This window comes from Myotis myotis, unplaced genomic scaffold (genome assembly GCF_014108235.1).
Source record: "Myotis myotis isolate mMyoMyo1 unplaced genomic scaffold, mMyoMyo1.p scaffold_m19_p_49, whole genome shotgun sequence".
Classification (NCBI taxonomy): Eukaryota; Metazoa; Chordata; class Mammalia; order Chiroptera; family Vespertilionidae; genus Myotis; species Myotis myotis.
In genome coordinates this window covers 243702-500977 of record NW_023416356.1, presented here as the reverse complement: position 1 = coordinate 500977, position 257276 = coordinate 243702, and the positions used below count along the sequence as shown (strand labels likewise).

The following is a 257276-nucleotide window of genomic DNA, read 5'->3' as shown; positions in this document are numbered from 1 at the left end:
CCACCGCCAGGTGCCTGCTGGCAGCCGGAGACATAACGCAGGTGGCTTTAGGCCTGGTCTCCGTGGGAGGTTCTGTGGCCCCAAGTTCCTGTCCGTGAGGACTGCGGCCCCCCCAAATCCTGGGTCCCAAGTCCGCGCGCTCAGAGCCCGACCCCAGAGAAAGAAAGGCTGCTGCACCGAGGTGGCAGTGCCGGGAGAGGAAACTGACCTCGGACGGCCCTTTGGGGTGAAGGGTCCCCTGGGAGCCACTCCCTCTAACCCCCAGGAAAGCCCCGCATTGGGCTGGCCCTCCGCCCGGCGGCCGGCAGTGTCCTGCGCTGCCTTCTGCCTGACAGATGCCTGGGGATGGATGGAGACTGCGATTCGGCCTCTTGGGGGGTCTCCTGGTTCCGAGTAAGACTCGGGGCGTCTGCAGGGCGTTGCGGACGGTCGGACAGCCGGACAGTCGGACAGGCGATGGGGTTATTTACAAGCTGGAGGGTGAGCGCCCTGGGCCGCCGGGCCGTGTGGCGGGGTTGCCTTCCCCAGGCGGTCTGGTTTCCACCGCCTACCCCCCCCCCCCCATTCCTGGGTGACCCTGTTCCCGAGGGGGTGTCTGCTTTGTCAAACGTGAAAAGAAGTTCCGTTTCATAAGCCAAAGGGAGGCAAATGCTGCAGCCGGACCCCGGTGAACTCGGGGCAGGAGACGCGCACACAGGCGGGGCGCGGCGTAAAACCACGAACCCAGGAACCGTGTGGGGTCCCCGCGCGCCCGTGTCCCGTCCCGGGGCTGGAGTGGGGGGGAGGCCATCGGGAGGCGATTCCTTCGCGGATCCCGGAGCAGCGCGGAGCAGAAAGGAACTCCCCGCGGGGCTGGTGCCCGCGAGGCCGGGGCGCCCCGAGCAGGTGGCTCAGGGCCCGGGGCTCCCTTTGTTCTCGGGCTCCGCGCGGCGGGCGGGCGGCGGCGCCCCCGTGTGGCCGCCGGCGGCCGGTGCGCGCACAGGGTGCGGGGGGAGCGGCGAGGGGAGGCCGGCGGCTGCAGGGGCGGTGACGCCCGGAGGACCCGCCTGCACCGGGAGCAGGTGCTGAGCCTGGGCGTCCGCGGCAGGAGTCCCGGCGCTCCCCGCGCGGCTGGCAGTCCCGGGACGGCTTGTCCCGAAGGCCGGGGCTCCGGACAAGCGATGGACGCACTGCAGCGGGTGTATTTCCGCGGGAGCGTCTCGGACCCGCGCTCCGCAGCCCCGCCCCAGCGCCGGCCTGGTTCCTGCTGGTTCTGTTCGCTGCCCGCGTCGGAGCTCCTCTGGTCCCTGTTCGCAGGCGGCGATGCTGGTGCAACCCGGTTGGGTTCGATACTCACCTCTCAGTCTGGGCTCCGCAGCAGCTGGAGCTGTGCAGGGCGAAGGAGTCACTTCGGACGGTCCCCTGGGATCACGTGGACCCACTCCCGTGGGAGCTCCCGGCCCTCGCAGGGCCTCTGTCTCATCCAACGGAGGCCGCTGTGTCCTGCCCCCGGGACCAGCGACGGCCCATCCTTTCCCTGCAGGTCCTCTGTGCGTCCCAACGGGAATCGAGGCGCTGGCTGGCCGCCGTCCTCCGAGGGGCACAGACACCTCTCAGCGCGCGGCCGGGACGGACATGTTCGCTAACGAAGCAGGACGCCGTACAATGAGAATTTCAGATAGAGAGCGGATCGTGTTTTCGAATGCACATTCCCCGATGCTGCCTGAACGAATACTGCACGGGACGTACTTACGTTGAAGAATTGTGCCTTTTTTATCTGGAGTTCCGGCTGCTCCATAGGGCAGTGATGGCGAACCCATTGAGCTCGGCGTGTCGGCATTTGGAAAAACCCTAACTGAACTCTGGTGTCGTGTCACATAGAGAAATTTTTTGATATTTGCAACCACAGTAAAACAAAGACTTATATTTTTGATATTTATTTTATATATTTAAATGCCATTGAACAAAAAAAAATCAACCAAAAAAAATGAGTTCGCGTGTCAGAGGTGACACGCGTGTCAGAGGTTCGCCATCACTGGTTTAAACTTTCCTGCACGTGCCCCAGCTGACGGCTACCTGGGGCCTCCCTCCCTCCCTTCTCCCTGCTCATCCGAGCTGTCTCCATCCTTTGAGCCGCCCTCAATGCTCTTCAAATGGAGAGGCCTTGCTCGACCGCCGTGGCTCAGTGGTTGAACTCCAACCTATGAACCAGGATCCACGGTGCGATTCCCGGTCAGGGCACATGCCCAGGTTGCGGGCACGTCCCCAGTGGGAGGTGTGCAGGAGGCAGCTGATCAGTGATGATGCTCTCTCATCATTGGTGTTTTTCTCTCTCTTTCTCTCCCCCCCCCCCCACTTACTCTCTGAAATCAATAAAGATATCTTTTTTAAATTTTTAAAAAAATATATTTTATTGATTTTTTTACAGAGAGGAAGGGAGAGGGATAGAGAGTTAGAAACATCGATGAGAGAGAAACATCGATCAGCTGCCTCCTGCACACCCCCTACTGGGGATGAGCCCGCAACCCAGGTACATGCCCTTGGCCGGAATCAAACCCGGGACCCTTGAGTCCGCAGGCCGACACTCCATCCACTGAGCCACACCGGTCATGGCAAGATATCTTTTTTAAAAGCAAAACAACAGCAACACCCGAGTATCCTGACCTCGGACCTCGCTCGTTTCCAGAAACAGTCCTGGGCAGCGTCCCCCGCAGATGAGAGCAGAGCCGAGAGGACGGGGACAGCTGTCCTGCTGGGAACGGAAGAGACGGCAGTGTCACTGGGGTTGAAAGCTGCCCGAGAGGGAAGCACCATCCCCCCAAAGGCGGTGCCCAGGCTCTGACCTCGGGGCGAGGGGTCCCCGGGGCCAGCCTAACCCTTTGTTTTGTCGCCAGCGTCCAGCCCGGGTCTGGGAGATCCGTGTGGGTTTGTTCAATGAAGACCTTGAAGAGGCCATCGGCCAAGGCTCTGGACACTGCCCCCTCTTGCAATGGAGACCTGGTCTCCGGCGCCTGGTCCACCATGCGGGCGGTCACCTCCCAAGGGCATGGCCTGAGGGTATTGGCCGAGGGCAGAGCTGGGGGGGGCAGCACCGAGGGCCACGGCCGCCTGGGGCCGGGAGGCGTCCGCGCTGTTTATGCGATGGGCATCTGGTGGATAAATAAACTTCGTTTTCTGGGGCTGCCAATCTCTAAACATGCAGAAATGCACACTCACTCAGAAACTTTAACAAAATAAACAGAGTGGTGATGTTTGAATCTTCCTCACATCGAGGCCGCGGCCCCACGCGGCTGCCTCTCAGCTGCTTCGTAGGCCCGGGGTATGGGCCCCCGAAGTTCCGCTCGGAGGAAACGCTCCTGCGGGGCTGGGGAGGGGGTTCCCCAGCACAGCCTCCCGTCCACAACCCCGCCCCCCGCCTTCCCCAGCCCAGTGCACCGGGACATGCACACGCCAACGGTCCAGGGGCCACCAGTGTCCGCTGCACTGGCCCTGCTCAGCCGACAGCAGGGGTGGTCAGGGTAAAAGGCAGAGACTTAACCTGGTCCCCTCTTTTTCTGGATCTGAGGCACCTTAGCCAGGCATCTGCCACCCCCCCCCCCGCCCCCGCCTCCGTCCTCCGGTGCCAGAGTGAGGACGGGGTGCCACAGACACCAGTGTGTGCGCTGAGGACTCGCAGCAGCCTGGGGGGCAGGATCAGCCACACAGTAGCCTTGGGTGGGGGGGGAATCAGTCACCAGCAGCCTTGGGTGGGGGGGAATCAGTCACACAGCAGCCTGGGGGGCAGGATCAGGCATACAGCAGCCTTGGGGGGACGTCGCCCTGGCAGGGGGACCAATGGCTGGGGGTGCCAGGTCATGGTGTGGGGCACCAGGTCATGAAACACAGGCATCGCCATCTTCCCTTCAGGCTGAGAGAGGGCGGGGCCATGGCTCTGACATCCCCCACCCCCGGCCTGGGCTGGCCACCTCCTCTCTCCTCCTCTTGACTCTGGAGGTGCCTGATGCCAACAGGAAGCCCCATCGAGGCAAACACCTGCTCTCGTCCACTGGGGGACCAGATGGCAAACCCACTTTCTGCCGCACCTTCCACCCCCGGCCGACACCGTGCGCCGTGACCATGACCTGGGTGAAGTGAGCCCGTCAGGGCGTGATTCTCCTGCAGCAGATTCGCATCCACACGGTGCAGCTCGGAACCGGGGAGCCCGCGGCGGGGGTGGGGGGTGGGGTGGAGGGCGGGCTCTCACTCACCCCGCATCCGCCTGACTTCCCAGCGGCTGCAGGTACCACCCAGCAGGACCTCTGAGCTGCACCCAGGCTCCGGCCAACCAGACGGCAGGGCTAGCAGTTCCCAGGAAGGGCAGGGGGTAGGGGGAGGTCAGAAATAGCTTTTTTAAAGAAACTTTTTCTTCATTGATTTCGGAGAGGACGGGCGAGGGAGAGAGAGATTTCCCCGTGATCTCCAGGTCCCGTGTGGAGCATCGGTCGCACCTGGAAAGGCTGTGCTGTCTCTTTAAGGCGGGGAGGGCCACCTGGCATCAGGCTGGGCATCTCTGGGAACCTGACCCCCATCTGCGGACGGTAAAGAGCAATCGTCAAGCAGGAACTTGCTCGCGCCCAACCCACCTACTTAATTGGCGCTTGGCTGAAGCTAATGTTTCCCATTATTCGGGCCTCCCCAGGTCTCATTAAAAAGGCACAGCTCATGCCCGCAGGGCTCCGGGCCTGGGCTCGCCCGCAGGTGCCCGCATGTGCCTGCAGGCGCCCGGGGGGCCGAGCCTCCCCGCAGGTGCCCGCATGTGCCCGCATGTGCCCGCAGGCGCCCGGGGGCCGAGCATCCCAGAGGGCCGAGCCTCCCCGCACGGCGCTGGGCAAACCAACGATGCTTCCTGCAGCCCTGCACTGGCCCTGGAAGCCTCCTGGGGCCACAGCGGAGGCGGGAAGGCCGCCCTCTGTGAATCCTCGCAGCGACGCCCAGCGCCGGCCGGAGGCTGAGACAGCGCGAGTGGGCCCGGCCTCCCCCGTCACTGCCTCGTCACTGCCTTCGGGGCCTGACCGTCCTCCGAACGTAGGTCTCGGGGAGAAGGACTCAATGGAGCAGCCGGGAGTGAAAGCATCGCCGAGGAGGGCGGGTGGGCGAGGGGGGCGGGGGGAACGGGAGGCCATGTGTCAACAATAAAGAATTTAAATTCAGTAAAAACAAAATCAGTGAAACTGTTCACAAGGCACAGTGCCCGGGACATGTCTTTCCTCTGTCCACGGGCGGCGTTTACCAGCAGTGACAGCAAACGACATTAACTATTGAAAGTGGCCACACACCTCCCAGCAAAGCCGGAGCCATGGTTACTCACACCAGAGGGCAGGCGCCCACGGGACCGCCGGGCGAGGAGAGCCCCGGGCGGTTAAGAGTGATGGGCCGGCCGGCGTGCTCAGTGGTGACCTATGAACCGGGAGGGCAGGGTTCGGTTCCGTCAGGGCACAGGCCGGGGTGCGGGCTGGATCCCCACTGGGGGCGTGCAGGCGGCAGCCGATCCGTGGTTCTCTCTCATCACTGATATTTCGGTCTCTCTCTCCCTCCCTCTCCCTTCCTCCCTGAAATCAGTAAAAAAAACCCAAAACAATTATTATTAGTATTTTTTTAAGGAATGCCCCGAGTGGCGCTGCCTGTGAGCAGGTTCAGGCTCGGTCGTGCCGGCTCAGACCCCAGGGTCAGCGTCGCTCTGCAGTGACTCAGCTCCTTGCCCCCAACCACAGAGAGGGCGCCGCTGTCACCGCGGTTCTGCACGGTCACACTTTGCAAAGGACGACAGTGGACCTCAGAGAAGCGGAGAAACAGCCTGAGGCCACGCAGAGCAGGCGCGGGGCGGGAGCGGGGGGCGGACTGCAGGGGGCGCCTGCGTGGTTTCCGGGGGGCCGAGCGCACTGATGTCGGTTGTGATACGAATGCTCCCTCCAGGTCCTCGTCTTCTCTCTGCGTGTCTGTTCCGGAGCTCACGCTCGTCCTGGTCCCGGGAGCCGAAGCCGCCCTCGGTCAGGACGCCCCGCCTGCCCTGCGCCCACGCGCCTCCCGCCACCACCAGCTAATCACCTGCGTGCACAGGTGTGCCCAGACGCGCACCCACCGCGACAGCTGATGCTCAGAATGTATTTTTAAGTAGTTTTATTGACTTTGGAGAGAAAGGGAGAGGGAGAGAAACATCAATGATGAGCCCTAGCCTGTTTGGCTCAGTGGATAGAGCATCGGCCTGCAGACCGAGGAGGCCCGGGTTCGATTCCAGTCAAGGACATGAACCTCGGGCCCTTGTCGGGGTGAGGGCAGGAGGCAACTAATCGATGTGTTTCTCTCTGTCTTTCCCTCTCTCTTCCACTCTCCCTAAAAAATCAATGGAAAAATGTCCTCGGGGGAGGATTAACAAAAAAAAGAAAGAAAAAAGAAACATCAATAATGAGAGAACCATGGACCGGCTGCCTCCTGCACGCCCCCTACTGGGCATCGAGGCCGCAACCCGGGCCTGTGCCCCGACCGGGAATCGAACCCGGGACCCCCTCCTCCCTCCCGCCCCCTCGCCAGGCCTTCCCGCGCTGTGGCCTGTGCCCGTGGTGATGCACAGACGCTTGCGGGTTCCTTGGTTCACCCCTCCCTGCCCTCCCACCTTCGCTCTGAGATGGTCTGCGTGTATCGCAGCACAATGTGCAGCCCTCGGGTCTGGACACGGCCCCGGTGCCGTCAGAGGCGGCGGGAGGACAGTGTGGGCAGCGACACCCGGGAGTCCTGTGCAGCTGGGAAAAGACGGGTCTCTCGCCCTCTGAGACGCAGGGGGAGCATCATGCTAAGCTACTGCTCTGGTGTTTTTAGGGAGAATTCTGACGAATTTGGTGGCAGAAATAAATGAAGTCGCACAAAGATGGTAACATAAGCCCGATGTCGAACGAGGAAAAGGATTTATAAAGCATCCATCAGAGGTTACGTCCTCACCACTGAACCGTCACCCAGAGCCCAGGTTTCTGTTCCCACCAACTGAGGAGGCCAGTGCGGCGCCCAGCGCCTCCGCTCGGCGGTCCCCGAATCCTCAGGCACCCCCCCCCCGCCCCCCGACTTCCCTGGTGGCCGCCCTCGGCCCTGCGCCTGAAGACCAGGAGCTTTCAAAGGCGCTGCGGACTGGGGAGTCCCTGCACCCACCGCCTCCCCCTCCACACGCACCGTCCCACCCGCCACAGGTGCGTCCGAAACCCAGACCGCGAGTCCCTCCCAGCCACATGCCTCCTCCCCGAGCAACAACACCCAGGACCTGCCCCCCCCCCCCCGACCCCGTTCCGAGGGGAAGCTGTTGCCCCATAAACTACAGGGAAACAGGAAGGCCCCACGGCCTGTGGCTGCCGAGGGTACAGAGGGGGTGACAGGGAGCCGAGGTTGCAGGGCTCCCCCTACAGAAGCCGCCTCACTCCCCACATCCCCTGGGAGCAGGGTGAGCATCCTCTCCCGCTTCTAGAATGTTCTGGATGCCTCGGTGCACCCCAGACTCGCCAAGGTAACCAGCCTCCGCCAGGTGCTGGGGGAGCAGGGGGGGCAGGGGCTGCCCTGGGAGGAAAACTGGCCCCGCTCCTGCCCCTGCGGCCAGTGCAGCCCCGGCAGCAGTCATGTGACCCCAAAGTCACCCGGGCAGTGTGAGCTGTGACTGAGCAGAGCCCCAGGCAGGTGAGAGGCCCAAACGCCCCCCTGTCCCCACCGCCCCCCCAGCTCCGCCCTGGATCCCAGGCCCTCGCCTGCTCTGGTCACCACCATGAACCACCCAGGGACCCCCTAATGCCACCCAGGAACACGGCTTCTCTCCCCAAGGGGCAGTGGGAAAGCCCTGTTAGGATGTTCTGGAAGCTCCCATCAGGCCAAGCCGGCACACACAGCCCAGGCACGGGCATAAAGCTGTGGGGCTTCCGTTCCGATTGGGGGGCCTCCCCCACCCCCCTTCTGCTCTGAGGACCCACAGCCCCGCCTCACCTGGGAGCTGCTGGAGGCACAGCCTCAGGCTCCACCCAGGTGTGGGGAACTGACCTCTAGCCTCTGGACAAGGTGGACAGGACGCTCGCAGGCACATGAACGTCCGTGCCCCGAGCCGGCAGGTCAGGCGGCTCACGCGTTGGCGTCTTCCCGCCCCACCGGGGCTGTGGCTCCGTCCCACGTCCAGGAGACAGCCAGTGAGTGCGCAGATCAGCGGGGCAGCCAATCGGTGCTTCTCCCTCACCCCCCTTCCTCTCTCTAGAAATCAATAATAACTAAAAAGTTCGAGAAACCCTCGTTTATGAAACTTGTGATGTTTCCGCCAAACTCTGCGGGGAGCAGCCAGCGCCTGCTGAGAGTCCCCCCAGAAGTCGGCTCAGCCTCTTCCGGAAGCGAAGCCGCGGGGACAGGGCGCGGGAGGCGCCTGCGGAGGGGGCGCTGGCTCTGGGTGAACCCCTTCCCCGCGGTCGCACACTGGGGGTCAGCCCGCAGCTCCGTGTCCGGCGGTGGGGCTCTGACGCGGTCCCTCACTCACAACGTACCTGGGTGTCGGCCGTGGGCCTCGGTGTCGCCGCAGGAGCCAAGCAGAGGGAGGGACGCTCCGCTCACCTGGGGGAGCAGGGAGGGGGGTGCAGACGCGGCTCATCATCCCGCTCCTCGCTCCTCCATCCCGGGGACCCTCGGCAGCCGCTCCGCTGACTACAGAGGACAGGCCCCGGGCAGGCAGCACAGCGGCCGTGGAGGCGTAGCCGCTCTGAGCAAGGCCGCCAGGCCCCTGCCTGTCTGGCAAAGTGCCCCTCTTATGAGACCAGGTGTGTCCCCTGGGCTGCCATTTAAAACACAGATGCTTGCCCGGCCGGCGTGGCTCAGGGGCTGAGCATCGACCTAGGACCCAGGAGCTCAGGGTTCAGTTCCCGGTCAGGGCACAGGCCCTGGTCTGGGCTCGCTCCCCAGTGTGGCGCGAGCAGGAGGCAGCCGATCCATGATTCTCTCTCATCATTGATGTTTCTCTCTCTCCCTCCCTCTCCCTCCCTCTCCCTTCCTCTCTGAAATCAATAAAAATATCTTTAAAACAAACAAAAAAATCGTATAAAACACAGAAGCTCCATGAAACCCAAGCCATAGCCTTGGCAGGAACCAGCTTGTCAGACAACTGGTCAACCTGGGAGAGTGGGAAGGGGTGATGGGTAAGAAGCAGGCGCACTCCAGGTGCAGGGATGGGGGGTGGGGTGGGGCAGAGAACAGGCAGCTGGGCGCGGTCATGTCCACCCTGGCCTTGGGCTCGAGGAGGCAGAACACCAGCCGGGCCCCTGGGAGAGTGAGGGCTCCGCCTGAGGGAGGTGGGCAGCCCCAAAGCCAGGGGACTCCCCCTCTAGACCTGAAGCCCTTGGTCAGAGCACGGAGAGCCCTGGCAGTGCCACGGGTGCAGGAGAGGGACGTTAAGTCAGTGGCTCCAGCAGGTACATGGGCCCCAAGGAGAAGGATCAACCGGAAAACTGGGTTCAGTAAACAAGCCCTTAAGCCAAGCCATCCATCCGCCAGCAGGGCCGGGAGGGGCTAGGGCTCAGGCGAGGGTAGGTTTTGATGAGGGGAGGGGAGGGGAGGGGAGGGGAGGGGAGGGGAGGGGAGGGGAGGGGAGCAAAAAGTAGACTAGGCACAGGCTGATCTGAAGACAGGGGTGCAGGGTGCAAGGGTGGGGGTACCAGCCAGTGAGGAGCTAGGGTGAGGGCTCACGGCTCTGGGGGAGGAGGGGGGCAGGGAACAGTGGTCGCCTGTGGTACAGGCTGCAAAGTTGCACCTAATAAGAGTGACAGGGAAGTGAGAGAAGAGGAAGGGACAGAGAGAGGAGGGGAGGAGGGAGGAGGCAGAGGAGGGAGGAGGCAGAGGAGGGGAGGAGGGAGGAGGCAGAGGAGGGGAGGAGGGAGGAGGTGGGCCTGAGGCACAGAGAAGCCGGCTCACTGCTCCTGGGCCCAGGGCAGCAGTGCCAGCCCAGTGCCATCATCTGGCCCTCGCCTCCCCAGGCCGCCCCCAGCCCTCAATGCCTCTCTGTGACTCGGGGACAAGCCCCATCCCCCTTCCCCACCCGCCCTGGAGCCAAGGCCTCGCATCATGTGGTCCCCACGCGGCGGGCACCGGGCAGGAAGGCAGCTCGCTCACTGGCACCAGAAGCTGCAAACAGCCGAGCTGTCACTGCCCCTTTGTGTGGGGACAACAGAGAGGCCGTCTCAGGACAGGGACCGCCTGCCCCGCGTCCTTGTCTGCGAGGAAATGCAGGAGAGAGAGCCGAGGGCGGTGGGCTCCCAGTGGCTCCGTGACCCAGCAGGTCCTCGTTCTCACCCGCATGTCACCGCCGCCTCTGCAGCCGCCCTGCCAGGCCACCTCCTCCCCATGTCCGTCCGTCCAGCTTCCAGCCCTGCAATCACACCTCCTCGCTGAACCCTGGTCTCCATGCCCGCCCTGGTCCTGGTGACCCCTGCTCGGTCCCTTTCTGACTCCTCCACGACCTCCCAGCATGCACTGTGGCCCCTCATGCTTTCCCCTTGCACCTGGCTCCACCCCAGGCTGTCCTCCACCAGCAGCCAACATGGTCTTTCTTTTTAAATATATTTTATTGATTTCAGAGAGGAAGGGACAGGGAGAGAGATAGAAACATCAATGAGAGAGAAGCATCAATCAGCTGCCTCCTGCACGCCCCCCACTGGGGATGAAGCCCGCAGCCTGGGCCTGTGCCCTGACCAGGAATCAAACCCTGACCTCCTGGTTTATAGGTCGATGCTCACCCACTGAGCCACGCCGGCCGGGCCCGCGTTTATTCTCCATCAAATACTCATTGATCACCTATGACAGAGCGTCCACCCCCTCTCTCCCCCCAGAGCCCGTGAATTCAGGGAGTTCCTGAACTTAAATGGAATAAAGTGACACCTTGCATCTTATGAACTTCAAATCAGCACACAGCATTCCCGTCCGTGACAACCACGGGTCCCAAACCACAGCGGTATCGCCAGTACCTGTGACCTTTGTCGCCAACGGGAACCCGAGTGGTTTCGCAGCATTCTTCAGTTGCTGCAGATGTTGTAAAATAGCACTTACCCTCACCGTTACCTTGAAATGCAGTTATTACAGTAGTTATTATGCCCATATTGAATTTCATTGCTTAATGTATTAATATAGAAGCACATACATTATTACACCACATGTTTTAAATATATCGATAACTATTCAATTATATTTCAATATACTTGGCTTCCTTTATAATCTTATACACTTCAGTTTATGCATTTAGAGACATTATTCTGAGAAGGTTGCCAGATGGCGAGGAGGCCATGAGTCCCCAGTCAGCCTCCTCTGGATCTGAGTCTCTGACAAGGAACGTGGCCGAAGGAATCCCGGCCTCACAGAGAGCACGCCAGGGGGTGAGACAGCACAGGCACGAATCATGCAGTGACATAACTACCCACCGTGACAACTACCTCCAAGAAAACAGGGAGGGGAAGGGCACAGAATGACTGGGGGGTAGGTGGGGGGGGGCTGTTTGGATAGTACAGTTGAGGAAGTCTCTCAGAAAGCAGGGTGTGTGAGCAGAGACCTGAATTATAAAACATGAGCAGTAGAAAAAACGTGGGGTTGAGATAATTGGGCAGAGGTTACAGCAAATGCAAAGGCCCTGAGCTGGGCCTGAGGGGGGTGTGGCGGCGTGACCATGGGCAGGACTGAGATGGAGAAGGGGGTGGAGGTGGAGAAGGAGATGGAGATGGAGAAGGGGGTGGAGATGGAGAAGGGGGTGGAGGTGGAGAAGGGGATGGAGATGGAGAAGGGAATGGAGGTGGAGAAGGAGAAGGGGATGGAGGTGGAGATGGAGAAGGGAATGGAGATGGAGAAGGGGGTGGAGGTGGAGAAGGGAATGGAGATGGAGAAGGGAATGGAGGTGGAGAAGGGAATGGAGATGGAGAAGGGGATGGAGGTGGAGATGGAGAAGGGAATGGAGATGGAGAAGGGGGTGGAGGTGGAGAAGGGAATGGAGATGGAGAAGGGAATGGAGATGGAGAAGGGGAAGGAGGTGGAGAAGGGAATGGAGATGGAGAAGGGGGTGGAGATGGAGGAGGTGGAGATGGAGAAGGGGGTGGAGATGGAGAAGGAGGTAGAGAAGGAGGCGGAGATGGAGAAGGGGGTGGAGATGGAGAAGGGGGTGGAGATGGAGAAGGAGGTGGGGATGGAGAAGGGAGTGGGGATGGAGAAGGGGGTGGAGGTGGAGAAGGGGGTGGAGGTGGAGAAGGGGGTGGAGATGGAGAAGAGGGTGGAGATGGAGAAGGGGATGGAGAAGGGGCTGGAGAAGGAGAAGGGGGTGGAGATGGAGAAAGAGATGGAGATGGAGGAGATGGAGATGGAGAAGGGGGTGGAGATGGAGAGGGGGTGGAGATGGAGAAGGGGGTGGAGATGGAGGAGATGGAGATGGAGAAGGGGCTGGAGAAGGAGAAGGGGGTGGAGATGGAGAAAGAGATGGAGATGGAGGAGATGGAGATGGAGAAGGGGGTGGAGATGGAGAAGGGGGTGGAGATGGAGAAGGGGTGGAGATGGAGGAGATGGAGATGGAGAAGGGGCTGGAGAAGGAGAAGGGGGTGGAGATGGAGGAGATGGAGATGGAGAAGGGGCTGGAGAAGGAGAAGGGGGTGGAGATGGAGAAAGAGATGGAGATGGAGGAGATGGAGATGGAGAAGGGGCTGGAGAAGGAGAGGGGGTGGAGATGGAGAAAGAGATGGAGATGGAGGAGATGGAGATGGAGAAGGGGGTGGAGATGGAGAAGGGGATGGAGAAGGGGCTGGAGAAGGAGAAGGGGGTGGAGGTGGAGAAGGGGGTGGAGATGGAGAAGGAGATGGAGAAGGGGCTGGAGAAGAAGGGGGTGGAGGTGGAGAAGGGGGTGGAGATGGAGAAGAGGGTGGAGATGGAGAAGGGGATGGAGAAGGGGCTGGAGAAGGAGAAGGAGGTGGAGATGGAGAAAGAGATGGAGATGGAGGAGATGGAGATGGAGAAGGGGGTAGGGATGGAGAAGGGGGTGGAGATGGAGAAGGGGGTGGGGATGGAGAAGGGGGTGGGGATGGAGAAGGACAGGGAGAAGGTTGATGGGCCAGCCCTTCAGGGCTCAACAAGCCGGGAGAAGGAGCTGGGATTCATCCCAAGTGCAAGGGGGAGGAGGAGACAGGACGGTGGAAGCACAGTGATGCTTCCATCTCATTTACAGTTGAAAGGATCGCTCTGGCCCCGTGGGGAGAGGGAAGCCAAGGCTAGTGAAGAAGCCATTGTGCTCCTCTGGCCAAGACACAATGGAGGGGCCTGGAGCAGCAGGGAGCTGGAGAGGGGATGAGAGGGCTGCATGTGGACTGAGATCGGAAAGCAGATGACAGGATCTGAGGGGCTGCAAGGGGTAGGGAGGAGGGGACAGTGAGGGAGAGGGATTGATGCAGCTCCCTGGCTTGGGCCTCAGCCACTGGGTAGACAGCTGCCAAGAGGGAGACAAGGGAGGAGAGTGTGGGGACAGGGCAGGCCCTGGAGCTCTGCTACGGAGTGCCCCCAGGGCAACAGCCGGACTCCTGCCCCCTGGCTTTAAACGCCCACCACCTGGCCCATCCTCCCGCCCATCTGATCCTGCTCCGCCCCTTCAGGTAAACCCCGCCCCTTCGGGCAAACCCTGCACCGGCAGAGTCTGCGGCCTGCCAAGCCCCTGTGAGGCTCACGTCCACCGCGCCCTCTCTCCCCATCCGCCACAATCCAGCTCCCACACCAGGGCCCAGAGAAAGCCCACCTCCTCCACGCAGGCCTCAGCCCGGCGCTGCCAGTGCCTCCCGCCGGGCACTGGTGTCGCCTGCTTTACTGGTGACTTTTCTTCCCGCCCCCCTCCTGGTGCCGTCAGGGCGGAGCAGCCTCTCTGAAAGGGTCAGTCGGATCAGTCCTGATGCTTCTCGGATGTTACCCACAATCCACGAGCGTCCTCGGGTCTGCCAACAGCCGGAGCCACTAGTTTTGAAACTTTTGCTCGGCCGTCTCCCAACTTGAACAGTTAGTTAGAAACCACTAATGGGGCTGTTATGAAATGTGACATTCAAAGTATCTGTGGTCCGGCCGGCGCGGCTCAGGGGTGGAGCATCGACCGATGAGCCAGGAGCTCAGGGCCCAGGCCCGGGTTGCAGCTCCAGCCCCAGTGAGGGGCGTGCAGGAGGCAGCCGATCCATGATTCTCTCATCACTGATGTTTCTCTCCCGCTCTCTCCCTTCCTCTCTGAAACCAATAAAAACATTTTTTAATTCTCTGCTCCCGTAAAATAAAATCAGCACCAGCTTCCGGAGAAGGCGGAATCGAATCTGAAGGGCAGCTGAGGCCGCCAGCCCCCCGTTCGCTGGGCACTGAGGCCGCCAGCCCCTCATTCGTGTGGGCACTGAGGCCGCCAGCCCCTCGTTCACGTGGGCACTGAGGCCGCCAGCCCCCCGTTCGCTGGGCACTGAGGCCGCCAGCCCCTCGTTCGCGTGGGCACTGAGGCCGCCAGCCCCTCGTTCGCTGGGCACTGAGGCCGCCAGCCCCTCGTTCGCTGGGCACTGAGGCCGCCAGCCCCTCGTTCGCTGGGCACTGAGGCCGCCAGCCCCTCGTTCGCTGGGCACTGAGGCCGCCAGGCCCTCGTTCGCTGGGCACTGAGGCCGCCGGCCCCTCGTTCGCTGGGCACTGAGGCCGCCGGCCCCTCGTTCGCTGGGCACTGAGGCCGCCGGCCCCTCGTTCGCTGGGCACTTTCATGGCCTCTCTGGCCCTGCGTGTGCCCCCCTGCGACAGAGGGAGACACTGTAGGGGCTGGTGTGAGGAGAAGGAGGGTAAAGGGCCCGAGGTCGAGGGCCAGGCCTGGTGCGTAGCAGCTGCTCAGTGAACGGTCGCTGTCGGCCCGAGCGAGACCCACCCGCAGTTAGAAGACGCTCCTCGGCAGGGCCACGCGGGAGGCGGGTCTCCGGGAGGCGCCACAAACAGCGGGTTGAGCTCCGTTACTCCGGACGCTGGACGCGGGTCAGTCTTTGGCTCTCACGTCTGGTGTCGGTGTAGAGCCCGTTCTTTAATCCTCCCCTGAGGATATTTTCCATTGATTTTTAGAGAGAGTGGAAGCGAGAGGGAGAGACAGAGGAACATCGATGTGAGAGAGACATCGATGGGTTGCCTCCCACATGCTCCGGACCAGGGCTGGGAGCCTGCAACCCAGGTACATGCCCTTGACCGGAACCGAACCGGACACTTCAGTCTGCAGGCCGACGCTCTACCCACTGAGCCAACTGGCTAGCCCTACAGCCCCGTTCCTGAAGCTGCCACCGACCCTCGGCCAGACCGCCAGGCCTGCGCTGTGCCCGCCGGGCAGTGCGGGGCGTGGGGGAACCGGGGAGGCTACCGCCAGAGAGGCTTTGCAGCTGTTGACTTTGGACGCCCGTTTGCAGAGCTCCTTTGAGGGCTCGGCCAGGAAGCCGGTCCGCAGCGCGGCGCCTGGAAAAACGAAGCAGAACCCTCGTGAATTCCTTCTGTGGCTCTGTGGCCGGCCGCCCTGCCAGCGCCTGCTCCAGGGACCACGGCCGCTCCTTCCTCGCCTCCGTCCTCCAGCCTCGGGGCCTCAGCCGGCGGCCCCACCCCTGCCGGTGTTAGAAACAGCGACGGCATGACGGACGGGAGGCGCTGGGGCCAGTGGCACAGGTTGTAACTGACGCTTCGTTCCGTTCTCCTTACCTGCACTTCTTCTCTCTGCATAAAAATGTTTCCTTTTTTTGTGTTTTTACTCATTTCAGAGAGAGGAAAGGAGAGGGAGAGAGACAGAAGCATCCATGATGAAAGAATCATGGATCGGCTGCCTCCTGCACGCCCCACCCTGGGGATCGAGCCCACAACCCGGGCCTGTGCCCTGACCGGGAATCGAACCGTGACTTCCTGGTTCATAGGTTGACCCTCAACCACTGAGCCACACCGGCCGGACAAACGTGCCATCTTTAAAGAGGTCCCTCTCGCTAGGGTGACCCCCAAATAGTAGGTACACACTTAACCGCTGATAACTCACTTGATTTCCACTCCTTTCCGGGTTTAACTGACACTGACTTGATAATCGTTTAAAGTGTACAGACGTTGCCGTAACCGGTTTGGCTCAGTGGATAGAGCATCGGCCTGCGGACTGAAGGGTCCCAGGTTTGATTCCGTTCAAGGGCATGCACCTTGGTCATGGGCACATCCCCAGTGGGAGGTGTGCAGGAGGCGGCTGGTTGATGTTTCTCTCTCATCGATGTTTCTAACTCTCTATCCCTCTCCCCTCCTCTCTGTAAAAAGTCAATAAAATATATTTAAAAAAAAATAAAGTGTGCAGACATTTTGTGGGGACGCCCTGTATATTTTTAAAGTTTGCTAACCAGGCCGAGGCTTGACCCTCGACCCTGCAACTACTAGTTCCTTGATCTTGAGCAACGAACCCTCCCTGCCTCGGTCCCCATCGGGAAAGGCGGCCTGCTCCGTGGGCCGCAGCGCCGCTGGGAAGTTGGCCTCCCGGCCGCTGGAGGCCATCGCCATCGCGCCTCAGTGAGCGAGGGAAAGGCGGCGCCGGCGCCCGCTTCCTCGTCCCCCTCAGCAGGCGGGCGCCCTGCGGACCTGCCCTGAGTCTCCCGGGCCTGTGCGCCAAGGACGGCTTTTACGCTCACAAACGGCTGCCCTAAAAGACAAGAAGAGAAAATGTCGCGGCACATTATATGAAGAAGCAAACGTTCAGGCCCTAGACAGACATGACAGGACGTGTGTGCACGTGGAGACGCTCATACACGGAGCGGAAGGAGAGGCTGGTGGTGGGGATCCTGGGAAAGACCCGAACCCACGGCTCTGGAATCTCCGACACCAGGAGTCTCGGCCGCGGTGGGTCTGACCTCATGATGCTCCAGAGCTCATGTGCTTGGCCTGAGCCGGGGAGGCCAGTGGCTCCGGGGTGAGGCCGCCCCGAATTCCTCGAATTCCCGTGGGATGAGCCAAGCGTGGAAGCCACACGGAGCGTCCCTTCCAGCGATGTGGGCAGCGGGGCGCCCCGTGCAGGTGCAACACGGGCGGAGCGACCGGGGCACCGGAACCCACGCACCCGGGGCCCTGGGCTCAGGCTCCTCGGAGAGCACAGCACCTCCGGCCCCTTCAGCCGGGCACGGGCTCCGCCCTCCACCTGCTGCTGGGCGGGCGGCGGGGGGACTTATATTCAAGGGAAAGGTGTTTTGTGGTACAAAATGCTACACCTGCCTGGCCGGCTGGCTCAGGGGTTGAGCGTCGACCTAGGAACCAGGAGGTCAGGGTGCGATTCCCGGTCAGGGCACAGGCCCGGGTTGCGGGCTCGACCCCCAGTGGGGCGTGCAGGAGGCAGCCGGTCCATGATTCTCTCTCATCATTGATGTTTCATTTCTCTCTCCCTCTCCCTTCCTCCTGCACGCGCCCCACTGGGGATCGAGCCACACCACGCGGGCCTGTGCCCTGACAAGGAATCGAACCCTGACCTCTTGGTTCATAGGTCGCCGCTCAAGCACTGAGCCGCGCCGGCTGGGCCAGGGGTGACTTTTTCACAGTGAATTCTAAACCTGTCGTTTTGAAGGTCGTTGTGCAGCGATGGGGGCGGGGGTGGGTGTGGGGTGAGGACTTCTGCAGAAACTGGCAGCAGAAATCACGGCGTAACAGCTACGCTGAGGTGTGCGCCCGCCCGGCGCCCGCACTCGGTGTCAGGAGGGAGGCGGCCTGCCTGCTGCTGTTTGTTCTGGCAGGAGGAGCGCGAGCGGAGGAACGAGGCAGGCGGTGGGCCTCTGAGCGGGCGGCTCTGGTTTGCAGCAGAGAGAGCCAGGCCGAGCCTCGGGGTGTGGCTCTCCCAGCTCAGCCGCCGTCTCCGGGCGGTGCTCCCTCGCCCTTCAGGAGGGCAGAGCCGCGGAGCCCGTCCCGAACCAGGATGCAAGGCGAGGACACCAAGCGAACGCCTGGCCGGCGCTCCCGGCAGCTGCTCAACTGCCCCCGGAGCCAAGACAAACACCCAGGGGCCGCCACAGGCAACTCCACAGCCCTGGGCCCCCACCCGGCCGGGCCTCCTGAAGGCTGCGAGCTGGGCCTCCACCTGCCACTGCCTGCACCCCCTCCCCGGCCCCCCACACACGTCCCTCCCCGAGGGGCTCCAGGAGGCCACGGCCGCTGGCCCGAGGAGGATGCTGGGAGCTCTGGGGAGGGAAGGGCCCTGTGCTCTTTCTTTCCTGCCGGACGAACGGTGGGTTTGGTCCCGTGCCCACTCAGCCTCCCAGGACAGGAAAAGCCGAGGGCGCCAGCCAGGCCAGGGACCTGCCGGAAACGGTGCAGAGTCAGCGGAAAGCGGCCTCCCTGGGTGTGGAAAGAAACTGCTGCCGGGACACACGGAGCCTTTCCAGGTTACACGGCAAGAAACGCCGCGCCTCGGCATTCCGCGCTGGCTCCAGAAACCAGGAGGAACCAGGCTGCGCATTCTTTCCAGAAGGACTCCTGAAAGGGCTTGCTTTACCCCAAGTCTACCTATCCAGTCACTCATCCATCCATCCCTCCATCCATCCATCCATCCATCCATCCATCCACTCATCCATCCATCCATCCATCCATCCATCCATCCATCCACTCATCCTTCCATCCCTCCATCCACTCATCCATCCATCCATCCACTCATCCATCCATCCATCCATCCATCCATCCATCCATCCACTCATCCTTCCATCCCTCCATCCATCCATCCACTCATCCATCCATCCATCCATCCATCCATCCACTCATCCATCCATCCCTCCATCCATCCATCATTCATCCATCCATCCATCCATCCATCCATCCACTCATCCTTCCATCCCTCCATCCCTCCATCCATCCATCCATCCACTCATCCTTCCATCCCTCCATCCATCCATCCACTCATCCATCCACCCATCCATCCATCCATCCATCCATCCATCCATCCACTCATCCTTCCATCCCTCCATCCATCCATCCACTCATCCATCCATCCATCCATCCATCCACTCATCCATCCATCCCTCCATCCATCCATCATTCATCCATCCATCCATCCATCCATCCACTCATCCTTCCATCCCTCCATCCATCCATCCATCCACTCATCCTTCCATCCCTCCATCCATCCATCCACTCATCCATCCATCCATCCACCCATCCATCCACCCATCCATCCATCCATCCATCCATCCACTCATCCTTCCATCCCTCCATCCATCCATCCATCATTCATCCATCCATTCATTTTCATCATCCACTTATCCATCCATCCACCCACCCACCTATCCTTTCATCCCTCCATCTATCCATCCCTCCATCTATCCATCCCTCCATCTGTCTATCCATCACCCATCCCTCCATTCAGTGCTCACTGAGCATGTTTTCTGCGTACAGCACTGGCCCAGGTGTAGTGGGGGCCCAAACCCAGCACCGGAGTCAGTGCCCCATAGAATAGAAGACACAATAAATGTCTGCTGAACAACTGAAATTCCCAATCCAGTTCGGACGGCCAAACACACACACGACAGGTTAATCCATGAAAAAACACCGTGAGCGGGAGTTGAGGTCACGTGTCAGCGTGTGCAGAGGACGGTACAGCGTGGGACAGGATGTGGGTGGGTGGAAGCGAGTCTTGTGGGGAAGCCTGGCCTCCAGGGGCTGAAACATGAGGAGGTGGGAAGGGATGAGAGAGGGCATGTGAGGCTGCAAAGTCGGTCTGGGTGATGATTCTCAGCCACCATCTTCTGGGTCTAACGGGGCCTCCGCCGGCCGGGCGGGCAGCTCCACGTGTTGCGGGGAGGAGGAGTGTGCGTGGCTTGGAGGGCCCTCAGCACCGCTGGGCACCGCTGTTTGTGGTCCTGCTTTTACGGCTCCGACTGGGTTCCGTTTGCCCCAAGGAGCAGGTCGCCCTCATACACAACGATCCCAAGGCGGGTCTGAGTGAGGGAGACCGGCCGCCACCCCCAAGCGCGCGGGATAAACCCGGACAGCACAGCCGGTCCTGGAGGCCCCGCCCGGGAGAGCCGCCCTCTTCGCCGCTTCTGCCGCCGCCGCTGGAAGCCACGGGCGCACACACGGAGCCCCCCACGCGGGCACGAGCCGCGCAGGGACCCGCGGAGAGCGCTCCACCGCTGGGAGGGCAGCTCCAACGCGGTGCCTTCCTCAGGGCACCCGAGGAGCCTCTCCCAACAGGAGGGTCCCTGCCCCCGACGTCGCCTCTCCGCCTCGCGCAGCCTGATCCCCAGCCCCACCGCCCCTGTCCTGACCTGCACCCGCAGAGGGAGAGCGGACCTGCCTCCCGCGCCTCCCCTCGCGGCGTCTCTGTAGTTTCCTCTGGGTGAGAACAGGCCGTCCACGCGTAGCAACCGTGTGAGGATCGAGCCGAAGGCACCGCAGCCACGTGGGGGCCGGTGGGGGCACCTGGGGGGGGCTCGCTCCCTCACTGCTGACAGTCACAGCACAACAAAGGGGCTGGGGGGCTCCCAAGGCATTTGAGGGGACCCCCTCCCTCCCCACCCCCGCTCACTCCTTCCGCCAACCAGGGAGCTGGGAGGACAGTGCCTCCCTTCCAGCGACTGAAGACCAGAACTTCCTCTGGTTCCTCCTCCCCCAGCAGCAACAAGGAAGCGCCCCGCACAGCTCGACTCGGCTGTACTTTGGGTAAAAAGCTGTTTTTCTGGGAAAGGCTGGCCTCTCGCACCGGGTCCCCAGGTTGCCATCGCCCCTCCCCTTTTAGGCAACGGCCAGGAGCCAACCCCGACCTATCAGAAGCCCTGGGTCTGGTCACACCTGTACAGTCTGCGCCCAGAGCGGGTTTGGAACGTGGTTCGGCCGACAGTAGTTGCTGTGGGATGTGCAGGCACGGGGAGGGGGGGGGGGGGAGGGAGGCCCAGAGGGGCAGATGGGGCCCCTGGCTCACCCCGACCCGCCCCCTCTCCCCTAACGCCCCCCAGGACGGCCGGGAGCTCGGCGGGTGAGCCAAGGACTAGGCACGTCACTGCCTCCGTTCTAACTCGTGGTCTGTCTTCGTGAGCGTGGACGAGGGAGCTGGCCGCTGGGAGTCCTGACGTAGCGTCCCTGTAAATCGGGAGCTCAGACCCGGCCGCACAGTGGAATGGTCGCTGCGAGGGTAACACTTCCTTGTAAATCAAGGCCGGGCGCAGGGACCTGTGAGAATTACGTCTTTGTTCCCAAAACTGCGGCTCCAGCCTGCCCCCCCCTCCCTCCGTCTGCCTCTGCGGCTCAGATGGGCCTCCTCCTTCCTTCCCCCATCTCCCCCCGACCCCCTCAAGGATCCGGGGCATCTCCACGCGCTCTCACTGACTAGCATCTGACATATGCCCACACGGGCCTACCCTGGCACGGCCGTGGCATGCCTACAGGAAGTGGTTATCTAAGCTAGACGGCCTATCATGAAGACCCCGCCTCAGTTTCCCCCTTTGTAACAGCCCCGTTGCTCTGTGCACGTGGATGCCGCCATTTCCACATCGGTCCTGATCCCTGAGCAGGTGCTGGGCTCTGACTCGCGTTTCTTACTCTCCTATCACATGTGGCACCGCAGAAGCGGGAGAGGTGCTACAAGAACAACAGGCTGGGGTGCGGCTAGAAGGGAAGTAATGCCAGTCCCTGCGTATCCAGCCCGCAGCTCGGAAGGAAGGGAGGAGGAGAGGGCGGGGATTAGGACAAGTCCCTGACACCCACCATCTTTCAAAGGCATCCTACCGGCCTCGCCATCAGGACCTCAAACGGCCCTAAAGACCCCCCCAGAGGTGAGCGGCCGAGGCGCGCGGAGAAAATTAATAGAAAGTAGACCAGTCGCCACACGCAGCCACCCCGTCGCTACAACAGACGGTGCCGTCCGTCCTTGCAGGCTTTCGTGCAATTGGACGCCCGGTAGCGAGAAGAAACGGAGCCCTGTCTCCTTTATCGGGAGGATCAGCGGCACTGAAACAGCTCCATCCCGGAGGGATTAAGGCCCGACCTCTCCCAACGCTGTCCCTGGAAGGAAAGAGCCCACGTGAGGCCTCGCTCTGCGGGGCTGGCCCCTGGGAGATGCGCCGGAGACAGGGCCCGCCCGCGTCCGGCAGGTCCCGACGGGACCGGTCTCTCCTGCCCACCTGCTCGCCCCCATCCGGACTGGTGACGGCTCAGAGCCAGCAGCTCTGCGAGCCGCCGGGCTGGTCTGAACTGGTTTGGAACAACACGTGTGTCCTCCCTCTCAGGTACGGGCAGGTTCCGGCTCCCCGTGCAGATAACAGGGGGACGTGTTGGTATGATTTTCAGTGCTCAGCCCTTTCCCTCGGGGCAAACCGACCGCCGGGGCCTAATTAAATTCCCACGGAAACCGTCCGAGGGCGTCACGGGCCCGGCGTCAACAGCACCACCTCCCGGGGCCTGGGTCACGCGCTGGTCCTGCTTGGACTTGAGGACGCGGACCTTGTGAGATGCTGACGACAAGGCGCCCTCTTTATATGGATCAATATATTGTTATTGACGTCAGAGAGGAGGGAGGGAGGGAGACGTCACTGATGAGAGAGGATCACGGATCGGCTGCCCCCTGCACGCCCCACACTGGGGTCCGAGCCCGCAACCCAGGCCTGCGCTCCGACCGGGAACCGAACCCTGACCTCCTGGTCCACAGGTCGACGCTCAACCCCTGAGCCGCGCCGGCCGGGCTCAACATATCTAGACTTTAAAGCGTTTCTAAAAACGCTGTGCGGCCCCCTATCCAGGAAGCAGAGAAAAGTTCTTTCCTTTGTCTTATTGTCCTGAGTTCAGTCAGAGGCCCCAGCTCAGGGCACCAGCGAAGATGAGCCTCCCCAGCCCGTTCCATCAGAGGCGGCGGGCACGGCAGACACAGCCTCTGCCTCCCAGGCCCGCGGAGCCAAGCTGGGAGCCGGTCACCCCCACCCCGCCCCCCGCCGTCGCCCCAGGGCCCACATTCTCTCGGCAGCCTCCTGGGACGGCAGGAAGGACGCGCCCAGACAGAGCGGCTTCAGGTCCCGGCAAGATCCGGGAATCAAAGGAGAGACGCCGGACGCCCTGCGCCCCAGCCCGCGCCGCCACCCGCCCGGGGCAGAGCCCAGCGAGCAGTGGGCAGGGCTCTCACGGAGGCGCTGGGTCCCTGCGGGTCTGAGAAGAACCCAGGCCCCGGCCAGTGTGAGTCACTCGGGGGAGCCGCACCCAGCGCCACGCGGACAGGGGCCCGCGTCAGGCCGGGAGCCTCAGTGCGTGTCCGAGCCCAAGCGCAGGGAAGCAGACCGCCTGTCTGTCCCCCATGGAAGTCACACCTCCGGACACGCCCAGATGGGGGCCGTCCCGCAAAAGGCTCAGACCACCCGAGGCCCTGGCCCTCAGATTCCTGGGAAGGTCTCCGTTTCCATTAGCAACAATGTGGCCCTGCCCAGCCCGCCCACCGCCCTCCCCGTCACTCACGCTCATGCCGCCCTCCCCCACGGACGCCAGGCTCTCCCTCTAACGTGCTGCCAGGTGTGACCCGGAGACGCTCCCCAAAGGGAACGACATGAAAAGTACACGCAGCTCACAACCCTCCAAACGCGTGGCCGAGCTCCGGGAGCCGCCTCCTTGGAGAAGCAAGCACACAAATGGCTCCCTGTGCCTGTGGAGGTCTCCCCCCACCTTCACATGCCCAAGCACATGTGTGCGCACACGTGTATGTGTCTTCCGTGTGTGTATGTATGTGGGCATGTGTGCACGGGTATATGCACATGTGTGTGCATGTATTTGTGTGTGTGTGTGTGTTGTGTGTGTGTGTGTATGTCATGTGTGCGTGTGGTGCTGTCTTTGCTTTGCTGGTTGCTTGGATGAGGCTTTAAAACACAACTTCCCGGGGTCCCCCTTGGGCTGGAGGTGCTGCCGGGAGCCACACGGTCACCTGGAGACGGCAAGGCTGTGGAGGGGCCTTGTCAGCCTCTGGGGGAAGGCCCGCTGGTCAAGGGCAGGAAACAGGCGGAAGGTGCCGGGCCCAGTGAGACGCAGGAGGCAGAGTGGGGCGAGCTCAGCACAGCCCGTGTCGAGGGTCCTCTCCGGCCTCGCCCGCCCGCCCGCCCTCACCCGGGAGGAGCCACTCACAGGACAGGCCCTGGAGCGGGACTGAAGGACCAAGGACAGCAGGGCAGCCGGCACGGGGCAGCCGGCACGGGGCAGGCGGCACGGGGCAGCCGGCACGGGGCAGGCGGCACGGGGCAGGCACGGGGCGCGGCCTCGCGGGCTCTCCTCACGTCTTACAGAGGGTGGAGGCCACCCGGCCGGTGTGGCTCAGGGGTGAGCATCGCCCTATGATCTAGGAGGTCGTGGTTCAATTCCCGGTCAGGGCACAGGCCCGGGTTGTGGGCTCCATGCCCCAGCAGAAGGCAGCCGATCCGTGATTCCCTCTCATCACTGATGTCTCTCTCTCTCTCCCTCTCTCTCTGACATCAATACAAATGAACTAGTGTTTGGGCCCGAAGCTGAGGGTGTGAGAGCAAGTCCCTCTCCAGGCCTGAGAGTGGGGACCAGTTCACCTCCCAGCCAGGGCCTCCGTCCTGCACCTCCGTGGGGTGGGGGGGTGGGGGGGGAGGCCGTCTGCAAGCACGGGGTGGGGGCAGGTGCCCAGGGCGCATGGAGCATTGTCTCTGACCTGCGAAGCCCCAGGGTCTCCTCCCCACCCCCCCGCCCCCAGCCCTGGGGTGCCGTCCACGTGTGACAGCGAGCTGGCCCCGGCCTGAAAACACTGCTTTTAACCGAAAACAAACACTGTTTTGTAAACTCCAGCAAAATGCTGTGAGCCCTGGCCAGTTTGGCTCCGTGGCTAGAGCGTCCGCCTGCCAACCAAAGGGTCCCAGGTTCGATTCCAGTCAAGATCTGGTCGGAGTGCAGGCGGGAGGCACCCCATCGATGTGTTTCTCTCGCGTGGATGTTTCTCTCTGTCTCTCCCTCTCTTCCACTCTCTCTAAAATCAGTGGGAAAACATCGCCGGGTGAGGATGAACAGAAGCCTGTTAGGGGAAACGTCCCGTTCATCCCCGCGTCCTCCTGGAACACGGCTGCTTGGAAAATGTCCACAAAGACCCGTGGCCGAGAGGCCCGCGGGCGGCTTCCCGGCCGGTCCCCGACGGGCCAGGCACAGACACAGCTGGGGGCCGGGTGTGACGGCGCCGAGAACGCAGGGCCGCTGCCGTGGCGAATGCCTGGCCGCGAGGAGCCCGGCGCCGGCCCCAGCGCAGGGGCTGCCCGGCGCGTGCGTGTGCGGCCGGCTCGGCCTGGCCCGGCGCCGCTCCCTCTCACGGCCCCCGTTACAGACGTGCGATTGAGAAGGTTACAGCGGGACGGGGAGTCGTAACTGAGTGTCCTGATGGTTATGACTTGGAAGGAGTGTAACACGGCTACTACTTTCCCTCTGTGTGTTTTTCCTGTTCTGGTCGAGGCTGCTTTTCATTGCATCTTGGATTCCCAGAACGATTTGGCGGATTCTTTATTCCAATACAGAGATCAAATGTAAACTTCTGTTCCCAAAACAGCTGCTCAGGGCCTGTGCTGGCGGAGGGGGGCGGGGGCACATGGCGGCCAGCACCTCCTGCTCCCCATTCTCCATCTCACCCAGGCGGTGCTGCGTGCACACAGTAGGGCCACGACAGCCGCCTGAAGGTAAGAAGCGAGTACTCGATAGAGGGTAAGGAAGAGAAGGCAGCCCGGCCAGCATGGCTCAGGGGTGAGCGTCAACCTATGAACCAAGAGGTCACGATTCGATTCCCAGGTTGCAGGCTTGACCCCAATGTGGGGCGTTCAGGAGGCAGCCAATCAATGATTCTCTCTCATCCTTAATGTTTCTATCTCTCTCTCCTTCTCTGTTCCTCTCTGTAGTCAATAAAAACATTTTTTAAAAAAATAAGAGCCCTAGGTGGTTTGGCTCAGTGGATAGAGCATCGGCCTGCGGACTGAAGGGTCCTGAATTGGATTCTGGTCAAGGGCACAGGCCCGGGTTGCAGGCTTGATCCCCAGTGAGGGGCGTGTAGGAGGCAGCTGATCCATGATTCTCTCTCATCATTGATGTTTCTCTCTCACTCTCTCTCTCTCTTTCTCTCTCCCCCGTCCTTTCTAAAAATCAATAAAAATATATTTTAAAAAATAAAGGGAAGGCAATGAAAATGTATTAACTCTCCACTGCAGTTTACAGAAGTTGTATGTTATCCCCACATTTGATCAGACACGACCCCATTTCACAGATGTGAATACTGAGGCTCCCACAGCTAATGCTGGCTCCTGGGTCACAGAAGCAGGGCCTGCTCGTAACCTTTGAACAGCTCGAGATCGCCCTCATTCCCACCACCCCAGGCAGTTTCCTGGCATCCCAGCCAGGCCTTGGAGACCAGGTAGGTGCCGTTTTTTAAATCCTTTTCTGTTTCTCTCACTAAAGCAAAATACATTTGATGGTAAAAATTCGGAAAGCAGAAGGCAGAAAACGCATGCATGACCCCATAACCCAGAAACCACCACTGGGAATTTTTCAGGGTTTTTCTGGGTGCGAGTGTTTCCTCGTTTATTGTTTATCACATAAGTGATGTCCTTTTACACGAACTCTCCTGTGGGTTGTAAACGGTTCAGGGCGGGGAGCGCGACAGGTGAGTGAAGGTGAGAGGAAGGTGTGGGGTGTGGGGTGTGGGGTGTGGGTGTGGGTATGGGGTGTGGGGTGTGGGTGTGGGTGTGGGGTGTGGGTGTGGGGTGTGGGGTGTGGGGTGTGGGTGTGGGGTGTGGGGTGTGGTGTGGGGTGTGGGTGTGGTGTGGGGTGTGGGTGTGGGTGTGGTGTGGGGTGTGGTGTGGGGTGTGGGGTGTGGGGTGTGGGTGTGGGTGTGGGTGTGGGTGTGGGTGTGGGTATGGGGTGTGGGTGTGGGTGTGGGTGTGGGGTGCAGGCACCCATGGGCTATGGGCCGCCTGGGCCAGGGCCGCCCTAATGGCCTCCTTGTAACGTCGTCACCTCTTCAGAGACCCTCTTATCAAGTGCAGTCACCCAGGGGCTGGGCTCAGGGCTTCCACACCCAGGTGCAGGGAGGGGCCCATTTGGCCGGCGCAGCCCGCACGCGGGTCCTGCCCACCTTGCAGAGACGAGGACGGGGCGCCAGGATCCCCGGCGTCGGGGTTCCCTCCCGACACCACCGACGGGTGGGCGACCGGCGGAAAAGCAGACCCGCCCTGGCGCGGTCCCTCCCGACGGCTGAGCCCGAGGCCGTCGCTAAGATGCGCCTCCCGGCCCGTGTTGTCCATTCTCCACGCTGCGGGGCCGGGTCTGTCCCCACCGCCCCTCTGCCCGCCGCTGGCCCTCAGCGCCCGGGGGGAGCAGGCGAGGGGACAGGCGATCACACGCCCGTGACCTCTTCATTCACAAGAAACCCACCCGAACGTCGCCCTCGCTTTTAACCCCGTGGGCCGCGTGGGATGTGATGGCGCCGCACGGAGCCATCGGCGGCGGACAGGCTTTCCCACAGCCTCTGGCCCCTCGGCGTCCTCATCCCACGGACGCCACTCCCGCTGGCCCCTCGCGGGGACCAGGGCTGCGTGGAGACCGGCTGCTTGTTGCTATGGCGACGCAGGGCACCCACCCCGAGCTCTTTTGAACCAAACCACAGGCTTATGAAAAGAAAGGAGAAAGTTCCCATGAAAATACCGGGCTGATTACAAGTGGAAACTTAATAACACGCCGCGACTCAATCCCTCCCGGGGAGCTGGGCCCGGCGGGGCGTCCGGGGGTCGAAGGGGAACGGACATCGCGGATGGAACTTGGCCTCTTCGCCCCGTGCAACGTTTTAATTCGGAGGGAAAGTCGGGGGCACGTGCTTTTCTTCGGGCTCCAGGAGAGAATCCCTCCCAGCAGCCCGGCCGCAGGAGCCCAGCCAACGGGGGACGCGCCCGCCCCCTCCCCGACCAGCTTCCCGCTGCCCCTGCCCGCCAGCGATTTCTCAGAAGAGGGTGAGCGGGCTTGGCTTCTTCAGGCCCGGGTTGTGGGCTCCCTCCCCAGTGGGGGGCGTGCAGGAGGCGCCCATCCGTGATGCTCTCTCATCATGGATGTTTCTCTCTCCCTCTCCCTTCCTCTCTGACACTGATATATAAGATGATATATAAGATATATAATATATACATATATATATCTTAAAGTTGGAGGAAGGGGAAATAAACAGGATCTGAAGGAAAACATTGCGGACGAGGCGCGATGGGAGTCCGCCCAGGTGGCCGGTCTCAGGCGGCTGGGGGAGGCGCCCACTGGCCCGGCTTCTCTGTCCCCCTTCCCTGTGCCCACGTACGTCCCTTTCCTCTCCTCCTCTCGGCAGAGGGACCAGAAGCACGAAAGCTCAGATGCCCCCGAATGCGGCGCGGAGACAACGCGGGGCCTGTCCGCAGCCCGCGCCCCGACCCGTGAGGAGGCGGTAATGACTGCAGGGCAGCGGCCTCGAAAGCAAAGCTGCCAGACCCGCCCGCCCGCCCGCTCCCAGGTAAAGGCACATCCTGACTATGAAAAGGAGCTAAATATAACTGCGATTTAAAGATCCAAACGCAAGTCTGAACGTATCCCACAGCGTGTCCTCCCTTCACAGCAGAATCCGATGGAAATGAACCCGTTTAAGGACGGAGGTGCGGGGCCGGGGCCTGGGCGGGCGCCCTGACTCGGCAGCTCACTGTGCGGCCCCAGGCGGGTCCTCAGTTTCCCCACTTGTGGGATGGGGATGAGCATCACGGAGCCGCCACTTCAGGCTCCACAGTGACACCCGCCGTCCTGCTGCTCAGAGTGAGGCCCTGAGGTTCGCGGAGCGCACTGCCCGGCTGCCACCCGCCCCCCCCCCCCCCCCCCCGCGACCTTCCTCAGGACCCGCCTGCCCTCGCCGGGCGGCGCCTCTGGAGGAAGATGAGGCCCCTGCCCCCAGGGCGGCAGAAGCAGAAAAGGCCAGGTGCTGGGGACGGAACAGACGGAGACACCCTAACCTTAAAATCCCCGTGGAGACTGGAAGAGCTCTGGGTGCGGGAGGCAGGGGGCACGAGGCCCAGGCAGTTGGCTGCCTCCTTGGAGAGGTGGGGGCAGCTGGGAGGCAGAGGGGGCGGCTCACCCGCGGGGAGGCCAGGAAGGTGGCGGGATGTGCGCTTCTATTTTGATTAATGACACTTAAAAGATAACGCACTTAAAGGGCTTGAAGTGCTTAGATTTCGCTAGGAAATAAAAACCCTATTTATATTGGCGCACAGTGTAATTATTCACACTTCCAAAGTGTTTGAAGATAACTGGACGGAGTCCACAGGTCTAAGTATTTAAAACGCCAAGAAAACTGCGTGCTACTGTGATTTGTTTTCTACTTAGAAAATAACTCATTTTTATATTATTCTGCTGGGAATACTATTACTCAGACTTTCTGGTCCGAAGGAGAAAACTCCGGATTCTAAACAAAAGCGAATGCACATAAAGCTCTTGGGGCAAAGAGGCCTCCGCTTCCACTTTGCATGCTGGCACAGGGCTGGGCATTTATTTTTTAAAATACATTTTTATTGATTTCAGAGAGGAAGGAAGAGGGAGAGAGAGATAGACACATCAATGATGAGAGAGAACCTTGATTGGCTGCCTCCTGCACGCCCCCTACTGGGCATGGAGCCCGCAACCCGGGCCTGTGCTCTGAGCAGGAATCAAACCCTGACCTCCTCGTTCCTAGGTCAATGCTCAACCCCTGAGCCCCTCTGGACGGACACATGGCTGGGTATTTAATACAAATAAGCAACATCCTCCACATACATTTACCCAAACAGCAGCGGCAGCCACAGTGACAGAAAGATAAAGGCGGCATAGGCTGCAAGGCCAGGCTGCCCTGAAAGCAGACAGTCCCTCCGATGGGGTCGTCTGTACCCTCCAGCCGTGGCGCTTAAATGTGGTCCAAGGACCAACAGTATCCGCTTCACCTGGGAGCTCGTGGGAAACACAGAACGTCCACACCCAGCCATCCGCACGCCTCCTGAGTTAGAATCACTTTAACTAGACCCCTAGGGCCGTGGTCGGCAAACTGCGGCTCGCGAGCCACATGCGGCTCTTTGGCCCCTTGAGTGTGGCTCTTCCTAAGCCTTAGGAGTCCCCTAATTAAGTTAATAACAATGTACCTACCTATATAGTTTAAGTTTAAAAAATTGGCTCTCAAAAGAAATTTCGATCGTTGTCCTGTTGATATTTGGCTCTGTTGGCTAGTGAGTTTGCCGACCACTGGCTAGGTGATCCGTGTGCACCTGAAACTTGGAGAATTGATGGTCCACACGGGGTTTGCACAGAGCGGAGTGAAAAGACACGCAGTCACCCACTTAAAGACTACATTTCCCAGACTCCCTTGCAGCTAGGTGTGGTCATGTGACTAAGTTCTGACCATTGGTAAGTGACCAGGAGGGATAGGGACAACTTCCAGGCCCTGGCCTTCTTCATTTCCATAGCGCTCGTGACACCACCTTCTGGTTGCGACCTGTATGAGCTGCTCACGACAGACCGTGAGCTTTCTGTAGACCAGACGGCGACCAAGTCTCGTTCTGTCTGGCCTACAACAGCCTCACAAAGCGCCCAGTTAAAGGAACGAGCAAACGAACGAATGGATGGCGAAGGAGCCTCCCACTGGCCAAAGACGGCACCTTAGGAGCTGAAGAGGATATAACTGCAACGGACTAACACTCACCGACTGTGTTCAGATACGTTAAGTACGTTTAAATCACTCACACACACACACACACACACACACACGCACCCCTAATTGGTCACCTTCACAGAATAAGGAGCAAAGTTATTATCATGAAAACTGGTAAGTGAAAGGATCAAACACTATCCTTCATTTCCTGTGTGACCGGAGGGACAGGTTGCAATGCATTTAAACCACTTTCTCTGTTTCAACCCGCAAGTTCCTATGAAACTTAGGAAAAACTCATTGGCCACCTTTGAAATATGCTAGGAGACCAAGTCCTTATTTCGAAAATCGCTAAATAAAGAGCAAGAATGAGGAACTGATCTGGCTCCTCTACATGCACTGTACTTCGGGGGCAAAAGTTGGGAGTAAGTTCTCTTTATGAGTAACAAATCAAGATAGAATACAATTAGCATGTCCCCATCTCCAACCCCGGATTAAAATATGAGTCCAGGCAGTGACCACAATGGCTGTGAATATGGAAGAAGAGAAACGACGTTTGGACTCTCTGTAGGCCACACCATCACCATTAAAAAACTGAACTTGGCCCGGCCAGCATAGCTCAGTGGATAGAGCATCCGTGTACAAACCGAAGGGTCTGGGTTGGATTCCAGTCAAGGGTACATGCAGGGTTGCGGGCTCGATCCCCGGTGTGGGGCGTGCAGGAGGCAGCCAGTCAATGATTCTCTCTCATCATCGATGTCTCTCTCTCTCTCTCTCTCCCTTCCTCTTCAAAATCAGTAACAGTACAAGGTTTTAAGATGAGGAGGAATTGGAAACCCAGGCCCCACTGACCGGACCCCTTCCTGTGGGCGATGCCCAGCGAGCGTGGGATTCCCACAGGAGCCCCTCAGCCGAGGAAGACGTGACCTGCTGGGGGGCGGCCTCGAGCAGTCGTATCAAAAGCGAGGCCGCCCTCTGGGGCCAGATGCCTGAGGATTTTACTAGCGACACAAAATACCAGCAATCAGGACAAAACAAACACTCCCGGCTCAACCTTTATCTTTACAGGGTGTGGCAGGAGCCGGGAGGTCTGGGTCGGGGCCTCCTGGGGAACTTGGTCCTGATTGAAATGGTCTTACTCCGGCTCTTATTGTTCTCTCTCCCTTCCAAACGGGGTGGGAAGTCTGATACACGGCAGGGCACAGCCCAGACCGGCCACTCCCGACTCTCACGCCCTTTGTGCCCCGGAAGCCAAAGTGAGCCCCGCGACTTCCGCCGAGATGCCCGGTCCGGCACCGCACGGGCTGGGAACGCCGGGCCAGTAGCGAAGTCTCTGCTGGGAAACGGTCTGACAGAACCTATGACACCAGGTTCACTGCATGGACCTCATCGTCCCTCTTGGAAGGGGTGGGTCTGGCCCTGGGAACTGACACTGGCTCCCGTGCAGGCCCCCCGAGCGGGGCGCTCGCTTCCTCGGCAGATGAAAGCATCGCAGCCAGGCCGCGGGTCCTGGGGCAGCTCGGGAAGAGTCACCAGAACCAGGACCAAGGGAAGGGCCAGCAGTGGAGTCCTCGCAGTGGGCGCGGCCTCACTGAGCACCCTGTCCCAACACCTGGTGTGGCCTGGGGGCACGAACCTATGGAGTGGGAAGGGGCAGGCACGACGGGGGAGGGAGACCGCACGGAGGTCAGGAACCAGGAAGGAAAAGGCTGAGGTGGAGTTTCAGGAGGGAGATGTAGGGGGAAAGGTGGAAGAAGTTGGGCTGGCCAGGCGGGTTCATTCATTCAGCCGGGATGGGTCGCTGTGATGTGGGACCAGGAGAGGGACGGATGAGAAGGGCGATGTCAGGGAGGTTAAACCGCCGGGGGTGGGGTGGGGGGTGAGGGTGGGGGATGGGGACGGGAGGCTGCCAAAGGCTTTCTCAATAAGCCAATCCAAGGTGCCACCGTCCCGCAGCAGCCCAGCCAGTCTGGACTCGAACAATGTAGGCGAGGCGGGGATGCTGTGTGGGGCCGGGGTCCAACCCCAAAGTCATTCATCGATACAGGACGCTACATATCTGTAACTTCTTCTCACCACTGTCTTAGATGCAGAGGGGAGAATTAATTCAAAGACAACCCAAATCTGAAAAAATAAACCAATCAAAGACATGCCCAATGGGCAATAGAATTCCATATCAAAAACACTGGCCAAGATGGGCCAAAGGAAAGCTCCCCTCTCCCCATGGGGTTGTCAGAAGTTTAAGAAGAGGGTGAGACGGTCTCCTTCTGCCCCCTGGTGGCTCTGGGGAAACCAACTGAAAGGGCAGGACAGGGACAGCAGACGTGTCTCCACTGCCCTCAGGGCCACCTGAGCAGCTCCCTCTCCACGATGAAGATGATTCACTCTCCCGCCACAGCTCGCTTCTGCCCAGGTCGCCAGCAGGTGCCAGGCAAGCAGGCGGCTCTGCCCACCTCTGGCCACAGGAGCGCGGGCGCTGGGACTGAGCCATGTGCTCTGGAACCATCACTGGTCGCTGCTGTGAGCACAGGGCTTTCAACGACCCCAGGAAACAGCTCAGCCGGCCTCCGTCTCCAATGGTGCTGCCCGGGGCCAGGCACACAGCTCACACAACAGAGCTCACTTATTACCACCAACATAGGAGAATTTATTTTTATTTTTTGGTTAAAAGCTACAAATCTATTTCCCAGTCTCATCGTCCCCACTGCCCCAAGGCAGCATCCCACAGCCCTAGGTCAGGCACCCCCTCCCGTCGGTCTGAAGGGGGCTGGTTTCCCACCTACTGGGCAGTGGACAGTGCGCTGCGCTCCCGCTGTGGGGAGGCAGGACTTTTCCAAACAAGGCTGAGCCCTGGGTGTTTACTGGGATCTTTATGCTTAGGCCTCAGCGTCCTTGCTTACAGGACACCGCAGACGCATGTGTCTTCGCAAGGATGCTTGCCCTGCTCATAGTATTAATAGTTACTTTTAGTTCAAGCTGTTGTTTACAATAAAAGCCTAAGGAGGCAGGCGAAGTTGGGCCGTTTGGTTTCTCAAGCCAGGCAGTCCCTTAGCCTCTTTCACAGAACCGTGTCAGAGTAATCATTCACCCGTCACTCAGGGTCTGCCGTCAGCCCCACAACCTGTGACTCCGGGGCAAGTCGAGGGGACGGTGTAAGGCCTCCGCATGGGAGGAAGACGCAGGAGAAAGAAATGTGGGAGCAACTCGCGGACAAGATGGAGCAGCCACCTGGGCCCTGGGTGCAGCTATAACCGACATGACAGCCGCTGTGTGAAGCAACGCTGGTGTCCCAGGCATCCCACTGTCTAGTTTTCTCTCAAAATAAACAAACGCACAGAACGGTACCCGGCCTCGAAACCTCTCCCTCATGACACAGCGGAGTCTGCAGTGGCACTGAGGGCAGAGGCTCCCCTGGGGCCCGAGAACCTGCCCACATCCTCGTGGAGAGACAGCCGCTCGGAAGTGCTCGCCCTGTGGGGCCAGACCCCCTCTGCGAGCGGGGACTCCAGATGGATCCAGGTCCAGGCTCTCAAGACTGGCCCGACGTGGTCAGTGTGCGGACAATGGCCACTGACCCACAGAATCGTCTGAACGACTGTGAACGGGGACGTCTAAATGCCTACATGTTCTCCTATGTGGGAGGCACTGCATGCCTTTAGCTGCTTCCGCGACCCTTCAGCCGGTCATTACCAGCGTCTACGCCTGGCACCTCGGATTACTAGAGTTTGCTGTATGTTTGTGTGTTTTACTAGGGTTTGCTGTGTGTTTGTATGTATTACTAGGGTTTGCTGTATGTATGTATGTATTACTAGGGTTTGCTGTATGTTTGTGTGTATGTATGTATTACTAGGGTTTGCTGTATGTTTGTATGTTTTACTAGGGTTTGCTGTATGTTTGTGTGTATGTATGTATTACTAGGGTTTGCTGTATGTTTGTGTGTGTGTATGTTTTACTAGGTTTGCTGTATGTTTGTGTGTATGTATGTATTACTAGGGTTTGCTGTATGTTTGTGTGTGTGTATGTTTTACTAGGGTTTGCTGTATGTTTGTGTGTATGTATGTATTACTAGGGTTTGCTGTATGTTTGTGTGTGTGTATGTTTTACTAGGTTTGCTGTATGTTTGTGTGTATGTATGTATTACTAGGGTTTGCTGTATGTTTGTGTGTGTGTATGTTTTACTAGGGTTTGCTGTATGTTTGTGTGTATGTATGTATTACTAGGGTTTGCTGTATGTTTGTGTGTTTTACTAGGGTTTGCTGTATGTTTGTGTGTATGTATGTATTACTAGGGTTTGCTGTATGTTTGTATGTATTACTAGGGTTTGCTGTATGTTTGTGTGTATGTATGTATTACTAGGGTTTGCTGTATGTTTGTGTGTGTGTATGTTTTACTAGGGTTTGCTGTATGTTTGTGTGTATGTATGTATTACTAGGGTTTGCTGTATGTTTGTGTGTATGTATGTATTACTAGGGTTTGCTGTATGTTTGTGTGTATGTATGTATTACTAGGGTTTGCTGTATGTTTGTGTGTATGTATGTATTACTAGGGTTTGCTGTATGTTTGTGTGTATGTATGTATTACTAGAGTTTGCTGTATGTTTGTGTGTATGTATGTATTACTAGGGTTTGCTGTATGTTTGTATGTATTACTAGGGTTTGCTGTATGTTTGTATGTTTTACTAGGGTTTGCTGTATGTTTGTGTGTATGTATGTATTACTAGGGTTTGCTGTATGTTTGTACGTTTTACTAGGGTTTGCTGTATGTTTGTGTGTATGTATGTATTACTAGGGTTTGCTGTATGTTTGTGTGTGTGTATGTTTTACTAGGTTTGCTGTATGTTTGTGTGTATGTATGTATTACTAGGGTTTGCTGTATGTTTGTGTGTGTGTATGTTTTACTAGGGTTTGCTGTATGTTTGTGTGTATGTATGTATTAGTAGGGTTTGCTGTATGTTTGTGTGTGTGTATGTTTTACTAGGTTTGCTGTATGTTTGTGTGTATGTATGTATTACTAGGGTTTGCTGTATGTTTGTGTGTGTGTATGTTTTACTAGGGTTTGCTGTATGTTTGTGTGTGTGTATGTATTACTAGGGTTTGCTGTATGTTTGTGTGTATGTATGTATTACTAGGGTTTGCTGTATGTTTGTGTGTGTGTATGTTTTACTAGGGTTTGCTGTATGTTTGTGTGTATGTATGTATTACTAGGGTTTGCTGTATGTTTGTGTGTGTGTATGTTTTACTAGGGTTTGCTGTATGTTTGTGTGTATGTATGTATTACTAGGGTTTGCTGTATGTTTGTGTGTATTACTAGGGTTTGCTGTATGTTTGTGTGTATGTATGTATTACTAGGGTTTGCTGTATGTTTGTGTGTATGTATGTTTTACTAGGGTTTGCTGTATGTTTGTGTGTATGTATGTATTACTAGGGTTTGCTGTATGTTTGTGTGTATGTATGTATTACTAGGGTTTGCTGTATGTTTGTGTGTATGTATGTATTACTAGGGTTTGCTGTATGTTTGTGTGTATGTATGTATTACTAGGGTTTGCTGTATGTTTGTGTGTATGTATGTATTACTAGAGTTTGCTGTATGTTTGTGTGTGTGTATGTTTTACTAGGTTTGCTGTATGTTTGTGTGTATGTATGTATTACTAGGGTTTGCTGTATGTTTGTATGTTTTACTAGGGTTTGCTGTATGTTTGTGTGTATGTATGTATTACTAGGGTTTGCTGTATGTTTGTGTGTGTGTATGTTTTACTAGGTTTGCTGTATGTTTGTGTGTATGTATGTATTACTAGGGTTTGCTGTATGTTTGTGTGTGTGTATGTTTTACTAGGGTTTGCTGTATGTTTGTGTGTATGTATGTATTAGTAGGGTTTGCTGTATGTTTGTGTGTGTGTATGTTTTACTAGGTTTGCTGTATGTTTGTGTGTGTGTATGTATTACTAGGGTTTGCTGTATGTTTGTGTGTATGTATGTATTACTAGGGTTTGCTGTATGTTTGTGTGTGTGTATGTTTTACTAGGGTTTGCTGTATGTTTGTGTGTATGTATGTATTAGTAGGGTTTGCTGTATGTTTGTGTGTGTGTATGTTTTACTAGGGTTTGCTGTATGTTTGTGTGTGTGTATGTATTACTAGGGTTTGCTGTATGTTTGTGTGTATGTATGTATTACTAGGGTTTGCTGTATGTTTGTGTGTGTGTATGTTTTACTAGGGTTTGCTGTATGTTTGTGTGTATGTATGTATTACTAGGGTTTGCTGTATGTTTGTGTGTTTTACTAGGGTTTGCTGTATGTTTGTGTGTATGTATGTATTACTAGGGTTTGCTGTATGTTTGTGTGTATGTATGTTTTACTAGGGTTTGCTGTATGTTTGTATGTATTACTAGGGTTTGCTATATGTTTGTGTGTATGTATGTATTACTAGGGTTTGCTGTATGTTTGTATGTTTTACTAGGGTTTGCTGTATGTTTGTGTGTATGTATGTATTACTAGGGTTTGCTGTATGTTTGTGTGTATGTATGTATTACTAGGGTTTGCTGTATGTTTGTATGTATTACTAGGGTTTGCTGTATGTTTGTGTGTATGTATGTATTACTAGGGTTTGCTGTATGTTTGTATGTTTTACTAGGGTTTGCTGTATGTTTGTGTGTATGTATGTATTACTAGGGTTTGCTGTATGTTTGTATGTTTTACTAGGGTTTGCTGTATGTGTGTATGTATGTATTACTAGGGTTTGCTGTATGTTTGTGTGTATGTATGTATTGCTGGGGTTTGTTGCACGCATGTATGCATGTATTTATTAATTCTCACTCAAGGATATTTTTTCCCCATTGATTTTTAGAGAGAATGGAAGGGAGGGTGAGAGTCAGGGAGAAAAACACTGATGTGAGCGAGACACATGGTTTGGTTTCCTCCTGCCCACGCCCCAGCCTGAGCCAGGGATCGAGCCTGCACCGAGGTATGTGCCCTTGACCAGAATCACATCCGTGACCCTTGAGGCCTTGGGCTGACACTCTAACCACTGAGCCAAACCAGCCAGAGCTACCTCAGGCTTCACAGACACGTTCTAACTGGAAACGTTAGGGGTGAGCAGCCTGTAAGAACAGCAGTGCGGGTCTGCCTCCCAGATGTTCAGTTGAGGGACAGGGAGCGTAGGGCAGAGCTGTATGAGTCACATCCCTGCGGGGCCTTCAAGGGCAAAGACAAGTCCTCCTGCTCACTGACCACTGGCGGCCAGGGAGCCGGAATGCGGAGTGCGGGCATCACCAAGTCTTTTTTTAACCCTCACTGGAGGGTATTTTCCCACTGATTTTAGAGAGAGTGGAAGGGAGAGGGAGACAGAAACACTGATGTGAGAGAGACACTTTGATTGGTTGCCTCCCGCATGCCCCCGACCAAGGCTGGGGAGGAGCCTGCAACCGAGGTACGTGCTCTTGACTGAAATAGAACCCTGGGCCCGTCAGTACGCAGGCTGACGCTCTATCCACTGAGCAAAACCGGCCAGGGCATCACCAAGTCTTACAGAGAACCGACAGAAACTGTGAAGCCAGTCAATTACAGCCCCGTCTCAAAAGAGAAGACACAGCGGAACAGTGTGCAGCCGCGGAAATGACATTCCTTCCTCACTTACTGCATCGTCACAATGTCCTAAGACGCTCCACGACATCATAAGGAGTAACGAACAGTATACATGGCATGAGTCCATTTTTATTTAAAGCCACAGGCTGCACGCGTGCAGGCAGAACACTCGACAGTGGCGCCCCCGTGAAGGGGCGGTGCTTAGGGTCGGGACTGTAAGCGACTCCATGGTCTTTGGTGCACTTTCCTGTCGTTGCAAAGAAGAAAAACAGTGAGGCTATTTCTATTCTGGAAAAAATGTCCGTGGGAATTGTAACTGATATTTGAATAACTTGGAAAATTGGATTCGTTTTACCATGAACTCACCAGGAAAGACACACACTTGTAAATGTGTTCCGTAGACACACTGTGGACTGTTACAAGCAGCTGAAGCAGACTGCTTTATCGATATGTAGGAAAACTTCTCTGTAAACTAAATCTTTGCAGAGAATTACATCCGAGTGTCACAAATCTTTCCCTGCAAGTCCCTGTGGGTGACACCAGGTCCGCTCCCCGATGTGCCTGTGGAACCCCGGTTCTCGCCGGAGGAGACACTTCCTCCTCTTCTTCCCGAGGAAGGAGCCCAGGGTCCTTTGGCTGAAGTGACTGGTGACCGGGAAGCCAGTGACCGAAAACCGATGTCACGCTTCGGCCCATGCTTCTCTGCTCTCCACACGATCACGCAGGTGAAGTGAACTCCAGGGTCAGCAGAGGAGCACACGTGTCTTTTGTGTATCGACCGGCAGGAGCCTCTGCGGACAGAAGCAGCTTTATTGTCTCCACTCGAGCACTACCCCATCGGCCGCTCAGAAGGAACAGACGAGAGCAAAAACATAACATGCCAGCCAGCCGTCCGGCCTCACTGGATCTCTTTGGGACAAGAGGACATGTTTGAACAACTTCCAACCTAACCCTTTCCCAATCACACCCACTGTATTTCCCTTCTTTAAAGTTAGCAAAAGACAGACACGTTTTAGGTGACTGGTCATCGTGTTCTTTTTCACCTTTATTCACACTGAAATAACAGAAAGCCTGTAAAATCAAACCATACGTCCTTCAAAGCCTGACAAGGTTCATTTACATAATAGATTCCACTATGTCAAGCAACCATACACAACTGATACTTTGCAAAATAGATTAAAAATAGGGTAAGCTTGTTTGAAAGGGAAAATGAACAGTAATTTCTTATCCAATTTTAATCAAATGATTACATATTTATCTAACAGGTTCTATATTTTAGAATATAAGAAGTGCTCAGATTACACTTTGTAAAAATAAGAGAACAAAAGTTTCAATAGAACAGAACTAATTTAAGTAACAATGGTCGTATGGGGAACCTCTAGTACCTTCTGCCCCAAGACAGGAAGGTGGGTGTGACCAGGGCCACCAGCTTGGAAAGGTTCTGTCTTTAGAGGAAGCCAGGGCGTGAGATGATTTCCCAGCTGGACTGTGAGTCAACTGACAAGGCGGCCACTGCCCTTGACTGCCTCTCCCTTCCAGCCACCACCAGCAGCAGCAGACGCAGAGGAACACATGGCTGGATTTTCAAGAAACTGCTACCTGTTCTCAAAAACAAACAAAAAACCCAACACGTGACGTGAGCAACCGAGCCAATCTTCATGCCGACCCTCTGAGGCCCCCCTGAGCCACCAGGCCCCGCAGGGTCAGCCCAGGTCCCGGCAGGCGGACCAGCGGCCACCCTGAAGGAGCCTCCTGCAGGAAAAACCAGCTCATGCTGGTCCAAGCTGTCTCCTCGCTGACACTCAGTGCGATCCCTGCCAACACCACTCTACACGCCACCTGCTCAGAGGGAGGCAGCCGACGCCCAGACCTGCCATCCGAGGGCCCAGGGCACCAAGGACCTCCCTGCCGACCACACCGGAGCACTCACGCCTTCCAATCCCACCTGAGAACGTCCACCTTCAGAGCCCACAACTTGAGAAAACAGCATGTCGACGGAATCCGATTTATGTTAAAATAACGTACGAGTGTACAGGACTAATCTTTCTCTGTATGGCAGGATTTCTGATTATTTTTACTCTCTTGGTTATATTTTTCTTAATGTTTTAATTGCTCACAGTATCATTTTCGTAATCATAAGAAAAATTAAGCTACTTTCACTTGAGAAGGCAAGAGAAGCAGTTTTCTATAGATTCTGAAGGCAGCTATAAGCCAGTCAATCGAATGCCCTTGGAGCCTGCTTTGAAGGATTCCAGGAGAACGTGAAACCCCTGCTCTCAGAGGACACGGCTCCCTCACCACTATCCCCAGGTGGCCACGTAGCCGCACACGGCAGGTGGAATCACACTGAGTGAATATGCAGTTTTCCTGGATGTTCGATGTCTAGACATTTGACTTCTGAAACATTGCTTTATGAGTCTCCCTTCTGCTCTAGCTGGCTGAAAGTATTGTACAATGTTTTATCTAAATTCAGTGCATGTAGAAGAACATGTAAAGGCAGCAGTGAGAGTCAGATGACTGCGCTTTAGAGCAGTCTCAAAAGGCTCACGCAACACAACACAGACCAAAGCCGGAACGGGGCTGCCGGGACCGAGGGGTCAGCGGAGAGAGCATGAGAAAACCAGCCGACTTCTCCCCAACTTCTCTCTCCCCCGGGCTCTGCTTCAGACACGTGAACAGATACAGGTCAACGGAGAAAACCACCCATCCTCGTGCTTCCACAGCCCACCTGCCCTCCTTCCCAAGCACAGCCCGCGACCCTGACAGCGGCCACAGGGGCAACTGCTCCAACAAAACGAAGTGGGAGGGGCGGGGGAGGCTTCATTTCAATGACCAGGGTCCCATCCCCAGTGACACCCAATCAAAGGGCGAGACACAAAGTTCCACCCTGACCCTAGAGCGGAGGCCACAGCTACGAAAGCAGCCGGATAGGAACGAATTCTCAATCAAGAACCAACGACGAGTGTCCTCAGTCCAGAGGAATGAGCAGCCAGGGAAGGCAGGAGCCAACATTTTCTTTAGAAACCCCGCTTCCTAAACTTTTAGAAACAAAGCAAATTACGTACCTGGGCAAATACAGACGGACTGTCCACACTGGGAAACTGAGTGACAGGAGCACTAGCAACAACTTCCCCGGAAGAAACCATGCCACGCCGGCGGCGAGCGGAGCCGTGGGGCTCACAGACCCGGTGTCAAGACGCCTGTGCCGTCTCGCACCTGCCCCCCAGCTCCCTTCTGACCCACACGACGTGACGCTCGGCAGGGACTGGACACTGGGAGTGAACAGCAGTTCCCTTCTCCTGAGAAGACGTGTTCTAAGCGATGAAACACGCCCCCACCTTCTTCCCCACATGTCAGGGTTTTGTTTGTTTTCTGGCATAAACTAATGTTTTAAATGGATCTGAGGACACACTCTGCTTTGAATTCTAACAGAACAAACAGGCACAACTGTAATTAAAATTACTTACAATTCACGGGTTAATTTTACTTTCTAAAATATTGACAATAAGAGAAGTTTACCATGTCTTATTCATAAAACAAACCTCTGAAATTATAAACCCCAATTATGGAGCTAGGTCATAACATATTTTTTAAATCTTTACATTAACCATGAGATTCTCACAAGTACATTTCCACAAAATAGTTTACAAAAGCCATATGATAGTCAAAATAAAAGAGATTTGCGGGCGGACCGGGATTCCCGCAGCGGCGTGTCTGGGCGGCACAGGCCCCAGCACACGGGGTGCGGCTGGCGGAGCGGCTCAGTTCCGGAAGAGCAGCATCCGCTCGGAGCAGGCCTGGCCCACGAGGCTGGCGTACTGCAGCACGGCGGCCTCCTCGCCCGGCTCCCGCTGCTGCTGCTTGAACACGCCGTAAGGCAGGATGGCTTTCTTATACAGCACCTGCAGCCGGTCGGGGTCCCTGCTGCGACCTTCATCCGCTGCAACAACAAAACACGGATTAAAAAGGCACAGAGCAGACTCCTTTTCCTAACTCACAGCCACGCACTGGACAGACGGACAGAAGCGCTGAGATCTCCCTCAGAGCAGAAGGCTCAGGGAGGGCACACAGCAGGAGGACCCCTGAGCGGGTTAGACACGCCCAAGGCCCTGCTGAGGGTGCGCTCCTGGCACGTCGGGGAGACAGAATTGTGTGCCATGGAAACACTGTCCCCACATCTTGTCACGGTCTCACCACAATCAGGCGCAGGTCTTTCCTGCGCAGACTGACGCGACGTGCCTCTCCTCGAGCCAGCGCACCCCAGGCTGAGGGTTCCCTCTGCGCCGAGCCTTCCGCCCACTCGCAGTCTTGGCGGACCCGGGCGGCCAGGTCAGGGTCTCGGAGAACACGGCGGAGCCTGCTGTGGCTGTGGCTGTCACTGTCGGGTCTGCTTTTTCCCAGTAAAGGACCTTCTGGGTGTCAGCAGCACACTGGACGCCAGAGGACAGCCTGGCCTCTGCCTGGGAGCCTGAGGTGAAGAGCTTTCCCTCAACTCAACAAAAGCAAAATCACCAAGGACTCCAGGTACGTGAGACTTCGTGGAACCAAACGGCCATGCCAGCCCCGGATGGCCATGTCTAGAACTTCACAGAAAACAGGAATAACTATCTGTTTACACCAACCTACTCCATTTCTGACAGTTGCTCCTAATTCTAAATAATCAGCATTGACTCTTCAACTGACACTGTGTCCTCCACGAGACAGCCACTAGCTGAGGAGGATAAATCAAGTTCAGTGTCAGGAGAGACAGAGCACAGAGCTCTGCAGCTTCTGAGAGGCCAGGTCATGCGCTTGCCTCAGGCTACCTGCCTCCATCACCTCGTGAGGAGGCGAAATCAGGCCTTGCAGGCTGACTACGTCCCGGGCCTGCCCAGATACCTGCGATGGGCGTGCCAGCCACCCACGGCTTTTCCCAAAGAGGTCACTCAGGCGAGAGCAGACCACATGCCCCCACTGAGCACCAGCCTGCTCAGCGTGGACGGGTGAGGACCAGGGGACCCTAGGACGCAACCAGAGGGTCCTCACACCACAGAGCGAATCCAGTGCCATTTCCGGTTTCCCCTTGGTCCAGGTGGAAGCATAACGTGGCAGGAGGTGTCTCCTCAAGGCTGCTCCCATGCCCATCCCCAGGGCCGGGTGTCCCGCCTGCGCTCTGCCCTCGCTGCGGGAGCTGGACCTGGGGGAGCAGATGCCAGGACTTCTCCCCAGCGTCTCCCCTCTCCTCCCGGGCTCTGCTTCGGCAGCGGCTCCTGCTGCTCTTGATGCTGTCAGGCTCCAGCTTCTGGGGCAGCCCGGCCCCCGGCCCCTTCTTCAGCCAGGCGCGCGGCCGGCCTCCTGCTGCTGCCCAGCTCTGGCTGTCCCTCAGTGCCCCCGGGCGCGCATCATACACAAGCACTCCAGTTCCCTGCAGCAGACGTTCTCCGTGGTGAACCTGCAGTGGCTCTGCAGCCCTGGCTGGACATACCAACTTCACAGTGTGTTGTCTCTTATAACTTCCTATGCAACCGAAGCAGAAAAATCGATGTGCTTTACAACAGGAAAACACGTACATTTGCTAGGTCACCGCCTCCCTCCCGGGGGGAAGCGACAGCAAAGGAAAAGGCAGCACCTGGTTCCTGCTCTCAGTTTCGTGCACATTAATGCTCGTGCATTACACCACCTCCCAGCTCTCCACACGCATCACAACCCACACACCTACCCCCACCACCCAGCTCTCCACATGCATCACAACCCACACACCTACCCCCACCACCCGGCTCTCCACACGCATCACAACCCACACACCTACCCCCACCACCCGGCTCTCCACACGCATCACAACCCACACACCTACCCCCACCACCCAGCTCTTCACGACGTTACGGTTGAACACACCTCTATGTTTGTTTACATTTTTCTCCACAGCAAATGGTGCCACGTGCAGTCTGTGGTTATGTGTAAGTTTGTTAATTTTATGTCAGATATTTTACAATAGATTTGTGCATATTTTATGGTGGTAAATGCACTACTACCTATATACAGTAGTTTATGCATTCATGACATGGCTTTTTCTTAAGTGTTTTTTTGCTATTTCTAAGCTACGCGTTTCATCTGTTTTTTCAAATTGTCACAAATCTCCAAAAAAAATTCCCCAATATAATACTTATTGAAGAAAATTCACAGGCTGGCCAGTGTGGCTCAGTGCCATCTTATGCCCTGAAAGGTCTCTAGTTTGATTATCGGTCAGGGCACATGCCCAGGTTGCGGCTTAAACCCTGGTTGGGGTGCATACAGGAGGCAGCCGATCGATGTTTCTTTCTCCCTCTGCTCTCATCTCCTCTCATCTCCTCTCCCTCTAAAATCAATTAAAAAAAACACACCCATATTTAAAACGGCCAGTACTTTAGGAAAAGGGAACAGAGATCAACGAGACATGTAATAAGAGAATAAAAAGAACGATACAATATAAAGTTTAAAGTATTTCACTAACCTGAAGTAACAACGAATTTCCTGGGAATTAGTCATCTATGAGATTACTGAATACTCAGTAATAAGCACATTATGTTTAAATATCCTTTTAAATCATAAAAGAGTACTTGTTGCAAAACCAAATAATACAGAAAAAAATAGAAAGTGATGTCAATCCCCATCCATAATCCTCTCCTACCACTCTCCTCCTTGCTCCACCAGACATCTGCCCAAGTTACCAGGTTTAACAATTTCATAAGATGCATTTAAACATGTAAATTCAGAGTTTCCTATCATATTTTTACCATGCCTTAAATTACAGACAAAAAATTAAATCAATCACCTTTTCAATAGGTACACTGTATTAATGTCAGAAACCACTTATTGTTATAGACAAAATAATACATTTCTGTTTTCTGCAGGTTTATAACCCCCAGTCATATTTACAATAAAGGCAGGTTCTGATTCTTGGCACACTATACAGAATTAGTTTTAAAACCAATTTAAAAACTAAACAAATTTACCAGACACTTAAAATATTAAAAATAAATTAGTTGTTAGGATTTATTTATGAAAGGAGGAAAACCGTGTCCTAAGTCCTCACAAAACCCCTCGGTAGCCGCCATCGTGCCCGTCTGCCTGACACACGTCCTCAGTGCCCACGCCCAGCAGCCCGAGGGACGGCAGAGGCTCGAGGACAAGCCACTGTGAGATCCCAGACCAGACTCCGCGTCCACGGCAGGCCCGCCAGTGCCTGAGCCGGCCGGATGTGTCACTGCAGAACCCCTCCCCTCCTTCTCTAATGCATCCACTTGACTTCAGGAAATCAACACGGAAGGCAATCCCGCAAACCCCGTTTTCTGAGACACGCGCTCCATCACTAGTGACACAAATACGCCATCAGTTCTACGTGTTGATCTTCAAGGAAAACGCGAGAAACAACTGTCTGATTTCCTAGCTTTTTATTCACAGGAGACACAGGTGCTTCAAAGGAAGCGCATCGAGAGCGCAAAGCACGACTTATCCTCATGGGACGTAACACACTCATTCTTCTCAGGGAGATTTGGTAACGTGTAGGCTTTCCCGAAGCGTGATGAGAGGTGATCCTCTTCACTTGTGCGTTGCTACAGCATTATGACGTAACCACGACAACCGTTCCTCATGAAGAGAGCTGCACAGTGGCCGGCACAGCGATGGTAACGACGCCACATGTACTTGGGCGTGAGTGCGATGTAACGGGAGAATGTGGATTGTCAGACAAGTGCACGACAGACCCAACTCAGGAATCAAACCCAACTATGGAAAGGCCAAAGTCAGTATGAGTCAGGCTATTTCCCAGAAGGCGTAACAGCGAGGGTGCCCAGACAAGGAAGAGCAGGGGCGCACACCCAGCAACGCGCTGCTGCAGGAGACGGTGTCGCTTCAATCTCCTGAGCGTGGTTTCATACATTTGGACAAATTTCTATTAGTGTCCCAGTAAGTATTCTTTTAAAGTAATTTTTAAAAAGAGGTAAGATGTAACTTTGATGCAGAAATTTTTAAATCTACCTGCCCTGGCCAGGCAGCTCAGTTGGTTAGTGTCAGCCGCATACACCAAGATTGATAAATATTCAATCTATCCATATCCAACTATCAATTTAAAACAACCGGAAGACTTAAAAATCATTTGAGCTCTAGCCGGTTTGGCTCAGTGGACAGAGTGTCGCCCTGCGAACCAAAGGGTCCTGGATTCGATTCTGGTCAAGGGCACGTACTGTGTCTGCAGGCTCCCTCCTGGTCCCAGCCCTGGTCAGGGCGCATGCAGGAGGCAACCCATCGATGTGTTTCTCTTACATCAATGTTTCTATTTTTCCCCCTCCCACTCTCTCTAAAAATCAATGGAAAAATATCCTCGGGTGAGGAGTAACAAAAATAAAATAAATAATCATTTGAGAAACCTTTGAGACCCTGTCTTTACAGTGGGACCTGAGGTCCTGAACCAAAAACAAAAGGCCTGCTGGTGATTTCTTTAGACTTTTCCAAGTTACTTCAGCTGTCAGGCCCCCACCCCCACCCCAGTGCTTTAAAAGCAGGAAATACACCGGGTTTTTATTGTTACCCAGTCTTCCTAGCTGAGAAATAACCATAGAACCTAAATCTCCAGTGTGTGTGTGTGGGGGGGAGGGGGGGGTGTATTTGTAGAGGAGGGAGGAACAGGCTCCCAGAGGCCTACAGCCACTCAGGATGGGAAATGTAACTTTTCGTACAGGTGGGCCCTGGTGCACGCGTAGCCACTGCGCTTCACAGAGACTAGGGTGGCGGCGGTGCCTTCGGTGGGGATCTGACTGCTGGAGGCTGGAGGGGAGCCAGGACCTGGGAGAAAGCACCCGCTGACCGACAGCACTACTTCTCTGCGTCAGCGTCTGGGTAAGCAGAAGCAACCCTGGCCCCAGAGAGGAGGTTTCTCACGAACGCCACTTCAATCTCAGACGGCCATGCTTCACAGCACGCACAACATTCCAGCAGAAATTGCACTTTAATTTCCTAAAACCACAGGACATAAGTCTGATTTCAAATAGTGTCTGGACTGTGATATTCAATACTGATAACACAGGCCCCGAGTGGAGTCCCCTGGGCCCAGCCCGGTCAGCAAACCGAGACTCACTGCCTCGCTTTATCAGGGTCAGCCTCCCCAGGAGCCGGGCCTTACACCGGCCCAGCTGGGATGACATGGTCAGCACTCCTGAGGAGAACTGCCTGACAGACTCCTGGCAGACCCTGCCACAACCAATCAGCTCTTTGTTAGTGTGACTTCCTTGTCCCGCCCTCTTCTGCCTATAAAGTCGTCCACTGTGCACAGCTCCTCAGAGCTCCTTGGTGTCTGCTAGGTGGGAAGCTGCCTGATTTACGAGTCATTGAACACAGCCAGTAAGATCTTTTAAGATTTACTGTTGAATTTTGTTAACACTCCGTGGGAACCACACCAGAGTCGCCAGATGCTCAAGGCCATCAGAGTATGAAAGGCTCTACCTACAGTACCCGGTGCCAGGGCCACTCTGAGCATGGGACTCTGAATCGAGTGTCCAAGGACACAGCAAGCTCACGGTACACTGTGCCCTTCTACAACCCCAACATGATGTCACTACTTTGGTCTCAGGAGTCTAATGCATGTGACTGACCAGCCAGTGTGCTGGAGAGAGAGGCGGGAGAGAGCCGGAGAGAGACCTCAGAGGCGGCTATGATGAGAGGCGGTGGGTCCAGAGGCAGCTGCGGCTGCTCAGATAACAGCTGTGGGGACAGAGGCTCCTGCTGCTGTGTGGGAAGATGATTTGTTAACTAGCCGTGGGCAGCTACCTGCTGAATGGGACTTCGCTTTGAAGATCTTTTTGTCCAGTGGCTCCTTGTTAGCAATGGCTACATGGCCACTAGCTCCTACAATAAAGACTCCCTCACACACCCACAGCTTCTCACGGCTTCTCCGTCTACCACCCAGTAGCCCAGAAGGTCCAGCCCCAGCCGAGGGGCTCGGACCCAACCACTGGCGTAGCAGGGCAGGACCAGAACCGGTGCCCTCACTCGGACCAGGTGGCAGGATGGAGCAGTGAGTGCTTCCACCAATGACAGTGAGCACAGGATAAAGGAGGAACCTGGACTGAGTTCCCAACAATGAATGCAGCGAGCAGGGTTCAAGGAGGAACTTGCTTCCACCACACTTCGATGCACTATTTAAAAAAAGGGGGAGCACCCATGGGGAACAGGAGAGAAAATGTGCTGGGTTTTCTGGGCAGGAGGTGCAAGAGGCAGAAAAGGAGAAGCATAGAAATGCAAGAAGAAAGTCAAGAAAGTATCACAAAACCAAAAGCCATCACAGCCTGTTGCCCAGCTCCACCCTGAAACCCTTCCACAACTTTACTCAGTCCAACTGGTCAGTATTTCTATCTTGGTCGCTAAGTAATCGGGGGAACAACTCTTACGCACTCTGAGAGTAAAAGTAACGAATGCTGGAGTCAGCCCTCAAGCAAGATGTGAAAACGAATCGAATGAGGAACTCAGTCAGCAAGGAGCACCAGCACACGAGTTGTCTGCATTTCTCTGCAAAGCTATTTGTTGTGTGTATGCATGTGGTCCCGCTTACACACACGCGCACACACACACACACACACACACACACACTCATGCACACTCTACAATAGACAGAAAGCTCTCTGGACCCTGTTAGGAGCCACAGCCCCAGCACATGAATTCTAGGACCAGAGCCACGGCTTCCCGTCGAGCTCTGCTCCACACATACCTGCTTCGGGGTCCTGGTTGAAACGGCAGTACTTGGAGTTCTCCAGGGAAGGCAGGCACTGCTCGATGGGCACCCACACGTACGTCTCAGGACACAGCAAGTCGGAAGGTCTGTAATGACCCTGAGGAGACATGAGGGAAAAGGCATGACTACCACCGTACGCCCTCGTTCCGAGGCTCCTGGGAGGGTTGCACCACATGTAAGGAAGGCAGCCAGAGAGGCTTTCCTGTCAGGCTCATTGACTCTAGCAATGCCCGCGCCCCACCCACAGTCACAGGGCATCCAGGGCATCCAGGGCCTCTGCGTGACACAGGACCACTGGGAGGCCTGTGCCAATCTGGAAGATTTGGGTTCCTATTTCTTTTGGGAGAAATAATTGACATATGATTTTTGCTGAGCTGATTGCTAAGAATATCCAGTTTCAAAATCAAGTTGTCTTTTAAATGCTAGTTAATAACACAGGGAAATTTCTTTTCATGTATGAGAGTATTCTAATTTAAATATGAAATGAACTTATTTTTCTAAAGTAAAATTTCATCATCATCCTTAGTCACAAAATTCTCACTTTGTAGACTCAGTTGACAATTTCATTTCATTCTAATAAATTAAAAGGTACTGTCTTGACAACATACTTCCACGTCCATGAGCAATCTAAACTAATAAATGTAAATAAAGAGAAGTCTAAAAAATATAGAAATTTCAGAGAAACATCTGGGATGTTTCTTTTATCCGATTACATCTTCCCAGATTCCTACAGAAGTACTTCTTACAACTGAACGTACAACTGATGAAAAATGAAAGAAAAGCTTATTATTTATATTATAATGGAAAATTCCCTGTAACAACCCTGAAGAAAGCACTAGAATGACTAGTTTAACAAAGTTAAAGTTAAGTGTTAAAAGGTCTACTCTTTGATTATAGTAAATCCAGAAATGCATGATTTCAATTTCAAAAAGGCTTTAACATCTTTTAAAAACTTTTTTTTTTTTGGCCTTCATAAGATATATGTAAACCCCTATGTATTCAGGACTATATATGTTTACAAATCTGACATGTAAGAATTCTCTCTGAATATTACATTTTTCTTTGCATAAGTTTAAACAACATGCAAAAAAGAAGTTATTTCTTTAATTAAAGTTAAAGAACTTGAGACTGTTATTTTTCTCAGGAAAAAGAAAATGAGAGAAAAGTAAAGAAAGGCTTTCATATGATATCCACCCAAGTGAGCGTTCCTGGCTTCTAATTGGAAGCATCTGGGGATGGGCTTGGCCGATGGCAATAAAACTGAGGTTACCAATTCACACCCTGCCATTTTGAGGGAATTTTGTTTTTCCAGTTTTCAAATTAAAACCAAACGGACTTTCCTTTGAACTCTGGTCCTGAAGCAAAGCTCTTTATGAGGTTTCACTCTCAGGAATACTTCATAACATTTTGAAAAGTTCGAAGGATTTTGTGAGTATTTGAGAAAAGGATACAGCAGCGGTTTGTTTTGAAAGTTCAAGTTAAATAAAAATGTAAGAACACAAAAAAGACAATACTGTTTAAATACAGAGAGAGAGAGAGAGAGAGAAGCACTGAGCAGAAAGAAAGAGTAGAGTCCTCCCTCAGGCAAAGCTGACAGGTCCCCACTTTCTACAAGAAACCGTGGCTTTACTACCACCACTTGCCTACAGAGCAGCTCTGACACCACATAAACAAAACCAGCCGAAAACAATCCATTAGAGGGGGCAGCACCTCAGAGCAAGCGGAGAACGGGGTCATGAAACCCAGCCTTTCTTCCCCTGAAAGACAACACCAGCGGAGCCCTCGGAGGAGCCCTGCGCAGACCCTTGCTCCCTGGCTCGGCACATAAACAGAGGCTGACTTGCCGGCCCCAGGGGGGTGCTTGGGAAGTAACTCGAGCTGCTCTGTTTTCAGAAACAGTGTTGGGACGGTACCCGCTCAGCGGTGAGGTGAGCGGAGACGGGAAGACAAAGGGCCCAAACATCTGCATCCATTTGTGCTCCCCAATTTCTGAAAGCCAGCAGATGCGCTCCACGTGCTGTAGGCTAAGCTTTGAAAACCTAAAAATACATATTTCTTCCTCCGACAAACAGAAGTGATGGAATCCTGCGTTTCTTTAATTAAAATCCAGGGCTGGCAAAGGCTCCAGGACTTACTTGAAAGCTTCCTTAAGACGGGGCTATTTATTTTACTAGTAGCGAGTAAAGATTCCAATTCAGCTTTAATCACAATCTTTGCTTTTATTTTGGAAACCCTGGGTTAATCTTTTTTCTTCTAGAAAATACAAAGAAAGCTTGTGAAGAAAAGATTCAGGGAGTCAACTTACAGCCCAAATTTAATTTCAAACTGAAGGGTCATAAGTTGAAAAGGATAGAGAAGAAAAAAAGAAACAGGATGAAAGATGAAGAGAAAGAAAATAATAGAGAGAAAATGAAAAGTAAAATTCAAAGTTTCTTTAATTTCTCTTGCAGGTTAAAGATTTTAAATGAATGTCTGTGTGTATTTGTGTGTATGTTAAATGTGGCCTTCGCCACGTAGATGAAAAGCATCAGTTCGGTGTTTGCTTTGCTAAGCTGTTGCTTAGAACACGGCAGCTAGTCACTGGGTCTGACACTCCCTAAGGTGACACCTTCCAACCCACAGACAGACATGGGAGCTGACTCCAAGTTCTCCCTGGTGAGCCTAGCTCCCTGCCACCATCGGAGAGCACTGACGGGGTAAATTCTCTACGAGACCCCCTTTCTGGTCCCACAATATCTACAGTAAAGTGGAACGACACATTTCAGAGGCCAGTGACCTTACTTACAGCTGACGAGAAATGACACAAGATAAAAAGGCACGACCAACTCCTTCCTGCTTTGAAACGAGCTTACGTCCGACTAATCCCAGAACCCTGTGCGGTAAAGTGACAGTACTGCCAGGTGTTTACAGCTGCGTGGACCCAGTGCTCCTGCTCCCTGGCTGAGGCCGGACACTGAGTGTCAGGCCCACGTGCGCCAGCCGACCTCCTTACCCCGCGCTCCCCAGGGCACTCGCTCTCAGCACAAAGCACGGGCTAGGGGCCCGCAGTGACTGCTCATCGGGTCTGAATGCCCACTGCACCTTGGGCCCGGCAACCCCTCACCACCACCGACTCCTTCCGTTCCAGACAGGATCCCCCCGGGCTCTCACTCCTGCAGGTCAGCAGGTGATTAGTAAATACCCTCCACCTGCCGGGCTCCATGCCAGCGTCCTGGGCGGGCGTGCCACGGGGAACAACGCTGCCCATCCCAGTTCTCAGGGACCTCTACCAGGAGGGGAGGCGACTTTATAATCATAGGAAACATCACGACCGAGTCTGGCAAACAAGTGAGGAAAAGCACATCAGACAGTGAGTGCCACAGGGCTAAGCCCACCCTGGAACGCAGTGCAGCCTTAGACCCTAGGCAGTCTCCAGTCTCATTTTGGTATTTAAGAGGGCGGGGGAGACAGAAGTCAAGCGACTTAAGGCCCGTGTCCTGTTCATGGAGACTCGCCTGCTTAGCGCCATCGGGGGCTGAACCCCAGAGAAACACGTTGTTTTCAAGGTTCTTGTTCAAGTTGAGAGGCCCCGCGTCAAACCAGTGCTGCACAGTCATGAAAACACAGGTTCACACACAGCGAGCTGCCTCACTGGTCACGCCCTATCTGAAGCTATAATATTTTCCCAGCAAACGTTTTTCAATGACTATGAAAGCCTCACTCCTGAAAGTCTGTGTAATGACACCCCTGAGGGAAATAAGAAGTTAGCGGAACCTCCTGTGTACCCCAGGGGGTGATCTTTGGTAATCATCCCTTTTTTCCTGCCTGAGGGGAAATTCATCACAGTGACCTGAACGCTTCAAGCTTAAGGATAGCCTTCCCCCTCACCCGTGCAGCAGGAGTCCGGGAGAATCTACATCCTACGGCCTTGAGTGTCATCAATATTCTGTGTCTCTGCAAGGAAGCACTCGGGAGAAGGCGACCGTGACAGCTTGGGGAGGACCCACTCGTCAGCAAGCTCAAGGGATAATGAATAGACCGCTTCCTCCCGTTCTCAACCATCAGTTGTGGGATTATGAAGAACATAGCGACTTTTACCTTAAACAGTATTCAGAGTGGGCAAAGCAAGTCTATTCACAGAATTCTAGATAACTTACTGTGAAGAATTTATGATGTTATAAACACCAAACAATCTTGGATGACAACTTGAGAACGCTTACTTATTCATTCCATCCAGCTTAAAATATCAAATTGGCCCCAACTCAACCACGCCGCCAGAACAGAATTTACAGAGCCTCAAGATGATAGTAATTAACATCTTTGTAATGTTATAGTTTTATCCATTTCAGCCCATTATAAAACCACATACGCAAAAAACAAAAAACGTTTATGATGTAAGAATATGGTATTGGTGGTCTGAATGAACTTTATTTTTATTTTTTAATCCTCACCAGAGGACATTTTTCCATGATCTTTAGAGAGTGGAAGAGAGAGGAAAAAACAGAGAGAAACATCGGTGTGACAGAGACACATCAATGGGTTGCCTCCTGCACACACCCTGGCCAGGGCCTGGGAGGAGTCTGCAACCAAAGTATGTGCCCTCGACCAGAATCGAACCTGGGACCCTACAGTCCACAGGCTGACGCCCTATCAACTGAACCAAAATGGCTGGAGCTGAAAGGACTTAACTTTAAAATGCATATGTAAAGGGAAAGTTACCAATGGCCAAACCATTCAACCATTCTTCCACAGTGTCATCTATCTTTGACTTTACACAAAAAAATACATCCTCCTGCCCTAGCTGGTTTGGCTCAGTGGATAGAGCATCGGCCTGTGGACTGAAGGGTCCCGGGTTCGATTCCAGCAAAGGCACATGCCTGAGTTGCAGGCTCAATTCCCAGTAGGGGGCGTGCAGGAGGCGGCCGATGAATCATTCTCTCATCATTGACGTTTCTATCTCTCTCTCCCTCTCTGAAATCAATACAAATATATTAAAAACAAAAAAGAAAAGATAGCTACTCCTGCTTTCAAAACACACACACACACACACACACACACACACACACACACACACATACCACATCCTCCTAAAATTTAAGGAGCCAATCATCACCTTTACATCTAGTAACAGTTTGGAGAAATCAAAATAGCATGATTATCACATCAGAGCTCTCTGGAAATAGTAGAAATAAAACCGAAGCTGAAGTCTACGACTTCCAGATGCGGGAGGGTAATTCTGACAAGTCACGAGTATGCAGAGCCTGAAATTATGGCGATTTTACAGCTTCGAGCCCGAGAGTATGGAGCACGGAGCAGGTTGGAAGCTGTCGACCTGCAGCCGCCTGGAAGCTCCGCAGACGCAGCCTCTGAGCAGCCAGCGGGGTGCCCAGCGCACAGACCCTGGCAACATCCTGGGTATCAGCACAGGCCCTGAGGCTGAAGGCACTCACTGTGCTTCAATCCACGGCAGTGAGTCTGCCTGATGCTGTAGGGCAGGGGTCAGCACGCTATGGCAGGAGCCCCATTTGGCCTGCTGCTCGCTTTCGCGTGGCCTGCACCCTAAAATGGCTCTTACATTGTCAAAGGCTAAAATGAAAGAATGCCCCCACTCCGTGACCTGTAGGAACTACATAATCCACATTCCAAGTCGTGAGCAGAGGCTTCCTGGAGCACAGCCGTGCCCTTGCTTACATACTTTTTATGGCTGCTTTGCCACAAGAGCAGACCACGTGGCCTTCAACCTACTATTACTCTCTGGCCTTTACAGCAGGACTGCCAGGGAGAAAATGTCCATCTCCAGGAGGTGATCAGAGGACGCCAGGCTGTGTTCATCCTGTGGTCTCCATGGGCTCTCCACTTCTGTGCACTCCCCGAGATTTACACTGTGCCTCGATGGAAGGGTTTCTTAAAAAACCCAAACACTTTCCAATTATGAGAATTTAAGGATATATGAAAGGGGTAACATTCCCATAATGTTAAATAGTAAATTTTTTAAAGCCACTGTCAGAACCAGGGGTGGATTTGGGACAAGGAGCCCAGACTATGCACGGCCAGACATGGAAACTGCAGAGAACCACCTGAGTAAGGGTTCAGCGATGATCCAGAAAACTAAAGCAGCCCAGGCCGGCAGACGGCAGCAGGGTCTGACTCAAGTCGCAGACACACCCACACAGGCCGGGGTCTAAAGCCAGGCCCCAGGCTCCAGGAGGATAGAGAGTGAGGGGAGACACATGATTGGCATTTGAAATGGAATCGTATTTTACAAGAGCGAAGAGGAATGAGCTGGCCACCGGGCAGAAGGTCCTCACAGAGGCCCAGGCTGCTCTGCTTCCTGGCTGCTTCCCGGCACTGCCCACCGAGATAACGATGCTGCTCACAATGGCTTCCCTTTAGCTAATGCCACCAATGGAGACAGCAGGTTCTGAAAGGTCCGGCATAAAAATCCTACAGCTGCCTCGCTCTCACAGGATGCAGACATGAGGAGAGAACATGTCCAGATGCAGATGCAAGAAGGAAAGGAGGTCTGAGCCGGGAGGGGGAGTCCTGGGGGAGCGAAGGGGGAGCTGGCTTCACTCTAACATCAACACGGAGGCAGAGTAACAGCTGGGAAACCAGTCAGACACACGTGCACACGTGCTTCTCTGGCAGCTTAGTGCCACCCAGAGCGAGGACGGGCCACGCCTCAACAGCTGGTCCCAAAATGACCGCCCAGCCCACAAGCAGCAGCCAGCACGGTGGGTGCCCTCTGTACTAGGAAAGATAAATGGAATGCAGCTGCGAGGGGCAGAGTCATTCAATCCATTTGGTTATTAGGAAGCTGCGGTTCCTGTTTATTCCCACAAGGCAAGGACAACAGAATGACTTACATACACGAAAGGCAGACCTACCTCGCACATGGGAAGCAGAAAAGTGAGCATCACACTTTGGAAATGCCAGCCCAGGTGCTGTGCTGCTCCTCCCCAGGCCTCAGATGGGCTATAGGCCTCCTTGCACAAACACTAAATCACCTTTAAGTGACGTGAAGGCCACACGTGAGCCTCCTCAAGAACATGTCAGACAGTCCAGTGTCCTCAATGAGTTATGGCTGCCCAGGGCCATGGATTGGGCCCAGGAAACCTCTCTGGTGTGTCGTACAGGATACTTTGTGGCAACGTGGCCACGTGAGCCCAGTCACTCTTTCTGACAGCTCCTCTCTGACGGCAGCAGTCACATTACCCACAGTAACCGAGCAACTCAGACCAACGGCGATGGGCAGCCCTTTACCCAAGCCTCTCAAACCTCAGCCATTGAGCCAGAGAGTTCTTGGTTGTCAAGGAGTTTTCTGGGACCGGGACAGTGACAGAGGAGACATGGTTTGCTCAAGGGCCTGGCAAGCAGGGACCACATCTGCTCCTGGTCCTCGTGCCTGGCGTCCGCATGCTCTCACAACACAGGCTCTCCATGGACACGCAGGGATCACGCTACAAACAGCTGAGCGCAAGGAGCTACAACGTGCACTCAGAAAGGACAGGAGTCCCCCTGCTGCACCTGCAGAGGTGGGTGTGTGAGTGCCCATCAGGTGAGAGATGGCAGGAGAAGGTGCGCAGGTGAAACAGCGCCCCAGGCTGTGGACGCTGTGGAGAGAGCGGCAAGCTTCCTTCTCCCGGGCAGAGCTCATCAGTGCTTTTCAGAAGCCCCAGAGGTGACACAGCCATAAACTCATTGATGACCCCAGGACTGTCTTTCCAGGTTAGGAATCATGTTCCCTCCACACCAAGCTCTGCCTCTTTGTGGGAAGGAGTAGAGGAGGACGGGAAAAGAAGAAACACTGATTAAATACGCTTTCAATCCCGTTAACATCTACCTTTCATGAATATACAAGGACTTAAGGGTTCTCCAACTAGAAGTGACAGACACCTCATCATGAATCTGGTAAGCAGAGACAGTTAGATGCATTTCAATTCTCCAACCTCTCCTCATGTTGCTAAAAGGAAGACGTGAGCCAGTGCAGACGCTGGGCCCGTGAACCGCATGGAGCTTCCACTCGCTCCCATCAGTGACGGAAGCTCAGCACACAGACCCTGAGGAAACCGCCTTTGACTCTGAGGCAGCAAAACCTAAAACAACAATTTAAACACAAGAATTTGTGATGAGCATGTGATGTTTTCACTCGCCCCTGCCAGCAGGAGGCATCGGAAGCCCCTACACTACAGCAATGCCTCTGTGGTCACCGGGCATTAGCTCCAGGAAGCCGTGTGCTGGGCTCTGTCCATGCAGCAACGGCGAGGTCATCTGTTCCCTGAGACCAGCAGCAGCGCTGGCACCGCCTGTGCCCATGCTGTTAGACCACGGCCAAGGCCGGCACCGAGTTTAAGGATGATTAATCACAGCTAATGAGCCTTTTGTTTCTTTTCTGACATTTCTGAGCCCTTTCTGCTGTTTCAACCATCTGATGTCTGGCCACGCCATGACACCCACGCCGACTGCCTGCAATCACTGCTAACTGTGGCCACAGACAGATCTGGATAATGAGCTCAGCCAAAACACTGCCTTCAGATCCCAAAGGCCTGGCAGCATTAAAACAAGCTAGCCTATAGAGAATATTAAAACATGGGAAAATGCCAGCAAAATCACTATTTCCAAAAACCTAACGGCTGGCGCTCTCAGCACGCTGGTAGCACTACAGGAAACCCAGGTGGGAACGAACAGCTTATAAACCTGCATCGCTCCCAGCACTTACGTCTCGGAGCCCCACTCATGTCCTCAGGAGATAAGCTGATTAATGTTACGTTCACAGTGTTAACAGCAGACCGGGGCACCAAACCTCACCAACAGGGCCACAGCTACAAACCAAACCAGCTGCTAGACAGACTCCACACCTGTCTTCTTCCTAAAAATGTCAACGTTCCCCTGGTCTAAGCTTGACGCTGGTGGAATCCTTCAAACCAGTAACAGCTCCATGGGGATTGCTCAGCTTTAATTCTTGTGGCAAAAGGATTATACTTTCCCCCAACCTTCCTCACTTCTGAACTGATTTTCCCCAGGCTTCATTCAGAAAAAGCACGTAAGTTTACCCAGAACAGGTAGGATTTCTACATGGTCAGCAAATTACGGCAGATTAACTACATTAAACAACTATTAAGTGCTGATGGGTAAGGCACTATTCAAGGCGATGAACAGGCTAGACCAGCCGTGGGCAAACTACGCGGGCCGGATCCGGCCCGTTTGAAACGAATAAAACTAAAAAAAAAAAAAAAAAAAAAAGACCGTACCCTTTTATGTAATGATGTTTACTTTGAATTTATATTAGTTCACACAAACACTCCATCCATGCTTTTGTTCCGGCCCTCCGGTCCAGTTTAAGAACCCATTGTGGCCCTCGAGTCAAAAAGTTTGCCTACCCCTGGGCTAGACACTACGAAAGGTTGAAGACACTTAAAGAAATGTGTTGATGTCCATTAGAAATACAAACAAGTGGCTGAAACCGGTTTGGCTCAGTGGATAGAGCGTCGGCCTGCAGACTGAAGGGTCCCAGGTTCGATTCCGGTCAAGGGCATGTACCTGGGTTGCAGGCACATCCCCAGTGGGAGATGTGCAGGGGGCAGCTGATCGATGTTTCTTTCTCATCGATGTTTCTGACTCTCTATCTCTCTCCCTTCCTCTCTGTAAAAGTTCAATAAAATATATATATAAAAAAAAGAAATACAAGCAAGTGAAACTATTGTTATGACAAACTGTGAAAGCATGGATTTTCATAAACTGGATCTACAGCAGACGTGTGAAATCAACGTTACCTTATATCTCATCTTGGGACATGAGTGAATGTAGAAACCCATATAATAATAGCTGAGTTGAGATGCTTTTTCATGAAGTTGCCTAGTAAAAGCAATTTCTCTGTCAAAAGAAGAATAAAGAAGAACAGTTATATCTAGTTCCAACAATGTATGTAAATTGATGACAAATATTTGGTAAAATTTGATACTAAGCTATCAAAACAAAAAATCCAAGTGTTGAAAGACTATTTTAAAAACACTGTGAGATGATTTTTAATATAAAGACACCAAAAAAACCCTCTGAATTTTGAGCAAATGCATCTAAATTCAGGTTTCACACTTTCTTGGGCATAAATAGTGGTTAATCTGAAATTCAAACACCATAAAGTTGGAGACATCTATTTAGTATGGTTTCTTGCTGTTATTCATTAAGCAGATCAGGTAACCTCACGCTGGCACTGGGTTGGTATCACACTTGAAGTCCAACCACCTTCCCATGACCCACAAGCCCTGTTCCACCTGCCCCTCCTCACCGCTGCCAGCTGCCCTCCTTGCCCATCACTGCCCATCGCCAGCCGACACCCTAGCCCGCCACACCTTCCTCCTCTTTCCTCCCCTCCTCAGGGTCCCTGGACTTCTACCCCAGACTGGACAGAGCCAGCTCCTTTCCTGCTTTCTGCTCCTCAACTGCACCTGCTCAGAGCCTCGCCCGACCACCCTGCGGAACAGCAGCCTCAAGCCCACCGTGGATTTATTTGTCACAGCACAGCAGAGGGCCTAGAATTATGTTCTTGGCTTTTGAACACGTAAATAGAACTCAAGTAAGCATCTACTAAACGAATGAATTACATTGCTAAAATACATCTTTAAAAAAAAACGCCAGCTCAAGATTGCCAATTCAAACATTTTTCAAATCTGCAGACTAGATTACATAAAAATCTATATTGATTATAGATTGAAACACAAAAATCTATATTAAATGATTTGAGGGAAAAACTACCTGAACAGGTTTCACTGAACTACATTAAAGTCGGTAGTAACAGAATTGGAACTTGTGACCTCCTGGCTCCGATTTTGCTCTGAAATACTGATCTCCTAGTTCTCTCTCCTCCACAAGCTCAGCAGCTCCACCTCGAGGGCGCTAAGGGAAGGGCGGGAAGGGCTGCAGACAGGGCACCTCCTGGTGCTCTCCTGTGCAGGCTCCCTGCTTCCTCCTCAAAGCTCTCTAGAATTTTCCCAAAGATACATCAAACAATAAACACAACTCTCTCATTTGGCAGGGAATTCATTATTTACTATCTCAAATGCAGGATTTCTATGTCTCTTAGTTAATGAGACATGGATGGGACTTATTATATAGGAATAAATATTCTTAATATTCATCTGTGATGTCTAGACAAATCCACAGCTATGCACTGTAAAGTGATAGATACAAAAAAAAAAATCGCAATAATTTCAAAGTGTTAACTGATTTCGATATGAAGAAAGAGTATCTTTTCTGAAATCAACAGAATACATGTCTCAAGTTATAAAATGCGATTGCTTCAAATGATCAGTTCCAATTTTAGTGAGATCACCAAGAATCATAAATATTTTTTAGTTTATATAAAAATGCAATTAAATACATAAGAAAAATAAAAGATGATTAGAGATCGGTTGTAAATATTGTATAATTGTGAATTTGCTATCACTAAGATAAGATGGGTTGAAAATACCAAGATGGAGAAATTCTTTATATCATGGGCCATTGAAACACACACAAAAATCAATTATGGACCAAATCAAAAAAATAAATCAAACGGTGATTAAAGAAAATATTAACTTTTACTTCCATAAATACAAAAAAACCCCCATACACAATAATTAAAATAATTGCAGAGTATATATTACCATGATGTAAAAATGTGACCATCAGACAGAGGAACTGGGAAAGGAGAGGAAAAAAATGACACAATGATACCGAAGGACAAAAAGAGACTCAAGCTCCCGAACAGAAGAGCTATTCTCAATTCCCCTGCCCCGCCCCCTCGCTCCCCCCTCCCCCCCACATACAGGCACCAGGAAGAATGAAAACAGAAACAAGCATTTTCATGGAATAAGGCCCCGTTCTCTTCACCTCAGGATCATGCACCTGAGGTATGTGCGCTGTGCTGCACGTATTTGCGGCTGACACACAAGGGAAGTCATCGCCAGATATGGAGCCGACGTCAAGTCAAGCCGAGGCTAGGACTCCCGGCCCTAATTGATCTACTTTACATAACTGCATATTTCAATTCATTTGTGCCAGATTCACTTAACCTTTATGAAAACAATATATACAACACCGATGACAAGAAAAATAAATAAATATCACATTTAAGGATCATTAAGTGGTTCTGACAGGGGAGCTTAAATAAATGCATAAACTAAACAACAAAAACATCCCACAAATACAATGACTTCTCATGCACTAGAGCAGATGGATGGAGACCTTCAAAAGCTTGGGAATTACCATCAGGCACTGGCCTCAGTTCTAAAAGTGGTGTTTCTAAATACCAATACAGAAGAGATTACTGTAGCAACAAATTATGTGTACTATCACAATAGGATTTCTACTGTTTATGATGAAACATCATCAAATGAGGAATTACTGGAAGTTCTATATGACCCTAACAACTGTCTAAGGCAATCTTACCGTAGTGCAGAGTAGACACCCAAGGACAGAAACGAATAATCAGGATCATAGTACAAATACACAGACGACACACAGTAGGGAAGGATGTCAATCACCCCCACAGCGATGATCTTGCCGTCCAGCCAGTACTGCTGGTGAAAGGAGCCGTAGCCACAATCGGGTCCGTTGGGGGGAGTCTCTGGCTGTGAAAACAGACACACGAGCACTTTGTCACAGCTGTGCACATATAAGGGTTAGCACACACCCATGTATTTACTTGTTCTGTGAGATAAGGCCTAAGACAAATGACACCCCCGTAGTAACAAGCACACCTAGCACCCAGATCTTGGTTTCTCCATTCTGCAATCAAAGGAACCAAAAAAAGAAAAAACGAACCATTTCTCTTTGGAGGACTGACTGACTCCAGGGCTGAGGAAGGAAATGGACAAAATGAGCCTAAAGTATCTGGTAGTGCCAAAAGCAAGGAAGGACTCAACACAAGAAAAACAAACCCCGATGAATGGAGGAACATCAAAGGGGCAGGGGAGAAGCGAAAGAGGTCCAAAGGCCCGAGCCGAAATACTGAAAGAAAGTAGTGTTGCCCAGCCGGTGTGGCTCAGTGGTTGAGCATTGACCCAGGAACCAAGAGGCCACCTGTTTGATTACCGGCCGGGGCACATGCCCAGGTGTGAAGGAGGCAGCTGATCGATGTTTCTCTCTCAGCGATGGTTCTCTCTCTCCATCCCTCTCCTTTCCCCTCTCTCTAAAAATCAGGAAGAACCGAAAGGCAGGGGAGCAGAACTCCCTCCTGCTGAAGTGTGGGCTGCACAGAGCCACTTCCTCCCACAGAGCAGCGCATGGGGGGAGGGGAAGTACCTGCACAGGGGACCACGGTCACCACAACAAACACGAGGACTCACTGAGGTGCCAGCAGTGTCCGTGGTTTCTAACTTCCACGGAGTAGTTCAAATGCTGCTTGGGCAATAAACACATCTTCAAACTTTTAAGAACTTCCACCGACTATAATGCATTATGTCAAACCCACATGTAGCTTTGCTCTAACGTGACTATTATTCCCTGGAAGCAGACACAGGTTCAAGAGGGCAGGTGAACTACCTGTTATGGCTACACCACCTCAACCAACACCAACAGCTGAAAGATAGAGTCTAACACCCTGTTTCAGAAACTAGACTACGCCAACTCGCCACAAGGAAGACCGCAATCCCTGTGTGTCCTGGCATTTCCCAGGAACCGCCTTTCAGAGGGGAGCCCTGGGGCCCACAGGAATGCGCTCCCTGTTGTTGGAAATAATCGCACAGGAGAGCAAGCCTGCAGTGGCCGGGAGATGGAGAGGGGAGAGCTTGACTGTCAGAACCCTCCAGGTCAAACGCTGATGAGGCCGTAACCAGTTTGACTCAGTGGCTAGCGTTGGCCCGCAGACTGAAATGTCCCGGGTTTGATTCTGGTCAAGGGCACGCACCTGTACCTCGGTTGCAGGCTCACCCTAGTTTGGCACTTGCAGGAGGCAATCAATCCATGTGTCTCTCACATTGCTGCTTCTCTCTCTGTCTCTCCCCCTCCCGTCCACTCTTTCTAAAAAATAAAAATAAAATTAAAAAATCAAAATATCCTCGGGTGAGGATAAACAAAACAAACAAAAAAGCTAATTAGACAAATTTGTGTATCAGCTTGAAATATTTTTTAAGATTGCAATTTACCTTCTCATTTCCAATAACCATTATTTCTCTCATTCCCTGGACTTTGCTTTTAATAACCTGCTTCCATTCATTTCACTGCTTTGAATGAGCAGTTTGCCCTCCCACAGGCATTATTCCCATCTCTCAATGCATGTGAAAGCCAGGGACCTTCGCCACCTGCAAAGCACTTTATGTAGATACGGGGGCTGCCTTCCAATTCCTTAGGAAAAGGAAGCCACAGAACTACCTACTCTGACCCCCTCACATCACAGAGGAGGAAACCTGAAATCCACGAGGAGTCAATTAAGCAAGACAATCATGAAACCATGGAGTTACAAACTGATCCAAGACAATAATTTAACTTATTTTAAAAGTATGTTTCTACACTTTAAAAATAGGAATCATCCTACTACTCACGATCCAAAGTAGTTGTAAGAAACAAATGACAATGTACAAACAAAAGCACCCTGCAAATTTGGGTCAGTTTTGCTTTTGGTTTAAGGGGTCTGAATGGCAGATCCTAAAAGATTATGTCCATGAAGTTACATCAGTGGCTCATTCATTTAATAGCAAAGTTATTTAAACTACTAACTGCAGTTAGCTTTAATCTCCTCATACTTAAGTCAGTGATGTGATAGCAATTATTTAATAGTTTATCTTTCGCATGCCTGCAGTTTATACAGATTTGGATATGTGAAAGAATAAGCAAAGTTCTTTCTCAAAAGTTCCTCATTTCAAGGATTGAGCTGACAACAGGAGAAGTAGAAGAAAGCTCACCACCAGCTACACAAAAGGAAGCCCGCCTCACACCCGGGAGGTGGCAGCCGGCTGTGATTAATGAGCCATGCAGCACAATCCCAGGGCGCTGTGCGGAGTGCCACCAATGCTAATAGGCCACTTCAGGCTTCTGGTCCAACTGCCCCCCCAATGAGTGTCTATTCTCTCTGATAAAGTGCACCTGTCTCCTGACCATCTGCCTCCATGTACCTGTTATGCTTAAAACACACACTTTAGAGACTCAAAGGGGGAGGCAGTTGCCAGGCACCAGAGGTGACACTGTAGGTTGGGGGGGGGGGGGGGGCGCGTCAAAGACTGGAACAGGGAATGTCTTCAGGGGCTTTAGGATCAGAGCCTGTGTCCTCCTTCCTTCAGTGGCAGCCAAAAGCGCCTCCCCCAAACACAGCTGTTCACCACAAGCCGGATTAGACAACTGGTGTCCTGAACTTCTTTAAACAAGTTTATGGAGGCCCCCGAAGGTAAGGTACTCTTTTTAAGCACGATTAAAAGTATGCATTGTTTTACAATAACTTATTCCTTGTTTTTCCTTTTGTTAATAGTTTCATGAAATACTGTATATACTAAACTTTGAATTCATTTTAAAAATAGAAACCCAAAGGTGTGCTAAACGACTATGGCATCAAAATCTACATTATTTATTTATTTATTTATTTATTTATTTATTTATTTATTTTTATTGATTTCAGAGAGGAAGGGAGAGGGAGAGAAAGATAGAAACATCAATGATGAGAGAGAATCATTGATCGGCTGCCTCTTGCACGCCCCCTACTGGGGATCAAGCCTGTAACCCGGGCATATGCCCTTGACCGGAATCGAACCTGGGACCCTTCAGTCCGCAGGTTGACGCCCTATCCACTGACCCAAACCAGCTAGGACTACATTATTTCTTAAGAAAAATAGAAACTAAACTTGAAAATTTGAAATAGTCTATAATAAGAAATTAAATAAATAAGGTTAATATTGAAACTGCAAATACCAACATTCAGGGTTAACCAGTTTTGTAAAAGTGATTTAAAAATCAAATACAACAAATTCCTAATTTTCTGGCAATCGGTACACTGAAGAAACAAATTAAAACCGTAAAATAAAGAAGCTAATTACAGTACATTTATATGAGCAACTGCTATGTAATAAGTAAAAACTATTTTTACCAAGACTTTTTAGTAACATGAACATTTCTCCAAGTTAAGTAAGACTACAACACTGTAAAATGTAAAATATGATCCCCATCATATGAAAAATTACTGGGTGTCTTTCAATGCAGGTCTGGCCACACACCGCTACGTAAGTTAACTAACATTTAAGAAAATTGAAAATTCGGCTCCTAATGAGCTCAGTAGCTGTGTGACCACTAGCAACATCCAGGTTGGAGACAGTGCAGGTACAAACATTTCCACAGCCGAGCTTTGGTTTAGACCTGTGGTTCTCAACCTTCTGGCCCTTTAAATACAGCTCCTCACGTTGTGACCCAACCATAAAATTATTTTCGTTGCTACTTCATAACTGTCATGTTGCTACTGTTATGAATCGTCATGTATCTGATATGCAGGATGGTCTTAGGCGACCCCTGTGAAAGGGTCATTCGACCGCCAAAGGGGTCGCGACCCACAGGTTGAGAACCACTGGTTTAGACCGTTTATATTTAATATAAAGTCAATAGTGGTGGATTCAAGCGGGCCATTTTGCCATTTGTTTTCTGTCTCACCTGTGCTCTGTCCACCTTTCCTTCTTTTCCCGACCCCGAGACACTGCAAATGTGCTCTCGTCGCTGTCGTCTTCACTACTGGATTGTGACTGTGTCTCCTTTTTCTTTTTCTAAGGCTGCTCTAGGGCAGTGGTCCCCCGCACACACATACCCAGGACATTTGGCTCCAGCTCAGACGGAGGGTGCTCCTGGCATCCGTGTGGGTAAGAGACAGGAGTGCTGCTCAGGAGAGCACCCACAACAAGGACGGAACCGACCCCCGACAGTGCCGAGGTTGAGAAAGCTTGCTCTAGCGTTTACAGACTCGTCTCCAACTCATCACTGTCTTCCTTCCAATAACGTGACATCACTTCCTGTCCTCATCCACTCCGCCTGTCGTCACTGCCGCTCACACAAGCAGCTGCGATGCTGACCTTACCCCGCCTACCTCTCCAGGCTCAAGGCGCGTCGTAAGCATATGGGGACTAGCTCCCTCATAGACACTTTGTGAGAATTGAAACAAGGGAAGCAGGGAGCTTAGCACAGCACCCACACACTGTAGGTGCCAACTTCTTGGTAAGTCAAAGTAGCTGCAACTGAAGACTTTAATTGATCTGAAATGAAGGACTGGAAGGACACCTCTGAAGACAAACCTAGTAGCCCGCAGTCACACACAGTTCAGTTCCTCACAGGCCCCCCCTGTGCTGTCCCCTCCAGAATGGGGCTGAGACTGCCCCCTACCGCACCGCTGGCGGGGCCTGACTCAGAGGAGAATTTCAAGAATCTCTCGGCCTCTGCTATATAATCCCTTTACTTACCTACACCTAATTGAAGACATCTGTAGGTGGTGCCACACAAAATGTAATTCAGACTTAGCAATGTCAATAAAAACGTCTGTAAGGGAGAGGCCGATGTAAACCTAGCAGGGAGCGCACATCAGCAGCCGCAGAGCCACACAAAATGGGGACGAGAATGGAAATATGCTGCCTGACTTGACGAGGTGATAAAAGCTCTTTTCCCATAAAGCGTAATGAGCTCTATTAGTCCTCAGCTCACAGGAACGTGAAGGGTCAGCCCCACAGAGGGAAGCAACGACACTCCACACATGGCTCCACTCAAGCGGCAGCGGATCCCGTTACTGATGGAGTCACTACCCAGACAATCTCATCAGTTCACGTGGCCGGTAACTGTTAGGACTTGCAACAAAGGGACATGGTTCATTCAGAGCAGCTTTTGTGGACAAAGTGAAATTTAGTCTCCTTCATTTCCACCTGCAAGTCTCATGTACTTCAGTCTCTACCAGATTATTTTTCTTTTATTCGAAACTGGAGGCCCGGTGCACAAACAGTGGGGTCCCTCGGCCTGGCCTGCGGGAATCGGGCCGAAACAGGCTCTCTGACATCCCCCAAGGGGTCCCGGATTGCGAGAGGGCACAGGCCAGGCCTAGAGACCCCACCAGTGCATGATCGGGGTTGGAGAGGGACCACGGGAGGGCTCCAGGGCGTGTCTGGCACGTCTCGCCCTATCCTACTGCTCAGAGCGGTCGGAGCGCCTGCCCCCTGGTGGTCAGTGAGCATCAGAGCGACCGGTCGAATGGTGGGACACGAAGCACACTAGCCTTTTCTCTCACACTTTTATCACGAGCTTCTCAGATTAGCCAAGGGGCTCCTTCTACAGCGAAACCATAAGCTTAGTGGCAAAACCAAACATTTAGAGACTCCCAACATTCTCCTGCCTTAGCTCTGCTTTGGCTCTCAGGTTCCGCGGGGCCAAGGAGCCGAATCCTGAGCTCAATGCCTGGAGACTGGGGGGGGGAGGGGGAAATAGCAGACAATAACTGTCATCAGGTAGCCCCTGGGAAATTCCAGTCTAAAACAGTATCAACAGAAAGCCCTCAACCACTTCCCAAATACTTTAAGGAAAAAAAGAGCATAGTGGCCACGTTAAATTTTTATTCTTTTTCCTCCCCATGTCCATAGGTCCAATCAGAAATAGGTCACTTTAGCTAAGGCAACATACAACTCCAAATCATTACGTGGAAAAAGCAAATCACACAGAAAATGACAGAAACCATCCCTAAGCTTCAATCTTGATACTTCCCCTTCTGTTTTCACCGAAGATTAAAGCGGCCGCACATAAAGTCCCAGTGTTAGCCAGGTGCGAGGGCTCATTAAAAAGCACTCGTTTGGTGCAGCTCAGGTGTGCGGTGATGCCCCAAGTCCCACCTACACCTGAGAGAACCCTGAGACGAAGACGGCAGACCCGAGGCTGAGGGGCTACAACCGAGCTGGGCAGTCAGAGTATCACCCACATTAAGATACAAACGTTACCTGCTGTGCTTTTAGCTGCCAAAATATGGGTAATACCTGCTACTCTCAGCCTCCGCCCCACCACCTCTGTCCTCCGTGCTCCTGTGCACACCACCGAGAATAAAGCCAGGAGGCAAGAAAAGCAGGCTCTTCTCACTGCCGTGAGCGGCTCAAGAAGCTGGGGCTGGCCAGGTGGCCAGGAATGAAGGCGTGATCTTGAACCCACAAGGCTCTAAATCCAAGCGTCTCGACACTCTCAGCCGCCTCCCTTTTATTTTTCCCAGTCTCACGCCTCTCCTGCAAGTTATTCCGTATCCGCTGCAGCTACAATGACTCCTGGTCCTCTGAATAGCTAAGTGTCTTCTTTCTCTCACATTTTATCACCAGCTTCTCAGTTCTAATCTGCAGAACCACCATGAGGACTAAACCAGGAAGTGAATGAGGCACCGAGAGGAGGGCGTTACAAGAACAGCTCAGTCAAGGTCAGTCCTCTGCTCTGCCCTAATCAACCCACAGATTTTCAAAAGCTCTTTCGAACCAAATAAAACGTCCCTGATGTCAGCCTCTGCCTACGCTTCTCCAGCTTGTCAACACCTCGGCAGTTCAGAGAATATAAGGCTGGTGTTAAAATAGTTATGGGAGCAGTAGACACAATACTGTTCACTCCACTTATTAAAATAGAAAATGTACCAAAAGAAGCAATGGCCTGTTTGGAAGGTGAATAGCTCTGTAAGTCATCAAAACTCTTATCAAGAAAGTCTGCATTCATCTCGTTTCTGTTACTGAAGAACGAATGTGTCACAACGAAATGATCCAGTGAGTGATCGTTACCAAGTGCGTGGCCCACACAAGACGTCCACCGGCGATGCTAGTGCTGAGGTCGGGGTGCACTTACCTCCAAAGGTGAGGTGCAAAGGAATCCTGTGAACTGCAGTCACATTCGAATAGAATCAGGTTCATCCAGTTAAGGAGCACAAAAGAGAACAGAAAAGGAAACTTATTACAAGTGTTTTCCGCAAGAGCACATCAAGTAACCCCAAAGTCTACATGTAACATCAATGCTCTCGTACACGCACAGCCATCCAGAGCACAGAGAAGGGCAATCTGGCCCACAGGGGACATCTGACTACTTGAATTAGATTAAGTCAACTTTTTTTTTTAAGAATCTGTATAAAAACAAGTTAGTCCTAAAATATCCTTTGAAGTTTCATTTCACAACCCTTGTATAAGAAAGCGCCCGCGCTAAGGGAAGAGGTCAGCATTTGCCTGACCATAAATGCCACAAAGTCAAGTAAACGCCAAGCAAAGGACAAGGTGTAAATCAAGAGGAACCGAGAAGAGAGAGAGAGAAAGTCAAGAGCAAAAGAGGCTGGATTTGATTGAATCCCAGAAGCTCCGGGTTTAGAAGCAAAAAGAAGCAATCCTACGTATTAAAACAGTCCCACTTACATGAAATATTCATAATAGGAAATCTCTAGAGACAGAAAGTGGAGGAGGGTTGCCAAGGGCTGGGCTGGGGGGAGGATGGGGAGTGTCTGCTAATGGGTAATGAAATGTTTTAAAATTAGATGATGGTGGCCCTGGCCGGTTTGGCTCAGTGGATAGAGCGTCGGCCTGCGGACTGGAGGGTCCTAGGTTCGATTCCGGCCAAGGGCACTTGCCCAGGTTGTGGGCTCGATCCCCAGTGTGGGCGTGCAGAAGGCAGCTGATCGTTGATTCTTTCTCATCATTGATGTTTCCATCTCCCCCCCCACCTCTCTCTCTTTCTCTCTCTCTCCCTCTCCCTCTCCCTTCCTCTCTGAAATCAATAAAAATAAAATTTTAAAAAAATTAGATGATGGTGGTAAAATCATTGATTGTACACCTTAGGGGTGAAATCTGTAGTATGTGAATGATATCTCAGGATATTAAATAAAAGCTCCCTCCCCGCCGTTTTGCTCAGTGGATAGAGCATCGGCCTGCAGACTGAAGGGTCCCAGGTTCAATTCCGGTCAAGGGCACATGCCTGGGTTGTGGGCTCGATCTCCAGTAGGGGGCGTGCAGGAGGCAGCCAATCAATGATTCTTATCATTGATGTTTCTCTCTTTCCCTCTCCCTTCCTCTGAAATCAATAAATATATTTAAAAAAACAAACAACCCCCCCATCCCCAAAACAGGCTAGATGAGCCCGAGTGAGAGGGAAGTTACTGCTCTACTTGGTGACAGTTACCCTGTTCAGCTTCTCCTTCCCCAGCCACACGCATACCTTTCCTCTCTGCTCTTTCTCTGAGGTGCACAGAAGCTTACAGAATGCTGCCTCCCAGCATTTAAACAAAGACCCATACGATTTGGGGGAGGCAGTCATGCACAAATGACAAAGCCAAGTGCAGGTTCGCTCTGAGCCCAGGACTTGACCTCACCTCATACATATGCATAATGGTGACTCATGTTTTCTTAGATGTACTTACAAAATCAACATTTCAAACCCTTTGAGTTACAATAATGATGATATACCCAAGTAGCATAAACTCTTGATCTTTCTAAATGCAAATTAACTACGAGCACAGCGGGTCAGGCCTGCTCCTGAGCCCTGCTGGACTCTCTCTAGCCGGCACTCACAAGGAACACAAATGATTTTATTTTCTCTTAGAGATACACACAGAAATGTTGCACAATGAAATTACATGATGTCTGGGATTTTCTTAAAAATCACTGAGGGGTCAGGAGGGAAGTAATGGGGTGAGCGTGTAGACAAAACAAGACCGGCCATTGTATTATACTAGTGAGGACAGGAGATGAGTATTTGAGAATTCATTATACGAATCTCTCTACTGTGCGAATGTTTCAAGTTTCCATACTAAAGTTTAAAAAACTAAATCATGTGGTGAAGGCAGGGGGCGGGGGCGGGCTAGAAAGAGTCAATGGGGAATAAAAGGGGACATCTGTAATACTTTCAACAATAAAGATAAAAGTAAATTTAAAATAAAATTTAAAAAAAAACTGTACCAGACACTTCCTCCCCCAAATACTAAAGTAAATGTTACTGAAATATTATTAGAACACGCCAAAGCCACATAATTAACTAGTATCCTATAGGCTCTCGATGCCAGGGAATACCAAAATACAGAGACTGTAAGAATGTTTTCTTAAATTATATCAGTATGCAATTCGATTATATTAACTGTTAAGAGAACTTTCTGAAAGTGCAAGGTATAACAAAATTTTAAATTCTCATAACGCTGACATGAAACAAGTCACTGTACAGAAATTTAAAGTGCAAGCTTTGTTGTTGTGGGTCCCTTTTACAGTAGCCCAACATGAGACAGACTGACTGCACACTTATAGGTACCACTTACACACTTGGTCAGACCGGCTCCAAGCAAGACCACATTATGACAGGTTCAGGTGTTGCCAATAGCTGTTAATATTATTAATAGTATTTTACCGTTTTTAATATGAATGCAAACCTATGAAAAGAACTTTGAAAAAGTATTTTAAGATTTGTTAGCTAAAATGTGCAAAGGACAATGTCTTATTTATCTATATGTCCCCAAAACCTACCATACTGACTGAAGCATGCTAGGAATTAAATATTTACACAATTGGTTGAATAGAAGAATCACACTCATCCATAGCCAAGGGGAGAGAAATATGGGAGCCATTTTAACCCCTAGAGTCCCGGGGAACGCGATCGCGCTCCTCCTGTCTTTCCCCAAAAGTGCCGGGAGCGCTACTGGCAATTTTTTTTCCAACTAGTATTTTATAATACAATCAGCAAACAATATATGTCAAAGATGAAAACAAATGTAGTAAAGGTTTCCTTAAGTTTTTGAATATGTAACTTCCTTTACTTGCGATTCATAATTTTTTTCCTAAACTGCTGTTAAATCAGCAAAAATGCCTTGGCAATTTTAGCATAGTTCCTAGGATATTGGTTGCCACTCAAAGAGTTAAAAATAAAATTTTGAATGATTTCTAAAATGTCACAGAAAAGCTTTTATATATGTGTATGTTTATATACACATATATACCTCTATCTTATATTTCTAGATCTACACAAATATATTCCTATTTTTAAACATTCTTCAAGACAGAATTATGCTCTGGGTAAATAATCATGTATGTTAATACATATCCTGTACAACTACTAGCTGGGAGAAAATCGACTGCTTTTTCATCATGCAAGCAGCTCCCTAAAATTACCTGGCGTATTAAATGAATTACCACAGCAAAGCCACAAACTCTCCCTGTTTGGACTAGCCATCAACGGGCAGCATTGTTCACTTGTCAAGTCCTCAGGAGGAGGCCGTAAAGCATGAGGCTCCTCAGGTTTAATGGGGAAAGCAGACCTAAATTACAGCAGCTCAAGACCAAAGGCGCTCGCGCCAAGATGATTCCTATCACGTGAGTTCTGCAATCACTCAACGGTGCTTACTCGTTGGAGGCAGATTTCTCAACACTCAGGAAATTAACGCAGCTTTTACTTATAGAAAAACAACTGTCAGGCGTTCCGGGCTTCCTTTGAATTCTCCTTTTCCTCACGTCCCACGTTTCAAGAACACAGTTTTCTTTCTGAGTAGTTTTCCGTTGGCTGCAGCTTCTCTCCAGCTGCTTCTTAGGAACAGTCAGCTCAGCTGTGGGTCCTCCCCACGAGTTCCTGGGCACCGCTCCGGGCACCGTCCCAGGCACTCTGCTGACTCCAGTAGAGTATTTTCACAAGTTGGTGTAATAGCACAAGGTACGCTACAGGTTATGGGAATCTGAACTAGCGAGTTCTTCAAAAGCAAGAACCTCCATCACCAGAGTGCAAATCCAGAAACATCAGTTCCCTTGTCTTCAGTTCCAAATAAAGCAGTTAAGAAATACACATATAAATCTCCCCTGAATAATACCTTTTATAGGTTTTATGTGGTATAAAAGTAACTTAAAGACTAAAATTACATGCGGATGAACCAAACAGAATGGTTTGAAATATTACCTCTTCCTTTGAAAGGACTAATTCTAATTTAATTAAAAATTTAAACCTATGTAATCTTTTAATTCAAACAAATATTTGAAATAAAACAGAAAAACAAACCACCAAAAAAAACATAATTCTGACTGCAAATGCTGCCTGGTGGCCCTGACCTGCCGACTCCTAACGGTGGTCTTCTGCACCCTAGCAGCCAAGGTGCAGTCAATCGTCATTAGCCAAGCACCTTCCCCTTCATTTAACCCTTACAACCAGCTCACGTTGCCACGAGGGGCCTGACAGGAGGCAGCCGAGGGACCGGACTGGCTCAAGGCCCCTCAGGCAGCAGTGGGAGCAGAGAGCTAAGGCAGGACGCCTGCAGAGTGCACACTGCCACGCTGGAGGCCTCAGCCCTCAGGTCATGTTCGCACCCAAAGTGTACGAGGCTGTAGACATAACAAGCATGTTGGGTCGTCTTCATACCACTCAGCCTAAATGATTCAGCACTGGGCACACCAACTTTATGCAGTTGGTTAATCAAGAATTAACATTCAGCCTTGGCTGGCTTGGTTCAGTGGATAGAGCGTCAGCCTGCGGACTGAAGGGTCCCAGGTTCGATTCCCGCCAAGGGCACATGCCTGGGTTGCAAGCTCGATCCCCAGTAGGGGGGGTGCAGGAGGCAGTCGATCAATGATTCTCTCTCATCACTGTTTCTCTCTCTCCCCTCTCCCTTCCTCTCTGAAATCAATAAAGAAATATATATATGTGTGTATATATATATATATATAATATATAAAAAAATAGATTTATTATTTTAAAAAAAGAATTAACATTCATTTCATGCCACACATTCCACTTCATTCTCTCATTACTCAGCTTTTGAGAAACAACACAGGTATGTGCATATTAATATACTAGAGACCCGACACACAAATTCATGCGCAGGTACTGTCCCTAGGTCTGGCCTGTGATCAGGGCCATCTTCTCTGGCTGCCCGCAGCTGGCCCCACCCCTGGCCGCCACCCACCCCAGGTTCCCCATTCACCATCGGGGAACACCAGGGGGCAGCTCCTACATTGAGTGTCTGCCCCCTTGTGGTCAGTGTGCATCATAGCAACCAGTCATTCCACTGTTGAATTTGCATATTAGGCTTTGATTATATAGGATATGTTTATGAGAGGTCAATTATCAAGCTACTCTAGAATTTCAGACATTCAAACCAAAAACAAAACCCCCAAAGAAAGCACTAAAAGGTGATAAAGGTTGATGAAAAGCATCCCGATGCTTGTACCCCCTCACACAAGGATCCCTTCACTTCCGTTACCTGGTGCTCGTTTCCAGGACAATTACAAGCACCAGCATGCTCCCTGCACCTGCCCTCCTCTCAACCCATCCCTGCCAACCACCATCTCAACTCACTCACTATGCCAACTGTTCATGACCATCTCTGATCACCTCCTGTCACCCCGGAAGTGCCCCACCAGAGCAGGGATCTCAGCCTGCTGACTCACGTGCTACCTACCAAATGCTTCTCCAGCAGTACCTGGCACACCCTAGGTGCTCAATAACTATTTTAACAAACACATTAAGAGACCACAAGGTAGAGAGGGAAAGCGCTAAAACTAGACAAACGAACACAGTGAGAACTGACATCAAAAGGAGAAAGGAAGAGGCTAAGAGAGTCAATCAGAGAAAAGGCAGTCGTCTGCGGGCACTTGCACAGGAAACACAAGGCACCACCGCAGACAGTCCTGCTCGGCCCTGTGAGGAGGCAGAGGACTACCACGCACTTGGGAAGGACTGTCACTGACATGATTTGAGAACATAAAATCTTGGCAATAAAGATGTTTCAATTACCTGGAAGGTTTGCTCATGTTGAACATCTCACTCACTGGTGTCAGTTATTCTACAGACATTATTTAGGCCACTGTAACTTCGTCGAATGGTAAAATGTGGCCCAGTAGAAGGCACCTTAATTTGTAGGCATCACTCTGCCATTGATCCCCCATTATCTTGGACAAATCGCCTAATTCTCCAAATAGAGGAAGTCAATCTACACAACCACAAAGTTCCCTGTGTCTCTAATGTATGATGCTATGATTTTATCATCTGAGATGAGTTTCCGGAAATTACTGACCAAAATAAACTTTAAGAAAAATGTTCCCAGTGCTACTTAACACAAACCCTTTTGCATCTCCCCCAAATTAACATTATGCTAAGAATACAACAGAGCCTTTAACTTATTTAAGTGATTCAAAAGCTTTGGTAAGTTAACTATTAGTGAATGTCTCACACACCTTAAGACAGATTAGAATACGAAAGTACCCTGACTTAGAAGTTGCTCATAAAAAGTGGGTTTTTTAATTAAATTAAACCGATCATGGCCTAAGCCCTCTACTTGATTCAGCTAACTTAGTCCTGGCCTTAAAAAAATATACAAAAAATATTTCAAAATGCTCAGAGCTTGCCTTCATTCACATTCTGTTAATTGTATGAGTCAGATATTTATAAACTAGTGCATGCCTATGTACATGACTGGTTTGTCCGCATACCTGAAGGAAATGTCAATCTGACACAGTGATAACTTTCTAAACGTAAGTTATTATTTTCATATACATAGAGTAAGACTACTGAGGGGAAATGAAACTGAAAGCGTCTGTAAGTTCCAAAAAAAATTTAAATCTTTCACAAGCAACGAATCATCTATAATCATCATATTCAACGCCTCAATGCAAACTGCTTCTACCCAAGGGCAGAAGGAAAGCATTTATCCCACATCTCAGGCTGTGAATACAGGGCTGTATCCCACACTGGTAGGGCTGATGGGGATCAAAGCGCAGACCTGTTCTGGAGCCAGGGCGCCACCTGCTGGCTGGAGCCATGCACAACCCAGTATCCCATTAGCTCCGGTGTTTCTCCACGTTAGGGCGGACCCAGGGTGACTGTCTGGCCACATATGCCTCATGGAAGACAAGCCTCCCCTAACCCAGTCCCCCTGAGGAGTGCAGGCCTCCTACATCTGCAACGCTCACAGGAAGTGCTCTGAACTCTGTAGCAAACAGTGTCCAGGAAGGCACAGGAGCCGGGAATAACCTCCATCACGGCAGGAACATCTGCAGCAGGGACACCTCCTTACAGAGGACCGCTAGGGCAGCTCACAGGCTTGACACTGCTGATCAGTGAGCCCCAGTGTAATATCGTCTAGGGAAGACCCTGCTCATGAAGCAGGGCTGTCCCTCCAAGAGAAAGGAGCCAGAGAGCAGCGGCATGAGGGGCTGCAGGCCATAGGAGCAGAGAGCTACTCAGCACCCCCAAGAATGGTTACCCACTGCCAACAGCAGTCCAAAAATGTTAAATGGGAAATTCCAGAAATAAAACAATCCGTAGGTTTTAAACAGCACACCACTCTGAGCGGTGTGAGGAAATCGCGAGCCACGCCGTTCCACCCGCCCAGGACGTCAATCATCCGTGCCCAGCGTATCCAGGCGGTCCATTCTCCTCCCCTGGTTATCAGGCAAACATGGCTCCCATAACTTGATTATAGCACCAGCCGTGGGCAAACTACGGCCCGCGGGCCGGATCCGGCCTGTTTGAAATGAATAAAACTATTGAAAAAAAGACCGTACCCTTTTATGTAATGATGTTTACTTTGAATTTATATTAGTTCACACAAACTCTCCATCCATGCTTTTGTTCCGGCCCTCCGGTCCAGTTTAAGAACCCATTGTGGCCCTCGAGTCAAAAAGTTTGCCCACCCCTGTTATAGCACGCTGTTCAACTGCACCATTACTGTTAGCTATTGCTGGCCATCTCCTACGTGCCTAATCTATAGATTAAACTTCGCACAGGCATGTGCAGGAAGAAACATGGCACATGCAGGATTCGGTGCACAAAGATTGGCGGTAACGGGCATGCAGTGATATCTGCTGACTTGGCCTGAGGACAACAGATAAACACGCTTCATTCAGGTTCCTGAGCAGGACACTCAGTAAGAACACACCCTTTTTCTGAGGATTTAAAGGTTGACATGTAAAACACATTTTCATAATCTGCAGACATACACACTGAAAGTGGAGTAATACACACCCCACTCAGCAGATAAAAAAGTGGCATAAGAAAGTTCTATTGCTTCTTCCCACACAAGCCCAGCACATAGGAAAACGTGTAACAAAGGGTACCTCGGTCTTCCCACACTCCTCGGGCGGATCCTGGTGTATGGCCATTTGATACTTGACATATAAAGAAAACGACTGGCTGAGGGACGACTTGAACTCTGGGTCCTCAAAGGAGACAGGTACTAACCTCACCTTCAGAGCAAGGAAGATACAAGCAAACGCTATTGAAACACCTCCACCTGATGACACGCTTCTGAAGGTGAGGCTAAGGCTAAGGAAGATCTCCGCAATTCCCCTTCCAAAGCTCAGCACTGGATTCTCCAGGAAGTGAATCGTCCTGGGAGGAATGACGGGCACAGACCTGAAGCACTAGCTTTACATTAATAAAGGCCAAGACATTGATCTTCCTTTGTTTTGGGTTTCCTGACCCACCTACATCGTTTTCTGCACACCCTGGAGTCAATGTGGCTGCTAATGGCCATGGCCGCTCCCTTTGTCACCACGACATAGTAAATGCTTTAAGCTTTTTCCTCTTCCAGATTTTTCCTGGGTAATTTGATTTATAAAGTTACAAGCAATAAGACAGGACTTTTGTTCAAATACTCTATCTTACTTTACTTTTCTAACTCTCCTGAGTCTGGGCAGTATATTAACAGAGTAAGGCAGCTGTTATGAATGAACTCTTCTACACATGACTTGAAAATGGGGAGAAAGCATATTAATCTGTTGTGCAAAGTATGCCTACCATAAAATGTAAAGGTTTTTTTGCATTTTTCTCAAATATTTTTACGTAGACCTCTATTATTTTTTAGATAAATGCCTCTAAAGATAGTGATTTTAATTAAAGGTAATTCATTTTGTGTGTTCCTTTTCCACTTTGAAATTACACATGACTGGCACTAGGCACAATTTGCACTTTCAGAATGTCCGTCAATCCAGTTCTCTCTTTGCAGATATGCTGCAAACGGAATATAAATAAAATGCACCACAAGTAAACCGATAGTTCATACAGGGATATCGAGTGGAAGGGAGAGCTCCGTATGCACAGAACGCTTGGCCTGCTGACCTGGCTGACAGTTGGTTCATCAGGTGAGTGGTTGTGAATAACCATCTGGTACCGTTTATAGACCTGGTACGACTCCAGCATTGTGGCTTTGAACTGAGAACTTGGTGGAGATGATCTCACCACCCTCACCTTCAGAAGGAGTTAAAAACAATGTCCATTAATTCATTCGCTTATTCCATGGAATATGCATTAACAGTTACTCCCACCCAAAAAGAACCAAATGCTCCAGTACAAATATTAATGCATAAATATGTAATATTTTAACGTTAAAAATCTACCAGTTAGTAAATAAATTTAAAAAGTTATTCCGCCAACTTACAGGCTCGTTAAGAAGGCAGAGGACCCTGTCTCATTCTAAGACTAGCTGAAGTCTACTACCCAATTATGGAAGCTGCTCTCTTGTCAATGACAGGATCATTATGGCTGATTTAGAAAACAAGGTATAAATACCAAACGGATACTGAAAAATCTAGACTTAATCTGGAATGTAAATCAATTTGGGAAAAATAGCAGGAACACTCTAAAAGTGTTCCTATCATGCTAACCTGGCTTGGGGGAGTAACGAGAAGTTTATGACGCAGTACGACTCAGTACTGCTTCAGTGCTCCCTCCTGCTGGCCTGCACAGGGGCTGCTGCTGCTGCTGCTCGGCTACGATCAGGACAGAATAGCGACAACAGTGATGACCTCGTGTGACCTGTTCGCCTTTACTATCTAAACCAAAACTGCCACAAGTGAAAGTTAAACAGGTGTTTTTTGCTTCTTTTCACTTTACTACTAAATTTCAATCACGGGATACAGAAAGCCAAAGACTTTACGCACCATAACATGCAAAAACCTGGAATTGCTTTGGTAACTTTAGTCAAACTGCCTATTTTTTTTAATCTTAAGTTTCTCTCAAGTAGCAGCTGACTTAGTAAACACAATGCCCCTCCATCCACTTGAATTCCCAGTTTACACAACGCATCAATAGGCTAATATAACCTCAAATGAGAACATACAAGGGAATCCACACAAAAAACAAACAATAAAGCAAAACAGAACATTCTATGTTCTCCAAAGTACCTCTAACTTATGTGACGCATCCTCCGGTAAAGATTCAAAAATTAACTCTTCCAGCGATTTCGGCTGGTTGGGTTTGGTCTTTGGTTCCCGTGGAGCCTGGAAGCCCTCCGGCCCTCCGGCCGGGCTCTGCTGCATGAGCTTTAACCTCTTCCTCTCCTTCCGGATTTCCTTTGCTTTCCGACACGGAGGCTTGCTCAAATCTGCCCCTTTGCCTAAAAAGCATTTCAGAATATTAGACCAATCACAGTTGACTCTGGAAATGTTTTTTCAAGTCTCAAAGACTCTACAGAACAAGTCCAGAGAGACCCAGCTGTCAGGTGAGCTTCGGGGAGGTGTCGGAGAGGGTCCTGGTGTGGAGCCGAAAGTCAATCTTAAAATTCGACCGTGGAAGCAAGAACTGCTGGAGAAGGTGAAGAGGCACAGAGCTTTCCAGCTCTTATTGTTGAAAATCTGTTTAAAAAGTATTTACTTCCTCTCTGCCTTTGTGAGCAGAGAGAACATAATCAAGTATCTTTTGCTGAGGACATGGCTGCCTCAGGCCCACACTTCTGAGCACTGGGGACACAGACATGCTCAGCCTCAGGGAGAAAGATGTGCTGATCCCGGAGCACACTGGGGCAGGTTCTCAATGAAAAACACCTTTACCTGGTTGACAGTACGTCTCTCCCCACCTAACTGAGGAGTCGCATTAGTTAGCTCTTCAGCGGTTCTCAACCTGTGGGTTGCGAACAATGAAAATACATCCTGCATGCCAGATATTTACACTATGATTCATAACAGTAGCAAAATTTCAGCTATGAAGTAGCAACGAAAATAATTTTATGGTTGGGGGTCACCACAACATGAGGAACTGTGTTAAAGGGTCGCGACGTTAGGAAGGTTGAGAACCACTGCATCAGAATTTTAATCAAACCTCTTTAATAGGTAAAAATTTTAACTACCTGGGACCCCATAATTCGACGATATCACATATTGAAAATGACCCTCAACCTTATACCAAGCTAGACTTCTCCTGGCATCCATTTCCCATATCCTTGCTATGGGCCAGTGTAATAGTAACACCAGTTCAAGGGTAATCGTCATTATAGAAACAGTAGTACCAAAAATGGGAGATATCTGTAATACTATCAGTACAACAAAAATCATAAGTATCATCAATTATACGTCAGTGACTCTTTCAAATGTGGGGAGGGTACATTGAAGTTCATTATAATATTCAGTCTTCATGTGTCTGTTTGAAATTCTCTGAAACGTCTTTTTAATCTGATACACAAGTAATTTTTATAATAAGAAATTAAAAATAAAACTAACCCTATCACTCTAGTAAAAGTTAAAGGAAATTATCTAAACCATTCAAAGTATTTTAATGGCTTATTCTCATTTTTAGGATAAAATCTCAGACCAACATCAGTTTAAATGCCATGAAAGTCTTACATTAAAAAAAACACACACACAAAAAAACACTTCAACAGAAAGTTTTCTGTGCTTTTATATATGTAGCAAAGAAAAACTAAAATAGTACTAAAAATCCTTTGTTCTTAAGTATAAGAACAAATTCAAGAAATGAAGCATAAAAATCATCCAAACTATTTTTATAAAATTTTAAAAGAATTATATACACATACATGCACACAAGCACATTATATACCCATTTAATGCTTAATAAAATTTTTAAACTTAATTCTTTTTATAAGTGAAAATATAGGGAAAAAAATCTTACCTTTTTAAAAGTGAAATTAAATATCAAAATCTCAAATTTTTTAAATTAAAATTTATTATGATTACCTAAAAAAACTAATGATAAACAAGAATTTTACGATGTCTATATACTGTGGACATAATACCAAAAATTACTTTGTCTCACTTAACATCAAAAATAAAAATGTTTAGCATATCTTTTCACTAAAAAAGTTTGGTTCTCAAGCCTCGAGGGCCCTAAGGTAGTAAGAAGAAATGGAGCTCTTTTCAAATGTGTTTGGGGATAATAAGGCTAGTTTCAGGCTTACTAAACATTGGTTTTAAAAAGATGTGACTTGTCCATCTAAACCCAGGTAGTAAGCTGTATGCTGTAGACTCAGGAGTAACTCGCATTTGCAGCTGGTGAGAGGACCCGGGTAACACCTAGCACAAAGAGCACCTGACAAGACGTCGATGACAACGGCGCACTACCTGGCTTAGGAGCTGTGTGCACGTCCACTGCGTGGGACGGTTCCCCAGAGCCCAGCTCCTCGTTTTTGTCCTGTGACTGGATAAACTCGTTAGATTCCTCTTTCTTTGTGCTTTTCCCTTTCTTCTTCACTTCCCTCTCTAGGCTCTCTTGGAGGTTAAGGTCACACTGTAGATCCAATTTATTGATTAGCGCCATGTCCCCAGCAACGGCATCCTCCATGCTGGGCTCCATAGGCTCATCTACAAACAAGAAAACAGCCAAGTCCATCAGCCAGACACGGTCAAGGCACATAAAGGGGAGCAATGTCCCTTTCCCCTCCGTAGCAGAAGCTCCTGTGTGTCCACACATCCACCCTCCCGCCCTCCCAGCAGCAGAACGGCAGCCAGGACGAGGGCAGCCCAGCCAGGGAGCGCACTGCCATCCCTCTGCAAGCTGGGACCAAGCTCCCACCAACAAAATATAGCCAAGCGGATATATCCAACGTTGCCTCCCTTGTTTGAAAGGAAACATGTGCCTGAACTCCCATGCTTCCCCCCCCACTGGCAGGATCAGGAAAAACCAGAGCGAGCTTGGAAACACATGGAGGGCGGCCCGGAACGGCCAGCCTGGCACAGCACCCGAACGCTGCGCGGGCAGAAGCAGACTGCTATCCTCGCTTAGTCACTGCATTTTGGCGTCTCTATGTGGCAGCTTTTACCCTAATGAGTACATCACTCCTATGAACTAAGTTGCAGACATAAGTAATTCAGAAAATTATACAAGTCAAATAAAGAATCGAACATAAGAGCTACATAAAAAGACAGGCAACCAGGAAGGGGTAAATGGGAGATACCTGTAAAACTATCAACAATAAAAAACATACATATTAAAAATAAAAAGGGCAGGCAACCATCAATTTACAAATAAACAGCATCCTCAAAGCTTATCTAAATATTAATTTTTGAAACTCAGAACAGGATTCCCAGCCATTGGAAAGTTTGTACATTGACTAACCAACAAACTCTAACCTGCAAGATGATGAACGGACAATAAGCAGAGCTAAGCCAACATCCTGAGGCTCCCAAAGCTCCAACTACCCGACCTGAGCCCTGCCCGGCCAGCTCCAACCTGTCCTGAATCCTGGTCCATTACGGACAGTGCAGGAGGGCAGAGAACGGACCTCTCTTGCTGGCCACTGTCTCTCCAGTGCTTACAAACTTGGGGAAAATTAACAAGCTAAGACTGGGGTGGGAGGCTTCCTTCAGAAGCATGAAGAATGGGTGCATTCTCAATTCTTATATATGTTATTTAGGCACTGCCTATAAGAAAAGGGGTTTTTTGTTTTGTTTTTTTAAGTAACAAAACTGAAAATGCAAAGTATCTGTAACCACAGTTAAATGTTACTAATTATCTTTAAGAAATTCACACATTAAAAAACAAAAAAAGAAATTCCCACATAATTCAAAATTGGTCAGACAAGTAAGAAACAGAATTTCAGGCAATATAACTTACTAAAGTCAGTCTCACTTAAACAGAAAATCCGCGCCCGACTCAACAGTCACAGTGACTGCAATCGCATGCAAGTTGCATGTGAGCACCTGGTCTCCAGAGACAACACCCCTTCCCGTTTCCTTCAGGATATTACTGGGACCAAGTAAGAGAAGAGTTGTCAAAGCACCATGACAACTACGATTTCCATAAACTCCATAACATCGTATCTCAAAAATGACCCTCACTCTCACATCAAGCAAGACTTGCCCTGGCATCCATTTCCCATGCCCTGATGTGGGGCCAGGGTCAAGTAACAGCAGCTCGCGAGTAACTGTCGTCACAGGAACAGCGGTACCTGCTGTCGTAAGGACCTGTTCCCTGGCGGAAAATGAGAACCTTGGAAAGAGACATCATTTTAAAGTAAACAGTTTTTAGACCCCATCTCATCTTACCCTCACAATTTCCTTTGGAAATTTCCCCTTTAGCCAGAAATTTCAACATTTTTTTCAAAACCTTCTTGTGAGATTTTGATGGCTGAAACTGTAAAGATCGGCACCTAGGAAAGCAAAATAAATATTTAAAAAATGAACTCAAACTCTGAAAAAATAAACCAGTTATGGACAATATCCAGTATATTGAGGCAAAGCTTATGCCTGGGATTTCTGGATAAAGTCAAGGCTTAACGTAGCCTCTAACCTCACCTCACATCTCACTGAAACTAAGGATTAGGAAAAAAAGACATAATACACTAGGAAACAGATGGGAGAAATGCGGGGAGCTGGGAAGCGGAAATACAAGGGTAGCTGACTGAGCAGACCAAAGAAAGTCAACCCTGAACCAACTGTGAGCAAAGCCCAAAGGATGCCCTACTGTCGGTCTCTGCATCACCCATGATGCCTCAGGGCTAGTGATACCTGCGTCACACACCACAGGGGACATGCAAGAAGATGCATCTACAGCTCGGAAGAGCCCCTGGAAGGAGGTTCTGGAAGCCGCTGGATGTCAGGTGCCTTCCCCCGCCCTGCACAGAGGACCCCCTCACAGTCCAGTAGAAAACTGCAGTTTCAGTAAAGAGAGAAACAGTCTCTTCCACGAGGGCTACACGCACGCAGGGAGCACGGGACTGAGACCTCCTGGAGGTGAGGGCTTCTCTCCAAATGTGATCAGACCTGAAAGCACCGACATGGGGGATCCCAACAGAACAGCCCAGCCAGACCCCTACTCAAAGCCCACAGTAAGCAAGACCCGCACGGTACACGGATCCCCAAGGGGACCCTGGAAAGCTGGAACTGCCAGACACTCGAGGAGGGCCTGCTACAAAGATAGGCACCAGAAAAACTGAGCTACCTGGCCAGAGAGAGAACATCTTTTCATATTAGGATGTGGTAAAGGGGGCAGAGGGTAAACCCAAAAGATTATGAAAAATTGAACATTCTGTAGGAAAATAGGACTTTTTCGTTTAAGTTTTCTAATAAAGAAAAGTGGACTCTGAATGCATGTGGCAGTTCAGGTTTGAGCCCTCCTGCTGCTCTTCTTCCCCGAGAATCCGACCTAGCACTGCTGGAATGCAGGCACAGTGTTAAGTTATATGCTAGAGCAGGGAAAGCCCTGATCTAAAACCTGTAAAAATTTGATATCTAAAAGTAATTTGAGTATTTACCAATATTTCACGATATCACTGCCAACACTGCCAAATGAAGAGGATATTTTTTCATATATTTATACTAAAGGCCCGGTACATGGATTTGTGCTTACCAGCGGGGTCAGCCCCCAGGGATCAGGCCAAAACCAGCAGCCCGACATACCCCAAGAGGTCCCGGATTGCGAGAAGGCACAGGCCAGGCCGAGGGACCCCCCCCCCCACCCCCCCGTGCATGAATCTGTGCACTGGGCCTCTAGTATGCATATAAAATCTTTGGTTAATCCCTTCCCACCCTTCCCTTCTCCACTCTGAGATTCATCAATCTGTTCCATGTTTCCATGCCTGTGCATTGAGCACCTGCCCCAATGGTTAGTGCATGCCACAGGCACCAAACAGTTGCTTAGGCTTTTATATAGATAGATGTGAACCAATTAAGCACTACTAAAAGCTTCTGATCATCACATGAATATAGCAGCAGTATGTGGAAAAGCCCTAACTCATTTGCTCTTCCTTATAAAGAATGTCTACTTAGCCCTAGCTGGTTTGGCTCAGTGGATAGAGCATTGGCCTGCGACTGAAAGGTCCCAGGTTCGATTCCGGTCAAGGGCACGTACTTTGGTTGCGGGCACATCCCCAGTGGGGGGTGTGCAGGAAGCACCTGATCGATGTTTCTCTCTCATCGATGTTTCTAACTCTCTATCCCTCTCCCTTCCTCTCTGTAAAAAAAAACCAATAAAATATATATTTTTTTAAAAAAGTGCCGAAACCGGTTTGGCTCAGTGGATAGAGCGTCGGCCTGCGGACTGAAAGGTCCCAGGTTCGATTCCGGTCAAGGGCATGTACCTGGGTTGCAGGCATATCCCCAGTAGGAGATGTGCAGGAGGCAGCTGATCGATGTTTCTCTCTCATCGATGTTTCTAACTCTCTATCTCTCTCTCTTCCTCTCTGTAAAAAATCAATAAAATATATAAAAAAAAAAAAAAAAAAAGAATGTCTACTTAGAATGAAAATTAACATTTAAAACAAGCAAGACTCTACTAAAAAACTACACACAATCTTCATATTATGGAGCCTCTTTCTATTAATCAAAATTCTTACCTTATAGTGTATTGAGGACAACATGTTTGATTCATCACAGGCTTGTACACATATCTCCCACTTCTAAAATTATAAAATAGTTTTGTTAATTTCTTACATATTTCTCATATATACCAAAGTAGATTACTACAGAAACACAAACTTAATTGGGGAAAATCTAATCAATAGCACAGAAACGCATTTAGTTTAGTTCCTCTTCCTAAGCGACATCTTGAGCGTGGGTGTGCTGAGGCCAGAGGCCAGCTACTCTGGCTAGACCTGACCCAGGTCCTCCCAGACCACTCCCCTCAGCCACCTCCTCGTCAGCACCTGCCACCACCGCCAGGCCTGAGCTACCACCCAGATCCTCTGCCCTGGAGACGGTGGGACCGGGCCCGCTGCTGCCTATGACAGCCACACTTGGGGGTTCCATGCGCAACAGCACAAAGTACCCACATCCGCCTGTTCCTTTCATGCTTTCAAGAGCGCAGTTAATGGCAGAGCCACAACACTGTGGGCTGAAATTCCAATGTTGAAGCCCTAACCCCCAGCACCCCAGAGTGTGTTTGCAGATAAGGCCTTTAAAGAGGTGATTAGGCTAAAAAGAAGCTGTTAAGATGAGCCATAACCCAATCTGATACGCGTCCTTATGAGAAAAGAAAATGGAAACACAAAGAGATGAGGCACCAGGGATGCCCACCCAGAGAAGGACCGTGTGTGCACAGGGAGAAGGCAGCCATGTGCAAGCCACAGAGAGGCCGCAGTAGACACCAGAGCTCTGGACACCTTGGTTTTGGACTTGGAGCCTCCAGCTCTGCGAGAAAACGCATTTCTGTTACGCTGCCCGTCTGTGGCATACTGTATGGCAGCCCAAACAAACATTCAGTTCAGAGCCAGGCACCGAGGGGTCATCTTAGACTCCTCCCTCTAATGAGCGCTATTTCCTGTCATGTTACTTCTAAAATGAACCTCCAGCCCTCGCCAGTTTGGCTCAGTGGATAGAGCAGGGGTCCTCAAACTACGGGCCCGCAGGCCACATGCAAATACAAATGTCGTATTTGTCCCCGTTTTGTTTTTTTACTTCAAAATAAGATATGTGCAGTGTGCATAGGAATTTGTTCATAGTTTTTTTTTAAACTATAGTCCGGCCCTCCAGCGGTCTGAGGGACAGTGAACTGGCCCCCTGTTGAAAAAGTTTGAGGACCCCTGGGAAAGAGCACTGGCCTGCAGACTGATGGGTCCTGGGTTCAATTCCAGTCAAGGGCATGTACCTTGGTTGCAGGCACAACCCCAGTGGGGGGCGTGCAGGAGGCAGCCAATCAATGATTCTCTCATCATTGATGTTTCTCTCTCCCTCTCCCTTCCTCTCTAAAATCAACAAAAATATATTTAAAAAATAAATCAATAAAAAATAAACCTTCAACCTGTCCCTCCTGCCTCTGGCCACTGCTGATGCCTCACACCCCAGCACTGCATCGTCCTGGAGCCAGTCTTCTGCCTCTCGGGTCACCCCTCAGACACACGTCTCTGCTACGTAAACGATGATTTCCAAAACTCAAGTGCCGTCCCATTCCCGTGGGACACACAGCCGGCAGGTTCCCTTCTGCCTTTAAAAAGGCTCCTTATCATGGCACACAAGGTCCTTTGGCACCTGGCCTGTGTCTACTTTTGAACTCCGTTGTTATTAAGTTTAAGGGAAGTTGTGAAGTTTCATCTGCTGTGCTTAATCCCAGTCTCTTGATTGGCACAGGGCACTTAACTGCTCATACTACTATGTAAGGAACTTTACCTAATAGTTACTTTTAAAGAATCCACATAAAAAATAACTTCCAAAGCAATCTTAGCCATCGAAGGCAATGCAATGTGTGGGCCTTAATGGAATCCTGATTCAAATAAACCAATTGTTAAAAACACACACATCTGAGATGAGCAGAAAATCTAACCAAAACTAGATAACAGGTAAAGAATTACTAATTTTGTAAGGTATAGCAAATGGTATTGTGGATGGATATCTTGCAAAGGAAAAAGAACCCTTCCCTCTTAGAAACCACACTTGTTACAGGTATACTGGCATGATACCTGAAATCTGCTTTAAATTATTTTGTGGGGGGAGAAGTCCACTTGGGCTGCTACCACGAAGTGCTACAGTCTGAGTGGCTTCTAAACAACAGAAATGTATTCCTCCCCGTTCTGGGGGCTGGGACGTCCACGACCAGGCCTGGCAGGTCCGTGTCTCGTGAAGACAAGCCTCCTGGCTCCTGTTCTCCGGGAGCCTCGCGTGGGAGAAGGGCAGGGAGCTCGCTCTCACAGGGCACCAATCCCACTCGCGAGGGCTCCATCTAGGCCGACCACCTCCCAACACCATGACAACGGGGTTAGGACTGAAGCTGTGAAGTGTGGTCGGACACAGACATTCAGTCCATTGCAGGGACCAAAAGGAACTGATGAGCCCTGGCCAGTGTGGCTCAGTTGGTTGAGCATCGTCCCAGGCACCAAAAGGTTGCTGGTTCCATCCCCTGTTGGGGGTGTGGGAGGGAGGGCAACTGATTGGAGTTCTCTATCCCATTGATGTTTCTCTCAAATCAATAAAATTAAAAAAAAAAAAGTTAAAAAACACACCATACTTTAAAAAAAAAAAAAGAACTGATGAAACAAGACTGCCAAAATGTTAACAACTGTTGAATCTTGGTGACAGATACATGAGCTTCATCATAATGTACCTTCTATGTATATATTTGAAGTTTTCCTAGTAAACATCATTAAAAAGAGAACAAAATACATGAGCTTCATCATAATGTACCTTCTATGTATATATTTGAAGTTTTCCTAGTAAACATCATTAAAAAGAGAACAAAATCATTACATAAAGGGATAAAAAAAGTCTTAACCCTCTTCCCAACAGCAGAAAAACTTCTTAAAGAAAACGGTGTATTTTTTCCACGAAGAAGAGCCTGAGTACGGGAGAAGCCTCCTGCGCGGCGCTCACCTTCGCCACCCGCGGTCGATGAGGTCCTGGTAGTCCTGCACCGTCATGGAGTGCGCCCACATGCCTGGAAGGCAAAGGCAAGCAGCACGTCACCCGCAGCAGCATGGACTGCTTTACACATGCAAAGCAGTTTGGGTTCTTTTAACGTGAATACAGAAGCAAAGAAAGAAAACCTAGACATCACTGGAGGAACCAAAGTTTGCACATTTTATACTTGTTGGTTTGACGTAATACAAATGGAAATTATGGTATGTTCTCCTTAATTAAAAACACACACGAGCCGAACCGGTTTGGCTCAGAGCGTCGGCCTGCGGACTGGAGGGTCCCTGTTCGACTCCGGTCAGGGGCATGCGCCTTGGTTGTGGGCACATCCCCGGTGGGGGCCGTGCAGGAGGCGGCTGATCGATCTCTCTCACCGATGTTTCTAGCTCTCTATCCCTCTCCCTTCTTCTCCGTGAAAAGTCAATAAAATATATATTTAAAAAAATAAAAAACACACACGAGTGATTACATTTAATTCAGGATTAGTCAATAGTCTCCACGGCGTCATACATTCAGCTCCTCACTGCAATCAGGCTACATCCCACCTTTAAACAACAGTAACATCCCCAACAACCTAAGCTAGTCTCTGCGGAAATTAGACAGCAAACGTTTCCTGTGCGTATGAATTCTCCTGATTTCCACATATGTCTACACTGGAAACAGGACAAAGGCATAACAATATTCCTTTTAAGTACAAAAACTAAAATGCAGTATAAAACCCGGAGGTAAGGCTGCTGCCGAGGAACGGGGAGGCGATCCCGGGCGGACGCTTTCCGACGTGCGGTAACCACAGAAAACCAAGCCCGGGCGCAGAGGCGGCCCGGAGGCGGGTGTGGAAAGCGGCACGGGCTCCTGTCGCAACGGGAGGGTGCATGGGGTGCGGACGGGGGGGCAGCCCCCGCCCCCCCAGACCCGCGCCCTGCGGCGAAGACCCTGAGAACCACATCCGGCCCCACAGGCGCAGTCCCCTCTCCAGGTTCCCCCCAGACTTCAGCCCGGGCGCCCCGCCATCGTCTTCTCGGGGAAGCTACTGGCGACTCACAAACGCGCTAAAAGGTCAGTGAGACCGACTATCGCTCCCGGCCACACGCGGCGGCGACGGTGCTCAGGTCTGAGGGGGTCTGCGCCCTCGGCGAACGCCGGCGCCGGTGCGCTCCGGGTCTTCTCCCCGAACCCGAACCCGGACCCGCACCCGCTGGGGCACTGCACCCGGGTACCCCCGGTTCCCGCTCCCAGCAACGGCCCGCCTCCTCAGTGAACCGGCAGCCGGGGCGCCGTCCCCGCCCGCCGGAGCTTCCGCACCCGCCGGCGGCGGGGCCCGGCAGGAAACACCGCCGCTCGTGGACAAACGGAACGCCCCGGGGAAGCCGAGGGGCGGGCGGGCACGGGGCGCGGGTCCCCATCGCACCCGGCGCTGACACCGGGCCTCGCCAGCAGCGACGGCGCCGGGCGGCTGTTTCCCCGGAGACACCGGTCCCCGGCCCGGCACCTGCGAGCACCGCTCTCTGCCCCGGCACCGTCCCGCCGCGTCCGCGCCGTCTACGGGGAGGCTGGCCCGGCCCTCGGCGGCGAATGCACGCGCGGGTCAGCCCGCGCCCCCGACGCGCCACGGCGCCCGGGCACCCGCCCCGGGGAGGCACCGGGGCCCACGCTGGCCGCCGCGAGACCCCCAGGACGCCCGTCAGCGCGGCGGAGCGAGGGCGTGCACCTGGGAGCGGCGCTGCAACGCCGGTGCGGCCTGTCTGCACCCTGTCGCACCCTGACAGCCGCGGGGGCGGCCGGGGCCCCGCCGACGGTCCGCCGAGCCGAGGAGCCGCGCGCCGCCCGCCCGCCCGCTCACCGTGAGAGCGGCTTCCCGACTCGTTCTTGCAGTACCCGCAGCGGTAGAAGTCCTCGCCCTCGAAGTACTCCACCAGGCTGGGCGACAGGGCGGCGCAGGAGGCCATGGTCGCGGCGCCCGCCTGACTCGCCGCCGCCCCACAATGCACCGCGCCGCCCGGACGCCTCAGGCCAGCCCCCCTCAACCCGCCGCCGCCCCACAATGCACCGCGCCGCCCGGACGCCTCAGGCCAGCCCCCCCTCAGCCCGCCGCCGCCCCACAATGCACCGCGCCGCTCGGACGCCTCAGGCTCGCCCCCACCCCACAGCCCGCCGCCGCCCCACAATGCACCGCGCCTCCGGATGCCTCCTGCCCGGCGCCCCACTCAGGCCTCCGCCGCCCCACAATGCAACGCGCCGCCCGGACGCCTCAGGCCCGCCCTCCCGCCCCCCTCAGCCCGCCGCCGCCCCACAATGCACCGAGCCGCCCGCAGGCGAAGGCGCTGACGTCGCCCGCGCCATCTTGGCCCCGGGCGGGCAGTCATCGGCTACTGCTGCCCCTTCCCGGACCGGGGCCGCCATCTTCGGTGAGGGTGAGGCGGGGACGGAGCGAGGGGAGACGGTCGAGGGAGAAGCGAGAGGGAGGGGACGCGGGAGTGGGAGCGGCGGTGCGCTCCCGGCGCGGGGCTGGCCGGGCGGGACGCGAGGCGGACACTCACCGCAGGACGCCTTGCCCGCCGCGGAGTCGCAGTAGCCGCAGTGGTAGCCGGCCTTGAGCCCCTTGTATTCCACCACCGAGGCCATGGCCGCCGCCGGCTGGGCGCGCCGGCCACGCCTCCCGGCGCCGGCGACTCGGCGCAGCGCGGGGCCCGCGGCGGGGCGGCGAGCGCGGCGGGAAGGCGAGCGCGGCAGCCGGTGCGTCCCTGGCCGCTGCCCGCGCCTCTTCCGGGGCCGTCCCTGCGGCCGGGACGCGCGGCGCGTCGGCGGGAAGGAAGCCGCGCACCAGCGCCTTCGCCGCCGCCATCGCGCTCCTCTGACGGCCGCCCGTGACGGGGAGACGGGCCCCGCGGGGCGGTGGGAAGGTGAGCGTCCCGATCGTCGCCGGCCGCCATGTGGCCACTCGAGCGCTTGCCAACCAGCGGGCGCGTGGGTGCCGGGGACTGGACCCGCCCATGGCCGGGGGGTGGCCCGACCACTGGCCGCTTCTAACGGGACCGGCCGAGCCCGCCGCTGCCGGGCCCCTGCGAGCCAGCGGCACCATAGCTTGAGAAGAAAGCTCCAAGTCCAGGTTTTTCAATACGATTTTTGAGACGTTTCTTTAAAAGAATGTCCTTGAACAGTGAGCCCGCGGGCCTCCCGCCGCCAGCGCCTCCCTTTGCCCGGGCCCCTCTAAGCTCATCTCAGTGCGGCAGGGACCATGATGCTGGAGAAACGGGTGGACCTCAGGCCCGTTTCAACGCCCGCCCCGCGCCCGCCGGGTGCCCGGTGGGTGCGGAGGTGCAGATCCTCGCCGAGGGCGGCTGTGAGGACACACGGAACAAAACGGGGTGCTCTGCGGGTGCAGCCAGTGTGCAGGCCCCCGGCCCCTCGCTGGAGGCCGCGGTCCTCAGACTCCATCCGTCCTCTTCGCTTGGAACATGTGCTTTCCCAGCGCCTCCGGCTCGGCTCTCAGTGCACGACGGGCTGGGGCTGTAGCGCAGGATGCCGTGCCCAGTGCCGAGAGGAGGGCCAGGGCCTCGCCTCACAGCCCAGTCCACTCACCGTCCTGCTGAGGTGCCACCCATCCCACCCCTAAGCCAACCCCCGGGCTCATCTCGAACGATGATAAATCCAAAGGCCTAGGCATGTTTTACTCCCTTAATCCTTACAGTTCACGGCGAAGAAAGCAGACCAGAGGCTAATAACTTGCCCAGGGTCATACAACGAGTTCAAGCAGGAGAAGAAAGGTGATTACAGTGAATTGAAGAGGAAAAGAGATCAAGAAATACTACGTCTGGATTTAACGTAGCACAGCAGTTCCTAAATATCTTTATTTTGCCCTGACCGGTGTGGCTCAGTGGGTAGAGCATCAGCCTGTGGACTCAAGGGTCCCGGGTTCGATTCCGGTGAAGGGCATGTACCTTGGTTGCAGGCACATCCCCAGGAGAGGGTGTGCAGGAGGCAGCTGATGGATGTTTATCTCTCTAACCCTCTCCCTTTGTAAAAAAAAAAAAAAAAAATTCAATAAAATATATTTTAAAAAATAATATATTTTGCTGAAGATCAGACACAGTTTTCATCTTTGAGGCCCAAATGAGAAAATACAAACCTTCATTTAGTTTCCCCTTCTTGGGAAACTATGACACCTACCAATAAAGGACATATTAGAATGTCCTTTAATTTTTAAATTGCCAGCAACAGACAGTTAACTTTGTTTTTAATTATTCCAATTATATCAGTTTTTTAATCACTTTAAACATCATATTAATAAAATGACTATAAAAAAATAAAATGACTATCAAACTAGATTTTTAAAAGGCCCAACTATATATTATCTACCCAAAACACCCATTTAAATTTATAAACAGATAAAAGTGAAGAGGCAAAGAAAGATAAATTAACACTAATCAAAACGAGGCCGGAGTAGCTACATTAATTTCAGACAATGTAAACCATCAGAGCCAGGAAAATTAGGGATAAAAAGGTACATTACATAATACAGGGATCAATTCTCCAAGAACACGTAACAATCCTTAATGTGTACGCACCTTGCACAGAGTGGCAAAATATGTGAGGCAAAAAGTGAGAATTGCAAGGAGAAATCAATGAATTCACTGTTATAGAAACATCACCACTTCCTGTCAGTAATTCACAGATCCATCAGGCATTAACTCAATAAGGACATAATTGAACTCAATACCATCAATCAACTGGATCTGACGTCCCTAGAATAGTTCATTGAACATAGAATATACATTCTCAAGCTCACATGAAACATTGGCCAAAACAGACCATATTCTGGGTCATAAACACCTTAACAAAAGAACAGAAATAATATAAAGTATACTCTTAGATCATAGTGAAATAAAACTACTAACAAAGGTAGCTGAAGAATACCAAAATGCTTGAGATTAAACACACTTCTAAATAACATTTGAGTCAAAGAAGTTTCAAGAGAAATTGAGAACTATTTTGAACTAAATGAACATGAAAATACAACTTGCCAAAACATGGAATGCAGCAAGAGCAGTGCTTAGAGGGAAATTTATAGTACTGAATGCATATAATTAAAATACGATCTCAAATCAACAATCTAAGCCCCTAGGAAACTATAAAAAGAAGAGCAAATTAAATCCAAAATAAGCAAAAAACAAAAAGCAAAAATAAATGAAGTTGAATACAGGAAATCAATAAAGAAAACCAAAAGCCAATTCTTTGAAAAGACCAATAAAATTGATAAAACTCTAGTACGGCTAATTAAGAAAAAACTAGAGAAGAAATTATCAACGTCATAAATGAATGAAGGACCATCACTACTGATTCTATAGACCAGCCGTGGGCAAACTACGGCCTGCGGGCCGGATCCTGCCCGTTTGAAATGAATAAAACTAAAAAAAAAGACCGTACCCTTTTATGTAATGATGTTTACTTTGAATTTATATTAGTTCACACAAACTCTCCATCCATGCTTTTGTTCCGGCCCTCCGGTCCAGTTTAAGAACCCATTGTGGCCCTCGAGTCAAAAAGTTTGCCCACCCCTGCTATAGGCATTAAAAGGATAATAAAGGAATAGTACTACAAACAACTCTATGCCCATACGTATGATAACCTAGAAGAAATGGATCAATTATTTGAAAAACATAATCTACAGAAGTAGAAACCCAACATCTACAGAAGTAGATCATTTGAATAGACATATATCTAAAGAAATGGAATCAATAATTAATAATCTATGAAAACAGCACCAGGCCAGATGGGTTCACTGATGAATTCTATCAAACATTTAAGACATTCTACCAACTCTACAGTGTTTTCCAGAAAATAGCAGAAAAGGGAATTTTCTAATTCTATGAGGCCAGCATTACCCTAATTCAAAAACCAAAGACAGCCCTGACCGGTTTGGCTCAGTGGATAGAGCATTGGCCTGCGGACTGAAGGGTCCCGGGTTCGATTCCGGTCAAGGGCATGTACCTTGGTTGTGGGCACATCCCCAGTGGTGGTGTGCAAGGGGAAGCTCATCGATGTTTCTCTCTCATCGATGTTTCTAACTCTCTATCTCTCTCCCTTCCTCTCTGTAAAAAATCAATAAAATATATTTAAAAAAAAAAAAAAAGATATTTCAAAATAGCCGAAACCGGTTTGGCTCAGTGGATAGAGCGTCGGCCTGCGGACTGAGGGGTCCCAGGTTCGATTCCGGTCAAAGGAATGTACCTGGGTTGCGGGCACATCCCCAGTGGGAGGTGTGCAGGAGGCAGCTGATCGATGTTTCTCTCTCATTGATGTTTCTAACTCTCTATCTCTCTCACTTCTTCTCTGTAAAAAATAAATAAAATATATTTAAAAAAAAAAAAAAAGATATTTCAAAATAGCCGAAACCGGTTTGGCTCAGTGGATAGAGCGTCGGCCTGCGGACTGAAGGGTCCCAGGTTCGATTCCGGTCAAGGGAATGTACCTGGGTTGCGGGCACATCCCCAGTGGGAGGTGTGCAGGAGGCAGCTGATTGATGTTTCTCTCTCATTGATGTTTCTAACTCTCTATCTCTCTCACTTCTTCTCTGTAAAAAATAAATAAAATATATTTTTTTAAAAAAAGATATTTCAAAATAATACTCCAAAATGGCAAAAAGAAAGTTACTGAAAGAAGTGGACTGCGAATCTGAAAGTAACGATGAAGAGTTTTATTTTGGCACCTTGAATACTGACTCTGACATAGAAAGTGATAACGTTTGTAGTGATTCTACTAGTAGTGACGTAGTTCCAAAAAAGAATTAATAAATCTTGTTTATCCTTCATCATCTCGCATGTTATGTATCACTGCTCTTTCAATGGAAATTAATTCCGACCAGTACGACACCCATGTCCCAATTTAATACGACCGCAAAGGGTTAATGTAATCCCACCACATTAATCAGCTAAAGAAGAAAAATATCAGTAGACACAGAAAAAGCATTTGACAAAAACCCAACAGCCATTCATTACAAAACTCAACAACTAGGAATAGAGATGAACGTCCTCAACTTGATAAACACCTACCAAAAATGACGGCTAGCACCATACGTAGTGGTGAGAAAGGAGATGCTTTTGTGGTAAGGTCAGGAACAGTGAAAGGATGTCCCCTCATAACTCCTATTCAACATCAAACTGGAACTCCTGGCTAATGCAGTCTTACCTAATAATAGACATGTAAATTGACCGTCCCTCCACTATGCTCACCAGCCAATCAGAAGAGTATGCAAATTGACCCAACAAAGATGGTGGCTAATTTGCATACGTAGGCATGAAGCGGTGGAGCAAAGTGTGAAGACTGAAGGCTCCGGCTGGAGCAGCGAAGACTGAAGGCCTGGGTTCCAGGTGCTGGAGGAAAACCGGTGCTGGCAGCCAGGGGAAGGGAAGGTCTTGCATGAATCTCTTCGTGCAACAGGCCTCTAGTCTATACTAATAAAAGGGTAATATGCTAATTAGACCGGATGTCTTCTGGACAAAGCCACAGTGGTTAGGGGCGATCAGGCCAGCAGGGGAGAATGGTTAGGGGTGAACAGATTGGTGGGGCAGAGCAGTTAGGGGCAATCAGGCAGGCAGGTGAGCGGTTAGGAGCCAACGATCCTGGATTGCGAGACGGATGTCCGAAGGATCCCAGATTGGAGAGGGTGCAGACCGGGCTGAGGGACACCCCCCCCCCCCCCCAATGCCTCTAGTAAATAAAAAAAGGAATAAAAGGTATACATATTGGGAAGGAAAAAATAAAATTGTCATTCACAAATGACATGATTGGCCAAATGAAAAATCCCGAAGAATCAAAAATATCTTAGAACTAATCACCAATTATAGCATTAGCACCAGAAAAAAAAGACAAAAGAAATAATTAGGTATAAATCTAACAAAATATGTACAAAATCTATATGAGGAAAACTACAAACCTCAGATGAAAGAAATCAAAGGTGTAAATAAATGAAGAGATAATCCTTGTTCATGTATAAGAAGATGAATATTGTTAAGATATTACTTCTTCCCAACTTGATTTTTCGAGTCAAAGAATCCTAATCAAAATCTGAGCAAGTTATTTGTGGAGCTCAACAAAAGGATCCTAAAGTTTATCTGGAAAGGCAAAATACTCAGAATAAAACAGTGTTAAAGGAGAAAAAGTCACAGGACTGACACTACCAGACTTTAAAACTTACTATAAAACTAGAGTAATCGAACAGTGGAGAGAGAACAGACCTAGATCAAGGGAACAGAGTCCAAAGCCAGAAGTAGATCCATACACAGTCAACTGATCTTGGGCAAAGGAGCAAAGGGAACTCACTGGAGAAAGGATGGTCTTTCAGCAAATGGTGCTGTAACAACTGGGAGCCACATGCAAAATAAGTCTAGGCACAGACCTTACACCTTTCACAAAAATTAAAATGGGTCCTAAGCAAAAAAAATTAAAACCTCAACTACAATTATCAACACTAACAACCCAATTAAAAGTGGGCAAAAGATCTGATGATTATAATAAGGGACTCTTGTCATAAATTTGTCAAAATTCATGGGATGTACAACATGAGTGAATCTTAAACTACAGACTTTGGTTAATAATAATGTATTAATATTGGTTCAAGAACCATCCTCATCTTCCCTAGGCAGAACTTCTCATAACTATTTAAACATATTTCATGATGTTTGACAAAGGATTAAAATTAGGTATATGATAAAATACTGTTGGCACAGACTAGTTCTTTTTATATTTATCATAGAAAAACTCAGGCCATCTTTTGCTCATGTTAGGGCAAAGTCTAGTCTTGCTCAATTTGTTTCAACCTGATTTGCTTATCAAAAATATTCTTTATCTCCCTGGCTTATAAGCATTTTTTATCCTCCCAGTTTCTCTTCTCACGAAAGAGAAACAATGTACAACATAGTATTTAAATGACAAGCACTTTTAAGTCCAAGTGATTCTTTTTATATAAGTCTTATTTTCATTAAGCTGATTCCTTAAACAGAGGCTCGCATTAAGAAATTCATACCTTGCCCTAGCCGGTTTGACTCAGTGGATAGAGCGTCAGCCTGTGGACTGAAGGGTCCCAGGTCCAATTCCAGCCAAGGGCACATGCCCAGGTTGCAGGCTCGATCCCCCCCAGTAGGGGGCATGCAGGAGGCAGCCAGTCAGTGATTCTCATCATTGATGTTTCTATCTCCCTACCTTTCTCCCTTCCTCTCTGAAATAAAAAAAAATTTCAAGTTACAGTTAAAAAAAAAAGAAAAAAAGAAATGCATATCTTGCCTTAACTGGTTTGGCTCAGTAGATAGAGCATCGGCCTGCGGACTGAAGAGTCCCAGGTTCGATTCCAGTCAAGAGCACATGCCCAGGTTGCGGGCTCAATGCCCAGGTTGGAGGTGTGCAGGAGACAACCAATCAATGATTCTCTCTCATCATTGATGTTTCTATCTCTCTCTCCCTCTCCCTTCCTCTCTGAAATTAAAAAAAATCTATGTATATAAAAGGCTAATATGCAAAGTGTCCCCACAGGAGTTCAACTGGGAGATAGGGAGTTCAATCGCTTGCTATGATGTGCACTGACCACCAGGGGGAGGCACGGAACGAAGAAAAGCCCCAGCTCCAGCTGGCAGCTAGAAGGCCCCAATAGGCCCTGATCACCAGCCAAGCCTACCTAGGAACCCTCTAGTATATGTATATTAAAAAATACATATTTTTATCAAACAAGAAACTTTAGTCTGTTTTCACAGGAGCCTTTTAACACTTCACACAGTGACGTGCTCATAGTCAGTGGGCACAGGGAGGCATACCTCGGACATACTGTGGTCAGGTTCCAGACCACCATCATAAAACAAGTCATAGTCTTTTACTGGTGGAGGGTCATCCTCTCAATTTGTACAAAAACACAACATTTGTGAAGTGCAATAGAATGAGGTATGCCTGTCCTGTACTAGGAACTTGTTATGCAGTATGATGCTGTCACTATTATTACATGAATTCGACATCCCAGTGGCATGACTTAAAGTATCTTTTTGGGTTTAGGAAACAAGTGATTAAAATGCAAATTGAAATTTTAATTCAGTGCTTTCTATGAACCAGACAGAAACCACTGTCATGACTTGATGTTTGAAATTCTTTCATTTAAGCATAAAATATCCATATTTACTTTTATAACTTCTCTTTCTTAAAATTTTTTTTTTAATTTTTTAGAAATAGATGGGGGAGAAGGAAAGAGAATGATGTAAAGTCAGTCCCAAATCAATTCCCAAATACAACGTATGCTAGAGCATGTTTCCTGAGACCCTTCTCCAAATCCTAGCGTAACTTCTCTTTCTGACCTTCTAGATTGGCCTGGGCCAGAATACTCCAGACCCTCAAATTGCAGTATGCTCCCAGTCCCCAAGAGAAAAGAAGATTAAGGTGAGGAAATACATTTACCATGGGTTTTGGAGCCACTAACACAACGATAGTTTATCACAAGGTGAAAAGGGCCTGGTGCTCTGCCTGGCGTGTGGGTTCACTGAGCCCCTCTGCTGGCTGGACAGCCCGGCCACCGTCCATGGCCTATGTACTCCCTGGGCTGGCAAGGAGGGACCGTGACATAAAGCAGGTTGCTACCACAAACGATGCTAAGTGCCATTGGGGGGGGGGGGGGGCTGTATCTGAATGAGTGTGTGGAAGGCCTGAGGAAGTGGCAGGTAAGCTGAGACCTAGAGGTGACGCATGTGTGCCACAGTCAGGGTTGCCACTTCGGGTGTGACTCTGAAGGGAGGAAGGTGAAAGGACTCAGATGGGGAAGAGCATGGCTCTTGGGGAACAGGAAGTCCGTGTGGCTGCGGCAGGGGAGCGAGCAGTCAACTGAGAGGTGATCAGGACCAGGTTAGGACGCCACTGAGACTGTCGAGGCAGAAAAGCGACGGACTCGGATGTGTAGAATGCAAAGGCCACTGCCACTGTGTGACGCGGCTGGGGGCAGAGGGAGACAATTCGGAGAAGCCAGTGAGGCTACTACCCCAGTGTGGGTGTTTTGAGGTTAGAAGTGACAGGACTGAGAAGGGCAGACTGAAGACAACACTCTGTAGGGAGAGTCACGTATAGAGTATCTGGGCCTGGGGCTGAGGCAGGCACAGGCAGCCTTGTCCATTCCTCTTTCCACCGAGCCTGACCCATGTGAGGTCACCTGGTTCATGCTGAGACTGTCGCTGTCCAAGCAGCCCTAACTGTGACGGCTCTATCTTACGTGACAATTTCTCCACTCTACTTTCCTGCGTTACCATTGAAAGACAGAACCAGCAACGCAGGTGGAGGGGATGGCTATGCAGTAGGAAGAGAATGAGGGTTGGTCAGTCACTTGGGGACACTCAGCGAATCGCTGGGATAGTGTACAGACCCATGCTGGCCTCCGTCACATGCCTTGTCCACAGCCTGGAGGAGCATGGTCACCTCCAGAGAAGGAAGCTGAGAGGTCAGGGTGACAGGACAGAGGTGGGAGCACCGGATCTGTCCAGGCACAGTCACCCATGACGTAGATGCGAGCAGTCTCGAAGAACAGGTGGGGACAAAAGCCCAGCCGAAGAGGATTGAGAGGAAAATAGGCAGGAAAGTAGAGGGGGTCGTAGGTAAGTGCTTCAAGTTACGCTGTGGAGGGGAGCAAAGAAGGCAGTGGAGGCTGGAGAGGAGGTGCAGGAAAGAAGGTTTCTCTTCTGTTCAAAGGCGACGCAGGCTGACTCATATCTTCATGCTGATAGGGTGACCAGTAGTGGGACGTTTTGCTGAAGCAGGAAAGGGAATTTGAGCATTTGCAAATGGAAGTTCTTGAGGCTCAGTGAGCACAGGTGGAAGACTGGCTTTTGATCTAGGGAGGGGCAGTGTTTCCATTGGAAAGGCAGGAAGACGGAGTCGGGGAGGCACTTGGTGGCTGTGACCGGGAGAGGGGTGCTCCTGAGTGACTGCTTCTGTTTCCTCGAGGAAGTCTACGGCCAAGGCTTCAACAAGGAGGGATCCTGCGGAGGGCAGTGAAGAGGACGGGGTGCACAGTGAAGAGACTAAGTGAGCATGGGGTGGGCGTGCCAAGCAGGGCTGGCTGCCACCTGAGATCCATGCCAGGGACCATGACAAAGAGCAGCCGACTTAGACAGTTTTATACGTCCCTCTGACAAGCGGCTGGGTGACGTCCATCCTACAGAAGTGAGGAAACAGTCCACGCGTTTCAGCAGGAGAATAAAACACTCCGTAAACATACACTGTCTTTTGACTTGTGGTTTGCCAAGCAGAGAAGCACTGCTGTCAACGACATCAAGAAATGCTGGAAGATGCTTGGGAATACTTTATGCTTCCAAAAAGGGACTTTGGCAGAAAGGAAAAGGGAAAGAGAATGCAAAGTGAAAAGACAGGTGATGATCAAAGATGGGACTATCTAGTGTCTGAGAAGGAGCTGGACCAGATAAAGAAACACATCCACCGAGCAGAGCGAGCTAGAGGCCTCCGAGACCACAGGCACCGGCCGCCTCCTCAGAAAAGTCCATGTGAGATTCTTTCCCCCAAAACATTCCCCCTGGAGCATGAAAAGACGGAAAACATCCAGAGAAGACCCAGAGCTAAAACCAAACAGCACCAGCTGGCATGGCTGCAGGAGCAGATGCAGAGACATCGAGAGCGCATGGTCCGAGGGCGAGAACTCGCAGAGCAGAGAAAGCACAAACGAGATGCTCAGAAACTCGCCGCCCAGGCGCCTCCTCTCCTAAAGCCTCAGGTGAGGAAAGAGGAAGTGAAGGAATTCGAGCAGATCACAGCCTATCCCCTCGTCCAGCCTCGCGGGGAGGCGCCTGTAGAAGTGACTGTTCTGAGGGAAAAGCCCAGAGAGAGCAGCGTTAAAAAGCCCCTCCGGAGACAGCTCTTGAGGATACCACCATTTCTGAGAAGTCAACTAGAAAATAAAATAAAAACGTTCTAGGTACTGTATTTCTTGTTTAGGCCAGCAGACTTCCATAGCTGTTTGTGCAGTAAAATCCCATATCCTAATTTTGTGTCCAAGTGCATCAAAATGGGGGGAGGGAGGAAGGAGTTAAACCATAAACACAAAACTTGACTTAAAAGCACCATCTTATTATAGCTCACAATTCTGTATCGAGAATCCAGGCAGAGCTCAGCTGGGCAAGGCTCTGCCCCTGTCGCACCAGCGGAGCCACGTGGGGACACTCAGGTGATGGCAGGGCTAGTCTGGGGGGCTCATGCTTCCCCTACAGGCCCTTGGCAGGAACAGCTAGAAAGCTGGGCAGCTGGGCTAGTCCCCCCCTCCCTCCCATCCCCGTGTGGTTTCAGGGCCTCATGGGAGCTGAACTTACTACAGTGACTCGGGGCTCTGAGAGGCCTGCCAAGCTCTGTAAGGCTTCTCAGGGCCTGGGCTCCAGCGCATCCTTCCTGCCATACTGTGTTGCCCATCGAGTTGCAGGCCCGCCCAGATGCAGGGGAAGAGGAAACAGACTCCTCCTCTCTGAAGTGTGCAGCCCCATTTTCACCTCCTGCTCCCAACCCCTGAACCGTCTGTCACCCATAGAAGGAGCAAAGCAGAACACCTCCACTTCTGTAGCACAAGCTCTAGTGTAAGAATAGGGACTCGGGAGGAGGGTGCAATGGATGGGGCCTGGAGCCCGAGGATGCACCTGGACGGGACTCCTCGGGCAGCAGGGCAGTGAGGAGAGCGTGGCCTGCACCCCCGCAGCCAGCGCCACACAGAGGAAGGCGCAGCCCTGGCCCTGGGAGAGCCCCACAGGTGAGCGCACAAGACGACTACGTTAAGAGCAGGTGCTACTCAAACACACGGTTCTGGAGGGGGAAAGGCTTTGGGTACTACCTTAGTTTGCTTTTTAAAAGATGGCATCCATCAGTTGTTTGTTTTTCAATTCAGAAGTTGAAAGAGGAAAAAGTGGCCCCTAACCACCCTGCCCAGGTAACTTGTTGGCAGTTTTTAAAAACAATGAAAAAGTGGACGGTTTACAAAGGGTACGGCATGCGAAGCAGCAGCTTTCCCCTTGGTGTGAAGAAGGTAACCCCTCGCGTCTCAGTGGGGAGTGTGCGGAACAAGCAGAATGGAAGTGAAAGGGACGAGGAAGGCAACAGCCAAAAATCTATAATGTTAAGACCACACACATGATTCCATTGATGTGAAATGTCCAGAACAGGCACGTTTCTGAAGACAGAAATAGCAGAGAGAGAGAGAGAGAGAGAGTGGGTCAGCGGGGGGTTAGGGCCGAGGGGTGAGGAGGGCAGGTGAGGAAGGCCACGTGCCTGCTGATGGCCGGGCCAGGGCAACAAAGCTCTCCAGCTGGCTGTGGGGACGGGTGATCCCCAACCCGAGGAGACTAAACAGTGAAATACACGGGCTCTCTCACCCAGGCCGTTTAACAAGAACGAAGAACTGACCAGTCTAGAGGAGGACGTGAGCCAGAATCATAGGCAGAGGCCCTGATCACAAGGGGCTGGACGTCACTGATGAGCTCAGGTCTCTCAGTCCTGAAGGCAGTGGGGAGTCCCAGGTGGAAGGAAGGGGAGAATCTGAAGGGCAGACAGGAAGCGGGCACCAGATGGGTGGCTGCGGCAGAAACCGGGGCAAGACAGAATCGGGAGACCAGGGGAGAGTTAGTGACCAGTTGAGGGAGGGCCGTGGGGGATAAAGACAAGAATTCACAGCTTCTGAGGAAGCAAAGCGGGAAGAGCGCCAGCACAGGCGGCGGGAGAGCAGCCCGCGTGCTGCCCAGGAAGCCTCTGTCCAGCTCCTGGAGCTGCTGAGAGAAGGGTCGGGATGGGAAGGTTCAGGATGCGATGCGTCTATCACGCGAGCAGGATGGTGGGAGGAAAACGGGAAGCGTCAGACACAGGATGTAGTTTTCGAGAAGCACAGTTTCAGCATGTGCTCACTGGATCTTGGCTGGAAAGGAGTCGCCAGTAAATGGCGCAGACCAGCCTCAGCCGAGCGGTGGGAAGGAGGTGCTGAACGGCCAGGGTCAGGACTGGACGCTTCCGCAAGGGGTCCTACTTACAGGAGACAGGACAGGAGCCGAGGGTCTCGGCATCTTGCTCAGATGAGATGAGATGGTGGAGGGGAAAGCACGAGGTGTGGAGAGGGAGGGGGTGACTGGCAGGGCGAGACAAGGAGGCGGGGAGCTCGGCCCGAGCCTTCCAGACAGGCCCTGCAGCTCTGACTCGAGGGAAGGAGTGAGCAAGGGCCGATGTAGAACGTGAATGGGAAAAGGAGCCCAACAGGGACTCAGAGCACTAGGCACAGACCTGAAGGCCCAGCAAAGACCAGGCCCTGGGAGCAGCCTGCATCCACCCGGGTGTGGTCCCCTCTAGCGGCCAGCAGCCTCATGGACAGAGAACTGGCGAGACGGACTCACGGCTGGCTGGCTGGGAAGGTGGTCCAGCCTGGCTTGGCGAGGACCTGCTTGTGTATAAATCATAGGCCGAGTCACGTGACATTGCTGATCCTTAACCACGTTTTAGCACAAAGACTATTTTATGTGGTACAACCTGATAGGCATGGAGCCGACTAGCTGACTGCACAGCTAGGGATGTGACAAGGACCATCATGATGTGTAGGCCACTACCAGCCGGTCTGAAACTTCCCATGGGACAGGACTGGAGAGAAGCCACTCTCCTGATAACAGAACAAAGAGGAACTACAACTATTTGTGAACATGGCAGTGAATCTCCTTTAATCAAAGACAACCATGACAAATCGATACACTATCAAAAGCTACAGTTTACTAAAAACAATCTGCCTTTAAAAATGTTCAATCATACAATATATACAACACATGCTGCTCTCCTTTCTGGACTTCACTATCCATTTGAGTCCTAAAAGGGGGAGGGGAAATAGCTGGTTAACAGTTTAGAAATCGAAAGTTGACTTAATATACAAGAATGCAACCTAACAGCTCGCCCTCCTCAGTGCGTAGGCCCAGTTCACCCATCACACAGCTACCTGATGTCCATACTCCCCTCTCCCGCAGGACCCCAGAGCAAAAGCAGCTCCATTAAGTGAGGCACATGTGAAGAGTTTACATTTTAACTCTCAAAATCATAGAATACTTCAGCTAGAAAAAGAAGCCTCCCCATTTTATGGAGATTCATAGATCTGTCAGGCAAATGTGGCCGAGCGTGAGCAGGTGACTTGCCCGCCATCGGAAAGGGGCAGAGCCAGCCGAGTCCAGGTCTCCCAGGCCCCCCACAGCTGCGTGCAGAAGCCAGGTCACCCTGAGCCTTCCTTGCAGCAATGCGCTCCTTCGTACAAAGGCAGAGTTCCCTCACAGCATCGCTCGTTTGAGAAATGGCCATTTCCTAGCTTCATCTTGAGGGGATCCTCCTTTTCTGCTTTGTACCCACAAAGTAAGCAAATCTAACGGGACACTGAACCAAACCGATGGAGGCTTCCATATTCACTTATGTACCGATGGGTCATGCTAAGGGTTAAAAAAGCCACGCCAGGAACTAGCTGCTCTGCCTCTACCGACTACCTTCCAAAGAGGGATCAACCACAGGCCCTGCCCGGCCTTTGTCCCCAACAAGGGAGGCAATGGGCAGCACAACCCACACTTGCCCAGAATGTGCCCCGAGGGATGGTCGGACGCCCAGGAGCGTTTGCTAAAAGCCCAGGTGGCCCCCAGAGCCTTACCTTCAGCTGCCGTCGGCGCTCAGGCTCTGCCGGCTCGGGCCGGAGACGATCACGGGCTCCGAGATCTCAAAGGTCCGCACGATCTCCTGCAGAGCAAAGAACAGGTGGGCACCGGGCTACGAACAAGGTCCAGGCACAGCGGGACCCCAGTGGGCATGGGCAGAGCTTTACCTCCCAGTCGCGGTAACTCAAAGCTATAATCCCTTGATTCCTGATTTGGGTGTTTTGGTCAATGCCCTCACTTTCCTCATTAACAGGCTCTGTTTGAAAGACAAAAGTTTTCAAAGGTTATCCACTCAGAAGAGGTAAGCTAAACAGGAACTGACGAGTAACAGGAATGAAACCTGTTCAGGTTCAGGATGATTCCAATTCTACCTAGTTATTGGGACTTCATGCATCACTGAGTTGTAATGTTATTATAGTAGCAAGTCATCCATTTGTTTTCATTAAAAAATGCAGTCGAGCAACACATTCTGCCACTTGGAAACCTTGCATCTCTGCGTAGCAACCACGGAGCTGCGCCCCGGCGGTCTGCACGCTCTACGAGTTCTTACCAGGAGCAATTACTCAACTACGAAGCAAAGGTTCTCTCAGGGAGCGAAGGCGCTGGCATTAGGAGAAGACAGGAAGAAAACTACAAAAATATCGGCAATGACCAACTTTCTAACTTAAAATTTGAGGGAAATTATATGATTTCTTGTTCATCTTGACAGCAGATGTTGAACCAAATCAATGATATAGATGAATCCATTGTTTTAAACTATGGCCACATTTTCAGTTGGTTGAGAAAGACACAGCATTACAAGAGTTTGTTTCCTAAAGTGAAAACTCTTACATTTAATAAAATACATAAACCTAATTTTCCTGATCATGGGATCATTTACCTATTATTGGCAGTCGGTCTTGGTCAAGTTTTATTCTTGCAAAACCATCCTAAAACACACAAAAAAATGACTTTAGAAGACTACAATTTAGATCCTATAACCACTGGATAAAAAAGTTATTCAGAAAGTTTTGTATCTCAGACAATGAAACTGACAACAGTGGGGCGATTACATGGACAAGACCTGAACGTTTACTTTACACGCCTCCCGGGCCTCTCACAGCTTTTCTACCCGACACGCCTCCGCCCCAGGATCTTGTGACTAAACTGTCTTCCTCCTTAACCGATACATGTATTTTTTTTGCATACTCACATTTTATTATGCATAATTCTATCATGTACCATTGACAAAATATGCCTGGTATCATTTCTGGGAAAACTTTGGTCAATGCAAGATTTTTGTCTCAGGTGAAGATCACTTTCCTCTTACATGTGCTGGAAAGCAATCCGGTAAGACAGACAGTCTAAGCAAGCTCCTTAGCACTTTACTTTACCTTCTTTAAAGCAACTTCCCGCTTAGAGCTACAAGACTGCTGTACGACCTCCTCCACGTGCTGCCGCCCCGCTTTATCACTCTCTGTAGACACAGGGTGGGCCAAAGCAGGCTGACAGTGGTTTACGTGGAAAATACAATACTAATCCAGGGTTCCACGGCCGTGAGCCTCCTTTGGCCCACCTCGCATATTATATTACCAGTTTTTATGAGAGTACGTGATAGACCACGTGGCCCTGATGCTCCTTGAGAACAGGGAGATTCTACGTAACACAACAGCTATCGAACGCAGGGCGTGTACCGTGGACACCACAGTGCTATCGAACCCATAGTTCCATGTTCACATTTTGCCAAGCCTTTCACTGAAATTCTAAACGGAAAGCAAGCACCTAAATTATGAACTTGGTTCAGCCGGTGCTTCTGCCTCCAGGTCAGTTCCTATTTTGCGACAACGGGTCTACATTCACACTGGTCAGTACAACTCCTCTGCCAGCTCCCTCCACAGTTTTTATTATTTATTTTTTAAAAGCTCATAAAAGCAATTAGAGAAATAAGTCTTACCCTTACGATGAAGGAGACATGAAAGATGTTTTCCACCGTTCGAGGGAAAGAATGTGGGTCGACCACAAAGTCAAAGAAGGACATAGGCGTGTCGGCTACAGACAGAGGAGGAGAAACCCTTCAGGACGGGCGTGGCTGCTGCTCACCACGAAGCCCAACGTCAGTGCCAGCCGAGGAAGGACAGGCACCCCTGCTGTGGGCGTGTGAAGAGATACGACCCTTCTGGGGGGCAGTGTGGCCAATCTATTAAAACCAGGCACGGCTCCTGGCCCCCCTCTCCCCCCAAAGCTGCCCTAAAAATATTAGCACCTATGGACAAAGGCAGGCCAAGCTTCCCTCCTGCAGCTTACGGGGAGTGAAGGGCGATAAGGCCTCACTCGCCTGCTGCAGCGGGGCTGGTCAGTGGGTCTATGATGCAGCTGTAGAGTGGGGGTCTCCGACAAGAATAAGGGGACCCCACGCACTGAGAGGAAAGTGTCCACACGGAAAAGTCATGCTGCAGAAGATGTGTGCATTGTGATCAGCTTTGAAAACCCCACAAAACACCCTACTATGTGCCTATTCATAGGACTGGCATAGCTCTGAGACCATCTGCGAATCTACATCTACCCAGCACGGTACAGGTGGCTGCCTCCGGGGAGGGGGAGTGGTGGGATGGGACACATCTAGCAAGTAGACTGCTCCATCTGGAACTTGGCGTCTTACTTACGATCTTCTCGGAAGTATGTCTGCAACAACCCTAAGATCCGTTCTACTTCTTTTTCTGTGGCTTCTTGCTGAGATTCTTCCATTCTTTTTAGCTGAAAATATAAAGTTGTCATCAAGCCGAATGACGCGCAGCGAACCTCCTGCTCTTCCCCAGGCACCTCCTCTAGGTCTCTCCTGCTAACAGTGTTTATCGCCGTCTTAAAGCTTACAGAGCTTTTCAGGAACATTCCCTAGGAATTCTTCACACAGGAGTAACATGACCAAACCAGCCACCTTCAGGTGGAGCATAAAACAGCAAAACGCAAAAGGGGACTTTAAACAGCGCTCACACCTGGGTGTGGTTTGGCCTCTGGGTACATTGCCAATATGTGGCTGCCCCCCCGGGTGGGGGGAAAGCTGTTCCTGGCATCCAGTGGGAGACGGCCAAGGACGCTGCTGAACATCCCACAGGCACCAGACCCAGCCTCGAACAAGAACTTCCACCCACGCGTGGTGTTGGGAGGCTGAGAAACCCGGGCTTAGAACTGACCCCAAGTACTGGATGCGTTAAGACTAAGACCAATGGTCAATCCAATAAAAAGCTTAAAGACTCAAATAACACGACTACTTAAGTGACTCCAGACCCTAGCGCCTCGACAAGATGGCCAAACTGCACGTCCACCGCACTCGTGCTGCTCCCACGTCAGGTGCTTCACGAACCTGGACAGGCATTTCCCGCTCCTTCTCCAGCGCACAGATCCTCCTGGGGCGCTCGGCGCGCGGCTTCGGCACAGGGCACTCGCCCTGGATGGAGCCCAACCTAACGGAAAAGGTGCTCTCAGCAGCGGCTCCCGTGGGTACCAGCCTTCGGACAGGTGTGCGGGGAGGCCCATGGCTCCAGCAGAGACCCTGGGCTCCCTGCCCCACTCCCTCCCAGAAGGCCCGGTGCAGACGGAAGCCACAGCGATAGGTGCATCTCGCCGAGGCCAAACCCCAAGAATTCAGACTCCCGTGACCCCTACACTTGAGCAACCAAAGGACAGAGTGTGGGCAGGTGTGTCCCGTGCCCTGTAGGTCCCACGTGCAGCCTGGAGCACCACCCCGAGTGGGGCCGCCTGGCCCTGCACTCCCAGCTCCGCTGGAGCCGCTACCGGAGGCTCCCAGGCTGGGGGGGTGGGGGAGGGTGGGAGGAGCCATCGCGGGCACAGGGTCGCAGGCCCGCTGGTGAGTAAAGGGGACGCTGCCAAAGGCCAGCCGTCCACCTGGGATCTGACAGAGCCCAGCCCTCAGCAGCCAAAGAAAGACCCGGAGTCCATCCCACAGTGCAGAGGCCTGACCTTCGCGCCCAAACAGAGAAAGGGGTCAGGCCCCGGCTCTGAGGCCTGTTAGGCAGGAACCTGTCCCCACGCGGACCCACACGGGCCCCTCAGCCCCCAGAGACACCACAGTCTCGAGGTTCTGAGGGGGATCGGGACACACGGACGCCCAGCCCCGCCTCACGAGGAAGACAGAACGGGGCCTGGAGAAGGTGCTCTGGGACAAGGTCCACCCCTCTGCACTCGGTCTCTCAAAAGAGCCCTGGGAGTGTGCGCTTCCCCATCGGCTGAGCAGGAAGTTCAGACAGAAATGAGTGCATCTGGGGAGAGAAACTTCAAAACCAGAGTTGTATCCAAAACCAAACTGGGCAGGTCACATGGCAGTGACTCGAACAGCCTTCAAACGCAGGAGAGCAGGCATCCGAGGGGGAGCGTGACACACGCACTTCACACGTGTTCGTCTCGTGGTGCCGAGAGGCACGGTCTCTCTCCGAGGACTTCACGGATGAGACACCGCGGACCGGACGCAGGGACTCGAGGCTCCCTCACCGCCAGGAGGGCCTGCCCGCAGCCTCTCCGGCCTCAGATAACCCCACGTCACGGGCCCTTACACCAGTTCACAGCCTCTAAGCAAGGGTTCCGATTGTCCCTCTACAGCACCACCTAACTCCTGTGCCTACATTCAAACACAACGTACGGTTTACAAATGGCTGGCCCTGGTTGGTAAGGAGCCTTACAGGAAGTGGAACGTATGGGTTTTATTAAAGGTGTTTTCTGCCGTTTTGCCTGATATTCTCCAGGAGTCGTAGACTATGAACTCAAAGTCCGGGCTGTCATCCTCACGGACCAGCTCTTCGGCTTCCAGCGGGTTCACGCCCATGTGTGTCAGCTACAAAACGAAGGGAAAACCCAGTTCAGCCACGGCAACCATTCACCACACGGAGCCATCCTCTCTCGGCGTTCACAGGCCACAGGCACCGCCTGTCCGTGTGCAGACGTGCCGGCTGCATTTCTATTACCAAGATCACTTTATTGATAAATGCCCATTTTAAAAGCACCTGCCATGGGCAGAAGGCAGTCCTCAGTGCACCGAGGACTGTGGGGAGCGCGAGCTGTGGAGACATCTGTGGGTGTCACAGCTGGGCGGGGTTCTCCCAGCATCGAGTGGGTGGAGGCCAGGGATGCTGCTACACCCTCCCTGGTCCAGGCCCCAAACGGCCCTGGAGCCAGACGGGGCCCGGCTCTGGCCCACGCAGGCTGTGGGCGTAGAGGCACATGCAGCTCATGTGTAAAATGCTAGTAAAATACTGGTTAGGCTGTGCCAGCATAAAAACACGCCATCACGCCCAACCACACGCCCCAAGACAACAGGGAGGCTGAGCTGCGTTGGGATTTTCATTTTAGCTGACCCCTGACCCCTGGCCCTGCTCAGTGGTCTCAGCACCCAGAGGCCAGGCCCCTGAGCCCCTCCTCAGCACCCAGGGGCCGCGGGCATGGGGGAGGGTGGCCCCCTGGCAGCTGCCTTCCTGGGGAGCTGGCGGGAGTGCGTCCTCTCTCAGAGGAGCTCACAGAAAAGGCGACACACTCTCTGCTAGGAGAGCACGTGGTCGTTACATTATACGATTACGAAGTGTCCAGAGGTTATCGAACTAAAATGGTCACACCACACAGAGCAATCATCAAAGTCCTCCGAGAGCGTAACCCCAGGAAGGCAGCCCCACTCGGGGGAAATCGGCTGGAAGCAGGTCAGAGAGCCCGTCAGCCCCTGCATCTCCGGCCCCTTGCCCCTCCCCCACCCCTCCCCCCACCTCCTCCGGCTGCCCCTCCACCCCGGCCGCCGCCCACTTGTAGGGGATGTCCCAACTCCTGTCTGGTCGAATGCACTGCCTTTTCTTTATCATTTATCAGCTCTATACTTGGCGCCCTACTTGGAAAGGTCTTCCCCACGTGGACGCTGGACAGCTATTAATTTAGGGTTTTATACGGAATGCTTTCAGGCTTCTGGAACTTACTTTGATAGGTTATTTAAAGTACAGAGCTTTAGCCTGATAAATAAAAGTAAGTTTTAAAAAGATGACCCAATGTCAGGTCGCTTTGCTGAGCGGTACTTGAGTGTGCCTTTTAAAAAACGCACTAACTTCAAAATAAAAAGGTTTTTTTAAGAACAGAGAAAAATGTAAGATTTGAAATTTAAGTAATTTAAATTTTTAAAGAATTCTAAGGTTTTAAGAACAGCAAACGCCTCGTACCTTTACAAAATAATGAATTTATCTGGTCAGATCTCATGGTACTAAATCACGTAATAACATTTAACAAACATCCAGTCGGAAGGTCACCGACCCAGCAGAGACCTGAGGGCAGAGGTGAGCACAGAGGAGAATAAAACAGACAACAGGAGAGAAAAGGTCCCACTGTGCGTGTCAGGGCAAACGCATCCCCGAGAAGTCGCACCATTTCAGGTAACAACCACCACTCAAACTCACTAAGAGGCAAAGAAAAATAAATAAAACAACAGGAAAAAGAAAAAGAAAAAAAACCCCAATCGTATTCACATGGTTCTGAAATATCATATTCTCAGACCGGCTCACACACCCGCCCACCGGCCCTGACTGGTCGCGGCGAGCCTGCCCCTGCACCTGGGCAAAGGTCCCCGACACCGAGGGCAAACCAGGAACTGAACGAGGAAACGGCGCGGCCGTTCGTCCGTCCACAGCCCGGGGCCTCGGAAGCTGCGAGTCCAGCTGCTCCGAGCTCCGACGGCCCCCTCGGCTCGCCTGCCACCCGTCTAACTGGGTGAGTCTCTCGCCAGAACTCTGAGGCCCCCAGGAAGGAACAGTGGGGTGACAGCTATCTGCGACTGGACACAGCAGAGCAGACCACTGGATGACGAAACTTTTTTTTAAAGATTCTGTCGCTTTGAACTTACGAGAGTTTCCACGTATCTTAACATATCAAACGAGTTCAGATCGGACCGCAGCTGCTTGGCCTTCTCTTTGCCCAGATCTGAGGCCAAAACAAGAAAGTGGGCGTCCAGGACGGCTTCCCTGGCTCGGGACACTGTTCGGGAGAGAGACACGCGTTACACCGCCCGCCGCGGGCCCTGCGTTTCCAGCCGTGAATCACGCGCCCTTCCCGCCAACCACCCATCTCGCTGGAAACACTGGCTCCCCGCCCAGCTCGCCACGCTCTGGAAGCAGAGCCGACCAGTCTCCCTAGAGCCAGCCGCCTCCACTTCTACTCCTGGGAGCCCAACCGCCACCTTTCGTAACCGCGACTAACAAAGCCTCCGTCTTCACAGAGGGCTTTTCCCTGGACTCCAACAGCCCAGCCCCGACACTGTCAGACTGCACCCCACTGCGCGCTGACGGGCCCACTGCGCGCTGACCGGCCATCGGGAGTGGTCAAGGAGCCTGGGCTGAAACAGTGTGAGGGCCGGGCGTCCCAGGCCCCACCCTGCAGGCGGGGAGGCAGTGCCCTCTGAGGATGGACGATCCAAAAAGATCGGACCGCGGACATGGAACTAAAGATAAGCTACTGCAGGCCCGGCCCTGCGGCTCAGGGGTTAAGAATCCACCCAGGAACCAGGAGATCGGGGTTCAATTCCCCCTGGGGGCACAGGCCTGGGTTGCAGCTGGATCCCCAATAGGGAGTGTGCAAGAGGCAGCCGATCCGTGATTCTCTCTCACCATTGATGTTTCTATCTCTCCCTCCCTCCCTCTCCGATATCAATAAAAAATACATCTTTTTAAAAAATAGACGCTACAGTGAGAGATTTAAATAAGATGAGAGGGAAGTGGGAGGGGGGCTGAGGATGAACTTGGGGCGAGGAGGGGAGCGGCCTCCGAGGGCAGCAGGGCTGAGGGCTGGGTTCCGGACCCACAGGACGTGGAAAGATGCCCCGAACAGGAAAGGCCCAGCGGAAGGAAGCCCCGGGAGATGCCCACGGCCGAGTTCAAACAGAACTGCCGCCGGGCTTGCTCCCCAGGCCCTGCTATTGGCATCACCCCTTCCTGGACGCTCCTGGGCTGGGGGCCTGGCGACCCCCGCTTCTGTGTTTACGGGTCATTTCCCCCGTGTTCCAGGGGAGCCTGTGCATGGGACCACGGGTGAGAGACGCTGGAGCCTGGTTCCGGGGACCGTGTGATGTCAGCACAGCGGCTCTGATGGTCCCCGAGCACCTGCCACGAAGGGCGCCCACAGGGAACGCAAAGGGCAGGAAAGATGCATCGGAAACGAATACAGAAACCACCTCCATTGAACAGGGTGTTGGCCTCCTCCAGGACCTCGGTCAGCCGGTCGCTGGCGTTCAGGATGTCCTCCCGGTTCTCTGTCCCAAAAACACACACACTGGCAAGGGGGCTGGCCCTCCCGCCCGCGCGCCCCCCGCCCCCGCGCCTCCCGCGCCCTCATCTTTTGAACCAAAAAGGCGCCTTGGAGCTTGGAGAAGGCCGCGCGCCCCAGGCGACCGAGACTCCAGGAGGCGGCTCCCTCCACCCGCGCCCGCAGCCGGGGCGCAGCGCGGACGGGGCGGTTCGCGAACTTGGGGAGTCCCAGGAGCCCCCGGGCCACGCCGCGCAGGGGACCCGCGCAGGGGACAGCTGTCCGGGCTGCCTGCCCCCCGTCCCCCCGGCCGTCGGGCTCGGCCTCCGCGGTGCCGTCCGCCGGGGGACCCGCCCCCGCAAGGTCGTGCGGCCCGAGGGAGACGAGGGATGCAGGGGGCCCTCGGGGAGCCGCCCCGCCTGCACCCCGCGCTCCGTGCCCCCGCCCCCCGCCTTACGCTGCACCGAGTTGATGAGCGCCCGGTACTGGTGGCGGATCTGGCGGCACAGGCCGTGGTCCGTCTCCGCCTCCAGGCTCGCGGGGTCCAGCAGTTCGTCCCCCGAGTCCGACGGCTCCTCGTCCTCCAGGCTCGGGCGCTCGGGGGCCTCCCTGCGCGCGGGCGCGGCGCCGCGGCGGGACCCCAGCGGGGAGCGGGAGCGGGAGCGGGAGCGGGGGCGCCCCCGGTGCGGCTCGCGGGCCCGGCCACGGCCCTCCGGCCGCCGCCCGCTGCTGTCCCCCGACATCGCCGCGCCGCCACCTCGGGCGGAAGTTCGCGCCAGAAACTGAAACCCGGAGCCGCGAGCGCGCTCCCCGCGGGTCGGCCGGGGCCGCCGGCGCACAGCGCCTCCCCTGGCCGGAGGCCGGCACTGCAGCGGCCGAGCGGCGCGCGCGGGCAGAGCGCCCCTCGCGGCAACTCGGGGAACCACAGGGGCCGCAAGCCCTCTGCCCCGCCCTCTGCGGCCCGGGACCCCGCTCTCACGCCGGTCCCCGCGCCCGCGCCCCCGGCTTCCGGGGGGCCGTGGCGCCCAGCACCCGGCCACGGTCTGGCACGGCCTGGGCACGCAGCGCCCCTTCTACCTGCGTGTCTGCACCACGTGGCTGACTCTCAAAACCCCGTTCAAAAATACGCGGCACAGGTGGGTTACGTTCGGTGCCGCCTCAAGGACAAACGTATAGACTCCATCCCGTGCATTTCGGCGTTGACTGCAAATGCTGTTCTCCCGACGTCCTCTCTGGTGCCGAGAGCACATTTTCTCACGGGAGCATGAGCACACAGGCCTGCAAAGAGCTCACTTTCTGCACCACGGCTGCCTTTCATTGCGGCCTGGCGCCGACACCCACCCTACCTGCGCGCTGGGTCTCAGGAGGGAGACCTCCGCCCCCTGCTCCGCCGGGCGGACGGATGGTAGATGGGACGTGGTTCCACCAGCACCTGCGCTTGCACCCCAGGCCCTGGGCTTTCCTAGCTTCCCCTGTTCCACCTGGATAGCTCCCTCCTCAGCAGTGTGACTGTGAAGGTACCTGCCCACTTGCCCATCCCTTTCTAAACATTTTTTTTTTTATTGATTTCAGAGAGGGAGAGGGAGAGGGAGATGGAAACATCAATAATGGCAGGATCATCGATTGGTGATTGGTTGCCTCCTGCACCCCCCACATTGGGGATGAGCTGCGGGGCGTCCCTGAACCACGTGGCCTGTGCTTCCCACCGAGCAGCCTGCCTGGTGCGCCCCCTGCAGTCGCTGCCCAGGAGCCCCCCGGGGAGCGGGAGCCAGGGCCAGGCACAGACACAGGGATGAACCCCCTGTGAGCCCTGCAGTGAGAGGTCTCGGGGTCCCCCTGCCGGGGCACAGGGCTCGGCTGCTCCCAGAACCCAGTCCACGCCCCAAAAGGAGGGCAAGGAGGGTCCGTGTCCTGGGGCTGCTGCTCCCATGACTGCAGACCGGCCTCAACCCACAGGGACACGTGCTCCGCCTTCTGGGGCCAGAACCTGAAATCAGGGTGTCGGGGGCTGTGCTCCCCCGGGGGCTCCAGGGAGGGTCCTTTCCTGCCCCTTCAGCTTCAGGGGGCTCCTGGCCTCACCCCATCAAACTTCAGGTGATCTGTCCTCCATCTCCACGTGACTTCCCAGGTATGTTCACACAGCCCCGCCCCTGTTCACGTGACATTTTTAAATATATATATTTTATTATTAATTTCAGAGAGGAATGGAGAGGGAGGGAGAGAGAAGCATCAGTGATGAGAGAGAACCACGGGTCGGCTGCCTCCTGCACGCCCCCCACTGGGGATGGAGCCCGAAACCCGGGCCTGTGCCCCGACCGGGAATCGCACCCCGACCTCCTGGCTCATAGGTCAAAGCTCAACCCCTGAGCCACGCCAGCCGGGCCCTCCTCTTTCTCCTTTTTGCACAAAGGTAGCATATGACACACACCGTTCTGAATCTTCTGTTTGGTCCCATTTAATGACGCATCTTGGGGAGTTTTCAGTGTTGATGCATAAAGAGATCCACATCCTTCGGGACAGTTACCGCTTTCCTGCCGCCTGGACGCCCCTTCCTCCCCTGAGCCCTGAGCCCCGAGGGCCAGCGCTGGCCTCCGTCCTGCTCCTTCTCCCTCCTCGGGGCTCACCCACATTTCGGAAAGGACAGCTTGGCTTTATGAGGTCAGTAGAAGCTGACGAGGATCGGTCTCTGTTTCCTCGAAGCCCTTCTGATTTTATAGCCCTTCATCTCCTCCCTCCTCTTCTTCTTCCTCTCCTCCTCCTCCTCCTCCTTCTTCTTCCTCATAAGTCTGCTTTGTTTTGAAAGGTGGCTCATCCGTCCCCAACACGTGGAACTGCCTCAAGTCAATGAAACTGCAGCCGAAGGCGGTCGAAACTGGCTTTGGATCTCAAACAAACCCGGAGCGAGAGGAGCGGCCCAGGCAGTTCGGGACCTGCACACGCTGCCCCGTCCTCCTCCCTCGGGCAGAGCTTTCTGGAAAGCCGCCGCCAGGCCAGGCCAGGCCGGGGTCAGATTGCTGGCGGCCGCTGCCTCCCAGGCCCGCGTCCCAGCCACAAGCCCGTGCACATTTATAGCAGCTTCCATGTGATCCGGGCAGACGAAGGGCGAGGGCAGCCCGGAGCGCCGGCATCCGGAGAGCCTTCCTGCTCCCCCCCAGGGGCCCCGGTAAGTCAGACGGAGGGACGGCTTCGTCCTCTGGGCGACGTGCGTGCGGCTGGGGAGGGTTTGGCTGCTGAGAGTAGAGGGATCCGTGCATTTCTCGTTCTTTCTTTTTCGGTGAGAAGGGAAATGAGAAGCACACCTGAGCCTCCTAACCGCCTCCCTCCCCCTTCAGGTCGCCTTCTAAACACATGGACTGAATTTTTCTTTCCCGTCAGGGAGGCTGTGGCCCCCCTGGTCTGTTCACTGTGAAGTAAGGCTGAGCAGTTCCCTGGCCTCCCAGGGGCCTGCGCGTGCAAATGAGAAGTTCAAGTCCCGGGATTCGCTGGGAGGTGAGCCGAGAGAGGCCCCTGGCCCCGACCCGCCAGGAGTCTGTGGGAAACGGTTATTTTTAACCTCCTGCTGGTGTTGACTGAGGGTTTGCACCGCGCCTCTCAGACTCCCACAAGCACATCGGACACTGCGGCTGCCAAGGGGCGCTGCTCTGGGAGCTCACAAAACCTGGGGGTTCCCAAGCCGGACGGGAGGTCGGCTACAACGGAGCCACTGGGCCGCAGTGACGTAGGGCTGGTCCTAACCTGGGAGAATCCTGCAGCCGGTCCAGTGACACACGGTGGAGTGTGTGCGTGTATGTGTGCGTGTGTGTGCGTGTGTATGCGTGCACATGCGTGTGTCCCGTTTGCCAGCATGCTCCTCCACAGAAGTGCAGACTGGAAGTCTTTTTTATTTTTTTTGTTAATCCTCGCCCGAGGACCTTTTTTCCCATTGATTTTTAGAGAGAGTGGCAGTGGAGAGGCGAGAGAGAAACATCGATGTGAGAGAGACACAGCAAAGGGCTGCCTCCTGCACATGCTCCCACGGGGGCCGGAACAAACCTGTAACCCAGCCCTTGACTGGGAATCGAACCCGAGACTGCCGGTGCTCAGGCCGACGCCCTGCACTGAGCCACCCCGGCCAGGGCCAGCCTGGAATTCTCTCTCCAGGCGCTGCGCTCGGTCTAACCTGTGACATCTGCACAGAGTGCGCCCGGGGCACCCCCCGGGCTGAGCTAGTTGAGTGTTTGACCAGATAGAGCAGCTGACTTTAAGTCGGTCATTGTGTGTGGCCCACGAATGATGCTAAACGTGTCCAATGGCCCTGGCGGGAAAGAGGCCCCCATCCCGGCTCATAAGAAAGAGAAACCCGCCCCGGCTGGTGTGGCTCAGTGGGTGAGCGTCGACCTAGGAGCCAGGAGGTCAGGGTTCGATGCCCGGTCAGGGCACATGCCTGGGCTGTTTGCTCGATCCCCGGGGGGGGGGGGGGGGCGTGCAGGAGGCCACTGATCCATGATTCTCTCTCACTGATGTTTCTATCTCTCCCTCTCCCTTCCTCTCTGAAATCAATAATAATAATATTAATAAAACAACAAAAAAGAATGAGCCGTTTTCAGAGCGAAGGACAAAGGCAGGTCCCCAAACTCCACTGGCCCAGGCGTGTGACTTCTCGGGCGGGTCGCTGGGTGCAATGACAGGTGCACTGGCGGCCTGCAAGGGGGTTGCTTAATAAGCCCCTGGCGTGGTTGGGGGGGCAATGGGGGGATGGAGGTGGGGGGCCAGGACAAGCACAGGAAACCCAGCTCACCTTGATGCCGACCTTGGTCCGAGGCTCTGATCTGCAAGGAGCCCAAGGGGGCGGGGGGTGGGGGTTGTCCATCTCACCGCAGGAGGCCCGGCCCAGCCTGAAGCGCTGGGAACCGCAGCTGCCGTCAATTCCTAGTCTTTGGTGAGAGCAGCAGGGAGCTGCCCTACAGACCAGCCAGGGGGCGAGCCTCTGAGCCCCTGGACAGTTCGGGGCCTGTCCCGGGCCTCCCTTAGTGGAGAAGGTGTTTTCATCATCCTACCTGCTGCCCACGCGGGTGCTTGTTTCAGTCGTGGGCAGCGCCGTGGATGGCCGGAGCCACGGAGGAGACCTGCCACCTGCCAGGGTGTCCCAGATGTTGGGGGGGGTGGGTGCTGTTTGCCGTTGGCCAGGTGGGGAGCCGCTGTGAGGAGGGAGTGCCCGAGTGTGTCACCTAAAGAGGGGAACCTGCTCCAGCCGCAGTCAGGGGGGTGGTGCCAGAGAGTCAGAGAGAGATCAGACCCAGCCACACGCCCACGTCTGAATACAGCGGGGATGGCGCAGCCTGGGTGGTCAGGAGGCTGAGACACGCGGAAGGTCCGGGTCCCCCCAGAGCCGGGCCGCCTGGTGGGGGGGCTCCCCGTGATCCCTCTCGGGCTGTGCTCGCTCTGTGGGAAAGGACGCAGAGGGGATGGTGGGGGGAGGCTGGCGTGGTTGTGTCTAAGGGGACCCCCGTTTTCATTTCGAGGGGACGTGATTTTGTGGGTGACTCTGTGAGATTAAGAAACATGGGTCTGTATTGCCCTGGTCGGGCGGTTCAGTTGGTTGCGCTTCATCCCTTGACAGGGTTTGATTCCCTGTCAGGGCCCCTCCCTAGGTTGTGGGTTCGATCCCCAGCTGGGGCACGTCTGGGAGGCAACCGACGGATGTTTCTCTCGCTCGCTTTTCCTCTCTCTGAAATCAGTAAAAACACATCCTCGGGTGAGGATTCAAACAAACACAAAACAAAACAAAGCAAAACAAGGTTCTGGGTCCACTGGCGGTCGGTCCCGCAGAGCCCAGGCCTGGACTGCGCTTCTGCGGCCGCTGACCACGGTTCACGCTGGGACCGTCAGAGCTACTCTGCGTCTCCTGTTTCATAGCAGAGCGATGAGACACAGCCCTGGTGCAGGTCAGTCACAAGATCAGCGCGTGCTCCGTCCCGGGCAGAGCATTTGGCGACATTGCTGGCCCTGCCCTGGGGGCAGCTCACCCCTGGCATTTGCTGGGTGTGCGTCCTCGCCGCCAGCACCGGCTCCCGCCCCAGCCTGTCCCTGCTGCTCACAAACGCCTCCTCCTCCGTCAGCGTGAAGGAAAGATTCCGGTGGACATGCTGGTCAGCAGCGGAGGGAGGGGAAGGAGCCAGCGCCAGGTTCCAACCTTGGAGAAGCCCCGAGAGAGAGAAGAAATGGTGCCCAATGGCGTCGCTGGCACCAGGGCTTCTTGTCACATGGGCGGGTCCTAGAAGGCGGAACCCGGGATGTTACCTGGGAGGGGTCCTCACACATGGAAGCCAGGTAGCAGCGGCCAGACACACGGTCCTAGGAACCAAGCCGACATAGACGGGAGAGAAGGGCTGACTGAGGGCCCGGGAAGCAGCCCTTGGCCTTCGAGGCCTACAGGAGACCTGGGTCCCACATCTGAAGTTCAACAAGGAAATTTGGTTTGGAAAATGCAAATCAAAAGCAGCTTAAATCCCTGGCAGATCGCATGACACGTGATTTATTTCAATCAGGAAGGCATGGCCTGATTCCCTTCCCAGCTCCCCCTGGCCGGCGGGGTGGGCTCGGGCCCCGGAGTGGACCCGTCACTAAAGAGGAGGAGCTTTCTTTCTTTCCCCACCCTCCCTCCTTTTCTTTTTGAATTCTTTATCACGGGCTTTTCAAGCACGAAGTGGAGAGACTGTCACGAGAGTCCTCGCCTACCCACTACTGGGTTCAACAAGTATCTACATGCAGCCCACGGCCTTTCATTCATTCTCTGCTTTCCGTTCATGCCTGCCCTCCCCCACTTCCATATTGTTTTAAAGCAGCGGTTCTCCACCTTCCTCTCGCCGCGACCCTTTAATACAGTGCCTCATGTTGTGGTGACCCCCAACCATAACATTATTTCCGTGGCTACTTCATCACTGTCATGTTGCTACTGTTACGAATCGTCATGTAAATATCTGATATGCAGGACGTATTTTCATTGTTACAAATTGAACATAATGAAAGCATAGTGATTAATCACAAAAACAGTATGTAATTATATGTGTTTTCCGATGGTCTTAGGCGACCCCTGTGAAAGGGTCGTTCGACCCCCAAAGGGGTCGCGACCCACAGGTTGAGAACCCCTGTTTTAAAGCAAATCATCCCATCACTCAATCAGTAATAGCAGCTCATGCATCTTGAAAACATAAGGACTCTTCGTTTGTATGCGTATAATCATGATTTATGACCACACCTAAAAAACACACAATGCTTCCTTAATATGAAAGATTATCTTAGTGTTCAGATAGGTCCCTGACTGTCTCATTTTTTCTGTTTTGTTCTTACGGTCGCTTTATTTCAGTCAGGATCCCAACAGGAACCACAAGTTGCTTTGGGCTGATGTATCTCTTAAGGCACTTTTCCACCCTCCTCCCTCCGGTTTCCACCTCTCTCCTGTATTCTCCGTTATATACACTAGTATCACCCGAAATTTCCCATGTCTGCCACCATTACAGCTCTCTTTTCCTGCAGGTTCTTTTTGTCATGGTTATAAGAGTAACCTTAAGTCCTTGTTTGCTAATTCAAATGTCTGGGTTATCTCTGTGTCTAGTTATACCCACTGTTCTCCCTCTTCACATACCGGCTGTTTGCTCTGGTGTTTTGGATATTGTACTGATACATTGTAGGCGCTGGATACTGTTGGGGTCCAACCCCAGCAGGTCCAGGGGTTCCCAAAGGTGTGGACGGAGTCCGCAAAGAAGGAATGACACGGAGGCAGTATTCAATTGATCATCAGCCTAACCAGGTTCTCTCTTTATTCTCCTGTTACATCTGTATTTATACCAGTTGATTTTAATCCTATCCATTCTATTCCAAAGGTTAGGGCGTTTCTTATCTCCATTCCAAGGTCACTACTCTATTGTTCTGTTAAGCTACAAGGAAGTAACTGAAGGAGATTATCCTAAGTAAAGATTATGTAGCTTAAGTGTGATTGTTCATAGGTAAGGTGATTAACTACCTGCTTGGTACTTAGTTAAGGGGTTTTGTTCCCTCCCTAACTCCAGGGGAAAATCCCCACCTGGGGAAACAACCTTTCTCGGGGAGGTGACCTTGGTTAAAACACATAGCGCTAAAAAGGGGAGCAAACATATTAAGAACAGGATGCTATATATGCCAGGTCCTTTGAAATATATGCTGTGCAGATGTTTCTTCCCTGCAGCGACTGTGTCAAGCAGCAAAAAATGAGACCTATGTTTATTTTCTTTTTAATTACAGTTTTCAGTCAATATTATTTTGTATTCATTTCAATGTGATAGTTTTGTCGTTGTTAATCCTCACTCAAGGATATTTTTTCCCGTTGATTTTTAGAGAGAATGGAAGGGAGGGAAGGGAAGAGAGAGAGAGAGAGACATCAGCATGAGAGAGAGAGAGAGAGAGAGAGAGAGAGAGAGAGAGAGAGAGAGAGAGAGGCACAATTGGCAGCCTCCTGTGCGCACCCTGCCTGGGGCTGAGGATCGAACCTGCAACCCAGGTGGGTGCCCTTGACTGGGAATCGCACCCACAGGCCGCCACTAACCACAGAGCAAAAGCAGGCGGCGCCTCCCGGCAGGTCCCTCCCAGGCGATGGCTGTTTGTTTGCAGTCGCTCAGGAGCCCGATAACAGGGCTATAAGTAGCTCCGCTGGGGGTTGAGGGCAGGTGGAGGTCAGAGCCAGGAATCCGGTCGCAGCCAGTGCGGGACAGCACGGGACCAGGTGGCTGGGTTCGTCCAGGCCCCGGAGGAGCAGGGTCAGGTGACTCTGAGCTCACCCTCGGGGAGCAAATGGCACCTGGACTCCTGCCAGGAGCCTCCCCCTGCCCGGCTGACCAGGACCCGGCGGGCTGGAGGCTGTGTGGCCGAGGGCGGGGCCGCCGTAGGACGGGCGGGCCTCCAGGCCTCGTTGGGCCTCACCTGACCGGGCTGGCCTCGTCTGCAGGCCTCACGCCCCGGCTGGTCTTGGGCAGGACCCGTGCCCGCTCTGGGCTTCGGTTGTTTACCCATAAAGAGGAAACACCCAGCCAGAGCTCGGCTGCGGCATTCACAGCAGGAGGGGCTGTCGGGGAGGGGGTGGGGAAGGCGGGAGAGGGAAAGGACCGATGGTGACGGAGGAGACGTGCCTGGGGTGGTGAACAAACACCCTGGACAGATGCTGGAACCTACGTGATGTTATTAGCCACTGTCACCCAGTGCGTTTAACACGTTTTTAAAATACGCATTTGGACAACAGGGAGCAACCTCAGTGCCAGGCCCCCGAAACCAGCCCCGGCTGATGGACAGACAGACAGTGCGGGACGAGGCAAGGCTGCCTGGCTGCTGTCAGCACCTCTGGGGCGGCGAGGACGCGGCGCCCGTGCACCCGCTGAAAAGGAAACTCCCCCCAACCACCGGCTTCTAGAATGAATTTAACGTTGTTGCTGTGAATCCTCACCCAGGATGTTTCCCACTGATTTAGAGAGAGGGAGAGAGAGGGAGAGAGAAACATCCAAGTGAGAAACACATTGATGGGTTGCCTCCTGCACGTGCCCCGACCTGGGCCCGGGCTGGGGAGGAGCCTGTAACTGATGTCCGTGCCCTTGACCGGAATGGAACCCGGGACCCGTTGGTCTGCAGGCTGACGCTCTACTCACTGAGCCACACCGGCCAGGGCAAGAATTTTACATTGTAATCTACACAGGACAGCGGGCAGGGCTGCCCTGTGGGTCCGTCTTGTTTGGGGCGAGCCTCCCTGAGCCCACGAGGAGCCTAAGCCATGGGTCATCTGGGAAGAAGTGTGGCCGGCCTCCTGCCCGAGACTCACGGCCAATAAAGGACACTCGTCAGCGCTTTATCCGGCCTCATCTCTCCGGCTCCGCAGGAGTCAACACGCCACGGCCACGTGATTCCGCCCAGAATGGCAAACCGAGCCGAGACGTGCAATCGCTTGCCGGTCACCCCGGGCGAGGGCGGGCGGGCGGGTGTCGGGGCTGCGGCCCTGGGCCTGGGGCATAACCACAGCCCTGCATGTGGGGACTCCGGGGGGTCAGGCGCCTTCCCCGCCGGTGGGGGCACGGACACCTGGCCAGTGGCCTGAGGTCCTGCTGGAGGAAGAAGCGCCCAGAGGGGGGCGTTGACCGGCCACGCACACGGGTGGGCAGTGGTAAGTGGGGGAGGCTGATGTGGGGCCTCGTTGGAGTCCTGCGGGGGAGAGGCGGTCACGGAAGAGTGTGGGCGCTGCGCTCTGGGCAGTGGGCGCCCGGCCCCGCCCCGCACCGGCAGCTCTGGTGACAAACAGCACCGGCTCCCGGGGCGGCAGGGAGAAGTCCGGCATCTCCTGCTCTCCCTGGGGCAGGCGGCCTCTCTGGTGCCCAGTGGTGGCCGGGACAGCAGTGACGGGACGGGTGTCGGCATGACAACCAGCATCCGGTTGGGGGGCAGGGCCCAGTGGCCCAGTCACAGGTGCTGTGAGGCTCCGGGATGACGGGGGCGGGGGGCGGGGGCTCACGGAGGAATCGCATCACAGGGGCTCTCGCTCTGACTGCCCGCTGGGGCAGACCTGCCGGGACCTTGTCCTGCCCAGCTGGCTCATCCGAGACATTTCGCTTAAAAAGACTGTCTTCTCTAGCAAAAGTCTCTGTGATGGGGGGAGGGGGGGGCACGCGTCCTGTTCCCACGCCTCCACTCCGTCGTCGAGTAGAAACCGGCGACAGCACGCAAAGCCGCGCTCGCCCAGCTTCCCCACGGCGTCGGGAGCCGTTCCCTCAAACACCCCGTGCAGAACCTCAAGGCGTGAAAACCACACTCATACAAAAATGGAGACGACATTCACACAGCATTCAAGTCAACTCTCTTAATCGGACCAGCGGGGCTCAGGTTGAGCATCCCGGTCGGGGCACAGGCCCGGGTTCCATTCCCGGTCGGGGCACAGGCCCGGGTTGCGGGCTCCATCCCCCGTGGGGGGCGTGCAGGAGGCAGCCGGTCCATGACTCTCTCTCATCATGGATGCTTCTCTCTCTCGCCCTCTCCCTTCCTCTCTGACATCAATAAAAGTCTATGTATTTCTAAATTAACTATTTTAAAGCGAGCGATTCAGTGGCATTTAAAAAACTCAGTGTTGCCAAAACCAGTTTGGCTCAGTGGATAGAGCATCGGCTTGCGCACTGAGGGGTCCCAGGTTCGATTCCGGTCAAGGGCATGTACCTGGGTTGCGGGCACATCCCCAGTGGGAGATGTGCAGGAGGCAGCTGATCGATGTTTCTCTCTCTTCGATGTTTCTGGCTCTCTGTCTCTCTCCCTTCCTCTCTGTAAAAAAATCAATAAAATATATATTTAAAAAAAAACAACAACAAAAAACAACTCAGTGTTGTGCAGCCGCCACCTGTCTCGTTCCAGAACCTGTCGTCCTGCCGAAATAAAAGCCTGAGCCCCCCCAGAAGTTGCCCCCCCACCCCCACCCCCAGCCCTTGGCAGCCGCCAACCCCCCCGGCCTCCTGCCCGCCCGTCCTGGACTTCACAGGACGCGCTCACACACACGCGCTCACACAACACGGCCTGTGTGCGGCTCCCCTCACTTGGCACAATGCTCTCGAGCAGGCGTCCTCGAACTGCGGCCCGCGGGCCACAAGCGGCCGCCGAAAACATGTATCCGGCCGCCGGGTGTTTTTGCCGCCGCTGTGTGCATAGGAAGTTGTTCATAGTTTTTTTTTAAACTATAGTCCGGCCTCCAACGGTCTGAGGGACAGTGACCTGGCCCCGGTTTAAGACGTCTGAGGACCCCTGCCCTCGAGGTTCTCGATCGGAGCCTGTGTGGAGCCCGCTCCTTTTCCGGGCCGAGTCGTGTTCCATCGTGTGGTGAGATCAGTTTGCTGACCCGCTCACCTGTGCAAATACACACACTTCTTTTCTGTGTGAACGGGAGTGGGCACCGGCCCCCCACACCCAGCTCCCCCTCCAGCCACTCCGGACCCTCCGCAGCCGCCAGGAGGCGCCGGCTTCTCCCCTGCCGGGGTCGGGTCGCGCCCTGTGCGGGGTGAGGCTCTGCACAAGCCTTCGCAGACAGAGCACAGCTGGCTGCGTGCAGGCACGAGCGGAGGTCGGCACTGAGAGCCCCCGGGGGGAGCGGCTGGCCAGGGCGGCTGCCCGTGGGTCCCACCGAGGGCACCGGGCCTCCTCCCACCCGTGGCAGGTCCGACCGGCAGCAGCGGGCCAGCCGGCTGCTCTCATGACCTCACCTGGTGGAACTCTGGCCTCGCCCGTCAGCGCACCCTGCCCCGCCCCCCCCCCCACACACAGCAGGTGCCGGCTGTGGCGCCGCCCGTTTCCACACGTTTTCTCCGTCTTTCCCGTCGTTTACGTGGCTTTCCAGGTGCACACAGAGCCGGGAGCACGTCTCTCCTTCCTCGACAGCCAGGCGTGTCCCTTCCCGACCGCCCGCACCCACCGGGGCCTCCTGCGCCCTCAGGGCGGCCACCGGGCGGGCGGGCGGGCGTGCGTGCGCGGCTGGCCTTTCCGAGGGGGAGCGGCCTGGGCGGGGAGCCCGGGGGCAGGTGTGTGCAATCGCAGCCCAGGTATGAGGCACAGCTGGTGGCGTCCGCGTGGGGTGGAGACGGCCGTGCGCTCAGCTCCGCTCAGACCGCACCCGCTCCTGCCAGGAGAGAGTCCCATCGCCGAGCCAGCCTTTCCCCAGTCCCAGGCCTTCCCCAGCGAACGTGAGTAGCTGGCGGGGCTGACCGGCCCCTGGAACAGTGGGGAGTGGGGAGCGGGAGGGGGCGCGTCCGGACCGGCCGGGCTGCTCTGAGACTCACACGGAGCAGACGTGGTTCTGCTGTTTTCTTAGTCTGCGGACCCGTTTCTAAAAGCTGGTCCGGAGGTTCTGCTTTCCAATAAGAGGAGGGAATTGAATTTGGTGAAGGAGGCAGAGTCTCAGAAACTGTTTCCTTGAAGCACCTGGTGAAGTCCCAGCCGCTGGGTCCCAGCTGGTGCGACGGGAAGTCACCCTGACAGCCGGGGGCACAGCGATTGTCCCCTGTTCTTCCTAAGGAGCCTGCTTTTCCCGTGAACGTGGGAAAGTAACCTGAAGGGATGGGTTTTCATTGGTGACTCGTTTCTGTGCTGTAGGTCAGCCTGTGATTGGCGGGGGCAGGGAGGGGTCCATCTTATACACAGCAAATGGCGAGAAGGGACTAAAGGGATTGTCTTTTGATTCAAGGGTTGGGAGTGAGAGAATTGACGTCACAATTTTCTCAGTTTGGGAGCATTTTATTTGTTTTTATTGATGTCAGAGAGGAAGGAAGAGGGAGAGATAGAAACATCAGTGATGAGAGAGAATCATGGATCGGCTGCCTCCTGCATGCCCCCGACTGGGGACTGAGCCCACAACCCGGGAATGGAACCATGACCTCCCGGCTCAGGGTTGATGCTCAGTCACTGAGCCACGCCCGCCGGGCAGTTTGGGGCATTTTAATTGGGGTCATTCAAGGTGCGTAGTGGGCCAGGCACAGCCAGATTCAATGAGCCTGAGGGGGGGGGGGGGCGGTGAAGGATGGAGGAGACAGACAAGAGAAGAGAGCTGGGGCTGGGTGGGACGCTGCTCTCTGATGGAGACAGCGCCACGGCCTGCGAGCCGAGTCTTTATTTTATAGCATATTCCACGCGGCAAAGTGAGGGCGTGGTCACACGTTCTCGCAGGTTTCGAATCCACTCAGTTACATGCACCTGGTCCAGCTCTGTTTACTTGCTGCCCCTCCCGCAGCCCACATCACTCAGCCACGTGGGCCACAGGTGCGGACCATACGGTCAAGCTCACAGCCATAGCCTTCGGCTGTAACTGTGCTGGGACTTGCACGTGGCTTTGCCAGGAGAGGACCGTGCCCTCTCATTAGTCCCGGGCTTGAGCCTGTCCGAACGCTGTGGCCGCTCTCCACACGCAGTTGTATGTTTGGTGGCTGCTGCACAGGAGCCAGAGCTGTGGTCGCTGCTCGGGCAGCGTCGGGGGAAGCGGGTGGGGACAGGTGTGTGTGAGGACGGCAGGGAGCCCGGCGCCTGGCCAGCAGGACACCTGGAGCGAGAAGGAAGGAGACTGAGCTCCGCCCAGCGTCGGCCTCCCCAGAACCGGGCCCTGGGCCGCCCGGCCTCCAGCGCTCGCCCTGGACAGACCCTGGCCTCCCCGGCGGAGAGTCTGGTGCGTGAGGCTCTCCGTGCCTGGGTTCTCTGAGGCTGCGGCAGCGCCCTCCCCACAGGACGGCCAGTGCACAGCGTCACCTCGGGGCCCCCTGTCCCGCTGCTCGCCCTGGGGCGGCTCCTTCCCGTCCGCCCGGCCCCCTAGACACGGGAACTCATGGTTAGAGGAAAAGCCATAAAGAATACGGCTGCTGAAGAGAAGTGGGGTTCGCGCCTCCTGATGCTGGATCTGAGCCCTGCGCTCTGGTTCCGCACGGCCCACCGTTAGAAAGAGCGTGTCCTGCAGCCACGCTCCCCACATGCTCCGTCATGCCACATGTATGTGTGTGTAGATGGACGTGTGTAGATGGATGTGTGTGTGTAGATGGACGTGTGTCTGTAGGTAGACGTGTGTGTGTAGATGGACATGTGTGTGTAGATAGACGTGTGTATGTGGACGTGTGTGTGTAGATGGACGTGTGTAGATAGACGTGTGTATGTGGACGTGTGTGTAGATGGACGTGTGTAGATAGATGTGTGTATGTGGACGTGTGTGTGTAGATGGACGTGTGTAGATAGACGTGTGTGTATGTGGACGTGTGTGTGTGTAGATGGACGTGTGTAGATAGACGTGTGTATGTGGATGTGTGTGTGTAGATGGATGTGTGTAGTAGACGTGTGTGTGTAGATGGACATGTGTATGTGGACGTGTGTGTGTAGATGGACGTGTGTAGATAGACGTGTGTATGTGGACGTGTGTGTGTAGATGGATGTGTGTAGTAGACGTGTGTGTGTATGTGGACGTGTGTGTGTAGATGGACGTGTGTAGATAGATGTGTGTGTATGTGGACGTGTGTGTGTAGATGGTCGTGTATGTACGTAGGTAGACGTGTGTGTGTAGATGGACGTGTGTGTGTAGTAGACGTGTGTGTGTAGGTAGACATGTGTGTGTAGATGGTCGTGTGTGTACGTAGGTAGACGTGTGTGTAGATGGACATGTGTGTGTAGATGGGCATGTGTATGTGGATGTGTGTGTGGATGTGGACGTGTGTGTGTGGATTGGCATGAACTCAGCGATGCAGCAGCAAACCCTTTTTCTTGAGGCGTCTGCCAACCCTGAGCAGGGAGTCCAGACGCCCGCGGGTCCTGGGAACAGGCCTGGGTGGCAAACCGCAGAGGAAACCCTCCGAGAGCGTGTCCGTGACGGGGCTGCGGGACAAACACGTCCGCCGTCCGGCTTGTGGCGGGGAGACCGGCTCCAGCCTCAAGTCAAGAGACTTGAATGTCCTCTTGTCTTCTAGGCGCCTCTGCTAAACCCCGCGGGACGCTGGGCACCGGGACTGGCCATGGGCAACGAGCAGAGCGCCTCGGAGAGCCAGGTGGGTGGCAGGGCTCCTTCTGACGGCCCCTTGGGCCCCGCTGTCCCCCCCCTCCTGCCCGCGGCCCAGGGGGAGCGAGCCTGACGCGTGGGGCACGGGGGCCGGTGGGGCGCCTTCATTTCATCCTCAGGATTCCCGGCTGAAGGCGAGCCCTGGTGCTATAAGCACTAGTTGTTCTTTCCAGTCTGTGCTTTAAACTTAATAGAGTGAGAGTTTGGCCTCTTTTTCCTGGCTCGTGCCCTCCCCGCCCCTCCCATCAGCTGACCTGGGCGTGCAGAGGCGGTGAAACGCAGGCCTCTCGCGCACGCCTCCCCCACATGGCGTTTGGCCCTAAAAGTGGTTTTATCGTCGATCAACGTTGAGCAAATGGACCTGGAACCGTCGCCTCCGGGCTGGGAGGGTTCTCGCCACTGAGGCACGGGCTCTAGCTGCTGGGCTGTGCGTGCGGCTGGGACGTTCAGACGCACCAGCCTTCAGCTCCCCGGTTTACGTCTGGAACGCGAAGTCCCCGCCCTGGTGAACGAAGGCGCGGAGACACTTCCCATTCGTCTCTCTCAGCGGAACTTGGGCGACCGGTACTGAAGTCTTTGAGTGAGAAAAGGGTGCAAAAGGCCGGCTCATCTCACTGTGTTTCCCGCAGCCTCTGCCTCCGGGCCACCGCCTTGTCTGAAGCAGGAAAACGAGAATCATTCAGAGACAAGGGGCCACACCAGGCGTCCGGGGCGGCCGGAAACAGTCCTCCGTTAAACGCGGGGCGTGAGACGGGGGAGCGGGAGGGACTGTGGCGGCAGAGGGTTCCCGTCCTGCTGTCTGGGGGGGCGGCCCCTCCACTCGGCCGATGGATGCGTGTGGGCACGGGAGCCCCTGTGACAGGACCCCCCCTTCTCCAAGGGGGTCAGGAGCCCACATTTCTTTCCCATGAAATCTTAATTGTTTATAATTAAACTTTCCTTTTGAGATAATGGGAGATGCACACGCTGCCCTAAGAAATGATACAGACAAATCTCATGGACCCTTTACCTACGATTTTTTTTTTTTTCCTTTACCTGGTAACATCAATGGATAACATCCTGTAAAACTCTGGTACCACAGCCGACGCTGACAGATAATGCCAAGCTGTGGAGCATCCCGTCCTGGCACGTGTGGCTCAGTGGATAGAGCGTCGGCCCGCGGACTGAAGGGTCCCGGGTTCGATTCCCGCTCAGGGCTCATACCCAGGTTGCAGGCTTGGTCCCCAGTGGGGGGCGTGCAGGTCCATGATTCTCTCTCCTCATTGATGTTTCTATCGCCCTCTTCTTCTCCCTTCCTCTCTGAAATAAAAATGTATTTTAAAAAATTATGGAGCAGCCCCATCACCAGGAGGGTGCCTCTTCTTACCCTCAGAGCCACCCCCACCTCCTCTGGTCCCCCACTTCCACCCCCGGCCGCCCCGCATTTGTTCTCTCTCATTTCGACATCTGAGCCTGTTGTATAGTCGGCCGGAGTCACGCAGACGGGACCTCGGGGAACGGGCTGTGTCCGCTCGCGGAATTCCCTCCCACCCACCCAGGCGGCTGCGTGCGCCAGACATCCGTCCCTTTTTATTTTTTTGGTTAGTCTTCCCCTGAGGATGTTTTTCCCATTGATTTTTAGAGAGAGAGGAAGGGAGGGGGAGAGACAGAGAAACATCGATGTGAGGGAAGCACATTGATGGGTGGCCTCCCGCATGGGCCCTGACCAGGGATCGAGCCTGCACCCGAAGGACGCGCCCTGGACGGGAAGCGAACCTGGGACCCTCCTGCCTGCAGGCGGGTGCTCTATCCACTGAGCCACACCGGCCAGGGCCAGCGTCGGCTCCCTTTCACTGCCGAGCACCGTCCCTGGGACGCGGGAACGGCCGCTCGCTCGTCGCTCATCGAGGGGCATCTGGTTGCTCCCGGGTCGGGGCCGTCACATGCGCAGCTGCCGCGAGCGTTCCGTTCGCCTGCGGCTTCTGTGTGCACATGTTTTCACTTCGCGAGACGAATGCCCGAGGGGCCCTGCCGGGTCGGATGGTCGTCACGTGTGCAGTGAGAGGGGGCCGCCAAGCTGTGTTCCTAGAACCGCTCGCCCCGTCACATCCCTCCCCCTGCCCCCTCTCCCTCCGCGGGGTGGGCCCATCGGGGTGGCAGGGTGGGCCGGTCGGGTCTGCCTCCCCTGGCGCTGCCACCGCTGGGCAAGGCCAGGCCATGCGTGGGGCGGCTCCCGGGGCGGCTCTGCTGTGTGTTCCCTGTAAGCGGATGTCGGGCGTCGTAATGAGCTCACTGCCATCTGCGATTCTCTCGGTGAAACACATGCTCATGTGTCTGTCTTCTAACCGCGTTCTTTTCACTGTTGCGTCTCGAGAGTTCTCTCCACGGCCCGGAGACCACCCTTCGCCAGACGTGGTTGCGAATCCCTCCTCCCACTCCCGCTCCGCGTCCGTCCTCTGAGCACGGTCTTCGCAGGCAGCTTCTAGGAGGCACGTTTGTCAGCTTTCCCATCACGGGCAGGGCTTTCGGCTCCAAACCCAAGAACTCTTTGTGCAGCCCTGACGTCCTGACAATTTTCTCTCTAAAAATTCTGTAGTTTTATAGTTAAATCCATGACGCATTTGAGTGCGTTTTGTGTGGAAGGCCTGAGATTCAGGTTGAGGTTCGCGGGGGTGTGTGTCTGGCCCGTCCCCGCTCACCCGTCAGCCCCCGTGTGGGAACTGGTCTCCTGCCCTGGAGACCAGGAGCTGGCCGTGCTCTGTGGGGCTGCCTCTGCTTCTCTCCGTGTCGCTGATCTGCGTGTCTCTCTCCCGCGGCTCCCCTGAGCTCTCGATGGCTGAGGCCGGGTAGAGCGATTCCTTCCGCTTGGCGATTTTTCAAGATTGCTTTAGCTATTCCAGGGCCGACGGCTGTTTATGTGAATTGTAGGGTAAGCTTTTCTGTGTCTACAAAATCCTTTGCTGGGATCGAGCTAGGAAGGAACCTATAGATCGATGTGGGGAGAACTGACGTCCTGCCTCCGTCCAGTCTTCGGTCCATGAGCACGTGGTGTGTCTCGTCATGAAGGTCCCTTGGATTCGTCTCCCGGCTCATCAGGCTCAGCGGACACATTCTGTGTGCGTCCGAGGTTGTGCCCGTTTCGTTTTCTCTGCGGTGGTGGTGAGGGGCGTCATGCTTTCACGTGGGTTTCCGCAGGCGCGTTGTCAGGGTGCTGACTTTGCGGGTGGATGGCCCGTGTCCTGTGATTTTGTGAACTGGCTGGTTAGTGCCGTGAGATTTGTGGCCGATCCCTGGCACGCTCTCTGTAGACGGGTACGGCGTGGCGTTTGCAGGGAGAGCGGCATTTCCGCTCTTCAGATCCCTGTCCGTTTCATTTGTTTGTTTATTTGCTTTTGGCCCAATTGCAGCGGCTGGGAATCCAAGACGATGTTAATTCAGAACAGCCAGCCCGGCCGGCGTGGCTCAGGGGCTGAGCATCGACCCATGAACCAGGAGGTCAGAGTTCGATTCCCTGTCAAGGGCACAGGCCTGGGATGCGGGCTCGATCCCCAGAGAGGGGCGTGCAGGAGGCAGCCGATCCATGATTCTCTCTCGTCATTGATGTTTCTCTCTCTCCCTCTCCCTTCCTCTCTGACATCAATAAACATACATTTTTAGAAGCACAGACGACTGGATAAACGAGCTGTGGTCTATCGATCCAGGGGTGGGGAACGTCCGGCCCTTGAGCCGTACAAGGCCAAGGACATCGCTGGGTCTGGCCCTGCCAAGGCATCGGGTGAGCTGATTAATTGTTTGACCAAACAGGGCAGGCGCTGGTTCAGCTGGTCGTTTTGTGCGGCCTCGAAGGATGCGGTCAGATCCACATGGCCCTTGGCAGGAAAGGTGCCCGCCCCCCAGGGAACGGGGGATTCGAACCCAGCGCTCTCTGACCTAAAGCTTGTTCATTTTTCTACCACATCCCGTGGGGGAGGCCTGAATCCCACCCTTGGGGCCTCCTCCTTCGAGGCCTGGCCGGGCGCCCGCGGAGACCCTGGAGGCCGCTGTGGCGAGTTGCTCCGATCTTGGCTTTCCGCCTCGGAGGTGGAGACGTTTGGGACGGCCTCACAGGCCTGGACTGGACGGGGCCTCGTGGGACAGCATGGGCCCTGCTGCGCGTTTGGGGGCCGGCAGTGGCTCTGAAGCCAGAGCCCATGTCGTGGGTGACCTCTGCTCCCGTCTGGCCTCACTGGCAGCCGCACTGCTCCCCGAAGCTCGGGCAGAGAGGGGGCGCGTCGGCAAGACGCTGGTCCAGTCTAACCACGTCAGGAGCCCTTGGTTGGCACAACCAGGGAGCCACGGTCTAGAGAGATGGCCCATGTCCAAGAGGTAACATCACGGGATTTAAAAATATAGATTTTTATTGATTTCAGAGAGGAAGGGAGAGGGAGAGAGAGACAGAAATATTAATGAGGAGAGAGAATCATGGATCAGCTGCCCCCTGCACGCCCCCTAATGGGGATCAAGCTCACAACCCAGGCATGTGCCCTTGACCGGATTCGAACCCGGGACCCTTCAGCCCTCGGGCCAATGCTCTACCCACTGAGCCACACCGGTTAGGTGGGAATTTTTTTTTGATGACGAAACACTTGGTCTCCTGGGAAAGTGTCCTTCCCAGGCTGGCACGCTGCATGCCTGTTAACGCAGACGCAGGCCCTGAGCCAGGGAGAGGCTGTGTTTACTCAGCCAGGGCAGGAGGAGGACGGGACGCTGGCGGACCTGGCAGAAGCCAGGGCTCCGAGGGCGGGGTGCGCTTCGCCAATTGGCAGACGGCTCCAGGCGGAGGGGGTGATCGCGTTTCACACTTCATGGCCTTTCTGGACGCCTCTCCGCCAGGCTGTTCCGGGGGTGACCCTGGGCCGCGTTCTGCAGTCGCGTCCAGTTGTCTCAGCCGCTGGGAGCGAGGCAGGGAGGGGGCAGTGACCACGTGCAGCCGTGTCCACCGTCGGCAGACACAGCGTGAGGTCGGGGTCAGCAGCACAGGCTCCGGACCCAAACCCTCTAGTCCACGTCCTGGCCCCCTGCTGCCCGCCGTGTGGCCTTGGGCCGGTGGCTTCCTGTCTCTGTGCTCAGGGATCTGCCGGTGAAACGGCTGTTGTGAGGCCTGAGTGAGTGGGAACTCGCACACGGACTGTTATTGTGACCCGTGTGCTGCGATGGCTCCTGCAGGCGAAGTGTCGCGTAGGCACTGGGTGTTCTTATCATTGCATTTATTGGGGTGACGTTGGTTAACAAGGGGGGTGTTATGACTGTGGAGCGAGACCTGGCCCAGCTCCCCCACAGCCTGGCTTCTCCCCGGGACACGGAAGACGGATGTCCCTTTCCCGCCTGCTCCGCCCTCAGCGCCTTGGCACCGAACTTGAAAAGTGTGACGCCTTCCCCTGGGCCGTGCTGCTGCTCTCTCCTCACCCATTGTCTGCGGGATGGGGGGGGGGGGGGCTCCCCTGGCGTCCTGCTGGGGGAGGCGGGCCTCGTTGCTTCTTCAAGGAGGAAGCTCAGCCAGGGCCTGTTTCCTGTGCCCGAGGAAGGTCGGCCCGTGGCCCCCGTGGCCCCCGTGGCCCCGAGTCGGAGCGAAGATCTGGCCCCGCCCCCCCTGTTGCCGCCGCTGCCTGTGAGCCATGCGGTGTCTCTTCAGAACAACCTTGAAGTGGCCTTGACCGTGGCTGGCGGGCAGGAGCCGTGTCTGACACATGCTGGGGAATCACCCACGGCAGGGGGTACGGGAGGGGCGGAGGCCTGGCTGCGGAGGCGTTTGCTGCTCAGGCCCCTGTGCCCTCAGCCAAGCAGGGCCGGGTTCCGGTTCTAAAAACCCGGGCCCCTCATGTGAAAATGTCGCTCCCTCTGTGCTGTGATTCTTGGGGGACGATAGGGAACATTTTCAGCCGTGCAGCCACGAGGGACACTTTGTTGTCGCTCATTCTCACCCGGGGATATTTTTTCCATTGATTTTTAGAGAGAGAGGAAGGGAAGGAGTGGGGGGAGAGAGAGAGAGAGAGAGAGAGAGAGAGAGAGAGAGAGACACTGACACGTGAGAGACACACTGGTTGGTTGCCTCCTGCACGGGCCACTACTGGGGCGGGGGATCGAGCCTGCACCTGAGGTACATGCCCGTTACGGGGTCAAACCCACGACCCTTCAGTCCAGGGGCCGACGCTCTACCCACTGAGCCCAGTTGGCCAGGGCTCCGTCCCTAACTTCTCCCTAGTTTCCCAGCTGAATTCTGCTGAGCAAAACCACGGTTGGGGGAGGAAAATGCGTGACCCAAACACACGGGATCCTTTCAGGTCTTAGAGGACATGTGCCCACTGTCTCCAGGGAGCGGAGGACCCCCACGTGGGGAGGTGCCTGCCTGGTTCCTCACTCACGCAGAGATCCTCCCCCGGAACCGCCGTCTCTGCTCCGTGAGATGACGGCAGGGGCCGCCAGGCTCTGCTACCCCTTGTCCTCAAAGTGTGGCTTTGCCCCGTGGGTGGGTGCTCAGTGGGACGGCCAGGTAAATGGTCCAGCCCTTGAGGGCTGTGGTCAGAGGCCCATGGAGAAATGTGTTGGTGTTTTCAGAGATTCCTATTTGATTTCCTCTCTGATTTCTCTTCCCGGCTCAGAGGACCTCATCAGCGCCGAGTCCGGGGTCCCTGCAGCCCCCCGGGACCAGTCAGAGCGCGAAGAGGAAGCCGGAGGAACAGCCCAGGAGCGCGGGCCACGGAGACGCGCCCAGGTAGGAGCCAGGCCCCAGGACCCATGTGGCCGGCCCACTGCCTGCTCAGCACATGCTTGGAAAAGTTGACCCCCAGCCCCAGGCCTGCTCCTCAGTGGTAAGGGGTTCGAGACAGCGGCTCACAGGCCTCCTGTGACGGCCTAGCCTGCGCGGTGGGAGCATTAACGCTTCTCTGCCAGAGACGGAGCTGGTCACGACAGGCTTCCCTGCCAGCAGTGCCAGGTGTGTGCTCGTTGTCAGACTTAACGTAGAGGGGGCCCCCGAGGCGCTCACAGGGGCGCCCGGTCCCACGTGGGGCCGGCTGTGGGGGAGGAGGACCTTTCCCTCTTCATCCAGGTCCTCCCGCTGGTCTAGCCATCAAGTCAACAGGAGACAGATCACAGGAGAAAAGAACCCAATGTAATGACCTACTGTGTGCATAGAAGACCCCCCCACACACACACCCCCCATCCCCCGCACACCTACCCCCCCACACCCCCCCATGAGAGAGTCAGACCCCCCCACACCCCCCCCATGAGAGAGTCAGACCCCCCCCACACACACCTCCATCCCCCCGCACACCTACCCCCCACACACCCCCCATGAGAGAGTCAGACCCCCCCCCTCCCACACACACACGAGAGGCTGAGAGACGGCAGGTAAAACGAGGCACCTGTGACCTGGGCGAGGACGCGGGGAGGGCCCTGGGCCTCGGAGAGGAGGGTCATCAGCAGGACAGGCCCCGTAATTACGTGTTTAACTGCCACGCGGACAGGGCACAGAGCCTTATCTCTGGTCATAAATCTTATCGTGGGCAAAGCCCTTCATTTAAACCTCCAGGTGGTAAGTGGGGTGAGGGGGGCAGACGCTTCTCTGGAGACTGCAAGGTCCCCATTCCTTTTAGGTCAGAATGACCCTCATGCCAGCCCCGGCCAGTGTGGCTCTGTGGTTAGAGCGCCGGCCCAAGGACTGACGGGTCATGGGTTCGATTCCAGTTGGGGGCACAGACCTCGGTTGCAGGTCCACCCCCAGCCCCGATTGGGGTGCATGCAGGAGGCAGCCAATCGATGTGCCTCTCACATCGATGTTTCTCTCTCCTCCTCCCTTCTATTCTCTCTAAAAATCAATGGAAATCTAGCCTCGGGTGAGGATCAACAACATCAAAAGTGACCCTCATGACAAGTGGCTCGCCCTGGGGACCTGCTCTGACCCCCTCACTGCAGGCCCCGTGGGTGAGACGGGGGGGGGAGGGGGGTGCGCCCAGAACTGTGACTGAGTGGCCGGCGCCTTCAGTCCCCGGAGGCGGGTGACTTCCAGAAACAACACGGCCACATGCTGCCTGGAATGCGGCCACATGTGGCCAGTGCAGGTGGCCCATCGGTCACGGCTCCGTGTGGACCCACAGTCAGGGCCTGGCTCCCTGCCGACTGCTGGGAAGAGTCTGATGGGCGCCCCCCGAGCCGTGTTTGGCACCCACAGCTTTGGGTCCCTCCCAGCAGCGGCCAGCAGATGGGAACGGCCAGGCCCCAGGAAGGACACGGGCCAGGCACACTGGAGGCAACTCATGATTGCCAGAGGGTTGCCCGGCCAGCGTGGCTCAGTGGCTGAGCGTCAACCTATGAACTAGGATCATGGTCGGCAAACCGCGGCTCGCGAGCCACATGCGGCTCTTTGGCCCCTTGAGTGTGGCTCTTCCACGAAATACCACGTGTGGGAACACACGTACAGTGTGATTGAAACTTCATGGCCCATGCACAGAAGCTGGTATTTTGTGGAAGAGCCACACGCAAGGGGGCAAAGAGCCGCATGTGGCTCGCGAGCTGCGGTTTGCCGACCACTGAGCTAGGAGGTGAGGGTTCGATTCCTGGTCAGGGCACAGGCCTGGGTTGTGGGCTCGATCCCCAGTGTGGGGCGTGCAGGAGGCAGCCGACCCGTGATTCTCTCTCTCATAGGTGTTTCTATCTCTCTCCCTTCCTCTCTGAGATCAATAAAAACATATTTAAAATAATGATAATTGCCAGTGGGTTGAGCACATGATGTGATCAGAAGCCCACTGGACGGTGGAAGCCCAGCCTCCGGGAGGCGGTCGTCACAGGCCCCGAGGAAGGCGCGAGCTGGAGCCCGAGGGGCGAAGGCGAACAGTTGACTGACAGGTCTCCCCCCGCCCCCCGCGATGCTAATAGACAGGGAAGCTGGGTCCCCAGTGCTTGGCAGTAGCTTTTCACCCCAAGGGTTGAAGCAGCCCTCGCAGCGGTGGCTGTAACTGTGGCCGGTCGTGGGCGAGAGCGACCCCTGGTGGCCGGACTTTTGGTGCTATTTCTGGGTGGGGTTCCCAGGGGAACCTCCTGGGAACCGTGTGATTTCTTCCGGGACGGTGAGCCGTGGGGGCCGGGGCACAGCGTGCGCCTCGGACAGCAGCTCGGTGGCCCCGCGCCACTTCCACAGCCTGTCGGGGTGGCTGGACGCAGGTTTTACCGTCTGGTTCTAGGAGGCCAGGCGGCTGGTGGGCACGGGCTGTGGTGGCCGTGCGGCTCGCGGAGGGACCCTCTTCCCTGGAATTCGGCCCAGGAGCCGCCGCCGGCGCTGGTGAGGCTCCCGGCTCCCTGGAGGGGCCACCGCCGGCTCTGGGTCTTGTTCCCCAGCTTCCGTCCATCACTGTTTCCCTTGAAGAACAGCCGTCTCCCGGCATCGGGGTGAGCGTAACGGGGGGCCTTCGCAGAGCAGGCCCGGAGGAGCCACTGGCTGCTCACACGAAACCACAGCTCTCCCCCTAAACGCGGGAACTCCATGGGGAGGCCCTGGACTCACCCCGCAGGAACGAGGGCGAGCGGCCAGCCCCTCACCCCTGGGTGCCCCCTGCTCGGCCACCCTGTCCGTGGGGCCACACTGGGCCTGGGGGACCCCTGGCAGCCCCACGCTCTGTCCCTCAGGCCCCCGCACTCACCAGCCCGCACCCCGCGTTCTAAGACCTGGTCTCTGCTCAGGCAGCATTTTCTCCCCAAAGGACCTACAGGGTGTCCCCCCACAAGTGTGCACTTTGCATAATTACTAATTCCAATGGGTTAAACCTGAAAAGAAAGGATAAATGTGCGTACATTTTTGGGGGGGAGGGGGGACCCCTGTGTTACCGGTTTGTACAGAAGATGGGAGGAGCCTTTGGCCTCAAAGTGTCTCTGTTTCCTGCTGGTAAAACCTCCGGGAGAAACACAGCCGCCCCGGGGCTCCTGCCAACGGGAGCTGGAGGCGGGGCCTGGAGGAGGCGGGGCCTGGAGGAGGCGGGGCCTGGAGGCGGCGGGGCCTGGAGGAGGCGGGGCCGGGAGGAGGCGGGGCCTGGAGGAGGCGGGGCCGGGAGGAGGCGGGGCCGGGAGGAGGCGGGGCCGGGAGGAGGCGGGGCCGGGAGGAGGCGGGGCCGGGAGGAGGCGGGGCCGGGAGGCAGGAGAAGCACGTCCCTACCGCAGGTGTGACCGCCGCTCTGGGGGGAAACCGGGCTCGGAGCGCCGTGTCGCCTGTGCCCATGGTCCTCACCCCCCGCCCCCACCCTCGGAGGCCCTTCCTCCCTCCGACCGGCACAGCAGCCCCCCAGGTCCCCGCGGGGCAAATGCTGGACCCGCTCAGGGAGCCCCAGTTCGACTGCCTTGCCTTCCAGTGGCCACACGGTGTCGCTGTTGTAACTCGGCCCTGCACTGGCCGGACCCGGCCGGGATTGGGGGAGTCCTGGGAGACCCCCCTGTCCACTCCTGAGCACAACAGCCCTGGGTCCCCGCCCCCATCCATGGAGACTCCCTCTCCCTCCCGGGGGACCACCAGCCAGGGATGGGCAGCCCTTTCCTTAAACCCTCCGAGTGCTGCAGGTCGCCCAGAGGACACCAGGGACAAAGGCTGGACGGAGCTTGGGGGGTCAGCGCGGCCTGCTCGCCCCAGGGAAGCCGGGGGCATTTCAGAGGCCGGCCTTCCCTGGTGGAGCTCTTGTCGCAGAAGGGGGAAGAGTGGGGCCTCAAGGGTCTGGGGCCTTTTTTTTTATTGATGTCAAGACGGGAGCGGGAGAGAGAGATGGAAACATCCGTGATGAGAGAGGATCATGGATCAGCTGCCCCCTGCACACCCCCCACTGGGGATCGAGCCCGCAACCCGGGCCTGTGTCCTGACCAGGCATCGGACCGTGACCTCCTGGCTCCTAGGTGGACGCTCAGCCCCTGAGCCCGCCGGCCGGGCCCCGTCCTAAGGTTCACGGGGATGTCAGTTACACACACGGGTCCCCAGGCCCCCGCGGGTCCTTTGGAATCACAGCCGCTGGCTGTGGAGCCGGAATCCGTGTTCCCAACGCCCACCCTCGTCGGCTCCCGCGAGCAGGGAAATGGGGGAAACACGGGGTGTGGCCGGCTCTGCCTGGTCGCCAGCTAAGTCACCCCGTTCCCGGCCGCTCCTTCAGGACCAGGACGGGGAGACGTGGGTGAGCCCAGGAGCCGGATTTTAGTGAGAAGCCGTGTGAGGCTCATGAGGAAGTTTGGGGAACACTGGCCGGGGTTACCCTCCCGGGAACGACCCGCGGACTCTCTTCTGCATTTCTGGGAACTTAATTAAGGCCCCGGACTCGGGGCACCGACCCCTGCCCCTCCCTTCTCTCCTGTGTTCTTTCCTTCAGCAAACGCCCATGGGCGTCGCTCAGGGCCTGGCGCTGTTAGGGCGCGGGGCCCACAGCCTTAGCAGGGGCCTGGGGTCTCGGCTCCAGGGGGAGGCAGGTCTGGGGGAAGTCGGCCTCGAGGAGAGACCCTCTCAGACAGTGTCGGCTCGCACAGACCACGTGGGTGTGAGGGACGGAGCAGAGAAGACGCGGCCGTTTAGAATGGGTGGTGGTTCTCAAGGTGAGGTTTCCCGTCGATGGATGGGTCGATGGGTCGATTAGACTGATTGGCCAGCTCAGCGTCACGTGGGTGCTTGCTGGGATGCCAGACTCACTGGATGAGAGACTCTAGGGGTGGACCCCCCTCCGCCCCCGCAATCTGTGCTCTGCTGCGCCCTCCAGGGCTGGCTGAGAGGGTCAGGGAAGGCGGTGACCTTTGAACTGGTTTGAAGGACAGCAGGAGGGGCAGGGAAGGCCCGGATTGGGGACAGCAATGCCGGGGGCCCAGGCGGGTGCTCCCTGTGCCTGGCAAGCAGCCTCCGTGAAGACGGGCCTGTCCACGCCCGGCCCAGGCCCAGGCAGGGTGGGCCCAGCTGGCAGCGCCGCCTCCGTCCGCTCCTAACTGGCTATCTTCTCCGGCAGGACGTCCACAGGAGAGGCGACCGGCTGGGAAGACGGTCAGGCCGCCTCAGTGCCTGGCCCACCGGTCTTCTCGCTGGCTCGGGCCTCCGAGTGGCGGGGAGGGGCCCTCCTGAGACGACACCCCCTCACGGAACAACGTGGGAAACAGGGACGCGGAGAGTAGACGGGAGAGGGGGTGCGGGGTCACCAACTCCCCCATTTACAGACCACGGCTCCCCAAACACTAGCGTTCCCTCGGACTTTCCCTTCTTTCTGGTTCTTCCCTGACGGTGGGATGCCTGTGTGCCTGTCTGCACGTTTGTTTAGGCACCTTTAAGTAGGAGACGTGTTTACGTAAAGCAGCTTATACCTCCTCCTGTCGTCTTAGATACGAACGCACATCTGCAGGGTTAATAGGCTGCGTGAGGGCAGCTCCGGCTGACGGAGCCGCGAGCAGCACCGAGAACCGCCCCCCCCGCCCCCCACCCCCCACACCCCCATCTCGGGTTTCTGTGGGCTCCCCCCCGGCATCCGTGCTGCCTTCGCTGCAGCGCGTGCCCCCATGCAGTGCATCGTCATCAACGGCATCTGGAGTCACAGCGAGGCTGGCCCTCCGTGGGGCGCAGTCCATGGGTCTGACGAATGCGCGACGCCCTGTAGCCTGTGCTCCCCATTACCTGTCACAGGAGGTTCAGGGCCTTAAGCCCCCCACACTCCACCTGCTCGCCCCCTCCCTCCCTTCTAACCGCTGGCCGCCCGGATCTTCTCCCTGTCCCCATGGGGGTGTTGGTGTTTTTAAAAAATGTTTTATTGATTTTTAGAGAGAGAGGAAGGGAGAGGAATATGGAGAGATAGAAACATTGATGAGGGAGGAACATCACCAACCTGCCGCCTCCTGCACGCCCCACACGGGGATCCAGCCCACCACCCGGGCCTGTGCCCCGACCGGGAATCGAACCAGCGACCCCCTGGTTCATAGGTCGGGCGACGCTCCATGACGGAGCCCCCGGGCCGGGCCCGTGTCTTTATTGTTATCTTTTCCCGTTGGTATAAACACCCCCCGCTGGAGTGGAGTCTGGGGGCTCGGTGGGTGTTTACCCCCCGGCACCTGGGTCCCCCCTTCCGCCGGGTCCGAGCATCGCCATCGCCCAGAGCATCTCCCCGCCCGTCCGTCCTGTCCGGAGACTAACGACTGGTCTGACCGCTCCCTCCGGGTCGGTTCTGCCAGTTGGTAGCCCTCACGGAAACGAGGTCAACAGCTCATGGACTCGGTCTTTATCTGCTGCTGCTTGTTGATTTTTTGTTAGTTTCATTGTGATGTTAACCCTGCACAGCACACCGCTGACCCCTAACGAACCCGCAGGAGTGCAGTGTGACCGCGTCGCCGTGCGGCCCCGGCTTTGCTGGCTCCTCGGGGGAGCGATGCTCTCCGTCGTGAAAAGCCGCTGCAGGCCCAGCCTCTGCCGCACTTTTGGTCTCTTGTGTTGTCATTTGGTTCGAGCTCTTTCCCGTTTCCCTCTTCGTCTCTCCTTTGGACTCACGGGCGCCTTAGAAGCCTTGCATTTCGTTCCCGGACCGTTGGAGACTTTCCAGGCGGCCTTCTGCGCCTGCTTCCTGGTGTAACTCCACGGTCGCCAGATCACATACTTCGCATAATTGGAATCCTTTTGGATTTCTCGCGGCTGTTTGATGTGCAGGACGCGGTCAGTGTCCTCGCCGTGCCCTGTGCGCCTGGATGGAACGCCGCCGGCCGCCCTGGCTGGTGCTGAGGGAAGGGGGGGGGGAGGCGTGTTGGCCACGGTGCTGGGTGGACCCCTGGGTCCGCGCTGATCTGCTATCCCCCGATGTCAATCGATTATTGGAAAAGGACAGGTACTATCAGGTCACAGTCGGGGGCTGAGATCTGGTGTTGGATGGACTTTGAGGACGTTCGCGTCCTGTATGAAGCGGACCCTTTACAGTGGGAGGGCCTCGCCTACGCCGGTAGCGTCTGTTCCTTATCATATGGACACCGCGGCTTCCTTTCGATCAGTGTTGTCATGGTTTATTCTCCTGCCTCGAATCTTTTCCTTTTAACCTATTTGTGCTTTTAAAAATATACATATTTTATTGATTTTACAGAGACAAGGGAGAGGGATAGACAGTTAGAAACATCGATGAGAGAGAAACATCGATCAGCTGCCTCCTGCACACCCCCCACTGGGGATGTGCCCACAACCAAGGTACATGCCCTTGACTGGGATTGAACCTGGGACCCTTTGGTCCACAGGCCGACGCTCTGTCCACTGAGCCAAACCGGCTAGGGCTCTTTTTGTTTCTTGTGCTTAGAGTTAGATTCTTAGATCTGTAGATATCTAGTTTATATCATATTTGGAAAATTTTCAGCCATTCTTTTAAAAAATATATTTTTTTATTGATGTCAGAGAGAAGGGAGAGGGAGAGAGAGATAGAAATATCAATGATGAGAGAGAACCATGGATCGGCTGCCTCCTGCACGCCCCCCACTGGGGATCGAGCGGGCAACCCGGGACTGTGCCCTGACCGGGAATTGAACCCTGACCTCCTGGTTCATAGGTTGACACTCCATCACTGAGCCCCACCGGCCGGGCCCCCGTGTTGATTTTGGGGAAGGAGATGCCATGTGCGATGGTTATGGGAGGGGTAGGGGGCTCTCTTCGTGGGGAGGAATGAGGTGCGGGGGGCGCTGTGTTTGTGGCCTCTGGGGGCACATTGGGGTGGTTCTGCCTGCGTGTGGCTCTGTCCTTGGCATCCTGGGACCCGATGACATGTGACCTGTTCTCCTTGTTGGCAGCGTCACGCAAGGAGCCGCCTGCACCGCTTCTGAGGGTGCGGCCGGCCTGGATCCAGGCATCGTGTCCCCGGAGGTGACTGAGCCAAGGAAGCACCCACAGAAAGCCGGGGGCCCAGCCGGCTCTCCACTGCCCAGCCCGCCAGCGCCCCGGGAGCCCGAGAGCACCCCCAGCTCCATGCCCGGAGCCGAGGACCCCCCTGAAGTTTACTCCGTCAGCCCCCCCGCAGCGCCTGAGGACTGGCCCCTCGTCCAGCCCCTCGCTCAGCGCTCCGGGAGGCAGCCTTCTCCAGGGGCCCAGGGAGACGCCCTGGCATCGCTCGCCCCTCCTGGGGGCTGCCCTGTCCAGCGCACGGTGGCTGCCTCTGGCCCCCGGGCTGGAGGAGTGGGAGCCCTGAAGGAAGAGGGGCCGGAGTCAGCCTCCTTCAGGTCCAGGGATCAGGCGCCAGGACTTTCGCCAGCACCTCCCGGAGGGCGGATGGAGGCAGCGCTGGGCGGGGAGGCCGGCCGGCCCCGGGGTGTCCAGTCCCAGAGGGAAGAGGCTGCAGGTGATCTCACTCCGCCAGCCTCCGGGCGGGGGGCCGCTTCTGTCCAGGTGCCCCCCACGAGCCCCCCTGCAGCCCCGTCCGGCCAGGGGAGCTCAGCGGGCCTGGAGCAGTGCCCCCCGAGGCCTGAGCCCCCCAGCCCCCAGGAGCCAGCCTCCAGCACCCCTGGCGGAGGGAGCTGCTCAGCAGAGAGGCCGCGCCCGGATTTCGTCGCGGACTTGGGGGCCTGCCGTCCCACGGGGAGCATCTCCGGGGCTGCCCCCCAGGAAAGCCGCCAGGACCCGCCGCCTCCTGCCCTGGGGCCAGGAACCGGGGGCTCTGGGACGGAGACTGTAGATGCCAGCGACTCTCAGTGCCCCTCGAAGACACGGGTGCCGGGAGCCAAGCCCAGTGATGCCGTCGGCATGGCGGCAGGGGGCCCTCCCGAGGGGGCTCTGCCCGTGGGCATCCAGGAGCCACGACCCGCTGCCCTGCCCGCCGCTCAGGCCCCTGTGGCCGCAGAAGAACCCGGCCGGCTGGCCCGGGAGACGGTGTCCGGCCCCGAGGTGGCCGTGCTTACAGATTCGGCCAAAGAACCGGCAGATGTGTGGTTGGCCAGACAGGAGCGCCCGTCAGATCTCAGAGGTGTGGGAGACGGCCCTGCCCGTGCGCCCCAGGAGAGCGGGCAGCCCTGGGACACGGAGCCGAGCCACCACGTCCAGCAGGGGGTGCCGCCCCCTCCCCCCAGCACATCGGACGAAGGCGCCAGCCAGTCACGGTGGCCACAGGATGAGGCCCAGGCCCCTGACGGCCCAGGTGGGGCAGAGCAGGGAAGCCAACCACCCAGGGCTGGTCCGGGGGGAGAGGAGCAGGGCCCAGAGCCTCCCGGCGGGGCAGAGCCTGGGGACCTGGGGGGACAGCAGCCCCAGGCCCTCGGCCACAGGCCTGACCCAGAGACGGACAAAGAGGAGGCTTCCCAGGTGACCAGTGACGGGAGCCAGAGGGGGGCCGGGGACTTGCTCATTCCGGGACACGATCAGCAGGACAGCCCGGGGCACCCAGGACCAGCAGCTGTGCCCCCGGGAGCCCCCCTCCAGCCAGGCCGGCCGGGGCCAGACGCCGCTGCCTCTGAGGTGCCCGGGGAGCAGGCGCGGCCGTGTGAACGTGAGCGCGAGGCCTCTCTGCGTGATCCAGGCCCTGCGGACGCTCCCCAAGTCCCCGCGCCCCGGGCACCGCGGGAGGATGCAAGCTTGCCCACCCGCGGAGGAGAGGGGCCGGCCTCCACATCGGAGCGTCAGCGTGGGCTCCCCGAGGGCAGGCTGCCTGGTGCCCCGAGTTCAGGCCCCGGGGACTCCGAGCCGGAGAGCCCAGTGACGGAGCGGTCAGAGCTGCCCGCGCTCGGGGGGCCTGGGCCAGAGGCGGCGGGCAGTGCCAGCCAGCCCTCCGGGGCCCTGCTTCCTGCAGCGGACCCCCCACAGGCCTCGCCCCTGGCAGGGGGCCCGGGCACCGAGGAGAGCCGTGCTGGGCAGGGCCCCCCCGGGTCCCAGCAGGAGCCTGGAGCGCGGGAGGCCGGCGGCCAGCGTGGAGCAGCGTGTCCGGGCGACGCGGGCGAGTCTGAAGCCGCAGAGGCTTGGCCTCCGGGTCAGGGTGTGGGCACAACGCAGGGGGCAAGTGGGAACACGGCGGGGGCCCCGCCCCGCGGGCCTGACTCAGGAGCTCCGGGGGGTGCAGCTCGCTGCCTGCCCGCCCCGGCGCCCGCCAGCCCCGGCCTCACAGCCACAGGGGGTGCCCCGGAGAGGGAGGCGGGGGGTGAACCCCGGGAAGGCGCCTCCCAGCCAGCGCCCGCCCCGCGGGAGGAGATGGACGCAGGGGCCCCGGACCGTCTCGGACGTCGCCCACCCGCGGAGGAGCGGGGTGTGGGGGGTGCGGCTGCCCGGGCCGCTGAGGACGCTGACGGAGGGGACCTGGGCGTGCAGCCGCCTCCAGACCAGCCAGGAGGAGGCACTCTGAGCAGTGGCATCCGTCAGCCCGAGCAGCGGCCCTGCCCCGGGGAGCAGGCTCCCGCCCCTGCTCCGGGCGAAGCCGGCCACACCGAGCTGCCCTCTGCCAGCACCGTGGGCACTCTCCCAGCCCAGGTGGACACTATCTCTGCCAGCACCGTGGACACTCCTCCAGCCCAGGTGGACACTTCCACAGCCCAGGTGGGCACTCCTCCAGCCCAGGTGGACACTCCTCCAGCCCAGGTGGACACTTCCACAGCCCAGGTGGGCACTCCTCCAGCCCAGGTGGACACTCCTCCAGCCCAGGTGGACACTTCCACAGCCCAGGTGGGCACTCCTCCAGCCCAGGTGGACACTATCTCTGCCAGCACCGTGGACACTCCTCCAGCCCAGGTGGACACTATCTCTGCCAGCACCGTGGACACTCCTCCAGCCCAGGTGGACACTATCTCTGCCAGCACCGTGGACACTCCTCCAGCCCAGGTGGACACTATCTCTGCCAGCACCGTGGACACTCCTCCAGCCCAGGTGGACACTCCTCCATCCCAGGTGGGCACTCCCACAGCCCAAGTGGACACTCCTCCAGCCCAGGTGGACACTTCCACAGCCCAGGTGGGCACTCCTCCAGCCCAGGTGGACACTATCTCTGCCAGCACCGTGGACACTCCTACAGCCCAGGTAGATACTCCCGCGGCCCAGGCTGTTCCCGACCTGGAGAGGCTCCTGCCCTCTGGGCCCCTGGTGGAGGCTGCCCGGGACACCCCTTACCTGCATATAGATGGCGCCCCCAGGAAAGGGGCAGAAGATGGTCCCAGAGGTGAAGGCCCTGGCCCCCTGGGGGAGCCCCCGTTTGCCTCGGGAAATGCCACCTCGGCCTCCGGGATGCTGGCTGCCGGCCACCTCGCCTCCCTCTCGCAGCCCGGAGCTGCCCGTGGCGACGTCCCTGTGGCTGGGGCCTCTGAGGGGCCCGGGGACCCTGTGCCCTACCTGGACAGCACGCCGCTTCCGGCCGGTGGCGAGCAGGTGACAGGGGGGGAGGAAGCTGCACCTGGAGCCGGCCCCCGGGCCCCCGAGGTCCCTGTAGGCCCTGGCAGTGAGCGGGGCCCGGAGCGCAGCGGGGACAGGACGGGGGAACCCCCCCAGGACCCCGACAGGGGCACCTCGGGTGGCGTGGACGCCAGCCCCAGGCAGAGCGGCCCCATCGCTGGGTTCTCCGACTTCCGGGAGCACATCACCAAGATCTTTGAGACGTCGGTGCGCGGAGCCCTGGCCGACCGGCCCCAGCGCGCACCTGCACCCGGAGAGAAGGTGGGGGCCCCCAGGAGTGTGGGGGGCAAGGACCTCGACGGGCCGCTGAGCCCAGGGAAGCTTCCAGACGGGACTCCAGCCGTGGCCGCCGCCCCTGTGCCCGCCCCACCCACCGGCCTCCGCGTGGACGCAGAGCCGGGCGGGGGGCAGGACCCGCCAGGTGCCCAGGCGGGCGAGGTCGTGGCTGGGGGCCCCCCGGTGCCGAAGGACAGCGAGCAGCCGGAGGGGGCCCGGGGGGCTGGGCTGGGGCGGGGAGGCCAGACCCACTCGCGCTCCCTGCGGGGCAGCGGCCGGCAGGAGGCGGCTTCAGGTCCTTCCTCGCCAGAGGCGCCCGTGGAGAAAGCGGCTGGCGCACAGGCGGCCGCCCGGAGCCACCGGGAAGCGGACTCGGTTCCAGACGACAGAATTCCTTCAGGAGAACAGCACCGGGGCGCGTGCGCCAGCCGCCGGCCACCCCAGGCAGAGGGCGCCGGGGGCCCTGCCCCCCCAGCAGCTCCCGGGGACGTGCCCGCATCCACCTCTGCCCTGGGGGCCCCTTCTCCCAGTGGGGATGCTCTGACGGGGGCCGAGGCCGCCCCTGAGCCCTGCCCGCCTGGCACACTTGTGGGCGAGGGGCATGGAGGGGCTGCTGGGATCTCAGAGACACAGAAGGCCCCGGGGCCCGGCCTGGCCGCAGGAGGTGCCAGGGAAGCAGAGGGTGACGTCGCTCTGAGCACAGCTGAGACCGGGGCCCGTGCGCCTGGTGACCCTCCGGGGGCAGGTGCCATGAAGATGCCCTCTGCGGTGGCTGCCGCCTGGGGACCGCCAGGGGACCAGGGGGGCCCGGGCAGCTCCGAGGGGCCCCAGCAGCCCACGCCCCAGCTGCCCACTCCCCCGGCGGCCAGGAAGGCAGGCGTCGCCTCACCTCCAGGACCTGAAGAAGCTGGGGACCCCCGCCTGGTCCCAGAGGCCTCCCGCGAGGAGAGGTAAGTCAGAGCCAGTTCCCTGGAATGTGGGGTCGGCCTCCCCAGGGGTCCCCTCCGCTCTGTCCGTCAGTCACGTAGACGGGCGGGTGTGAGAAGCTAGTTTTCCACCTCAATTGCCTACACCAGCGGTTCTCAACCTGTGGGCCGCGGCCCCTTTGGCTGTCGAATGACCCTTTCACAGGGGTCGCCTAAGACCATCCTGCATATCAGATGTTTACATGACGATTCATCACAGTAGCAACATGACAATGATGAAGTAGCAACGAAGATAATTGTGTGGTTGGGTCACAACGTGAGGAGCTGTAGTTAAAGGGCCAGAAGGTTGAGAACCACTGGGCCACACGGACCTGCTTGCCGTCAGGATGGCTGAGCGCGGGGGAGCCTGAGGCAGGGGCGGAGGCGTGGGGGCCGTTGGGCTCGCCTCACGCCTTTTCTCGTGTCCTTGGCCCCATCGACTCACTTTCACAGGCGTGAGCGGCTCGCTGGCGGGGGCACCGTGGGGTCGGAGGCCGTGGTCGGCCATTCGTCTCCCTGGAGCCCCAACGCCTCTGCTTGGAATCTGGTTTGTTTGTGCCGAGGCCTGGAGGGTCCCCACGCTTCCCAGCCCAATGGCGGCCTGAAGCGACTTTGTTTTCTCGGGATTTGGGCGCAGTCGCCACTCACAGCTTTAAAGGGGACACGGGCTTTCCACAGGGACGGGGAGAGACGCGCCTTCTCGCCATCCGCCGCCTCCTCCACATGGTCCAGCAAGAGCTGCTCTGGCTGTGTGTGTGTGTCCGTGCATATGCATGTGTGTCTGTACGTGTGTACATGTGCATGCATGTGAGCGTGTGTATGCGTGTGAGCAGGGCGGGGCTCTAAATCAGCACCTGCGCCGGCCAGCGTTCCCTCCCCAACAGCTGCAGGCATTTCATTGGCGAGGTGGCTCCGTTTCAGGCGCTGGAGGAATGTGCGTCGCCTGCTCCTCCGCCTGGCGCTCCACCCACACCAGCTGCCTCCGCGGCCCCACAGGGCAGCTCTGGTCCTACCTCAGGCTGCGGCGGGCGCTTGGGCCGAGCAGACGCAGGTCTGATCCGCGGGGCACGTGCCTCGGTGCTGACTCGCTGGCGAGGATTCTGACATCCCCGTCGGAGGGGGGCGTGCTCACCGGGAGCCCGCTGCCCACAGTGACGCGTCAGCTCCTTCCTCCCCGCCCCGGCTGTCACCTCCCTGGGAACACGGCCCGGGGCACAGGAGCTCAGCGAACACTGCGGGCTGGTGGCTTCATCGCTTTAAATGTCAGGATGTGGTTTCCTGATCAACGTGAAGGGAGTGTGAGATGTAGGAGAGCAGAGGAAGGAGGAGGATTCGCACCCACAGCCCCGCGACCAGTTAGTTACGGCTCCCGGCCTTTCCCCGTTCTCTGTGTAAATGTTCACAGTCCGTCCCCCGGCCGTCGGGCTCCTCGCAAACAGATCTCAGGGGCTGAGGTGGTGTGACTCCCCAGCACTCGGCGGCGGGAAGTGGCCGGTGGTGCCGTCCCGCACGCCCAGCCCCTCTGAGAGGGCGCCCGCTGGGGGCCGGCCCTCCATGGCGCCTCCAGCCTGTCCCTCTCGGCAGCCGCGCTCCTGCACGTGGAGCACCAGCGTGGGAAACGCCGCTTTGCCTTGAGGAGGGGGCTTGGCCCCTCTGGGGAAGCTGCTCCCCCCGGGGAGCCGTGCCACGGCCCCGGGCAGGTCTCCGAGACAGTCGGGTGGCGGCAGAGGGAGCGGGACGGTGCGGCTGGTGTTGCAGGCGGGGTGGCAGGGAGCGGTCTGGGCGAGGTTGGGTGGCCACACTTTAGTGGACGCTGCCAGGACTCCCGTCCCAGGGCTCCAGATCCCCACCCGGCCCTGGCCCTGACTGGTGATGCGCACAACCTCAGTCTGCCCATCTATAGAATGGGTGTTTCTGCACCTGCCTCACCCAGGTGCCTAGAGGTCTGAGGTCACAGAGGCAATGCGATGCCCTCAGGCTCGGGGGCTTGGCGGGTGTCAGGTGCCTTATTCCGGCTCCAGGGCGGGCGAGACTGCCCTCCTGAGGCGGGTTCCGGCCCGGCCACCTCTCCTGTCCAGCACGGAGCTCCCGGTCTGCGGAAATGGCAGAACGGCCCAGGAGAGTGAGTTCTTTCTCTCCGTGTGGCCCGTGGGGTCTGCCTCCGGTTCAAAGGCTTAGAGACGTGTTTTGTCGTCAAACCGCACGTGTGACCGTGGCTGTGTGTTGCCGTGTGGGGCGTCTTGACAGAGAGATCCTGCGTTGAGTTGCCGAGAGAAGAGCAGAGCCAAAGCAGGTCCCCCGCCCGCCGGGCCCCGCGCTGCGCTGGGTTTGGCAGCTCCTGCCCACGTGGGCAGCCGACTCCGCCGCGGGTCAGGGTCTGAGCCGGTCGCTCGTGTCCGTGTGACGGCAGTGCGAGAGCCCGGCCTCACACGCGTGTGGGTGCAGGCGGCACGGATATGCTCGCCGTTTAGTTCCCCACATTGGGCGTGAAGTCGGCCCTGCTGGGGCCGGGCCACCAGCTCCCTGGCCGTGCCCCCCTCCAGCCCCACCCCAGCTGCCGAGGGCACGTGGCAGGTCCAAGAGGCGGGGTTGGCAGGCGCTCGGCTGTGGGTTTCTGCCCCCGTGCGGCCCCTCCCCGTGCACGTCCGGGGCCACCGACAGCCTCGCCGGTTCGTAGACTCTGCCCAGAGGCCTGGCTGGGTTGTGACGCAGGATACGAACGGGTCTCCCACGTGGATGGAGAGTTCAGAACTTGGCATTGTGCTTACTCCCCGCTGATGGTCGGGTGTGCAGGTCTCGATCCAGTGTGGGCGTCGCCACGCTGGTATTTTTTGCTGAAAGTTTATGTAAAAGGGGTTTTTCACTAGCCCGTGTGGCTCAGTGGTTGAGCATCAACCTATGAACCAGAAGGTGATGGTTCGATTCCCGGTCAGGACACGGGCTTGACCCCCAGTGCGGGGCGTGCAGGAGGCAGCCGGTCCATGATTCTCTGATGTTTCTCTCTCTCTCCCTTCCTCTTTGAAATCAATAAAAATATATTCAATGAGTAAGTAAGTAAATAAGGGGTTTCCTCTCCCACGTGGGAAAACGGTTGGAAATATCCTCTTCCGTGGTCAGTGCCGGTTGAGACGATGGACTGACTCCCAGGTGCCCGGCGTCTCTGTGTGGACGCGGGCCGGGCGGCTCCTGCGGGGCCGTGGGGTGAAAAGTTGACGGAGGGGAGGGAGGGGGGAGCCGAGAGCAGCCGCTGGCGCCGGGGCCGGCCCAGGGAGCCCGGCGGGACCAGGACGAGCCGGCCCGCTCCTCGCCCGCCCTTCCTCCCTCCCTCCCTCACCTTCTTCCCACTCAGGCTATTTCTTCCTTCTCTCCTCCTCCTCCTAAAATTACCAGCTGTGACACCACCGCCATGTCTGGAGTGAAGGGTCGGCGTGGAGGGAGCCGCCGCTGAGAAAATAAAAGCGAAGGAAAGGCAGCCGCTAAACATCCTTTTGAGAAACATTGGGCCGTGACAGGCTGTGGCTTGGACACGCCTCGCACCCGGAGCCGTTTCTTCCCGGGCGGGGGGGGGGAGGGGGGGGCGCTGAGCCAGGAAGGCCTGTTCCTCCCAGAGGCTCCCTCTCCCCGCCACCGCCCCCCGCGTGGCCCTGGGCGAGCCGCAGCCTCAGTCTCCACGCCTGTACAATGGGGCAAAGCCTTGGCTTGGCGTGAGCGTGACATGGGAGTTTCCAAAGCAGCCAGTCCGATGCCTGGTGTGTGGTAAGCGCATAATAAAACGGCAACAGAGGTCCGGCAGCGGCGACCTCTGCCCCTTTCCGTCTGTCACCCCCACCCAGGGCGGCAGCCCCCTCGCCGGACCTCGAGTCCAACGCGACTCGGGGTGGGTCAGGACCCGAATGCTCTGTCCAGACGTGTTTGCTCAGACGCGGGTCGGTGGTCATCTCAGCCGAGAGTGGGTCCGGCCTCCGGACAAGGGGACGTGGCGGTCTTGTCCCCGGACCGTTAGGCTGGCAGGCTAGGTGCTCGGCTCCCCGGCACCCGATACTCCGCGGCGCCGTGGGCAGGCCCAGCGCTCGCTGAATAATTCACCCAGCGGCTCTCAGGGGAGAGGGGGGCTTCCCGTCCAGGAAACAGGACAGGACTGGCAGCACAGGCTGGTCGGACAAGTTCTCAGCCACTCACGGCCTCGGTTTCCCTCCTGTGTAACGCGTGTCCACCGCACGGACTCATTATGGAGATGACATACAAGCAACATGCGTGCCCGGCTGGCGTGGCTCCGTGGCTGAGCGTCTACCTCACTGGTAGGTTCCCGGTCGGGGCACAGGCCCGGGTTGTGGCTCGATCCCCCGTATGGGGCGTGCAGGAGGCAGCCGGTCCGTGATTCTCTCTTATCATCGATGTTTCTCTCTCTCCCTCTCCCTTCCTCTCTGAAGTCGATAAAACTGTATGTTCAAAAAATAACAAAACAATATGCATAAAAGCTTTGCTCCCCGCCTGCCTGGCACGTGGTGAGCACTCACACACCAGGGCAATTGTTTTACTATCACAGGCATCACTGTCACCATCGGAACGATGCTCACTGCTGGCATCAGGTTCCTGGTGCTCACGTGGGCTTGGACCTTGGACTTGCTGAGGTTCACGCGCCTCTGCCCTGGGCCCCCTCCCCTCCGAGCTCCCCCGCATCCCCGGGGTTAGCAGCCTCTGCTGGGTGGCCTCAGGGTTGCAACATTGTATCTGAAGCACATCCCACACGTGGGGGATGCGCTCCCCTCCGTGCGAAGCCAGGGCTTTGGGGTTCACCTCCTGCCAAGAGCGGCCGAGCAGAGAGGAAACCTACCATTTGCGGGAGGGAGGGAGCGCCCGTGTGGGTGAGCCCCGCCAGCCGCACCAGCCCAACGCCAGCTCGGGGTGCACTTTATGGGACCAATTGCCCCGGCGATCTCGGCACCAGGCGTTTTGAGTGCGAGGCCGTCCTGGAAGCCGGACCCGGAGGGAGGGGCCGTGGTGCACGTTGTCTGGCCCAGCCCGTCGTCCGGACTCCACAGCCGGCAGCTGGAGGAGGAGGCCGCCTGGCGAGCGGCTGGGCAGCTGGCATCTGAAGGTGCCTGGCCAGAGTCGGCAGAAAGAGAGAAGAATTCGGGGAGAGGACAGCGCCAGGCTGGGCTTTCGGGGTCCCCCCTGCAGAATGTCAGGCAGCTGCTCCTCCGGCGGCGGCTGAGGCCTGGTGCCGCCGCCCCCCCCCCCCCCCCCGTGCCCCGCCTGCTCCCTGGCTCCTGAAATATCAGAGCCAGGACGTCAGCGTCCTCGTCTTACAGCCCAGAAACCTGAGCCCAGAGAGGCCGAGCCACCTCCCAAGGCCACACAGCTCCGGGGCCGCCGGTCGGAGTCACACCGAAGGCCTTCTTCCTCCCGAGGCCGGCGTCCCTTCCGGCAAACCCGCGGCTCCGGCTCCGTGGTGAGTGAACCGGCCTCACCTGGGCTGTGCCAGCAAGCGCCCCGGAAGCCCGGTGGACGAGGCTGCAGAGCAGGGGTGGGGACGCCGGCCTGCGGCCTGTATAAGGCCCACGAAACCGTGGGGTCTGGCCCTGCCCGGGCACTGGGGGTGAGCTAATGAAATGCTTGGCCAAACAGAGCAGCGCACTTTGAAGCCGGTCAGTGCACGGCCTGTGAGTGATGCTCTACCTACCCCAGCGGCCCCGGCCGAGGGAAGGTCCCCCCCGCTGTGGATCGTTTTGGGGTGCCGGTCGTGACTTAGGGCGACCTTGTCCTCGGGGCGCCCCAGAAGGCTGCCCGTGCAGCCTGGTTTTGCAAAGTGAGTCCGGCCGCAGCCTCTGGACGCGAAGGCCGCGTGCTGGTGGCCGAGGGCACAGGCAGTAGGACTGCAGGAGGCACAGTGTGAGAAGCTGGTCGGACACGCGGGTTCTTGAACCCCGCCATTTGGGGGTGTGTGTGCAGGTGCTGTGGGGGGGGGCAGTTTCCCTTGGGCGTGGGCGCAGGAGAAAGTTCGCTGAAACTTGAGTCTTGGTGTCTCGCTGAGATTCCCAGCCGGCGGCCGCGACCCCTGGGAGGGAGGAGCCCTTATCGATCACCGGGTGTCGTTTTTCTGCAGGAAGACGGGAGGTTACGTTGGAAACTCCCTGCTGGGTGATGTGTAGGCTCTCACTTGGTTCATGTTTTATCTTCAGTGGCGACTCATTTTTCTGTAGAAAAGGCCCCACATCGGGGTGGGGCGGGGGTGAGTTTTTATTTCAGAAGCTCCCCTTGCATTTTTTTTAAAAAAATATATTTTTATTGATTTCAGAGAGGAAGGGAGATGGAGAGAAAGATAGAAGCATCAATGATGAGAGGGAATCATTGATTGGCCACCTCCTGCATGCCCCCTACTGGGGATCGAACCCACAACCGGGACCTGTGCCCTGACCAGGAATCAAACCCTGGACCCTTCAGTCCCCAGGCCGATGCTCTATCCACTGAGACACACCAGCCAGGGCTCCCCTAGCATTTTGCATTTGGGGCTCATAACTGGCCTGAGTTGGAGGACTGTCATGCCTCCCGCTCCTTCCTGCCCCCTCCCCGGCCCCTCCCCGGCCCCTCCCTGCTCCCCTCCCCCCCTGCTCCCTCCCAGTCCCCTCCCCGGCCCCTCCCTGCTACCTCCTGGCTCCCTCCCAGCCCCCTCCGGGGACTCTCTGGGGCTGGTGAAGGGCATTTCAGTGGCCTCCTCTAAATTCCTTCCCCTCTGATGTGAAATGTGGGGGAAGGTGTGAGCGCAGAGCCAGGCCGACTCTGAAGGCGTCGGAGGCAGGAAGCTCCGCGAGGCTGAGATGCTGCCCAGACTCCCACGTGTGGCCTCGGGCTGACCCTCCTGCTGGCCGCTCAGGGACCACATTCTTGTTCAGGAGACTGAACAGGCTCAGGCACATGCAGTGGCCGCGAAGCCCTCTCCCCCCAGCGCCCAGGAGACCGCCCCCCGCCCCCGTCCTTTCCGCAAACGGACCACAATGGTAACACGGTGGCGAAGGTGCTAGCTCGTCAGGTAGGAGCTCATGCTTGCGGAGAGCGCAGGTGGTGTGAGCCGGGCGGGTCTGGGCTCAGCTCTGTCCCTTGGGCCCTTGGACAAAAAGCTGCTTAACTGCTCCAGGCCCCAGTTTCCTCATCTGTAAAATGGGTGTGAAATGGGTGCCTCCCTGGTGAGGGTTCGGTGTGACCGTGTGTGGGCCGTGCCTGCCCAGGGCTGGCCAGGTGCTGAGAGCCCGGCTGCTGCCGTTCGCGGACAGGGTCTCCGCCTGGTCCTAATCCTCAGCACAGTGGGCTGCACGTAGTAGGGCCTCAACAAGGGCCTGCAGCACGATTGTGCCTTGTCCTGTGGAGAGAGGGCGTGTCTCTCTGGTCGTTCACTCAGGAGAGAAATAAAAGTCGCTGGTCCAGGTTCCTTCCGCGGCACACGGTCACGTGGTTCCTCCTCCCTCACAGGGGCGCCTGCGTGGAAAGGCTGGGTCTTTGATTTGCGTCCCTTAGACCCGAGGTCTCCAACTGAGCGCACAGTAGGGCCCCCAGGGGATGGGTGCAGCGGGCGGAGCTTAGCTTGCTCCATAGTCAGAGACTTCCTTCCGGTGGGGCCAGGCCGAGCTCGAGGCAGCACCGCTGTGTACAGCACACGCACACGCACACGCACACGCACACGCCCGAGCCCGAGCCCCGCGGCCTGCGTGGGAGTGGGAGTGGCCTGGTGCACGCAGGGGAAGCCCAAGGGCCGCTCTAGGAATTCGGGGTGAGGCTGAGCAGCCGTGTGGACAGCTGCCCCCATGCGTTTCCTGGGTGTATTTCGGGTTCAGGCTGACATTTCATTGTAGCCTGGGCGGGGTGACGGCTGTTTTTGGACGCCCGGCTCCCGCCTGCACACACGGGCAGCCCTTCATGGGATGTGACGCGGGAGCCCAAGCACGGATGCTTCTAGAAAAACAACAACCTCCTCGGGCCTCACCGTGCAGTGTCCGTGTTGTTCGCACGAGGGCGGGGCTCCCAGGCTGGGGCGGGCGCCGCTCCTGGGCTCCGCGCGGCGTCGTCCCCGCTGATGTGCTCAGAGGCCGTCACCATGACCGGAGGCCACAGGGACCGGCCAGGCATGCGGCGTGCAGCCAGACGGCCCGCGTGTGAACCTGGATCCACGTGGTGTGGCCCTGAGTGAAAGCCGTGCCCCTCCGAGTCCGCCGCCTCCTTTATCGGCTGGGACAACGGCAGTGCCCAGCACAGGGCTCAGACGGAGCTCAGACGGAGAGAGGGCAGGGGAGCCACCGGGCAGAGCGCCAGCTGGGCAGCAAGTGCTCTCAGACCTTCGCTATTGGAGCTGAACAAAGTTATTCACCCGCCAGCGTGGCTCAGGGGCTGAGCATCAACCTATGACCCAGGAGGTCAGGGTTCGATTCCCGGTCGGGGCACAGGCCCGGGTTGTGGGCTCCATCCCCAGTGGGGGCCATGCAGGAGGCAGCCGATCCGTGATTCTCTCTTGTTACAGAAAAACCGGAGAAGAACCAAGCAGCGCTTAGAGAGACGGAGTTACATGTACTACGCGCGGGCCCAGAGGAAATGTATCTCAAATTCTGGGTGGTGTCACACACGAAGTTTCTCATATTTACACGATTTTACCTTCTTTGTCTCCCTTATATGGGGTTTTTCCGGTCCCCTTTGCAAGTTCTTAAAGGGCCCCATGTGCTGGGGCTTTGAGACCTCGACCAAGGGCTTGGCCTGACGCCAGCACTGATAACTTCGTCCGGGGAAGGTTTAATGGCCGCTCTGAAATGGGAATAGTCTTATTTTCCTTATTATTTAAGGCAGCAGGCATCTACAGAAGCCAGAAGTAGAGGGTTAAAGTTTCAAGCAGCAGTTTTTATATAAGATGGATGCTTCACTCTCATCATGGATGTTTCTCTCTCTCCCTCTTCCTGCCTCTCTCTTCCTCTCTGAAATCAACACATATATATATATATTTTTTTATCTTATTGATTTAGTTTTTAAGTTTTTGCCTGGCCAGTGTTCTCAGTGGCTGAGCACCGGCCTGTGAAACTGGGTGCCCGGTGGTTCTCCAAGGACAACGTGCCATCGCCCGGGGCCCAGCAACGCGTTGGACCCGCAGCCCTGCCGGGAGCGAGCGTGCTCTTTGTTCTGGAGTTGGCCGCTGCCCCCGAGTCGCACCCCCACCAGCTCCCAGCAGCCTCATGGGGCTCCAGTGCTGGCCCGCTGCCCACACTCCTCCATGGATCGCCTCGGGGCACGGGCAGTCTGGGGAGGAGCCTGGGCCAGGGGCCGAGAAGGTCAAATAGGCAGAAAGGATACAACTGGACACAGCGGGGCTCCTTTCAGTCTCCAGAGATAACTTCTAACACAGGCCGTCCCGTCCCCTCCGGTGGTTTTGGCTGCAAACGCCGCCTCGCCTGCCTCTGTGTCTGCGGACTTCCTGCTCCTGCTCCTCCCTTCTCCCTCCGGCGGGGTCCTGCCTTATACACTTTCTTTTCTAAAATATTTTATTGATGTCAGAGAGGAAGGGAGAGGGAGAGAGAGAGAGAAACATCAATGATGAGAGAGAACCATTGATCAGCTGCCTCCTGCACGCCCCCTACTGGGGATGGAGCCCGCAACCCGGGCCTGTGCCCCGACCGGGAATTGAACTCTGACCTCCTGGTTCATAGGTTGATGCTCAGCCACGGAGCCACGCTGCCGGGGCTGCCTTATGCTTTTTCATACGCCCGTGGGCACCTGGGAGAGTGGTTGTGGGTGCTCTGCGTGCCACACAGGCAGCCGTTCAGACGCCCTCGGAAACCCTAGGCTGGGGAAGGGGGTGTAATGGCTGCTGCCCCAGGCATTCTGCAAACACGCCACAGACTGCATTTCTGGGGAGACGTGGCCTTGTACTTCGACCCGGGAAGTCCTTCAGACGGAAAGATTCAGCCACGGCTGCAGTGGCTAAGGTCCAGCCTTCCTGCCCGCGACTCAGTCTGTTTTCTGTGGACTCTGGGACCCCCGAGGGGGTGAGTGCTCACACGGACACGGACACGGACACGGACATGGACACGGACACGGGTCCTCCGTCCTCTGCACCAGTGGGCGTGGTTCCCTGGAGAAGGGCAGCGCACATGCAGGAGCGCCTCAGGCCTGAGACCTGGCACGGGGCTGCCTGTGGCGGGACCAGGGCTGTGTGGGCTGCCTGAGGGTTTCCGGTGTGGATGCATCTCTGCTCTGTAGTGAGACTTGGGAGCTCTTGGCTTCGTCTTTTTTTTTTTTTTTTTTTTTTTGATAATTGCTTCTGCATTTTCTTTGCAAGGCCTTAGATCCATAGAGATCCAGGAATTCTAGTTCATCCTACTTTTTAAAAGTTTTTTTTTGTTTTTTTTTTTTATTGATTTCAGAGAGGAAGGGAGAGGGAGAGAGAAACATTAATGATGAGAGAAAATCATGGATCTGCTGCCTCCTGCACGCCCCACACTGGGGATCAAGCCCACAACCCGGGCCTGTGCCCTGACTGGGAATCAAACCAGCGAACTACTGGGTCCTAGGTCGACGCTCAACCACTGAGCCACGCCGGCCAGGCCACACCGATGGGTTTGGAAGCACAGTGATGCCTTCCTGCGTCAGGAGGGTATGTGCCCCGCCCCGGGCAGGGGCTGTTTCACACGAAAGGAATAGCACCTCACACTCATCCTCGCGCTTTGCCAAATTAGAGCGCTGGAGCTTGCAAAGGCGTGCGTGGGTGCGTTTTATGACATCAGCTGCTGGTGGCACACATTCGAACCAGTTAGCCTATCGGAGCCTCAGCTACCACATCTGTGAAATGGGCCCATTAAGACTCTGTAAACAAGGGATCGATTTAAATTGCCACCAGACACAGGACTCTTAGAAGCGTGGCGTTTTAAAAAATAATCATATTTTAGTGGAAGGCAACGAAAGCCTGCTTCTTTCTTCTATGAGAGGCCTGTGGGCACTGAGCTGCGGGCACCTGCTTCTTTAAGAGGAGGAAGGGAAGCGCTGAGTCATCCGTGAGTCCCGCGCCCTTTGGTCCCCAAGTGGGTGAAACAGCAAAGCTCTCTTGACTCTGAACTTAAGTAGGAAGCCGGCCCCACCTCGGGCCTCTGCGCCGCCTGGCTGCGCGGTTCCCGCGGTTCCCGGGGGAGCGAGGAGGGCCGTGGCCGGCGGGTAAGCGTCCCCGGTGCAGGTGTCTGTCTGTCCGTCTGTCTGAGAGCCAAGGAGTTCCATCCCGTCTGGCACACGCCCCCTCGGGCTTGGTCCCAGGGCCCCGCGCAGGAGGCAGCCGCCATGGTTCTCTCTCATCACCGATGTCTCTCTCTCTCCCCCCCCCCCCCTCTCCCTTCCTCCCTGAAATCAATACAAACATATTTAAAAACTAAACAACAAAACAAAACCCGCCCCTGGGACAGAAGCTACAGGGGCTGAACGGAGCGGGGAGTGGTCCCCGCGGCGAGCGGCGCAGGAGGAGGTCGGAGCGGAGCCCCCGCGCGCGCTGAGGACCGGGGTTCGCCGCGCTCGGTCTCGCACGTGACGACCTGGTCCCCACCTTTTCCCGGCTCCGCAGTTGGGGTTCAGGCCTCGGTGACTTCACACGTCGCCCCCCCCCCCCCCCCCCCCCGCCGCCAAGTGCAGCGGGAAGCGCGGACCGGGAACAAGTGGCCGTGACTCAGAGGCTCCTGGACCGAGGCGCAGCGCACGCGGGGAGGGGGGTCCGCCAACCGCGCCCCGCGCCGCCGGGTTCTGGGTGCGCCGCCCGCCAAGAGCCGGAGCGCATTCCTGCGCCGGGCGGAGAGCCGGCCGCGGGCGAGCAGCTGGCCCCGGGCGGCGGCGGAGCGGGCGGGGGAGGAGCCTGGCCGGCGCTCCACTCCTGGCCTTTGTGCAGCTCTGCCCGCCCGCCCGTCGGGGCGCCCCGCTCCCCGCCCGCCCGCCCGCGCCGTCGCCGGGAAAGTTCGTGCGCCGCTGTCCGCTGTCCGGCGGGGAAGCCGCGGCCTCCCGGGCCCTGCGGCCGCCGCCCCCGCAGGAAGGCCACGCCGGGTCGCCCCGGCCGGTGAGTGCGCGGCGCCAGGGGAGGCGCGCACGGGGTCAGGGGCGCCGGGGCCCCAGGACCTTCGCGGTCTGTCCCCCACAGGCGCTGGTTGGGAGGAAGGGGGCTGGACGTGCATTCGGGGTCCCCTGGAGGCAGGGGGTGTGTCTGTCGGGGAGCCCGGGACCCTTTGCGCGCAGGCTCCTGTTGGCGGTGTCTGGGGTCGGGATCCCGCCCTTGGTCCCGTGCGCCTGCGGCTGGGATCCCCGCCCGCGGTTGGGGTGCGGCGGCGGCCGGGGGTCCCCACCCGTGATTGGGGTCCGCGCCCGTGGCCTGGCTCCGCCGGGCTGTTCCGTGTGGTCCCCCCGACCCCCACCCCGGGGATCGGCCCTGACACTGGGCTGCGTGTCCTGCGCGTTCGGGACTTTTAAATTCTCCAGGAGCTACGTCATCGCCGGCGGCTCAGGCCGGGGCGCAGCACGTGACTGCACCCCCCCCCCCCCCCGGCTCCGCGGCTGCCTCTGCGCGTCCTGGAAACGCGAGTGGAAACGTCCCGTGGTCTAGGGTCCCCTCGGCCCGTGACCTCCCGGTCTGCGCTCATGTCCGCCTCCTGCGGCGTCAGGCAGGAAACTGCGCAGCCGGTGAAATCCGACTGGAACGGAGAAGCGTGTCTTCCAGGCCCGGGGGTGGGGGGCGGGGGGTGGGGAGTGGGGGGGCGGGGGGCGGGGCAGCCGGGCCTGCGCGGTGTGCGGCCCCTCCACCCGAGCCCGAGCGGCACGTGTCCCAGCGCTGCCCACGCCCCCTGGGCACAGTCCTGGCCGCGGAGGGGAGGTCCCGGTGGGGGGTCCGGCCTGCCCCGGAGGAAGGCGCTGCCGCGGGTGACGCTATCCTGGCTCTTTGGGGTCAAAGGCAGTTTTCCCTGCACTTGGGAGTGACGCCGGGATGGCTGCGGTGCCCCTGCGGTCCGGTCCGGTCCGGTTCTGGGCTTCAGAGGGTGGGGCGTGGACAGCTGCTGGACTTGGGCCCCTCGCAGACGCTGGCTTCCCGCGGAGGATGGGGCTCCTCCTAGAAGGGCCGGGCGGAGGGGAAGGGCGTGGAGTCCCCGGGGCCCTGGGCGGCTCAGCTCGGGCTGGGGGGGGGCGTGGCAGCCTCGGAGCCCAACTAGGTCAGGGCCGTCCTCCGGCCGCGGCCGCCTCGGTCCCAGGCCGCTGGCTCCCAGAGGCGCCTCCAGCAGGTAGGCCAGGCACCAGGGCCCACACCTCGGGGCGCCCCTGGGGACGAGCCTCTGGGCCCTGGTTCTGGGTGCCCCTCCGCCTGGAGGCGTGGGTGCTCGGAACGTGTCGGCTGCGGACACTGAGGATCCGGGCATTTCGCGGGTGTGACCCGGGCCCTCGGAGCGTCCAGGGTCTTGGCCAGGGTCCCGCGTGAAGGGGCTGCAGCCCAGGGACACCCGGCCTGGTGGGCTCTGGGCTCCGTCCTGTGTCTCAGGGGCCCGCAGGCTTCCTCCGGCTTAGGGTTGTTTATGTTTGTCGTTTCCATGGAGACAGACGCTGGGGGACTTGTCTGTTTGTAATCCCATCCTCCCTGAACTCCGGCGGTGGCGGAGTGAATAGACAGCTTCTGCTTCCAGGAGCCTGCGTGTGTGAGAGCGTGCGCGTGTGTGAGTGTGTGTGTACATGTGTGAGTGTGTGAGTATGTGTGTGTGAGAGTGTGTATGTGTGAGAGGTGGGAGAGTGTGTAAGCGGTATGAGAGTGTGTGAGTGTGTGTGTACATGTGTGAGTGTGTGAGTGTGTGAGAATGTGTGTAAGAGAGTATGTGTATGTATGTGAGAGAGTATGTATGTGCGTGTGTGAGAATGTGTGTGTCTGTGTATGTGCGTGTGTGAGAATGTGTGTACATGTGTGAGTGTATGAGTATGAGTGTGCATGTGAGAGTGTGTATGTATGAGAGGTGGGAGAGTGTGTGAGTGTGTGTGTACGTGTGAGTGTGTGTGTACATGTGTGAGTGTATGAGTATGAGTGTGTGTGAGAGTGTGTATGTATGAGAGGTGGGAGAGTGTGTAAGCGGTATGAGAGTGTGTGAGTGTGAGAATGTGTGTAAGAGAGTGTGTATGTGTGTGTGAGAGTATGTATGTGCGTGTGTGAGAATGTGTGTGTCTGTGTGCGCGTGTGTGTGTCTGTGTGTGTGCGTGTGTGAGAATGTGTGTGTCTGTGTGCGCGTGTGTGTGTCTGTGTGTGTGCGTGTGTGTGTGTGTGCGTGTGTGTTCATTCACATCCTGTGTTTGTTCTGCTGGGACTCAGGTTTCAGCCCAAAGCGAAGGCCTTGGTCGGGTTTGGGCCGCAGAGGCTGGCACCCTGGCGCAGACCAGCAGGTGGAGTTCAGGAGGCGGGTGACGGGCGTGGATGCGCCTGGTGAGGAGGGAGCGGGAGGGCGAGGCTGGGCCTGTTCTCCCGTGGGGTCTGTGCCGGGGCCGGCCTGTCCTCCCGTGGGGTCTGTGCCGGGGCCGGCCTGTCCTCCCGTGGGGTCTGTGCCGGGGCCGGCCTGTCCTCCCGTGGGATCTGCGCCGGGCCGGCCTGTCCTCCCGTGGGGTCTGCGCCGGGCCCGGCCTGTCCTCCCGTGGGGTCTGCGCCGGGCCCGGCCTGTCCTCCCGTGGGATCTGCGCCGGGCCCGGCCTGTCCTCCCGTGGGGTCTGCGCCGGGCCCGGCCTGTCCTCCCCGTGGGGTCTGTGCCGGGCCCGGCCTGTCCTCCCCGTGGGGTCTGTGCCGGGCGTGTGGCTGGTTGGCCTGCCTCTCCCCGTTGAGGTCACAGTCCTTTGTTTACAGCCTCATTTCCCCGGCGACTCCCTGTGAGGGCAGAGCAGCCGGGACTATGAGGCCACGTGGGAGACACGCCGGCCTGGGAAAGAGCCGGGACCCCGTTTGTCAGGAAGTGCCTCTGCGGGGGTGAGGGGTCCCCAGGATGGCCGGCCCTCCCTCCCACCCCTCCCCTGTGCGTCCAGCCTGCCCTTCGGCAGACGTGTCCATCTGCCCATTAAGAGGCCAGGTGCTCAGGACTGACTCCCCCGGGGGAGGGGGGGAGGCTCTGAACTTAGACAAACGTCCTGTCCCAGAATCCGCACCCCCCCCCCCCCCCCCCCCCGTCACCTGTGCCACCGGAGCAAGTCACTGGCCATCTCCGAGTCCGGCTGCGGCTCACGGTGGGGACACTTATCCCCCCGCCTGGCTCGCAGGGGGGTGCGATCATGTGATGTAAACACGGGGCAGCCTGCAGTTCTGCGCAGCCTCCCGGGCTTTGCTGCTCTGGGTCCACCGCCCGCCCGCCCGTGAGCAGTGGCCCCGCTGACTCCGGCTGAGGGTGGAGCAGGGAGCAAGGCGCAGGGTCCTTCTGCTGCCGGGGCCATAGCTCCTGGCGGCCCTGCTGCCTCTCCCGCCGCCCCCCCCCCCTCCTGCCCTCAGGGCTGGCCGGGGACAGTGCCGCTGGGGAAGGCCTGGGAGGAGGACGAGGCCTGGCAGAGGCCGGTTCCCGCCACTGTGTTTCTTTGCCAAGTTTCTGAATTCCTGAGTCTGCCTCCTGTTCCATAAAGTCGTTTCTCTGCCGTCTGCGTGGGGCACGGAGCACCAGAGGGGCAGCGTTCAGAGCAGAGCCCCACGATGCTGTACAAGGAGTCGTGTATTTTTATCACTTTTTTTTTAAGCTGGAGGCCAAATCTTTAAATTGTGGACTTTTAAAAAAATATATTTTTATGGATGTCAGAGAGGAAGGGAGAGGGAGAGAGAGAGAGAAACATCAACGATGACAGAGAATCACTGACCGGCTGCCTCCTGCACGCCCCACACTGGGGACCGAGCCCATAACCTGGGCCTGTGCGTGACCAGAATCGAACCCGGGACCCTGCAGTCCATAGGCCGACACTCTATCCCCTGAGCCAAACCAGCGAGGGCTAAACTGTGGACTTTTTAATCTGGGCGTGGAAAACCTCTCTTTTCTCCAGCACGATCTCGCCCGCAGCGGCTCCCCCGTCCTGTGAGCGTCCCCTCTCTTAGCTCCGGTCGGCCAGGGCGCTCCCCTGGGCTCCCCTGGGGCCTGGGCTCTGGGACCTGGGCCCCGACTCCGCGCCCTCCACGCCTCCGCCCGGGCTGATGGGCAGGCAGACACCCACCAGGCCGCTGGTGCGCACTCGCTGTCACACTAGAGCTCATGTCGTTAAATTCGGTCGGGTGTTTGGTGTTTATTAAAATGCTGCTGTCAGCGAAGGCAGGCGGCACAAGGCCTCGGGCAAGCCCCTCGCTGCACAGGGTTTCGATCCTCCTCTCTCCCGCGGGCAGTGGTCCTCGCTGTGCTAGGAGTCCCGTACCCACCCAGCCCGGCCCTGACCCGGCTCGGCCCTGACCCAGCCCTGACCCCCGACCCAGCCCTGACCCCCGACCCAGCCCGGCCCCGACCCAGCCCGACCCCTGACCCAGCCCTGACCCCCGACCCAGCCCGGCCCTGACCCAGCCCGGCCCCGACCCAGCCCTGACCCCCGACCCAGCCCGGCCCTGACCCAGCCCGGCCCCCGACCCAGCCCTGACCCCCGACCCAGCCTGGCCCTGCACCCGGACGCAGAGATGCCGGGCACTCTGGTCCCACTCGTTGCCACGCCAAGACAGGACGAGCCGTTCACAGTGACTGAAAAAGCAGAGCATGACGTTTGAATCCTCACCCGAGGGTGTTTCTCCTGTTTCGTTAGAGCGAGTGGGAGGGAGGGAGGAGGAAGAGAAGCGTAGACGTGAGGAAGACACATGGGTTGGTCGCCTCCCGCTCGGCGCCAGGGATGGAACCTGAACCTGCAACTGAGGTACGTGCCCGAGACCGGGAATCGAACCCAAGACCCTCTGGTGCAGGGGCCGATGCTCTAACCACTGAGCAACTGGCCAGGGCGGAGCAGAGCCTTTTTGCGGCGGAGCCCGGGCCACAGCCGACCCCCGGTGAGCACACCTCACCCTTCCCAGGCAGGAGCCGGCTGGGTGCGCCCACTCCGGCCGGGACGAAGGTCTGTCGAAGAAAGGATCGAGTATTGAGCAAAGTCAGAAACTGACGCTTCTGCCAGATGGTCTACGCCAGGGTTCTCAACCTGTGGGTCGCGACCCCTTTGGCGGTCAAACGACCCTTTCACGGTCAAACGACCCTTTCACAGGGGTCGCCTAAGACCATCCTGCATATCAGATATTTACATGACGATTCATAACAGTAGCAGCATGACAGTTATGAAGTAGCAACGAAAATAATTCTATGGCTGGGTCACAACATGAGGAACTGTAGTTAAAGGGCCAGAAGGTTGAGAACCACTGGTCTAGACCCTGAACTTGCCTGCTCTGCTTAGTCAGCCCTGGAATGTGAGATCCTGTAAAAACACAGCCTCCTCCTTGCGGTCTGACTGGCCTGTGGAAAGCCGTGCACATTGAATCTTACAACTCGATGACTTTGAGGATAAGAATGTACCTGTGAAACCATTACCACCACCCAGGCCATAACTCCCCATCAGCTCCCCACGCTCCTCCTGCCCATTCATCATTATCAGCATCATTATTATCATCATTAATACTTTCTATCCCCTGATTTATCCTGGCGCCGGCCAGGAGTTCTCCCTGTGGCCAGGCCCCATGTGGAGAACTGAAGTGTCGCGTTTCAGACTAGAGTGTGAATGACTTCCTCTCGGAGGCAGACCCCTCTCTGCCCCGTGGCTAAGGCTAAGGCAGTGACTCACGGCCTGTGGGGAAGCACTTGTTGACACAAGCTCCCACCTTGCCCTTCCAGCAGAAATTCCACCCTCTGCGGGCCCAGCAGCTGCGGAGCAGCCGGGGGTCAAGTCTCAGACAGATTTTTTCTCCCCTGAGAAATATTTCAGCCACTCTGGTCCCAGCACCACTGGTAGGACTTGGAGCCATGGATAGCCGGTGCCAGTCGGCCGGGAGCTGTCCGTGAGGCCCTGCCCATACCAGACGCCAGCTCGCCCCGTCGCAGCCCCAGGCGGAAGCTGGTCCCGGGAAGTAAGGCAGAGGCCCAGGCGGACGGTGCAGTGTGCCTGTCACGGTGTTTTCATAGCGGCTCCACCCAGGGAGCCTGTACACACTCACACACGAGTTTATCTTGTTTAAAAAATATTTTTTTGTTGATTTCAGAGGGGAAGGGAGAGGTTGAGATAGAAACATCAGTGATGAGAGAGAATCGTGGATCGGCTGCCTCCTGCACGCCCTCTGCTGGGTTTGGAGCCCGAACCCTGGGCACGTGCCCTGACCAGGAATCGAACCCTGACCTCCTGGTTCGAGGTTGACACTCAGTCCCTGAGCCCCGCCGGCCGGGCGACGGTCCCGGCTCCTAAAACTCACCGAGTGGTGGGTGAAGGTGTTCCTATGCACGTCCGATTCGCCTCCAAAATGTCTTCTTCTTTATTTTGTCCTAAAACCAGCACGTGCTCAGCACAGAACTAGAGATAGAGATAAATTCAACGAAGAAGAAAAAACACGGTTTCACTCTATGGGCAGCTTGGCGCAAGCCCTTCCACGTGGCTGGGGCTCTTCCCTCTGTGCTCTCTTTCTCTGTGTGTTTATACATACATGTGCATGCATGCGTGTACATACGCACACATACATACTTACATAGCGATGCACATGCACATAGAATCTGGTCGCGCCGCGGAAGTTTTTAAACCCACGCTTAGTTCTTGAAGGACACACTCGCCGGCAGGCACGTGGGGCTCTGGCTTGTGTTTTGAACGCTGCCCTGCGTCCCCGGCTGCGGCCTCCTGGCGACTCGCACCCCCCCTGCTGGGCGTGGGGCGTCCGGTGTTCGCTTTTGTTTTGCTACGATGACCACGGCCGTGACCAGCCCCTTGGCTCACGCACTTAATCGTCTCCTTCGCACAAATTCTCGGAAGTGGAAGGGCCGTGTCCAGGAGACGGGGTTTTACGGCCTCAGCGCCTGCCGCCGGGACGCCTGGGGGAACGCGGCAGTGCTGGTAGCAGCAAGGGCCGCCTGGCTTGTCAGCTACTGTCTCCTTGAGATACAGCCAGCCCTCGCCGGGACAGGGTCCATGCCTGTGCCCTCGCCTGCTCGCTGGTGTCTTTGCAAGTCAAGGTCAGTCCTGGGGCTCTTTGTGGTCACGTGTGCAGAACAGGGGCCTGGCCCCAGCCCCGGGGAGCCCGGCCTCTGACTGGGTGTTGCTGCGTTCACGCTGCGAACGAGTTCCTCCCGGCAGACTGAGGCCACGTCGTTTCGGTAATTCTGTGTGTTTTGTTGATGGTTTTGCTCTTTATTTTTTTAAAATATATTTTTATTGATTTGAGAGAGAGAGAAACATCAATGATGAGAGAGAATCATTGACGGGCTGCCTCCCGCACGCCCCCTCCTGGGGATCGAGCCCACAACCCGGGCCTGTGCCCTGACCGAGTCGAACCCGGGACCCTTCAGTCTGCAGGTGACGCTGCATCCACTGAGCCACCGGCCGGGGCTTTTGGCTCTCCAGAGCGGCCTGCGCGGTGCTGGAGCGCGGGCGCGGTTTCTAGGCCGTGATTGCCGCGAGGGGGACGTTCTGTGTTAGCCGAGCTTGGCTGGGTGTGAGTTGGCTCAGGGAAGTTGGTCGTGAATCCGACGTTAACGAGACGACAGTATACGCAGCAGCTGCCCTTATCCTCGGTTTTGCTTTCCACGGTTTCGGTTGCCTGCCGTCAATGGGGGCCCGGAAATAGTAAATGGAAAATTCCAGAAATAGCCCATTCATACGTTTGAAATTGCCCGGGATGGGAGTCCTCCCTCTGTCCGGTGGACCCCCCCTCCCCCCTCGCTGCTTACACTTGCTGCCGGCTGGTCATTTAGTAACTGGCCGTCTTGGCGATCAGATGGGCTGTTGCGGCGTCTCGGTGCTCAGCAGTGATGCTGCCGGGCCGGCGGGGCTCAGTGGTTGAGCGTCGACCTATGGACCAGGAGGTCAGGGTTCGATTCCCGGTCAGGGCCCATCCGAGCTCAATCCCCAGTGGGGGGGTGGGGGGGAGTACAGGAGGCAGCAGATCCATGATTCTCTCTCATTGTTGATGTTTCTCTCTCTCCCTCTCCCTTCCTATCTGAAATCAATAAAAACATGTTTTTAAAAAAGAATCATTTGGTTCAGCATTGGTGCCCTCAGTTCGTCGGCTGTTGCCAGGTTTTGTGCCGGAAACCTCGCGTGTCCCCATAGAAGGAGTCTGGTGGCGCCTTCGGGTACGTTTTCTTCGTGCGAAGCTTGGTCTGGCTTTGTCCGTCACGTCACGTTCGTTACACCTGAGGAGTGGAGGCTGAGCCACCAGCCGTGAGGTGACGGTGTGCACACAGTTCGGGGGACACCCGCCGGGAGTCCTGTCCGCCTGGGGCCGTGTCCTTGGTCCCCTCCCCGCCTCTGCGTCCCCTGTGGCCGCTCTCTGTCCTCACGGGGCTCACGTGCTTGTTTAGTCACAGGCGACACGGAACAGCTCAGCGGCCTCGGCCTTTCCAGCCGGTCTCAGGCCTCTCGGGCACCTCTGGCCCCGCGGCTGCGTCTCCCGTCTCCGAGGAGCGGGCTGTCTGCCGTCCCCGACCCGCTCTGGCGAACCCCAGGCCTCGGTGGGGCGGGCTGTCCAGGCTCCGACCGGACCCCCACGCTGAGCTCTGCCAACAGCAGCCTCCCGGCCCTCCCCACCCTCCCCGCCCTCCCCGCCCTCGCCGGCATCGCCCTCCCTCCGGCCGCAGCGCTCGCCCTATTATGTGATCCTCGCACTCCACTCGGGAAATGCAAGAGGAAAGAGGAGAGGCCGTGCGGGAGGCTGGCTAATGCCTGCCAGATGGCGCCGGAGACGGAGATAAGGCCGCCGCCCATCTGCCGACAGGACGGGACGCGATCTGCCTGGTCCCTCGGCGCCGGCGCCGGCACCACCCTCGGGGGCGGCCGGGGGCCACCTCGCGGCCTGTCCTCGGACAAGGGCGTCCTGGGGCCGCTCTGGCCCATCTCTGAGGTGACCGGCGCCGTCCGTTCTGGGGGGACCTGCCAGGAAGGGCTCGGAGCGGGACCGGGAGACGGCCGTGCTGACAGCTGCCCACGCCAGCGGACACAGCCCCGAGGGGACAGTCCCGAGGCCCCGGGCCCGTGGGGGGCGCACCGAGCAGCTGGCGGACCAGCTGCTCTTTGGGAGGGAGGGGAAGCCCGGCCATTAGCCGCGGCCCCGGGGCCTCCCAGCTGGGCCGCCAGGAGCGTGTGCGCCCACGGCCCTGGCTGAGCGGCAGCTCGAGGCTGATGCGCCTTCTTTGTGAACCTTCTCTGAGAAAATACGTGACGGGCTCAGTGCAATCAGCGCCTTCACCGTCAAAAGTACAGGTGCTCTGCGTGGGCGCGAGTCCGGCCTTTAGTTATTCCCACGGGACGCGGAGAGCGTGGGTCAGCTCCGTGAATGGGAACGGGATCCCACATTCACAGCTGAAGGTCATCCGCCCTTACCCATGCCCAGAGGAGGCGGCCAGGGGGTCAGAGGTGCCGGCCCCCCAGTTCGGCTCCTGCCTCTGTGCCCGGGGGGCTGGGCGTGCCACTGGGGATTGGAAAGGGCTCGACTCCCTCCTTGAAAGTAACATCTTGAAGAGGCGTTACTGCCCAGCCAGTGTGGCTCAGCGGTGGAGGGTCGACCTATGAACCTGGAGGTCAGGGTTCGATTCCCGGTGCCCGGGCTGTGGCTCCATCCCCGGGGGGGAGCGGGCGGGAGGCAGCCGACCACCAGGGAAGTTTCCTCCTCACCCGTCGCCTTTGGCCTTCACTTTTCTTACCCTTGGGTTCCGGGGGCAAATCTCGGGGCGTTTACGTCCCCATTTAGTTCCCAGAGGCTCCTTCGTTGCGTGTGGAGGAGCCATTAGGAGCCCCCTCGCCCAGTAACACGAGACGACTGTGTCCTGAACACCCAGCTGCCTCCACCCAGCAGCCCGGGTCCTGCAGGGGCCGGAGGAGGAGGGACTAGCCCACAGCCTCCCTGGGGACCGGGTGGGGACGGGGAGAGGGTGCTGGTCTGGGAACAGCCGGTTCCCTGGGGGGGCGGGCGATGACTGCGCCATGAGTGGGCCCGGCTCTCTGGGAATAATCCTCCCTTTGTGTCCCCAGCACCTCCCCGGCCGCTGCCCGTGCTGCTCGCCCGCCCCCGGCCTCAGCGCCCTCAGGACCTGCGTCTCCGCCTCCCGCCGCGGCTGGTGATGGAGTAGAAGCCTCTGCAGGGGCCTGCCAGGCGGCAGCCAAGGACCTGGGCAGGTACCGTGCAAGCCCCTCCCCCTGCCCCGCCCGGGAGCCCGCCCCAGGCTGGGGGAGCTGCACTGGGGTGGCACCAACAGGGCGTTGACAGTTGGACCCGTGATGCTGTGTTTGTGATCACGCCATGTGGGTGACCTAAAGCTTCCGGCAGCAACGCGACGCCTGTGAGAGCACGTGTTAGCAGGCGTGTGCCGGGAGACAAAGCCAGCAGGGTGTGTGTGTGTGTGTGTGTGTGTGTCTGTGTGAGAGAGAGAAAGAGAGAGAGAGAGAGAGAGAGAGAGAGAGAGAGAGAGAGAGGGTGGGTGGGTGTGGGGGGAGACACGGGTTGATTGATGTTAAGGAACTGGCTAATGGGAATGGGGAGCCCGGCGAGTCTGAACCTTGCAGGGCGGGCGGCAGGCTCAGGCCCAGGGAAAGCGGCGTTGCAGCGCCTCCTGCTGGCGGAACCCCTCCCCCCAACCTTGGTCTTTCTTTAAGGCTCCCCCCCTTCATGGCCCCCCCTCCCCGTTGGATGAGGCCCGCCACGCAGTGCAGGGCGAGTGCTGTGCTCAGGCCGCTGGTTGCACGTCAGCCTCACTGCAGAGGTGCAGCCTCAGCGACGCTGGCGTTGGCCCTGCGGTCTGGCCACGGCCACGGCCACGGCCACGCAAAGCTCGCCCTCCAGCTCGTGTGCAGAGCCCTCTGTCCGTGCACAGTGGGGGCCGGGACAGACCATCTGCTCGGCGAGTCCGGCCGACGAGCCTCCTGGACAGGGTTTGTGGTGGCGCAAGCGGCGGCCTCCTGGGTGTGTCGGAGGGAAAGCCTGTGCCTCGGGGACCCTGGTGGCCGGGGGGGGGGGGGCAGCCATGTCCAACCGAGGGCAGAGGTGACGGAGGAGACGGGGGAGATGGTCAGCATGTGCGGTCGGGGTCCTGGCACACAGGGCGATGAGGAGGGGGTGGCACTGGACTGCGCCCTCTAGTGGGGACGGTGCTCTGTGGGCACCGCTGAGAGCTGCCGAGGCTGCGGGTCCTGAGGCCCAGAGCGGGGTCTTTGCCTGCACCCTTCGGTGTCTCAGGGCCGGAGCAGGCGCTTTCACACACACACCCATACACACCCTCCCCCCCGACACACACCCCACACACACACTCACACCCATACACACACACATACACACACACCGTCCCCCCCATGCGCACACACTCATACCCATACGCACACACATACACACACACACCCTCACCCCCACAAGCATGCGCACACACACGCCACACACACCACACAGACACACACACGCCTACACACACATACCCCTATTCACACACACACAAACGCACGCATGCACACACACACAGGTTGCATGTCCCTCCAGTGGGATTTGTCTGTGTTTCTCCTGGTGCGACTGCGGGGCGTGTGGGGAGGCAGGTCAGGGGAGCCCTCCCGTCACGTCAGGCCCACGCTGCCAGGCGGTTTGTGGCTGAGGTTGGCCTGGCTGCTGGGCTCGGCCGGGCTTGCCGGGTCCCCCTGTCAGCCGCTCTGGTCCTGCCCACACTGTCCCCTTCGGAGCCTGCTGTTTGGTTTCCCTCTGGAAGGGGCCCACCCTGAACAGGCTCTGGGCCCCGGGGGGACCCTCCTGGGCTGTAGGTGGGCGGGTCCTCCGTTTCCCAACCTGTTTCTCCAGAAGCTGCCTCGCCTTGTGGCAGGAGGGGACAGGGACAGGGACAGGGTTAGGATGGGGCAGGAGGGGACGGGGACAGGGACAGGGTTAGGATGGGGCAGGAGGGGACGGGGACAGGGACAGGGACAGGGTTAGGATGGGGCAGGAGGGGACAGGGACAGGGACAGGGTTAGGATGGGGCAGGAGGGGACGGGGACAGGGACAGGGACAGGGTTAGGATGGGGCAGGAGGGGACAGGGACAGGGACAGGGTTAGGATGGGGCAGGAGGGGATGGGGACAGGGACAGGGTTAGGATGGGGCAGGAGGGGACGGGGACAGGGACAGCTGTGATGCCATCGCCTCACCTTCCCGGTGATGCCAACTCCACTGTCTCTGTGGCCTGGACCCAGGGACCCAGATGCCCTTGTCCTTCCCTCTGGCAGCCGCCCCAGAGGTTTACAAAACCAGCTTCCAACGTGCGGGCGGCAGCTTCACTTCGCTGACGTGGAAGCCTGTCGCCGGGCCTGGGGTCCACCCTCCATCCTGCCGTGTCAGCCTCTGTCGTGGCGCCAGCGGCCTCCGTGTCAGCGTGTGGCCCTCGTGGCCACAGTCCCCGCATCTGGGGCTCCGTCGGCCCCTCTCTGTCCTTGGAGGGGGCAGGGCCGTGGGATCCGGTGTCTGCAAGGAGCCAGGGCCGCGTCTTGCTCCGACGGACAGATGTTCTGCGCCTGACAGCCGTCCCCGTTCCCGTTTCCCGTGCAAATGGCTTTCTCCTGGGGTCCCCACCCCCACGCCCATTGGGAAGCAGTAGCCTTGGGGAGAGCAGATGTGCGGAGGGGGTGGGGGCAGGGAGCGCCTCCTTTCTCTGCTTCCCACGTCTCCCGGGAGGGACGCTGACCGAGTGGCCACGCTTCCCACGGGCCGGCCACCGAGCTGATGGACGGAGAGCGTCCTGGGGTCGGCTGGGCTCCGGGAGGCTGACAATAGGCTGACGGTAGCTGACAATAGGCTTCCAGGAACACGGGCAGGAGCCTCACTCCGGCCACGCGGCCACGCTGACCACGGGTTGGCTCCCGGGAGGAGGGTGGTTGTGGCAAGGAGCCTGCTGGGTGGGCCCGAAGCCCCTGTTCAGAGCTGCCCTCGCTCTGCCGCTGGGGCCGCTGCCGGGAGGAAGCCGGTTCCACGGCGCCGACCCAGGAGGACAGGGGACACATCCGAGAAACTCGCCCTGACCTGCAGCCTGGGGGCCGGGGGGTGGGGGTAGAGGGGGCAGATGGCCTTGGCTCCCCAGGAGTTCTGACCCCGACCTGAGAGAACCAGGAGACACTGGACATGGCCATGGTCAGGAGTCAGTGGTCAAAGGGTCAGGGGGTCAAAGAATCAGGGGACAAACGGGGTAAATGCTCAAGGTTGTAGGGTCAAAGATAAAAGGTCATTCTGTTAGGGGTTAGGGTCAAGGGTCGAAGATGGGGGTCATGGGTTAAAGGATTAAAGGTAAAATAATATCAGAGTCCAAGAGTCAACAGTCAAAGCTCATTGGTTGAGGGTCAGAGATCAGAGGTCATGACGGATTGGGATCACGGGTCATGGGTCAAGGGTCATAGGGCTATGGGTTAAGGCTCAGAGTCAAGGATCTGGGGTCAAAAGTGAAAGGAGCCAGGGTCAAAGGGTCAAGAGTTAGGGATCAAGTGTTACAGTTTAGGGGTCAAGAGCCAGGCTTCAAGGTTAATGCCCAAGGGTCAAAGGTCAGGAGAAAGCAGAGAAAACTCAGAAAATGGAGAGAATCCGGAGAAAATGGAGAGATCAGGAGAGAAGCAGAGATCGTGGCAGAAGACAGGCTCGTGTTCAGACAGATTTTGGGAGATTTGCTGATGGTCTGGATGCCCCAGAGGAAGAAAAGACAGAATAACGCCAAGGCCAGAGTTCTGGGCCCTGTGGCTGCAGCGTGGACAGGCCTGTGATGGTTATGAAAAGGAGGAAATATTGTTAGGGCTTGTAGTGCACAAGTGCAGAAACACACCTACACACGCAGTGTGCACACATGCACCTGCACACACGCCTACACATATAGCAGGGATACATGCATGTGCACATGCGCCTACACACACAGCGGACACACATGCAAGTGCACACATACCTACACATATAGCAGGCACACATGCATGTGCATATATGCCTACACATATAGCAGACACACATGCACCTACCCATACAGCGGGCACACATGCACCTGAACACACGCCTACACGTATAGCAGGGACACATGCACATGCACATGCGCCTACACATACAGCGGGCACACATACATGCACACATATGCCTATACATACAGCAGGCACACATGCACATGCACACACAGCGGACACATGCAGTGCACACATGCCCACACATACAGCGGGCACACATGCACACATGCCCACACACACAATGGACACACATGCACGTGCACGGTGCCTACACACACAATGGACACACATGTATGTGCACATGTGTCCACACATACAGCGGGCACACACAGCAGACACACATGCATGTGCACACATGCCTACGCATACAGCGGGCACACATGCACACATGCCTACACACAACGGACACACATGCATGTGCACACATGCCTACACACAGTGGACACACGTGTATGTGCACATACGTCCACACATACAGCGGGCACACACACATGCACACATATGCCTATACATACAGCAGGCACACATGCACGTGCACACATGCCTACGCACACGGCGGGCTCACACTCGTCACCGTCTGCCCTCACCTCACACTCGTTGGCTCTAAGCGGGCGCTCAGGGACCGGACCTCTGGCCCCGTCGTGCGGATTTCTGTTCTGTCTGGAGCTGAGTCAGCCGTCCTGCCCCCCCGGCGCCCGGCTCTCGCCGCCGCTCACAAGTAGGGCAGGGCGGGCGGCGGCCGTGTCCCCGCCGATGGCGCGGAGCTCCTGAGCCTGCGGTTTGGTTTCCCTCTGGAAGGGGCCCACCCGGAACAGGCCCTGGGCCCGGGGGACCCTCCTGGGCTGCAGGGGGGCGGGTCCTCCGTTTCCCAACCTGTTTCTCCAGAAGCCGCCTGTGGCCAGGGCGGTGTTGGGGCTCCGAGCGCGCCTCTCTGTGGACACCTGAGTTCCTCGCGAGGCCTCGCCTTCCTCCCGCGCGGGGGCCTCTGGAACCCGCCGCTTAGCGCCCCGACATTCACACCAAACGCTTGCGCTTCACAAGGACTGAGGGGCTGTCCTGGTGCCTCTGGCATTTTCTGTTCTTCTTGGAAGTTATTCCCCGAGAAGGAAGACGAACACTGGCTGCGCTTCGAGCCAGAGCGGAAGCCGCGACCTGGCCGAGGTCCGCCTGCCCCGTGTGGAGGGAGACGTGCCTCCATCCCTAAGTGCGAGCTTGACCTTGGGGTGGGGTTTACGTGGCCCGTGTCCCACTGGGACTTTACCTGAGAACAGTCATAAAGGGATTTGCTTTGTATTGAACAAAACGTAGACTCTAATGACGCCCATATGTTCATGCTCCCGATAGCGAAGAGCCCGGCGTGTTTCCCGGCCAGGTTCTCAGGGTGCACACCCTTCCCCTCGCATTTGACTCTTTCGGCCCCAAGCGACTCTCTTTATGGAAAGTTCTGGTTCCCTGGCTGTGGGTGGCGCCGATCTTAAACAGGGGCCGAGGCGAGGCGGCCACCAGGAAGCTCTGGACCGTCTGGCGTCAGGAACCACTACCTCAGGGGACCCGTCCACGCACCCGCATCCGTGGCTGCAGCAGGAAACACTCCGTGTGTTTTAAACAATTTTAAATGCTTTGAGCGCTTTTGTTGACCTTTCATTTTCTTTGGCTGCAAAGGAGATACATTGGGGCTTACAGGCCTGGGGGCGGGGGGTGGGGGGCGAGGAAAGCTGGGACGGGCGGCTGTTTTCCATGTCCCACCTGAGGGTTCATGCCACTTAGTCGTGAGTCAGGGTCTGGGCTCAGAGTGGAGCCGCACTGGACAGAGGGCAGGAGGGACCCTTGGTTCCCAGGTGGGCGCCACGTGCTGACCCTGGACGGGAGGAAGAGCTTCCCAGCCTCTGTGAGGCCCAGGAGCCCAGCCGAGGCTCTGAGCCGGAAGCCGGTGTGGGGACCTGGGCAGCGGGGCCTGGTTGCCCGGCTGGAGCACCAGGTGGGGCTCTGGATGGGTGCTGGGGGCCCTGGGGTGGGTGCTGGGGGCCCTGGATGGGTGCTGGGGGCCCTGGATGGGTGCTGGGGGCCCTGGGGTGGGTGCTGGGGGCCCTGGGATGGGTGCTGGGGGCCCTGGGGTGGGTGCTGGGGGCCCTGGATGGGTGCTGGGGGCCCTGGATGGGTGCTGGGGGCCCTGGGGTGGGTGCTGGGGGCCCTGGATGGGTGCTGGGGGCCCTGGATGGGTGCTGGGGGCCCTGGGGTGGGTGCTGGGAGCCCTGGATGGGTGCTGGGGGCCCTGGATGGGTGCTGGGGGCCCTGGGGTGGGTGCTGGGGGCCCTGGATGGGTGCTGGGGGCCCTGGGGTAGGTGTCATATTCCCCCCTGCAGGCTCCTACTGGGTTTAGAATCAGAAATGGACTCTTTTTTTTTTTTATTATATATTTTTTGATGTCAGAGAGGGAGAGGAAGAGAGAAACAACAATGATGAGAGAGAATCATTGATCGGCAGCCTCCTGCACGCCCCCCTCCCCTACCCCCACCCCGGGATGGAGCCTGCTACCCAGGCATGTGCCCTGACCTCCTGGTTCACAGGTGGACGCTCAACCAGGCCGCGGGGCAGAGGCAGGCCCTCTGTGCAGGTCTCCACCAGCTGCCTCTCGCTGCGCCCTCCCTGCAGCGGTAGGGACCTGGGGGTGGGGGTGGGGGGGCTCTGGGCTGGCCTCCCTGTCTCCAAGGGGACCTCACCTGGTGGCCCAGGGTGGGCTGCAGGCCCTGAAGGTCCTGCGTCTTCTCCCTAGCTGGCCAGCCCCGCGCCCGCCTCCCCAGCTGTGAGCCAGGTGTCCTCGGAGGCCCGGCCTGGGTCCACTCTCCGTTCCGGCCCAGGGCCTGGCACCCCGCACGGAGGCAGAGGCCGCCGCGGAGCCTGCAGACCTCGTACCCGCCCAGGCCGCCTGTGTACCTGCCGGCCGCCACCTCCGAGCGGGCGAGTCCATTTCTTCCCCGGGAGGGACCAGCAGCGGGAGCGCCCCTGCTCCGTGGTCAGCCCCGGCCACCACGCCCCTCCCGGCCCTGCTCGCCGCCCGGGGCATTTGCATTTCAAAGCCACGCGCTCGGAGGTGGGGGGCTGGGGGGCGAGTAGGTGCGGAGGGAGGAGGGAGGAGGGGGGTCTCCGCGCCTCCGCCCGCCCCGCCCCCCGCCGTTTCCGGAGGCGGCGGGAGCTTTGTGGAGCCGGGATCGGCGGCCTGGGGCGGATGACATCACCGCGTCGCTCCCACGAGCCGGGCTGCTGGGGTGTCGGAGCCTCGGACCGAGCCGCGCACACACCGAGGCGCGCCCCCGCCCTCCTGCGCGCACCTCCGCGGCCATCGCTCCCGGGCTCCGGGGCGGCCGAGCCCAGCCCGCCGCCGCCCGGATGCCCGCGGCTGCTCCCCGCTGCGGTGCAGCTGCCCCGGCCGCCGGCCCGCCCGCCGCGGGCTCCCGGCTGCAGGACGCGCGCCCGGACGCCGGCCCTGCTCGCGCCTAGGCTGCCCGGGGCGCAGCGAGGATGGGAGGGTCGCAGTCCCTGCAGCCAGCCCCCGCCTGCGACCTGAGCCCGGAGGCTCCCGAGGCCATGTAAGTGCGCCCCGCCCGCCGCGCCGCCCCGAGGGGTCCTGGGCTTTGTGATGCGCCTCCCGCCCTCCGCTGCCCCTGCGGCCTGGAGCGGGCCGGGGCCCTCGGTGCTGTTACCCACAGCCCGGCCCCGGGGCCACCTCTGCCCCCCGCATCGTAGCTCTGCACCGCCCCGTGGGGTTCCTGCCGGGGGACCGCCAGGCACCCGTGGGGCCGGTGGGAGAACACGTGTGTGGGTAGCCGGTGCCCGTGCGTCCAGCCCGTGGAGGGGCGTCCAGTCGCGTCCAGTCGCGTGGCCGGCGGATGGCGTGGGGCCTCCGGGACCTGCAGGCAGGCGGCCTGAGCCCCGCTACTCCTTCCCGCGTGGACACTGGATAAGGCCGAGTGCTCTCCCAGGAAAGCCAGCCGCAGCCGGCCATCGGCCCACGGGCCTGGGGGTCGGCCTGAGCCTGGCTCCCGGGGCCCCATCTTTTCCCGAACCACAGAGCGAATGTGCCGTGAAGCGGCCGGTGTCCTGAGTGGTGTTTGTGGGAATTGCCATTTCTGTGCCGCCGTCTTCTCCGTAACCTCCCGGCGGGGCCTGAGTGGAGGAGGGGCTCACCGAATCCATCGATTGGGCTGCGGGGCTGCTGGGCAGCTGGGCAGGCCAGGCTGGTGCACCCTGAGCCTCCAGGTTCCACCCCCACCTGCACTCCCTCCCCCAAAAGGAGAGAAGTCCTGGGGCCTCGGGCGCGGGGGTGAAGCGATTGTGTCCTGAGAGCCGGGCTGTGGGCTGCAGGGGGCAGGTGGCCGGTGGGGCTGCCTCATGGTCCCAGCCTGGGCTGCAGTGGGGAGTGGGCGGTGACGTCATGCCACTGAGCCCAGTGGGTTTCCAGCGACCTCCCCCAGGAGCAGGTGTGCGGGTCATTTGTCCTCCTCCCTGTGCCTCGAGAGCATCGTCTCCGCGGGGGCTGATCAGCTGGAGGGCCCCCCCCCCCCTCTCTCTCTCTCTCTCTCTCTCTCTCTCTCTCTCTCTCTCTCTCTCGCCCGGAGCCTACGCTTGCCCTGGATTCCGTCCACGTGCAGTGTGTTGTCAGATGATGGAAATGCCGATGCCGGGAGGGCCACGGCTCCGGAGAGAAGGGCCATTCCAACCCGTTTCTTTAAAAGTCTCTAAACGGACTTCGGTTCACCGGGCACTCACTGGTTCTCAGGCTGTAAAAGAGGGTGAGACCTGGGAGGACAACGCGGTGATAGGTGTGAGGACACAGGCCTCAGCCCGTGGGGCGCGGCCCCCTCCCAGCTCCCCCCCTCTTCTCCGGGTGAGAGACTGCGGGACAGTCTGTGGTGAGTGAGGCCTGAGTGGGGGGAGCTTCTGCCGGATGCGGGCCTTTTCGGAGACAGTCCCGGGGGCTCTGCCTGGGGAGAGGGCGCTTGGCTACATGTAACGCTGCTAAGGTTGGGAGGCTGAGCTGGCCCTACAGCCAGGCCCCTCCCGCCATCTGCTGCTTGGTCTCTAAACAGGTCCCTACCATACTTAGTGCACTTACCGCTCACCAAGTCCACCTTCTCTGCCTGACATTTTCTGTGTTTTTTAAATGAAAGGAGAGGAACTGCCTGGGGCTGCTGCCCTTCCTGGAAACCATTCTTCTCTGAAACTCGTCTCTGCTCTCTGATAACCGGGTCTGCTTTTCTGTATTTTAGTTGTAATTCCAGTTTGTTCCTGGGAGCATGTCCGTGTAGCATCCACTTACTCTGCCTCCATTTTTAATCCTCCTGGGCTTGCTCTTCTGCTTGGGATCTGCTCATTCCCCGTCTAGAAACCGAGGAAGGTGTGAGGGATCTGCTCATTTCTGGTCTAGAGGTTGGGGAAGGTGTGAGGGATCTGCTCATTTCTGGTCTAGAGATTGGGGAAGGTGTGAGGGATCTGCTCATTTCTGGTCTAGAGGTTGGAGAAGGTGCGAGGGATCTGCTCATTCCCCGTCTAGAGGTTGGAGAAGGTGCGAGGGATCTGCTCATTTCTGGTCTAGAGATTGGTGAAGGTGTGAGGGATCTGCTCATTTCTGGTCTAGAGGTTGGAGAAGGTGTGAGGGATCTGCTCATTTCTGGTCTAGAGGTTGGAGAAGGTGTGAGGGATCTGCTCATTCCCCGTCTAGAGGTGGGAGAAGGTGCGAGGGATCTGCTCATTTCTGGTCTAGAGATTGGGGAAGGTGTGAGGGATCTGCTCATTTCTGGTCTAGAGGTTGGGGAAGGTGTGAGGGATCTGCTCATTCCCCGTCTAGAGGTTGGGGGAGGTGTGAGGGATCTGCTCATTCCCCGTCTAGAGGTTGGGGAAGGTGTGAGGGATCTGCTCATTCCCCGTCTAGAGGTTGGGGAAGGTGTGAGGGATCTGCTCATTCCCCGTCTAGAGGTTGGGGGAGGTGTGAGGGATCTGCTCATTCCCCGTCTAGAGGTTGGGGAAGGTGTGAGGGATCTGCTCATTCCCCGTCTAGAGGTTGGGGGAGGTGTGAGGGATCTGCTCATTCCCCGTCTAGAGGTTGGGGAAGATGTGAGGGATCTGCTCATTACACGTCTAGAGGTTGGGGGAGGTGTGAGGGATCTGCTCATTCCCGGTCTAGAGGTTGGAGGTGTGAGGGATCTGCTCATTTCTGGTCTTGAGGTTGGGGAAGGTGTGAGGGATCTGCTCATTCCCCGTCTAGAGGTTGGGGAAGGTGTGAGGGATCTGCTCATTCCCCGTCTAGAGGTTGGGGGAGGTGTGAGGGATCTGCTCATTCCCCGTCTAGAGGTTGGGGAAGGTGTGAGGGATCTGCTCATTTCTGGTCTAGAGGTTGTGGAAGGTATGGAGGGATCTGCTCATTTCTGGTCTAGAGGTTGGGGAAGGTGTGAGGGATCTGCTCATTTCTGGTCTAGAGGTTGGGGAAGGTGTGAGGGATCTGCTCATTTCTGGTCTAGAGGTTGTGGAAGGTGTGGAGGGATCTGCTCATTTCTGGTCTAGAGGTTGGGGAAGGTGTGAGGGATCTGCTCATTTCTGGTCTAGAGGTTGGGGAAGGTGTGAGGGATCTGCTCATTCCCCGTCTAGAGGTTGGAGAAGGTGTGAGGGATCTGCTCATTCCCCGTCTAGAGGTTGGGGAAGGTGTGAGGGATCTGCTCATTCCCCGTCTAGAGGTTGGAGAAGGTGTGAGGGATCTGCTTATTCCCCGTCTAGAGGTTGGGGAAGGTGTGAGGGATCTGCTCATTCCCCGTCTAGAGGTTGGGGAAGGTGTGAGGGATCTGCTCATTCCCCGTCTAGAGGTTGGGGAAGGTGTGAGGGATCTGCTCATTCCCCGTCTAGAGGTTGTGGAAGGTGTGGAGGGATCTGCTCATTTCTGGTCTAGAGGTTGGGGAAGGTGTGAGGGATCTGCTCATTTCTGGTCTAGAGGTTGGGGAAGGTGTGAGGGATCTGCTCATTTCTGGTCTAGAGGTTGGGGAAGGTGTGAGGGATCTGCTCATTTCTGGTCTAGAGGTTGGGGAAGGTGTGAGGGATCTGCTCATTCCCCGTCTAGAGGTTGGGGAAGGTGTGAGGGATCTGCTCATTTCTGGTCTAGAGGTTGGGGAAGGTGTGAGGGATCTGCTCATTTCACGTCTAGAGGTTGGGGAAGGTGTGAGGGATCTGCTCATTCCCCGTCTAGAGGTTGTGGAAGGTGTGGAGGGATCTGCTCATTTCTGGTCTAGAGGTTGGGGAAGGTGTGAGGGATCTGCTCATTTCTGGGCTAGAGGTTGGGGAAGGTGTGAGGGATCTGCTCATTTCTGGTCTAGAGGTTGGGGAAGGTGTGAGGGATCTGCTCATTTCTGGTCTAGAGGTTGGGGAAGGTGTGAGGGATCTGCTCATTCCCCGTCTAGAGGTTGGGGAAGGTGTGAGGGATCTGCTCATTCCCCGTCTAGAGGTTGGAGAAGGTGTGAGGGATCTGCTCATTCCCCGTCTAGAGGTTGGGGAAGGTGTGAGGGATCTGCTCATTTCTGGTCTAGAGGTTGGGGAAGGTGTGAGGGATCTGCTCATTTCTGGTCTAGAGGTTGTGGAAGGTGTGAGGGATCTGCTCATTCCCCGTCTAGAGGTTGGGGAAGGTGTGAGGGATCTGCTCATTTCTGGTCTAGAGGTTGGGGAAGGTGTGAGGGATCTGCTCATTCCCCGTCTAGAGGTTGGGGAAGGTGTGAGGGATCTGCTCATTTCTGGTCTAGAGGTTGGGGAAGGTGTGAGGGATCTGCTCATTTCTGGTCTTGAGGTTGGGGAAGGTGTGAGGGATCTGCTCATTTCTGGTCTAGAGGTTGTGGAAGGTGTGTAGGGATCTGCTCATTTCTGGTCTAGAGGTTGGGGAAGGTGTGGAGGGATCTGCTCATTTCTGGTCTTGAGGTTGGGGAAGGTGTGAGGGATCTGCTCATTTCTGGTCTTGAGGTTGGGGAAGGTGTGAGGGATCTGCTCATTTCTGGTCTAGAGGTTGGGGAAGGTGTGAGGGATCTGCTCATTCCCCGTCTAGAGGTTGGAGAAGGTGTGAGGGATCTGCTCATTCCCCGTCTAGAGGTTGGGGAAGGTGTGAGGGATCTGCTCATTTCTGGTCTAGAGGTTGGGGAAGGTGTGAGGGATCTGCTCATTTCTGGTCTAGAGGTTGTGGAAGGTGTGGAGGGATCTGCTCATTTCTGGTCTAGAGGTTGGGGAAGGTGTGAGGGATCTGCTCATTTCTCGTCTAGAGGTTGGGGAAGGTGTGAGGGATCTGCTCATTCCCCGTCTAGAGGTTGGAGAAGGTGTGAGGGATCTGCTCATTCCCCGTCTAGAGGTTGGGGAAGGTGTGAGGGATCTGCTCATTTCTGGTCTAGAGGTTGGGGAAGGTGTGAGGGATCTGCTCATTTCTGGTCTAGAGGTTGTGGAAGGTGTGGAGGGATCTGCTCATTTCTGGTCTAGAGGTTGGGGAAGGTGTGAGGGATCTGCTCATTTCTGGTCTAGAGGTTGGGGAAGGTGTGAGGGATCTGCTCATTTCTGGTCTAGAGGTTGTGGAAGGTGTGGAGGGATCTGCTCATTTCTGGTCTAGAGGTTGGGGAAGGTGTGAGGGATCTGCTCATTTCTGGTCTAGAGGTTGGGGAAGGTGTGAGGGATCTGCTCATTCCCCGTCTAGAGGTTGGAGAAGGTGTGAGGGATCTGCTCATTACACGTCTAGAGGTTGGGGAAGGTGTGAGGGATCTGCTCATTCTGGTCTAGAGGTTGGGGAAGGTGTGAGGGATCTGCTCATTTCACGTCTAGAGGTTGGGGAAGGTGTGAGGGATCTGCTCATTTCTGGTCTAGAGGTTGGGGAAGGTTGAGGGATCTGCTCATTTCTGGTCTAGAGGTTGGGGAAGGTGTGAGGGATCTGCTCATTTCTGGTCTAGAGGTTGGGGAAGGTGTGAGGGATCTGCTCATTTCTGGTCTAGAGGTTGGGGAAGGTGTGAGGGATCTGCTCATTTCTGGTCTAGAGGTTGGGGAAGGTGTGAGGGATCTGCTCATTTCTGGTCTAGAGGTTGGGGAAGGTGTGTAGGGATCTGCTCATTTCTGGTCTAGAGGTTGGGGAAGGTGTGAGGGATCTGCTCATTTCTGGTCTAGAGGTTGGGGAAGGTGTGTAGGGATCTGCTCATTCCCCGTCTAGAGGTTGGGGGAGGTGTGAGGGATCTGCTCATTTCTGGTCTTGAGGTTGGGGAAGGTGTGAGGGATCTGCTCATTTCCCGTCTAGAGGTTGGGGAAGGTGTGGAGGGCGGCCTTTCTGCACAGACAGGAGCCCGGGGCGGGTTGAGACTCCCATCCTGGTCCAGGCAAAACCTCTGGCCACTTCCCGCTGCTCTTGACCATCTGGAGAGAAGTGTAGCCACTGTCCCCATGGCTCCCACATGGGAGAGGGGCAGCAGGGAGACGCTTCTCCGCGTGGGTGGGAGGGCGACGCAGGAGGGACAGGAAGTGCTCGAGCCAATGTGGTCACGTCCATCGATGGGAGCCACTCGGCGTGCCTTCCCTCCCCACGGCCTGGGCCCGGCATCTGCTGGCGAAGCAGCGCGGCTTCCTTGTCCTTCGTGTGGTTGGAGGCCCTCATTCCAGGGGCGGCCTCCGCTTCCAGAAAGTTCTCACCCTCGCCAGCAAGGAGCAGCTGGGGGGCCATTGTCCCCTGAGAGCACCAGGGGCTGTTCTGTATATTTTTTAAATATATTTTTATTGGTTTCAGAGAGGGAGAGAGAGAGATAGGAACATCGATAATGAGAGAGAATCGTGGATCGGCTGCCTCCTGCATGCCCTGCACTGGGGATGGGGCCTGCAACCCGGGCCTGTGCCCTGATTGGGAATCGAACCCTGACCTCCTGGTTCATAGGTCGATGCTCAACCGCTGAGCCACACCAGCTGAGCACAGACGTTTGTCACCCTGGGATGACTAGGACAAGGAGGTGGCCTTTCCCGAGACGAGGGAACTGGCTTGGTAGCACGTCTGGGGGAGGCTGCTGAGTTTGGGCTGGGATTTGAGAAGCAGGTGGGGGAGGGAGGTTGGAATTGTGGCTGAGAGAGCGGCCAGGTCCAGGGCGAGGTCTCCGGTCCCCCCTCCCTGGGCGATCCACGCATCTGTGGTCACGGACCAGAGAGCGGAGACTTGCTCCTTTCATCCTCGCGGGGCTCCTGACCCTCCTGCAGTCGGGGCTGCGGAGAGGCTCCGGGCCTGTCAGCCGCCTGCCTCTCAGTGCTCAGAGGTGAGGTGCCAGGTCTGCAAAGACGGGAGACGCAGGCGCTGGACGGCTGCACACGCAGGGACACTGGGCCGGAGAGCTGCCAGCACTGAGTCCCCCGGAGGCCAGAGGGGCCGTGGCTCCTGGCGGGAACCCCTTGTGAGGCCACGGCGGGTCATTTCAAAGCCTGAGGGGCCCTGGCTGAGTCATATGCCTAAACAGCCGTGTTGGTCTTATGGCTGCGACAGTTCTTCAGTGTCTGGACGCAGACTTCACTCTGGATGCTCCTGTCAGACACAATTCATCAATTTTCCTTCCCTGAAACGGAACGAGCTGAAGAGTTACCTGGAGAAGGGAGCTGCCCGAGTCCTGAAGAACCTCCCGGGCAGCTGTGGTCCGGGCTCTATAACAGAGACCAAACAGCAGACATTTATTTCTCATTGATCTGGAGGCTGGGAGACCCAGGATCTGCGTGTCCTCAGTTCTGGTGTCGGGAGAGGACCCCCTGGTTTATGGATGAACCTCTTATGTCCTCACAGGTCAGAGAGGGGGCGGGGGAGAAAAGCTCAGCCCTTGGGTCTCTTCCCATAAGGGCACTAATCCCATGATGAGGGCCCCACCCTCATGACCTCATGACCTAGTTATGTTGGAGGTTAGAGTTTCAACAGATACATTTTGGGGGGGGACACAAGCATTGAGTTCCTAGCAGGCGCTTTTTGCTGGTCTCTCATTCCGAGCTATGTCAGCTCCGCCCCTGGGGCCGGGCGCCCGTGTGCTGGGGTTCCCGGCCCTGTACTGCCTTCTCCGTGGGACTTACCTGCAGATTTTCTGTAAAGTCTGATGGTGAACACATCCCCAGGCCCTCAGGTGCTACCATTGGTCAAGGGGTCATCCATTCCTTTCTGTGGGGCGCTGAGATGGGGCGCCTGCCGATAGTGGGGCGGGCAGCGAGGACCGGGGTGCTGACTGAGTGACTGTGGACAGTGTGACATCCAGGTCCTTGGACTCTGGGCTGGTCTCTCCCCGTTGCCCCTTCTGCCCCCATCCCCATGTTTCTTTCTGTCCGGGGCCTATTTCTGTGGCAGTAGTTTTGGTTGCCTAGGAACCACATTAGCCTGAAATATGATTGGCTGTTCTTGGCAGATGGATTGGCCGAGCTGGGGCAGGGTACCAGTGGGCAAGCAAACACTGTTGAACAATCCCAGCCTCTCCCCTAAGATGACGGATGAAGACTCGGGCCTTGTAAACAGTTGTGCCGTGAAAACGGATTGTTCAAGGACTGATGCTTCGGTGCCGGGCTCGACGGGGTGCCTGCGTGGCCAACAGGACCAAGTCAGTCCGACCTGCTCTCGCACGTCCATCCGCACTGGAAGCAGTAGCTCGAGGCATGGGCTCTGTTTCTGTTTACAGGTTCACGTTAGCGGTTGTTTCTGGAGGCCAGGCATGTTGTTTGCATCAGAAGACGTGGAAATAGATCAAGGCGGTGCAGGGTCAGCACTGAGTGAAGCTCTGCCTCTGACCCTACCAAGCAGACTCGGTTTTCCCATCATAGAAACATTGTATCCACCAATCCTGCAGCATAGAAACACTGTATCCATCAATCCTATCTATATGTAAAAGCCTGATATGCAAATTGTCCCCACGGGAGTTCATTCGCTCACTATGACATGCGCTGACCACCAGGGGGCGGCGCAGAACAAAGGAAGGCCCTGGCCAGTGGCCGGCAGCCGGGGAAGGGAGGCCCCGACCGGCAGCTGGAAGGCCCCGATCGGCCCTGATGGCTGGCCAGGCCTAGAGACCCTACTTGTGCATGAATTCCGTGCACCCGGCCTCTAGTGTTATGTAAATACTAGAGGCCTGATGCACGAAATTCGTGCAAGAGAAGGCCTTCCTTCCCCTGCTACTGGCACCAGCTTCCCTCCAGCTGCCGGCAGGCACCCAGGACCTGGGCTTCCCTCGAAGCCCTTGCTTCGTCCGGAAGGTCGTCCAGTCTAATTAGCATATTACACTTTTATTATAGACTAGAGGCCTGGTGCACGGAATTTGTGCACGGGTAAGGTCCCTAGGCCTGGCCAGTGATCTGGGCTGCTCGGGGCTTTCCAGCTGCCAGCCGGAGCCTTCATTCTGCACTGCCCCCTGGTGGTCAGCACACGTCATAGTGAGTGAATGAACTCCTGGTCTCCCAGTCGGACTCCCAAGGGGACGCTTTGCGTATTAGCCTTTTATACAGACAGATTGTACCCACCAATTCCACGAAGCTGGCACTCCTGCCCCCAGTTCATAGATGGAAGCTGAGGTCTCTGGGTGCCTTAAACGAAGGGGTCACTAAACTTTCTCTGTAAAGGGCCAGACAGTAAGTACTTTAGGCTTTGGAGGCCATGTGGTCTTGGTTGCAACAACTCAATTCCGCTCAGAGGCAAAAGCAGCCACAGACCGTTAGTAACCTGACGACCCGGTAAGACTTCGTTTGCAGAAGCAGGAGGTGGGTTGTAGGCTGCTGAGCCCTGGTCATAGCTGGTTGGTGCGGCCACGACGGCCACGCCCCCTTCCCTCAGACCCCGTGGCTGTCTCCCGTACAGCGTCCTCCGTCTGTGGCTGGGCCGCCTCCTGTCTGTCTCTCTCTGAGACGTCGCGTCGCGCTCACGGGTTGATGCTCCTCTGTATCCTGTTTCATGTCCCGCTTGCATCGTCCCATCCACCTGAGCCCTTCCTCAGCCGCCCGCTTCCTCTCTCCTCTGGGGTCTCCAATGGGAGCTCGCACCAGCGGCTGCTCTGCTCCTTAGCCGTCTGCTTTCTCCCAAACCTCTGCTCTCGGGCTCCCGCCACTCGCCCCCCCGCCCGCTTCTCCCCCCAGGAAGCTGCTCCTCTCCAGGTAGCTCAGGCCTCTGCGGGCACCTCAGGGGCTCATGGGGAGGCTGGTGGGGCTGAGCCGCAAATGACCTTTGTTCCTGCATTCATAGCCCTCCCAGAGGGGAGCGGCTCCGGGCACCTGGCGGGCGGGCGTGCCCTCTGCACACCCCTGGGTGGCTGTGGGGGTGAGCTGCGGGCTGGCTTCCCCCCGCCTTCGTCCCTGCCAGCTCGCCTTCTGAGAAGAGTTGATCCGCTGGGTCCGTGCTTTCTCCTTCCTCTCTTCTCCTTAAATGGAAGCAGCAGCAGCTGCTGGCGCTGGGCTGGGCCGCCCGGCCCTGCAGAGGCCGGTCCCAGGGGCTCTGAATGCTGAGGAGGCTGAGGGCTCAGGCCGAGGGCCGGCCCATTGCCACCCGCGTCCCCGCGTCCCCGCGTCCTGGCGCCGAGGTGCCTGAGACTCTCACCGCCGGACCCACCGGGACCTGGGACGTTGCAGGGGGCTCTGTCTTAACAGGGAGTTGCCTTAAACCCACAGCAGACGGTCTGTCAGGCCTCACTCAGGCCCCCCCTGTGCAGCGCCGCTCAGCGTGAGTCAGGGCTCAGGGCGGCGGTTCATCCTCCTGCTTTAACTTTCAATTGGCTAAAAAGTGTCTTTTTAGCTGGACTATGGCATCAGGTGAGCTGAACTCAGGCTTCCTCCCAGGGCCGGGGCCCCCTCCCCCAGGAGAGGGAGGGACAGGTCATTCGAGGTCCTCGGTCAGGCCCTCCCTGGAGGGGGCGGGGAGTGGGGCTCACAGTGAGGCTGCCAGCCTGCTTGCAGCCGCCTCAGGGGGGTGAGCTCTCTGCTGCTCCCACAGCCACCGGGGTCAGGGGGACCCCAGGACCCCATCCGGTCTCTGCAGCTCAGAGCAGTCCGGCCCCAGGGGCCCCAGGAGTCAGCACTCACGGCCCAGGGCAGCTGCTGTTGTCTATTGTTCTGCCTGGAGGGGCAGAAGGGCAGGGGCTGCGGGAGCCTTTCCCTCCAGGAAGAGGCTGTTCAGGAAAACGCCTGCACACGGGGTCCTGGGGCTCCCGGCCCAGCCTCCTCAGGCAGAGGCCCTGGGCTGGGACTGTGTGTTCCTCATGCGGCCGGAGAGCAAGGACCCTGAGGACTCTCTGGGGCAGGGCCACTGGGCGGGGGGCTCCCCCCTCAGCATCCGTCTCCAGGGATGCCGCTCTGGGGGGGACAAGGCAGGATGCACAGAGGGTGTGCGAGGCCACTGGTGTGTGTGTGTGGGGGGGGGGGGAGTGACGAGGGTCCCTAACCCTAGCCCTGTGTCCTTCCAGCCTGTCTGTGACTCTTCTCAGAATGGTTTTCCCTGTGGCTCTAGCCAGGCACCTTCTGTTTCCAGTGAAAAACCCCACAAATTCAAATTGACTTAAAGAGAAGAGGGAGCCCGGGCCGGTTAGCTCAGTGGATAGAGCGTCGGCCTGCAGACTGAAGGGTCCTGGGTTGGATTCCTGGTCAGGGCCCAGGCCCAGGTTGTGGGCTCGACCCCCAGTGGGGGGTGTGCAGGAGGCAGCCGGTCCATGATTCTCTCTCATCATTGATGTCTGTATCTCTGTCCCTCTCCCTTCCTCTCTGAAATCAATAAAAATGTATTTTGATAAAATAAAGCCCCCATGTCAGGTGTGTGCGTGTTCGTTAGACACCGTGGCTTCCCCGTGTGCCTCAGGGATATTTACGTGGAGTGAAATGTCGCAGAAAGATGCCCAGGTCCCGGGTGATAGTAGCTGATGCCGCGAGAACCTTCAAATCCTTCTCCGATTGCTGTTGTGAATAGAAACCTGCAAGGCTTTAAAGGGCCGATTTAAAGGCAAAATTATAAATGATGGATTGCAGAGTCAACACGCAGGCGCTTTAATTATTAACGGAGCAGGACTCAGACGAGCCGTGCGGCCTCCAAAGGCGCCTTTCGCACTGAGACTAGCGGGGGAGGAGGAGACACTGAGAAGCAAGGGGCTGTGGCACACAGACGTGCACATAGGCACACACATATGCATGCCTGTGTTTACATGTTTGCACACACGTGCACAGAGAGGAGAGGGAGCCAATACTCAGAGACACAGAGACAGACAGACAGACACTTGGGTGAGGACACAGCAGATTCTGTGGCCCCCGGAAGGGTCTGGTCCAGGCCTCAGCTGACCTCGGCCTCCCCGGACCCCCTGAGGGTCCCCTTGGTCAGATCGGCCGGATGGCTCGGTGGTTGTCGCTGATGGCGTTGTGGGAAGAGTGCGCTGTAAACGTGTGAAGTACACGCGTGCTCCTTTTCTCTGCACAGGAATGTCACGTACGACTCGTTTGGAAAAATAGTTCCGTCGCTGACAATGGTTGGAAGCCACTCGTGTGGTGAGAGGCCAGTTTCAGAGGCTCCCGGGGATTCCTAGCCAGACGGGCTCGGGCGCTGCCCTGTGCCTCGGGGCCGGGCCATCATCTGTGAAATGGGCCTAACCCAGCGCCGGGTTCGAACAGAAAGGGCGACACGAGGGTTATTCTAACGCTTGTCATGCTGGGCCTGGGAGCCTCCCTGTTTCGTGTCTGGCCATTAAGGGCGGATGGTCTCCTTACGCTGTGTTTACATGTACTGATACGGATGTTTCATTGTGTTCGCGTGTTTACTCACACAGAGAACAGTGTGCGCGTGTGTTTGCGTGTTTACTTACATAGAACCGTGCACGTATGTTTGTGTGTTTACTTGCACAGAACAGTGCGTGTGTTCTGGTAAACATGTTTCCCGTCGTTTAGAGACGGGGTAGCGGACTGTCCTGGCAGGTCTCTCTGTCGGATGCATCTTCATAACAAATTCAGTGAATCTCCTTCTTTCCTTTGGAAAGTGTGTGGAGGGGAGCAGGCGCGCTCCGTGTCCTGTAGTTTCCTGTTGTAGAAAAGCCAGGAGCAGCCGCCGGGAGCCGCCGGGAGCCGCCGGGAGCCGCTGGGAGCCGGGCTGTAAGGGGCTCTTCTTTGTTCCGTGCGGGCAGGCGCTGTGGGGTGGACGGCAGCAGTCCCTGCTCCCAGGAGTGTGCGCAGCCGGGACACTGGGGGGGGGGGGAGGGGCGAGGAGCTAATTGAACAGCTCCCCCCCCCCCCATCTCCTCTAATTAACTTGCTGGTGGGAGAGGGTGTGGAAATGTGCACCAGGTAGGCAGCTCGGGGGGAATGCCGGACCATGGGCCGCGGTAGCCCTTGGGGTCTTGGTGCAGAATCACTAGTTCCTGGTGAACAGGCAGGAACCCCACAGGGGCTGGGGGTGCGCCTCTGCAGGCCTTGCCTCCCGTGCCGGGCGGTGAATGGCGGTGGTGCATGGAGTCCCCTTGAGCAGGTGTGCGGCTGGGAGACCTCCGTGGGATTCCGCAGCTCGAACCCGAGCGCATCAGCTTGGCTGCGGGGAAGAGCAGGGCCCTTTGTGCTCCCAGCCGCACGTGGAGGGCGGGGGGCAGAAGGCCGGGTCCCCCCAGGGTCTCTGCCGGCCGCCCGAGAAGCCCACCGCATCCTCGCAGCTGACTTTTGTGGCGTCTTAAAGAGGTTTAGGTCCCAGAGACCCCGGCCAGGGAATTAGGTGGCTTGAGGGGTGGGGCCAGAGGTAATCCTTGGTGAGATGGCTCGACCTCCTGGGGGCTGTGGGCCCCGTGCAGTGGGCCTGGTGGCTGTGGGCGGCGGTGGCCGTGGGCAGTGGTGGCTGTGGGTGACGGTGGCTGTGGGCCCGGTGGCTGTGGGCAGTGGTGGCCGTGGGCGGAGGTGGCCGTGGGCGGTGGTGGCCATGGTCCCGGTGGCTGTGGGCGGATGGCTGTGGGCGGAGGTGGCTGTGGGCGGAGGTGGCTGTGGGCGGCGGGGGCTGTGGGCGGCGGGGGCTGTGGGCGGCGGGTGCTGTGGGCGGTGGCTGTGGGCGGCAGCAGCGGGGACTCGGCCTGCCGGTCCTTCACGGAGGCCCCGGGAGGAGGCAGTTAGCGCCGTCATTTCCCCAGCATTTCCCCTGACGCGTGTGGTGTGGGGCCGGGCGACCCCGGGGCCATGAGGTGGTCCGCACTCTCACTCCTCCTGGCTCAGCCTGTGCCTGCCCTGAGCTTCACCCTGGGAAGCGGCCGCTGCAGACACGGGCGCCGGGACCCGAGCTGTCCGGAGCGATTCACTCTGCCCCTGACAGCCAGCCCTTCGCGGGGGCGTCCGTCTGCAGGAAGCGCTGTGGGCCCGTCGGGTTCGGTGAATGAGTCTTCCTCACGGAATTCCATAGTTTGCGGATTCGGCTCCTGGGATCCCGTCCACAGCGGCTCTGATGTGTCTGTCCATGTTGGGGTCCCGGGAAGGGTGTGTGCGGCTGGTGGGCGGAGCCAGGGTGCTCGGCGGGGTGGGTGGGGTGATAAGGGGCCCTCCCGGGAGCCTCGCTGCACGGCGCCCTTCCTCGCGTCGTCCCGAGCATGGCGCCGGCAGGGAGCCTGGTTCCCCGGGGCCCAGAGGCCGCCGTCACCCCGCGTCTGGCCCCGCTGACCTGTGTCTCCCCCTCTCTCTCCGTCAGGAGCTCTGACTCGGAAGAAGCCTTTGAGACCCCAGAGTCGACGACCCCTGTCAAGGCCCCCCCGGCCCCGCCCCCGCCGCCCCCCGAGGTCGTCCCGGAGCCTGAGGTCAGCGCGCCCCCCTCCCCGGAAGAACCAGGTAACCAGGGACCCGCACCCCAGGGAGACACGGGGACTCCTGCCGGGCGGGGCTGGGGTGCTGGGACCCCCCCGCAGCGGGGACGCTGGGCTCGGGGCTGTGGGTGTGAGTGGCGCTGAGGGCAGTGGCACTGCAGGTTCTGTGTTTACTGGGCGGGGTGTGCTAGGGCTTCTGGGTGCCTTCCACCTGCTTCACCTGCACCCGGAGTCGGGTCGAGGGGCGGCGGGTCCTGGGCGGCTCTGGTGCCGTGTCGGCTTCTGCTCTTTGTGTGTAAAAGGCTGGTCTGCACGGCCCAGTGACTCTGCAGGTTCTTTTAAAAAATGTTTTTATTGATTTAGAGCCGGGTGGGCAACCTTTTTGTGAGTGCGTGCCAAAACCAGCAAAATCTCTGACTCGAAATTCTTCTGCATGCCAACCCTAATTTTTTGAGAACATGTTAGGCCTACTTGATGTCTCTTAAGGTGTACGTATGTGAAGAACCTTGAAGAAATAATAAAATTCATTCGAGCGACAAAAACAAAGTATATGATGACGAAAAATACATTTATTTGTAGTCTTTTTAAAAACTTATTTAAATAGTTTATTTTTAGAGAGGAAGAGAAACATCCTTCCTAACATCCATGTAATACACTTATATTTTAATGTATACAGTACACTGACAGTCCGACAGAAAACTTTATGACTCCGTGTGATATTATCAGTGGGACTTTGGCTGCTGCCTCACTGATGACGGAGATTTTACATCAGGTTTATATTTCGTGACCTTCAGAGATGTGCACGGGCTACTACTTTCATCCGTCAGCTACTCCTATTACGAGCCTTAACAAAATTCATCACTGAGAACAAAGATTCACACGCGTATGTGGATGAAACCGAAACACTGGTCGGGTCTAGGAAGGCAGAGAGAGCTAAGGCAGAGGCATAGAAATGGCTCTTCCCCTCTCTCGTCTGTCCATGTCTATGGTCGTTAAGATAACTTGTTATGTAAAATTACTTATTTATCTAAGATGCACCTACACTGAATTTATCTGAAAAATAAAAAAGTCGATATTAAGAGAAAAATTGTAAACGGAAGATAATAAGAGAGGGTTTCGCGTGCCAGCAAGAGTTACTGGCGAGCCATGTTTGGCACGTGTGCCAGGGGTTGCCCACCCCTGATTTAGAGAGAAAAGGGGAGAGAGAGAGAGAAACATCAACGATGAGAGACACATTGATCGGCTGCCTCCTGCACGCCCCCTACTGGGGATCGAGCCCGCAACCTGGGCCGGTGCCCTGAGCGGGACTCGAACCCGGACCTCCTGGGTCATAGGTCGACGCTCAGACACTGAGCCGCCGGCCGGGCTGTTTGCTTGCTTCTTGCCCGTCTTCTCCCTGAAGAGCGTGACTCCCGGGAGCACAAGGGTTTTGGTGGTTTTGTTCCTCGTCGAGTCCCCGGCAGCCGGCACGGCGCCCGGTCCCGGCTGGGCCCCCGGTGAACGTTCGGATGAGTGAGTGGTCCGGGCTGTTCCGTCACCTGCCGTCTCCTGCTGACGGAGGAGGGCCCGGCGCAGGCCTGGCGGGCGTGGAGCCGGTCTGGGGGGCAGGAGCTGTGTCCCCGGTGGGCCAGGCCGGCGGCCCTGCCGTGGGCGCTCGGGGCGGGAGGTGGGAGTGTTCCCGCGTGTCGCGTCCTCAGGGGCTGCTCTGTCTGTGTCCTCAGGCGGCGCCGAGCCGGCCCCCGGCCCCGATGGCCCGTGCGGCGCCCCCGCGGAAGGCAGCCCGCTCCGCCCGCCCGCCCACTCCTGCTCCGCCGTCTTCGACGAGGACAAGCCCATAGCCAGCAGCGGGGCCTACAACCTGGACTTCGACAGCATCGAGCTGGTCGGCCACCCCCGGACCTCGGAGCCTCGGCCCTCGGACGCGCGGACGAGGTCCCCCGACGCCGGGGCCCCCGCCAGGGCCGCGCTGCCCCGCTCCCTCAGCCTGCAGGCCTGCGACCTCGATGGTGCTTCCTGCGCGGGCGACGCTGAGGCCGCGGCCCCGGCCCCCGAAGCGAGCAGCCTGGGTCCGGGCAGCGACTCTGGTTCCCTCAAGCGGACGAAGAAGCCGAGGCCGCCTTCCCTGAAGAAGAAGCAGCCCCCCAAGAAGCCCCTGGAAGCGCCCCCCGTGCGAGAGAGTCCGCCGGCGCCGGCCGAGGAGAGCCCCGGGCCCAGCGAGGAGAACGGTGCCCCCGAGACAGACACGGAGTCGGCCCCCCGGGAAGCTCCTGGGCCCGCCCCCACCGAGGAGGCGCCCCTGGAACCCGCCGCCGTGCCCAAGGCCGCCGGCCCCGTGGACTCCGTGGGCACAGACGGGGCCGTCCCCCCTGCAGGGGGCAGAGTGCAGAACTCACCCCCTGTTGGCAGGAAAGCGGTGCCCCCTGCCCCGGCCCCCGAGGCAGTGGGGGTGACCCCAGCAGAGAGCCGGGGCCCCGAGGACCCCCCGGCCAGAGGGCTCTCGGTGAGGCTGGAGTTTGACTATTCGGAGGACAAGGGCAGCCGGGACAGCGCACAGGACACCGCCCCTGCCCCCAAGAAGCTGGGCAAAAAGCCAGGCGCCAAAATGCCCCTCCGGAGGCTGAAGGTGAAGAAAGGCCCCGAGAAGCTGGACAGCACCCCGGCCTCGCCCCCCCGGTCCCCCGCGGAGCCCAGTGACATCCCTGTCGCCAAAGGCTCCTACACCTTCGACATCGACAAGTGGGACGACCCCAATTTCAACCCTTTCTCTTCCACCTCGAAAATGCAGGAGTCCCCCAAACTGCCCCCACCATCCTACGGCTTCGCCCCCGACGCCTGCGGCGAGCCCGCCGACCCCTGTCCGGCCCCCAGCTCGCCGTCTAAGTCCCCAGCCTCCTTTGAGATCCCCGTCGGCTCCCCCGACGCCCACGGCGTGGACGGGGACGGGCTGAGCAAGCCGGCCAAGAAGAAGAAGACGCCACTGAAGACGTAAGTGCAGGCCGGGCGGGCGGGCGGCGGCTGCGGGCTCAGTCACCTGCCGGGTGCCCTCACCCTCCCACACCTAACACAATGGCGCCAGGCGTGTGACCAGACATTTCCCCACCCGTGTACCCTTTGGGCCGAGAGTCCAGAGTCCTCGATCTTTTTTTTAAAAAAATATATTTTTATTGATTTGAGAGAGAAACATCAGTGATGAGAGAGAATCATGGACCGGCTGCCTCCTGCGTGCCCCACATGGGATGGAGCCCACAACCCGGGCCTGTGCCCTGACCGGGAATCGAACCCCGACCTCCTGGTTCATAGGTTGACACTCAGCCGCTGAGCCACGCCGGGCACAGAGTCCTCGGTTCGTTGCCTGAGTAAGTCAGTGTCTTAAAGCTTTACTTCCAGCTCCGGGGGCTGTTGGGGTCCCACAGAAAGGGGACCGTCCAGGGGAGACCTGGCCAGCCTCTCCCTGTTGTTCTTTTCCATTTGACCCGTGAGTTGTGGTTTGTTTTTGGAGTGGCCGGAAGCTAGGGAATATGCCCTTAAAATACTGTTAACATTCGTGGTATCTGCCCGTGAACGAGATCAGTCCAGGAGGCCAGCACGCTGAGCCCGGGGCCCGGCCCTCCCTGCCCCGCCCCCCTTCACCCGTGGGACATGCCTGTGTGTCTGCACCCCGCTCTCGGGGCAGCATTTGCAGACGAGAGGCCGCAGGCCTGCAAGCCCAGAGGAGTTCGGGGCCTGAGCGGGCAAAGCCGCCTTCCGCTCGGTCCTGGAGGCTGTGGGGTCTGTGGGCCGCCCACACGTGCAGGCAGGTGACCGGCACGTCCCGCCTCGAGCACGCGTTCCAAGCCCCTCATCGAGGCCACGGGCCTGCGCCGCGTGCTGGGGGCGGGCCTTGCTCCTCGCTCTCCTGTGAGGCGTCGTCAGTCATGTCACCAGGCCCTGGGGGCTGGCAGGACCGGCCGCGGCTGCGGGCGCCCATGGATCAAGGTGGCGCCCTGGGCCTCCCGTCTGGGCTCTCGGGCCCCTGGCCTGGGGTCCCCCTGCTCCTGCTGGTGCGGGGCAGGGGGGCGGGGGGGCAATCCCGGTCCCCCCAGCAGGACTCTTAGATCGGTTACCCCAACAGGCTTCTGCTGGACACGCCATAGGATCTGTGTGAGAAGCTTCGTTATTCATTTGTTATCCTCACCCGAGGGTATTTTTTCATTGATTTTTAGAGAGTGGCAAGCAGGGGGGAGAGACAGAGAGAAACTTTGATGTGAGAGAGACACGTCGATTGGTTGCCTCCTGCACGCGCCCAGACCAGGGCCGGGGATCGAGCCTGCAACTAAGGTGCGTGCCCTTGGCTGGAATCGAACCCGGGACCCTTTAGTCCGCAGGCCGACGCTCTACCCACTGAGCCACACCAGCCAGGGCAGAAGCTCTAAGCCCCAAACAAGAGGAGCCTGAAATCTCAGGCTGCAGACTCGTTCTGTCATCTTTGGCTCGAGCCATCCTGTGGGCACCCCCTCCTCCTCAGGCGCCCCCTCCTCCTCAGGCGCCCCCTCCTCCTCAGGTGCCCCCTCCTCCCTGCCCCGTCCTCAGAGCTCCCGTGCCCGGGATGCCAGCCCTCGAGCCGTCCTGCTCCAGGGCCGGTGGCTGGGGTGCCCTGGGACCAGGCTCCTGGCCGCAGCCCTCTATGGGGTCATCGGAACCAGCACGGGAGGGTCCTCGGGGGCCCTCTCCGGAAAGCGCCCCCACTCCCGCGGACCCCGCGGACGGCCGCAGGCTGCTGTGTGTCAGGGCCTCTGTCTGTCTCTCTGTCTCCCTGTCTCAGGATGGTGGAAGACGTGATGTCTGTGTGTTCTCTGTTGTAAGTACCGTCTCGCTCCGCCTCCCCCGCGCTGTGCCCGCCTGTCCGTGTCCATCTCATGCCCGTTTGCTTTCACCACGGCTGCTGCTTCACGTGTTTGTGTTTTACGTGTGTGTGGGGGGGGCTGGGCAGAGGCTGTCTCTCTGTTCCGTGGGGTCAGTGTCACCGTGGGGTCTGGCCCCAGCGCCTGCCCGCTCGTGGGGAATGGACTCCTTGCCTCGCTCATGTGTCTTCGGCGGAGGGAGGCCGGGCTTTTTGAACTCATCTCATTCTCGCGTTTTAAGTTGATCGCGGCCATTGCTCCCCGAGTTCTGTGGCTTCGCGTGGAGGTCACATCCCGGCCAACCCCCGGCAGCGGCGGCGGCTTGTCCCGCGGACACGGAGGCGGGAATGTTTGGGCTGTTTCCAAATTGGGGCATGCGGAGCCCCTGTAAGCGGTCGGCTCTGAGGGGAGGGCCAGGGCCGAGCGAGTCGCTGCCGCTGCTCGGGGCGGCTGGGGGTCAGCATGCCGCCTGGGGTCATGGTCCTGCGGGGGCGGGGGGTGGGGGGTGGGGGGCTGGGGGACCGGAGCAGACCGCCCAGGGCCTCTGCTGCTTTGCCTCCCCGGCCGGGAGGGTCGTGTGGGCGGCTCCCAGGGGCCCAGGCCAGCACCTTCTCTGCCTCCCTGTCCCCACAAGGGGGTCTGGCCCGTCCCAGGCGCGTGCAGCCCCCCCAGAGGGCTGAGTCCTCAGGCTCTGCCGCCCCAGGGAGATCAGGGCCTTAGAGCGACTGAGCAACTTTAAGATATAAGTCCGTGTGATTATGTGCATGGACAGCGGTACGCTTCAGGCCGCGGTCACAGGTGCGCTGTGCCAGGCATCGATGCTGCCAGTAACCATGCGAGTATCTCCCATGAGCCGGTGCCGCCGTGGGGCGTTACTTGCGAGACACAGGGAGGAACTGGGTGCCGGGTTCTGCCCACTGGTTGACGGGAGGGGAGTGGGATCTAAGGATGGGGGCTCCCCTACCCCCAACCCTGGTTTGTCCAGGAGGCGGGGCTGAGGCCAGGAGGCGGGGCCTGAGGCCAGGAGGCGGGGCTGAGGCCAGGAGGCGGGGCCTGAGGCCAGGAGGCGGGGCTGAGGCCAGGAGGCGGGGCCTGAGGCCAGGAGGCGGGGCTGAGGCCAGGAGGCGGGGCTGAGGCCAGGAGGCGGGGCCAGTCTGCAGGTGGAGGAGCCTCCTTTCTGACCTTGGGAAGGACCCCTGACCTCCCAGGGGACAGCGGGGACCCGTCTGTGCTAACCTCTGACCCCTCAGGAGTCTCCTCTGATGCCCCCTCACCCCCCACTGCCTCGTTATTCGTGTGAAGGAGAGAGAGGAGGAGCGCCCAGAATCTTGTCTGTTCCCCGTAGTTAGGAAAAACCCAGGCCTCCCCCCAGCTCAGGCCTCCTCCCTGAAAACCCCGGCAGGTCCGTTCAGTGACGGCCGACCTGCCCGGCGTGAGCTGCCCCGTCACTGGCCAGGAGCCTGCATCCCCCGGGCACTGGGCTCAGACACGTGGGTGGACCCCAGGACGCGGACGTGCGCGCCCCGATGTGCTCTGCAGGGGAAGTCGGGGCATCGGGTCAGCCCCCCAGTGCCCTCTGGGGTCCAGCTTCCTGAACCTCGCAGCCGCGGTCACACCTGCTGGAGGCGCAGAGCGAGCCCCGGCCTGGGCGGCACTGGGCGGCAGGGGGTCCGGCAGACACAGCAGAGGCGGTGGCTTCGGTCTGCTCTGTTCCGGAACGTTCTGGACCTGGTTGTGTTCACATTTCCCATTTTGTTTTCAGTGACACGTTTAGGGTGAAAAAGTCGCCGAAGCGGTCCCCTCTCTCGGACCCACCCTCTCAGGTACGACGTCCCCGGACGTGTCTGCGTGAACCGCTCGCCCGGGATGGGGGCTGATGGGTGTTTATCCCGTCATGGCCCTCTCCGCCCACTCGGCCGCGTCCCCGGCACCCTCCCTGCCTCCTCCACGGCGCTTCCTGGTGTTGGCAAGACACCGTTTGGCCGCCCTCCCTGTGGGGGGTCGGATGTGCCCCGAGATGGAAGAAGTTCAGGGAGATGTGGGGGTGCCTCTAGCCAGCGGTCGCCAGGCTTGCGGACCTCACGGGTCACCTGTGGTCCTCGGACCGCCGGCCGGCGACGCTGCACTAGAGGCCCCTCGGGGACCTACCGTCCATCTCCCGTTCGTTAGCTGAGAATGTGTGTGAATATCACGTCCAGGGAGTCCTGGAGGTAAATGGACACACAGGGAGGCAGGCACCTGAGCATGTGTGACGAGCCCTGGAATTTTTATTTTATTGATTTTAGAGGGAGACGAAGGGAGGGAGAGAGAGAGAAGCATCAGTGGTGAGAGAGGATCACGGATCAGCTGCCTCCTGCAGGCCCCCCACTTCGGATCCAGCCCGCAACCCGGGCCTGTGCCCCGACCAGGAACCGAACCCTGACCTCCTGGTTCCTAGGCCAACGCTCACCACTGAGCCACGCTGGCCGGGCAGGAGCACTGGAGTTTGTAACCCACATCAAGTGGGAGGTAAAGCCGGCTCCTCGCCCGCGGCCCAGCTCCTGCTCACTCGCTCCGCCACCCAGTACCCACACGTCTTCTCCCCGTCGCAGACCAGACGAGGGAAGGTTGTCCTCCCTCCGGTGGGTGTGCCAGGCCCTTCAGGTCCTGAAACAGCGGTTCTCAGCCTGGGGGTTGAGATCCCTTTGGGGGTCGAACGAGCCTTTCACAGGGGTCGCCTAAGACCATTGGAAAACACATATATAATTACGTACTGTTTCTGCGATTAATCACTGTGCTTTAATTATGTTCAATTTGTAACAATGAAAATACATCCTGCATAGCAGATATTTACATGACGGTTCGTAACAGTAGCAACATGACAGTGAGGAAGTAGCCACGAAAATAATTTTATGGCTGGGGGTCACAACATGCGGAGCTGTATTAAAGGGTCGCGGCGTTAGGAAGGTTGAGAACCACTGCACTAAAACACCCCCCCCCCCCCCCCCCCATCGGAGCCAGTGCAGGAGCCAGCCAACCCCTGCCCGGCGGGGGCTGCAGAGAGAGGGGCCTGGGACCCTGGGACGGGCCTTGGGTCCCAGCCCTGGCTCCGCCCTGGCGTCCCGGGCCCCGTCCCCCTGCTCAGCTGCACAGCCCGCGGGGATGGGGAATGGGCCCCTGTGGGCATGGAGGCGCAAGCCCTCTCTGTCCCCACCAGCAGGTGCGAGGATTGACAGCCGATAGCGACTGTGGGCACAACCCAGGCATCAAAGCACTAAAATGACGAGAAGTAAAAGTGTCCTTTTCCTCCAAGTGAATGAGCAGGAGCATCTCAAATGACCGAGACGCCCGATAACCAAACATCCCCACTTTTCTAAGCCCCCAGTCCCCGAGACGAGCCACCAGAAAAGGAGCTTTATCATGAAGGGCAGAGCTGTGTCCGGGGGACACTGGGCATTTCCACCTCCTCGTTCATGGGCCGGACCGGGGGCGGGCGGGGGCGGGCGCGGACACTGGACGGCTCCCCTCCTCCTCGCAGGACCCCACGCCCGCGGCCACGCCGGAAACGCCGCCGGTGATCTCGGCCGTGGTCCACGCGACGGACGAGGAGAAGCTGGCCGTCACCAGCCAGAAGTGGGCGTGCATGACGGTGGACCTGGAGGCGGACAAGCAGGACTTCCCGCAGCCCTCGGACCTGTCCTCCTTCGTCAACGAGACCAAGTTCAGCTCCCCCACCGAGGGTAAGCCACCGGGGACCCCCCCCCCCCCCCGGAGGACAAAAGGCCGGGAAACCCCGCCGGCGTGGCTCAGGGGCGGAGCGTCCACCTACGCACCAGGAGGTCATGGTTCGATTCCCAGTCAGGGCACAGGCCCGGGTTGTGGCTTGATCATTGATTTTTTATTAGAGAGAGAGGAAGGGAGAGGGATAGAAACATCAATGAAGAGAGAGAATCACTGCTTGGCTGCCTCCTGCACGCCCCACACTGGGGATGGAGCCCACAACCCGGGCCTCTGCCCTGACTGGGAATCGAACCCTGACGTCCCGGTTCATAGGTCGACTTTCAATCCCTGAGCCACCCCTGCCCGACGGGAGTATCTTATTCTAAAGCTCATATTAGGGAGTGCGTTTTTCAGTGTTGGCTTCAGCAGCGTGTAGAAACGGGTGCTCTAAACCAGAACTGCTATTTTGTCTGTTTTTACGTAAAAACTGCTGGAGGCCTCGGGCTCCAGGCATCACCCCTGACGCTCCTGCCCAGCGGGTGTCTGAGCCGGTCATGGTCCCCTCCAGCCCCTTTTCGAGCAGAAGAGAGCCATCTGGCTGCTGCAGGTGGCGGCTTCTGTGCCAAGAGCCCCTTCGGGCCTCGTTTGCCAGGGCGCCCGCTGGGCCCAGCGCAGCGGGAGGCACACAGTAGGTGCTCAGGATGCGTGTGCCTGCCAGGGGACCCGGGGGCAGCAGGGCGGGCCTCCGTGTGGAGCTGCCGCGGACCGAGGCGTGCGTGGCTCCGGTCTCCAGCAAGAGCCCCTGGAGTTCCCTTTGCAGCCTGAAGTCTCAGCAGTTCGAACGAGGTCATTTCTCACCGAACTGGACTTTCAAAGTCTTTTTTGGGCCCTGGCCGGGGTGGCTGTGTTCACAGAGCGTTGCCCTGCGCACTGAAGGGTCCCCGGGTTCGATTCCGGTCAAGGGCTCCTACTTCAGCTGCAGGCTCGATCCCTCGTCCGCATGTGAGAGGCAGTCCAGCAGTGCGTCTCTCTGTCTCCCCCTCCTTCCACTCTTCCTAAAAACCCGTAGGGAAGTACCCTCAGGTGAGGATTAACAAAACAAAAGCGGAAATAACTAAATGGAACAAGTTTTTTAAAAAGTTTTGGATCTGAGCGTTGGTGTTGCAGCCCCGGCCCCGGAGACACAGCGGTTTGGTGGCGGCCGGGTGGCTGCAGAGCTGCTCCTACAGCAGGGGACTCGCTGTCCTCCCCTTGCTCCCGGCTGTGGCTGCAGCGAGTTCTCAGGGAGGGACGACCGAGGGTCCCTGGGACTCAGAGGAACGCAGCTCCTGGGGGGCGCCCACTCGGGCCTGGACGCTTGGTGGGCGGAGCTGGGTCTGTCCTGTCAGACCCGGGGCCTGGCCATGATGCCCGTGGCAGAGCCCGGGGAGCAGGAGGGTTACGGGTGTCCGGGCTGGAATCTGGTTGAACAGTTTGTACTCCTGCTCCGGCCCCGCCCTGGCCCTTCCCTGTCCCTGTCCCCATCCCCGCCCTGTCCCTGTCCCGCGCTGACCCCCGTCTCCCTGCAGAGCTGGACTACAGGAACGCCTACGAAATCGAGTACATGGAGAAAATCGGCTCCTCCTTGCCTGTAAGTGCTCCTGCCGCAGTCGGCGGGCGGGCGCTTTCCCAGCTGCGCTGCCGGACAACACAGCCGGGCCTGCTCCGGTCCCAGCGCCCTGGGACCCCGACCTCGGAGCCAGGGTGCTGGGTGCCCGCAGCTCCCCGGTGCCCGCAGCTCCCCGGGTGCTCGCAGCTCCCCGGTGCCCGCAGCTCCCCGGGTGCCCGCAGCTCCCCGGGTGCCCGCAGCTCCCGGGTGCTCGCAGCTCCCCGGTGCCCGCAGCTCCCCGGTGCCCGCAGCTCCCGGGTGCCCGCAGCTCCCCGGGTGCCCGCAGCTCCCCGATGCCCGCAGCTCCCCGGTGCCCGCAGCTCCTGGGTGCCCGCAGCTCCCCGGTGCCCGCAGCTTCCCGGGTGCCCGCAGCTCCCCGGTGCCCACAGCTCCCGGGTGCCCGCAGCTCCCCGGTGCCCGCAGCTCCCGGGTGCCCGCAGCTCCCTGGTGCCCGCAGCTTCCCGGGTGCCCGCAGCTCCCCGGTGCCCGCAGCTTCCTGGGTGCCTGGGTTGCGGGCTCCATCCCCAGTGGGGGGCCTGCAGGAGGCAGCCGATCAATGATTCTCTCTCATCATTGATGTTTCTCTCTCCCTCTCCCTTCCTCTCTGAAATCAATAAAAATATACATATTTAAAATAACAAAAGTATATTTTTAAAAATGCCCCCACCGCACGCAGTTGCCACCCCCCCCCCCCCCCCCGACGCCCCTCGGAGCCAGCACGTTGGCTCCTCTCTCCGGGGAGGAGGGGAGGGCAGGCTCCTCCCGCTGAGCCAGGTCTCCTGTGCGACGGGCCTTGCCGTCTCCTCTGTGGCGGGGCCAGGCCAGCGGCGGCCGAGCTGACGCGCGGCGTTGCTCCCCACAGGACGACGACGCCCCGAAGAAGCCGGCGCTGTACCTGATGTTCGACACGTCACAGGAGAGCCCGGTCAAGTCCCCGCCCGCCCGGCTGTCGGAGTCCCCCACGCCGTGTTCCGGGTACGCCGTCTCCGCCGTCCGCGTGGGCGGGTGACGGACAGAGCCCCGAGCCCCAGCGCCGGCTCTGCCTCCCGATGCGCCTCCCGTGCGAACAGCCGGGCAGCGGGTGCTCCCGGCGCCGTGTCCACAGGGACGGAGCACGGCGGGCTTGCTGCTGCTGCCCGGGGGTGGAGGCGGCGCCCCCTAATAGGGGTGTGGGCCCCTCCGAGCGCCCCCAGTGCTCCCACGGCCGCTGTCATGGTCCCGTGGGGGCAGCGGCCGCAGCCCTTGGAGTCCGTGCCCCCCCCCCCCCCCCCGCCCCTCGCTGGCTGCGGGACCTCGTGCAGGTCACTGCCCCCGTGTCACACGGAGTAACGGTGACTCTGAGCCGTAGGGATCTGAGGGTCATACCGCGGGGCTCCCCGTGTTGCAGGCTCTCCTGCTGCACGTGTGTGATGCCTGTGGATGTGAATGTCAGCTCCATCGGGGGGCTGGGCCGTGTGCTGGGCTGTGGAGGGGGCCTCGCTCTGAGATGGGGCCTCCCTGAGGGAAAGGGAAACGTCGATGTGAAGGTGAGACATCGATCGGCTGCCTCCTGCACGTCCCCTGCCAGGGATGGAGCCCACAACCTGGGCCTGGGCCCTGACGGAAATCAAACCAGCGACCTGAGTGCATGGGATGGAGCCCAACCCACTGGGCCAGGCAGCCGGGGACGGAAGCTCCTGCTTTGCCTTCTGAAACCCAGAATCTGCCCCGAGCGGCACTAGGGATGGTGGCGGTGTGACTCTGGCAGCGACGGTGCCGTGACGGCCGCGTCAGTTGCCTCACCTGCAGGCGGCCCCCCCTCCCCTCTCGGAGGCCCTGCCTCCCCCTCAGAGCAGGAGACCGGGGACCCACCGCCAGCCCTGGGCACACAGCCCAGCCTCCAGCTCCGGCCACAGCTCCTGCCTCTGAGCCAGGACATCTGTGCTCCGACCTCCCTCGTCAGCAGGCCCCGGCGTGGGCTGAGCCCCCCTCAAACTGTCCTGCCCACAGGCCCCTGGTGGCCAAGACCCGCCCCCTTCCCCTCTGGGGCGCAGCCTGGCGGTCCAGGGTCCCTTGGGAGGCTGGCTGAGCGGGCAGCCCGGCCGATGTCTGTGGGGTTTGCAACAAGAAGACAGAAGGTGCCCTTTGCTTCCTCAGGTCGAGCTTCGAGGAGGCCGAAGCCCTGGTGAACACGGGGGCCAAGGTCCCCCATCTGGTGCCCCGAGGGCTGGCCCCCGCCCAGGAGCCGCACGTGCCGGTGCCAGTGCCGGAGAAGCCCGCCCAGGAGCTGGAGGCCAGGGCCGTGGGCGCCGCCGAGGCGATCGAAATCGTAAGTGGGGTCGAGGGGCCGAGATCCCTGGGGTTGAGGTCGGGCCAGCTGGACCCCTTTGCCCAGGGGGCCAGGCTTCTGAGCAATCCTCACCTGCACCCCAGAAGCCAGCCTAGGAGGCCGCCCCGTAACGCAAGGCTCTCTGTTCACCCACCTGCTTTACTGCCTTCGGGCTATCGACCTCCCACCTTGAGCCCCTTAGGGCTGGGCAGCTGCGTTGGGGTTGTCCTGAGTCTCAGTCTGTAGCTGCTCCTCAGAGGGCGGGCGGGCAGGGCGGGCGGGGGGGGGACCCTCCTGGGAGGGACCCTCCTGTCCATAGACCAGGAGTGACCTCTTCCCTCAGGGCAGAGGGGCCGAGCTGAGCCTCTCCCCGCCCCCACCCCTCGCACATTTAAATGGAGCGCCCGGGGGGAGTTTTATTTCACTGCTGCCACCGCCCTCCTAGCCATCCCTGGGGCTTGCGGCCATCGGTCAGCTGGTGTTCAGTTCCGTGTAGTAAGCCGTGTATCGCACACTGAGTGTCTGCTGAGCACCTTCTGCGTGTCTGTCAGCTGGAAAATACGACTGAGCAGAGAGCTGGGTGTGACTGAGGCTGAGGCCTTTCTGATCGACCGGGAGATGCGTTTCCCGAGTGAAGTCATCTTTCCGTCGCTTAGAAAATGGTCTTTCCCCAAACCTCCCTTCCCCTGATGTTCACACGGAGGGGCTTTCTCCGTGACTGACGCTTGGAAAACCCATCACCTGGCTTGTCTCCCGCCCACCGAGCTTTTCAAATAAGAAACAGTTACTCCCCCCCCCCCCCACGGGCCAGTTAGGGAGTGAAGGCGGGTGAGGGGGGGGGGGCGAGGGCTACGGCCGCTTTCGGGGTGGGGCTGGGCCGGCCGCTCTGGAGATGCCCATTGTCCGTCTTGGGCTCAGCCCGGAGGAAAGGGCAGTGTCGGCCGCTGGCTGACGCTCTCTGCAACCTTAAGGCAGAAGTGTCCCCCGTGGGTGCGAGGTCCTCGCTGGGCAGCGGCGTCACTCTCTCTCCTGTCTCTCTCTGTCTCTCTCTCCCGTCGTCCGGCTCCGCGGCCTCCAGGCAGCTCCGGAGGGTGCCTTTGCCTCCGCGGACGCCCTGCTCAGCAGGCTGGCCGACCCGGCCTCGCTCTGTGGCGCGCTCGACTACCTGGAACCCGACTTAGCGGAAAAGAACCCCCCGGTGTTTGCGCAGAAGCTGCAGGTGGGTAGCCCTCTAGGGGCCTTCGGGGACGGTGTCGAAACCTCTGTGGAGCGTGAGCCTCGGCGGCCAGACGCCCGGAGGAGGGATCGAACGCGTGGCTGCTGAGAAGGGGCCCGGGAGGCGCCCTCCCACCCCCCATGGGGCTGAGTGTGGCTGGTGCGCGATGCGCGATGGCGCAGGGAACCGGCCGTGTGCGTTTCCGCTTGGAAGCCGGGCCGTTCTTTTCAGAAGCTTCGAAAGCCCCGGGGCAGCTGGTGATCGAGTCCCGGAACCGAGGGTGTGAGGTCTCCGTGCAGCCCCGCAGCGCACAGGCGCGAGGCTCCGGTCCCGGAGAGAGAACATCTGGGCTGGGTCTCGCACTGCGGCCGAGGCAATGGCCGCCTCTGTGCTTTAAATCTGACAACTTCATTCCAGTCCTTTAGACCCAAAGGAGAGAGGCTGTGAGCCGCGCTGGCGGATGCCATCCACTCGAGGGCGCTGTTAGCCAACCTCGCATGAGACGAACCGAAAGGAAAGAAACCAGAGGAAACAGGACCGCGAAAATGTTGATTTTTGTTTAAAAAATCGTTCATGGTTGTGTGCATGATACTTAGGGAGATTAAAAAAAATAGGAGCCCGGCCGGCATGGCTCAGTGACTGAGCATCGACCTGTGAGCCAGGAGGTCAGGTTCCATTCCGGTCGGGGCACAGGCCCGGGTTGTGGCTCCATCCCCCGTCCGGGGCGTGCAGGAGGCAGCCGACCCGTGGTTCTCCACGATGGTCGATGTTTCTCTCTCTCTCCCTCTCCTTTCTCTCTGAAGTCAATGAAAAACATATATATATATATATTTAAGTAATAATAATCTTTAAAAAAAGGAAATTAAACAGTTTCATGATTCTGCGGAGCTGACGTGAAAGGAAGCCGGTGTGTGCTCCCCCAGCACCCGTCATGCTCCCCGTGCTCCCCCCATCCCCCCAGTCGGGCACCTTTCCCCTGGCTCACCCCACCCCCCCTGGCAGGAGGAGCTAGAGTTTGCCATCATGCGGATCGAGGCGCTGAAGCTGGCCCGGCAGATCGCGCTGGCTGCCCGCAGCCGCCAGGACGCCAAGGTACCGGTGCGGCCGCGCCCGCCTGCCTGGAGAATGGTGTGTGGTCCGAGCGCTTCCGTGCTAACCCTCCGCCGGGCGGCATGGCTGGTGTTCGGCGAAGTAGGCTCTTCTAGGAAGCTACATGCCTAGCGCGTGTCTGAGACCCGCCTCTGTGGGAGGGAGCCTGCGCCGGAGTCTGAGTGATACGGGCGGGGCATGCAGAGGTGTCTGCCTGGCTTCCGAGTTGCTGATGACGCGTGAGACGGCGTGTGACCCTGTGAGGCCTGGCCCACCCCGAGCTGGGCAGCCTGGGGTCCTGGTGTGTGGGACCAGGGCCGGACCCAGCGTGCCCGGTCGCTCTGACCGACGTGGTGAGAAGGGCCCCCTGAGCCTCAGTTTCTGCCTCTGTGAGGCGAGGTTAACGCAGTGAGTTCGCCAGTTGCTGCGAGGATTGCAGGTGACGTGTGGAGAGCCGGCTGTGCCCGGCTCACAGTAGGTGTGCAGGACGTGAACGCTGCTGCTGTTCGCTGGCCCTCCCCTTTGCTTCTGCTGCCTGGTCAGACGCTTGCTCGCAGCAGCTCCTCAGCAGGTGGTCCAGGCACGAACAGCCCGAGGGGGGCCCGGGGGAGCCCTGCCCGTCCATCCCCAGTAGCCGGTCCCCGGGCAGAGGGGCCAGTGGTGTCTGTCTCTCGTCCTTAGTGCAGGATCAGGGGCTTGGCGGCTGCCCCTGCCCTCAACCCCACACGTGGTTTCCCTGGAGCCGGGGGCGAGGGGGGCAGAGACCCCTCAGTGAAGGAAGGTGGGCGCACTGGGTGTCCAGATGGGCGGGTAGGGACCCAGGGCAGGGACAGGATATGGACGTAGCGTGCCCTTGTCCTTGCGGCCAGCCATGCACTTGGGTCTGATTTCCATGAAAACGGAATCCTCAGGAATCGACGCGGCGAGGGTTGGCTTCCCCAGGAGATTTGTTTCTTGATCTCCTTGGGCAGCGGCTGGAGGCTGGGCCACTGCCAGTGCGGCCTGTTCCTGTCCTGAAGTGTGAGGCGAGTTGGGGATGTCCTACTCAGCAGTTTGGATCAGGCAGCGAGCGTTCGGGGCGCCTGGTGCCCCCGCCTCCTTCCTCTGAGGTCGCGTGGGAGATGGCGGAGGACAGACATCGGCCAGCAGCTGACTTCCCGTCGGTCACGTCTGTTTTCCGGCCACGTGTTCCGATTGTGATTTAGAAAATGCCGCCCCACGGACGTCTTTAACTTGCGTTGACCGGTAGCTGGAGGGCCGGCCGGCCTGCCTCTTTGGGCCACAGTGGGGGGGGCCGGGGGGAGAATCTCATTACCAGGCAGGCGCTCCGGTCGTAATTCACATGGGGTCTGGGCTCCTCTCCCTTATGGACACCCCAGGCGGCCCGAGGACGAGCTGCTGTGTCGCTGGAGGGAGCAGCCTTTATTCTGTCACTAGAGCCTGGTGCATGGAATGTGTGCACTTGTGGGGGTCCCTCAGCCCAGCCTGGGAGCCCTCGGGGGATGTCCGACTGATGGGCCTAAGCTGTCAGTCGGACATCCTTAGCACTGCCGCAGAAGCGGGAGAGACTCCTGCCACCGCCACCACCGCTGCGCTCGCGGCTGTGAGCCTGGCTTCTGGCTGAGTGGCGCTCCTCTTGCCTTGAACATCTGCCCCCTGGTGGTCAGTGCACATCATAGCAACCGGTTCTGCCGCCAGTTGATTTGCATGTTAGTCTTTTATTATATAGGATGTTTCACAAAGGACTTGAGGCAGCTTCCCGACCATTGATCCCTGCCACAGTCACCGGTGGCCATGCCTGGTTTCCGCCCAGTGGGACAGGGTTCGTTCTAGTTCATTTCTTCTGCACCGCGGAGCGCGGGTGGACTTGGGGCCGGACCGAATCCCAGTCTGGGGAACCTTTACCAAATCTCTCAGGTCCCCAAGTTTTTTCCACTTTGGAGGGACCGGGATGAGTAAGATGGTATCAAATGGTTTTTCTGTTTTGCAATTTTCTTATTCTAGTTTTTTTTGTGTGTGTGTTTTGTTGTTTTTTTCATAGAACACCTTCTTTTACTTCAAAAGTGATAGGAACGGCCTGGCCGGCGTGACTCAGGGGTTGAACACCAACCTATGAACCAGGAGATCAGGGTTTGAGTCCAGCCAGGGCACATGCCCAGGTTGCAGGCCCCATCCCCAGCGTGGGTTGTGCAGGAGGCAGCCCACCCGTGACTCTCTCTCATCGTTGATGTTTCTGTCTCTCGCTCCCTCTCCCTTCCTCTCTGACATCAAGAAGAAGAAGAAAAAATCTTTTAAGTGACAGGAACAGTTTAGTCCTTGCCAGCAGCCCTGTCCATGAACTTCACCCGTAAACGCAGTCACTGGGTGTTGGCATCATTTTCCATTTGGTTTCTGAGAAGTTTCTCTTAGGACCCTGCTACCTTCAGACTCAGAGGTCGCCCACGGCGAGGGGATGTCTGCCCGTCCGCTGGCCCTGCTCCGGCCGGCCTGCCCCGGGGCTTTAACTTGTGCTCTGGACCAAGCCGGGCAGCGGCCTCGCTGGGGCCTCGCTGGGGAAGCTCGGGCGGCCCATGTGCCTGGGGCTGGGGGCCGGGGGCTGCGCTCCCCTCTCTGAGCCGCAGTTGTCATTTGCATCCCAGACGCTCAAGGCCAGGCAGGGGCAGAGGAACGGAAGCAGCGGGCTCGCTGCGGGGACCCCTCACCGTTGGGCCCCCGCCTGCATGTGCACCACTCGGGGGCCTGCCCCGATCTCCGCTCCTCTCCATAAACTCCGCCCGTGAGCCAGGCCCGTGCCTGGACCGGGGAAACTGCTCCGGCCCTGCAGGGGCGCCCCCTCCGGTGGCTGCTGGTTCTGCCATCTTCTCTGCTGCCAGTTACTTATTTACATTACATTCTCTGTGCTCTTCCAGAATCTGTCCTCCTCGGCACCGGCACTGGCACCGGCACCGGCACCGGCACCGAGGTGGCCTGTTCTCCGCTCAGTTTCTTCCCCTAAATCCCCAGGCCGACGCCGTGCACGGCCGATGCCTGTCGGGCCCCGGGGAGTGGGGTTCATGGATGGGACAGAGAGTGGGGGGGGGGCTGGGTGTGCCGTGTGCAGTGACGCTGGACTGACCCCTGGCTGCGCTGGTGGGACGTGCCCCTAACACCGCATTTCACGTGTGGGGAGTGGCTGATTGTTGTGTGAAAAGGGAGGGAGAGGGGCCACAGCCCCCCGTGGCCGCAGGCTGGTGACTCGTCTGCAGTCGGCCCGGGGCCAGGGGTGGGCGGGGAGTCACGGCCCCCCTCGAGGGTCTCCTCAGCCAGTGTGGGTGTTGCTATTCACCACTTTGTCCACTGGCACACGGACTCAAGGCAGCGTCGCTCCCACTGACTGCCCTCTCCACGCCCAGAAACGCGCCCGTGGAGGGCGACCCAGGTGGACAGCCACCGGGGTCTTCAGAGTCACACGCTTCCACATGGAGCTAAACAAACGCTCTCCCAAACGAAACGTGGACAGAAATGACCAGATCGGCCCTGGCCGGTGTGCTCAGTGGATAGCGCGTCGGCCTGCGGACCCAAGGGTCCCGGGTTCGATTCCGGTCAAGGGCATGTTTCTCGGTTACAGGCTCCTCCCCGGCCCAGGCCCTGGTTGGGCACGGGCAGGACGCAACCAAGCGATGTGTGTCTCTCACATCGATGTGTCTGTCTCTCCCTCTCTCTTCCACTCCTAAAAATCAATGGAAAAATACCCTCGGGCGACGATAAAAAACACTCAGATCTGCCTTCATTGGAGACTCGGCAGGCGTGGGCTGGGGTGCAGCGTCGTTCCACCAGGTTTTAGGGGAGCGGAGCCGCTGGCGGAGGCCCTCGGGTCTCCCTCACTGCGCCTAGGACCTGGCGTCTGATAAATGGCTAAGACAGCAGCCACCAGACCCGCTCGGCTCTGGGCCGGGAGCCGGGAGCCGGGAGCCGGGAGGCCTCCGCCAGCCCCTTTGCCCACGCCCGTGCCCAAGGATAACTCCATCGGTTGTGCCTGCGCCCCCTGCCATTAGCCTTAGCGCCTTCTCATCCGTGGGACGTCCTCTGTTTCAAAACCATACAACGGGCCCTTCATGACAGATGAATGCAACCCTGTCCCAGGATTGACGTGAGCTTCTTTTTTTTTAATTAAAAACCATCCGCAGAGAGAAGCCGCTCACCCAGCCGATGTCTCCATCTCCAAGTCAGCCCTGTACTCCCGCATCGGGGCGGCGGAGGCGGAGAAGGCCCCCGGCCTCCTGTTCCAGCCGCCGGACCTGGACGCCGCGCTGCAGGTCGCCCGGGCAGAGGTACGTGGCGGGCGGCGGGCAAGGCCAGGCTGGGGCCCTGCGTCAGCCCCGTGTCAGTAAACACGTGCCCACGCCCGCCTCTGGACCCGACTTTCCCCTCTGACCGCCGCAGGCACAGGGGGCGCCGACTGTGGGTTTTGATCTTCTTGATGCGATTGTTTCTCTTGTTTTTCAAATAGATTTTTATTGATGTCAGAGAGGAAGGGAGAGAGAGAGACACACCATGATGAGAGAGAATCATGGACCGGCTGCCTCCTGCACGCCCCCCCCGGGAATCAAGCCCACTACCCGGGCTGTGCCCTGACCAGGAATCGAACCCCGACCTCCCGGTTCCCAGGTCGACGCTCAACCCCTGAGCCACGCCGGCCGGTTCCTCGCGGTTGTTTAACGAGCCTTTATGGTCGTTTGATTTATAACGAAAAGCACCGCCTTCCGGTTGCTCCCAGTGGGCGTGGTGAAGGCCGGGGTCTGGCCTCCTCCTGCCTCGTGCTCCGGGGACTCTCGGGAAACAGTTACTTGGCGTAGGACATTTTCGTTCCACGGTGATTCGCTGGGTCCCGTCCCGCCTGGGAGCTGCGCGGGTCTGAACGCCCTCGCAGGGGCCCAGCGTTCCCTCTTCTCTCCGGTGCTAGGTCCTCGCCAAGGAGAGAGAGGTCTCCGAGTGGAAGGAGAAGTACGAGGAGAGCCGGCGCGAGGTCCTGGAGATGAGGTCAGTGGCGGCCCCGGACAGGGTCCTCCCTGTCCCAGGTTCACAGTCCACCGTGTGTGCCCCGTCTCACTCGGATTGGAGTAGCACGGGCAGGAGGTGACCGGTGGGATCCCACGCGCACAATGAGAGCTCTCCTCCCCCCTCGCGGCCTCCAGCTCCACGCCCCGCAGGCAGCCGCCGGCACCGTGTCCGGGGAATCCTTCCAAGCACTTTCCATTTCTCACGGCAAACGTGCCAGTGATCTGCGGAGTGGGCGGCCCCTTGCACCGTGTGACTTAGCGTGTCCTTGACAGATTCAGAGGAAACGAGGAGAAACCAGGGAGGGCTGCTGGAGGAGGCGGCGTTCGCCCTGGGCCTCGGGGAACAGAGAGGCTGGGAGGTGGGAGTAGGAAGGGAGACGCGCAGCACAGCGAGGCGCGGGGGTGAGGAAGCCCGAGGAGGTCTTCTGTTCTCACCGGGCCACTGGCGTGGAAGGCGGTCAGATGGGGGAGGGGCCGGCAGGCGGGTGAGGCCCTGGGGGTCAGGCTAAAGGTGTGGCCTTTAGGTTCTTCTCAGGGGGTGGTGGGGAGACCTGGAAGGGTTTGCACAGGGCGTGGTGTGAGCAGCCTCGGGCACGAGGAAGAGAGCCCGTGGGCGTGTAAGGCGAGGGCAGCGGTTGGAGGTGGCCCGAGAAGGGTGAGCCCAGACCTGTCCTCCGGCCCTCGGTCCGGCTGCCGACGTCCAGCACGCGGCCCCGTGTGAAATAAAACCCGTTCTGTGCTGTTGTCACGGTGCCGACGCGTGTCCACTTCTCTCGCAGGAAGATCGTGGCCGAGTACGAGAAGACCATCGCGCAGATGATAGGTGGGTGTCCTGCCCGGGGGCTCCACTGGTCTCCTCAGTCGGGCATCCCTGGCTCTGCCCCGGCCGAGGGCCTGGGGCCTCCTGGACACACCTGCCGGAGGCCCCTCACCCTTACGCAGGCCCGTGGGGGCCGTGGCGTCACCTCGATGGCCATTGCGGGACCGGCCCGACGGCCCACCTCCTGGGGAAGGGATTCGGGTTGGTTCCTGGGATGTTTGGGCTTTTGCTCCTGGGAGAGACGAGGAATCCAGTCTAAATCCCGAGGTCGCTTAGCCTCACCTGCCCCTTGGCCTCACCCGGGGCCTGGCCAGGCTGGGGGAGCTGTGGCCGCCTGCCCATGGCTTCCCTCCTGATGTGGGCGCCTGGTATCTGACCAACACTTTCTCTCTCGCCCGGCACGGCCGCGCCTCCAGGGCGTCCCAGCACAGCCTCCCGGCAGCCAGCGCCGTGGGCCGCGTCGGCCTGCGAGGAGCCAGGCCCCGGTGTGAGCTGCACCGGCTGGTCTGTGTCCTCATTAACGAGGGGAGGTCTGCAGAAGCTCCAAGCCCAGTGTCTACACGAGTGGTCACTTCTCGAGGGGGTTGTTTTGTGTTTGTTTATTTATTGGCTTAGGTCCATGTTACCAGTTTTTAAAACAATCTTTCCCACCCTGGCCGGTGGTTCAGTGGTTGAGCGTCCGCCCCCCCCACCGAAGGGTCTCGGGTTTGATTCCCGGTCAAGGGCACAGACCTCAGTTGCAGGCTCGATCCCCAGCCCGGTCGGGGCACGTGTGGGAGGCAACCAATAAATGTGTCTCTCTCACATCGATGTTTCTCTGTCTCTCCTCCTCCCTTCACTCTCTTACAAAATCAATTGAAAAACATCCTTGGGTGAGGAGTAACAAAACGTAAAAGTCATTTCCTCCTGCGGACGTGGAGTGACCCGCTCCCCGCGCACCACCGTCCCTGTCCACGCGGACTCTGACCTCTCCCTCAGCGTCTGGGTGTCATTCACGCCGCAGCCCACGCCTCCCCGGGGTCACCGTCAGAGGAGCTGGGGCGATGGCCAGGCTGACGGTGCGCATTCCGGTTGAAGGAGCTGTAGTTTGGGTTTATTGTAGGAAAGGCCGTTTCTCCCGCAGCTGGGGGGGGGCCGGGGGGGGGGACTGGGGGAGGGGCCTTGTGGGTATTTCTAGGCTCTGCCCGCGGTGCCCGCTTTCTATCAGATGAAGCCTGTTTATGCGACTGGAGGGAGCATTTACGAATCCGTGTGGATGGGATAAAGCACAGGCCTCTGCACTGAAACTGCTGGTGAACGGGCCGGGTGAGGGTTCACGCCTCCCGGTGCCCGGCCGCTGGGCACAGCCTCCAGCCCCAATCGGGATGGGAAGGCGGCTCTAGGCCCCACGGGTCACGCCTTCTTCTGCTCTTGGGGTGACGTGGAGGCCAGTGTTGAGCTGGGGGGAGGCCGCTCAGCCATCTTTTATTGCTTAGCTGCTTGTTGTTTTTTTTTAGATTTTTAAAATTGATTTAAAGAGAGAGAAGAGAGGGAGAGAGAAACATCACTGATGAGAGAGAATCATGGGCCGGCCGCCTCCTGCACGCCCAGCTGTGCCCTGACCGGGAATCGAACCGTTCACCCTTCGCTGCACAGGCGGCACCCACCACGAGAGCCCCGTGTCCTCCTGGGCAGCATCGTCGGGGGTGGGTCTCGCCGTGTCCCTTCCTCACGCCTGTCCTCGCTCCCCCACGGGCAGCCCCCTTCGTCCCTCACCTTCCAGAGCTGGTGTCCCGTCTCAGGGAGGCGGCCGTCTGTGCTGTCCCATGTCCCTCTGCCCCAGGCCACTGACCAGGGCCCTGGACCCCCCGACCCTCGTGTGCTGGCAGGAGACGAGGACGGAGGGCTGAGGCTCCGGCCGGCCACGCGTCTCCCCGCGGGGGGAGCCCACACCCACGGTGGCATCTGGTTCCATGTTGTCTCCTCGCTTGCGCTCACCTGACCAGCACTGCTCCTGGAGGGGCAGCGGGTCCAGAGAGCAGAGTCGCGTCCTGAGTTAAACCAGCTCCCATACACCACCCCCACCCTCCCCCCGCTGGCCCTTTCCGGGCTGGCCCCAGTTTAACGGTCCCGGGGGCTGCACCCCCCCCCATCGGTCCCTCCATCCTGCTGTCCCCGCCGTGTGCTCCCACAGGGGTGCCCGGGCTCGGGGTGGGGGCTGGGGTTCAGGGCGGGAGGAGCCTCCTCGCCTGCCTTGGGGGTGCACTCGGGGTTGCTTTTCTAACTGCCCTGACCATGTTTTGCTTCCGTTTTCTGTTGCTTCTGCCCTTTGCTTGCAAACCGCACAGGCAAGCCCGGTGAGTACGCGCTTCCCCGACGTGACGCCCCTGCACCCCGTGTCCGCTTTCCCGCGTTCGTTCCTTTTGCTTCTGCGTGTTGGCTGCGTGTCCCCCCCCCCCCCTCCCCCCGGTTTCATCGCGTTTTGCCTGGAAAAAGCCAGAGGGTGTCCGGGGACGGGGTTGGGGGCAGAGTCCCGGGTTGGGGGCTGGTTTTCTGATCTGAGGAGTGGGCGCTGCACTTGTAGGACAAGACGGGGGGCGTTCCTGCTGCCTGGGCCTCCCTGAGCCGGAGGTTCTGCTTTTATGAGGGGCGGGTGGGGGGAGGGAACCTGGAAATCTGGGCCCCGCTGTGATAAGCTCCCCACCCAAGGCCCGTGCAGTGTCCACACGCCTCACAGCAGCCGGCACGGGTGCTGGACGGGGCGCGGGGACCCCGGCTTTGAGGCCACTGAACTCAAAGAGTGAGAAGCACGCGGCTGCTGGCGACTCGGGAAACGCCTTTCCCTGCGTCTCCGCGTCGGGAGCAGGTCGCTGGCGGCTCTGCTCTGGCTACATGTTCGCTCCCCTTCCTGGGTCCCGGCCCCCGACATGGCGCTGGCGCCGGGGCGGTGATGCCGTCGGGCCCTGAGCGGGTTCTCGGGGTCGGAGGCCTCGTGCGTGTCTGGTTTACTCGTCCCCGGGGCCGGGAGGGAAGCGATCCCTTCTCCGGGAAGGAGGCTGAGACTGAGGCTGGGGCCCGGCCGGGGTCACAGCGGGAATTAGTGGCACCCGGGGGGGCCCGACTCTGCGGCTCTTCACTGCCCCGCGGGGTGGGCGCCCCGAGGCCGGGCCAGAGGGGACATCGGGCACCTTCCGGGCCTGGGGTCCCTCGGGTGTGCTCCCCCCCTGGGGACGTGCCACAGACAGACATGCCAATTCTCCCCCCCCTCCCCATGGTCTTAGGTGCATAACGGAGACTCGTTCTGACGGGAGTAGCTCCCTGAGAGGCTTTCAGAGAAGCGAACTTCGTCTCTTTATCTCTTAAAATATGTCTGTATTGATGTCAGAGAGGAAGGGGGGACGAGGAGAGAGAGAAACATGGATGATGAGAGAGAATCATGGATCGGCCACCTCCTGCACGCCCCCCACTGGGGAGGGAGCCCACAACCGGGCCTGTGCCCTGGCGGGAATCGAACCCTGACCTCCTGGGTCATAGGTTGAGGCTCAGCCCCTGAGCCCCGCCGGCCGGGCTGTCTCTGTATCGTGACCACACTCAGGAGGGCCCGCCCCCCCCCCGTCCCTTCCCCCGCCCCCCTCCCCCCCAGCCCCCCCCCCTCCCCAGCCCCCCCCCCCCAGCCCAGACTGCGGACCCGTCACTCTTGCCCAACGCACTGCCCAGGGGGACGGTGTCTCTCTAACCGGTGGGGCCGTTGGAACCACTGGCGTCTCCTCCGTAGATTTCCCCATCAGCGCAAAGAACGGCGGCCAACACCCCCCCCCACCCCCCTCCCCCGTGTGATACTGCGCCCGTCCAGGCCCGGAGGCAGGGCCCTGGGGTTGGCTCCTGGAGAGTCTGGGGGCTCAGAACGGGGTCTCGCTGAGTCCGAGCTGCCCGCTGGTGAGGCTGCGGCCTTGGCGCCGACACCAGGCTCGGTCCCGTGGGCCCCATGGCTTCGTGCTCTCTCCCGCCAGAGGACGAGCAGCGGGAGAAGTCGGTCTCCCACCAAACGGTGCAGCAGCTGGTGCTGGAGAAGGAGCAGGCCCTGGCCGACCTGAACTCCGTGGAGAAGTCCCTGGCCGACCTCTTCCGGAGATACGAGAAGATGAAGGAGGTGCTGGAGGGCTTCCGCAAGGTGCGTGCGCGGTCGGGGAGGGCGGGTGGGGGCGGGGGAGTCGGATTGGCCGTCTGAGTTACGCCCTCGTCAGAGTTCCTGGGGTTCCCAGCGGCATTTCCTCCGTGGGCTCGAGATGGAACCAGGCTCAGAGAGGGTGTGTCACTTGCCCGAGGTCACACAGCTAGAGCTGGGATGTAGATAGATTATTTTGGCTCCCAGTCATTTCTCAGGGGGACCCACAGGCCTGAAGGGCCTCCTGTCCCTTAAAACGCCATGCCGCCCAGCCGGCGTGGCTCAGCGGCTGAGCGTCGGCTCTGTCGCGGCAGAATGAAGAGGTGCTGAAGAAGTGCGCCCAGGAGTACCTGTCCCGCGTGAAGAAGGAGGAGCAGAGGTACCAGGCCCTGAAGGTGCACGCGGAGGAGAAGCTGGACAGGTAACGGGGGGCCCGACACGGGCCAGGTCGGGGTGCGTTGCTCAGCACAGTCCAGCATGGCTCGTGATAAGCTGGCACCCAGCGTGGGCTGTGAGAAGCAAAGGGTGCGTCCGGGGCGCCCACCAAAGCCCCTCGGCTTCGGGACAGCGGGGTCGGGACGGGGTGTCTCGTGGGCCCCATGCTGGGCCTTTGTAGGTGGGAGCTGGAGCCAGACGGTCCCCCTGCCTGGTTGGGAGAAGGGAGGGGGCGGCCGAAACGGGGGAGGGTGGTCGTCCTGAGTGCCCCCACCCCGCAGGGCCAACGCTGAGATTGCCCAGGTCCGGGGCAAGGCCCAGCAGGAGCAGGCCGCCTACCAGGCCAGCCTGCGGAAGGAGCAGCTGCGGGTGGACGCCCTGGAGAGGACGCTGGAGCAGAAGGTAACGGGCCGGGGGCGTGGCCTCCAGCGGGCAGGCCGGCCAGACCCCGGGGTCACTGGGTTGAGGAACTGTCCGTTTTCAGCCTCATTTAATTCTCGGAAAGGGAGACGTGGTCATCCACCTCTTAGAGAGGGAACCAGGCTCAGAGAGGGTGTGTCTTTTGCCCAAGGCCACACAGCTAGAGCGGGGATGTAGAAAACTGGGCTCTCACTCATTTCTCAGGGGGACCAAGAGGTCGGAAGGTCTCTTAAAATCCAATGACCGCCTGGCGTGGCTTGGATTGAGCGTTGACTGTGAACCAGGAGGTCGCGGTTGAATTCCCGGTCAGGGCACAGGCCCGGGTTGTGGGCTCCATCCCCAGTGTGGGGCGTGCAGGAGGCAGCCGGTCCATGATTCTCTCTCATCATTGATGTTTCTCTCTCCTTCTCCCTTCCTCTCTGAAACCAATAAAAACTTTTTTTAATTTAATTACCATTCTGCTTGGCTTGACTTCAAACAACCAAGAGGTTTCAACAGCCTTTTTATTTTCCGTCTTCACTTGCAGAATAAAGAGATCGAAGAACTCACCAAGATTTGCGATGAACTGATTGCCAAAATGGGGAAAAGCTAACTTTGAACCAAACGTTTGGACTGGACTGTTGCGTGCAACATGCCCGTCGGCACCCTGCTGTGCTCCCAGGCCGGGACAGGCACTCCCGCTGCTGCGTCCGCACGGCCTTCCCTCGCTCAGCCCGGGACGTGGTCGTCCGCAGTGCGAAGGGGCCGTCCGCAGTGCGAAGGGACCGGCGGAATTTCTTGCTGTGGGTTTGCGTTTTTCCGGGATCGTTCAGAGCAAGTTGACCTCGGAGTTCCCGCATCAGGGAGGTGGTCCCCGTCTCTCACGAAGGACACAGCCTGACCTTGGCCGTGCCCTTTGACCCTGAGTTCCCAGGGCGAGTGGCTCTTGGATCTGACATAAGCACGTTCCGCTGCACAGGGACTCTTGCCTTAAGGATGTAACTTCATCTGCGTTTGCCGATTCGTTTTAATAAGAAAAGAACATGCATGTTTCGAACACAGTTCTCTATTGTAAATAAAAGGTTTTTCTTTGGATCTTGGCAACACGTGTGGCGAAGGTGGGTTTTCTGGGAGGGGCTGGGCCCGCTCGCCGCCCTTCGCGATCGTGGCCGCGGTGGTGAGTGGGAACCAAAGGGAGAGGCTGACCCGCGGCTTCAGGAACTCGGCGACGGGTGGGATTGGCCCGTGTCTCTGCTTTAGGGCCACGGTCTCGTGAGCGGCCGGAGGCTCCCAGCGCCGCGGCTGCTTTTCTCCTCCTTGAAAGTCACGTCCATTTTCAAAGTGGGAGGCCCATTGCAGACAGCCTTCCTTCCGTTAAGGTTCTGCCAGAATGGAACCCACACACCCAACACACACACCCAACATGCAACACACATACACACACACCCAACACAACCAACACGCAACACACACCCAACACACACACCCAACACACACACCCAACATGCAACACACATACACACACACCCAACACAACCAACACGCAACACACACCCAACCACACACACCCAACACAACACACACAACACACACACCACACACACACAACACACACCCCTTTGGGGCATAGGCTCTGGCCCCCGGGTAAGGGTGTGCCCGGGTCACACAGCAAAGCCAGTGGCATGGCTTTCAGTGAGGCACAGCTCTCCCATGTTTATGTAAATCTTCTAATCAAACCACATCTGGACCCGAGGTAGACCTAGACCCCCCAGGACACAGCGCTGGGAGGGGCCAAGGGGCCAAGAGGCCGAGAACCTCCGGGCCAGCCCCTCCCTTCACAGAGGAGGCCGGAGGCAGGGGCCGTTCTCGAGAACCTGCCAGGCCACCCCGTGCTGTGAGGAGTTGGGCACCACAAGAAAGTGGGGTGACCCAACCGCCCCCTAAGGAGGGAGGCTGAGGGGGTGCCTGGCCCCAGTGCGTGGCCGTGGTGGCTCTGAGGTGCACTGCCCGCAGCCCAGCTGTGCGGGCAGCTGTGCGGAGACCAGGCCGGAACAGGAACTCTCGGAATGTCCCTGAGTCGCCACGGCACCCACAGCACCCAGGAAGCCGAGGGCAGCACCCGCCGGAGCACGCGGCCCCTGCAGGGAAAACAGCCAGCCGGGCACCCGGTACCCCGAGCGCGCTAGGACCCAGCCTCGGGGGGTGGACAGCCCGCGACTCGGCCGATGCAGTGAGAGCGCCTCCGACGGACACGGACGAGCTCCCCTGTGGACGCACGCGGAGCAGTGAGTGTGGCTGCTCCTCTCCAGCCCTGAGAGCCCTCACTCCTCCTACTGGCGCTGTTTGGGGGGCCTGGGGGGTCCAGGCCGGAGGCAGAGGGGCTGGGAGCCCAGGGACCATCGCACTTAGCGGGTCTGTGATCGGCTGGGTCCCATCCTCGGGAAAAGGGAAGAACCTGGTTGTCTTTGCTTTGCTTTCTCGGAGCCCCTGTCCCTGCAGAGAACTGTCAGACTCCCGGTGCCCTTTCACAGGCCAGCCCGGCCGGCGAGCTCCGGGGTCCAGCTCAACCTATGAGCCAGGTCACAGTTTGATTCCCGGTCAGGGCACAGGCCCGGGCTGCGGGCTGGATCCCAGTGGGGGCCGTACAGGAGGCGGCCGGTCCATGATTCTCTCTCATCAATGATGTTTCTACCTCCCTACCTCTCCCTTCCTTTCTGAAAGCAATAAAAGTATATTTTTTATAAAAGAAAGAAAAGGGAAACTTTACCTGTTGTGTCTTCCAGGTGGTTCTCTCCCTTCCTGCCCCTGTGGAATCCTCGCTGTCGCTAGTGAAAATGTTGAATCAGGTGAGTGGTGGGCCTCTCCTGAGGGCAGCGTGGCAGGAGCCGTGGCCCCAAGGCTCCCGGGGGGCCAGTCTGTGCCTAGCGGCTGACTCTGCTGGGACGTGGGTCAGAGGGCTGGGTCCTGGGCTGATCACCACGTGGGGATCCCAATTCCACGTTCCCACCACCCACCACGCTCCAGGCACTAGACCAGGGCACGGCTCCCAGCCGTTTTATTTTATCATTTTTGTTATTTCAAAATACATTTTTTATTGATTTCAGAGAGGAAGGGAGAGGGAGAGAAAGAGAAGCATCAATGATAAGAGAGAATCATGGATCGGCCGCCTCCTGCACGCCCCCCACTGGGAATCGAGCCTGCAACTGGGGCCTGTGCCCCGACCGGGAATCGAACCCTGACCTCCTGGTTCACAGGTCAATGCTCAACCACTGAGCCAGCGGCCGGGCTCATTTTATCGTTTTTGCATCAGCACCGGCACCACATCCTCGTCCTCACCATCAGGTCATCTTCCCACTCACCGTACGAGGCCCAGGAGGCTCAGAGGCTAGCGCCCGCCCACGGCCACAGCACGCGTTGGAGGCAGTAAATGTGGACGCATGCTGCCACGTGGGTGGAGCCTGAAAACATGATGCTGAGTGAACGAGCCAGACACACCCCACACGATGTATTTACATAAAAATACCCAGGCCCGGCCGGCGTGGCTCAGTGGTAGAGCATCGACCTATAAACCAGGAGGTCAGGGTTCGATTCCGGTCAGGGCACAGGCCCAGGTTGCGGGCTCCATCCCCAGTGGGGGGTGTGCAGGAGGCAGCCGATCCATGATTCTCTCTCATCACTGATGATTCTGTCTCTCTCCCTTCCTCTCTGAAATCAATAAAAACATTAAAAATTGATAGCCAGAACAGCAGCCCTGCAGGAGCAGAAAGCAGATTGGTGGCTGCCAGGAGCTGGGGGCAGGGGCAGGGGGTCGGGGGACAGGGTTTCCTGTGGGGAATGAAAGTGTTCTGATTAGGGGTGCTGATGGCTGACAGCACTGTCACGCACTGAAGGCCACTCAACTGACACCGGGAAATGGACACGACGGTGGGTCTCTGTCTTGTGTATTTTATTTACCACAATTTACAAAATCCCAACGGCCGCTGGCCGGCCGCCTCCGCCTGGCCTCCCGGGATCACGCTGGGGTGAGGACTTGCAAAGCAGCTCCTGTGCCCGCCTCGGGGTTCTTCGGAGCCACGGGCAAAGGAACACCTTCTCCCGGACGCTCAGCCCCGGCACCTCCTGTCCCAGGTCCCCCATCCCTGGAACCGCCTACTGACAGACACTGATGGATTCGCCCTGCACAGAGGGCTCATGGGAAACCTGGCCACGTGGGCATTAACCGCAGTGGAGCGTGTCCTGGTTTGCTTCCGGCCGTGCCGTGTGGCAGGGCTGGCGTGCGTGTGCGATTGAGAAACCATTTTCTCTCTTGTCTCCCAAGAAGCACCGAGCTCGGCCGGAGCGCCAGATGGCCGGCTCGACCAACCGGTGGCGCCTCCCCAATGAGCCCTTCTCCCGGGACCTGCTGGCGCTGTCCCAGATGTGCAAGGCCATGTGCTTGGACGTGGACAACACGCTGCAGGCCCCGGCCCCGGACAGGTAGGGAGGCCGCGCCCGCGGAGGGCACGCCCCTGGAGTGACCCGCACTTCCGGGCAGGGCCCGTGGTGGCAGGTGGCCAGCAAGAGGCAGGGTGCCTGAGGGGCCGTCCCTCAGGGAGGGCAGCGCCATGGGACCCTCCTCTGAGAACACAGGGTGCTGATCGGCGGCAGAGAGAGACCAACCTGTTTTTCCAAGCTTTTTCTTTTCTTTTTTCTTATTATTGATTTCAGAGAGGAAGGGAGAGGGAGAGAGAGAGAAACATCCATGATGAGAGAGAATCATGGATGGGCTGCCTCCCGCACGCCCCCCACTGGGGATCGAGTCCACACCCTGCGCATGTGCCTGACTGGGACTCGAACCCTGACCTCCTGGTATGTAGGTCGACGCTCAGCCACTGAGCCAGGCCCTCCAGGTGCCTGAGACCTGATGTGCCCGGCGCCTGCCCTGGGCCATCAGCACCTGCGTCCCCGCCTGGCTGTGCCCCTGGGCAGCACCTGCCATGAGGAGCCGCTGCTCTGTCTGCTGAGCTCGTGGCCAGATGGCCCGTCCGCACCCACTGCCAGTCCCGCTGCGACGCCCCACACAGGGGCCTCCTGGACGCATCGGAGGAAAGCCCGGGCCGAGTGAGGGGCCAGCCCCGGCCGCACAGTGGCCCGCGTGCCACACGGTCTCAGGCAGCGAGGACGGCTCACAGGCGCCGTCTCCCACTAACGCTCCGTCAGCCTGGACCTAGGCAGTGATGGCGAACCTTCTGAGCTCGGCGTGCCAGCGTTTTGAAAAACCCTAACTGAACTCTGGGGCCGTGTCACATAGAGAAATTTTTTGATATTTGCAACCATAGTAAAACAAAGACTTACACTTTTGATACTTATTTTATCTATTTAAATGCCATTTAACAAAGAAAAACCAACCAAACAAATGAGTTCGCGTGTCACCTCTGACACGCGTGTCATAGGTTCGCCATCACTGGCCTAGGAGGAGCCTGGCCTGGAAACCGCAGAGCCAGCCCCACGCACGGTGCCTCTGGGCCGGCAGCCAGGGCCCCAGGCAGGGCCCCGACGCCCGCCATCTGGCATCTCTCCGCCCGCGATGACGGTGGTGTTTGCCAGGGCGGCTGAGCTCATGGGCATCGCCCATCATTTCCAAAGCCCATGGCTCTGTTTTGAGATCCGGGCCTGAACCCCTGACCTCAGCGGCTCTTCCCAGACGTGCGGCCGAGCCAGGGAGGGGTCAGAGCCAGGGCTCCCGTCGCACAAACAGCCGAGCCCCTCCTGCCTGCGGGGCCGCGTCACGGGCAGCCGGCCTCCCTGCGGGGAAAGGGCCACGCGTGTCCGGCCATGATCTGGACAAGGGTTCCGGCACCTGAGCCCCCTCCACGCACGGGGCCCACGGGGTTCCCGGGGTCGTGGAGAGCAGCACGGCGAAGGTGACGCCGACAGATGTGGTGGCCGAGGGCCCCTGGGCTGCCCGCTTCCCGGGCGCCGTCTCCGGGCCGGGGACATGCGACTCCGTCTGCTTCCTCCTGCTCAGCGGGCAGAGGGTCGTCTTTACGGAAATCATCTTCTGTCTGCGCATCGTCGATCCCTGACGCGTGTTTGCCGGCGTCCACGGGGCTGGGCCGGGGGCTCTGCCTGTGGGACAGGCGTGGTGTGGAGTGTCTGCGTGAGGAGGACGGCAGCCCCGAGACTCTGTGCAGGATGGGGGTGCTGCCAGGGCGGGCACGGGGAGGGCACTGGCCCAGCCTCCCCGAGAAACCACCCCTCACTCACCGGGCAGGCACAGGAGTGTGCTGCTGGGTGCAGAGTCCAGGAGAGAGCCCTGGGGGCAGAGGGGGCCGCGTCCAGGGAACAGGAGCAAGATGGGGGAGGGGCGGAGGAGGGAGGTCAGGCAGTGAGAAGGATGGGGCATGTGGGGGGCGAGGCCACAGAGACCGCAGGAGCCCCCTGGCCAGGCTGAGGGCCTTGGGTGAGCGGGAAGGACTCAGAGGAGAGAGAGACAAGGCCAGGCCCGAATTCGGGACAGGCCCAGGCCTCAGTGCTGGCTGTGCAGCACGGTGCCTCAGAGGGCACGGGCCTGGGGGTGGGGAGGGGACTGGAGACCTGCAGCGATGGTGGGGGGGGGGGGTGATGGTAGCTCGGACTAAGGTCAGAGCAACAGAGCAAAGAGAGATGGATGAGCCCGGCCGGTGTGGCTCAGGGGTTGAGCATCGACCTATGAACCAGGAGGTCAGGGTTCGATTCCCGGTCAGGGCACAGGCCCGGGTTGTGAGCTCGATCCCCAGTGTGGGGCGTGCAGGGGGCAGCCAATCGATATTGATGTTTCTCTCTCCCTTTCCTTTTCTCTCTAAAAGAAATCAATAAAAAGCTGTAGACATGTAAAGAGAGATGGATGAACTCAGGAGGCAATGTTACCGCGTTGAGGCGAGGATCGCACGGCCAGCGCTCCGTCCGCGGGCAGCACGGGGGCTCGGGGCCCGTTCCCGAGACAGGAACCTGGCGGGGGCTCGGGCTGGGTCCGGGGGGGGGGGGGGGCGGTCCGAGTTCCGGTTTTGGACACGTTCAGACTGGGGAGTGCGGAGCCCCACACAGAAGCCTTAACTTCCAGGAAGTGCCCGATCCTTCTCTCCCTTAGACGTGTACACCTACTGTGTGCCAGGCATTGTTTTGGTCTCAGCGACAGAGGGGCCCTCCAGGCCGCCACACGTAGCTTCGAACGCCTCCTGGGGGACCCACCCCCCCAGCACACAGCACAGGGGACTTAATTACTAGTCACCTTGGATGGGACATCGGACGGAGCGCAGGCGGTCGGGTCAGCAGACAGGGGCGCTGCGGAGGCGGCCCAAGGGCAGGCGTGGCCAGTCCTGCAGACGCTGCCGGGATGAGAGGGGCCTCCTGCCAACGCCTGGGCTTCTGTTTGTTTTCCCTTGAGGCTGTGCACCCCCAGAACTCAGACAAAATGCCGTGGGCCTTGGAAGAAGGCTGTGCCGAGCGGGGATGGAGGTGAGTTCCTGGCCCCGGGGACCCGTCGAGGACCCATGGGCAGGTGGCTGCCTCAGGGACCTGTGGCCTCTGCAAGGGACCGAGCAGAGGCCACACCCCCGGCCGGTGCGCCTCCCTCCCTGCCCCCCCCCCCCCCCCCGCTCAACCTGAGGCGTAACCGGCGCCATAAACATGCGTCAAATGTGCGAGGAACGAAACGGAGCTGGGAAGATGCGTGTTCAGGTGCTAACGGTCACGATAAAGACGACACACAGCCCTGGCCCGTGTGGCTCCGTGGATAGGGCGCCGGCCCGCGGACGGGAAGGTCCCGGGTTCGATTCCGGCCAAGGGCTCGTGCCTCGGCTGCAGGCTCCCCAGCCCTGGTCGGGGTGCGTGTGGGAGGCAGCCCATCGGTGTGTCTCCCTCGCATCGCTGGTTCTCTCTCTGCCTCTCCCCGTCCCTTCCACTCTCTAAAATGAATGAGTGGGGAAGATCCCCTCGGGAGCGGAGGCTGCACAGGAGCCGGCCCCAGGGCACCCTCTCCCTCTGGCCAGTCCTGACCTGAGGCACACCTGCCCGTGTCCGAGGGGACCAGGCAGAGCGGGGCCGGCCGGCGTGTCCCCGGGAGGCAGGGAGCGCCCCGAGGCCCCGGCGGCCTGTCCCCGTGCGGCTGCCTTCCTCCGGAGCCGCCCGCTGTCGGGCGTGCGGTGGGCGGAGGGGCGAGGGCTGAGCGCTGCTCCTTCTCTCCCCGCAGTCGTGACTCTCGAGTGCCTGGGCTTCCGGTGGGAGCTGCACCTGCCCCAGCTCTTCCAGTCCGAGACCTTGACCAAGCTCTACGTCTCGGCCCTGAGCGAGGCCCCCACCAGCCGCGTGAGTCACCTGGCGCGGCTTCTGCCAGGTACGTTCTCGCCGGCGCCCGAGAGAGCCCCGCCTGCCGTCTGGGGGCCGTGGTCGCTCGGGCAGTGAGAGCGAGGTCCCTGGTGGGACCTCAGCTCGGGATCTGACCTCAGTCTGCCCGGCTGTGACGTGGGATCATAGCTCTCGCTCTGCTGCGCAGAAGACCAGCGGGGGCGGCACCGAGCAGTGCGGGGGGCGGGGGGGGGGGGGCGGGGCACGCTTAGTAACGGTCGGTCATCTTCACACGGGGACCCGTCTGGACCCGCCGGCCGGGGCCGGGACACGGCCGCGTCTCTGAGAAGGGGCGTGGGCTGTGGCGCGTCTCCGTGGGCTTCCTGGGAGGACGGCCGGTTCCGGCGCTGGGCTCGTGCGGGTCTGAGTGTTCGTGTGGTTGGAGGTTTACACGTGGATGTGGATTGTTTTCCTTTCTCTTTTCATTTTTGTTCCAAAATGTATTTTTATTGATTTCAAGGAGGAAGGCAGAGGGAGAGAAAGATAGACACATCAATGATGAGAGAGTCGCTGATCGGCCGCCTCCTGCACCCCCCCCCACCCCCCCCCCCCCCCACACAGATCAAGCCCACAACCTGGGCACGTGCCTGACCAGGAATCGAACTGTGACCTCCTGGTTCGTAGGCCGACGCTCAGCCCCTGAGCCCCACCAGCCGGCCTCCTTTCTCTTCTTAACGCCACCTCGTTCCCCAAAACACCCAGGTCACTGTTTTCCTTCTCTTTCTCCTTGTTTAATCCTATAATCCCGTCGCCCCTCCTGGCGGCTTTGCCCGCTTCCTCTCCGGGGAAGAGAGACGGCGCTGCCAGGCAGGTGCCATGGAAAAGCCCGGCTCCCAGCCCGCCGCCCGGGGAGGGACTGCACTCCAGGGCGAGGCCGCAAAGCCAGTTATTCCCGAGCCAGACAGGCCGCTGGAGGCCAGTCCCGCCCGCCCGGCCTGAGCCCCGGGAGGGCCCAGCTGCCCGAGTCTTCCGGCCGCAGGCCCGTGACTCAGCCCTTCCCGGGGGAGCGGCGGCTGTGACCTTCCCGCACCCGCACCCACGCGGGGCCCTGCCTTCCCTGAGCCCCGGAGCGGGGCCGGCTGTGCCTGGGGGTCCTGTGCCCAGGCCAGCGACAGGCAGCCACGGAGACGCCACGCGCCCAGACAGGGAGCAGGGGGCCACGCCGACGGGGGTTTGGGGGGGCAGGTCACTCCATGGTGTTGCTTAACCAGATGCGGCTGTCACACCTCCCACACACACACACACACCGGCAGCTGCACGGCCCGGCCTCACGCCTCGGTCTCCGTGGGCGGTCACGGCCGCTTGTGGTGCAGAAGCAGCACGTGCCCCGGGAAGGGTGGCGCACGTGTCTCCTTCTGCCTCCGTGTCCCAAGACCATCCGTGTGGCCGCCCCGAGCGGTGCTGGCCGCAGAGAGCGCTTCAGACCCGGCCCTGGAGGGGGCCCTGCAGAGAGGGGGCCCTCACCCCCCTGCTGGCCCCATGGCCGCTGCTCACTGCGTCCCACCAGGGTCCAGGCTGAGAGGAGGGGAGAGGGGGACAGGGCAGGGGTGGGGGGCAGGTGATAACTTTAAAACGCAGCGTGAGCACCATTGCCCAGCTCTGACCGTCACAGGGCGGTTCCCGGGAAGCTGGCCGAGGGCCACACAGACCCTCTGCTATTTTGCAGCTTCTTGTGAGTCTTCAGCTATTTCCAAATGAGCGGTCATTTCACAAACGCATCCACTCCGCAGACAGGCCAACACGCAAACAAAACGCAGCGTGTGCGAGTGCCCAGGTCCAGGCCGTGCCGAGGGCTGGGGCCTGAGCGGTCCCTCGGGCAGCCACCGGCACGCACCCCGCTTCCTCCCGCAGGGCCGCCGTCCGGGAAGGCCCGGGAGAGGCCCGCCGTGAAGAGGCTCACCATCTCGCTGAGGATCAACGACCCCATGGTCACCAAGATCGGTAACCTGCGCCCGGGTTCACGTCCTTTCTTTTGTTTAATTCGTTTTTATTGGTTTCACAGAGGAAGGGAGGGGGAGAGAGACAGAAACGTCCATGATGAGAGAGAATCACGGATCGGCCGCCCCCTGCACACCCCACACCGGGGACGGAGCCCACAACCGGGCCTGTGCCCTGACCAGGAACCGAACCCTGACCTCCTGGTTCCTAGGCTGATGCTCAGCCCCTGAGCCCCGCCTGCCGGGCTGTGTTCATTTTCAGGGGGGGCCGTGGAACCAACAGCCGCCCAGACTTCAAACACAAACAAACAAGCAAGTGTGGACGCTGTCCCGGCTCCCTTCCCGCCTGCTGGTGGAGAGAGACCCCGCAGGGAAGGCGCTGCGAGCGAGGCGGGTGCAGACCCCACGCTGATGGCTCCCCCCCCCCCTCGCTGCCCCCCAGCCTTCGCCACGGCCCTGAAGAACCTGTACACGAGCCAGATGGACCTGAGCCTGGATGAGGTGCTGGGGGTGCTGGCCTCCGCACACGCCCTCCAGTTCAGCAACCTGTTTCAGAGGTGGCCGTGGGGAGGCGGCCAGGGCCTGCGGGGGTGGGGGGGAGGGCAGGGGGGAGGGCAGGGGGGAGGGGGAGGGGAAGGGAGGACCCGCCCCGTGGACCCTTCCTCTCCCGTGGGCTGCGCATCAGGGTTTCTCGCCCAGAGCACGGCCCTGAGGCTGCAGAGGAACCAGACGGGACACACCCTCTGCCCACCTGAGCCCCCCCCCACGCACACACACGCACACACACACGCACACACGTACACACACGTACACACACGCGCACACACGCGCGCGCACACACACACGCACACACGTACACACACATGTACACACATACGCGCACACACGCGCGCACACACGCACACGCACGCACACACACGCGCGCACACACGCACGCACACACACACGCACGCACACACACGCACACACACGCACACACACACGCGCGGGTCACAGGAAGACAAGCAGGCGTCGTCCACCTGTCGGGGCCCATTTTCTCGCTCATCTCTTTTTTCTTTTGTATTTTTTTAATTTTTTAAAAAATTGTTCATTGTTTACAGTATTAGATTAGTCTCCTTTTGTCCCCATTGATCTTTCCCCGGCCACCCCCCCCCCACCCCCCAGCACTTGTTTTTTAAACTTTATTGGGGGTTTTGTTTTATTAAATTTAAAATTTTTTAAACTATATTTTTATTGACTTCAGAGAGAGGAAGGGAGAGGGAGAGAGAGAAACATCAATGATGAGAGAGAATCATGGACCGGCTGCCTCCTGCTGAGCCCACAACCCGGGCCTGTGCCCTGACCGGGAATCGAACCCTGACCTCCTGGTTCCTAGGTCGACGCTCACCATTGAGCCACACCGGCCGGGCTCAGTCTTTATTGTTCAAAGTATTACATGTGCCCCCTCCCCCCACTGCCCCTTCCCCCCACTCATTTCTGACGGAGCCTTGTTCTTTCTTGTAAATCGGGTTATTTTTCCAAACGTTACCCGTGATCCATGCAGACCTTACAGGAGAGAAACATCCAAAGACCAGCACCCACATTGCCCATCGAGCCGATGCCCGTGGGACACAGCCTTCCCCCTGGGCCCTCAAACAGGGGGTGCTCTGGCCACATGTGGGGGTGTCCGTGTCCCCCCCAGGCTCTGCTGCTATCTGGGGCTGAGTGGGACCCTCCGGGCAGCCTGGGCCCGGGACCAGCAGTTCTGTCTCCGCAGGTGCGTGGCCATCATGGTCCAGGGGCTCTCGCCAAGCAACGTCGCCAACTTCTACCAGGCGGGCTGCAAGGTAAGAGCCCGCTGGCTGGGGCGTGAGTGCCGGGGGGCCTGCCAGACTCTGGGTCACTCCCGGCCCCGCGCCAATGTGTCCCCCAAAGGCACCGACCTTTTATTTCGCCAAGTGAACAGTTTTGAAAAACCACTTATTTGAAAAGGATGTTTTTACACCCAAAAGGTAGACAAGCTTTGATCATGGGGGTGGGGAGTGGGGACAGCACAGACTTTTGCCCCAAAACAGTGAACCGCCTCCGGGACCTCCTGGTGGGAGGCGGAGGGGGGGGGGGCGGGGATTCGTCCCCTGGGCCCAGTCAGGGCTGGGAAGGATGTAATCCAGCTCGTGCAGAACACGGGGGCCCGGGAGGGGGTGCCCTGGCGTGGTGTCTCGGCGGCTGTGCCGGGTGCGAGCCCCGGCCCCCCATTGCAGCCTCCCCCCGAGAGCGAGGCCGCTCACGCCAACACAGACACGCCTGGCCATCACACTCGGCCGCACGGGACCAGCATGTCACGGTGCATCTGAGAGTGTCCTAAACGCCTGTTTTTCCAAGATAACTCGCTGCCCTCACCGTCCCGGGTCGGCGATCAGAAAGCCCCCGGTGGGTGGCGGCACCGCAGCCCCGAGGACCTGCACCGTGACCTCTGGACTCTCATCCTACTCGCTGCTGGCCCTGAGCTCCCTCCGGCGTGGCCGTCACCGGCCTGGGCCCGGGGGTGCCGGGGGCCCGGGGGCCGGACCCGGGGGTGGGACCCGGCTCTGCGCTTACTGGGTCCCCGGCGAGAAGAGGGCTCCTGGAGCCTTGGTTTGGTTTCTCCGTCGGTCAGAGGGGCAGCAGTGAGCCGCCCGGAGCGGCCAGGGCTGGTTTACGGGGACCACGTGCGCCGAGCCCGGCAGACAGAGGTCTGAGCCAGGGCATGAGGCTCCTCGTCCCCCGCCTGTCGCCCCACCACTGCCCAGCAGGGGGCGCCAGGGCCCGGGCGCCTCCCCCACCAGCTTCTCCCTTCTCAGTACAAGGAGGAGCCGCTCAGCGCCTCCTGTGAGCAGTGGATGGAGATGAACTTGGTCCCCGAGGTGGGGAGGCAGATCCACCTCCAGAAGATCCCCAAGGAGCTGCTGCTCAAGGTGCTGCGGTCCCCCAGGTCAGCGCAGGCTGCAGGGCGCGTGTGCGCGTGTGCGCCACATGTATGCACGTGTGCATGTGTCTGTGTGTGCACGGTATGCCTGTCTGTCTGTGCGTGTGTGCGCACACGTGTGTGTGCGTGTGTGCGTGCGTGCGGGCGCCTGGGGGAGCAGGCTGATGGGGAGAGGGAGGTGCTGGGGGGCACCTACCCCCCTGCTGGGCACACCACCTCACCTCCCCCATTCCAAACTCCTCGCCCCGGGCGCCCGTGGGGACTGACATGGGGTGCTCTGCGGGGCGCGGGGCTTCTCTTCACAGTACTCATCAGGGTAAGGACCCTCAGGTGTCCATCTGGTAATTAATTAATTACCTAAGTAAATTTTTAAAAAATACTTTTATTGATTTCAGAGAGGAAGGGAGAGAGAGAAACATACATGATGAGAGAGAATCACGGATTGGCTGCTTCCTGCACGCTCCTACTGGGGATCCAGCCTGCAACCCTGGCGTGTGCCCTGACCGGGAGTCGAACCCAGGACCCTCCCGTCACAGACCAACGCTCTAGCCACTGAGCAACACCAGCCAGGGCGCCTCAGTAGTTTTTTAAAAAACCCCGCCAACAGCCCGGCCGGCGTGGCTCAGGGGTTGAGCGTCAGCCTATGAACCAGGAGGTCACAGTTCGATTCCCAGTCAGGGCACATTGATGTTTCTCTCTCTCTCTCTCTCTCTCTCTCTCTCTCTCTCTCTCTCTCTCTCTCTCTCTCTTTCCCTCCCTCCCTCCCTCCCTCCCTCCCTCCCTTCCTCTCTGAAATCAATAGAAATATATATTTTTTAAAAAGAATGGAGATGAGCCTCGAGACCGTCCACAGCGCAGTCTGGCACCGGGTTCCAGGATGCCTCCTGGGCCGTTCCGCCCCGTCCCCCTGCCCTCCCTGCAGTGCCCTCCCCGCCCTCCGGGGGGCAGAGTTGCAAACTGGAGAGGAGATAAACAGGGCGTCCTAGACGTCCCATAGCGCGCCCCGCCCTCGGAAAGACTGAGCTGCCGGCCGGTAGCATTCACCGAGAAAGGGGGGACGTCGGGCCGCAGCCAGGACGCCAGGGACGGCCGGGCACTGGAAAACACGCGGTGGGAACAGAAGCCGGGGACATGGCGTGCCCGTGTCTAGACTCACGTTCGGGGAAACATGACCGATGTGGAAACCGGGCCCTGCTGCCCGGACCCTCCCTGGTGCTGTCTGCACGGCCCACCGCCCCGGCTCTCGGGTGCCAGGAGGCCAGAGCCTCGAGGGCTGGGCAGCCAGCAGCCCTCGCGCCTGCAGTGGCCGGGCCAGCAGCGCCCTGACTCACGTCTTCCGGAGTAAACTCGCCTCGCCCACTGACGTCCAGGGCACCTGCTTTATTTATTATTTTTAAAATGTATTTTTATTGATGTCAGAGAGAAAGGGAGAGGGAGAGAGAGACACATCCATGATGAGAGAGAATCATCGATCAGCAGTGTCCCACACACTCCCCGCTGGGGATCGAGTCCCCAACCCGGGCCTGTGCCCTGGCCGGGAATCAAACCAGGGACCTCCTGGTTCATAGTCGATGCTCAACCCCTGGGCCACGCTGGCCGGCCTCAGCCTGGCCATCGCCTGCAGGCGCTCACCCCCAGGGGCTGCTATTGTGCTAAAGGCAGGGGCTTTTCCCAACACTGACCCTTCCTCATACAAACAAAACCAGGCCCTGATTCCCGGGCTCTCATCCCCCGCCCTGTTGCCCCTTCCGTAAGGTCTCAAAGAACCTTCTGGGCTTGGAGCTCTCCCCCGTGAGTTCTGCCCAGTCACCTCGATTGCCCGGCCGCCGAGAGGTGGCGAGTCCTGGCAGGGGTCTTGGTGAGGACAGCAGACAAGTGGCTCTGTGACGTCTGCCCTCCTGCTCACCATCGCTGCCCAGACGTGACAGATGTGGTCCTGTCTGGCCAGGGCCACAGCCAGGCCCCTGCGGTGGCTAAACACAAGCCAGAGGGCAGCGGTGCCCGAGCCCAGACACAGCGAGACAGGTGGGCGGTGACGCTCCAGGCCCTTTAGAGCCAGGACTTGGCTGGCGTTCCCCCTCCGAGACCACGGAAGTGACAGGTGAAAAGCTGGTGACATATTGTTTCTTTTTCTTTTTTAACGTATGTGTTGATTTTACTTTACTTTTTAAAAATATATTTTAATTGGTTTCACAGAGGAAGGGAGAGAGAGAGAGAGAGGAAGAAACATCAATGATGAGAGAGAATCATGGATTGGCTGCGTCCTGCACGCCCCACCCTGGGGATCGAGCCCACAACCCGGGCCTGTGCCCTGACCGGGAGTCGAACCCAGGACCTGCAGTCTGCAGGCGGATGCTCTGTCCACTGAGCCAAACTGGCCAGGGCAATTTATGTACTGATTTTAGGAAGAGGGAAGAAGGGAGAGAGAGAGAGAGAGAGAGAGACACCAATTTGTTGCCCACTTATTTCTGCGCGCATTGGTTGATTCCTGTGTGTCCTGACCGGAGAGCGAACCCAAAACCACTCAACCCTGGCATGTGGGGACGGCGCTCCAGCCAACTGAGCCGCCGCCAGGGCAGGGCTGTGAAAGATTGTGAAGCCACGGTGCCATCTCCGCGGCCAGGGCGGGAATATGACGGTTTAGGAAACACGGAGGCCAGTTCTCAGGTAGCCGAGTCCCAGAGGCTGTTTGAGAAGCTGTTTGGGAATCCTCCTTACTTGGCAGAGCTGACATAGGGAGACCCCAGCCCAGGGGTGGGCAAACTTTCTGACTCGAGGGCCACAATGGGTTCTTAAACTGGACCGGAGGCCGGAACAAAAGCATGGATGGAGGGTTTGTGTGAACTAATATAAATTCAAAGTAAACATCATTACATCAAAGGGTACGGTCTTTTTTTTTTTTTTAGTTTCATTCATTTCAAACGGGCCGGATCCAGCCCGCGGGCCGTAGTTTTCCCACGGCTGCCCCAGCCGCTCTTTTTAAAATATATATATTTTTATTGACTTCAGAGAGGGAGAGAGATGGAAACCTCAATGATGAGAGAGAACCAGGGATCGGCCGCCTCTTGCACGCCCCTCCCTGGGGATGGAGCCGCCACCCGGGCCTGCGCCCTGACCGGGAATCGAACAGAGACGCCACCCACTGCACGCGCTGGCTGGCGAAGGCTGCTCTTTACTCCTCGGTTCTCAATGAAGCCCCAGGCTGCTACAGGCCGTGTGGGCCCCGGAGCCCGGACCCGCCCGCCGTGGACCTCGGGCTGCTGTTCCCTGAGCTTGTGGCCATGTGCCCGGCTCTGGGCTCAGCAGGCGGCTCACGGATGGTCCCCAAAGACGCCCCGTCCCCCGGCTGTCTGCAGGCCGGGCGCCTTGGCGGCGTCCCGGACGCGCTGCTCCCTCTCCGTGCCTGACCGCGTGGTTTCTGCGGTTCCTGACATGTCCTCTCCGTCTTTTGTTTTGCCCAGATTGTTCGTTTTCAGCGAGTTCCACCTTCTGAAGACGCTGCTTCTGTGGGTCTACCTGCAAGTGAACCCGCGGCTGCTGGTGCTGCCCACCCACGAGGCCGTGATGACCTTCTTCAGCAGGTGACGGGGAGGGCGCGGCGGCGATGGCGCTCCAGGCGGCCTTCTGTTTGCTCACAGTATTGGGGGGGGGGGGCGCCCCGGTGATGGCAGAGTGCGGGGCCGGGATTGCGGAGGCCTTCGACCCAGCGAAGCCCTGAGAAAGAGAATGACAAGCAGGTGTGGGAATATTGACGCGCTCTCGGGCTTCTGAGAACGCTCTCTGTGCCAGCCAAGGAGAGGGTACTCCTCCCGGGAGAATGACCGTCCCACGCCACCCCCACCTCACGCCTGAGACGCGCCTACGTCAGACCATCATTTAAGCGAACAAGAACACGCCTATATAATAGAAGGATAATGTGCAAATCGACCCCACAGCGGGACAGCCGGTCGCTGTGACGCCCCCTGACCACCAGGGGCAGATGCTGAAGGCAGGAGCTGCCCCCTGCTGGTCAGTGAGCGCCCACAGGGGAGCCCTGCTCAGCCAGAAGCCGGGCTCACGGCTGGCGGGCACAGTGGCGGTGGCGGGAGTTTCTCCGGCCTCTGCGGCAGTGGCGGTGCTTAGGAGCAGCCAGCTGGCGGGCGGACATCCCCTGGGGGCTCCCGGACTACGAGAGGGCGCAGGCCGGGCTGAGGGACCCCCCCGCAAGTGCACGAGTCTGTGCACCGGGCCTCTCGTTACCGCACAGCGAGCACCGTTTGGCGACGCTTCCTAGAGGCAGGGATTCTGGTTTCACCTGCACGCTCCTCGCTGCTGCGGGGCTGGCCTTGCTATTCCCATTCTCCAGATGAGGAAACTGAGGGCGAGACAGCCCCTTACCCGCGGCCAGACGCGCACAGCAAGGGGTGGAGTCTGCCTGGCACCCAGGGCCGCCGAGTCCCAAGATGCTTTGCTCCCGATCCCAGAGGCCGGGTTTACTCTCGGTGCTGGTCGGCTGGCTCCCGGGACAGCACCGTGTCCAGAAGGTCCCGAGGCGCCTCCCGGCGGCGAGTTAGGGAGTTACTGCTCCTGTGCCTGGGGGTGCGTCCCCGTCCCCGCCTGTGAGCAGCGAACGCGGGGGCAGCAGGACCAGCCTCCGGGGACCAGGGTGCGGAGAGGTGACCTCAGGAGTTCCTGGGCCCCTCGGTCTCCGCGGCCGCTGTTGGCACGGAGTGAAGGTGCCCACGCCCCGAGCTGCTCGGAGCCGGGCAGGCCCAGGCGCGGGAGCCTTCCCTGGGGCACCCGTGCGCCGTGTCCCCGCGGCCGCGGTTCCTGCCTCGTCATTGGCCATCGGCGCCGAACGCTATGCACGTCCTCGGTGTCCGTGTCGTGTGTGTGTTTTGTTTGTTTTTAATTCTCACCCGAGGATATTTTTCCGTCGGTCTTTTCTGGGGGAAAGTGGAAAAGAGAGGGAAAGACAGGGAGACACAGCCCCGTGAGAGAAACACACCGATCGGCTGCCTCCTGCGACCAGGGCCCTGGCCGGGGAGGAGCCTGCAACCGCGGTACATGCCCCTGACCGGAATCGAACCCGGGACCCATCCGTCCGCAGGGCGCTCAGCCACTGAGCCGCACCGGCCAGGGCTCATCATTTGCTTTGAACCAGTTGTATCCGCCCCCTTCACGTTTAGTGGCCCAGAGGCCGGTTTCCTGTCACGCTCACAGGACGAGTCGCCGCCTGGCTCCGGCGTAGCCTCAGACGGCACCGGCTCAGGACCTGGGTGGGAGGGAGTCCCCGTGCTGGCTCCCTGCGCTGTGGCCTCGGTGACGGACCAGTGGCAGAGAGAGCCACGGTCTGTAGCCCTTGGCGAACATGGGTGTCCTCTAGGAATGCGGGGTGTCCTCTGTGAATCTGGGGTGTCCTCTGTGAATGCGGGGTGTCCTCTGTGAATATGGGGTGTCCTCCGTGAATGTGGGGTGTCCTCTGTGAATGCGGGGTATCCTCCGTGAATGTGGGGTGTCCTCTGTGAATGTGGGGTGTCCTCTGTGAATATGGGGTGTCCTCTAAGAATGTGGGGTGTCCTCTGTGAATATGGGGTGTCCTCTAAGAATGTGGGGTGTCCTCTGTGAATATGGGGTGTCCTCTAGGAATGTGGGGTGTCCTCTGTGAATGCGGGGTGTCCTCTGTGAATGTGGGGTGTCCTCCGTGAATGTGGGGTGTCCTCCATGAATATGGGGTGTCCTTCAGGAGCGTGGGTGTCCCCTGCAGAACATGGAGTGTCCTCAGCGTCCTGGGCTGGGGTCCCCACTGGACCCTGCGAGGAAACCCTTTTCTTCGTCGCTCTTTTTCCACCTGTCACTCATTTGACCGCATTTCCTGCTCCCGAGCTGAGCGCCGGCCGATGGGAAGTGGGGGCAGTGTCTCCACTGCCCAGGGGGCCAGGAGCCTCCTCCAGCTGGTCCTCGCTGCTGCCCGAGGACGCCGTGTGGGAAGGAAACACACCCCCACTCCCACAGCCTGTGTTCCGGGCAACGGTTATTTTAGAAACACAGACAGCCTGTCCCGAATTACACGGGACGTTTCCTGCAGGAAAAACACACACAAACGTGTGCTGAGCGGCTGCCGTCGCCCACGGAGAAGCCATCTCTCTGCTCAGCTGGCCGCCGGGGTCCGGGAAGCTGCAAACCACCACCACCACCACCACCACCCGCCCCCAACCACCACCGCGCCCCCCCACCCCCCGCAGCCGAGCCAGGCAGGCGGCTGTTCGCTCTCTACAGCGACGTGTCAGCATGTTTTCATTGAGCTTTAGGGAGAGAGGGAGGGAGAGGAAGAGAGAGAGAAACATCCATGATGAGAGGGAATCACGGACCAGCTGCCTCCTGCACGCCCCCCACTGGGGGTCGAGCCCGCAACCCGGGCCTGTGCCCTGACCGGGAATCGAGCCGTGACCTCCTGGTTCCTAGGTCAACGCTCAGCCCCCGAGCCCCCGGCCGGGCGTAAAAGGATACCTTTAATCAGAGTCTAAAATGCGTGCAGAAAAGGGCACCGACCTAAAGTGAAGGGTGAGCTCCCGCGAAGCTCACCCAGAACCCGTCACAGCCCCGGGGCCAGGAAACGAGCTGGACCGGCCAAGCAGAGCCTCACCTCGGCCGCCACCCCCACACTCGCTCGCACTGTGAGCCCTGGACCGAGGGCTCGTCATTCACGACCCGTGGTCTTGTCCTGATGGGTTTAATGGTCTCTCTCAGGCCCTGGGAGATGGGCTCCTGCGTGGGCTCGCACCGTGCGAGAAGGGGTCACTGCAAGCAGCTGGGCAAGCCAGTTTCCACCCCGTCCAGCTTCCCCGACCCCTGCAGCCACGTCTCTCCCGCCTCTGCCCCTCGGATCTGCAGCCTGGAGAGCTGGCCGAGGCCTCCTCCAGGGAGCCTTCCCGGGTCGCAGCTGCACAGACTGGTCTCCTCCTCGGAGCCTCTCTCAGCAGCGAGAGCGTGGGCTGGCTGCCTGGGTGTGCACCAGCCGGCGAACCCAACACCACTGCGCCACGGACCACCAGAGGGGCCACCCCAGGCACCGGGCCCCCGGCGTCTCGCGGGGAGCGCTCTAGGGTGCTGTGCGCCAGGCGGGCAGAGGCCGAGTGTCTCCGGTGATTAATGAATGGCATTTGCAGATGTGGCCGCAAAGTCGTCATGAAACGGAGCATCCGGGCGTGACCACGCCTGATTTCCTTACCAGAACATTCCTCTAAAAATACCCCATGAGTCATGCCATGCGGCCCAGCAAAGTGTCCTCTCCCCCGGTGGCTCCGCCAGCCGCGGGCACGACCGCTCATGCCTGACCCTGTGTCCTCGGCGTCCCTTCCGGGCCCGCCCCGCACTGCCCGCCCCTCGCCGGCCGTTCCCGGAGCCTAGTGTCCCTTCCAGGTCCCTGAACTTCGATGCCTGTTCCTCCGAACCTTGCACTTTCCTCGTGTAGCGTCTCGGCTTCCCACGTAGCCTGGCAGCCCCAGGACGCGGCGGCCGCGAGCAGAGCTCGGAGGGTGAAGGTCTGGCTGCGGAGACCCTGCGAAGGGCACGGTGGCTGCGACAGGATTTCCGGGCCCCGCTCTGCCTTCGGGCAACGGCAGGACCATCGTCGTCTTCATCGTCAGGACAGCCTCCAATTGCATCTCAACAGACTTGGCCCAACAGATAACCATGGCGACAGCGGACGGGACCCTGAGCATGGGAAAAGCAGCATGGAGTAGCCTGGTCCGTGTGAGGACGTGTGTGCACGTGTGTGCAAGCGCCGGGGCCGGAACTCCTGGCGCTCCTGGAAGATACGCTGCGAGTGGAGGGATGGGCTGGGGGGACAGAGGCCGGCGTGCTGGAGCGACCAGCTCAGCCTCGTGTGCAAGCGGCTGAGCCGGGCTCCGTGAGAGGCGCCGAGCACGGGGGCAAACCAAACAGACCCGCGCCCCCACCTTCGCGGGGTTTACAGTCCAGGCTGAGACCAGCCGTGCCTTCAGTGGAGAAGGCGTGTGAGTAGGGCGGCCGGCGCCGGAGCCCACCTGATTCATCTGATTTACTGGCGGGGAGGCTTGGGCGGAACCTGTCTGTGGTCCCTGGAACGTTTGCCCCAGAAAAGTCAGTGCTGACCCCAAAGAGGCCTTTGCACAGACAGCTCAGCGCCGGGGGAAGCCTGCCCGCCTTTGATCCACCGACAGCCTCCAGAGGGGCCGCCGCCCGCCGCCTCCCCTTCCCGTGACATGGATGGAGCAGCGTCCCCCCTCCAGGCGGCCGAGAGGGGCCGGTGGGCGGGCGCCCGGCTGGGGGGCCTCGGAGGCCTGGCAGAGCCCGGCTGTGCCGGCCGGCCCTGTGGCCCGCGAGCAGGGACTGACCGCTGGGGTGGCGGCTCTGAGATTTCAGGAGTTGGCAGTCAGGCCACCATTTTCCTTTTCTTTTTAAAAACATATTGTTATTGGTTTCAGAGAGGAAGGGAGAGGGAGAGAGAGACACATCCGTGATGAGAGAGAATCACGGACCGGCTGCCTCCTGCACGCCCCCCACTGGGGATGGAGCCCACAACCCGGGCCTGTGCCCCGACCAGGAATCGAACCCTGACCTTCCGGTTCACAGGTCGACGCTCACCCACTGAGCCACGCGGCCGGGCCATTTTCTCCCTTTGAGATGGACCAGGCTCGGCCACGTAGAGGGGGGGCGGAGATCGTGAACCCCACTAAGAGCCGTGCCCCGCACTGACCAGCCTGAGCCAGGGCCTTTTCCGGGTGCGAGGAGGTGGCGGTCGCCCTGGCTCTGAGGGTCACGGTGCCAGCCCTTCGCCTTCCTCCTCCGGCTCCCCAGCCCCCACGCCTCCCTCCTGGGGCTCCCCGACGCTGTGGGAACCGTGGCCCAGCCAGGCTGGGGCCTCCAGCCGAGGCGACGGCCGTGCGGACACGGGGCGGGGTACGCTCAGCCTGCCGGGACAGCACCCGATTCATGGAAAAATCATCGCGAAGCGCCCGGGCCGGCACCGGGCTCTGCCTGAGGGAGTGACTGCGTTTCCAAAGGGACTTGGCGGACGCCGTCCGCGTCCCCGCGTGTGAGAGGCGACCGCAGGTGAGGCGAGTTGTGTTGTGACTGCGGACACCGGTCACGTACCCGCCGGCCTGTTCCTTGTTAAAATTTTGTTTATTATCAGTTTCTGTTGTTAACCCTTACCCAAGGGTCTTTTTTCCATTGATTTTTAGAGAGAGGGAGAGAGGGAGAGAGGGAGGGAGAGAGAGAGAGAGAGAGAGAGAGAGAGAGAGAGAGAGAGAGAGAGAGAGGGAGAGAGAGAGAGAGATTGGTTGCCTCCCAGAGGCACCCCGACTGGGGCCAGGAATTGAACCTGAGACCCTTCGTATGAGCCACGCCGGCCGGGGCTGAGCCTGCTCCTTCTCGGTTCTACCCGAAAGCGCGTTGGAAGGGCCTCCGCCGGCCCCCCAGTCAAAGGGCCCTGAGCCGGGAGGGCCTCAGACGCCCCAAGTCCGAGTCCTGGCTGAGCCGCTGCTTTCACCTGTTAAGTGGAGCCGATGAGACCCGCCCTCCGTCTGTCCCGGGAGCCTGGGAGGCTCAGTGGGAACGTGAGTCTCGAAATCCTCGGTAAAGTGACGTGCGTTCCCGTCGGTCACTTAGCAGGTGTTTGCCGGGCACCTACTGTGCGCGTCGGTCACTTAGCAGGTGTTTGCCGGGCACCTACTGTGCGCGTCGGTCACTTAGCAGGTGTTTGCCGGGCACCTACTGTGCGCGTCGGTCACTTAGCAGGTGTTTGCTGGGCACCTACTGTGCGCGCGGCTCAGCAGGAGGCGGAGCGGGGAACAGAGCCTTCTGTCTCGCTGTCACGGCCGGCGGCCTTCACAAGGTTATCTCCTCGGATTCCCGCTTCCCTCCCCCCCCTCACCCCCCGAGAGCCAGGCACCGCCGGCTCTGGCTGCCTCTCTCGCTCCAGAGAGCAGCTCTCTGAGGCCTTTGTTCTCCTGGCGCCGCCAGCTTCCCCAAGAAGACCTGCTTCCTGGACCAGGACATGGAGTACGGCTTCATGGAGCTCTTCCTCTGCCTGCGTCTGCACGGCATCATCAGAGGTGAGCCTGCGGGGGCGGGCGTGCTCTAACCACTGAGCCACACAGGGTGCAGGGCTGTGCTCTAACCACTGAGCAACCAGCCAAGCTTCTGAGGACATGGAGTGTGTCCATGGGAGGCTGTTGGGGACCTGCCCGTCCGACGGTTCCAAAGGTATCCGCTGAGATCCCTCATGGTCACTCCTGAGCGGTGTGAGGCTTTGGGGAGTGGCTGCCTGGGCTCAGTTTATCTGTCTGTACAATGGTCATAGCGGAGCTTCCAGGGAGCTTGGAGGCGGACGGAAGGGGCTGATGGACGTGGAGCACGCGCTGCCAGGGCCACCGACGGCCTCCCCGAGCCCGGCCTCCTGGCGGCGGCCCCTTCGGGTGCCCGTGTCCGAGTTTGGGGGGAAACTCTGGGGCGTGTGTGGTCCAGCCTGGAGCTCCCCAACCTCAGGCTGGGCCTGGGACAGAGGAGGAGACACCACACCGGGGAGTGTGTTTGGGGCGGCCCAGCAGGCCACCCAGTGAGATCTCTGTGTCTGAAAGGTCATTTGAGGACTTTTTCTTTCTTTTCTTAAATGCTTTTATTGATTTTCAGAGAGAGAGGAAGGGAGAGAGATAGACAGATAGAAACATCGATGAGAGAGAAACATCAATCGACTGCCTGCCCTACTGGGCATCGAGCCTGCAACCAGGGCATGTGCCCTGACCAGGAATCAGACAGATGACCTCTTGGTTCCTGGGTCGACGCTCAACCATTGAGCCACACCGGCCGGGCTGCTGAGGACGTTTTCACAGCCATGTCCGGTTACCCAGATAAAACCCACGGCTCTCGAACCCGGGGCGGAGACGGAGCCCGGGCAGTTTGGTCCAAGTTGCTCCGAGGCGCTCAGAAGGCGCTATCGGATCTCAGCGCCCCTCGGGCGGGATGGGGGGCGCTTTGGGGAGGTCCTCCCCCCCCTCGGGCGGGATGGGGGACGCATTGGGGAGGTCCTCCCCCCCCTCGGGCGGGATGGGGGGCGCGTTGGGGAGGGGCTCTGTAACGTCCCACGGGTCCCACTCACCCTGTGAGTCCGGGCCTGGGGAGGGCCTCCGCTCTGACTTCTGCCCTTTTCTCTGTAGATGAGACGGGGGCGACTCTCCGATGAGCAAATCCATTAACACACCCCCTCTGCGTTCCCTCCAGGCCAGGACCTGGACGTGCTGAGGCACCTTAACTTCTTCCCCGAGTCCTGGCTGATCCGGGTCACCGCCAACCATTACCACGCGGTGAGTCGCCGGCTCCGCCAGAGCGGTTATCGGAATGGACGGCCTCCCTAACTGCTTTCTCGGGAGGAGCATTTGGCTTTTGAAACCTCTGGGCCTTCGAGGTGGGGATATCTGGGCCTCGGCCAGGGCTCGTGGCACAGCCACACGGGAAGGGGCGGGGGGGGGGGGGCAGGAGGCCCTGCAGCCCAGGTGCTTAGAGCATCCGTCCTGTTGACCAGGAGGGGTAGGTGGGGCCAAGGCGCGCAGCCACACCCAACAGGCACCGCATCTCATTTTTTAAACATATTTTTTTATTGATTTCAGGGAGGAAGAGAGAGAGAGAGATAGAAACATCCATGATGAGAGGAAATCATGGCTCGGCTGCCTCCGGCACACCCCACAGTAGGGATCAAGCCCGCAACCCAGGCCTGTGCCCTGACGGGGAATCAAACCCAGGACCCTCAGTCCGCAGGCCGACGCTCTAGTCACTGCGCCAAACCAGCTAGAGCACCAATGCCACGTTATTGAACATTTCATTATTGAGATGTTTCAAAATGCAGATAAGTTGAAAGAAAACACATATCAAATATAGACCCTCAGATCCCTCATCCACAGACAAGCGTTGCGAACACCTCATTACATTTTATTGCCTTTCGCCCTTTTTTTAAATACGTTTTTATTGATTTCAGAGCGGAAGAGTGAGGGAGAGAGAGAGAAACATCAATGAGAGAGAATCACGGATCGGCCGCCTCCTGCAGGCCCCCCACTGGGGATCGATCCCCACCCCCGGCCTGCGCCCTGACCGGGAATCGAACCGTGACCTCCTGGTTCACAGGTGGACGCTCAGCCCCCGAGCCCCCGGCCAGGTCCCTGACACCGTTTTCAATGGCTGCCAGCTCTTCCCGGGAGGCCCTGTAGCCGTGCTGCGCTCCGTCCCTCCCGTAGGAAGTGCGCGGTGTGTCTCGTGGTTCGTGGGCTGTGAGAGACGACTGAGTGGTCGACATATTTACACGCCGGTTTCTCCAACTGCCCCTGGAGTCGTTTTCTCACAGGAGATTCTCAAGAGAGGAAAACGCTGCCTTTTTGTTCTGAATTCACGTGAACAAGCGTGGGACCCCATGGCTCCCCTCCCCACGGCGACGGGAGCGGCCTCCCTGGGCGCCGGCCGGCACGGGGGCGAGCTTTTCTCGGTCCCTTCTGTTCCCTGAGGTCGAACAGCGGCCTCTCGTTCTTCGTGTGCGTTTCCTGCCTCGCTGTGCGTGGGGGCGGCTCTCCCTGCGGCATTTCCCCCTTTGTGAACGGTCCGTGCGAGCGGCTGGGCTCCTGGTGTGTTCCCGGCCCCACATGTTTGGGGATGAAACGGGGCAGTGTTTGAGCTCTGACGCTGCCTGAGTTTCTCGTTAAAATGCAGTTCAGCTCAACAAATAGCCATTGTAACGTGCAAACCACAGCGCTCAGGCCCCGCCCCCAGGAGAGGACCCCATGGACGGAGCTGCTCTGAGACCTAGTTCAGGGCTGGACTCTGAGGAGCAGGGGCGAGGGAGGGAGGGGAGAGGAAGTCCCCAGGAAGTGCCCACCGCCCTCTTCAGTCACCTCCTTCCTTTCACTCCTGCCACCAACGTCAGCCTCCTGAAGTCCACTCCCCCAGCCCAGCCGGCAGGTGGAGGTAGAAGTGGAGGTGGGGGTGAAGGTGGAGGTGGGGGTGGGGGTAGGGGTGGGGGTGGAGGCGGAGGCGGGGCGGGGGCAGAGGTGGAGCTGGCCACGTGGCCCCCTTTGCCCGTGGCCGTGGCTGTGACCATCCTCTGCCTCGTGATCAGGGCACTCGGGTCACGTGTTGTTTCCGGGGTGACCCCTCGGCCGTCTCTCACTCTTGTCTTTGCGTTCTCTGAAGGCCGTGAGCCGGTGCCTGGCACCAAGTAGGTTTTCAGTGAACACCGTGGTCCGGCCGGAGGGCTGAAGGCGGGACCCGGGACAGTGGGGCTGTGAGGACCGGGGAGCTCATGTGGAGCTGATGTCAGGGCCTGGCCGGCGTGGCTCAGTGGTTGAGCATCGACCTAGGAACCAGGAGGTCACGGTTCGATTCCTGCTCAGGGCACAGGCCCGGGTTGTGGGCTTGATCCCCAGTGGGGGGCGTGCGGGAGGCAGCTGATCCATGATTCTCTCTCATTGATGTTTCTCTCTCTCCCTCTTCCTTCCTCTCTGAGATCAATAAACATACATAATCTCCAAAAGGTGATCAGGCTGCCGGTAAACTGTTCTCTTTGCAGATGGAGTGCGGGGGCGACATGGCTTTCGCGAAAGACCTCACCCACCAGGCGGTGAGGTTCGGGCTGCTCTTCTATAAGGTACTGGCGCTGGGCGTGGGCGGGGATCCCGGCCTCCTGGGTGTGGGCGGGGATCGTCGCAGGATCCCTCTGACCTCTGGTACGAAGCCCGGGGCAGAAGAGGAAGCTGGAGGGGCCCCCCAGGAAATAAACTTCCCAAGACAGGGGCCTGGGACAGGCCCTTCAGCGACCCGATGGGCACGTCCAACATTTCCCCGAGGGTGGCCCGCTGTTCCGGTTCCCAGGAGTGGGGGCGTGTCCCTGGGATGCTGGGCTTTCTGTTCTAAAACTGGGAAAGGCCTGGGCAGACTGGGTTAGGGCTCACCCCCGCCCCCACACAGAGAGCCTCTGCTCCACGCCTGTGTTTAAGGTTGTGAGGGTGAACCTATTTTTTCTTTCTTAATATGTTTTTTATTGACTTTTAGACAGAGGAAGAGAGAGATAGAAACATCAATGATGAGAGAGAAACATCATCCATTGGCTGCCTCCAGCACGCCCCCTACTGGGGATTGAGCCCGAAACCTGGGCATGTGCCCTGACCTCCTGGTTCATAGGTCAAGACTCAACCCCTGAGCCACGCCGGCCGGGCTGTCCCCTTGCCTGTGAACGCTGCGGATTTCCCTCGTCACGCTGCCGTTTCTGTCCCAACTTAGGAGTACACGTCGTATTCGGAAATGTTTGCGATCTACGGGTTCTTCTTTTCCATGAGGGGCATCCGAAACAGCAGCACCTCCTACAGCTTCTACATGCAGGTGAGGGCGCGGGGACAGGGCGGGGCCCCCGAGACGGCCTCGGGGCCCAGGCCACCCACATCAATAACAGCCAAGCAGTCGTTACTTAGCAGCTAGCGGAGTGTGCCTCACAGACCTGATGCGTTCGATTGATTGCAACAATCGAGGGAGCTCACTATTGTGAGCTCATGGAACAGGTGCAGCCCTCAGGCTGAGTGCCTTCCTGGTCACCTGCCTCTTTTGGCACAGCTGCGGGGAGAGTGGAACGAGGGGATTCTAGGCCCTGGCTCCACGAGTGGGGCTTAGTTCCTCTTCATTTCCTGCTGGATGGGCGGTGGTTTGAGGTGGTCATTTGTCTGTGGAGGCAACAGGAAGTGCCCACGGGGGATCCAGCCCACAACCTGGGCCTGTGGCCTGACTGGGAATCAAACCGTGACCTCCTGGTTCAGGAAGTGACATCAACCACCGAGCCACATGGGTGTTTACGTTCTGGCAAAGCGCCATGAAGACCTTCCAGGTCAAGGAGCTTGGTTAGTCCCGGTTGGCCGAACCCCGGTCCATCGGCCAGCAGTTGGCACATGGTCAGGGCTCAGACGGCAGCTGACTCCGCAGCAGGCGCCCAGGAAGTGGGATTCTGGGAAACACCTGCCTGGTCCACGCACTTCACAGGAGGCCGAGGGGCCAGGAGCTGGGGGTCGCCGGCAGGAGGCTGCGGCCCCCCCTGAGATGGCGGCTCTCCTCCAGAGAATCAGGCCGGCGGACGTGGGGTTCCCCTCCGAGGTCTGCGAGCACGGCCTGGTCAGCCTGCAGCCCCAGCGCCTGGTCAGGTACGAGATCAGGGCGCATGCATGGGTGGATGGCCAATGGCAGGATTTCGGGACCAAGCCCATCATGCAGAAGTTCCAGTTCGTCAGGCCGACCTGCAAGAGCCAAGTGAGTGGTCGTTTCTCCTCTCTCTCTCTCTCTCTCTCTCATCAGTTCCGTTAAGGTACAAATCACTAATGGTGTTGTTGCTTTTTTAATATATTTGTATTGATTTCAGAGAGGGAGAGAGAAACATCTATGATGAGAGAGACTCATGGATCGGCTGCCTCCTGCACACCCCACACTGAGGATCGAGCCCGCAACCCGGGCCTGTGCCCTGACCGGGAATCGAACCCTGACCTCCTGGCTCATGGGTCGATGCTCCACCCCTGAGCCACGCCGGCCAGGCATATACTTAAACATTTTAAGCGTATTTTAAAGGCCTTCGCCAGGTGACTCAAATGAGCAGCCAGAGTTGAGAGCGAAGGGCCTCCCCGCCGCGGGGCCCCGAGCTCCTGTTCCAGCCCCGCTGCCTTTGCGTTGCTTCATCTTGTAGGTCTTGCAAATCCAAACTGTGGGCAGCCCGATCTACGTCATCTTCTCGTTCATCTTCCCAGCATCTTGACAGCTTCCAGAAGAATCTACGGGGTGTTTTCTCTCCCACCGCTCTGCATAAAGGAGAATAAAGTGATGTTGAAGGGACTACCCAGGTGCCAGCTGGCTTTCCCGGGGGCAATGGTCTCGGTGGAGCTGGCGCCATCGCCTCCGTCTGCTCTTGGCTGAGCTGCGGGCGGCGTGTGACCGTGTAAACAGCAGGCATGTGTTACCTCCCGGCCTGGGGTCTGGAAGTCCCAGGTCCGATGCTGGCAGACGCGGCGTGGCGTCTGGGGGGTCCTCCTCCGGCTCATGCACGGCCAGCTCCTCCCTGGTCCTCATGTGGCCGACCGGGCGGGGCGGCACCGAGGCCCCTTCATAAGGGCGCTAACCCCGTTTGTGAGGGCTCCACCGTGTGAGCTCACACCTCCCAAAGGCCCGTCCCGCTGCCATCACTTTCGGGGTTAGGTTTCACCACGTGGATTCTGGGGGCACGTTCAGACCATAGCGCCCACCTTTGTGCTGTCTGCGGGTGGAAAGCCGGGGAGACGTGAGTCCATTTGCCATCCCTGACCCCCTAAGGCCCCTGGGGCCCAGCCCGACTTTGCATTCTTGGGGCTCTTTGATGGGATCCCCAGCAGAAACACCCCCTCCCGCTGGGGACGCCACCTCCCTGGCTGTGGCCCCCGCAGTGTGGGCCCGGCAGGAGCCAGAGGCAGGAAGGGAAGGAAGCAGCTATGAGGTGCAGAGTGGCCGACTCGCTGACCATTGCGCCACTTTATTTTTTAATTTGTGTTTAAATATATTGAATTGATTCCAGAGAGGAAGGGAGAGAGAAACATCCATGATGAGAGAGAATCATGGGCCCGCTGCCTCCTGCACGCCCCACACTGGGGATCGAGCCCACGATCCAGGCCTGTGCCCCGACCGGGAATCGAACCCTGACCTCCTGGTTCCTAGGCCAACGCTCAGCCAATGAGCCCGCCGGCCGGGCGTTCTGCCGCTTTTAGAGGAACCCGGGGCTCAGAACGGGGAGGTAAGAGAGCCTTTCTTCCCCCTTTGCCGACCGGTTCCTATTGCGATGGCACAAAGTGCTGCTGTGTAGTGGCTGAAGGCGACGTGTTTGTCACCACATCCTGGGTGTGGTCACGAGTCCAGGCGGCTCGCAGGGACCAGCTCACGGACTCGCCAGCCACAGCCGGGGCAGAGGGCTGCGTTCTCACCTGAAAACAGGGCAGGGAGGGCCGCGTGCCGCTGGTGAGCTGCGGGCAGGCTCCTCTCTGCAGCTGCGTGGCTGTGGCTGAGGACCCGGCTGCTGACCGGTGTGGGGTCGGGGGTAAGGGCCTGAGGGTGGGGCTGCCTCCCCTGCCACCAGTTCCTCAGCGGGGTCCCCCCCGAACCCCTCACACTGGATTGTCTTCCTCACCCAGGACAAAAAATAGTAATAGCCATAATCCAAGAACAAGCCGGCGGCTCTCTCACCCTCCTGGGGGGCGCCATCGGCTAGAATCCAGAGGTGCCAGCCTTCTCCACTAGGGGGCGAGCTCCGCCTCAAGAATGGGAACCGGCACTTGAGTGGCAGGAATTCGCCAGGGACAGCCCCCCTTGCTGGGGGTTGAGAGGGAACTTGTGCACATTCCGGGCGAGGCTGAGTCACCCCGACGTCCACGGTGTTGGGGTCACAGAAATCTCTGAACTTGGGAAGTACAAGTTCGGAGACAAACATTCCTGCGCTGACCTGACAAACCCTTCTTACAAGTGGAATTGCCTGAGACTGGAATTTAGAGCCCACAGCCAATCCCAAAGCAGCGACCCAGTGCTAGTCGGCTCAGCGTCCCACGTGCCACCCACACGTCTGCCAGGACTGCTGGGTGCAGGCCACCCCACCCCCGGGCAGGGAGAAGCCACGCTGGGGTAGCCAGGGGAGCGAACTCAGTTCTGCAGCAGGTACCATTGTCACCCCTCCTACCGGCACTGCTGGTTACTTACTTATTATTATTATTATTGTTTGGTTAATCCTCACCTGAGAATATTTTTTCCATTGCTTTGCAGAGAGAGTGGAAGGGAGTGGGGGAGAGAGAGAAAAACATTGATGTGAGACAGTTAACCAACCGGTTGCCTCCCGCAGGCACCCCGACCAGGGTCGGGGAGCAAACCTGAAACCCAGGTACATGCCCTGGACCTGGAATCGAACCAGACAGGGTGCAAACGGGAGGCAACCAATCAATGTGTCTCTCACATCGATGCTTCTCTCTCCCTCTCCTTCTCCCCGCTCCTCCTTCCCCTCCATCCTCTCTCAAAAAAGTCAATGGGGGAAATACCCTCAGGAGAAGATTAAAAAGCAGCAGCAGGTTGGCTGTGATCCGGGGGCGATGAGGGGCTTGCACAGGAGTGACGGGCGGAGAGGGCGCCAAACAGCCCGACTGGCAGCGACGGCAAGCCGGCCGCTCTGTCTGAAGGGAAGGGCCACCCTTGGCCGCCCCCATGGAGGGCCATGCGGCCAGGCCCCGTTCCCACCTGGGGGACGGCTGCGGCCTCCTGGGACGGAGAGCGCCTCTGCGGCCACACTGTGTGCACCCTTCCAGAAGTGGCTGCACCAGTTGGTTTAAAAACAAACATTCCCGGCCTGGCCAGTGTGGCTCAGTGACTGAACATGGACCCAAGAACCAGGAGGTCACGGTTGGATTCCCGGTCAGGGCACAGGCCCGAGTTGTGGGCTCGATCCCCAGTGTGGGGCGTGCAGGAGGCAGCCGATCCATGATTCTCTCTCATCATTGATGGTTTTTTTTCTCTCTCTCTCTCTTTCCCTGAAATCAATAAAAATACATTTTAAAAACAATTTATTTAAGTTAAAAAAAGCCCCTTCAGCGTCCCCTCTCATTTCCCCAGGGCAGAGCCTATACCCTGTGCCTGGCTGAAAGGCACCTGTCCGGTCCCTCTGCCTGTGCACCGCCCGCCCCCCCCTCCCAGCCCCCCCACCCACCCACTGGGAGCCCACGGCCCACAGGTGTGGGGCTGTTCCGATGTGCCGGCTTCTCCCAGCCGTGAGTCAGGCGCAGCTTTTGTTGTGAGGAGCCGCATGGGCAGGCCCGCCACTCCCTGGTTGGCCTCCCACGTCCCAAGTAAACAGGCGGGGGTGACGTGTGGGCACCAGAGGGAGGAGGGCATTTCAGGGCAGCAGGAGCGCTTCCAGAGGGAGGCCTGCTCGTTGGGAAGTGAAGACGGGGAGTCCAGGCGTGAGGTGGGGCGGGCAGAGGGCACATGCCTCTGCCGACGGGCGGTGGACACCATCTGACAGCACCTACTATGCGCTGGGCCCCGTCCTCACCACCTGCGGGCAGCGGAGGGATCATCCCGCCAACGAGGAAACTGAAGCTCCCAGCACTGGAGTGGGGGGCTCACAGGTGCCAGGGCGGGAGGGGCTGGGGCTCAGGCCTGTCTGGCACCAGTAACAGCCGCTCAAAACAGCGTCCTGGGCCAGGGCCGAGGTCACAGAGAGGCGGCCATTTCGATCTTTGCACAAGCAGATGTCCTAGACCAGGGCGGGCGCCTTCTTCCTGCCAAGGGCCATGTGGGTATTTATAGCACCGTCCGCAGGCCGTGCAGAATCATCCCCTTCAAAGGCAGCTGCTGGATCTGGTCAACATCTCACTCACTCACCCCTCATGCTTGGCACGGCCGGACCCCGCGATTTTCATGCACCTGACGTAGCCCTCGCCAGACGTTCCCCACCCCTGCCGTGTAAACAATGCCGACGGTCCTACAACAAACAGCATGAACTGGCGAAGGGCTGTGGGCCAGAGACAGGCTTTCGGAGCGCTGCTGCCGGGGTCGGGGGTGGGGGGGGTGGGCTGGTGGGTGTGGAACCACATGGATGGCCTGGTCACGGGCTTACGTGAGGGCGAGAGAAATGGGAGAAATGCAAGGACTGCCGCCAGCCCCCGCTGAGCTGGGGGCCGAGGAGGCAACAAGAGAAAAGGACAAGGGGAAGCACCCCAAGTGCCCCCCCACAGAAGAGAGAAACGGTGCCTTGCTCGTGAAATGAAAGGCTGCACAGCGACAGACAGGACAGACTGTCCCCGCACACGGTGACAGACACGCCTCACGGACGGAGAGCTGGACAGAAGAAGTCAGATCCCAAGGACAGCGTGACCTCGGCTGCAGTTACGTTGACGGGAGGTTCAAGGACGGGCAAAACTAACCGAGGGCGGGCGAGTCTGAACAGCGATTCGGTGGCTACAGGGAGCTTTTTGGGGTGTCAGAGGTGCGTCCGGAGCTGGTGGTGGTCACACTGTTACAGAAAAACCGGAGAAGAACCAAGCAGCGCTTAGAGAGACGGAGTTACATGTACTACGCGCGGGCCCAGAGGAAATGTATCTCAAATTCTGGGTGGTGTCACACAGGAAGTTTCTCATATTTACACGATTTTACCCTCTTTTTTCTCCCTTATATGGGGTTGTTCCGGTCCCCTTTGCAAGTTCTTAAAGGGCCCTATGTGCTGGGGCTTTGAGACCTCAACCAAGGGCTTGGCCTGATGCCAGCACTGATAACTTCGTCCGGGGAAGGTTTAATGGCCGCTCTGAAATGGGAGCTGTCTATTTTCCTTATTATTTAAGCCAGCAGGCATCTACAGAAGCCAGAAGTCGAGGGTTAAAGTTTCAAGCAGCAGTTTTTATATAAGATGGATGCTTCACCACACCTTATCAGGCTCCCTATTTAGGAGGTGCATGCTTGCCGGCCGGCCTGGCTCAGGGGTTGAACATCAACGTAGGAACCGGAGGTCGCGGTTCGATTCCTGGTCAGGGCACAGGCCCGGGTTGCAGGCGCGATCCCCAGGGACTCTCTCATCACTGGTGTTTCTCCCTCCCTCCCTCTCCCTTCCTCTCTGAAATCAATTTAAAAAAAAAAGTTGCAGACTTGACCACACATCTATAGAGACGGCTGCTATAACAAAAGGCCACATGCCAGGCAGTTTAGACAGACACTTATTGCTCACAATCCTGGCGGCTGGGAAGTCCAAGATCGAGGTCTGGGCTGAGCCCAGTCCTGGGGAGACCTGTTTCTGGGCTTGGGGAGGCTGCCTCTGGCTCAGTCTCCCAGCGTTTGGGGGGGGGGGGGAGGGAGGGAGGAGGGTGAGCTCTCTGGAGTCTCTTCTCCGAAGGGCACTAATCCTCTTGGATTAGGGACCCACCCCATGACCTCGTTTAGCCCTAATTACCTCCATAAAGGCCTGTCTCCGGGCACAGTCACAGTGGTGGTGGGAACTTCAACGCGGGAATGTTGGGAGGAACACAAGCATTCAGTCCATAACACTCTTTTTCAGTTTTACTTAAAAATGGAAGGAGCCCTAACGGGTTTGCCTCCGTGGATAGAGTATCGACCTGCGGACTGAAAGGTCCCGGTTCGATTCTGGTCAAGGGCCACCTACCTCGGTTGCTGGCTCCTCCCCTGCCCAGCCTCGGGGCACATGCAGGAAGCAACCAATGGATGTGTTTCTCTCACCTCATGTTTCTCTCTGTCTTTCCCTCTCTTCCACTCTCTCTAAAAGTCAACGGAAAAATATCGGGGGGAGGGCCGGGTAAGGCCATGGGGTGGGTGGGGGGGAGGGGGCTGCATCACAGGGTGAGGCCATGGGGTGGGGGGGAAGGGGGCTGCAGTGCGGGGTGAGGCCATGGGGGGGGCCTGCAGTGCGGGGTGAGGCCATGGGGGGGGCCTGCAGTGCGGGGTGAGGCCATGTGGGGGGCCTGCAGTGCGGGGTGAGGCCATGGGGGAGGAGGCCTGCAGTGCGGGGTGAGGGATGGGGGGGAGGCCTGCAGTGCGGGGTGAGGCCATGGGGGGGCCTGCAGTGCGGGGTGAGGGATGAGGGGGCCTGCAGTGCGGGGGGAGGGATGGGGGGGGAGGCCTGCAGTGCGGGGGGGAGGCCATGGGGGAGGCCTGCAGTGCGGGGTGAGGCCATGGGGGAGGGGGGCCTGCAGTGCGGGGTGAGGGATGGGGTGAAGCTCTTTAACGGGAAGGGAATCCTGCAGGACTCGCGGCTGCAGGGGAGGCGCTGAGGTCCCATCCGCCTGGGCCCGGGGCGTCGCCATCGGGTGCAGGGTCTGGCGGTCCAGCGAGGCCCCCCTTCCAGCCGCTGGAAACCCGAGGGAGGCAGAGGGCGGGGAGGGAAGGAGCGGGTGGGGGTGACGGGTGGAGTCCAGGCAGAGCCGGTCTCAGCTGCGAGGGCGGGGTTTGTGCGGCTCCTGACTGCCCAGCCTCAAAGCCAGCCCACCGAGTTCCTTCCCAGCTTTCATTTTTACTCTGAAAAATAGGGAAGGCTGTTTTTAACTCTCTGCTACCCAGTTTCCCAGGGGACCTAACAGGGGCAGAGCTGGGGCCAGAGAGAGTGGTTCGTGTTTACTTCATACATGAAATACACACGTGTGTTAGCGTATGGCCGGCACCTGGCAGGCAGCCCACCATAGACTCTCATCTAGAATTCCTAACTTGGCTTGGAGGCCCCTGGGAGCCCACGGAGTTCGCCCCCGTCGTGAGAAGCTGTGCGAACAGCACCCAGTGACTCGCTGAGGCGACAGGAGGACTGAGGCCCACTCAGCGAACCCCTTTCCCTGCCCGTGCCATCCTTAACCTCAACAACGACCCCCGGTCTTTCCAGGGAGACCCTGGGGCTGAGGTGTAGAACCAGGGCCTGGTCCAGCTCAACCCGCAGCTGGTCTACGGGGCCTGGGAGACCCTCTACTGCCCTCCTCGTGGCTCCTCACTAACCTCCGTGACGCCACTACAGTCCTCTCCCTGCGCTGGAGATGTTTTGCCATATTTAAAATTTTTTTTAATTCATTTCAGAGAGAGAAACCTCCATGATGAGAGAGAATCGCTGATTGGCTGCCTCCTGTAGGCCCCCTAAGGGGATCAAGCCTGCCACTGGGCACGTCCCCTGACCAGGAATAGAACCGTGACCTCTTGGTTCATAGGTCAACACTCAACCACTGAGCCACGCCAGCCAGGCTGTTTGCCGTTTTTGACCATGTGATGTGTGTGTGGGCATGTTCGCAGGCACAGGGGTCTCCACCGACACGTGACGACGGGGCTCACCTTGACGTGTATGCATGGATTTCCCCGAGTAAAGACGAATCCACCCCTTTGTCCGGGGACCCACTGCTGAGCCTCCTGTGTGCTCCTCGCTTGCTGGCTCCCAATCACCTTCCTTCCCATAAAATCCTCTGAGCGGTGGTCCTCCGGCTGAGTCATCGGACCCCGTGTGCCGGTCGCAGGAACGGGCGGAGGGGGTGGGGGGTGAGGTCTGGAGGTGCTCCTCTCCTTGACTTCGGACTCTGGCCCCGTTCCCAACGGGACTGGTGGCCTTCCTCACTGACCAGGCATTTCTGTTCTGGGCGCTGAGAGTAAACTGATGAGCCAGACAGAGACAGGGCCTGTGTGTGGAGGGCACGCTGAGTGAGGCGTGCAGAAAGTCAGACGAACACGGCGTGTGTGGGAAGGTGGTCATGGCTAAGGGGAGGGAGAGAGGCCGGGTCGGCGCTGGGCGGGGAGGGCAGGTATCCGAGGGCCAACAGTGCGCGGTCACTTCCTGTGTGGCTCTGGGCCAGTCACACGCCCTCTCCACACGGCACGGAGCAGGGGCTCAGCGAGTGTTCCCGGGTGAACTTCAGATGCTTTACACGCGCGGGGCATGGCGCTGGGACGGCAGTGACGGCGTAGAGGTAAGCGGCAGCCTGGCCGGCGTGGCTCCGTGGCTGAGGGTCTGCCTAGGACCACGAGGTCAACAGTTGCGGGCTCGATCCCCAGTGTGGGGTGTGCAGGAGGCAGCCAATCAGTGACTCTCTCTCATCATGGATGTTTCTCTCTCTCTCTCCCTTCCGCTCTGAAATCAATAAAAACATATTTAAATAAATGAACAAAAAAATGTAAATGGCAGATTCTGGACTTCAGACTCCTCACCATTTCTTCAGATGACCAGTCTCCGTGGAACATTCCAGAATTCCTCACACTGTCTGTGGGTCCCGGATGTTCCTGGTTGGCTCCCAGGCTGTCATCTCAACAAGGGAATATTCCACAGACGGAAGAAAGCAGTTACGTAATGACCCTCTCCGTCCAAACCAGGCAGGAGAAGCCGGAGAGGATCCTCAGGTTTTGTTGCTGCATTTACTGGCCGATCCCAAGTCCTCCTCCCAGGAGGCTGTCATCAGGCCTGCTTACACTGCAACCCCGACCCCGACCCCGACCCCGACCCCAACCCCAGCCCCAGCCCCGACCCCGACCCCGACCCCGACCCCAACCCCACTCCAACCCAACCCCAACCCAACCCAACGCCAACCCAACCCCAACCCCAACCCCAACCCAACCCCAGCCCCAGCCCCAACCCCACCCCAACCCAGCCTCAACCCCAACCCCAACCCAACCCCAACCCAACCCAACCCCAACCCAACCCCAATCCCAACCCCAACCCCAACACAACCCCAACCCAACCCCAACCCCAACCCAACCTCAACCCCAACCCCAACCCCAACCCAACCCCAACCCCAACCCAACCTCAACCCCAACCCCAACCCCAACCCAACCTCAACCCCAACCCCAACCCAACCTCAACCCCAACCCCAACCCCAACCCAACCTCAACCCCAACCTCAACCCCAACCCCAACCCTAATCCCAACCCCAACCCCAACCCAACCCAACCCCAACCCCAACCCAACCCAACCCCAACCCCAACCCAACCCCAACCCCAACCCAACCTCAACCCCAACCCCAACCCCAACCCAACCCCAACCCAACCCCAACCCCAACCCAACCCCAACCCCAACCCAACCTCAACCTCAACCCCAACCCCAACCCCAACCCAACCCCAACCCAACCCCAACCCCAACCCCAACCCCAACCCAACCCAACCCCAACCCCAACCCCAACCCAACCCCAACCCCAACCCCAACCCCAACCCCACCCCAACCCAACCCAACCCAACCCAACCCAACCCAACCCCAACCCCAACCCCAACCCAACCCCAACCCCAACCCCAACCCCAACCCAACCCCAACCCCAACCCAACCCCAACCCCAACCCCAACCCCAACCCCAACCCAACCCCAACCCAACCCCAACCCCAACCCCAACCCAACCCCAACCCCAACCCCAACCCCAACCCAACCCCAACCCCAACCCAACCTCAACCCCAACCCCAACCCCAACCCCAACCCCAACCCAACCCCAACCCAACCTCAACCCCAACCCCAACCCCAACCCAGCCCCAACCCAACCCCAACCCCAACCCCAACCCAACCCCAACCCCAACCCAACCTCAACCCCAACCCCAACCCCAACCCAACCTCAACCCCAACCCCAACCCCAACCCAACCCCAACCCCAACCCAACCCCAACCCTGCAGCCTCGCCTGAGTCCCATCTCTGGCTCCCTCGCTGTCTATGCACGTGGCTCTCAATGTCAAACCACCTTTGGGGCTTGCTGGGCAATACGAGCGAGGGAAGAATTTCAAAGCCCTCAGCCAATAACGCCAAAGGAGAAGACCGATGAGGACAAGATTCCCGAGGGTGTGAGAGACCCTCCGCCCCTGTGGGCTGAGCTCTAAGGCCAGCGGTTCTCACCCTGGGGGTCGCGACCCCTTTGGGGGTCGAACGACCCTTTCACAGGGGTCGCCTAAGACCATCGAAAAACACATAGATAATTACATATTGTTTACAGTAGCAAAATTACAGTGCTGGAGTAGCAACGAAAATAATTTTATGGTTGGGGGTCACCACAACATGAGGAACTGTATTAAAGGGTCGCAGCATTAGGAAGGTTGAGAACCACTGTCTAAGAGGGTTTTCAGATCAAACACAAGACATTGCATTTGAATTTCAGAAAAACCAGGGATTTTCCTTTTTTTTTTTTCATTTTAAGTATGTCCCAAATATTCCATCTAGAATCTTCTAGAATTCCTGAGTTGGAGACCCCTTCCAGAACTTCTAGCTAGGAAAGGCAAGCTCAAATGTTTAGAGGGATCAGGCAGGTGACACCTGGGTTTTTATGTGCAATTTCCCTACTTTTAAATGTTAGCCACACATTCCGTTAAAAACAACGACGACGACAACAAACTCTGCCCAGCCCAGCTGGCCTGGCTCAGGGGTTGAGCGTTGACCTAGGAACCAGGAGGTCACAGTTCGTTTCCCGGTCAGGGCACAGGCCCGGGTTGTGGGCTTGATCCCCAGTGTGGGGCGTGCAGGAGGCGGCCGATCTATGATTCT

At 57.7% G+C, this 257276-nt stretch overlaps 4 protein-coding genes across 36 annotated transcripts; 2 read left to right on the top strand and 2 right to left on the bottom strand.

Annotated features, from left to right (window-relative positions):
• Nucleotides 1-39228: 39228 nt before the first annotated feature.
• Nucleotides 39229-91055, bottom strand: ATE1 (arginyltransferase 1). Of its 17 annotated transcripts, none has more exons than XM_036307697.1 (12): nt 90227-90380; nt 88345-88408; nt 85380-85442; nt 83092-83195; nt 81169-81408; nt 79000-79211; nt 76933-77061; nt 68720-68752; nt 61358-61539; nt 58705-58804; nt 48929-49049; nt 39229-42151 (listed from the first exon to the last, which is right to left on the bottom strand). In XM_036307697.1, exons 1-12 carry the CDS (start codon nt 90330-90332, stop codon nt 41973-41975), a joined length of 1533 nt encoding a protein of 510 aa, XP_036163590.1. In that variant the 5' UTR covers nt 90333-90380; the 3' UTR covers nt 39229-41972. The 17 variants fall into 17 exon arrangements, with proteins under 17 accessions (XP_036163590.1, XP_036163589.1, XP_036163591.1 ...); XM_036307696.1 differs by lacking the exon at nt 76933-77061 and adding an exon at nt 77936-78064 and having other exon boundaries at nt 90227-90379; XM_036307698.1 differs by lacking the exons at nt 76933-77061; nt 90227-90380 and adding exons at nt 77936-78064; nt 90924-91055 and having other exon boundaries at nt 39236-42151.
• On the bottom strand, nt 85381-114094 carry NSMCE4A (NSE4 homolog A, SMC5-SMC6 complex component). 2 transcript variants are annotated; one of them, XM_036307701.1, is made up of 12 exons: nt 113770-114093; nt 113242-113319; nt 111919-112049; nt 109730-109881; nt 108397-108496; nt 107699-107789; nt 106990-107084; nt 105937-105985; nt 105224-105312; nt 105053-105138; nt 88345-88408; nt 85381-85442 (listed from the first exon to the last, which is right to left on the bottom strand). In XM_036307701.1, exons 1-10 carry the CDS (start codon nt 114053-114055, stop codon nt 105055-105057), a joined length of 1155 nt encoding a protein of 384 aa, XP_036163594.1. In that variant the 5' UTR covers nt 114056-114093; the 3' UTR covers nt 85381-85442; nt 88345-88408; nt 105053-105054. The 2 variants fall into 2 exon arrangements, with proteins under 2 accessions (XP_036163594.1, XP_036163593.1); XM_036307700.1 differs by lacking the exons at nt 85381-85442; nt 88345-88408 and adding an exon at nt 104067-104235 and having other exon boundaries at nt 113239-113319; nt 113770-114094.
• A 2158-nt stretch (nt 114095-116252) lies between these two features.
• Nucleotides 116253-219122, top strand: TACC2 (transforming acidic coiled-coil containing protein 2). 16 transcript variants are annotated; one of them, XM_036307674.1, is made up of 23 exons: nt 125891-126019; nt 128771-128848; nt 135477-135589; nt 143623-146365; nt 146537-148416; nt 170599-170742; nt 192234-192370; nt 194067-195330; nt 198988-199048; nt 200743-200944; nt 202493-202554; nt 203435-203547; nt 204709-204880; nt 205959-206099; nt 207099-207188; nt 211352-211495; nt 212128-212204; nt 213004-213047; nt 215372-215380; nt 217034-217194; nt 217503-217609; nt 217905-218025; nt 218570-219122. In XM_036307674.1, exons 2-23 carry the CDS (start codon nt 128816-128818, stop codon nt 218633-218635), a joined length of 7884 nt encoding a protein of 2627 aa, XP_036163567.1. In that variant the 5' UTR covers nt 125891-126019; nt 128771-128815; the 3' UTR covers nt 218636-219122. The 16 variants fall into 16 exon arrangements, 13 of the variants coding, with proteins under 13 accessions (XP_036163570.1, XP_036163571.1, XP_036163567.1 ...); XM_036307669.1 differs by having other exon boundaries at nt 143623-146428; nt 146492-148416; XM_036307668.1 differs by having other exon boundaries at nt 143623-146626; nt 146672-148416.
• BTBD16 (BTB domain containing 16) lies at nt 219066-247274 on the top strand. Its single transcript, XM_036307633.1, has 15 exons — nt 219066-219083; nt 222344-222498; nt 225443-225498; nt 226232-226375; nt 228238-228327; nt 228766-228880; nt 230080-230149; nt 231143-231273; nt 234729-234848; nt 241255-241346; nt 242512-242594; nt 244841-244918; nt 245551-245649; nt 246373-246561; nt 246989-247274. Exons 1-15 carry the CDS (start codon nt 219066-219068, stop codon nt 247055-247057), a joined length of 1509 nt encoding a protein of 502 aa, XP_036163526.1. The 3' UTR covers nt 247058-247274.
• Nucleotides 247275-257276: the final 10002 nt, after the last annotated feature.

Excerpts from the sequence above, each read along its gene's own strand:
- BTBD16 (XM_036307633.1), top strand. Across the intron at positions 225,499-226,231 it reads TGTGCCGAGCGGGGATGGAG|TCGTGACTCTCGAGTGCCTG; the intron begins GTGAGTTCCTGG and ends CTCTCCCCGCAG. Across the intron at positions 231,274-234,728 it reads AAGGTGCTGCGGTCCCCCAG|ATTGTTCGTTTTCAGCGAGT; the intron begins GTCAGCGCAGGC and ends TGTTTTGCCCAG.
- ATE1 (XM_036307694.1), bottom strand. The coding sequence starts at position 90,332 with ATGGCCTCCTGCGCCGCCCTGTCGCCCAGCCTGGTGGAGTACTTCGAG. Across the intron at positions 78,065-78,999 it reads ATGCGTCACATAAGTTAGAG|GTGAGGGTGGTGAGATCATC; the intron begins GTACTTTGGAGA and ends CTCCTTCTGAAG. Across the intron at positions 49,050-58,704 it reads GTCCCAAGATGAGATATAAG|GGTCATTACAGACCTTCCGA; the intron begins GTAACGTTGATT and ends ATGTCTCCTCAG.
- TACC2 (XM_036307677.1), top strand. The coding sequence starts at position 128,816 with ATGGGCAACGAGCAGAGCGCCTCGGAGAGCCAG. Across the intron at positions 128,849-135,476 it reads AGAGCGCCTCGGAGAGCCAG|AGGACCTCATCAGCGCCGAG; the intron begins GTGGGTGGCAGG and ends TTCCCGGCTCAG. Across the intron at positions 200,945-202,492 it reads GTTCAGCTCCCCCACCGAGG|AGCTGGACTACAGGAACGCC; the intron begins GTAAGCCACCGG and ends GTCTCCCTGCAG.
- NSMCE4A (XM_036307700.1), bottom strand. The coding sequence starts at position 114,055 with ATGTCGGGGGACAGCAGCGGGCGGCGGCCGGAGGGCCGTGGCCGGGCC. Across the intron at positions 107,790-108,396 it reads AGCGGGAAATGCCTGTCCAG|CTAAAAAGAATGGAAGAATC; the intron begins GTTCGTGAAGCA and ends TTATATTTTCAG. Across the intron at positions 105,139-105,223 it reads TGAGTTACCGCGACTGGGAG|GAGATCGTGCGGACCTTTGA; the intron begins GTAAAGCTCTGC and ends TTTGCTCTGCAG.